The sequence below is a fragment of the Peromyscus eremicus genome, chromosome 6 (assembly GCF_949786415.1).
Source record: "Peromyscus eremicus chromosome 6, PerEre_H2_v1, whole genome shotgun sequence".
NCBI classification, from domain to species: domain Eukaryota; kingdom Metazoa; phylum Chordata; class Mammalia; order Rodentia; family Cricetidae; genus Peromyscus; species Peromyscus eremicus.
The window spans coordinates 15,870,479-16,158,836 of NC_081421.1; the positions used below are offsets into that span (position 1 = coordinate 15,870,479).

Sequence of the window (288,358 nt, forward strand, 5' to 3'; positions counted from 1 at the left end):
CAAACACGTGACTGCCTCGTCACTGCCTGTATGTACCGCCCTCCAGGTCCTTAAAGGCGTGTGCCCCCGCCGCCACGCACTTGCTATGGCTCTAATAGCTCTGACTCCCAGGCAACTTTATTTATTAACATACAATTAAAATCACATTTCAGTACAAGTAAAATACCACCACACCCTGCCTGATAGCTCTTGGAAATACTGCAATGTCTTTGATGCTGGAACAACTCCTGACCCACACCCACCCACCCCCGCCCCTGTGAAGTCTGATTGGCCTTCCACTGATCATGTAAAGAATGCTGTTTTCCTCTACTTAGTGTTTTGTGTTATTTGAGACAGAATCCCATCCAAAAGCAGCCCTCACATTAGTCATGTTCCCACATCTTTCTTCCACACAGAAGAGACTAGAGAATATTCAAGGTTTGTTCAGTGTGGATATTTCCTCCTAATCACAGAGCAGATTCCAGGGAGGGGAAGGGCTTTGGATGCATCCTCTGGCATGCTGTGACCTTTTAATCAATCCCTAGGTGTCTCACAAAGTCAAGTCCATATTGTTGAGTTTGTCTCTACCAGTGAAAAAGGATGGGCATGGGCTTCCCCCTTCACCACGTAATGGCAGTACAGGGTGCAAGCCTGAGCGTTTGCTCCTCAGCTTGTGTGGATTCCTTTCCTTCCTATTGAGTGTGTTGAGACTCTGCCATTCCTGCATGGAGACACTGCAGGTGCCCAGCAGCCTCCATGCTCACTGAATCCATGGTGTCTGTGAGAAACATGACCTCCTCCTGGGCACAGCTACTTTTCATTCTGCACAGGCTGTTCAATGGTGCTGACCACAGTCAAAGCAGACAAGTATAAGATATACTTCTTTTCCAACCTGTAAGACAGAAAACCAAATCTGAACTGAGGTGAATGGGCAGGAATTCCTTGACTTCTCATGCCAATGAGGGATTCCTCACTGTAGCACTGAGAGTCTGACTTGGGGCTGGAACCTACCTCACAGTCCATCTGAAAAAGAAAAGAATTAACCGGTTAAGTCCATAGTGCTGAAACTTTTGCCTATGAACGTAGATTCTCTTCTTTCTTTTAAAAATACATGGGCAGTTATGGCAGATGTGTTGCTACATGCCTTTAATTCCAACACCTGAGATGCACAGGCAGGCGGATCTCTGTGTCCTAAACCAGCCTAGTCTACATAGCAAGTTTCGAGACAGTCTGGGCTACCTAGTGAGATTCTGTTTCAAAAGACAAATGAAAACAAAAAAGTTACCCCCAAAGGTGGGGCATGGAGGTACCCTCTTTTACTGTAGATCCTAGAAGCAGAGTCAGTTGGATACCTGTGAGTTTGAGGACAGTAGGGTTTACAGACATAATGAGTTCCAGTACTGTCAGGAATACAGAGAGGGACCCAGTTTCAAAGAACAAGAAGAAGAAGAAGGAAGTTACCAGAAAAGATATAACACATGAACCCACACTTGAGAAGAGGTTATTTGTCAGTAAAAACATAATACTCAACACGTTTAAAACTTTCATTTTTGCAGAACACAAAAACATTTTTGCAGTACCCAAAAAAGCCAGAAGATGGCAGAATATTGCTAGAATTGGAGTTAGCGAGGGTTGGGCACTGCCTTGTAGAATGGAAGCTGGGTCCTCTGCAAGAGCAATCATACAATGAACATTTTACTAATGCATTCAGTAACGTGTCCAAAGTTGCATCCTTTGTACTTTGAATGAGAAGTGCCAGAATATTCCAAGTTCAGTATTCCTTGCACTGTACATTCAGCAGATGTTACATTTCTACTGGGAGCTGTGCATTCATTAACCACCTGAGGAATTAGTATGTATACATTGTGCACATGCACACTTTCAGATATTAATGGTTCCTATCTATGTGGAAACATGCTGATGTTCATGTAACTGTGTTGATACCAGGCTAACATTTTTATTTTAAGTATTGCGATAATCCAGTTTTATATGCATATTTTTATTTAAGGTGTTATCTGAGAAAATTTTGTTCCTGGAAAGATGTCCAAAGTTCAGCCAGAGGTGAGGGCTGCAAGCATCAAGCAGGAGGAATTTGCTCAGACTTAATGGTAAATGTTCACAGAACACATAGACTCCTCTTTTAAAGCCAGAGAAGGACCAAGCAGATAATTCTGTTGGGATGTTTATAACTGAAGTCAATGCAGATCTCTGAAAGTTCAGATCTGCTTTGTTTTGTATTTTATTTAGAAAATAAAAGTGCAGGTAACATAAATGGCTGTTGTTGCTAGGGCGCATCACTCAATAAAGTTAAACAAAGACGATGTCTGCATTAGCCCATTTTCCAATGGTTTAATAAAATCTCTGGAGATATGAACTATTGAAAGGAGACTTTAAGCAAATGGAAGGCACAAGTTGGTTTTTACTAAAGAGTAGGCACTTAGAAGAGGAATCTGTTCCAGTCAAAGAGATCAGATGTTATGTTGTGGGTATAGGATTTTTCTTTGCTAGGCAAATGTACAAGCAGAGATAACACATTTACTCAGGATCTTTTATTTCTCATCCTGTTGAGTATGGGTCTTAAGGAGTGAAAGTGTAAATCCTGGGCACTGTTTTGAAAGTGAACCGTTAACTCCCCACAGATAAAAAGTTTGTAATGGAGCAGAGACTTAGATCTCTGGCTTTGGGAGGAGGAGATACTCAAGGGCTTCCCTGTGACACTGGAGAGTCTCCTTGAAAGAGCACCTGTTGGGGTCCTGGAGACGTCCCACAAAGGACCACGATCCACATATGCAATTGGCAAGAGTATTTTTATTATTCCAGTATACTGAGGCCATCTGACCAGCCCAAAGTCAGAATGTCAGTGACCCTGGGGAAGGGGTGATGGGTTCTTTTAAGCCTAATTTTGGGGGAGTGTCTAGGGAAGTTAGCTCATTTTAGGTATAATGGGATTGTGCGAGTGACATTATTGTTATTAATGTCTATTGGCTAAAAGTTAGCTGGACGCTTGTCAGGGTTATAATCTTTTTTCTTTGGACAAGCCTGGATGTTTTTCAGGCTTTGTTCTTATTTGGTTATTTGTCTAAGCCTGTGTACTTGCTGTTCCCCTTATCCCTGTTATCTGGAGCTTTAGTGATTAATGATTTTTTGTTTTTGAGAAGCAGGATGTGGGGTCTAGTGAGGCCTAGATTTTAGACTTATGTGTCTAGATATTGTAGCTGGAGAGCTTTTTTCTCCGGTTCCCTCCAAGTCCCGCCAGTCCCAGAACCCACTTGTAAAATAAACACACAGACTCTTACATTATTTAAACTGCTTGGCCATTAGCTCAGGCCTATCATTGTCTAGCTCTTACTCTTATATTTAGCCCATTTCTATTAATTTTTACTTTGCCACGTGGCTCGTGGCTTACTGGTTCTTTACATCTTCCTTGTCCTGGTGGCGGCTCCAGGCGGTCTTTCCTTTCTTCCCTCCTTCCTCAATTCTCCCCTCTGTTAGTCCCACCTACACTTCCTGTCTGGCTATTGGCCAAACAGTGTTTATTTATATCGAGTGATATCCATAGCACTTCCCCTTTTCTTCTTTTTTTAAAAAGGAAGGTTTTAACTTTAACATAGTAAAATTATATATAACAAAACAATTATCAAGCAAGAATTACAGTTACAATATTAAAGAAGATATCTAGTTTATATTTGTGAGTTTAAGGTTTTATATCTAACTTATCTTTTATCATAACCAAGGAAGATTCTAAGTATCTAGTCTTCAACAACATCAAAGACCTCAGAAGGATATAGTACTACCTGAGAAATGGGAGAAGGATGCAAGCAACTTTCGGGAGACTTGTAGGGTAGACAGAGACAGCTGGCAGCCTGGACAGTCATCCAAAGTTTTCTTGTAAAGTTGGGGCATCTGTGTTCAGCCCACAGGCCTAGAGTCTCTCAGTCACTTTTTTTTTGTGTCCTGTAGAATGTCTGGCAGTTTCCTCCACAAAGCAGGAACCTGAAGGACCATTTTGTCAAGCAAAGTTCAGTGGTCACCTTCCTATGGGTCCTGCATGTCCAGTTGATCAAGCAGTCCAGGCAAGAACAGTTTCTTGCCCAAATGGCTATTTTTGCCAAGGTGAAGATAAACTCCATATGGAGTGTCTTCGATGCCCATCCTCCTCTGAAGTAAATCGGTGCTGCCAGGAGCAGACATGTTTCACTGTTCAGAGTCTAAATTTTTAAAACATTTTAAATGCCATATTCTGTAGGTCTTTGAAGTGTTTGAAGATTACCTATCTATCTGAAATATATCTATGTATACCTAGAAGACTTACCTAACATGATTATCAAAGATTACTAATTATTAATCTATTTCTTAATTATCCATTACAATTTTAAAAGAGTTACATAAACATAATACCTCAAACAAGAATAGAAATATATATACAGTATAACAAAATTAAGTTTAAACTTGTATCAATAAACTAAAATCTATAGCAATGTAAAACATTTTAAACAAGTTGTTACTCTTTAAAAGTAGGTTCATTAATCTACTCTTTCATCCTATCATATCTAAACTATCCCCCCCCTATTTTAGAAAGAGATTGTATTTATAATCAACCTGCTTTAAATAAAAATATTGGTTTTTCTCTGTCCCACACCAGAGGGCTTTTCTGATTTGGGACACAAGAATCTCTTAACCATTTTTTTTTTTTAAGCAATATGTCTGGGTTTAGAGGGGGAGTGAGCCAATTCCATCTCTAAAGCCAGCTTGCTGCATTTGGGAATCTGGGCGTAGCATCTCTTACTACTTCCTGCTCGAGGGGGGCTCTGTATCTTAAGGGGACACAAAGAAATTTTTAGGCTTATGGGGTAGTCCATGAGGCTGTATTGTGTGAGCCAGTTGCCTTGAAACCATTCTGGATGTTGGATCATTTGGGCCATGGTGTCATTGGAGACCTTTCAGGGGGTCTTGGCTAGTCAAACCTGATGTATCTTAATCTGGGACAAATCCATAGCCTCTGGCTTTCTGTGGAAACAAAAGCAGAACTTCTTTTCCAAAGCAACATATCCTTATATCCAAATTTTGAAATCAAGGTACCTTTAAAATATACATTTTGGCATAACTCAACAGCTTTTACAATCAAATGTTTTTCTTTAGTCACGAATATCAAAGACAACATAATCCAGATTCTCTGTGTGATAGTCATCTTTATGTGGCTTATTACCTTTACTGTTTGTTTAAAGACTTTATTTTTAAAAACTATTTGTTTATATAACTGTATATATTGCTTTTTTTCTCTTTTAAGCCTACGTACCTTTTTAAATACATCGTAAACTATTTCATTTGAATCAGTCTTATTGTGAAGCTATTGCTTTAAACTGCAGCCTTCTAAGCCTGAAACGATGCTGTGGCTGCTGGCTCCGCCCACTTCAGCTTCCCAACATGGCGGTGGTACATTTTCCACCAGCTCTGGGAGCTATCAACTCTCAGAAATAGTGGGTCTATGCTTCTATCAAAGAAGCATGTAGCCCAGAAACCTCTTTTTTTTTCTAGTAAAAAAAAAAGTAAAGTAAAGAATAAATCTACCACACAGCGTAATGTGCCACTGGCAGATGCCTCATTCCTGCCATACTGCAGGTCAAGGGCAAATGCCAGGAACCCACCAGTAGCACAAACCCGTGTTTTGCGGAGTCTAGCTGCCTGTATGAGACATAAAGGAGGAACCTGGTTTTGGCTCTGTTTAGAATTGGTTATTAAATATTATCAGGTTTAAGGTGGAAACTCGGGCCCCACGCTGGAGGTCATTTGTAGCCTGAGAGCTTTTTTTTCCAGGACCCTCCAAGTCCCACCAGTCCCGGAACCCACTTGTAAAATAAACACACAGACTCTTACATTATTTAAACTGCTTGGCCATTAGCTCAGGCCTATCATTGTCTAGCTCTTACTCTTATATTTAGCCCATTTCTATTAATTTTTACTTTGCCACGTGGCTCATGGCTTACTGGTACTTTACATCTTCCTTGTCCTGGTGGCAGCTCCAGGCGGTCTCTCCTTTCCTCCTTCCTTCCTCAATTCTCCCCTCTGTTAGTCTCACCTATATTCCTGTCTGGCTATTTGTCAATCAGTGTTAATTTATATAGAGTGATATCCACAGCAAGATATTTGTCTGGCCTTTTCATACCTTGTATTAAAGTCAGTTTGAGGTGAGCTAGTTAGCAGGAAGTCAAGGACTATACAATATGGCATCAGCAGTCTCTTTCTGAAACATTCTATTGTATCCTGGAGAGCCTTGGCATCTCCTGTGATGTCACCAATGTTGTGACAACACCAAATGCCAGTGGGGCATTTGTTCAGTGCCCTTATATTGATCCATACATGTTTGCAAGACTGTGCAGGATGCTTTGGAGAGAGAATGGAGAGCATAAAGAGACCAAAGAGAAGTAGAAGGAAGCTGGCCTTCAGCCTCAGTGTCAGACACTGGGAAATAAGTGGTCATGGGAAAGGCACAGTGAGTTCTGGGCAGGGGATGGGTGCTTTTTGGAGGATGTGGGGCTCAAGCTGGCTCTTCCAGGAGTGGGGCTCAGGAACTGGCAGCTTCTGGTCAGCAATGGGCCTATCCTGCTTCTCTAAGTTCCTAAAGAGCAGACTCAGAGTCAAGGATTTCTGATGGTTAGTTTGTTAATGTGTCAGGGATGGTCAAGGCTGAAGCTGCTGTTCTGGGGGCCCTCTGCTTTCACAGGGTGGGAAGGAAGTGCTAATGAGGTTTGAGTACCAGCACTGCACTTCACCTCCACTGGAATCATTTATATTGTGTGTCACTAATAACAGGGAGTTAAAAGATCCCTGGCCAAAGATGGAGATTCTCACACTTTACATTATAGCTATTAGCAGACTAGGAACTACCAAGTACCACTGCATGCCACTGACACCTAAGGCTTCTGAGTTCCTAGCTGTGGGTGGCACAAAGATTTCTAGTGAAGTCTGGGAGCTGTTAGAGGCAATGGACTATGACAGAGATTGTCCCCTTCCTGGCTCTGGATGTCCTGGGCTGTCAGTGAGGGTGGCTTTGTGAATCTGGTCCATCAACATGAAGGTCTGAAGCATCCATCAAGTGACTTGGGCCTCTGAACACTACCTGAGTGCTTGTGAACAATGCAAATTTTCTCCTGTCTTCTGAAACTACATGGCCGAGGACTTTGAAGCCAAGTTGCATCCTGTGCAGCTGTGAATAAGTCAGAAGAGGCTGTTTTAATCACTTATCCCAATGGCATAGTTTGGGGTGGGTGTGGATATTACAAGACAGGAGTTCTAGAACCTCCCAAGACCCTGAGGATATGCCGTCTTGATAGACCCAGTGCAAGCCACAGCCACCACCTCTGACCTCACCAACTCCTCAACTTGAAAGAGCTTCCTTAGCCAAAAAGCCTTCAGCTGAAAGGGCTGTCCTCATCCAAAAGCACCTCCAGCTGAAAAGCCTCTAGGAGCCTCTACTTCCTGTCTCCTCATACCTTATATACCTTTCTCCACCTAGCTATCACTTCCTGGAATTAAAGGCATGTGTGCTTCCCAGTACTGGGATTAAAGGTGTATCCAAATACTGCCTGGCTCTGTTTTCTCTTCTAAACTGAGTCAATCACATGTAGTCCAGGGAGACTTTGAACTCACAGAGATCTAGACAGATTTCTGCCTCCCAAGTGCTAGTATTAAAGGTGTATGCCACCACTGTTTGGCCTCTATGTTTAATCTGGTGGCTTGTTCTGTTCTCTGATCTTCAGGCAAATTTGTTAGGGTACACAATATATCACCACAAGGATCAGTGGCCAACTTCCTTCTGGACATCAGTGAGACTGACCTTAATACATGACAGTCAGTATCGAGCCCCATCTGGACATGACAAGCCCTGTCTGCTGAAGAAGCTGCCCCCAAACCACACTGGCATTTCTTTCATCCTCTGAGAGGTGGGAGAATATCTAGTCAGCATCAAGAAGAATGGCAACCACATTACTGGAATCCCATATCCATTATCATGATCCAGTCTGAAACTGACAATTTGTGCTGCACCCAAGTCTATGTGACCAAAACCTGTCAGAAGGCCAGACTTTAGAGATATCTGACTTTATTGTAGACTCAAGAGATGAAGGTTATGGTGGCATATTCTTGGTGGTAGAATGATCCAGCGATGTGGAAATCCAGATAGACTACCTGGAGGACATTGTCCACAAGGTATCCTACCTCCCCACTGAGCCTGGGGTCTGTATCATTTCCAACAAATTTGTGGATGAGAATGTGCCTAGAAGTCCATTCACTGTGAAGATCAGTGGTGAGGGAAGAGTCAAACAGAGCATCACTTGGACCAGCCAGGCTCTATCTATGGCCATAGTTGGCAGTATCTGTGATGCGAACTTGAAGATTCCAGAAAACAGCAGTGACATATCTGCCCAGGTCACCAGCCCCTCGGTCCATGTCACCCAAGGTGTCTGTGGGGAAGAACTCTCACTGTGTCCAATTTGTGTCCCAGGAAATGGGCATTCACACAATCAGTGTAAAATACCATAGCCAGAATGTAACATGAAACCCCTTCCAGTTCACACGGGCCCTTTGGTGAAGGAGGTGCTCACAAGATCCAGGCAGGGCCCTGGCCTAGAGAGGGGAGAAATTGGCATCCCAGCTGAGTTCAGCATCAGGACCTGAGAAGCAGATGCTAAAGTCCTCTCCATTGTTGTTGAAGGCCTAGAAAGGCAGAGATTACATTTGATGACCATAAAAATGGGTCATGTGGTATTTCTTATATTATCCAAGAGCCTGATAACCATGAGGTGTCTATAAAGTTTAACCATGAGGCCATCACCTGATGCTCATCATCATATCCAGATGACACTCAGTGCCTCACTGTTATGAACCATTGGAATGAGGATTAAAATTTAATCAGCTAGGCCTGAGCCCCAAGCCTCTTCCTGAGACTTAGAGGCCGGTCCCCAGCTCCCAGCTCCCATCTTGCCCTGGACTTCCCTTCTGAAGCACAGCTCCCATCTTGCCCCGGACTTCCCTTCTGAAGCACAGCACAGCACAGAGAGCTCCCATCTGGACAAGAGAGAGAGACTTCCTGAATCTGTCAGCTCTGTCTGAACCAAGTGTGTGGATAAGGCCAAGAACGAACCACAAGGAGATGGGCAGACGTCAAGGCAGAAACACATACAACAAAATGAATAGCAATACACCATCACCAGGCCCTAGCCCTCCTCCAACACCTAGACCTGAACATCAGAAATTGGAAGAAGCAGAAGAAAATAGCCTTATGAATGTCATCATGAAGAAGCTAGAGGCTCATGTAGAGGAAAAGACAAAAAAATGTGAAGAACGCTGTAAACAACTAGAGGAAAGGACAAACAAATTAGAAGAAATCAAAAAAGTCCTGGAAGAGAACAATAAAATACTGAAAGAAAATCAAGAAAAATCAATGAAACAAATGAAGGAAACAGTCCAAGACCTGAAAAGGGAAATATGAAAAAATGAAGAAGACACAAACAGAGGGAATGCTGGAAATAGAAAATCTGAGAAAACGATTGGGAACTTCAGATGCAAGTATAATCAACAGAATGCAAGAAATGGAAGAGAGAATCTCTAGCGTTGAAGATACAATAGAAGAAATAGATTCATCAGTCAAAGAAAACACTAAAGTCAACAAAGTCATGAACCAAAATGTCCAAGAAATTTGGGACACCATGAAAAGACCAAACCTACGAATAATAGGGGTAGAAGAAGGAGAAGAATACCAACTCAAGGGCACAGAAAATATATTCAACAAGATCATAGAAGAAAACTTTCCCAACTTAAAGAAGGAAATGCCTATGAAGATACAGGAAGCCTATAGAACACCAAACAGACTAGACCCCCAAAAAAAGTCCCCTCGCCACATAATAATTAAACAATTAAACGTACAGAATAAAGAAAGAATATTAAGAGCAGCAAAGGAAAAAGGCCAAGTGACATATAAAGGCAAACCTATCAGAATAACACCCCATTTCTCAATGGAGACTTTGAAAGCCAGAAGGTCCTGGACAGATGTAATGCAGACACTAAGAGACCATGGATGTCAGCCTAGACTAATATACCCAGCAAAACTTTCAATCATCATAGATGGAGTGAACAAGACATTCCATGACAAAGCCAGATTTAAACAATATTTATCCACAAACCCAGCCCTACAGAAAGCACTAGAAGGAAAATTCCAACCTAAGGAAGTCAGATACACCCTCGAAAACGCAGGCAATAGATAAAGCCACAGCAGTAAACCCCAACGAAGAAAAGTACACACACATCACCACCAAAAAATAACAGGAATGAACAATCACTGGACATTAATATCCCTCAATATCAATGGACTTAATTCACCTATAAAAAGACATAGGCTTACAGAATGGATACAAAAGCAGGACCCATCTTTCTGCTGCATACAAGAAACACATCTCAAATTCAAAGATAGACACTACCTAAAAATAAAAGGTTGGGAAAAGACTTTCCAATCAAACGGTCTTAAGAAACAAGCGGGTGTAGCCATCCTGATATCCAGCAAAATAGACTTCAAACTAAAATCAATCAAAAGAGATCAAGAAGGGCATTACATACTCATCACAGGAAAGATCCACCAAGATGAAGTCTCAATTCTGAACATTTATGCCCCAAACACAAGGGCACCCACATATGTAAAAGAAACATTATTAAAGCTTAAATCACATATAAAACCCCACACATTAATAGTGGGAGACCTCAACACCCCACTTTCACCACTGGACAGATCCCCCAAATCGAAACTTAACAGAGAAATAAAGGACTTAATTGATGTCATGACTCAAATGGACTTAATCGACATCTACAGAACATTCCATCCTAACAAAAAAGAATATACCTTCTTCTCAGCACCCCATGGAACCTTCTCTAAAATCGACCACATACTTGGTCACAAAACAAATCTAAACAGATACAAAACAATTGGAATAACCTCCTGTGTTCTATCAGACCACCATGGTCTAAAGTTGGATTTCAACAACAACAAAAATTACAGAAAACCTACAATCTCATGGAAACTGAACAATACCCACCTGAATCACCAATGGGTTAAGGAAGAAATAAAGAAAGAAATTAAAGACTTCCTAGAGATCAACGAAAATGAAGACACCACATATCCAAACCTATGGGACACTATGAAAGCAGTACTAAGAGGGAAATTCATAGCACTAAATGCCCACATAAATAAGCTGGAGAAATCTCACACTAGTGACTTAACAGCACACCTGAAAGTTCTAGAACAGGAAGAAGCAAAGTCTCCCAGGAAAAATAGATGCCAGGAAATTATCAAAGTGAGAGCTGAAATCAATAAAATAGAAACAAAGAGAACAATACAAAAAATTAATGAAACGAAGAGTTGGTTCTTTGAGAAAATCAACAAGATAGACAAGCCCTTATCCAAACTAACCAAAAGACAGAGAGAGAGCATCCAAATCAACAAAATCAGAAATGAAAAGGGGGACATAACAACAGACATTGAGGAAATCCAGAGAATCATCAGGTCATACTTCAAAAACCTCTATTCCACAAAACTGGAAAACCTAAAAGAAATGGATAATTTTCTGGATAGGTACCACATACCTAAATTAAATCAAGACCAGATAAACTATTTAAATAGTCCAATAACCCCTAACGAAATAGAAACAGTCATTAAAAGTCTCCCAACCAAAAAAAGCCCAGGACCAGATGGTTTCAGTGCAGAATTCTACCAGATCTTCAAAGAAGAGTTAATACCAATACTCTCTAAATTGTTCCATACAATAGAAACAGAAGGAACATTACCAAACTCCTTCTATGAGGCTACAATTACCCTGATTCCCAAACCAAAAAAGGATACAACAAAGAAAGAGAACTACAGACCGATCTCCCTCATGAACATTGATGCAAAAATACTCAATAAAATACTGGCAAACAGACTCCAAGAACACATCAAAACAATTATCCACCATGATCAAGTAGGATTCATTCCAGGGATGCAAGGATGGTTCAACATACGAAAGTCTGTCAATGTGATACACCATATAAACAAACTCAAAGAAAAAAAGCACATGATCATCTCACTAGATGCTGAAAAGGCATTTGACAAAATCCAACACCCCTTCATGATAAAGGTCTTGGAGCGATCAGGAATACAGGGAACATACCTAAACATAATAAAGGCAATTTACAGCAAGCCAACAGCCAACATCAAATTAAATGGAGAGAAACTCAAAGCAATTCCACTAAAATCAGGAACGAGGCAAGGCTGTCCGCTCTCCCCATACTTATTCAATATAGTACTTGAAGTTCTAGCCAGAGCAATAAGACAACATAAGGAGATTAAGGGGATACAAATTGGAAAGGAAGAAGTCAAGCTTTCCCTATTTGCAGATGACATGATAGTATACTTGAGCAACCCCAAAGATTCCACCAAGGAACTGATACAACTTATAAACACCTTCAGCAACATAGCAGGATACAAGATCAACTCAAAAAAATCAGTAGCCCTCCTATATACAATGGACAAAAAAGCGGAGAAGGAAATCAGAGATACATCATCCTTTACTATAGCCACAAATGACATAAAATACCTTGGGGTAACACTAACCAAGCAAGTGAAGGACCTATATGACAAGAACTTTAAGTCCCTGAAAAAAGAAATTGAAGAAGATGTCAGAAAATGGAAAGATCTCCCATGCTCATGGATAGGCAGAACTAACATAGTAAAAATGGCAATCTTACCAAAAGCAATCTACAGATTCAATGCAATCCCCATCAAAATACCAACACAATTCTTCACAGACCTGGAAAGAATAATACTCAACTTCATATGGAAAAACAAAAAACCCAGGATAGCCAAAAGAATCCTGTACAATAAAACAACCTCTGGAGGCATCACGATCCCTGACTTCAAGCTGTACTATAGAGCTACAGTAATAAAAACAGCTTGGTACTGGCATAAAAACCGACATGTGGACCAATGGAATCGAATTGAAGACCCTGACATTAATCCGCACACCTATGAACAAATAATTTTTGACAAAGAAGCCAAAAGTGCACAATGGAAAAAAGAAAGCATCTTCAACAAATGGTGCTGGCAAAACTGGATATCAACATGTAGAAGGCTACAAATAGATCCATATCTATCACCGTGCACAAAACTTAAGTCCAAGTGGATCAAGGACCTCAACATAAACCCAGCTACTCTGAACCTGCTAGAAGAGAAAGTAGGAAGTAGTCTTGAACACATTGGCATAGGAGACCACTTTCTAAATAGAACACCAGTAGCACAGACACTGAGAGAAACAATCAATCAATGGGACCTCTTGAAACTGAGAAGCTTTTGTAGGGCAAAGGATACGGTCAACAAAGCAAAGCGACAGCCTACAGAATGGGAAAAGATATTCACCAATCCCACATCTGACAGAGGACTGATATCCAGAATATATAAGGAACTCAAGAAATTAGATATCAAAATGCCCAACAGTCCAATTAAGAAATGGGCTATAGAACTAAACAGAGAATTCTCAACAGAGGAAACTCAAATGGCTGAAAGACATTTAAGGAATTGCTCAACATCCTTAATCATCAGGGAAATGCAAATCAAAACAACTCTGAGATACCACCTTACGCCTGTCAGAATGGCTAAGATCAAAAACACTGAAGACACCTTATGCTAGAGAGGATGTGGAGCTAGGGGATCTCTCCTCCACTGCTGGTGGGAATGCAAGCTTGTACAACCACTTTGGAAATCAATATGGCGCTTTCTTAGAAAATTGGGAATCCATCTCCCCCAAGATCCAGCTATACCACTCTTGGGCATATACCCAAGGAATGCTCAACCACACCACAAGAGCACTTGTTCAGCTATGTTCATATCAGCATTGTTTGTAATAGCCAGAACATGGAAACAACCTAGATGCCCTTCAACTGAAGAATGGATAAACAAAATGTGGTACATATACACAATGGAATACTACTCAGCAGAGAAAAACAATGACATCATGAGCTTTGCAGACAAATGGATGGATCTAGAAAAAATCATCCTGAGTGAGGTATCCCAGACTCAGAAAGACACACATGGTATGTACTCACTCATAACAGGATACTAGATGTGGAACAAGGATGACTGGACTGCTACTCACATCACCAGGTAGGCTACCTGGAAACCAGGACCCCAAGAAAGACACAGGGATCGCCCAATGACAGAGAAATGGAATGAGATCTACATGAACAGCCTGGACATGAGTGGGGGTAGTGAAGGGCGAGGGTGGAGGGAAAGAGACCTTGGGTGAGTGGGAGATCCCAGCTGGATCAACAACAGAGAGGGAGAACAAGGAATAGGAGACCATGGTAAATGAAGACCACATGAGAATAGGAAGAAACAAAGTGCTAGAGAGGCCCACAGAAATCCACAAAGATACCCCCACAACAGACTGCTGGCAATGGTCGAGAGACAGTCCGAATTGACCTACTCTGGTGATGGGATGGCCAAACACCCTGATTGTCGTGCTAGAAACCTCATCCCACTACTGAGGGATCTGGATGCAGAGATCCATGACTAAGCCCCAGGTGGATCTCTGGGAGTCCAATTAGCGAGAATGAGGAGGGTTTATATGAGAGAGAATTGTTGAGACCAAGGTCGGATAAAGCACAGAGACAAATAGCCAAACAAATGGAAACACATGAAATATGAACCAATGGCTGAGGGGTCACCAACTGGATCAGGCCCTCTGAGTGGGTGAGACAGTTGATTGGCCTGATCTGTTTGGGAGGCATCCAGGCAGTGGCACTGGGTCCTGTGCTCATTGCATGAGTCGGCTGTTTGAAACCTGGGGCCTATGCAGGGTCGCTTGGCTCGGCCTGGGAGGAGGGGACTGGACCTACCTGGACTGAGTCCACCAGGTTGATCTCAGTCTGTGGGGAAGGCTTTGCCCTGGAGGAGATTGGAATGGGGGGCGGGCTGGGGGAAAGGTGAGGGGGGCGGGAGGGGGGAGAACAAGGGAATCTTTGCCTGTATGTAGAACTTAATTGTATTGCAAAATAAAATTTTTTTTTTTTTTTTTTTTTTTTTTTTTTTTGGTTTTTCGAGACAGGGTTTCTCTGTGTAGCTTTGCGCCTTTCCTGGAACTCACTTGGTAGCCCAGGCTGGCCTCGAACTCACAGAGATCCGCCTGGCTCTGCCTCCCGAGTGCTGGGATTAAAGGCGTGCGCCACCACCGCCCGGCGCAAAATAAAAATTTAAAAAAAAAATTAAAAAAAAAAATTTAATCAGCTAGCATCCTTTGTTATAAGGCTGAATGGTGCAAAAAGAAAGCTTGATGCAAAGGTGCATAAACCCTCAGGAGCAGTGGAGGAATGTCATGTGTCTGAACTAGAGCCGGATAATCAATGTTGAGTTCAGTGGGAGCCATATGGTTGGTATCCCTTTCAAAGTGCATGTTGGGGGGCCTGGCCAAACAGGGAAGGAATCCTGCTCTAGTGTTGGCCTAAGGTGCTGGGCTTGAGTAGGGTACCACAGGTATCCAATCAGAATTCTTCATCAAAACCACTCAAGCAGGCCCAGGGGCATTATCTGTTGCCATTGAAGAACCACCAAGGTCAAAGTGGATTGCCAAGAAACCCCAGAAGAGTACAAAGTCATGTATAATCCAGTTTCCCCTGGAAACTACCTGACTGGTGTCAAATATGGTGGGCCCAACCACATCATGTGTAGTCCATTCAAGGCCAAGTTGACAGGCCAGTGTTTTGCCAGCCCAGGCTCAGTCAACAAGACCTCACCCATCTTGGTGGAGCCAGTGACCAGGTCCTCAACAGAAACTGGCTATAGCATCATGCCCAAGTCATTCTCAGATACTAGTAAGGTGACCTCCAAGAGTCAAGTAATGATCTAAGCCTTAGACAATCAGATTTAAGACTTATGGTGCAACATGGGAGGTAATATTTTAAGACAGATGTTCTGGAGTATGGTCCTCCAAACAAAACAGCTGCCATGATCAGATTAGCTGTGCCCATTTGCAAGAGACCAAGAGGAGACACCTGTGAACTTCTGACACTTCCTCAGAAGAGAGATTGATGGTCATTAGACTCTCACTTGAGATTCCAGCCGCTCTGTGAAGACATCTGTATGCAGTTCTGCCTTGATTACACTGGGTCTATCAAGCTGGCATATCCTCAGGGTCTTGGGAGGTTCTAGAACTCCTGTCTTGTAATATCCACACCCACCCCAACCTGTGCCATTGGGATGAGTGGTTACAACAGCCTCCTCTGGCTTATTTACAGCTGCACAGGATGCAACTTGGCTTCAAAGTACTTGGCCATGTAGTTTCAGAAGCCAGGAAAATATTTGTACTGTTCACAAGCATTCAGATGGTGTTCAGATGCCCAAGTCACTTGATGGGGGCTTCAGACCTTCATGTTGTGATAGAGAAGCCATGCAGAGGCACAATATGGTCACCAGATTCACAAGCCATCCTCACTGACAGCCCAGGACTACCAGAGCTGTAGTTGGAAGTTTTCATATGTCCCCCTTGGCCTGCGGTCAGGACAAATCTCTCACCCACAGTCCCACAGCCTTTTATAAAATAATCGCTGGAAGTTTATATTAATTATAACTGCTTGGCCATCAGCTCAGGCTTATTCTTGACTAGCTCCTACACTTAAATTAAGCCACAACTCTTAACTATATGCAGCCATGTGTCTTGGTACCTTTTCTCAGTTCTGGCTTGTCATCTTGCTTCCTCTGTGTCTGGCTGGAGACTCCTGACTCAACCGTTCCTCTTCCCAGAATTCTCCTCATCTGCTTGCCCCACCTATACTTCCTCTCTGGCTACTGGCCAATCAGCATTGTATTTATCAATCAATCAGCTACACACATTCACAGCATATAGAACGGCATTCCACAGCACAGAGCTTGTAGGAAGGGGACAGTCTCTGTCATAGTCCACTGCCTCTTACAGCTCTCAGGCCTCACTGGAGATCTTTGTGCCACCCACAGCTGAAAACTCAGGAGCCTTAGGGGTCACTGGCATGCAGCAGTACTTGGTGGTTCCTGGTCTGCTAATGGCAATAATGTAAAGTGTGAGAATCTCCAGCTTTGACCAGGGGACTTTTTTTTTTTTTTGGTTTTTCGAGACAGGGTTTCTCTGTGTAGCTTTGCGCCTTTCCTGGAACTCACTTGGTAGCCCAGGCTGGCCTCGAACTCACAGAGATCCGCCTGGCTCTGCCTCCCGAGTGCTGGGATTAAAGGCGTGCGCCACCACCTTTTAACTCCCTGTTATTAGTGACACACAATGTAAATGATTCCAGTGGAGGTTAAGTGAAGTGCTGATACTGAAACCTCATTAGTCCCTCGGCACTTCCTTCCCACTCAGTGTGAAAGCAGAGGGCCCCCAGAACAGCAGCTTCAGCCTTGACCATCCCTGACACATTAACAAACTAACCATCAGAAATCCTTGACTCTGAGTCTGCTCTTTAGGAACTTAGAGAAGCAGGATAGGCCCATTGCTGACCAGAAGCTGCCAGTTCCTGAGCCCCACTCCTGGAAGAGCCAGCTTGAGCCCCACATCCTCCAAAAAGCACCCATCCCCTGCCCAGAACTCACTGTGCCTTTCCCATGACCACTTATTTCCCAGTGTCTGACACTGAGGCTGAAGGCCAGCTTCCTTCTACTTCTCTTTGGTCTCTTTATGCTCTCCATTCTCTCTCCAAAGCATCCTGCACAGTCTTGCAAACATGTATGGATCAATATAAGGGCACTGAACAAATGCCCCACTGGCATTTGGTGTTGTCACAACATTGGTGACATCACAGGAGATGCCAAGGCTCTCCAGGATACAATAGAATGTTTCAGAAAGAGACTGCTGATGCCATATTGTATAGCCCCTGCTTCCTGGCTAAGTAGATCACCCTAAACTGACCTTAATACAAGGTATGAAAAGGCCAGACAAATATCTAGCCTAGATACATAAGTCAAAAACTAGGCCTCACTAGACCCCACTTCCTGCTTCTGAAAAACGAAAAGCCATTTATCACTAAAGCTCCAGATAACAGGGACAAGGGGAACAGCAAGTACACAGGCTTAGACAAATAACCAAATAAGGACAAAGCCTGAAAAGCATCCAGGCTTGTCCAAAGAAAGAGACTATAACCCTGACAGGCGTCCAGCTAACTTTTAGACAATAGACATTAATAACAATAATTGCCACCCACATAAACCAATTATACCTAAGACAAAGTAACATCCTTAGACACTCCCCAAAATTAGGCTTAAAAGGACTCATCACCCCTTCCCCAGGGTTGCCGCCATTCTGCCTTTTGACTGGTCGGATGGCCCCAATATACTAGAATAATAACGCTCTTGCCAATTGCATATGTGGATGGTGGTCCTTTGTGGGACGTCTCCAGGACACCAACAGGTGCCCTTTCAAGGAGACTCTCCGGGGTCACAGGGAAGCCCTTGAGTATCTCCTCCTCCCAAAGCCAGAGATCTAACTCTCTGCTCCATTACAAACTTTTTATCTGTGGGGAGTTGAAGGTTCACTTTCAAAACACTGCCCAGGATTTACCCTTTCTCTCCTTAAGACCCATACTCAATGGGATGAGAAATAAAAGAGCCTGAAAAAGTAGGTCAGGATGATGCAGTTGAGGAAAGATGCATCTCCTGAAGTGAACAAGCACCTGGGGAAGATCATTGAACTCTTACAGCTGGGGGCCGTCAAACCAAAGAGAAATCACATATGTACTGATAAAAATTTTCCTGTAGAGCTTCAACAGAGCTCATGTCAGCCATAAAGCTGTTAGTGACAATGTGAGGAGCTGTTGAAAGGTTTGCCTGGAGCCACCTGAGCCAAGGTGAGTCCTCCGATGTCAAAGCAAACACTCCCAGAAAGCTGATGAAGGCCCAAACCTAGAACCAGGAGGCTGAGGAAAAGAATAGTGGTAAGTAAGAGACCAACCTGGGCTCTGTAGAGGCATCAGGAGGAAAAGAACACACACACACACACACACACACACACACACACACACACACACACACCACGTTGTCAAGGGGGCAACATGATGTAGTTCTCTGCTGTGGTGTTTCAACCATCCAACAAAAGCCAAATTCCCTGGTCTGAACCACTGGTGACAATTTCCATGCTATTTTAAAGGGGGCCTTGGTATTTCTGGGTACAGTATCTATTAGAACATGAAAAGGACAGGCCAGGGGCAGGCAACAGGAGAGCCTCAGGGTTCATGCAACACAAAGCTTTATTTAAGCCACACCTCACCTTTTTACTTATCCTGAGAGGCCCTGTAAAGTGGAGCTGGCACATGATCAGACTGGAGTGCATGTTCTCCAGATCTGGATGTTTTTTTTCTCCAAAGTATTTTCCTTGGAACCTAGGCCGAGGAATGCTGCTTGGTGATCTGTATGTTTTCAGACATTGAAGCCCTAACCCAGTAAAGGGGGGTGACAACTTTATTTCTGAATATGGTCTCGTAGAGTCCAGCAAGTTGAGGCTACACTGGAATGGAGGCTACAATGAACTGTAAGAGTTCAATGATCTTCCCCAGGTGCTTGTTCACTTCAGGAGAATGCCTCAACTGGTATGAAAAGTGTCTTTATTGTGAGCATTACTGCTCTGGAGGAAATGGTGTCCTGACTTATAGGGAAGTCAGGCTGTACCTGGGGTACAGGGGGGATAGTCTCCCTGAAGTATGTATCAATCCTGGTCTTCTCCTAAGAGAGCTATTACAACTGAGCTCTGCTCAGTTCCATTATGGGAATATCCTAGCAGAGCTCTATGCTTCTCCTTCTGCTCCAGCCCCAGATGTTACTTCTGCTTCACTCTGCTAAAGGGAAAATCCCTGCAGAAATGTAGCAATCTCCTCTGGCTCCAGGGAAAAAATATTACTTTTTTTCTGCTCAGCCTCCCTAAGGGAACATCCACGGAAGAAGATCTTCACCCAAAACTCTTTTAAGAAAGAGATTTATTGGTGGCACATGCCTTTAATCCCAGCACTTGGGGGGCAGAGGCAGGTGGATCTTTGTGAGTTGGAGGCCAGCCTGGTCTACAGAGTGAGATCTAGGAAAGGCGCAAAGCTACACAGAGAAACCCTGGCTCGAAAAACCAAAAATGAAAGAAAGAAAGAAAGAAAGAAAGAAAGAAAGAAAGAAAGAAAGAAAGAAAGAAAGAAACAAAGGAAGGAAGAAAGGAAGAAAGAAAGAGAGAAAGAGAGACTTATTTGGGAAGGAGGTATCCAGGAGAGTGGCTGCCTCTGCCAGGGTGGGAAAGGTCAGCCCCAACTGAATGGCAGAGGGGCTTATATAGAGCTTCTTAGGGGCAGAGTTTCTCCAGGGAGAAGATTTTCTGCTCAAGCATTGGTTAGTTTTCCTGCCCAGGGATTGGTTGGTTTAATTGGTCAGGAGCAGAGTTGGCTATGATTTCAGGGCCATACTGTGTTTCTTTCACTAGGCATTTTTCACCTTGTGCCTCCAATTTTAGAGGCAGGGAGTATTTCTTTCACTGGTCTGGTTATAAGGCCAAATTGTGTTTCTTTTGCTCTGGTTTCAGGTTCAGGGTGTGTTTCTTGGGTTCTGGGTTCAGGGCTAAAGTATTTCGTGAGACATCACACTTTCATGAACCAAGCAAGTCCCAATCCCAGGAGATACAGTTATCCACCCCAGCCAAATACACACAGAAACCCTCTTGTATCTTCCTGTCACGTATCCCACCGATCCCCATACCTGAAGAATCTTAATGTTCTTCCAAACACCCTGAGGTCCAGCGACAAGGGACAGCACCTGCCCCTCACAACACTTCATCTCAGCCTACCCTTGGCACTTGGATTGTGTTTAGAAAGGGGACTGACAGATGAGACTCTGCTCACCTGGTCTCAAAGTTCAGAGTTGAGACTCACCCCTCTGTGGATGTCAACTTTCATCTCTCTACAGGGTGGGGAGTGTCTCCCTGGTCAGCTGGTTTCTTCTCCCTCCATCACAACCTTCAGGTGACCCAGGGGACAGCCTCCTCACCCTACAGGATACAGCTTCACCTCAGAGCCCTCAAGTCTGCCCTCAGAAGCCGGAGGATATTGGCAGAGTTCACACTCAGGTGATGTGAAGATTCCCAGGTTATCTGCCTGTCACTCCAGAGCCTTGCTGTTGCTGGAGATGACATGCAGGGCCAGAACATGGTCACCAGACTAAGCAAACCATCCTGCTTGATATCAGCCCTGGGCTGACAGGAAGGATCCATGCTCTTTCCCTGTCCACTGCCTCTTAAAGCCTTTCAGATTGTGAGCTGGGTAAATGTGTTATCTCTGCTTGTACATTTGCCTAGCAAAGAAAAATCCTGTACCTGCAACATAACTTCTCATCTCTTTGGCTGCAACAGATTCCTCTTCTAAGTGCCTACTCTTTAGTAAAAACCAACTTGTGCCTTCCATTTGCTTAAAGTCTCCTTTCAATAGTTCATATCTCCAGAGATTTTATTAAACTATTGGAAAATGGGCTAATGCAGACATCGTCTTTGTTTAACTTTATTGAGTGATGCGCCCTAGCAACAACAGCCATTTATGTTACCTGTACTATTATTTTCTAAATAAAATACAATACAAAGCAGATCTGAGCTTTCAGAGATCTGCATTGACATCCGTTATAAACATCCCAACAGAATTATCTGCTTGGTCCTTCTCTATATTTAAAAGAGGAGTCTATGTGTTCTGTGAACATTTATCATTAAGTCTGAGCAAATTCCTCCCCCTTGATGCTTGCCGCCCTCACCTCTGGCTGAATTTGCACATCTTTCCAGGAACAGAATTTTCTCAGATAACAACTGAAATAAAAATAAGCATATAAAACTGGATTATCACAATATTTAAAATAAAAATGTTAGCCTGGTATCAACACAGTTACATGAACATCAGGATGTTTCCACATAGATAGGAAGCACTAATATCTGAAAGTGTGCATGTGCACAATGTATACATACTAATTCCTCAGGTGTTTAATGAATGCACTGCTCCCAGTAGAAATATAACATCTGCTGAATGCACAATGCAAGGAACACTGAACTTGGAATATTCTGGCATTTCTCACTCAAAGTACAAAAGATGCAACTCTAGACACATTACTGGATACATTAGTAAAACGTTCACTGTATGATTGCTCTTGCAGAGGACCCAACTTCCATTCCACAAGGTAGCTCCCAACCCTCCCTAACTCCAATTCTAGTGATATTCTGCCATCTTCTGGCTTTTTTGGGTACTGCAAAAATGTTTTTGTGTTCTGCAAAAATGAAGGTTTTAAACGTGTTGAGTATTATGTTTTTACTGACAATCTCACAACCTATTCTCATGTGTGGGTTCATGTGTTATTTCTTTTCTGGTAACTTCCTTATTCTTCTTGTTGTTGTATTTTGAAACTGGGTCCCTCTCTGTATTCCTGACAGTACTGGAATTCATTATGTCTGTAAACTGTGCTGTCCTCAAACTCACAGGTATCCAACTGACTCTGCTTCTAGGAGCTACAGTAAAAGAGGGTACCTCCATGCCCAACCTTTGGGGGTAACTTTTTTGTTTTCTTGTTTTTTGAGACAGAATTTCACTAGGTAGCCCAGACTGTCTCGAAACTTGCTATGTAGACTAGACTGGCTTAGGACACAGAGATCCACCTGCCTGTGCATCTCAAGTGTTGGAATTAAAGGCATGTAGCAACACATCTACCATAACCGTCCATGTATTTTTAAAAGAAAGAAGAGAATCTACGTTCATAGGCAAAAGTGTCAGCACTATGGACTTAACCAGTTAATTCTTTTCTTTTTCAGATGAACTGTGAGGTAGGTTCCAGCCCCAAGTCAGACTCTCAGTGCTACAGTGAGGAATCCCTCATTGGCATGAGAAGTAAAGGAATTCCTGCTCATTCACCTCAGTTCAGATTTGGTTTTCTGTCTTACAGGTTGGAAAAGAAGTATATCTTATACTCGTCTGCTTTGACTGTGGTCAGCACCATTGAACAGCCTGTGCAGAATGAAAAGTAGCTGTGCCCAGGAGGAGGTCATGTTTCTCACAGACACCATGGATTCAGTGAGCATGGAGGCTGCTGGGCACCTGCAGTGTCTCCATGCAGGAATGGCAGAGTCTCAACACACTCAATAGGAAGGAAAGGAATCCACACAAGCTGAGGAGCAAACGCTCAGGCTTGCTCCCTGTACTGCCATTACGTGGTGAAGGGGGAAGCCCATGCCCATCTTTTTTCACTGGTAGAGACAAACTCAACAATATGCACTTGATTTTGTGAGACACCTAGGGATTGATTAAAAGGTCACAGCATGCCAGAGGATGCATCCAAAGCCCTTCCCCTCCCTGGCATCTGCTCTGTGATTAGGAGGAAATGTCCACACTGAACAAACCTTGAATATTCTCTAGTCTCTTCTGTGTGGGAGAAAGACGTGGGAACATGACTAATGTGAGGGCTGCTTTTGGATGGGATTCTGTCTCAAATAACACAAAACACTAAGTAGAGGAAAACAGCATTCTTTACATGATCAGTGGAAGGCCAATCAGACTTCACAAAGAGGGGGGGTCATGAGTTGTTCCAGCATCAAAGACATTGCAGTATTTCCAAGAGCTATCAGGCAGGGTGGGGTGACATAACAGGTTTTAGAGATTCACTCAAGTGAAAATTGCACACACAAGCCAGAGCAGGCATGAGGGGCACCTGCCCTACACACTACTTCATCACAGTCTAACCCTGGCTCACTGAAGGCTTACAGCTTGACAAAGTGGCTGGCGGTTGGTTGGGCTGCTTCTGAAATCCACACCCACTGGAAGCCTTGGAGTGTGAGGACAGAGTCAGGTCAAGGACAGCCCCTGCTGTACATGGGAGACATGCTTTCCACACTACCTGTCCACACTACCTAGGCCCTGGGCTTTGCTTGGTGACATGAGTGCCACTGAACCCCCATGTGGATAGGTTTCCTGTGGTTGGATGGTGACTGTCACCAAAATATTTTTGATGCGGACACAAGGGCAGGACATGTGGCACCTGGGTTCCCTGGTTTGATCCCTTCTCACAGGTCACAGAGGCCATGCTGGGTCCTGAAGGTGGAGCCAGGTCCCTGTGGACTTTGGAGGAAACTTGACAGGAGTTTGTTACTGTTAATGTTTGGGTTTTTGTTGTCAGTCTTGGGGCCAAACCTGTGACCTTCCCATGCTGGGCAAGGGTTCTGCCACAACAGTGGAGCATCTCCAAATCCAAACAAACTCCTGAATTTTCCCAAACATGATGCCACAGATGGAAGATTCCTCATGTGGCATCATGGAATGGATTGCCACCAACAGAGACACAGTGCAAATGTTGCAGGGGTCTTCCTTGGGCTCTGAGGGTAGGAGGGCTGACTGATGAACGGCAGGGCCAATGTGGGAGATTTTTGGATTATAGCTGTGTCTAATCTTCAACACAACTGGTTTTGTTTGTTTTTGTTTTGTTGTGTTTGGTTTTGTTTGGAAAGACAGGTTAGCCTGGAACTTGCAGTCTTCCATCCTCCTGCCTCAGTTTCCAAGTGCTGGTATCACAGGCATGCATTCCCATGCCCAGCTCTTCTGTATGTGTATTTGTAAATATTCAAAAATCCAGAAATAACCAAAATCTAAAATGCATGTGGTCCCAGGTGTTTCCCACAGAGAACTCTTGACCTTTGGAAATCTAGGAGGCCATGTTTTTTGAATGGCTACTTCATTGCCAGCCTGAGGCCCAGACCCACAGAGCAGCCTGTGTGAGATGGAGAGTCCCATGGTCTGATGTCCCTGGCGAGGGTTCCTATGCAGCAGAGCTGACTCAGGCTGTACTGTAAGGCCAGTGAAACTGACTCAGAGCCTGACACTAGATCCCTGATGATCTTACCACCCCTGGGGCCTTAGATGGCTCCACACACAGGGCCTTAAGGGATCATCAATCTTGGGTTGTAAGTGAACTGCCCTTCAAAGCAGATTGGGAGCCCCAGTCATTCTGAGTCAGGAGGGTTGGGAGCCTAAGGCCAGTCTGGGCTCCATACAGAGATCTTGTTTTTATCTATCTATCTATCTATCTATCTATCTATCTATCTATCTATCTATCTATTTATTTTGTTTTTCTTAATCATTAACTTGAGCTATAGCCTATGCAGCTCCATAGGTGAAACTCATAGGCCCTGGCTGCGGAGCATTTCCTGTATTTTATTCATTAAAACTCTGTATAAGCTAACATTATTATTATCAATTAGACAGTACAGCTTAGGGAGGGATCATCTTCATGACAGTTCACAGATAAAAATCCCCAATAGATCAGGATGTTTCCATGAGATAAACACACTACATTACAGGCAATGGGGGTCTCCCATATCCATTTACACATTGCAAAATACTAGAGAAAGATCATAGCAGCAAACCTGTAAAGGCACTGCAGGAGCAAAAGACATTCTGGGGTATGTGGTCTTAGGGCCTTGCCTAACCAAGACTGACCCGTCAGAGAGTTGGGCTGATACCTTCAACTTTAATTGGCACCTGCTGCTTGGGGATTAAAAACATAGAAAGATCATGTGTTCCAGACCAACCTGGGTTACAGAAACTCAGCCTCAAAGAAGACAGGCAGACCAGGGCAGAGGCTCAGTTAGTGGAGGGCTTTCCTAGGGCACACAAAGCCCTAACCTCCATACCAGCACCATATAAACATTATCTTGACATCCAGACAGGAAGGAAGATCAGGACTTGAAGGTTAGCCTTAGCTTCTTGGAGAGTGGGAGACCAGCCTGACCTACAGGAGACATTGTTAAGAGAGACTGAGACAGACAAAGATCCTGGCTTTGGGGACACAGGCAGGTTGACCCTGGCAGGAGAGCTGCCTTGAGAGATGGGCAGAGTGTAATTAAGGTGTCCTAGGTCATACTTGGAGGGGTGCTGTCTCCAGGGTACCTGATACCTAGGATGGCAAGAGTGGCCTCAGAAAGAAGAACGGCATGTTCTGAGTGCTGTAGAGTTAGGGGAGGCTCAGCAGGAGCCTTTAACCTTGTTCAAGCTGGGGAGACAGAAGGCCACAGCAGCCTCCAGGGTTTGCTGGCAGCATCCTATGTCCCATCTTGGGCACCTATATATGTGTTCTAGGTTGTCATAAGAGGTCAAAAGTCAGGTGGCTTAAGAGAGCAGGAATGGAATTTGCTGGATCTGGAGGCCTAAAGTCCCAAATCCTGTAGATTGCCTTCTTCAGAGGCTCTGGGGAAGGCTCCTTCCTGCCTCTTCCAGGATCTAAGACTTGGGTGGCCTGTGGCTCAGGTTACATCCCACCAGTCTCCATCTCTGTCTTCCTCTGAATTCCTGTGTTCTTTATTATGTCCTTATTGAGACACGGTGTTCCTGATTACTCCTCCTAGATTGAACTTCTAGACCCTCCTGCCTCGGCCTCTCCAGTGTGGGGTCAGGCTTGGGGTTGTAGCTCAGTGGTAGAGTATTTGCCCAGTTTGTACAAGGTCCTGGGTTCCATTCCCAGTGCTGAAAAAATCCCAGAAACGCACATGCCGTGAACACATGACTGTGCAACCATGCCAACCTTGTGTCTTCTAAGACGGGCAGACAGTATATTTAGAGCGTGTTCTAACTTTCTATGATATGTTCTTATTCCCTGGCTTCTGTTAAGACCCTATTCCAAAATAGCTTCATACTCCAAGGCTCCCAGCAGGTGTGGATCCCAGCAAGCAGCCCAACCAACTTCCACACTGGCCCATGGTGCCCTCCATGCTGGCTCACACTGAGAGCTCTGGCTGGATGTTACACTCCCATGCTTTGCCCACAGACTTGTGGCCCTTGGTCATCAAGGAATGAGGTCACTCAGCAGTGTCTGGGCCACTAGACACCCACAGTTCTCTTGGTATTCCATGCTAGACCTCGGCTGGGGTCCAGTCAGCCCATGGTGCATTCCTAGAGCCACCTACACTATTTATTTCCTTTTTACTTTGCAGTGTTGAGAATGGAAACCAGGACCTTCGGCATGGAAGGCAAGTGCTGTAGCACTAGGCCAAGCCTACAGCCCCACACTAGAAGATTCCAGGCAAGGGCTCCAACCCCTAGCACTTCCCAAGCCTACAGCCCCACACTGGAAGATTCTAGGCAGGGGCTCCAACCCCTAGCCACTCCCCAAGCCCCCACTGGGAGATTCTAGATGCTAGGCTCCACCCTTTAGACACTACCAAAGCCCCTCAGTGGGAGATTCTAGGTAGGAACTCTACCACTGGGCCATACCCCACACTTTTATACCCTGATGCTCTGCACTGTCCACCTTCTTGGCTCAAATCCAGTAAGTACTAAGGTGTACCTCCCAAGTGAGGACACCATGTGACTGCCTAGACTTACCTATGCAGGCATACCATGCTGGCCCCAGACCTAAGTATCATCAGGCTGTAGTGTCCTCTCACAGCAGAACCTTTGATGGAGGTGTCTGTCTGGGATTTTGTGTGCACTGCACATCAGCCCCTCAGTCATGGCTAGTTCTTTATGTTTTGGGGTTGGGGTACAATCTCTCAAACTCTCTGATTTGGGATCCAGGATAAGAGGTTGGCTACCTTATCCCAGACAGTCATAGGTTGTGTTTGTTCTGTGCCTAGAACTTGGCTCCTAATAAGTGGGGATTGAGGGTGCATTCAGCTCGCCCATTGATGGCTTCCTGCTGAAGCCCACGTTACTGCAGAAGTAATTACACCTGCCAGAGCCTGGTGTGCAGGGAGATACACCATGCGGAGGGGTGCAGTGCAGGTGGTAATCTCTGGACAGCAGGAAGCCATCCCTACACCTCTAGGGAGAAGGAACCACCAGCCCTGCTTGGAGAAGCTTCCAGTAAAGGGGGTTAGGAGGATGAGGTGTCATGCATGCTGGGCTGTGGGTGGCCTTCAGTCACCATAGCCCTGGCCTCCAGAGCCCACAAGTCCTTTCTCTGAGGCCCTGACCCTGCAGGAACCTGAAGAAACTCTGGAGCTGGCATTGTGAGCAGTGTGTGTCCTGCACGTGGAGGATGAGAGCTGGAAGGGGCTCAAGGGTTTGGAGATGGACTGGTGGCATGGACTGGCTTCTTTCAATGGGTGAGACTGCCCTGCGGGCTCACGACCAACCAATGGCCCCCTTAGCTGCCCTCTGCAGAGCCACATCGCTGTGCAAAACAATGCTCCAGAGAGCATTTTTCTCCATGTTTCCTGAGCCTTTTTTTGGTCCCAGGCCTGGGTACTGGGGAGCAGATGTGCCTGTCCAGGCTCTGCTGCATGTCTCTGAAGGGATCCCAGGCTCCTTGAGCACATCCTACTTTCCTGAGAAGGGCATTCATGCATGTGGAGACCCCAAGCTGCCCAGGACCTTCAAGGCCTCCCTTCCCTAGCAAGGAGCCCAGTGCCTTTGAATGCTTCTGGGGAGCTACTGCTTAACCTTCTCTGAGGAATTTCTGTTCCATCAATAACCTCCCTTTGAAGCTGTTTTAAAGGTAGTTTGGTTTTTTTTTTTTTTTCTATTTATATACATAGTTAAGTATTGACACCAGGCCTCAGGGTCCCTCTATCATTTCCTACCCACGTATTGCCAATGGCTGAGTCTCAAGTGGTGTCAGCAGCAGACTCAAGAGTCCTTCCCCAGAGGAGAGGACCTAGTCACATGCACTGTGGTTTATACACAAAGCTGCTTTAAATTGTGTAAATTAATTAATTGTGATTCTTAGCCAGGCAGTTGTGGCCCATGCCTTTAATTCAAGCATGTCCTCTAAAGACATGACTTACTCCCCTTTGTGGGTGACAGAGCAGAATTTACCTAGAAGTGTATCCCCCTCCACTAAGTTAAATCCAGCTGTCACAGAGAATTCGGGATTCCTACTCCCTTGGAGAATGATGGATGGCAAAATTTTACAGTTTCAGAGGAACAACCTTTAATAGTAACAGTGAATCCTACTGCAAAAGAGCATTTCAGGACACAGATTACTGTCGCAGCCGCTGCACTACAGACTGACCTTGACACCCTTCTTCGCCCAGGGTCTCCAGGGACCACAGCCCTGGCAGCCACCACCTCCCACGGCTTTCCGGCCTCCTCTTCCCCAGGGGCCGGCCCCTTTCCCGGGGACAACCGGCCCCTCCTCCAGCCTCTGCCTGCAGGGCAGCCCGGCGCCCAGGCCGAGGCCTCCCGCGACAGCGGCGGCAGTGGCGGCTTCTTCCAGGTGCCGCCCGACGCCGCCGCCGACTCCGCAGTCCCCGCCCTCCCCGGGCCGGATACCAGCGAGCATCCGCGGCCACCGCTCCCGGCCCTGGACCGCCACGCACGCCTCTGCTGCCCGACATGGCCAACAGCGCCTGCGCGCCCGGCGTCGGCTAGAGGCGGAGATCGTAACCCAGGCGGCCGGGCGACCCCACACCCCCACCTCCCCACAACCCCAACACACACATACACCCCATGCGGGACCAGCCACTTTGCGCCTGCGCAGTGCCTCCGCGAGGCCGACCGCCACAGAGCAGCCTGGGCCTCCCTACAGTGGAGCGAGCTGAGCGGATGCAGCCGCTGGTCCAGGCCGCCTACGAGGACGAGATGCAACGGAGGTGGAGAGGGCGGTACCCCGCCTGTTGTGACTCCGCGAGAGGGTTAGGGAAGGCGAGGCTGAGAGGGAGGCTGAGGCCGTGCAGGCCACAGAACCGGAGCAGGAGATTGACCCCTGGAGGGTGAAGTGCGTGCCGGAAGGGGAGGAAAAGAAGCCAGAACAGGGGCTCACAGTGGCTGCTGATGGGGTCTTATCTGAAGTAAGGAAAAAACAATTGGACACTGAAAGAATAGTGGACATTCTGCGAGCTTTGGAGAAACCGAGGAAACTGAGGGAAGAAGCTGCAGCAAGGAAAGCGGTCTCTCCCACCCCCCCACCCCCCCCACCCCCCCCACCCCCCCCCCACCCCCACCCCCGCCTCAGCAGGTGAAACTTTCGAGCACCATCTTCAGAGGCACTCGGGAGGCAGAGCCAGGCGGATCTCTGTGAATTCGAGGCCAGCCTGGGCTACCAAGTGAGATCCAGGAAAGGCGCAAAGCTACACAGAGAAACCCTGTCTCGAAAAACCAAAAAAAAAAAAAAAGAGGAAACTCATTTAAAAGCGCACTGAGGGAGATGCTATCTTCCAGAGGTCCTGAGTTCAATTCCCAGCAACCACGTGGTGTCTCACAACCATCTGTAATGAGATCTGGTGCCCTCTTCTGGCCTGCAGGCAGAACCCTGTATACATAATAAATCTTTTTTAAAAAGAGCTCTGAACTGTATGAGGCTGAGGAGAGAGCCTTCAGAGTTATGCTAGGAGAACAGGAGGAAGAGAGGACAAGAGAATTAGAAAAGAAACCGAGAAAAGAGAAAGAGAAACTTTTACTTCAGAAACGAGAAACTGAGTACAAGTTCTTTGGAGAGTCAGATGAGTTTCCACTTGCTCACCTCTTGCAGCTGTTCCGCAGGTGTTACCTCCAGGTTCAGCACTCCCTGCCTGCGCTCATTTGCGCTCATTCACATAAGGCATGATTGGGATCAGTACTTGGTCCGATCTGATCGATCATCCTAAAGGTAGCTCTGTTCCCCAGGGAGGAAGGGTCCTTCCCCCACGATGCCCAGGATCATCCTAAAGGCAGCTCTCTTCCCCAGGGAGGAAGGGTCCTTCCCCCACGATGCCCAGGATCATCCTAAAGGCAGCTCTGTTCCCCAGGGAGGAAGGGTCCTTCCCCCACGATGCCCAGGATCATCCTAAAGGCAGCTCTCTTCCCCAGGGAGGAAGGGTCCTTCCCCCACGATGCCCAGGATCATCCTAAAGGCAGCTCTCTTCCCCAGGGAGGAAGGGTCCTTCCCCCACGATGCCCAGCAACCGCCATTAAGCTGCACTAAGAGGCTCGAGGAGTGTGGTCCAGCAGGCGAGCACTGCAGCTCTAGATGTTCGGGATGCTCCATGTGGCACTGTCCTAGCTGGAAGTCCTGCTTCCTTCTGTTCTCTGCCCGGACCAGAGGTGCTTCTTGAAGCACGAGATAATAAGGTGTTTCCGGAAAGGGCCTAGATGAACTGGGGTTATTAGCACGGGCCGGGGCCTCGGCTCACTAAATCTGCCTGTGTTTTGAGGGGCTTGGTCTGGTGCGGCCTGCTCCTTTGCTCTAGGCTTGTTGTATATTGGTGGGTAAGTACGGTCAGCACTTGGTTACTCCTTGAAGGTGTTCACTGAGGAGAGGTAGCAGCCACTACTCCTGATCTTCCCATACCGACTGCCCTCCAGCTCCCAGGGGTGCAGGTCAAAGTTTGACCTCCAGTTCTGTTAACCCCAGTTTTGGTGCAATTGGGAGGCTGCTCCCGAGGACGATGGCAGTGGCTGTAGACTGGGCTGTCAGGAATGCTGACGGCTTAGAACTGTTGTCCTGTGGAGAGCGTGGAAAACCTGACAAGTGCCAGACCAGCAGTGCCTGTGTTCCGCATGAAAGCGCCAGTCTAGAGTTCCAGGGGATCGAGCTATGTGGGGTCTCCAGGAATAGAAAAGTGTTTTTCTATAGGATGCTAATCTCAGTCACATGGTAGGCGCTGGGGTAGCTCTAGGATTCTTTTTTTTTTCCCCCTTTAGCTCAAGCTTCTAGAAATATCCATGTAATAAACGTTTGGAAAAGAGCAAATACGAATGGTAAATTTTATTTTTTTATGTTCATTAACAAATGGTTCTGTGCTTGGACATGAGTCATACGACATTATGGATTTTGTTTTGCTTTATTCTGAGTTGTGTTATTTAATTTCCTAAAATCTAGATAAATACCATTTTCAGTGTTTCTTTTTTTAAAAAAGAGAGCATTTCAGAGATGTCTACTGGTTCAACATGGACCCTGTGTGTCTGCAGTTTTTCATATCTCAAAGTTGTAGACAGGGTGATTACTTGAAAAAGAGCTATGGGCTTCTTGGACAAAACATCAGGGGGACATGGGCTGCTAGAAATTGTACATTAAAAATTATTGGTGTACATCTCCTTAGGAGTAGAAAGATTTGAGCAGAGGAAAAGCCATAGCCCGGGTAGACATGGGAGGTGCATTTCCACACAGAGATTGGGAGTCCCTTTTCTGAGGTTGCACCCGGGGAGGGCTTCAGAGAAGGCTGAAGCACATCCAGAGCTGCTGGGCATACAGGGGAAGGGTTCTGAGAGTACACGTTAGCACTTGTCCTGATGGGCCTGGAAGGATGCTTTAGTGGGGATGCAACAAGGGAATGCAAAAGACTTTGAGCAAAAGCCTGTAACTGTCTCATCCTTAGCCTTGGGACGTTTGACCTACAGAGGCCCAAAGAAGCATGGCTACACTTGTTTTGAAAAGGCGATTACAATCTGACTTCCTACCATGTGTCTAAGGGCAGCCATGGCCTATGGGTCCTGCCTGAAAGATGTGCTGGGGTAAAGGTGGCACAGAACTTGTGGCAGTGGCCAACCAAGTGGTCAAACGTGAGACCCATGCCATGAGGGGAGCCTATGCTTGACACTTCCTGGAGGGCCAGTAAGCAGAGGCTGGACAGCCCAGAGACCTAGGAACAGAACATTCTTATTTCCTGAGAGGTATTAGGAAACATGGGGATGTTTCTCAATAAGTTGGGAAAACTATCCAATGTCCTGCTTGTGTTGAAGAATCCTGCTTGTGTTGTGAACGGCAGTCTCTCACTTCTCATAGCTAAAGGATGCAGAGAAAACCTGTGGAAGGGCATGGGAACCATATATTTAGGGCAGGAAAAGGGCCTTACTTTCAAAGATCAGGCAGGGTAATCAGAGTCAAAAGGGTCTGGGTATTAGGAATTAGCAAGGTGAGCTAAGACCCAACCTACATCGAAATCCAATATGATAGCTGTCCACAGATAGACATGAAGCCGCATGAAAACCATCGAGTCTGACATGTTTTGTTGGGGTAGAAGTGATTGATATCTAGGTGGAACTTGTGATTCCCTTTCTTCAACTGCAGCCTTTCCTAGCTATACTGCCCTGTGCCTGTTGGGATGCTGAGTACCCTGACACCCCAGTAAGCCAGATGTGCTGGCAATGGGGAACTACAGTGAGTCTTGTCACCAGCCACAGCAGTGAGGCTGCATGTCTGTCCCTTCAGCCTCCAGCAGTGTCCCGGAGTCCCCACCAGGTACCCTTGCTCATGCCCCATCAGGACCTCTTCTGCCTATTGACAACCATGAGGCTCTTGACTTCTCTGTAGCCAAGAGCTCTCACTTGCTCTGCTTTCTCTCTTAGCAGCGCTATTCCCTTTGAATGTATGAAATAACTTCTGGTCATGCCTAGTGTTTATTTTCTGTCTCCTGCTCCAAGCTAACTCCCACAAAGGTGTGGAGATGCTCAACTCGTTTGTTCATGCATGCTCCACAAGCCAGAGCCAAGTAGGTACTCAAAGCATTTGCTGAATAAGTTAAGAAATTTGACCATTAATTAGCAATTAACCAGCCACTAATTGGCTAGAGAGATGGCCTGGTTTCATATTTAACTATTAATAACACACATCTAGCTTTTTACATGGGTACTGGAGATCCAAATTTAGGTCTTCGAGCTTATACAGCGTGCATTTTATCTTCAACCATCTCTCCAGATCTCATATTTATCTGGACCTCAGCATGGAGAAAATACAGTAATCTGGGAAAGGATGTAAAATAATTGAATGTTTTTAATGGAGTTTTAGATTCAGAAAAAAGACATACGTATATATCTTAATACTTTTCAACAAAAAGAGTGAAAAGTCATACAGAAGGTCCTGTATCTCAAGAGTCCTGGAGACCCAGGTTTTCAAAGTAAAGGGGTCAGACAAGTTCTGCCCTGGGCACTCAAGCCAGGTCAGGTTGGCCTCATCCTCAGAGAGTGTGCCAAAGGTTAAGCTAGACACACATATACAGTTCCACGGTGTGTTTTTCCTAAATTGTAATGCATTCACTTTTCAATTAGAAGGTCAGTAAAACATTTTTAAAGATTATTTAAAAATAATCAGAGAATCCTGTAGTCCATGGTTATTCTTATTTGTTTATGGCCAATTTATACATGTATTTTATATAGTTACAGCCATGGTAAACAAACTTTTATTGCAGGACTTTTTAGCATAATATATTAGAATAATGTTTTGTTGCTACATATATTTTATATGTCCCATTTTTATTTTATTATCTTATTTTTTAATTCACAATTTTGAAGGCTTTCTCTTTTTAAAAAAATTAATTTGTGTGTACAGATGTTTTGCCTGCGTGTATTTCTGTGTACTGTGTGTGTGTCTGGTGGCCCAGGAGGCCAGAAGAGGGCATCAAATTCCTTGGAACTGGAGTTACAGATGGTTGTGAACCACCATGTGGGGTCTCTGGAGGAGCAGACCGTGTTCTTAACTGCTGAGCCTCTCATCAGCTGTTATATTCCATCTTAAAGTAACTACATGGTATCACATTGAGCAAATATTTTGTGTTTAATCATCCTTAAACCACCAGATTGAGTTTGTTGTCAAATATGTACTAAAAATTTCTGTGGTGACTTTGGTTTCCAGTAACCCAGATGTATAGAAAACAATTTTTAGCAATGGACTAAATATTTTCAGACATTTTAAAACTCTGGCCAGGCTAATAGTCTCATGTTTTTGTTTTTTTAAGCAGACAAACAAAGGATGCAATATAACACTGAAGTTTCAAAATCTCAGTCCAGATCTGACATTAAAACCTTAAAGCAAATGAACTCTTAAGGCACTTTTTAAGTCCCTATTATTAGCAACAAAGGACAACCTGAACAGCCTGTGCATACCAGACCATAGGATGTGAGCCCGCTGTGTCTGTTTGGACTGCATGATATTTACGATTTCTAAAGGACATTTGAAGGTAGAGAAGATGTCATCAAGCTAGTCAGAGCCCTCCTCTCACCCCATGTACATGCATGTGGACATATGTGCTCACATTCACCTGCATAATTCACAAACAGAAACACATGACACACAGCACAACCACATAAAATTATATACACTCAGCTACACACACATGCACACATAGACACACAACCATACAAACATGCAACATAAATGTATGATACACACAGGCAACCACATATACATTAACATGTAATACATATAAATGTGCATGCACACATGTGCACACACACACACATGCATACATACCCATACACCCTTTTGCCTTCCTACAAGCTCCTTGACCAGCAGAGGTGCCTGAGTTTATGTTGCCTCTGTTAATCAAGTATTAAGAAATGGAGAAACACTGAAGTGATTCTGTGTACATCATGCACGATGAGTACATTTAGGAGTTAATGCTGTCATAGTAATAGACAGTTGACTGTAAACAATGATCACGTAGACTCAGATATGTGCATACTTTGAATGTGTAAAAATCATATTTTTACTTGTTCTGTTTCAAAAATTATGCCCTTTTTTGAGATTGCCTAGGACCAGAAAAAAAAGGAAAAAAAGGAACCTGGCTGAATAATAATGACATTAGACTTACAAGGACAATTTCAACTTTTTAAGTACTTCACATCTGTGGCATATGACTCTAGAATAAAAATAAGAGCAATTCAAATAGTGTACAAAGACATCCAAAGCTGGGATGATATATGTAGCTCGAGTTTTCCTGCCTGGCCACAATCTGGACAAATCTCTCTCACCTGCCAGTCCCACAGCCACTCAGACCCGACCAAGTAAACACAGAGACTTGTTTCTATAACTCTATATATCACCTTTTTTGTCTCTTTCAAGCCTACGTATCTTTTACACACATTGTAAACTATTACATCTGAATCTATCTTATTGTGAATCTATTGCCTTAAACTGCAGCAGCTGTGGCTGCTGGCTCCACCCACCTCAGCTTCCCCACATGGCTGTGGTATTTTACCACCAGCTCTGGGAGCTATCGTGGGTCTATGCTTTTATCCAAGCAGCATGTAGCCCAGAAACCTCTTTTTTTGTTTTGTGCTGTGGGATGTATGGCAAATGTGTTGCTGATTAATCAATAAAAGACTGATTGGCCGTTGGCTAGGCAGGAAGTATAGGCGGGGCAAGGAGGAGAATAAAGCTGGGAAGTGGAAGGCTGAGTCAGAGAGACACTGCCAGCGGCCACGATGAGAAACAGCATGTGAAGATGCTGGTAAGCCACGAGCCATGTGGCAAGGTATAGATTTATAGAAATGGATTAATTTAAGATATAAACACAGTTAGCAAGAAGCCTGCCACGGCCATACAGTTTGTAACCAATATAAGTTTCTGTGTTTACTTGGTCGGGTCTGAGAGGCTGTGGAACTGGCAGGTGAGAGAGATTTGTCCTGTGGGCCAGGCAGGAAAATTTAAGCTACAGTTTTGTACTAGCAAAGTCTAAATCCACCATGCAACTTAATGTGCCACTTGCAGAGGCCTCATTCCCACCATACTGCAGGTTGAGCGCGTACACTAGGAACCCACAAGTAGCTCAAACCGGCAGCTGCTGCTCATTTGAGAGAGACAATTAGGAACTGTTTTTAGTTCTGTTTTAGAATCTTTTTTCTCAGTTTTTAGGTGGAAACTCTTGCCCCACGTTGGGCGCCATTTGTAGCTCGAGTTTTCCTGCCTGGCCCACAGTCAGGACAAATCTCTCTCACCTGCCAGTCCCACAGCCACTCAGACCCAACCAAGTAAACACAGAGACTTATATTGGTTACAAACTGTATGGCCGTGGCAGGCTTCTTGCTAACTGTTCTTACAGCTTAAATTAATCCATTTCCATTAATCTATACCTTGCCACATGGCTCGTGGCTTACCGGTATCTTCCCATGCTGTTTGTCATCATGGCGGCTGGCAGTGTCTCTCTGACTCAGCCTTCCACTTCCCAGCTTTATTCTCCTCCTTGTCCCGCCTATATTTCCTGCCTAGCCAATGGCCAATCAGTGTTTTATTTATTGACCAATGAGCAACACATTTGCCATACAGAACATCCCACAGCAGATATATTCAAAAGTTTGTATTGAAACATGAAAGAAAAAAACATTTTGAAAGGGAATCTCGTCACATTGCCTAGTCCGCTTTCTCAGAGGCCCCTCCCTGGGACTGTCTAGCCCTGTAGAATTCCACTTTTGTTTCCTGGGATGATGCCAAAGGAGTCTTTACCCTTGAATTAATGTGTCTTTCAGAGACTTAGGGCACTAAGCTACCATAATGGAACCCTGAACTCATTATGTTGCATGTAACATCTGGAACTCAGGAAATAATAGGGTTATGAAACGATTTTAGGACATTACAGTGTGAACCTGAACAACTCTTAGAAACTTGTTATAGTTTTATAGATAATTCTGTAGTGTCTGTTAAAAACACCTACATTTACTATATAAAAATTAGCACTGTGATAATCCAATATTTACATAAATTCATATCTAATTAGTTCCCATACTGATTATAGGTTCATCTGTTTCAAGTATTAAATTAGTAAGCATTCAGAAACTTCAATACATTGACTAATTCAAGCGTTTGTTACCCAATAAAAAAAGGTGAACAGGCTTTGTACATATTACTTTATTTTATGCTTGGCTTGCTCAGCACAAACTCCCATCTTCATGACAAATGTCCCAGAGGGAGTGCTGATACCAAGGCCACCACAGCTGAGGCGACACAACCATGCCACTCAGGCAGTGGAAAGGAAGAAATCAGAACGGACAATCAGGCATGTCCAGCTTGTTTCATTGTAAGGGAGGAGGCTCCTGGAAGTGCTTCTGAGTAATCCCAAATATATTAATGAAAGGGACCCTCTGTCTCCCAATGTCCAGTATGCCTTTTCTCAACAACATCCCATCTGTTCATTGGGTTTCAAGCCCTGCACATCCTCAGTCCAAGTGATCTAGATGCAGATCCATGTCCTCTTCCTCCTCCTCCTCCTCCTCCTCCTCCTCCTCCTCCTCCTCCTCCTTCTCCTCCTCCTCCTTCTCCTCCTTCTCCTCCCCCTCCCTTCCACCGCTTTCTTCTACCAGGAAATAAGTTTATCAAAAATAAAGACTTGGAGCTAGGGAGATAACTCTTAACGCCATGTAAGCATGAGGGCTCCCAAAAGCTCACATAAAAAGGCTAGGACAAGTGGTCTCAGTATTATCATAATCTCAGTGCTAGGAAGGTAGAAGCAGGTGAATCCTTGGGGCTCACTCATCAGCCAGTCTAGTCTAATTAGGAAGGTTCATGTCAGTGAGAGACCTGTCTCAAAAAACAAGTTGGACTGCAACTGAGGGACAGCATCCTACATCGAACTTCAACTTCCACATGCACATATATCCACACAAACATGTATGTATTTGAGCGAGTGAGGTCACACACACACACACACACACACACACACACACACATACACACACACACACACAATTTGCCTGTTTACACTGCCCGCCCCCTCAGCATTTTAAGCAGTGCCTGGAACAAAGCAGGTGCTGAATAAATATGATTGAGAGAGGGTCAAATACCTAAGGCAAAGCTGGGAAGTGATCTGAGAGAAAAACTGGATTTTGATGACATTTGAATCTGTGGTTTTGCTTTGAAGTCTGGAATCAAATAACATTCATTCTGTAAAACAGAATAGTGTTCCAATGAGATGAACAGACTGGTTCAATGAACAGAAAGAGCTGAAAGGAAGCAGAAACAAAAAAGACATTGGCTGTTTCAAAGTTACCCTGCTTGTAATGCAGAGCAGGGATGGGAGATGGGACAGGAAAAGAACTGATTAGCTAATATCCGGGTACTTCATGTTGTTTCTTTTGTGCAAGGAGTAGGACACCAAGAGCATCTTTATTGTTCTGCTTTAAACTGGCCTGTTAGGGAGGCACACTGCTGTCTGGCTCATTTCAGCCTGGTGGTGTGCAGCCGGAGCGAGTCTCCCCATTCTCTTCGACTAAGTCCCTGGAGCCTGTGCAGGGCTTTAAATGATGCCTGTCCTCTGCCTTACGCTCCTAGTTAGAGGGTGAGCTGCTTCTAGACCTTGACCTTGGGTAAAAGATGTCATCTTTGATGATCAGCCCTCATCAGGGAAACAGCAGCAGTAGTGATAGCATGGGTGGGCGCGAGGGTTTTTTTTTTGTTTTGTTTTGTTTTTTTTAATTCTCTTTTTCTTTTTGGTTTTTCAAGACAGGGCTTCTCTGTGTATCTTTGGAGCCTGTCCTAGAACTCACTCTGTAGACCAGGCTGGCTTCGAACTCACAGAAATCTGCCTGCCTCTGCCTTGGGAGTGCTGGGATTAAAGGCAGGCACCACCACCACCCAAAGGGTGTGAGTTTTAAGAAGTGTGGCTAACCTGGGATCAAGCACCACTAAGTCTGGCTCATGATTTTATTTAGAACTCTGTGACTTGACTAAATTTATTTCTGGGTCTTTCATCGTGCAGGTCAATACATATCCCTTTGTTTGCTGCACCATTTTGAGTTTGGATTTCTCATTGGCAACCCAGTAGTAACCAGGAAGCAGGTCTCAGCCTACAGTGGTTGGCAGAATCAAGAATCTAGCCAGAAAGGGCTTAAATATTTAATAGGTTCAAACAAGACCATCATTTAACAAGAGAACTGTAAACAAAGCTGAGCATGCAGGTGAATGCCTGAAATTCCAGCCCTGGGGCGAGGGGGTATGGAGGCAGGAGATCAGGATTTCAAGGTCATTCTTGACTGTATGGTAAGGTTGAGGTCAGCATGGACTACGTCAGATGAGAGAGACAGAGAGACAGAACAAATTAACAGATAGTAATTTGAAGTATGAAGATATACAAATTTACTTTTTGGTGACATTTTTAGTTTTGAAAATCCAATCAGTCTTTTCAACAAATGGCACTGGAATAAATGAACAGCCACATTCAAAACCAAAAAAAAAAGAAACATCTGGATTCATGCTTCATAATTTTCATAAAATTCCACTCAAGCCGGGCGGTGGTGGCGCACGCCTTTAATCCCAGCACTCGGGAGGCAGAGCCAGGCGGATCTCTGTGAGTTCGAGGCCAGCCTGGACTACCAAGTGAGTCCCAGGAAAAGCGCAAAGCTACACAGAGAAACCCTGTCTCGAAAAACCAAAAAAAAAAAAAAAAAAAAAAAAAAAAAATCCACTCAAAATGGATTACAGACCTAAACAAAAAAATACAAATAAAAACTCAGGCCGATGGGGGGCACTCACCAAGCTAAGACAGAGCGCCTGTGCGGTCTGGGCAGGCGTCTCCATGACAGGTAAGGTGACCTGCTGAAGTCCCATGCAACCTAAGTCAGAAGCTCATTTTTTTAGTAAAAGGGGGACCTGTAGGGTCCTGGCCCCCATTTTGAGTAACTGTGGCCTTGCTTGCTGACCTTGACCTTGATATCTTCCCTATGCTAATTCCCTGCCGGTTTCCACCCTCCTGAATGCTTAAGGGAAGTTCCTTGTCTGTGTATCCTGCATATTGTAAAACATCAGTAGCGAACTTCTGCCCCCTGGGGTTCTCCCACTGTGCTGTAAGCCTGTATTTAAGACCTCTTCCCTCCTTCAATAAACAGCATTCAGCATTAAATAAATAAATAAATAAATAAATAAATAAATAAATAAATAAAACTCAGGCTGAGTGGTGGAAGCACACACCTTTAATCCCAGCACTCCCAAGGCAGAGCTAGGCGGATCTCTGTGAGTTCAAGGCCAGCCTGGTCTACAGAGCAAGATCCAGAACAGGCACCAAAACTACACAGAGAAACCCCCTGTCTCGAAAAACAAAAACAAACAAACAAAAAAACCAAACCTCTAAGGTAGCTTGGGAGACAATAAGATAACCTAAAATTTGGCTGTGATTCCTGGATGCAACACCAAAGTCATGATCTACAAGAGGAAAAACCTGATAAACTGGATTCCATCAAAATGAAGAATTTCTTCAAAAGACACTGCAAAGAGAAAAAAAGACAAATGTGGGTGGTGAAATGCTCACAAATCAGTTCGAGGAAGAACTCTTAATTTTTTCATTAAAAAATTTCATTTATTTTACATACCAACCACATTTTCCCCTCCCTCCTCTCCTTCTGTTCCCTCCCCCCACCTCCGGTCTACACACACCCCGGCATTCCCCCCCACCCCCTACCCCTCACCCCCCCACCCCTGCCTTCAAGTCCCATCCACTCCTCCTCCATTCTGAAAGGGCAGGCCTCCCAGGGGAGTCAACAAAGCATTAAGTTGAGGCAGGACCAAGCTCCTCCTCCCACATCAAGGCTAGGTGAGGCATCCCGGCAAGAACTCTTAAATAGTAAGAAAACAAACAGTCACATTTAAAACAGGCAAGAGGTCTAAAGATACACCCGTGCAAGGAAGATAAACAGAAGTCAAGCGAGCATGTGGGATGATGTGCAGCATCATGTGTTGCCAGGGAACTGCAGATTAAAACAATGACACACTGCACACCTATCGAAAATAGAAAACACTGGGGGCTGGCGAGATGGCTCATCGGTTAAAGGCATGTGCCACCGCATCCGATGGCCCGAGACCCACATGGTGGAAGGAGAGAACTGACTTCCACACATGCACTTCGGCATGCACCCCTGCCCCTTCCCTACAAAATAAATCAATAAATAAATGTGAAAATATATACAGAAAACACCAGTGACAGTGGATGCTGGTGAAGATGTTCCCACCACACAGCAATTGGAACTCCTATTAGAAAGGTTAAACAGCCATTTTACAAAACTAAAGATAGTCTTACTGTTGTACCCAGAGTCCCCCAAAGACCACCAAGAGACGGAATCCAATGCAAAAGCAAAGAGTCTTTACTACAAGTTAACTGAGAACTTTCCCTCCGTCTGACACAGCAGCAGAGCAGGAGAGACCCCGAGTAGCAACGGGGCAGGCTTTTAAAGCAAGGGGGACTTGGGTCTACAGACTGCATAGGAACAGACTCAGGGTTGGTTTAGGTGAGTGGCAATCATGTTAGTAACTTTTAATTGGCTAGGGTTAGTTGGGGGTTACAGTTATGCATTTTGGGCAGGCCTGGACAAGTCCCAGGCTTTGTCCTTGAGCTGCCATGGGGGCTGGCTGGCCTAGCACATACTGACTGTGGGGGCTGACTCAGTGGCCCAGGCTCTGTCCTTGAGCTGCCATGGAGGCTGGCCTAGCACATACTGACTGTGGGGGCTGACTCAGTGGCCCAGGCTCTGTCCATGAGCTGCCATGGAGGCTGGCCTCCCACGTTCACATTGACCCATGCACGTAGCTCTAAGTTAGTGAGGGATTCCAGACAGTAAACAACTGGCTGAACCTTGAGCGGTCAGAGTACGTGCAGAAAGGGAGCTACTGCAAGGACTATGACTTTTGTTCATGATCCTCCCAGAAACTGCTTGCTCAAGTCTCAGGAAACTGAAATTGAGGCCTGACCTCTGAGAGAAGACTGACAGCCTGTTATGGAGTCAGCTTGGTCCTTTCACTTATCACACACTATTGAAGTCTTGCTCCATGGTATTTACCCAAATAAGCCTGAAAGTTTGTCCACACAGCAACTTCTACAAAAATTTTACAGAAGGTCTACCTATAATTGCAAAAACCTGAATTTACAATTTCATGAGTAAAATTTATTGTTTTAAAATAACTTGTCTCTCTCTGTGTTCAGTCTTTTAGAGCAACTACCCCAACAGAATGTCATTCTTTTGAAACTACTTTTCGGAATATTCTACAAAATTGAGAGAAACTCTGAAGTCAACCACATGACATCTTCTAATTTAGCCATTTGCATAGCCCTATGTATTCTGTGCCTGCCTAGTTCCTGCAACTCAAGATTGGCAGATATCACCAAAAAGGTAATGAGACATATATTTTATGCCTAGAGTAAACACGTCTTCACAATGAGACAGGAATACAGGATTATCCTGAGAGTCTGGGGTTTGTTTTTTTGTTTGTTTGTTTTTGTTTTTGTTTTTTAAATGAGTGCGCCCTTGATTTTCATTCATCTGGAGAGGAAGAATCATTTGTGCATTTTGAGTAAGTAGAATTTAAATAAGTATTTGAGCTCAATAACTCAGTCCTTTGTCGACTGTGATTTAGACTAATCCACTGAGAGCTAGTCTTGTAAAATGATAAGAAAACATGGGTGCTGGGTTAGAAAATCAAGACTGAACCCTTGATGTCCTCACTGAGGCATGTGTGAATTTCTAATTGTTTTCAAGGTGGTTTCCCAATGAAACAAAGGCAATATGGATTGTTTTATCAGATGTGTTGTTCTGAGATATGGTTAGTGTGATTAAATATATCCTTGGCCTCTTGTTGCTGATTATGATTGGATTAGAGACACTTTTCTATGGCAAACACATTTCAAATACTATAATAAAATACCACAATTTATGACTCTCAGTATTTGAGTTTCTGATTAACTATTGATTGCTCTTGGGCCTCTAAGAAGTACATCACAGGAAGGCATGACTCAAAACATCTTTTCCTCATATTGTGTAGAATTAATGAGTGGAAGAGAAAGCTAGGGTTCCAAACAACCTGTCATTGCAGATCCACAATTATCCACTTCACTCCAAATAGGCCTTACTTTAAATATTTCCCAATATAATTATAGGGAAAGGGGCTGGCTAAAGAAACCCACCCTGACCTTAGAGCCCAGAACTAGGGAAAGATGGCTAAGATCAGAGAAAGAAACACAGTTAGGCTCAGATCAGAGCCATCTCTGCCCCTGGCAAACTGACCTGTGAAACCAACCAATCACAGAGCAGGAAACTAGCATCCTGACCCTGGAGACCAGGACCAGAGAAAGAAACACAGCCTAGGTTTGGGACCTGAGCCAGAGAAATGAACACTTTATCCCCAAACCCAAAACTAAGGAAACATGCCCTGACTCTGAAACCAGTACCAAAGTAACATTCTTGGTCTCTAGAATCAGAGTCAGTGAAAGAAATATGCCCTGGCCTTAGAATTAGTGTCAAAAAGCAGAGAAAGGCCAGTGAAACAAACAGTTTGGCCGTCTTCAGGGCCGTCTCTGCCCCTTGCCCACAAAACTGATCAATCCCTGGGCAGAAGAAATCTAGCCAATCCCTGTCGACTCTGCCCCCAAGACCTCCTATATAAATTGCCCTGCCTGGTCATTTGGGGGCTGTTCTCTCCACTCTGGACGCCTCCTTCCCAAGTAAATCTCCTTCTCAAAAGTGTTTTGGGTGCAAAGATCTTCATTCCCTGGCACACTGACTTTTTCTCTGAATTTTGAACTACATACTTCTAGCCTCAAGGCTCATATATATGATTTACAACCATGTGAAATGACAGAGACCCTTAGTATTTGCCTTGCTTTGTCACAGATTTCTCTTGTCAAATTCCTTATTGAGAATTATCCAAAAATATTTGGAGAAGACATTTCATCTCATTATGAGAGCTCATTATGAGAACTCATTGCTTTGCTCTGATGGGAAGAAGGCTTACAATTCTCTGAACACTCCAACCAACAGTGTTGAGACAGAGGAGAAGGAACAAGAAGACAACCCCTGTCCCAGTGGGAGGACAAGCCCCACAGTTAATGATGCAGAGCCCAGAAGTCCAACTGCTCCTCTCTACAGTGAGGGAATTATAGGTAAGCATAGATGTTCTATTACCTTAACCTATGAGTTAGACACATTTAGCCCTGAAAACATCATTTACAACAAACAGCTGTGTAGCTGGAAGCTTCTCCGGTCCTGCCTGGCCCAACAGTCAGGATGAATCTCTCCCTCTTGTGTCCCACAGCCGCTTGGTTCCAAGTAAGCGCACAGAGACTTATATTATTTACAAACTACATGGCCTAATGGCTCAGGCTTCTCCCTAGCTAGCTCTTACAACTCAACTCAGCCCATTTCTAATGATCTATGCATTGGCGTGTGGCTTCATGGCTTACCGTCACTTTCACATCTTGCTTCTCCTGGTGGTGGCTCGCAGCGTCTGCCCCACTCTCCTTTTCTTCTCCTCTCTCTCCAGTTCAAATGTCCTGCCTAACCTTATTCTGCCTCACCATTGGCCAAACAGCTTTATTTATCAACCAATCAGAGCAACACATATTCACAGCATATAGAAAGACATCCCACAGCACAGTGATTGGGAGTCTATGAAAACCATTTGGAATTGAAACTTTACCTGTACATTATAGGTGCTTTCCTGTTGTCAGAAACTGCCTGTAAAATGTCATTCCTTCTTCACAGTGGTCCTGAATTTATGTAAGAAGAAATTCTAGAAGTGCCAAGTATATAATTAATTAAGAATATGTGGAGAAATGTTACTTACCTTGATATCTTGACTCCTGGGTGATTTTTATAATACTCAGAATAGCCACTCAATTTACCAGTCAGGGTTTCTCTCTTTAACAGCCATGACTGTCTTAGAACTAGCTTTGTACAGCAGGGTGGTCACAAACTCACAGAGATCCTCTTGGCTCTACCTCCTGAGAACTGGGATTAAAGGTGTACACCACCATGCATGTTCTTTTGGAAGTCTTCATATAGCATAATATACCCATAGGAATGCTATGACCTCAGATTTGATCTCATAGTTCAAGGGAGAAAAGTTAAAGACTGTCAGAGAAATTTAGTCAGGCAAGTTATGTGATGAAGTGCAGATACTGCTCTTAATTTATAGTTGCCCTGCTACAAGGCACAGGAATACAGTAGGAATTCAGCTGAATATGGAAAAGCTAATACCTGGAAGAAGCTAAGGGCCTTTGAGAGGATTAAGCCAAATATCAAGAAGTATTTGGTATTAATATATTTCTTTTAATGTATCAGCTGTCTTCTGCTATTAATTTCATATGCACTCATAACTTCCCAAGAACTTTCAACAGTGTATTTTTCCTAAAATTCTTCTCAAGCAGCCTAGGCTATAATGGCAAATGGTCTCCTGAATTAAGGTAAACACCCTTCCAGAGACACCACCTTGGAGACAGGCTAGGTGCATAGCCTTATTTCTTGTGCAAATGAAGCCCAGACCCCCTTCCTCTCTCAGGCCAAGTGGCATTCCAGAACAATTGACTCAGGACAAAGGGTTTTTTTGTTTTGGTTTTTTTGCATACCAGGTGGAGGCAAGCAATTGAGACAAGATTCCTAGCAGAGTGGCATGGCCCAAGGAGAAAGCAACAAGGCAGAGTTTTTGCAGATTGTAGGTGGATCAAGTCAGGTCTTGAGAGCAGGAGAGGAAGCGAGGAAGATGGACAGAGAAACGGACAGAGATGAAGATGAGGTTGAGATGGAAAGAGCTTAGCAGGAACTAGGACAATGACAGGACAAGAAGAGAAGGAACAGAGAGGAGCTAAGTATAAGAACAGAAAAGAAGCTATGTAGAAAACTGACTCAGAAAAATAAAACATATGAACTAGAGTTTCATGTGCATAGATTCATTTAATATTGTCAAAGATTAGATTATCAGCTGGTTGTAGATTCTTCCCAGACCCTGGGAGAGGGCTATCAATGGGCTGGACCCCCCCATAGTCCCAATTATTGCCCATGGCTATTCAGTCAAGAATTCACACAGGAGGACTCAGATTGTATACTACATCACTGCTTGATTCTAATACCTATATGCATAGCTTTCAAGACAAACACCAGAAATTACTGATTATTGTAAGTAAATTGGTTGCAACTCTTTGGGTTTTGTGTCTTGGGTTTCAGCACCAAAAGTGTAGGTAAACTGGTTGCAATAACTCTGGGGAAAGGTGTCCTGACTTCCTGGGGAGTCAGGCTACACCTTGAGTTGCTTAGGACAGCTCTGATGGCTGAACTGCAAGGAGACAGTTCAGCCCTGGAGGGCGAAGTATCTCAGACACCTTGAGCTGCTCAGAACAACATCTCTGCCCTGAAGGTATCCTGGACAACTAGAGCTATTTAGCTCTGACAGCTGGAGCTGCAAAGAAGCAGCCCAACCCTGGAAGGGAAATTTTTCTGACTTCTCGGGAGAGTCAGGCCTGGAACTGCTTCAGCAGGGAAGGGTATCCTGACTCTTTGAGAAAGTCAAGGTATGCCTGGTATAATGGGGGGATGGTCTCCCTGCAGGATATAGCAATCCTACTCTGCCCTGCCTGCAGGGCTTCAACGGGTTCTCGACCACCCTAAGGACAGAATGATAGGGACAGGAGATACAAAGGAAATACACCAAGTCTAGATTCTGATCAAGGTGCAACTTTATTTTTCTCCAAGAGGGTTTATATAGTTCCTGCAGGGTGGGGGGAGCAAGAAGCTGTCATCTGCATAAGGTGGGGCAAGCTAAGGATGTTTGCATAGGATGTTTACAGGGTGAAAGGGTCAAGGGCTCTGCCTCAATGTCCTGTTGCTAGGCAACCTAACTGTAAGATGATCTAGTTGCCTGTCCTTAGAGATTCTGTCCTTGTCCCTGACACTACTCCTCTCCTGGAGAGCCTCTACAACTGAGCTTTGCTCAGCCCCCACTTAAGGAAGCTTCGAAGCAGAGCTCTGCTTCTCCGTCCTAAGATGTTGCTTCTTTTGCTTCACTCTGTGAAAGGGGAAACCCCTGCAGAAATGTTGCAATCTCCTCCGGCTCCAGAGAAAAGTGTTACTTTTCAGCTTGCTGTGTCCACTGAGAAGATCTCGGCAAAGATCTTCTGTTCAGCTCCTCCTTTTCCTGCTCTTCAGCTCTCCCTTATTTTGTCCACTGAGGGAAGTCTCAGCAAGGATCTTCTCTACGCCAGTGAATGAAGATCTTCACACCCAAAAATCTCTTTTGAGAAAAAGATTTGTTTGGGAAAGAGTCCAGGAGAGTAGCTGCCTCTACTAGTGTAGAGAGAACAGCCTTTTTTTTTTGTAATTGACTAGGCAGGGCGGTTTACACAGGAAGTCTTGGGGGCGGAGTCAATCCCAGGCCCAGGGTTTCACTATCCTGCTCGTGTTTGGTTGGTTTCACAAGTCAGTTGGCCAGGGCAGAGAAGGCTCTGATCTTACTGAGCCATGCTATGTTTTTTTCTGCCCTGATCTGAGCCATCTTTCCCTAGTTCTGGGCTCCAGGGTCAAGGTAGGTTTCTTTAGCCAGCCCCTTTTCCCTACAATTATACCTAGGTATCGTGTCCCTCGGGATACAGTCTCATTATTATAAATGTTATATTATTAGTTCTTGTCTGTGTATTATGGTGATGCTGAAAGTATGTAAGCTATAAAATGAAAAGGCATAGAAGGGTTAAGTGAGTCCAATTATAACATACAGTGATTTCCCTTTTTTAGATTCTGAGGAACATGTCAAAACATCTTTAATAAATCCAATGATTACATGGGGCTCTGATATCAGGCAAGACAACGTGTGTTTAATTCCACCAGTGCCAAATGAGGAACACCCCACTGGAAATTCTGATAACCCACCAGCACCAAACAAGGAACTCCTTGTTGTAAATTCTGACACCCCATCACCACCAAATGAGGAACAACTCGTTGTAAATTCTGACACCCCATCATCACCCATCAAGAGACACCTCTTCGGGATGTCTCTCCTGAGTGTGTGTGAGGATGGCCATCTGCCTACTCCAGTACTGGTGAGTTTCACTCTGGTGTCTACAGCTCTCCTGTTCAACATAATTTCTGGGAACCTCTGTTTTCAATGAATTGTAAGACTAATGAATGTTTAGATAACCTGTCCATGAGAGTGAGATCCTTTTAAAATACTGCCTCAAAAAAATTAATTCTGCTGAAGTTAAAGCCATGTAATTCAAGAAAACCGAAGGAAAAAAAAAAGGTAACAAAAACCTACAGTGTTTCCACGTCTTCCACTATTTTCCACAAAGACCCAAACCCACCAGCTTATTGGAGGAAATAGGTCTATGGGTGAGACCCTCTGAGTCTCCAAACCTCAACTCTTCCAGCTTCTTTCATGACTCCATATTACTTTGGGGTCTTCCTTAGTATCATTGCCACTGAGATTATTCCACTTTATAATTCAAAATTTCTAGGGTGTTTTATTTTATATTGTAAAGGAAATGCTTTATATTGTATAAGCATTGTTCTGTGCTATGTATTAACCATTTCATCCTAGTAGGATGTATTTACAAGCCACCCAATATGACATGAACTATTTTAAATGTTACTAAATTGCCATTGAAAATACACTTTAAGTATGCGGCATCCATTTTAGCTCTATATTCAGTTTCAGGAATTTATGCTGCATATGAACAAGCTTGTCGTGTTAGAGACATGATAATTACTGTCTACACTTTATGTATGTTACAGAATTTTCTGGTAACCATGATTATGATCATCCCAAATTTGATAACAGAGAAAATATTCAATAAAGGTTATGTATGGTAGTCATTTTTATATACTGAAAACATGGAAGACGAATTGATATTTCCTTGGGTCCTTGACTGTGACAGCACCTTATGACATTGATAGTTGAAAAGAAAAGTCACAGACAAAGGAAATGAAAGTCTCTGTCAAAGGAAGTATAATGAGATAAAGCTTTCTTTCTTTTTTTTTTTTTTTAAAGATTTATTTATTTATTATGTATACAGTGTTCTGCTTGCATGTATGCCTGCAGGCCAGAAGAGGGCACCAGATCTCATTATGGATGGTTGTGAGCCACCATGTGGTTACTGGGAATTGAACTCAGGACCTCTGGAAGAACAGCCAGTGCTCTCAACCTCTGAGCCATCTCTCCAGCCTGAGATAAAGCTTTCTTAAAAACACAGATTTTAAGACTCATAACAGGGCCCAGGACAGACAGGAAGTAATAATAACAGCTGGGACACTGGAAGGGAAATATACCAATAGTAAGTGAGAATGGCAGGTGTGGGAAAGATGTTCATAGAAGAGAAGGCAAGAGCAAGAGGGGACCATTCACCAAAACACTTGGGGAACAGACGTGTGAGTCAATGCTGAGGAATAACTGATTCCAACAAAACCCCAGTGTTTCAAATTAGGAAAAAGTAATTAGGGGAGAAGATATATCTAGAAGCTATAAAAAGAAACAAAAACAAAAGAAAAAAATTCAAAATCTTCCTTCCTCCCAGGTGTAGCTCTGCATCCATGCCTGCCCTTGCTCTGGTTCTCAGTAAGAGACACACTGGTGCTTCAAAAGCGTGGATCTCTAATAACAGAAGCTTTTCTTTACCTCACACAGGACATGCTCTCTATTATTGAGGAAAAGGGACTACATACAGAGAAGATCTTCAGAACAATAGCCAACAAATCCTTCCGAACCCTTAAAGAAAAGCTTGATGATGGGGAGGAAGTCAGCTTGACTGAGGAATCTGTCCTGGTTGTTGCATCTGTCTTAAAGGTGAAGAAAGTTTAGCATCCTCCACACTCAGCATCCCTCTAGAGATGCATAAGTACTTTCCTTCCTTGAGATAAATTGATGATGATAGTTTCCTTCACACAATGACCTAAGGATAAGAGGCCTGGTAGATAAAAGTCTGACAAGCTAAAGGATTTATCACAAAGACACAGTTGAAGAGCCTTCTGTTAGAAGATGACTTCCCCATATGTTAGGTGTGCTTTGGTTTGCCATTGCAAAGGACTCCACTGATTTCACCTCTGACCACACCATGTGAGGAAATAACAAAACAAGTAGTAATAGTGGAAAAAGTGGTTTACAAATATATGTGTGTGTGTGTGTGTGTGTGTGTGTATATATATATATATATATATATATATATATATATATATATATATCCTTCAACTACAACACAATGGCTAGTCCACCAATGACCTGTAATAGGTTCACAGAGAGTTGGATGTTGCCAAGTACAGACATGAAATTGTTTCCATCGCTACCAAAAAATAAGTACTTTCACATTTACCAGACGTTGCCATCCTAATCCTGTGTCAGATAATCAAGAATTAGCCTAACCTACTCATGAAGACTCTACGACATTGAACTTGCCATGGAGCTGTCTATAAGCAGTGGCTCTAGGGCAAATACTATTGGTTTATTTTAACTGAGCCTTGTTCTGAGTTCACCACTCAGTAGACTCTGGAGCATTGGCCCCAAACATCAAGGGGAGAGATAATGCCCTGAGTGTAGGCAACATAGTAACATCATGTAAACGTACCACTTGATCCCTCCTTAACCCCAGAGATTGCCAAGTATGGCTTGCTCTCAATGCCAGAAAGTTAAGACAGCATAATGGGGAAGAAAGTGAAGATCAGTGACTACCAAGGCAGTCCTGTGCACTCATAGCCCATTAAAAGTACAAGAAGATGTGAGATTTGTCTATTTTTTTTTTTTCATTTTTCTATCCTTAGTGCTTCAACCCATACTTGACCCTTTACAGATCAGGAAACATTGAAATGAGTCAACCTTTTGTAGCTGGAAGATTTTCTGTGACCCGGCCAGCTGGCAGTCGAGACAAATTTCTCCTACTGGTCTTCCCCAAGTAAACACACAGAGGCTTATATTAATTAAAAGTGTTTGGCCATTAGCTCAGGCTTTCCACTAAATAGCTCTTATATTTAAACTCAGTCCATTTCTGTTCATCTATATGTTGCCACATGTTCCATGGCTTTACCTGTATGCCATTACATGTTGCTCCCTGGATGGTGGGCTGGCCTCTCCCCCCACCTTCTTCCTGTCTCTCCCTTTGAATTTCCCACCTGCCTCTAAGCTGCCTTGCCATAGGCCGAATGGCTTTATTTATCAACCAATCAGAGAAACACATATTCGCAGTGTACAGAGAGATATTCCCCCATCAACCTTTACTGAATCATGAACATGAAAGTTGATGGTGGTGTTTCCTGAACTAGTTAAACCTGAACTGTTCTTGGCTCTTTACTGAGAAAAGCATATATGTTCATGTTAAGCTATTTTAGGTAATTTCATATCTGGCACTTTTTCTTACCAAACATATTTAGAGATTCCTCCCATTTTATTTTAGTTTGGTCATTTATTTAGAGATTCACCTGTCTTTGAAACCCACTCTAACCTCTAACCTAAGGTCTCACTGCATCATTCTGAGTTCTGAGATTTTAAGTGTGTAATACCATGCCCACCTAAGCCTCACACATCAGTGTGCTAGCCTTTTGAAAGTACAGTATATACATGATCAAACCTTGGGTTTAGAAGGAATCAGATAAAGGGACTTTGCCGTCCATCATACAAGCTTCTGCTTACAATTTAAAGAGTTGAATTTTTGCACAGTTAAGGGAGTAAATGTGAAACAGAAATTCTCACATGGGACACAAGGAGGTCAGGTGAGAAAGTTCAGCCCTACTCCAAGTGTGCCTGTAAGCAGAGCTCTACATGCACATTAGAACTTTTCTTACCATGAATCTGAATTAAAAGTTCTGATTCATCAAATTGTAGAATCAGGATGAGGTGTTTACTGACCCTGCCCTTTTTTCTGGTTGCTTATATCCAGGAAGAACACTTTTAGCAGAGAGTAGGTTTATTTCATTGCCACCACATCCAAACTCTTAGGTGAGAAAACCCAAGCTCCTGCTTCTGGGTTCCACAGTTGAGCTGGGATTCTGGGTAGATGATATGTTGGGAATCCCTTAAGGAAGTGGGGTCTAATCCAGTGGTTCTCAACCTTCCTAATTCTCTGACCCTTTAATACAGTTCCTCATGTTGTGGTAACCCTTAACCATAAAATTATTTTGTTGCTTCTTCATATCTGTAATTTTATGAATTATAACTTAAAAGTCTGATATGCAAACTCAAAAGGGGTCAGGACCCACAGGCCATGAACCACTGTTCTAAACTGATACTTTTCAACAAAAATGTTTCTCAATAATTTCTCCAATGTATATTGACCATTACGATTCTTTTTTTTTTTTTTAATGTAAGGAATTTGTTCGATGTATACAAGGAAGCTTGCTTCGTTTGATGTATACGAAAAATGGCTTGAAGTCCCTGATAAAGGATTTCTGAATCAAAATATTGCTGCTATCCAAAGGTAATGATACATTAATCACTTGAGGAACAACACAAAAAAGAAGTGATATGTTCTTAGAGGTGTATTAGCTTGTATTTACACGATTATCCACTGAAAGGATGTCCCATGCCAAGAGGTTTCTTTTGCTCACACATGTAGAGTCACTTTATAAACAGATGTATTTCTCAGTCATGTGTGTTGCCTCATGCCTGTAATCTCACCATCTGGGAGGCTGCAACATTATAACTGTCATGGTTTGGCAGACAGCCTCGGCTAGATAGTTGGGTCTAGGCCAGTCTAGAATACAGTTTTGAGTTCCTGCATGAGACAAATTAAAAGGTGTGTATGTGAGTATGTGTGTCTGTGTGTGTCTGTGTGTCTGTGTGTGTTTGTGCACATGTGTGTGTGCGTGGACGCGCATGCCTATGTGTGTATGATGCCTGTGGGTTATTTCTGTCCTAATATTACCATGGAGTATTTAACGATATTTCACATGCTGAATATCTGACATTCATTGGTATATAGAGCTGTTACTGAATTCAACTTGCTCAACTATAGCAAGCTAAAGAAGTCTAGGTCAGGTTCAACTTCAACTTCTTTGAAACATTTTCCAGTACAATACTCCATAGAAAGATTTCTTAGGTAACAGAGGAGCTTTGAACTCCTATTACCAGCCAGGACTCCAGCATCTCAGCCTTCTCTATAGAAGCAGCTTTTATAAGTGCATGGCTTAGTTTCATCAGTCCTGTAAAGTCACCAATTCAATTGATTCCTAGTTCCTCTTGGCAGCATATCAGTTCTGAAATGTCTGTTTGCTTTCTAGTAGTTTCTTTTTCTTTGCAATATGTATAAAATTTTAACAAAATATTTTAATAAGATGCAAAGATCCTAGAATCTCCATTCCAGACAGAGACCAGCACTGTGTTTGCAAAAAGAAATGAAAGCTGGTGCTTAGGTGATTTCAGCATTATTTATTCTTTTTAACCAATCTGGGACATACATCAGTGGATTTGGGAAGACTTACCTCCTCATTTAAGGCTGTCTAGAAACATACACAGACATACCTGGAGGTTTGTTTTGTTTTGGTTTGGTTTGGTTTGTGTGTGTGTGTGTGTGTGTGTGTGTGTGTGCAAGGTAAATCACAATTTAGTCAGGTTAACAGTAAGACATTTCCGGGGGGAGAGATACATGTCTCAGGTGTTAATAGGACTCTTGCAGGGGACCTGAGTTGGGTCTCTATCACCCATGTCTGGTACTCTCAGCCTCAAGTATCTGACCACCTTTTCTAGTTTCCATGGCCATCAAGTACTCACAAGGGCATATAACTGCGCACGCACACACACGCACACACACACAGAGGCACACATGCATGCACCATTAAGAAGGAAACATAAAACATTAGTCATTGCAATGACATTGAAACTTTTGAAATATTGAATCTTTTTCTATTTATTATAATGTATTGTACTGATTGTATAATTACATACATGCCCATAATATTCTTAGTCATTTCATGGGTTCATATCTGTTTGGAGTAACTGCTATTCTCTTCATAATTCCGGATTTCAAGTTTTTCTCCCTTTCAAGACTCTGAATTTCATATTTGATTGTAAACTATGTGGAATGGCATGACTCAGTGATGGACTGGCCTACAGTTACACACTATAAATCCCTCCCCAGGTAATTCGGCCACACACTGACAATGGCTCATCTCTACTCTCGGTAAAGAACCACTGCGAACACAATGGCTACTGGACTTCACACTCAAGATTTCCATTTTAAAGAGAAAACCCGACTGCAACCTTTAACACACACACACACACACACACACACACACACACACACACACACACAGTTCCTCACTGAAATGTTTTGTCCTGTGAGTTGCTCTGGCTTTTTTAGTATGATCTATAAAAGAGCAGCCTCCACCTGCAGTCTTTGATGACATGCATCTTTCTGGAAGGAATTGTCATGAGCCTGACAATCTTCAGTTAAATGGTTTCTTTAGAAACATGAAACACGGTATTTAAACTCTGAACAAAACTCAAAATGGACTCTGAATAGAGTTTATCATAAACTCTTGGGACTAGGAATATTTCAGAGTTTGTACTTTTTTCATAATTTAGAATATTTTATACATGCACACACAAATACACACATACACACACACACACACATACACACACACGAGACAGGGGAAAGGGAAAGTCTAACTGTAAAATTCATGTTTCATTTATACCTTAGGTGGATATACGGAAGGTTATTTTAAGGTATTCTACATATGGAACACATTTCCTTTTATGGCATCATGTTGGCCTTCAAAATTTTGGATTTTGTATCAGGGGTGCACAACACAAGGGTCACTGATATGTACCAGTATGGGAAACACTGAGGGCAACAGGGCAGGTTAGAAACAGACACAGAGCTAGAGGGATGACTCAATGCCTAAGAGCATACATTGTTCTTCTGTAGGACCTGAGTTCAGATCCCAGCACCAACTTGGACAGCTCACAAGCTTCGGGGGATCTGACAGTCTCTTCTAGCCTTGTGGGTGCCTACACACACACACACACACACACACACACACACACAATGAGAGAGAGAGAGAAAGAGAGAGAGAGAGAGAGAATTTTTAAAATGAATTTTTCTTTAGAAACGTCTGTCTTGATCAAATGATCGTCTCTGTATCTTAGAAACAAATCTGAGAACACTTACATTGTAAGGTAAGGCCTCACTCATCCTTCCTGTGTACACTTATGCTAATCTTCCATAAATTCAATGAAGTTGAAGGGAAGCTCATTTTGAGAGAAAACACAGGAAGTCATTTCTTGTCAGATGTGCATGTGTTTGTAAAAGGGGGTTAAAGGTGAACAAGCTACTGTCCATGTCAGCTCAAAAAAGCCTCACCTGAGCAATCAATTCTTCCTCCAGATGAGCTTGAGACCCACAAGCGATGGCCTTTTGATCCTGAAGAAAAGGCAACACCATCATTCTTTTTAATATTTAAGTATCACACATCAATATATCCATTTTCAATGCAAATGTCTCACCTTTAGAAATACTTTGAAAAATAACACTATAATATTTATGAAGTCTATTGAGGGGTTCAGAATATGCATAGCTTGCAGACAGCTAGTCATGCTTATTAAAAGGACTCTGCTGTGTGTGGTGGCACACACCTTTAATCCCAGCACTTGGGAGGCAGAGGCAGATGGATCTCTGTGGGTTCAAGGCCAGCCTGCTCTACAGAACCTGTCTCTAAACAAAAAGAAAGTTCAACTTGAGGTAAATTCTGACTTCACTTTTGAACCCTGTGCTCCTGACTGTCCTGCGCAGTGAGTTCTTATACTCACAGGCCATAGCCGGAGATCACTCAGCCCCTTTTCTAGTTTCTCAACATCTGGAAACTTTGTGGCTCCATCAGCATCAGCCATGAGGATCTTCTCTCCTGGAGAACTGATTACACCCTGTATTCACAAATTCCAGGAGAAAGAGAGTTGCTTAGAACTAAGTTCAAACTCGATGGCATTTCAGTTCATTCTGTTTTAAGACACCCAAGAGTGAAGTATTAGGAATAATACGGCAGAGGAGGCCAAAGTTCACAGCTAAACAGATAGGAAGTCCCCACATGTATCTGCTGTTCATTTCATTGTTGCAAATGTTTCAGACTCCTCCTCCTAATACCCTGGAAAGCATCAAGTCTGAATACAGTCAACTTGGAGGAAGAAAGGAAGTCCTCAGCACTAACACAGAAAGCAGGACACACATCACACCATCTATGTGCCCCATTGTGGTAACATTTGTAATCTAAGAAATAAAACTTGCCTGAAGATCAAAGGACAGAGCCAGCCACAGAGTTAAACACAGAGGTCAGGCAGTGGTGGCACACACCTTTAATCCTAGCACTCGGGAGGCAGAGATCTGTCTAAATCTCTGTGAGTTCAAGGTCACACTGGGCTACATGAGATTGATCCAGTATAGGAGAGAAACAGAGCCAGGCAGTGGTGGCACACATCTTTAATCCTAGTGTTTGGGAAGCACACATGCCATTAATCCCAGCACTAGGAAGGATGAGATAGGAAGTGAAATGGCTGGGCAGAGAAAGGCATATCAGGCGTGAGGAGACAGGAACTAGAAGCCTTTCGGCTGAGGACTCAGGAGCATTCAGTCTGAGGACTCGTGGAGGCAGGATCGGTTGAGGAGTTGGTGAGGTGAGAAGTGGCTGTGGCTTGTCTCTCTTCAGCATTCATCCCAATATCTGGCTCCAGGTTTTTATTGTAAGATCATTTAGGATTCATGCAACACCCCAGGTTAGTGAGTCACAGTGTTCATGTAACTTGAGGCAACTTGAGCAACACAGGAAGGAACCTGTCCCCAAACCAAAATGACACATGTGCTCTGGGTGTGGTTCTGCATCTGTAATCCCCACTCGGGAGGTAGAAGCAGAGGATTTCCAGTTTGAGGCCTCATATTTTTTTTTAATGCCAAATGTCATTTATTGAAGGAGGGAGGAGGTCTTAAATACAGGCTTATAGCACAATGGGAGAACCCCAGAGGGCAGAAGCTCGCTACCGATGTTTTACAATCTTGCATCTAAGCTGTTAACACCCATTATGCAGGATACACAGACAAGGAACTTCCCTTAAGTATTCAGGAGGGTAGAAACTGGCAGGGAATTAGCATAGGGAGTATATCAAGGTCAAGGTCAGCAAGCAAGGCAACAGTTACCCAAAACGGGGTCAGGGCCCTGCAGGTCCCCCTTTTACTAAAAAATGAGCTTCTGATTTAGGTTGCATGGGACGTCAGCAGGTCACCTTACCCGTCATGGAGATGCCTGCCCAGGCCACACAGGCACTCTGTCTTAGGTTGGTGAGTGCCCCCCAGGCCTTACTTGTCTCTGAATACTCATTATCATACAGGCTCAATCGTGTGTGAGCTGCAGAGTTAACTGCTGCCAATGATCTCCAAGTGGTGCTTGAGATCATTGGCTACTTTATTTATCTAAGACAGAATTCTATCTACATAGCTTCAGTTCCATTCTGACACTCGGTTCCTCTCTGTCCCTTCTTTTTCTGTCCTCTCATAGCCCTAAGTAAGCTCTTCTGCTATCAATCTCATCTTTGTCCTCTTCCTTTGTCTTCCATCTTTCCTTCCTCTCCTCCTCTCCTGACCTGATGCAAATCCACCTACAGTCTGCAAAAACTTTTTCTTGCTCCTTACTCCTTGGCCCAAGCCACTCTCACCTTACCATCTATAGAAACTCTGCCTTGTTTTCTTCTTTCCGGCCAAGGGACTCTGCCCCGACCAGGAATTCTGCCCCAGCCTTCACTGCACCTGGTTACACAAAAGCCCTTTTGTCCTGAGTCAATAGCTCTGGAATATCACTAGGCCTGAGTGAAAGGGATGGTCTGAGCTTCATTTGCACAAGACACAAAGTTGTGCATCTACATACCTGCCTGTCTCCTAGGCTCTGTAGGAGTGTTACCTAGTTCAGATCAGTAGTAGGTCTGAGAAGCTTATACTGTTTGCCATTAAGGCCTAGTAGTATATGAGCGCACAAGAAATTCATAGCAGAAGACAGCTGATATATTAAAAGCTGAATATCATCAAATACTCTTTGATATTTGACTTTCCTCTAGAAGAATTCCTTGAACCTTCTAGGTATAGCTTTATTATATACAGTTGATTCTCTATTTCATGTATTTGCGACCCGCAGCACCCGACTGTGAATGTGATGTGACCATCTGACTCACACTCCTGCCTCTGTGACTTCCATCACTGAGCTCTGAGTTCAGGGCTTAGAAACTCCTTGCCCCCAACTGTACAGACAGCAAAGGGGGCACTTCTTGTTTGCCATGACCAACAGGACAGTGAGGCACCCTTCTTGCCCAAGAAACACCCCAGATCAGGACTCGGATTGAAATGAAGTCTAGTCTTCACTGCAGTTTTCTTTTTCTTTTTTTTTTCTTTTTTCTTTTTTCAAAACAGGGTTTTTTTTCATGTTGTTTTGGTGGCTGTCCTGAATCTCACAGAGATCTGCCTGGCTCTGCCTCCCCGGTGCTGGAATTAAAGGCCTGTGTCACCACCACCCGCTGGAGTTTTCTTACTGTGTCTATTTCAATTCAAAGTAGTCAAGCTTCCTAGTGTGTTCCTCAAGCCTGTGACTGGGAGCTTGTATAATAATTCCATTCATGGGGCTGGAGAGATGGCTCAGAGGTTAAGAGCACTGACTGCTCTTCCAGAGGTCCTGAGTTCAATTCCCAGCACCCACATGGTGGCTCACAACCATCTGTAATGAGATGTGGCTCCTTCTTCTGTGTACATAATAAATAAATAAATCTTTAAAAAAAATAATAATTCCATTCATGATATTTATAGTGGATGGTAAGACTTACTATGGGACTAAGACATTGGCATTTAGAGGGAGGGCCTCATGGAACAGAAAAGATCCAGTAAGATCTGGATCTTCTCTTATTCACTCATTGGATATTGATGAAGGCAACACAGTGATTCAGTGGGGAAAGTAAAGTTTGTTCAATAGAAGAAGAGAAAGAGGAAGGGAGGGAAGGAAAGAAGGAAGAGAAATGTAAAAGGGGGAAATTTTGAGGAAAGCTGGTTATTTATATGAAAAGGGAAAATCATACTTTACCACTTACCATAGACACAACTCAATTCAAGACGAATAATAGACTTAGTAAAAGTTAAAACTCTACTTTTAAGCCAGGTGTGGTGCTGTACACCTTTAACCCCAGCACTCTGAAGGCAGAGGCAAATGGATCTCTGTGAGTTCGAGGCCAGCCTGGTCTACAAAGCAAGTTCTAGAACAGCCAGTGCTACACAGAGAAACCCTGTCTCAAAAAAACCAAAAAACATAAACAAAGCAAACAGACAAAAAACACCTATATTTCTAGCATAGAAGAAAGTACAGCAGAATATTTTTGGTAACCTGGGAGAGGGTAGGGTAGGGAACTGTCTCCTAAAGAGGACACAGAAAGCAATGAACAAAAAGTGAATAAATGAAAAACTTCAAAATTAAAAATATGCCTTTAAAATATTTCCAACTAAAACGATATAACCACAGGTGGGAGAAAATATTTGTAAAGCATGTGTCTGCTAGAAGAATATGTCTGGTACATTCTAACAATTCCTACAATTCCACACAACAGCCCAAACAGGGAACTTGGAGACAACATATTTTACTCAAACTTCAAATGTAACAGAAGAATCATTTAATGATTTTGAAAGGTAACATTCATTGGCATATAAACTTGTGCATTAAAAGAGAAATCATATAAAAATCAACATCTCTTTCCTTTATTAACCATATCCTAATTAATACAACAGTTTGGATAATAATGAGTAACTAAAAATCACACAAAAAATAAATTACATGTAATTATTTTTTTATTTCACAACCTTAAAAAATATAATCCATTAGGTATTTTGAAAAACATACACAAAATAATCATTTGGCATTTACAATATTAAAAAGTGAACTAAAATGGGCCACACTGCACAAGACAAAATGACCTCTGTTGGGAACATGGACGGGGGTCAAGGGCACATGGTGGATCAGCACTGCCATTTTTTCCAGGGTCGCTTTTCACTAAAACCCATCCCATTTGGTCCAAGAAGACATGCAATAGGTAGAGGGTAACATTTTTAATTTAGTTACAACACACTAATTTTCCTTTTCCTCAAGGAGACAAACTCAATGCAAGACGAGCAGTGAAGCCCACGGATGTGGAGCACGTGGCTGGCTGCCACCTCCCCCTCTAACTCTAAAACACACCCAAGAGAGAGAATGGGATGAACAGTACATACAAAAGCCACCATCCCCATGTGGCTGTCTCAGGAGAAATTAAGTAAAATTTAAACCCCAATAGCCATATTTCAGTGTTTACTAGACACATGTGACTAGTAGTTGCCGTATTGGGCATCACAGATATAGAACAGCTCCATATCACAGAAAGTTCTTTTGCACAGCTCTGGGTGTGGGAAGTGTTTCTTCTCCCTCTGCTTGGCCAGTACGTAGGCTGTGAGTAGAAGCAGCTCAAGAGGCAATCTCCCAGGATATTCCTAGATTGAGAGTGGAGTCTCAGAAGGAAGAGAGGTAGCGTTTCTGAGCACAGAGTGCCTTTTCTTCTGTGTATGAAAGGGATGGCCTTTATGGGGATCAAATACACAAACTTGGTTACCACCAAAATTTAATGAACATAAAAATGATGGGGCAGACCAAAAAGGAGCAAAAGAAAGCAACTCATTTTGATCCCACACCAAAGCTCCACGAGGAGATCGTGAAGACCCCACTACACACACAAACACAAATGTGCAGGCTCCCAGGATACTTGATTAGAAACTCCTGGTGCAGGGGAAGTCAGCTGCCCAGAGAGAAGCCAGACCTGACAAACATTTCCTGAGAACTAAGGAGACATCTTCACTCTGCTCAGCCATATCACCTGGAGGTGTGTTCTCACACCACACAAGGTGGGAGGGAGGAAACCTTAAGTTTCACCTTTCTTGAACACTATGCTTCTGTACAACTGTACTTTGTAAACAGGGTATAGACTTCTGGTTGTCCACCCAAGATCCACACGCATTGTTCTTATCTAAAGAGTTCGGATTTTAGTTAAAGACAGCAACTATATCATTAAAGAACCCTACAGAGGACAGTGGCCATTGACATAGTTTTAGCCTGTGTTTCTGGCTGTGGAGAAGCTCTTTAGAAAGATGTGGATTCAGACTGGCACGTTCTGTTTTTCCTCCTGGCTTCCTTCTCCTTGTGGGGAGCCATGGAGACCATATCAGAACCTGGAAAAACCATCACTGCCTCATATTAAGTGTGACATGGAAAACCACAAGACCTCTAATTGGTTCAAATCCCTGCTTAGTAACTTCCTACTTCATTGAAATAACAATCCGTCCTGATTCTCAACTGAGAGTACGATTTCTTCCCACAGTAAAACAATTTTGTCTAAAGAGCCTGGACCTATGCTATAAATCCCAGTAACTTCAGAGCGTTAATGCCAGCAAAGCAAAGGTTGAGTGTTGAGTGTAGAGCTTATCCACTTGGACCCATCTGCTTATTCTGGATCTGTGAGACAGGCCGAGAGCAGCAGAAGTGAGCAGGGCCCTTAACCAAAGAATCTGCTGTTGCAAATCACAGGAGGGATTTTCAGCTTGATCCAGGAGGAGCTTTTTCCCTGATTGTCACATTAAAATTTCTTTCCAAACATAGGGTGCCTTTCTCATTTCCCAGCTTCCTATTTGGTAAAATGCTTACTACTCAGACAACTAGACTAGCTTTTAATCTGAGTCCTTATTTATTTATGTGAACAAAATAACAATTGGATATTTGAAGAATTTGTATAACTGATTCAAGCAAAAAACAAAACAAACAAAAACCCAGTAATACATCTACCACTTAACTTGCCCTTGTATGTAATACAGATACCTGACTAATTCTAAAGATCTTAGAGCTTTAATTGCAGACTCTGTTTTATAAGTACAAATACCACAGGCTAGCTGCAAGTTATTTTGAAAGTACAGAACTCTGCAGATACTTTCTACATTCTGCGTTAGTATAACTAGAATTCTAAAAGTCTCTAAATCATGACTTGCGGGGGCAGGGGGGAGGACATTTCCCACTATCCTTAAATGGCTTAACCATTCACAATGCTCAAAATTCTCATCATTTATAATTGAATTCTAGCGCACTTAGTCTGAAACTAGGCAGAATTGGGAACATAGAATGTCACATTAAAAATAGGGTGCTGCGTGTTTTTTGCATACCTTGTTCCAAGTTTCCACCTCTGCAATGAACCAAAAACAAATCCTTTCCTCCCCAGAAGCCCGTGCACAGGGAGAACTCTGGGCAAACCCCTCATGCTGGAGGACTGCACCAGATGGCATCAGGCCCACAGCCACGCCTGTGCCCTGCAATTGACATACAGGCATGGGGAACTACTTTATCAGACATTTTAAATTTTGCAAATGGGAATGTGACATCATTCTCATTCAACTTAAAATGATCTTCTCTAGTCAGAATTGTAAATTCATTGTGATTACGAGTTTGGAAATTAGCAAACAACCAAGATTGTCCTAATAAGATGTGAAGTCATAAATGACTTAGTGCAGTGGTAATAGGAAGAAGGCCACTCAGCTGGGCAGCAGTGGTGCACACCTTTAATCCCAGCACTTGGGAGGCAGAGGCAGGTGGATCTCTGTGAGTTCAAGGCTAGCCTGGTCTACAAAGTAAGTTCCAGGACAAGTTTTCTATTCTCTCCAGGCAATGAAAAGTTGCAGTGGATTACACTCCGGGACCCCAGGACCCCAGGACCCCAGGACTGTCAGCAGGGTGAAAAGATTACAAAATCAAGAAGCCAAACTGGTGGTTAAAATAATTTATATTCTGATTATTTACAAAGTATAAAATGATCATTTTTTGTCCTTATAAACAACCATAATTGCTCATTAGTCACTCCCACGTTCATTGTCCATATTCAGATTAACCATGCAGCCCTGTAACAAAACATCTCTGCATAGATGTCAGCTAATTAGAGGACTATTGTTCAAATCACAATGCAGATTCATGGCTGCTAAGTTTGGAATTCAGGCTGGAAATGGAAATCAAGCCTCACTATCCCTCTGATAAAGATGTGATAGGGAGACAAGAATTTACCCAAGAAATAATAGCTAAAATAAACCATTGTCTTCGTTTAAAACTAGCTTTATTGTGTCAGAATGACATAGAATATGTAGGAAATCAACTTATTGTCTCCAGCCAAAATCATTTCTGGTAGTTACCCACTTAGACGGGGCTGTTTTCACTTTCCTTTAAATTATCAACTGTTCTCTTCTGCGTAGCTTCTGTATTATCAGCCTAGGCAAAATTTGATGTTGTGGGTTTTAACTCTCCATAGACTGTGCGCTTGAAGTGAGTGTGTGTGTGTGTGTGTGTGTAAAATTAGTGTTTCCATGGCATAGTGTGTCCCATCCTGAGAAGATTAACCCCAAACCTTCCCGACTGAAGACAAATTATATTTGCACCTCTGTACTATTTTCAAAAAAGAGGGGAGTCGTTAGTAAATTTGCAAGTGGTCCTGGCTTCTTTTTCTAACTCGCACAAGCCCCAGTCTCCTCTTTGATTTTTGCAAAGGTTCAGACAAATCCTTCCTTGGCTTCTTGGTTCTGGAGGAAGCTCTCCAATTCAGAGCAGAAAACCCTCACCTTCCAGGCACCTGTTTCTTGCATCCTGATACTTCCCTTTGATAGGCCCTGGATCTTCAGACACAGCCAGAGTGAGAGGCCCCAACATACCTTATGCAAGAAGAAATCCGCCACCCACTGTCCAGCTTTGCGGGGGTTCCCAGGCTGTGATCGGAGTTTGGTCCTGGGTGCCACCAGTCAAAGGCGCCAGCCTGGGTCCCGATGACGTAGATCTAGGAAAAGCGATCAGATATGATGAATGAAATTATGTCTCGAACTAACATTGACCTTGTTTAGAGTGCACAGGTGGATTTTACTCTTGATGGTCAGCCTTTCCCAAGATGTCTGATATATTAACCACAAACAGGCCTCTCTCTCTTCCTTTCTGCTAGCCTGCCCTCCATCCAAAGGTGATTCCAGGGAATCATTCTCATAATCACCCTCTGCTGTCCCAGGATCTAAACCCACCTTTGACAAGCCCGAAGACTAGACTAGGAATAGCAATCAAAAGTAGGAGAAAATCCACCTCCCCGCCCCCAAACAGGTCACTGAATCATTTCTCCTGGGCACCACCATTGAAACTGCCCTCAAAGCAAAGCTCACACTCTTTAGTAATTTAGATAATTTTGTTGGAAGTGGCTGGACTGAGTTGACCGAATAATAGAATGCTCCACCCTTAGATACAAATGCAGTTGGTCTGTGAGGAAGAGTTCACAGGTGTGCATACCATTCTCGCCCCCAAACTGACCTCTGCCGGTCTCCCCTCCCAGGATCAGGCTTGCTCTAGAAGAACTTGGCTCCGGGGTCAGACTCCTGTTCCCGCGGTCCCCTATCCTGAGTGGGTCCGGAGACCGAGGAGGAGCAGAGAGTGTGTCCCCCTGCTGCCGCTCCCAAGGTGTGTACCTGGATCCCCGCGGAACTGAGACCAGCTCAGCGCTGGGTCACACCGCTTGCTCGTTATTGAAACCCCAGGGCTCCCGGTGCAGTGACAGGCGCCCGGGCTGCAGCGTCCCGGCCGTGTTGGCCACCGAGTTCTTCAGCTGCTTGATGACCACGAAGAGCAGGAGAAACAGGAGGAAAAGCAGGAAGAAGAAGAGCGCCAGGTAGAGCAGCAAATTCAGCTCCCACTCCATTCTGGGCGCTGCCCGGGAGGTGCGCGCTGCGTTTCGTCTGGAAAGGCTCCGAGAGCTCGCCCCCGGGTCCCCAGCTCCGCTACAGTCCGCCTGGCCTCCCGGCTCCCCAGCAGCGCAGGGACACTTGGAGCAGATCTGCGAGCGCCGCAGAGCTTCTTCTGCGTGGAGATACCAGCTAGCTTCCCCAGAGCGAACTTCAGCGGGTGGAGACACGAGAAACCGCCCAGTGTTCCCAGTGTTCCCGGGTGTCTGCGGCTGGCTCCCTGCAGGTGTTCTTAAGACTCCCATTGGAGACAGCCAGTGGAGCCCCTGTCCCCTCCCTTCATAATTAATGTTCTTCATAGTGTGTACCACTCGCGCCTTTCCAAAAGAGATACACAAAATTAAAGGTGGCTGAAAGTGCCATGGGAAGGTTGGGAGATACTCTTTGCTGTGAGGTGAACTATGGATGCACCCACAATTCGACTTCAAGCTGCCTCGCCCGTTAGAATTTCAGAGGCCATGCAAGACTGTATTTTTCTCCTCTGCGCTATAGGTCTTTACAGAAACACTAACAGTAAACTGCATTTCAAATATCGTATTTTACAAAAGCTTTCTGTTGTTGGCTTGAAATTCAGTTTCTTTCGGTGAAAAGAGAAACAAAAAGTCTTCTGTGAGACCCCACTCCAACATCAGACAGCCAAGGGAAAAGAAGAAGTGGCAGGGTCCAGGGACAACACACACTCTTCAAAGCCACGCCCCGTGGTTTAGTGTTTCTAACCAAATCCACTTCCTGAGAGCTCATTCTGGCCTGAATTTATCAATGGATTCATCCATCCATCCATCGATGAAGTTTGTGTCCTCATGATCCAGTCACCTCTCAATTGCCACTACCAGCTGAGGACCACTCCCTCAGCACAGGACACTTTTGAAGGACACTTTACACCCAAATCATAATATTGTGCAACTAAGTATCCCAAAACTCAGTGGCTGAAAACAGCAAGAATGTTGGTAATTCCAGTCATCTGTCGGTCAAGAATTTGAGAGTATTTTAGTCAGGTGTGGTGGCTGGCACACACCTATAATCCCAGCATTTGGGGGTCTGAGGCAGGAGGAGCATGGAACTACAAACTTGACCTATAGTGAAATCCCCCCTCCCCCGTGTGTGTGTGTGTGTGTGTGTGTGTGTGTGTGTGTGTGTGTTACTTAATCTGGGTGATTCTAGCTTGGAACTTCTCAAATGCTGTGTCATTTGAGGACTGGCCTGCAGCCCAGGTTCCCCTTATAGGACAGATAACTCACAGCTCCAGGGAGCAGTGCTGGTTGTTGGTGGGAAACCTCAGTCCCTTCAAATCGGACTTCTCCACAGGCCTCCGTAGCCACGTGTCTGGTACAACAGGTGAGGCAACAGAGCTGGGCAGAGGCTTCAGGGACACTGCATATTAGCTGCAGAAGTCACATGTCATCATGTCTGCGAAGTCCTAATGGTTAAACAGCTCAGTTCCCCGGGATTCAGGGACAGGAACATCAGAGCTTCCTGGAGGCCTTCAAGCCTGGCTGTCACCAAAGTTTGCCCAGGTCATCTCAGGCCTCCAGCTTTATTTCATTCTTTATTTGTAAAGATATGAGAGCTGCCAAGCTTGAGACTGAGGGATGAGGCCTGACAAACATATACCAAATTATGGGATGGGTTGAGCACAGTATGTGACTGTTCCAATGACATCAGAGGTCACACAGACAGGAGGGTAGGAGTAAACTGAAGGTCAGAGGACTCAGTTCTAGTCCTAGCTCTGCCTGGCAATGGTTAGTGCTTCCCTGGTCTCTCTGTTCCCTTTGCTTACCTTGCCCTTGGATATGCTATGAGGATCAAAATGATTAGGATGTTAACAATTTATTTTCTATATATAATATCAGGTACCAATACTCTGTTTTTTTTTAGGATCTCCAATATTACAGGCTACTGTTAAAATTTTTCAAGTCTTTGCTTTAAGCATCTTAGTGGGTACAGAGTCAATCAACAAATAGGTAGGTAGGTAGATCAATAGACAGATGACAGACAGACAGATGATACATAATTGTGATCGACCACTATCTCTGTCTCTTTGTCTCACTATCTGTCTCTCTTTCTCTTTGTGTATACATGTATATTTATATCGACCTACTTCATAACAGGGCTATGTTGGCACTGGCTCCTAGGAATTATTGTTAAATGTTTCAAGAAAATTACTAAAATACAACTATTATTAGAAATTACCTCATATAAATTAATAATGTTAACAACAAACGAATACTCAAGCCTCATCCTCCCATTGATTTTTCCATGTATCTCCATCATCAATGCATTTATGATGTGTCTGTTGCTGCTGTCAGATGGGCAAATACCTGCTCCTGCTTGTTTCTTCCTAACCATACTTGCTCAATGAAGGTATTGTCTTAGTTGGGGTTTCTATTGCTGTGATGAAACACCGTGACTGAAAGTAACTTGGGTAAGAAAGGGCTTATTTGGCTTATACTACCATATCACTGTTTATCATTGGAGGAAGTCAGGACAGGAATTCAAACAGGGCAGAAACAGAGTTCGCCCCCAGGAAATGGACCAATGCTACAAATCAGGACCAGGGCCAGTTGTTAGTGTTATCTAATCAACCACTGTCACACAGCTACTAAGGAGTCTGAATTCTTACCCACATTTAACCGAGTTCTGACTTCCCAGAATCCCAGCTGGGAAGCACCACATGTTCCTCTGGGTAGATTTCTCTGTTTTACCTAATCTTGGCAAGAGAACAGATCCCCAAACCATGCTTCCGTTGCTTCATCCTATTATGGAAACCTGGGTAGCAGATATAGTTTCTACCCGACTCTGAAACGGTGCAGAGAGAAGGGCATGAAGAGTCATGCTAGAAACACAACTAAATATCCTTCATGCCAGACTCAAACTTGGAAATGGACAGACTGGGGACAATGATTGGAGAGGTTCGCATGTCCACTCTGAGGTTCACTGAGAGTAAGAACAGTCCAGGGTCAGGGCTTGGTTCCTTCGGCCCGCTTCCACAGCAGCCTTGACTCCTGGCCCTTCCCAACTGGGCCCTCTGCCTTGTTTCCATTTTGTAAGCTGCCAGGTACTTCAGAGATTTCACTCTTGCAGTTAGTTGAGGTGGTTAAAGACAGCTTGCAGAGAAGCATGCTGACTGACATGAAACGCATTGCTTACACATTTCTCACAAGATAAGCACCATAATCAACAAGGTGTTTGATAGAAAAATCATACGCCAGCTAGGCTTCTGTCTTAGGGTTTTTATTGCTGTGAAGAGACACCATGACCACAGCAACACTTATAAAGAAAACATTTAATTGGGGTGGCTTGCTTACAGTTTCAGAGGTTCAGTCCATTATCATCATGACTGGGAAGATGTCAGTGTGCAGGCAGACAAGGCGCTGGAGCTGAGAGTGCTACATCTTACAGGCAGCAGGAAGTCAATTGAGACATGGTATCTTGAGCATAGGAAACCTCAGAGCCCACCCCTGCAGTGACACACTTCCTCCAACAAGGCCATACCACTCCAACAAAGCAACACCTCCTAATAGTGCAGATTATGGGTGCAATTACATTCAAACTACCACAACATCTAATGGCTTTAAAAATTGAAATTGAAGAATCGAAAGAGATTCCATGACCTGATTATTTCTTCCATGTTTCCTTGGATGTAGTTAACCTCTTTAGGTTGGAGTTGGTCTAGCACCTTCTGTTGGACTGTATTTGTAGGTATATAGATAGATATTGCTTAAATTAGTTTTATCATGGAATGTCTTATTTTCTCCATGTATAGTAATTGAAAGTTTTGCAGGGTATAGTAGTCTGCGTGGACATCTGTGTTCCCTTAGAGTCTGCAGCACATCTGTCCAGGCCCTTCTGGCTTTTAGAGTCTCCAATGAGGTTAGGCATTATTCTAATAGGTCTGCCTTTATATGTTACTGGTCCTTTTCCCTTGCAGCTTTCAGTATTCTTTCTTTGTTCTGAGCATTTAGTGTTTTGATTATTGTGTGTGGTTGATATATTGTGCACCCCAATAAATTTATCTGGGGGTCAGAGAACAGAACAGTCACTATATTAAACATAGGTTTAGGCAGTGGTAGCACGTGCCTTTAATCCTAGCATTCAGGAGGCAGAGATCCATCTGGATCTCTGTGAGCTCAAGGCCACACTGCAAACAGAGCCAGGTGTGGTGGCACACGCCTTTAATCCCAGCACTTGAGATCTCATGTCTTGCTTAGGAAAGACACACACCTTTAATCCCAGGAAGTGATGGTAGGAAGCAGGAAGGTATACAAGGCGAGAGGACCAGGAACTAGAGGCTTTTTAACCTTTTTAGGCTTTTGAGCAGCAGTTCAGCTGAGATCCATTCAGGTGAGGACTCATTAGTTTCCAGTTTGAGGGAACAAAATCAGCTGAGAAGTTGACAAGGTGAGGTTAGATGTGGCTTATTCTGCTTCTCTGATCCTCAGGGTGTGGAGGTAGGGTGGGAGGACCAAGAATAATTCTGGAGAGGCCAGAATGGAGAGCAGGAAGGATAGTGAAAACCACTTACCAGCATCCCAGCCCAATGTGGCCACTGGGGGTCCCTGGTAGAGAGTGTTTCTGGGATCAGCATTTGACCCAAAGGAATGCTGATGAGCTAGAAGGGAAGGCAAGGCGGAAAGAGCTAAGGGGACCCTAGGTCTGCTCCAAGAGCTGGAGTCCCCAGGACTGGAGGTAGAGGAGGATGGGATGCCGCAAGAGGCAGGTTGCAGTAGAACAAATAAGTCTGGCAAGACCAGGCTGAAAGTGCAGGGGACCCTTCCCTGGAGACCTTGAAGGCTGAGGTGGATGTGGTGATGCACACTTGTGATCCCAGAATTTGAGAGGGCAGGGCAGGAGGCTCAGAAATTCAAAGCCGCCTAGGTTGCATAAGACTCTGCCTCAGGAAAAAAAAATCTTGAAGGTCAAAACTTCAAGTGAGTAAGTATTCTCCTGAAGAATGTTCTGGAAAGAGGCTGAAGGATAAAGGTTTTATGCTGCCATGCTCAGATTCACTTCTACTTAGATTACCCATTATCTCAGCAGCTTAAATGAATTTATAAATATTAATAAATACTTTATCCACTCTCAACAGACTTTGCATTTAAACTAACTTTATTGCCGCAAGAATAGCATTACGTAGCCGGGCAGGGGTGGTGCATGCCTTTATTCCCAGCACTCGGGAAGCATAGGCAGGCGGATCTCTGTGAGTTCGAGACCAGCCTGGTCTACAAAGCGAGTTCCAGGAAAGGCGCAAAGCTACACAGAGAAACCCTGTCTCTGGCCCATGCTCCCAGCATGTTTAGCTGTCATAGTATTTTATACTCTTAAGTCTCAAACCCGGGGCCAAGTGGCTGAGATGCCCATTTAACCTAGCAAAGTGGACCTAGCTTCCAGGTTCTCCCAGCATCCCTCAGTCCTTCCTTGTTACTAGGTATGGCTGGCATACTCTGTCCTCCACCCTAAACTTCTCCAGCCCAGGGGCTGGGCTGCCCTTCCCCCAGAGGCTCTTCCCTATATAATCTAGCCATTTTGGTTACCCATGCTTTTGTTCTTTTGCCCTCCTGGCTGCTGCACCTCTTTCCCCTGTCTTCCCCTCCCCTCTTCCCACATGACCCACCTCAGTCTGGTCATGTCCACTCTGGACTCTCCCAGATGTTCCAGCCTCTGGCTATGCTCTCCCACGTATCTACAATAAACTTTTTCCTCCAGCACACCTAGGAGCACTCATGTCCTTCCTTCTTATTTCTTTTTTACATTCATATTTTGGGTTCCATGATATAAATGGCTCAGAGGAACAAATCTTTCTCCTCCTAGTATGCATATTAATGGAAATCCATGGAAAGAAACCTAAGTATTTTAAAGATTAAAGCTGTGCATGTTCCTTGGCTACAAAGAGCTCTTGCAATGCACAGGTGGGAATGCTGGAATCCATGCCACCACCCATAATGTGGACTATGCACACACACACACACACACACACACACACACACATACACACACACACACCACTAACACAGCCTGCCTTGTTCCCAACTCCATCAGGAATTGTGCATTTTCAAGCATTTTGTCTCCTCCCCACGGCTCTCAGAATAGCTGAATGCTGCTCCAGACCCCACAGTCTCAGCCTCTGACATCTGTGGTACATAGTCAAGAGCTATTTGACTGCCTGGTTCCTCCCCACCCTCACATGACATGGAGGGTATCCTTTGTCATAATAGGCACCACGGACATTTACCAAGAGCAGAGGCACAAAAGCATGTCTTGTAATTGTGCTGCAAAACTAAAGGGCACCTGGAATAGCATGTGGTCAGTTTTCAGTCTCTAAGTTTACCTGTTGGGGCTTCTATAGGATGGAGGCAGCTTTACAGAGGAAGTCTGGGGCGGCGGAGCACAAGGCTTCCAGAACCTTTATAAGACTGGCTCAGTTGGGTGTGAAAGTAACCCAAGAGAAACCAAATAAACAATTCTGCCCCGTGCTATGGTCTTGAGAAGTAGTTTGGCCATGATTGACAGGACTAGATTCTTCTGCAACTTTTCCCGGTGCTGTGGGCCATGAGAACTGAGTTAGTAGATGTAGGGAGCTCTGACTAGATAAGGCAGCTTTCAAAGCACTTCATTATGTTCTGGAGATAGGATCCATACTCTGCTTCATTCATTCCTAAATGGTACAAACTAGAGTCTCTTGAAACTGTCCTTATTTGCCGTTGTCATGTGCCAGATGAGGATTAGAAAGGCTACGAGACTATCACAGCTGTGAGAGGGTAGAAAGGTCAATCCTTCTGCTTGAAGATGTTGTGTGAAGTTAACTAACCAACAGCAGCGTCCATACCTTATGCCTTCTCCTCTTCCTCCACTCCATCCCGTGGGAATAGCCGAAGTGGTTATGCAATGCTTTTACAACGAGATTCTCTTCAGTAAATAAGACATCTGTGATGAGCTTCTGAAGTCTCATGGTGGGGGCGGCCCAAAACAGCTTGACCACACAGCTGCCATGACAGGCTTAGAGGCTCAGACACAGCTTCTGGCAGGTAACACCTGGACCCAGGAAAAGGAAATACCTGAGATCCCAAACATTCCCTATACCCTAGACAAATGTCCATCAGTCAGGGTCCTGAACCCTGGAAATCCCCTCACACCAACCTCTGCTATGATAAAAAACAAAACAAAACAAAAAACCCACCCCACCTGGGCTTGGGGCTCTCTTGCTCTCATGCTGCATCAGACAGAGTCCAAGCTCTGAGCTTGAAAATAAATTTGCTTTTACATACAGGATTCGGTCTCCGTGGGGGTCTTTTGGGGGTCCTTGTGATCTGGGCATAACAGTCACCGTCTAGGGATATCAATGAGGAGGGAGAGAAGGGAGGACAGGAAAGAAGCAAGGACAGGGTTATCACTGCTGTGATGAAACAACATGACCAAAATCAAGCTGGTGGGGGGGAGGGGAGGTGTTTATTGGGCTTATATTCCACATCACAGTCCTTTATTGAAGGAAGTCAGGACAGGAACTTACACAGGGCAGGAACCTGGAGGCAGGATCTGATGCAGAGGCCATGGAGGAGTGCTGCTTACTCACTTGTCCATAATGACTTACTCAGCTTGATTTTTTTATAGAACCCAGGACCACCAGCCCAGGGATGGCACCACCCACAATGGCCTGGGCCCTCCCCCATCAATCACTAATTAAGAAAATGCCCTACAGGGTTGCCTGCCTCCAGCTCTATCTTATGGAGGCATTTTCCCATCTGAGGCTCCCTCTTCTCAGATGACTCAGGCTGACATAAAACTAGCCAGCTCAGGGTCTGTAGGATGATCCCAAATTTACCACTTAGAATACTTCTGTAAAAACCATTTTAGATTCTCTTCTCGGCTTAGAATGTCTTAAACACAACAGATGATGTATCAAATCTATCCCATTCCTGAAGAAAAATATTGAGTGGCAGATTGTAGTCATGGCCAAGCAGTATTTCTTTAGAGTCTTTCCTGTAAGTTAGTCACGAACATTGGAGTCAGTCCGACTGTGGTTAACCTGAGACATGGATCAATACTGTCATGTAGCAAAAGAAAGTGGCTTAGCATTATTGAGAGACAGAGCTTTGTTCAACTCAGTTTTAAAAGCTGTGTTTGAGACTGCTGACACTAATAAGATCTACAAACTTTGTAGGAGCTGATAGCGTTGGGATCGGCGTACCCACGGGAGCAGGTGCAACAGCTAAAACAGGCTGCTCCAAGAGGAAAAGGAATGGAAAGGAAAGGACACTCTGTTGGTGAATCATCAGCTTGTCAGATCTGGCGACTCTGACAGCTACAGCCCGAGCTCTCACATCTGGTGCTCCAAGCTGTTGTTCACACATCCTCAGTGAACACGAAGACATCTAGACTTGGATCCCAGCCCTGGCCCCCAGCGGTCTCCTTTCCTATGGTACACAGTGCTGTGCTGGGTATTTTAAGTGCTGCTGTTACCTTGGGTGTCTATCCTGCCTGCTGGGTCTCCGGGACACTTTTGGTTACCCACCAAGTCCCAAAGCTTTCTTTCTTCCTTAGTCAGAATTCTGACTTTATTCAGGAATCTCCCTCTTCCCCTATGGCACGGATAAAACTGTTTCAGAGAAGTGGGTCCTGAATGGTCTAAAAATGCACACAGAGAATAGAATGGTTTCTTATTTTTGGTCTACAAGAGAGCCTGTGGCCTACATTGACTTAATATATGAGACAGCCTTCCCCCAAAACAGAATAAAGCTTCTGTAGCCATCAAATGGTTACAAGGCTGTTAAGTGGGAGAGATGTAACACAGTGAAGTCTAGATACACAAAATCACAGCCCAAGGCTGGAGGCACAAAGGACAGATCAGTACTACAGAGTCTGCTGTCACTGTATTGGGAAGACCACCAAAGCTGTGCCCTGGGCTGGAGGACTGACTAATCAGTCTCTCTGTAAGAGCCAAGGGCCACAGTTACCAGCCACTTCCCAAGACACAACCAGAAGCCAGGCAGCAGAGAGGTTTCCTCCCACCTTTGTGGGACAGGAAACTTCATGGGACGCTCCCCAGCAGGCGGTCTAGGTGTTCTCTACAGAAGGGAAAAGAGAATGGCCTTAGGTGGGGCAAGAGAGCGGCTGCCCAGAAAGTTGTTGTGATCCTGTAATTCACATGTTGAAGATTCTCTCTTCTCCTCCTCCTCCACTCTCCCAGCCTTTTCTCTTTCCTCCCTTTCTTTCTTTCTCCCTCCCTCCACCCCCACCCCCATATCCAAATTCCTGCTGGCAGCCAGCCTGCATCCTCCAGAACCAGCCACAGGATAAGTTCATTTGATAAACTCAAGGCAAAGCAAACAGAGCCTGCATCCCTGGTGGCATTGTTGGGCTAGCAATCCAACCTGTCCTGAAGGCTTGTTTCTGTCCTATTTTGGACAGAATTCCACTATTTTTAAATTTGGTATTTCTGAGAGTACTTTGCTGATATATTCAAAGCCCATCACTTTTCTTATCTGTCAAATGAGGCTAAAATATTTTAAAGACATCTAGTACTTGAATAAGAGAATTGTAACTAAACTAAGTGGGATCATGTGTGAAGTAAGCAACACACACACACACACACACACACACACACACAGCCCATTGACTCTTCCTCTGGAGTCTCAACAAGTTTGTATTTGATTGTCTGTATTTATGCACACTTCAGTCATATGTGCTGTCTTTAATTAACCTCAACACCTAAACAAGATGTCCAGCATTAGAGGTGTAGAGGACTTTAAACCTTTTCCCACTTTCCACAAGTTCAAAAGCCATGGGTTGTAAATTCAACAATGAAGAGACTGTCCTGTTGTTGTCTTTTGTTGTTTCCACAAAGCATGAAAAAAGAAAATGTTCAGGGTATTGATAAACTAATGGCGCTTGACTACCAACACTGTCTTGTGGGTTTCAGTCCATCTGAAATCTGTTGGTTGGACTACACATAACAGTTACTCAATAATGAACAGGAAGCTTTGCAATACCCAAAGGAAATTCATGATCCTTCTCCACTGGCACCCATCTGTGCTACTTATAGTCAGTCTCTCCATGGGTCATAGGGCTGAGCTGCTGAGCTCAGAACTTCACGATACATCAAGAATTACATTCCCCCATCCCTCCCAGCAGTACCACAACCATTCCTCACCTAGGAGGGAGCAGCTCACAATTTCCAGTTCTTTCTCTTTTCTCCTGTATTTGTCAGCTGAAAGGTTGTTTGAAGAGGAAACCAGCCAGACACCAGCTTTGCTGTTTTGCTGATGTCTTGATTCTTTACCAAGTTACTCTCCCTCTGCCAAATTCCCTCAGATTTTCAGGTGTTGGAGAAAAAGTGGATGAAAACTTAAGAAGCCAGGGTTCTGGGCAGTCCTTGCTGGCCCAGGCCTTGAACTCTGGGCATGGCGGTAACTTCTTTGTGTCTCTGTTCCCTAAATTAGGGCCATACACACAATTATCCCCACACCCTTCTGTTCTTTCTGCCAAAACCAGGGATGGTGGAAGGGGGAGATTCCCCGGGTGGATTGCTCCCCAGCTGCGGTGATGACAGGCAAGGCTTGGAACCCTTCTTTCTGGAGAGCACTTTGCTCTTGGAAGGCCCTGGACCCACAACAGAAGACGCCTACTGCCCTCCCCAGCCAGCACATTACTCCTTTCACTTTTCAGCAGTCATTCAGTGTAATGAGCAGGTTGGTTGTTTCTAAATAGCCACTGCAAACCATGAAGCAGGACTGAGCACAGCATGGCAGTTCCCCAGAGAAAATCGAGGCCACCTGGGCACATGCTCTTCTTTTAACTCTTTCTTCCCTGGTAAAATCATCACACCTTCCTCCTGTGTTATGTAGAAAACCTGGGGAGCAGCCTGAGCTAGCTGCTAGCTGGGGGTGTTTCAGATTCTCTTTGAAATCAAACGGACTCTGCCTACAGAAGTCTCCTACCAGCTGTTTACACTGACCTCTTCAAATTCCTTGCTCAAGCCCAAAGCACATCCTACTTGGAAAGGGTGTGAGAAAGATAGCCGTGTTAACGAGATACCCCAGCTGGCTGCTGTGAGCAGTGTCTCTTGCACGTGTTTCATTGTTGTTTGTTTGTTTGGGAGTGTATGCTGTCTTGTGTTCTATCTTTGATTTTTCTCCCTTTATTCTCTTTGTTTCATACATTTACATAACGAATCTTAGTCAGTTTCATGCCCATTCCCCTTTCCCAACCCCTCCCCCCATAAACCCTTCTTCCCCCTCTACCTTCGTGTCTTTTTGTTTGTTTTTTCCTGTGTGTGACCCACTGAGTGGCTTGTACCGTGTGGTTATGAGGTTATCTACTGAGCATGAGCATCTTATCAAGGGCTACTCTGAAGAATGGCCTTTCCTTTCCCAGGAACTATTAACTAATGGTCCCTGTGTGAGTCGTGGGGCCTCATGGGCCCCTCCTAGAAGTTGTAGATCTTGGACCTCCAAGCAATTCCTTTGGCTTTCTTCATCAGATCTGCTGTCCCTGCTCGCAAGGTGCCCATCACCATCAGGCTTGCTGACTGTTGACATTCCCTCATAGAAAGAGGGGGGTTAGCAAAGCCTGGTACATTCAGTTGAGGCAGGACCAAGCCCCTCCCCACTGCATCAAGGGTGAGCAAGGCGTCCCACCTAGGGAATGGGCTCCAAAAAGCCAGCGCATGCACCAGGGATAGATCCTGATCACACTTCCAGGGGTGCCTCAAACAGACCAAGCTACACAATGTATCAGGCTTTGCTGACTCTCCATGGGAGGCCTTACCCTTTTGGAGGAGAGGATGGTGGGGGGAGGGAGGAGAGGGGGATCTGTGGTTGGTATGTAAAACAAATAAAAAAATTTAAATTAAAAGAAGAAGAAGAAGAAGAGGAGGAGGAGGAGGAGGAGGAGGAGGAGGAGGAGGAGGAGGAGGAGAAGAAGAAGAAGAAGAAGAAGAAGAAGAAGAAGAAGAAGAAGAAGAAGAAGAAGAAGAAGAAGAAAGGGGGATTAGGAGAGTTATTGGACCCTTATCTAAGATTCCACGCCTCTTCCCAGGCATTTGTCTGCAATTCTTCCCTAATTGCATATGACCTCAGGGTCTTGGTAGGTACATACTTGAGTACATACTTGAGCGGAAGTTAATGGAAGGGGGCATCTGTGAGTCTGTGGGGAAATCATCATCCATACTGAGTAAAAACTTTCCAGTGCAGCTGCTTTGGGGGCCTATACTCTGGCAGACAACTCCTTACCCATGATCTGTAAACAGGCTCAATACAATATTTGGTTACTTGGGGTAAAGTTTGGTTTGTCCTTGGGAACTTATGAAGGAGGGGTAAATGTGGTTTAAATCTCCCTCGGGAAGGAATTCTTACCTCACTCATCCATGATGGGTATGTTGATGAACGTTGATGGGTGTGTTCTTGTCCAGACCGTGTGCAGATAAGCACAGCTGCAGTGAATTCATTGCCTGTGGATTTTGGGCCACATACAAATGTATTGTCTAGGCTTAAGATGGGAAAATCCTGCATTTTTTACCACCCCAAGGAAAAGACTTCTATTAGTCCTCAGCTAATTTGGAGCACAAATTCTTCTCATTTTATATATTTCTTTAGAAACTCTGAATAATACTAGAAGAATATTTTGTTACCAAGCAGTTGGCAACCTATGATTTGTGTCTTCTTTTATATCACAATAATCATTTCACAAAAGAGTTTGAAACTGGTGCACTTGATAGGTCATCCACAAACCTGCATTTCTAATGAAGTTCACAAATTCATGTTACCAAGGGAAAGTAATATCTGTTCTTAGCTTGAACACAAACAGAATGTTAATAAAAGAATGGTTACTTTTTCTGATGTTCTGTAACTATTGATAATGTTTGTAAAAATTACTCACTCACAATGGCAATATGCCTGAAACTATTCTTCACACTGTGATTTTTTTAATAATGTGAAATTAAGTTGTGAGATAAGTTTTCCAATAATGTTGCTTATACTCTCCAGTTATGAAATTTATATAAAAATAAAACAATTGTATGTTTTTAGTAAATTATTAGTACAGGTAATCTTTTTTCTAGAGGCTTTCTAATGGAAACATGAAATTTGTTTAAACTTATCACTGTAGATACAACTTTGTCAGAATGTAATATTTGTTACCCTAGAATATCAAGCATTTTCAAAAAGCATGTAACTTTAGACACTGCTCCCTATTACAATATGATGACTATGTGTCTGAGTTCTGGAAACTTTGGCTTCGTCCTAATAGGCAGGGGCCCTAACTCTATTGACTCAGTTGCCTTGTCTGCAAAACAGACAAGGCATAGATCAATCTTTGCTCCTTTTAAGTCTCAGGTATTTATCAGTGACAAAAAACTGAGATAGCAACTTACAAAGAAGGTTTTATTTTGGCTCGTGGCTTTGTTGTGGTCAGTCCGTGGTTTCTGGCCCCATTGCTTTGGGGCCTGTGGTGTGTCGGGGTGAGGCATTGACAGTGGAGCAAAGCTCTCACATCACAGATGGAGTGTAAAGACACAAGAAGGGACCAGGAGCCTCAGTCTGCTTCAAGAGCAGGTCCCCAAAGACAACCCTCCTCTGAGCCCTACCTTCCAACAGTGACAAGCTGGGGCCATGTAGCAAATGCATCTCCCCCTGAACATTAGTTACCTAACAATGTACCAGCCTCTAACACTGTAACGGTGTTTCTTGTCAATACCAGCCTCAGTAAGCCCCTTTCCAACAAAGTTACCCACCTCCAGGGACCCTGATTGTCACCTACTCAAATAAGAGTTCCTTCCTCTCTCAGATTTGCATACATAGGGTCATGAAGCTAAACACCCCTTCTGTGGGCTGAGCTTGAAAGAGTCCCAGTGCTTGGGATCCAGTGCCACCTCTTAGGTCCGAGACTTCCTGGAAGTCTTCTTAATGTTTCCTATTTGTGCCATTTGTGATTGTTCCTTAAGAGTATAGTTTGTGCTGTTTTAATCAAATGTAGGTTACCAGCATTTGTAGCAGTAAGTCAGTATAATAGAAATTGTTTTGCAGTTATCTTCACAGGATATGATCATAATGAGCTATGATAAAACTAGCTAGTAAGATATTTTCAACATAAGTATATATTAGGATAAAAAAAAGGGGAAATGGGGAGAGTAATGGTAGTTGGAATAGAAAAAGAAATAGAAATTTATTAAAGTTTTGAACAAATAATGGGCTTCAAACAGTGTGAGATGTTATTCACTGAGAAGGGATAAAATCACTTTTTAAAAACATACAACTGATTGTCATAGTATATACCCATAATATGAGGACTTGGGAGACTGAGACAGGAAGATTGCACATTTGAGGATATATGGGAGACTGTCTCCACAGCTCCACACTACTCATCACTCTCCCCATCTCTCAAATTAAGAGGCTGCTCAGCCAACATGGAGTCCTTGGTAGAATGAGCATGAATTTGTCAATCTAGTCTGGTTCAGTATGCTAGTACTTAGTGGGTTGTGGGGTGGGGCTCCCCTCTCTGTTCTAAACGTTTTCTGCTTCAGATCCTTGATGGCTACATCACTCCCACCTCCTCCAAGCAGTAGCCCAGGAGCCCAAGCCCAAGGCCCTTTTATGCCTGGTTGAGGAAGCCCTTCTGAGCTTCACAGTGTGTGTGTGTTACATCCGGGCATCTGCTGGTGGCTCTGTGTTCCAGCATCCTGTTTTAAAGTCACGGCTGCTCCTGATTTTGAGGACCTTGTTCCACTAGTGTTGGGAGCAGATCGCCCATGCAGTGGGCGTAGCCTGTGAGGCCCTAGGCAGCACTCAGACCTGCAGTTATGGAGCAACTGGAAGGGAACAGCTGTGTGGTAGAGCAGGAGACCTGCAAAGAGCTGAGGGCATCCCTCGTGCAGGACTGTTCAACTACATGGTCTTGGGAGCCTGTCCTGGGGGGAGGGGGTTCCTTGTCACTGGGCAGCAGCTCACAGGAGCTACTCATGTCCTTCTTGATGGACTCTTGAACAGTGCAGAGATGAGTGGATGTCACTCCTGTCTCCAAGGAGTTCCCTGCCACCGTTCAGAGCTGTGCCTTGGGAGTTCCAGCATGCTGGGGTCCTGCCGACCTGAGAAGCACAGGGTAGGAAAGGGAACCTTCTGGGCTGGTTTCCTCAGGAAAATGGGTGGTCTTTTCAGTTCGACACAGCTCTCAATTGTCCTTGAGAAGCTTTAAAATTTGGGGGGGGGGGCGGCTGGAGATTTTTCGGCTCAGCCATTAAAAGTACTTCCCACTCTTGCAGAGGCCAGTTGTTTATTAGACAGTACTGTGCTGTCACTGAGGCACTGGCAGCCCTGCCTCCCTCTCTCGACTGGCTTGGAGTCAGAGGAAATCCATCTGGGCTTCTTGTGGACTCTGTCACTGAGTGTCTGGATGGCCCTGGTCCTGAAGGCATTCTTCTGTGTTCCCTGTCTGCAGCTCACTCACTACAATACAGATTGTGTCCCACCTCTTTGCTTATTTCCCACTCGTGTTCAAAGATGGACTAGTGGTGTTCTCTTTGCCTCTGTTCTCCCATCCACCCACACTTGTTCTCAGCGGCCCAGACAATCTTGGCACTCCTCACACAGCTACCAACAGATGCTCCTTGCCCAAAGGGCTCTGACACCAGCTCTGCAGCCAATGGCCCCAACTCTCTGCAGCTGTCTCCTGTTTCTTTCTGAGTAATGTGACACCCACAGAGAGAGTGGGGTGAGCTTGGCCCCAGGAAGCATCCCTCTGTGTGCCTCTGAGCTCTCTGGCAGCTCTTTAATAGCCAGTGTGCATCACCAAGTGCGAGTAGATGACTGCGTGACTAAGTACAGTGTTTCACAGTGTAAGCTAACTAGCCATCACAGTTTGCTGGGTGCCTTGGGACAGAATCAAGTCTTCCTAACCAATGCTCTAAGTCTACAGTCAAAGCAGGCTTGTAGAGACTAGGGATCGCTCTCAGTAAAGTGCTCTCTTGTGAGCAAAAGGATTGAGCTCAATCTCCAACCCCTACTTAAAAAGTTAGATGTTGTGGTGTGTTTGTGATTCCAGTGCTGGGGCACTGAAGACAGGCAGATTCCTGGTGCTCACTAGTCACCTAGCCTAGCCTAGTCAGTGAATCCCAGGCCAGGAAGAGCCCCTGTCTCAAGGTGGACAACACATGAGGAACAGCACCTGAGGTTGCCTTTGGTCTCCGTACAAACATCCATGCATCCTATATACACAGACACACACATGTACCTTCCTTTCACACAAACGACATGTAAGCCCAAGAGAAGCAACCACAACATGAAGTGAAGCCACCCATCTAAAATTCCCAGGCTGTTGAGTCTATGTAGGTATGAGCCAAATGTTCTCTCCAAGGCCCAGTAGGAGCTGCTAAGCAGACCTTGTGTTTCTTCCTGATTTTGATCTACATTGCATACAATGAGGTATCAAATAAACACATCTCACCACTCTGGTGCATTCGCTAGTTTGAATTTTATATATAATTCTTCTCAGTGCTTACTGCTATGGAATTATTTAACGAAATGATAATGCACCAGCATGTATTTCTTTCAGTATAAAACCCAAGTGTTTCCATTTAAATAGTGTGTTGTACAGAGGAGCTTGTGAAACACATGTTCAATGGCTAGATGTCTTTGGAGGGTTTGGATTGTGTGAAATTTCTCAGTTCTGAACAATTTCTTCATTAGTCTTAAATCACCAGGGTGGTAATGAGGAGAGTGTGGTGAGGGGAACTAAGAATTAAACTGTAAAAACCGGTTTCTGGGGGTGTTGCCACTCACCAGAGAGAATAACAAGTTTGTGTGGATAGAGTGAATTAGAAATACCCCTGGGACATCTGGAAACATCCAGAGTTCAGTTAAGGGGTCAAGTGTATTGCATGGTGATCACTTTGTGGAAAAGAAAAATCCTCAAAAGAAGCAGAAAGGAATGGCCACAAAGGGAGGAAAAAAGTAAGAGAAACTACAGGTCCCTGAAATCAAGGACAGGAAGTATCTTCCAAGGCAAATGATACAGAAAAATCAAATAAGAGACTGGGTTCTCGTTAACGTGAGCACCATGGGAGAATCAGTGTTGCTTCAAGATTCCAGCTCTGTTCTTTGCTTTTCTCCCAGTGCCCCCACCGTTTGCAGCTGTTCTGTGACTCAGCTAAGACCTCTCCACACTCTGAAAGCAGAAAAGGAGAGAGAACAGGGTGTGGAGTGCAACTCACAGTTCTGTGACCAAAGTCACACCCTTCCCAGTGGCTCCCAATCCTGGCTGTTGACTGGAACTCTCCAGTAGAAGCATTTTAAGCTAGGACATCGTCATTTTAAAAATGTTGTTAGCTGGGCGGTGGTGGTGCACGCCTTTAATCCCAGCACTCGGGAGGCAGATGCAGGAGGATCTCTGTGAGTTCAAGGCCAGCCTGGACTACAGAGTGAGTTCCAGGAAAAAAAGTACAAAGCTACACAGAGAAACCCTGTCTCAAAAAACAAACAAAGAAAAACAAAACAAAACAAAAACAACAAAAATGTTGTTGCTGTGATCTTCTAACTTGACCAGCTGACACTGGAATTTAATTCTTACTCCTAACAACTGTAACGGCAGGAGGAAACGTTGAGAAGGGAGGGCTCCTCATTTTAATATTTTACAACTTTTAATACTAGCCTTCATGTCAGACCATACTACCTAAACACAAACTATAACAACAACACAAGAAAAGGAAAAACACTTGTGGTTTAATTCTTTGCTTTAAATGATCACAAATTATTTGCAAAGGAAACATGTGTAGTTGCAAAGGCTTCCACAGGATGATGGCTGACTTATTCCCAAAGTACAGTTCATCACCCTGAGATGGTCAAATGTGTAAGAGGTCTAGAAACCAATGGGTTAGATATGTAACATTTTTACATAAAAATCCTTCTAAACATGTGGTTTAATTAAATAGGATTTGCTAACAGGGCAGAAGAATGACACATTGTGACTCATGTCCTACCTACATTTTCCTGTTGGAACTTCTTTACTAACAGATGAGTGATCTAATTTTATGTTGGATCAACTCCACAGTTTGATGGAGTTATAGCTTCAAATGGGCATCAGTTGATTGTTGTATATTTAAATGTTTTTCAGGACTGTGCGATCACCTTGTTCCTTTCAGAGAAAGCTAAAGTTAGGAAGAAAATGTCCAGTGACCTCATTACTAATATGTATAAGCCATATTTTATCTGGAGGCAAACAGAAGTCCCCAAAGATCCAGAAGTGTCAAAACTGTAAGCTAAAGGGAAAAAGAACTTGCACTGTTTTCAGGCAATATCCTAAACCAGGTTCCCAAACACATAGTCTGCCTGCCCTTAGAACTAGATGAGGTGAACTTCAGAAGCCAGCCTGGGCTCAGTCCAAACAAAATTTGCCAGATAATCTAATGTCCAAATAACATCAGATTATTTTACAAAATGAATTTGCAAAGCTGATATACCACACACAGGGAACCCCAAACTGTAAATTAACTAGTTATTATAAACAATTATTTAATCATAACAAAACATGCAGGTGTTTTACTTCCTAACGATATAATTTTGCAAAGTCAAACATTCAACAAACAGCCGGGCGGTGGTGGCGCACGCCTTAATCCCAGCACTCAGGAGGCAGAGCCAGGCGGATCTCTGTGAGTTCGAGACCAGCTTGGTCTACAGAGTGAGATCCAGGAAAGGCTCCAAAACTACACAGAGAAACCCTGTCTTGAAAAACCCAAAAAACCCAAAAAACAAAAAACAAAAAACCCCACATTCAACGAATATTTATGAGGTCTCACTTTGTGTCTTGAGCTGTACTATGGCTCAGTACCCCCTTCTGTGACATATACTATCTGTGACGTAGAAACCCCTATTAGCAAGAGTCAGAAGACAGGGCTTCAGAAGACAGACAGCTTGCATCGAAATCCTGACTATTACTTAAATAGCTGTGTGACTTTGGAAGATCCATTTTGTTTCTGTTCATCTCTGCTCATCTGTAAAATGGAGGGACTCTGCTTAGCTAACAGCCCCTGAGAAGGGCAAAGAAAGTCATTCAAGAGAAAATAATAGTAGACCCTAAGAACTCAAAGGTAGGAATTTCAGGGACCCTTTTAGAGGCCACAAGCCACTGACATGCTATCTTAACATAATGCTGCTTTGCTTGAAGAATGGTGCTCACATGATCCCACATTATGACCTTGGCTACTCACTGACACATCACTAAAAGTCAACATCATCTGGTGGTCTCCCATTTCTGCTGAAGTTGCAGCTTCCAAACTCACATCAGCTTCTCTCTTGACAACTTTAGGAAGAGATGAAATAAAGTCAGTGTTACATCATTAATTTGTACAACCAGTTGATAGATGATTTGGTTCAGCACCCTTACAGGTTAGAAATAATGGAGTCACCAAGACTGTGTAACAACATCTTTTATAGGAGTCAATCAAGCTTTAAGACCTCTCTTCCTGTTCCCTATAATGGAGGTCAGTGCTAATCTTCCATGCCTAGGCACTGGGCTGACTTAAACCTTGACATGTTTCTGCATCACTGAGCCCTACTATATGAGTCACGTACTAAGTGAAAGCAGCAGAACTTGAGTTTGAATAACCTAATGACAGCAGCTGGTTCTCCTTCCAGCTGTGAGATGGCAAAGTAATCAGATGAAGGATGTTCAAATCTTCATAGTAAAAGATAGTGTTCTAGTTAGGGTTACTATTACTGTGATGACACACTATGACCAAAACAACTTGGGGAGGAAAGAGTTTATTGAGCTTATGTTTTCACATCATAGTTCATTATCAACAAAGTCAGGACAGGAACTCAAACAGGGCAGGGACCTGGAGACAGGAGCTGATGCAGACACCACAGAAGGGTGCTGCTTACTGGCTTGCTCCTCATGGCTTGCTCATTCTGCTTTCTTATAGAACCCAAGACCACCAGCCCAGGGATGGCACCACCCACAATGGGATGAACCCTCCCCCATTGATCAATAATTAAGAAAATGCCCTACAGGCTTGCCTACAGCTGGATCTTGTCTACGCATTTTCTCAATCGAGGCATCCTCCTCTCTGATGATTCTAGTTCGTGTCAAGTTGACACACATAATACTAGCCAGTACAGATGGGAAGTAACCTGGTTTGATAGTAAAGGCGTAGATAACACTCTTGGCAGAAAATAGATCCCTGTTTTTAAGATGGAGCATGAGGTATAGCTATGAATGGAGTCTCTAGTGACAAGCGGTATGGTTATAAATCATGGTTCTACAATTTACTAGCTTTTCAAATGGGAAAATTGTAAGTCCTCTATGTTTTGTAAAGCACACACTTGTAAGACAGGTAGCAAATGCTGGTTCGTGATAATCAATACAGCACTGGAGGAGATATTGACCATGAGGAAAGACCGTGGCAGAGAAGAAAGAGAATATACTTCCAGTCAAGACCTAAAATTGCTCTTAACATTAAGCATTTAAACATCATAATGTTAAATATGCTTTAAGATTAAGTTATGACTGAAGGTCACAAAATGTGAAGAATGATTTGGAAACACTTTAAGGAAAGCATTTCTTTTCTTACAATTACCCTGCCCACCACACAGTAGAAATTTCATCCTGCTTTTCTGATTCCACCCAATTCTGGGAATCTGCAGGCAGCTAACAGTGCCTACTAGGACAGGGAAGGGGTGCTGACGTCTGCCATCATTTTGTGCAAAGCAGACTGGGCACCTAGAGCTACATGAGACCAGCTGTGTCTTTCTCCAAGAAATTTAGAATAGAGGTTCTGACCTTTATACTATGTGAGGGAATTGATTGCAGGAGCTGTAACATTCAGACTGCTGAGTCCTGCTCTCAGAGTTTCTGATTCAGTTTTGTCTGGAATGGGATCTGGGGGTTGTGTCTTTGCCTAGATCACTGCCTATGCTGCCAAAGAGATGATCACAGCAGGAAGTGAGTGGCAGTAGTTTTTTTGTTTGTTTGTTGTTTTTTGTTGTTGTTGTTGTTTTTAGATGAATTCTGTTCAGTACAATTTCTGGAATTTCTAATTAAGATCTTGGGATCAGAAATTTAGTTAAAAGGAGCAAAAAACCTTTTTTAGCAGGTTGTGTATATTTGAATAGATTGAGGTGATGAGGATAATGTCTAGGAAGACAAATGAACTAGCAGCCTATATTTTGTATCTGACTCCTTTAGACCCATCATGCATTGTGTGGGCACCACAGTCCCCACACAGTCTTATTGTCCTATATATGACTAGCTTTACTTATTCATAATCTGCCTGGGCCCCAACGCCATTGGTTTTGCAAGCTCTATTCTAGGTCTTTCAAAACCCACAAGCTTTAACATTATTAGACAATAGGCATGGCTTCCCCTTTTGTGCCAAGGAATGAAGTGCTACTAACATAAAGATTTCTTCTCACTCAATACTTTTAGTTACATAATCTTCCATAGCAATAAAAAAAATCATCAAGTAAATGCTCTTCACAGATACCATATCTCCCACAAGAATGAAAAGTTATGATATAGATATACTCTAATAAGAAAATTAAAGAGATCAAAATTAATTCAGAAATTAATCCATAAGCATATTATACTAAATAGTTCAGGGTTTAAAGAGTTGGCAAAAAAATTACAGAATGTCCAGTTACATTTGAATTTGAGATAAAGTAAAGCATTTTAACCAAGTGAGGGGACCCTGCAGTGGGTCACAGTAGGCAGGGAAATGAACTTGGATGAGGTGAGAATGAAAATTCGGTTCAGATTGACTTGTCAACCTAGATCAGGACTTCGGGGAACTGACGATGCCAGGCAGTTTATTCCCAACAAATTTAAACACAGTATAGTATGGAAAAAAGTTTCCTGGTGTAATACAATCTCTGGTGAAAAAGGAAGTGTAATTATACTGAAACTCAACTCAGGGTACATGCCATTTCTTCTAAGAAGATGGGTTCTGGAGATAGGCTGCCTCCATTAGCTTAAGGGCCTAGGGAAGGCTCCGGCTTGATCTCAGTCATACAAACAGCATACATTTGGGCTATTAGCCACCTCTGGTCCTGGTTGTGGGAGCTTGTGGGAGCCTCTGGCTATAAAGGTCATTTAGATGACTAGCCGCCTCTGGTCATACTTGTAGGAGCTTGATATGGCCTGGTGCAACAGGTATCACAGAACAGCAGGCTATTAATCACCTCCAATTCTCAGCTTTCCAGATGGAAGAACAGGTTTTATGTGCATTCCTTTAAGAGGACAATCCTGCATGCTTAACACTCCTGGTTTTCCCTGGAGATCTGTGGACACAAGGACCTTCATGCTGTGCTCCCAACAACCAAGTATTGCTTGTATAATATTTGGGACAAATTGGACACATACTAACAAAATAATGTGATTATCTGAAATTCCATTTTAATTATACATCTTTTATACTATCTAACAATATAAGCTTTCTTCTCTTTGCTTGCCATAGATGAATCATTTGTATTAGTTGTCCCCTGCCTCTACTTGCCAAGTCTTGTGTATTGAAGTCCTAACCCGTCATGTGATGGTTTGGGAAGATGATTAGGACATGAGGGAAGAGGCTTCATGAATGGGATTAGCATGTAAGTGACCTGTGAGCTCCCCATACCTTGTTACGGTTTGAGAACACAGCATGAGCACTATCTGCAAGCCAAGAAACAAGTCCCTGATAGACACAAAGTTGGTTTTGCAATGATCTTGAACCTTCCAGCATTTGGAACTGTGAGGAATAAATTTCTATTGTTTATAAGTCACCTAGCCCATGGCATATTGTCATAGTCGTCTACCAGAAACCAAAGGGTTGACAGCAGCCTAACATTTTAGAGTTCTGGTGGTCATAAATCTAAAAGGTATCCATAAATGAACCTTCTGCTTGGAAATCATTTTCCTTTTCTTTTTTTTTTTTTTTTCTTTTTTTTCTTTCGAGACAGGGTTTCTCTGTGTAGCTTTGCGCCTTTCCTGGAACTCACTTGGTGGCCCAGGCTGGCCTCGAACTCACAGAGATCCACCTGGCTCTGCCTCCCGAGTGCTGGGATTAAAGGCGTGCGTGCGCCGCCGCCATTTTCCTTTTCTAAAGCTAGCTAGATGGTGCCTTCTTTCTTTTCTGATCTGTGTCTCTTGCCACCATGCCCTTCCCCTGGTCTCTCGTTCCTTCGTCTCCCTTCCTCTACTCTTAATAGACTTGCTCAGGTAGTACAGGATAATCCACTCATCTCGAAGTTCCAATTAATCACAGCTACAAAATGTAGTGGTAAGTTTCCATGGTCCTGCCTGACCTCACGGTCCTGCAGCCGCTTATAAAATAATCACTCAGAGACTTAATATTATTTACAAACTGTATGGCCTTATGGTAGGCTTCTTGCTAGCTAGCTCTTTCATCTTAAATTAACCCGTTTCTATTAATCTATGTTTTCCCACTTAGCTGTGGCATTACTGGTCTGCTGGTATTTTGCTACTTCTCAGGCGGTGGCTAGGCATCTCTCTCTACTCTCCTTTCTTCTCTCTGTAGCTCTGCTTGGATTCCTCACCTCCCTCTAAGCTGCCTTGCCATAGGCCAAAACAGCTTTATTTATTAGCCAATGTGAGCAACATATATTCACAGCATACAGAAAGACATCCCACCACAACAAAATATTTGCCACATTGAGTGACATATTCACCATTTTCAGAGATCAGAATATGATCTTTGAGAAAGGCCACTAAATTGCCTACCTTGCAACTCTCTTGACATTTATGTGCATTACAGTCAGCTAACCCCATTTCTTAGTCTCTGTTCTATTGCTGTGAAGAGACACCATAACCAAGGCAACTTTTTTTTTAAGGTTTATTTATTTATTATCTATACAGCATGTATAACTGTAGGCCAGAAGAGGGCACCAGATCTCATTACAGATGGTTGTGAGCACCCTGTGGTTGCTGGGAATTGAACTCAGGACCTCTGGAAGAGCAGTCAGTGCTCTTAACCTCTGAGCCATCTCTCCAGCCCCCCACCCAAGGCAACTCTTATAAAAGAATGCATTTAATTGGGGGCTTGCTTACAGTTTCAGAGGTTTAGTCCATTATCATCATGGTGGGGAGCATGGTGGCATGCAGACAGGCACTGAAGGAGTAGTTGAGAGCTTTACAGCTTGATCTACAAGCAGAGAGAGACACAGGGCATACAGTGAGCTTCTGAAACCTCAAAGTCCATTCCCAGTGACACACTTCCTCCAACAAGGCCACACCTCCTAATCCTTGTAATCCTTTCAAACAGTTCCACTCCCTGGTGACTAAGCATTAAAATACATGAGCCTATGGGGGCCATTCCTATTCAAACCACCACACCCCACAATAAAAATTTAAGGTACAACCACATTTGTAGAAATCTAATGATTGAAGACATTAAAGTTTAATAACAGCAACATTTATTAAAATTCTCTTATCTGGGTGTAGTGGCTCATGCCTATAATCCCAGTATATGGGAGACTGAGGCAGGAGGGTTATCATGAGTTTATAGCTATCTTGGACTACCCTGGATGACAGTGAACTTCAGACCAGCCTGAGCTATGACATGAAACTGTCTCAAACAAAACAGAAGTTTATTCTCTTCACACTAAATTGCCTTGCAGGGAAGAATAGATTATGTCTGTAAAAGCCTGTTTGTTTCAGAAAAGAAGGAGAAATCACATGGGCTGGAAAGAGGGCTCAACGGGAGGTAAAGTGATTGCTGCAGGAGTATGAGGATCCAAGTTCAGATCCCCAGAAGTCATGTAAAGCTGAACTGTATGTGTCTGTAATCCCAGCACTTATGGAGAGGTGGGAGGCAGAAATAAGAGCATGCCTGAAGCCGGGCGGCGGCTCATGCCTTTAGTCCCAGCACTCAGGAGGCAGAGGCAGGTGGATCTCTGTGAGTTTGAGGCCAGCCAGGGCTACAGAGTGAGTTCCAGGACAGGCTCCAAAACTACACAGAGAAACCCTGTCTCGAAAGACAAAAAACAAAGAGAGAGAGAGAGAGAGAGAGAGAGAGAGAGAGAGAGAGAGAGAGAGAAAGAGAGAGAGAGAGAAAGGGAAGCATGCCTGAAAGTTCTTGAGTCATCTAGCCTGGAACGCATAGGGGCAAACAACAACAGACTCCATTTCAAACAAGCTGGAAGGCAGGACTGACATGAGTGCTGTCCTCTGACTTCCACATGTGATGTGGTGTGCATACACTTTCCACACACATGCACATAGAGATTAAAAAGAGAAATTATGGAGTGCTTGCTGTGAGATGCTGAAGATTTAAAAGACTGGCTTACCGGGCTGGGGGGAAGGTGAGGGGGGGGGGGCGGGAGGGGGGAGAACAAGGGAATCTGTGCCTGTATGTAGAACTTAATTGTATTGCAAAATAAAAATTTAATAAATAAATAAATAAATAAATAAATAAATGACACACACACACACACACACACACACACACACACAAAAAAAAAAAAGACTGGCTTACCCAAGTGGTGGTTTGGAAGAAAATGGCCCCCAAAGGTAGTGGCACTATTAGGAGGGATGGCCTTGTTCAAGTATGTGTGGCCTTATTGGAGGAAAGTGTCACTGCAGGGGTGGACTTTGAGATCTCCTAGGCTCAAGTTACACCCTGTGAGACAGATCACTTTCTGTTGCTTTCAGGATCAAGTTGTAGCTCCTTCTCCACTCTCAGCTCCTTCTCCAGCACCATGTCTGCCTGCCTGCCGCCATGTCTTGCCATGATAATAATGAACTGAACCTCTGAAACTGTAAGCCACCCAATGAAATGTTTTCATTTATAAGAGTTGCTGTGGTCATGGTCTCTCTTCACAGCAATAGAAACTCTAAGACATCAAAAATGTATGAAACTTTTCTACAAACATGAATAAGAGCTCGCTTGAGTGTCCTGTGTCCTGCAGTCTGCTGGCTATCTTGAAAGCTAATGAACTAAGTGTGTGAACACAATTCCTGTCTGCTGGCCATATAAGCCCACTTTACCATGGTCTTTGCATATTATTCTTTCTGTTTGAAACACCTTTAACATCACCATTTTCTAGAATTCTACTAAACAGTCCTGTGCTCAGATAGCACTGAGCAGTAGACAAAATGATTCATTTGCTTTGGGTTTTATTGCTGATTGCAGAGACTCCAAATTCTCTGAACTGAGAGATTTTTTCCACTCCCTATTCTAGAACAGTTTTTTTTCCTTCTCCTCCTTCTTCTTTTTAGGACAGGGTCTCCCTGTGTTCACTGGCCTGGAGTACATAGACTAGGCTGGTCTTGAACTCATGAAGATCCACTAGTCTCTGCTTTCCCAGTCCTGGGAGTAAAGCCTTGTGCCACCAAATCCTGTTGTGATCATTCTTAAGACACAATAAAAACTCAAATATTTAGTAAGCACATACATTCCAGAAGTTTTGCAAATGGAGACAAAAATGTATCACTGACAGAAAAAAAAGGTGGGAAAAGAAACCTACGGGGATCAATGTAGTCACAGCTTACAACTTTCTCTCTCTCTCTCCACCTCCGTTTTTCAAGACAGGGTTTCTCTGTGTAGCCCTGGCTGTCATTCTATAGACCAGGCCTCAAACTCACAGAGATCTGCCTGCCTCTGCTTCCGCTTCCCGAGTGCTGGGATTAAAGGCATGCACCAGCTGCAACTTCTAAAGGAAAAGGAAACAGTAACATGCAAGCTTTTCTTTGGTGTTTCCTCTATACATACTGACTCATCTTTATTTCTCATAGGTTGCAGCCTACTACAAAGCATATATTCTAAGTAACTTGCCCAGAATCACAGAAACAGTCAAGGGCAGTGGCTGATTTGAGCCCAGACAATTCAGAGTTCCTGTGTTTAAGTATTTCATATTTCAACTCCCCAAAAGCCGAGCATTAAGCCTTCCACCATTACTAAAGTTTCCATGAGATAGATAAGGTGTCCTGCTTCTCCCTAGGTCACAGTCAGGTGTCGAATGCTCTTAAGCATTTCAGAGCTCTGAAAATCACTATTAGTGTTATTAGTGTTCTCATAGTAAGTGTTCCTTCTGATGTTAATTCATTAGTAAATAAACAAAGACAGAGAGTCTGGGCAATATGACTCCCTATTCAGCAGCTGTTGGACTCTCTCTGCTGTCCCAACAAAAGAACTGTCAGTCAGTCAGCTGTATCTCTACAAACAGTACCAGCCTTCTTGACTATTCCACTGACACTCTGAGGACATTACACACTGACTGCAGCTGGTTGCCAGTCTCCTGGACTCAGCCATGGTGGTTAGGAACAGTTTGGACCAGATTTTCTGGGTTAGGGCATCTTTTTCCATTCTTACGTCCTTTTCACCTGAGAAAGTTTTACATAACCCCAAGTATGTAAACTACGCATACAAGTAAAATATACAACAAATTATAAGGAAACTTATTTAAATAAAAAGGATAAAAGGAATTTTGCATACTAATAAAATGGAGGTACTTGGGTATATGTGCATTTATCTGTGTGTTGATGCATGTGTGCTGTGCACAGACAGTATCCTTGGAGACCAGAAGAGTGTTTGGATCTCCAGGTGCTGAAGTTATAGATGACTGTACAGTGCCCCATGTGGATGCTGGATTTGATAACTCAGATCCTGTGAAAGACCAAGTACTTTTAACTCTAAGCCATTTTTCCAGTCCCTACACCAAAAATTTTAACACAATATTATCCAAAGATATATCAATCCAGTATATGTTGCTGGATGGTGATAAAAAAAAAACATTAAATTCTTTGTTTTCCACAGTTAAACCATTATGTTTCTGAGGAAACAAAAGTCCAGATACAGTAAAAGATGCAGGCTCAGGATCACTTAGTGAGTTGCCTGAAAGACACTAACCTGTGCTGTCTCCTCTGGTTTTGAAGCATCTGACCCAATAAGAGTTTTCTTTCAAGTGATCTTTTCCTGTCTTTCTGTTCTGTGACCTGAGGGGCAACATGAAAAGCAGCTAGGACAGCAGAGTGGTGGTGATAGCAGACGCAGCTGAGCAATCTGGCAGCCAAGCTGAGACAGTGGCAAGGCAGCCGGCAGCCCAACCCCTGACAAAGCAGCAGCTAGGCAGTTCAAAAGCAGCCTGGACTGGAAGAAAGGCTGCACTGGACAAGGACGGCCAGAGGGAACAGAGAGCAAGACCAGCAACTGCAGTCCTGACAGCTGGAAAGCATCAGAGCTGTCAAGTCTTTGGGGCCAAGGTCTCCGTGAGCCAAGAACTGTAGCACTGAATCCCAGGAACAAGATCAGCCAGGAAACTGCTGGCCAGCCAAGAGCTGGGGAAATCCCTGCTTCCCAGGCCCATGCAAGAGTTGTTACGACTTGTAGGGATAGGTGGATTCTGTTAGTTCCAGACCAACCAGTGATATATAGTGAGACTGTCACTTGAAAAAAAAAAAAAAAAAAGGTAGGAACAGGGGACATGGGCACTAGAAGGCCACCTACTGCCGCCTCACTTTTGCCAGCTGCCAAATACCATCTCTCTCTCTCTCTTTTTTAATTAAAAAAAAAAATCTTGTATGCATTGGTGTTTGACTTGCATGTCTTTGTGAGGGATTCAGATCCACTGGACTTGGAATTACAGACAGTTGTGAACTGCCATGTGAATGCTGGGGATTGAACCGGGGCCCCCTGGAAGAGCAGCCAGTACTCTTAACCGCTGAACCATCTCTCCAGCCAAATACCATCTCTTGATGTGGGTAGACCAGGACACTGGCTAGAAGATGGGGAACACGTTTGCGTCTGTAAAAAAAATAAACCTTGACGACTTAAAACGACAAACGAGGTTTCAGTGCACCGGGACTGAAAGCGTCGCTTCATTTCTTTTCCTGTCCCCTGGTCTCAAGTGAACTATCTTCATCCTGCTACATCCTCCCCAAAACCATAGCTTGGTTGGTCCTCACCATCACCAAGCGCTTACCAGGATTCTCCACCGCCCGCCCGCATCACCCTTCCTTCCGGCTTTCTCTGACAGAAGTTAGCATCCTCTGGAGATTGCCTCTACTGTGAAGTGCCGAGAAATCCCACAACCTAAGTCAGTCTGGAAGCTGGTAGAAGGCCAGAGTCAAGAGCTAGAAAAATCCCTGCTTCTTACCCCCAACCCCAACCGCGCAAGCAAGAGTTGTAGGGATAGGTGGATCGCTGTTGAGTTCCAGGACAGCCAGAGACACGCAATGACATTCTGTCTTTAAAAAACAAAACAAAACAAAACAAAAACAAAACAAAACAAAACCACAAAAAAACAGGGCTGTGCTGCAGACGCTCATCTCCTCTGCAAAGCCCCTCGGGTCCAGCCACGAACTTCTGGAAGATAAACTGCACAGCCCCTCCCAGCAGCAGCCGTCCCAGATCTCTAGCCCCGCCCACACCGCGCTCCGAAGCCGCGCGCCTGGATGACGTCAATTTTCCACGCCGGGAAGAAGCTAGCGTGCGGAGTTTTCTCGGTGCGACTTTTCTTCTGTGTGTCCCGACACTATGAAGGAAACGCCGCTCTCCAACTGCGAGCGCCGCTTCCTTCTCCGGGCCATCGAGGAGAAGAAGGTGCGAGGCCTCGGTGGCTTTGGGCGTAGACTCGGGTTGCCCGCGGGGTGGACTCCGGTGGCCCGTGGATTCATTGTCAATTTGGTCTGTGGTGTGGTGGTGGTGTGGACTGGTTCCCAGTGTGAACTCTGCCCATTTCCCCAGCCCCAGGCCAATGTTTTATCCTGGCCAATTCCTTTGAGCCGCAAGCCACCAGCATTTGTCAGTGCCAGGTGTGTTGGGGACCAGGACCAGACAAAGTTGCTACTCATAAATATGTTAAAGGAATAAATGTTTGCTTACAGCGGCTGGATGGCAGACAAACCTATGATTACAGGAACATCAGGATCTCATTCGGAACAGATTATGGATGCTGTATTGTAGAACTTGGGAAAACAAGGTAACAGGATTCAATTAGATAAAGCCACAGGAGGTATGAAAATTACTGACTCAGTTGTTCACCGAGCAGCTCAAAAATCCAATCAGTGCTTTTTTTTTTAATTTTATTTTTATTTTGCAATACAATTCAGTTCTACATATCAGCCACGGATTCCCTTGTTCTCCCCCCTCCCGCCCAGTGCTTTCTTTTATCTGATGAGAAATATCTTTCTTTAATGCAAGCCTTTTTCGTTTTCTGGTCACACTTTAACTTTTAACCACGAGTGCTTTCTGCTATAAAACATAGTGCCTTGTGATCTTTACAAATCATGTAGGCAGCTGACACTGATCACACAGAATTTGTTACCTGTATGTCTCTCATATTCTAATGTGAGGAGTGTAGATCTTGTCATCAATAAGTCTCAGTTTCCCTTTTATTCTTGAGTGATGTAAGAAGTAAGAGATTTCCTTTATACCATCCTTTTTAGGTATACATACGTGTGTGTGTGTGTGTGTGTGTGTGTGTGTGTGTGTGTGTGTGTGTGTTTCTGCACGGCATCTTACATTTAAACATTATTATTCTGTATATGCACGATTGTGTGTGGAGGCAGCTACTACATTCTATATGTAATTTCTGCTTCTTAAGTCACATTGTGTTGTTATTTAGAATTGATTGTTTTATGTTTTTCATTTCATTTTTTTAATGGAAAGGGAAGTATGTTTAGTTGACTGCTTTGTACCTTTATTTTTGCAGAGTTCTTGGGCAGGTTTCCTGTGAACTTGTTTCTCCAAAACTCAATAGGGCAACAGAAGGTATTCTGTTTTTTAACCTTGAACTTTCTCAGATGGCTGCTCCAGCTTTTGAACCTGGCAGGTATTTTGCTCTTTCTTAAGCTCCTTTAGCCATAGAAGAATTTAACAATAGTAAACTGTGGTTTTAATGCTCAGAGTTGGAGTTCATGACATTAGTTCATTCTTGTTTCCATAGGCAGTCAGATCTCTTGGTGAAGCTAAATCGACTCTTGGAAAGGTGTCTAAGAAATTCAAAGTGTATAGACACTGAATCTCTCTGTGTTGTTGCTGGTGAAAAGGTGGGAATTATGCTCCAGATTCATAACAATGGATACTGTTGTTCAGACACAAAACATTAGGGAGACTGAAAAGATGGTTCAGTGGTTAAGAGCACTGGTTGCTCTTTCAGGATCTGGCTTCAGTTCCCAGCACTTACATGTCAGTTCACAACTACCTGCAACTCTAGTTCCAGAGGATCTAACACTTAGGGTCTTTGGGGACACCAGGCATGAGTGTGGCACATACATACATGCAAGCAAATTTGCACACATGTAAAATAAAAATGAACATTAAAAAAAGCATAATTAGGTTTTAAATGTTGGAATGGTTCCATTTATTTACATATTGTCATGTTCTCAAATGACTCACATAGAAAAGTTTACTATTAGTATTTCAAGTGTTTTTCTTAAAATTAACTGCATTTCTACTGGAAAAACTGGAAGGATTAACTGCATGCTTTAATTTAAAAAAAAATGTGTGCAGTGTTACTTTTCCAGTGGCCACTGGTCGTGATCAGTTAGGATTTATTTTTATCTTAAATTCACTTTCAGGTTTGGCAGATACGTGTAGACCTCCACTTATTAAATCATGATGGAAATATTATTGATGCTGCCAGCATAGCTGCAATCGTAGCCTTGTGTCACTTCCGAAGACCCGATGTCTCTGTCCAAGGAGAGGAAGTAACGCTGGTAAGCTTCCAGGGTTCGGACTGGAACTGGTCCTATGAACGATTGGGTGCCCTAGATGTGCAGACAGGTAGTTATTAGTGGAGGCATGTGGTAGATGGTATTCAGATTTATTCTAGTATTTGTTCATGAGACAAAAACTGCAGGTGTTCAAAATTGCCCTAGAAATTTCCAGTTCCCTTACAGAAGTGTCTGTCAGTAATACCATAACCCAGCTTGGTTTTCTGAAATAGAACTCTGTGACCCTTTCTTTGGATTGACTATTAGAGGAAATGGGTTGGTTTCTGTGTAGGGTCAGCATGAGATGCTTACTCTTGAGAGGCCGGCAGTACCTGAAAAGAACTGAGATCATCAGATTTATATGTTTTCTTCAGGCCTTTTGTTCCCTAAGCCAAGTAGATGATACAAGTTCATCGAAAATGCCTGGAGCGCTTGTTAACAATGTACTGCTAGGCCCTGCTTATACAGGAGGGTAGAGTAGGACCTAAGAACTTAGACCTCTAACTCAGTGCTCAGACAATCCCAGTGCTGGTCCAGGGATCATTGTGAGAACCAGTGGTCTGTGCTGTCCTCCTCTTTTTGCCAGGTAGGTCAATTTTGATTCATATATATCACATGCTAGAATAATGGCAGTGTACTGTTTGAGCCCTGATTTGCAAAGGGAACCATCCAGTGCCCAAGTTTTCATAATGCTGTTTTGAGGCACTTTGCCAGAGCAGAATCTGAAAACTTGGAGGCCAGAACAGTGCTCCTACAGAGGAAGGAGTGTATAAGGAAATTTAAAAAAAGAGAGTGTGATTAGTTTTGCATGGAGGTAAAGCCCTTATTCTGAGAAGTGCCAGGACTCCTGTTAGCGGAGGACATACACTTTACTAAAAAGGCATCTGGGATAGAAGATTAGACATAGAGGGATGTTTTATCATCATAAAATAGGAACATAGTTGTCAAAGACATTACTTAGCTACTCACAATGAACAACTTCTTAGTGCTTGATTGCAAAGTGATTTTTGTATTTCTCATTTGCTGACTGTAAGAATTTGGCCTTGTCTTCTGACAGTATACCCCCGAAGAGCGCGACCCTGTGCCGTTGAGCATCCACCACATGCCCATCTGTGTCAGTTTTGCTTTCTTCCAGCAAGGGTAAGTGTCGCCTTGTCATGGGCTGAAGATGTAAGTATACCTAGGAATTGGATCCTGTTTATCGAAACAGGGTCTCATATCTCACGCTGGTTTTGAGCTCTCTGTACAGCTGAGTTGACGTTGAACTTCTGATCCTCCAGCCTCCACTTCCCATGTGCTGGGATTCCAGGCATCTACTGCCGTGCCTGGCCTATGTGGTGCTGGGGACTGAACTCCAGGCGTTGTGCATGCTGTGTAGCACTACCAGCTGAGCTGCCAAACTGCGGCCCCAAGCTAGGACCTCTGTTGCTCTGTTCTGATACAACCACAGACACGCTAGCCTTAATAGTAGAGCATCTAGGGCTGGAGAAATGGCTCAGAGGTTAAGAGCACTGGCTATTCTTCCAGAGGTCCTGAGTTCAATTCCCAGCAACCACATGGTGGCTCACAGCCATCTGTAATGAGATCTGGTGCCCTCTTCTGGCCTGCAGGCATACGTGCAGACAGAACACTGTATTATGATAAATAAATAAATATTTAAAAAAATACACTTCCCATCACTTTTCTGCTCATAGCATACTTACAGAATAAGAATTCAATGCGATCCTTACTTGGGCTAGACAAATGCCTTGGGAATGACATGTGAGATGTGAGCTCTCATTTGAGAAAGGGGAAGAGTTCCTCTGGACCAATGAAACGCAGGTACTGTGAAGCAGAGTAGAGGGGGTAGTTCTAGAAGCACATTGTGAGGGAAAGTGATTTGCAAACTAGAAAATTTGTTTCCTTCAGCTGTCTGGCCTTTTCTTCACAACTCCTTGTTAATCTTAGTATAAAATGGGGAGTCATATATCCACATAATGTGCTTCTAAGTAAAGCCTGAGTCCTAGATTTTCAGGAAAGTTCTTTCGTGCATAATAACTAGAAAAAGATTTCAACTTTTAGTCATTGTAGCTAATTCTATATTAGGAAAGTGGACCAGCATTATCTAGTAAAATAAAAGGTATATGCCATAAAAGTAACTTAAAATTTTCCAATAGTCACATTGAAAGGTGAGAGAAACATATCAAGTATGGAAACCAGAAATTGGGGAAGACCTCAGTGGCTTTCAGGCCAGTCTGGGCTCCATAGCAAACTCTAGGCAAAACTCAGAAACATAATGGGGTCCTTTCTGAAAACAAAATAAAAACAAGTTAAAGATTTTTTTATATTTCATCCAGGTGGTAGTGGCGCACACCCCAGTACTGGGGAGGCAGAGGCAGGCAGATTTCTGAATTCAAGGCCAGCCTGGGCTACAGAGTGAGTTCCAGGAAAGGCACAGAACTTCGGAGAAACCCTGTCTTGAAAAACCAAAAAAATTTTTTTACATTTCTTTTAACCTTATAGATGTAATTTTTTTTTTTTTTTTTTTTTTCTAAGACAGGGTTTCTCTGTGTAGTTTTGGTGCCTGTCCTGGAGCTTGCTCTGTAGACCAGGCTGGCCTGGAACTCACAGAGATCTGCCTGGCTCTGCCTCCTGAGTGCTGGGGTTAAAGGCGTGTGCCACCACCGCCCGGCATAAAATATTTTCATTCTACTATATACCAGTATTTTAAAAATTATTCAAGATTTTGCATTCATCTATTTGCACTGAGTATTTTTTGTTTTGTTTTGTTTTGTTTTTCAAGACAGGGTTTCTCTGTGTAGCTTTGGCGCCTTTCCTGGAACTCACTTTGGAGACCAGGCTGGCCTCGAACTCACAGAGATCCTCCTGCCTCTGCCTCCCGAGTGCTGGGATTAAAGGCGTTGCACTGAGTATTTTATATCCGCAGTTGGAGTAGCCCAGTGCCCGTGTGTCTGCCAGCACTGCAGAAACAGGCAGCCTCAGTGCCACTTGAAAATGAACCAAATTAATGTTATCTAAGTCTTTATTAATGAGCCAGAAGTCATTTTATCAAAGAGATGGTATAAGTATTGGGTTATATGTTATTTAAATTTCAGTCTGACTTAGTGTGGTTTCATTGTAATGGCCAGAGAAATATACATTCCATGTAACTGAAATTGCTGAGTTAAAGTGACTCAGCTCCTTCAGAGTTGATTTTGGACGCTAACTTTAAAAAACCCATTCTAGAAACAGCACTCAGCTTCAGATATGTTTCAGGACCATTTAACATTTGTTTCAGAACATATTTATTGGTGGACCCCAATGAGCGAGAAGAACGAGTAATGGATGGCTTGCTGGTGATCGCCATGAATAAGCATCGAGAAATTTGTACTATTCAGTCTAGTGGTGGGATAATGCTGCTCAAAGACCAGGTTGGTGCCTTGACTAGTTTCCTGTAAGAGGTCTCTTTTCAGAAGTTTTATTGTTACTTCATTTATCTTAAAATTATCTTTTTTTTTTTTTTTTTTTTTTCTGTTTTTCGAGACAGGGTTTCTCTGTGTAATATCTCTGACTGTCCTGGATAATTACTCTATAGACCAGGCTGGCCTCAAACTCAAAGAAATCTGCCTGCCTCTGCCTCCTGAGTGCTGTGATTAAAGGCATGCATCCTTAATTGAACCTCATAGCTTAGTTATCTTTTAACCAAAAGCTGCAGGGTACTTTTGATAAGTAAGTCTAATTATGTTAGAATCTGGTTTTAGTACAGACATTACATTCTAACAGGTGGCCGTGAGTTATCCTTCCTATCCTTGTCCTCCCTAGATTTGTCCTTCCTTCTAGGATCTGACTGGAGGAACACCTTAGTTCCTTCAGTGAAGAAAGACTCATATTACTGCTTTGTAAAGTATTACATGCAGACATTAAGAGAAAACTAAGTTTTGGAATTTGGACACAACCAGCAGTGATACTCAAACCCAGCCATCTATCAGATTCACGAGGTTGTTAGAAAACAGGGTGCCATGTAGCATTATAAGCATTATGTCCAAGGGAGCTGTTTCAGTTCAGATTTTAGCTGATCTTTATAGCCTTTGGGAGACTCATCTCTGGGTCTCTGTACATTAGGGGATGATTCTATTGCTGGTGCTGTAGAAAGGATGGAAGGATAAATGTATAGGCAGATTATAGGTGTCTGGGATACAGAGTGCTCAGTGAATGTTATGTTCCATTATTGTCATCAGCACCACTGTTGATTCTGTTTCTGTGGATTGCTGACACAGAAAAGAAGTCTGTATTCCTGAGCATTTTATCTGTGGTCTCTGTGGTGTCTTAACTGTTGCCTAAGAAGGTGCTCAATGCCGGGGCGGTGGTGGCACACGCCTTTAATCCCAGCACTCGGGAGGCAGAGCCAGGTGGATCTCTGTGAGTTCGAGGCCAGCCTGGGCTACAAAGCAGATCCAGGAAGGCACCAAAACTACACAGAGAAACCCTGTCTCGAAAAAAACAAAAACAAAAAAAAGTGCTCAAGTCTGTTCCCTTAATGTGCTAGACCTTCAAAATTTAACTGATTTTCAGATTTTTTTTTTTTTTTGTGGAGTTGAGGATCGAACACAGGGCCTCGCGCATGCTAGGCAACCACTGTATTTACTGTGCCTTAACCTCATATTTGGAAAAGAAATGCTTAAAGTGTAAAGGTAGAAAATTCGTGTCATGGTTTTGGTTTCATTAGAAAAAGCCATTTAATTCGTTGTCTTTAACTAACAGCTCAAATTTACAAACAGGTTTTGAGATGCAGTAAAATAGCTGGTGTGAAAGTAGCAGAAATTACAGAGCTAATACAGAAAGCTTTGGACAATGACCAGAGAGTTAGGTAAGTGTAACTTCTCAGAACTGTGTATGCTCTTTAAATGCATGTTTCCTAAGGGCTTTTATCACACAAGGGCAGCCGTATAATTTCATAGTTGGTCTTTACTTTAATCTCAGTTGTATATACTAGTATTTAGTTGAGATTTTATTCTAAAAAGTCACAGAAGTGTTTTCTTAGAAGTGAACATGTTCTTATGAAAAAAGAATCTAATAACTCAAATTAATAGAACAGGCTGGTTCATAGCTCTACTTCCTGTTACCTTAAGCAACAAATAGCCAGCACTTCAGTGTACTTTCTTGTTCTGTGGAGGTTTAGAGACTATACTTCAAGTACCTAGTACATATGCAGCAGAGCTTCAGTAATTATGGTGACATCTGTCTTGATAACTATGGTAGTATTCAAGTTTGATTCCCATTGCTGTGATAAAACACTGACCAAAAGCAACTTAGGGGAGGAAAGGATTTATTTGCTTACAGTTCCAGATCACAGTTGCCAATGAGGAACCTGGAGGCAGGCCTCCTTGCTAGTTCCTGTAGCTCATCTCTACTGGGGAACTCGCTCAAAGCTGATCAAGTACAGCTGAGACCAGAATGCTAATTGCTGGCTCACAGGCTCAGGCTCAGCTACCTTTCTTATACAGCACAGGACTAGCTGCCCAGGGAATGGTACCCCTCAGAGAGAGCTGAGCCCTCTTTCATCAATTTGTGGTCTGATTAGGGCCTCCCTTCTCTTGACTCTAGGCTGTGTCAAGTTTACAGTTAAAGCTAACAAGGACAAGTGGTGAAGTTAAGAAAGTTTATTTCTTATCTACCAAAGCCAAAATAGTAATCTTTTTCTCTTTTCCTACTGTCATCTCCAAAAACCCAAACCCAAACCCACATACAGGAAAGAAGGTGGAAAGTTTGGCTTTGCAGAGTCGATAGCAAACCAGAGGATCACAGCATTTAAAATGGAGAAGGCCTCTGTTGATACCTCCAACATAGAGGAGAAAGCAGAAGAAATTATTGCTGAAGCTGAACCTCCTCCAGAAGTGTATCTAATATTGGGGTGGTTTTTACAGTAACAAGATGCATATAATTTTTTTTTGTTTGTTGTATTAAGGCTATAATGTGCATATTGAAATTTGCTTTGGGGGAATTCAAACTGTAAGAGAAAAATATGCCATATTAAGTGACATCTAGCTTCTCTCAGCTATCTCTAAAAAACACATTTTTCTATTTTAAGAACCACCTTAGAGCTGGGGGATGTAGCTCATTGGTACTGCACTTTTCTAGCTATGAATAAGGCTCTGGGTTCCATTCCAGTACTGTAGGAAAATACAAACAAAATTCCAGCATTCATTTCCCTTTGAGAAACTACTTCAATACTGATAACATGGCCAAATTCTTTATATGGTATTACATAATCTTGAAGTCATTCATTACCAAATTACTATCAGGTTGATTATTGGTGATGTCCAATTATAATGTTATTCAGCCATCTGTACTATAGTTTTATTTTTATTCCTAAGAATTTGTGGGACACATGCAGCCATCTTGTAAGAAAATAGCTCATTAGATAGCAATTTGGTTTTTTGAGACAGGGTTTCTCTGTGTAGCTTTGCACCTTTTCCTGGATCTCACTCTGTAGACCAGGCTGGCGTCGAACTCACAAAGATCCACCTGCCTCTGCCTCCCGAGTACTGGGATTAAAGGAGTGCACCACCACCGCCCGGCTAGATAGCAATTTGGGATATTCAGTTTTCTTAACTTGTTCAGTGTTTCTGAACCTGTGCTGTGGACTCCTGGAACTGCCCAGATTGGAGATGGAATAGGAAACTCCTGGGGTGACCTAGAAGACTCTGAGAAGGAAGAGGAGGAAGGGGGCATTGATGAATCGGTCATTCTTGATGATACAAAGATGGACACTGGAGGAGTTCCTGATACTGGAAGCCAAGGTAGGTGATGCTTTTGGCTTTTAATGTATATTATAGAGACAGCTATAGATATAAACTATATAAACTGTACATAAGCTAGTACATATGTAAAGAGGTATCTTTATGGAGATTGTAGATCATACATAGGGATATTTCCTGTTTTGGAAGGCTAAATATTTTGAGATTTAGTGGTATGTGTTGGCATGTACATGATAGCAATACTTTTTTTTTTCTGGAGCTGAGGACCAAACCCAGGGCCTTGCGCTTGCTAGGCAAGCACTCTACCACTGAGCTAAATCCCCAACCCCTCGATAGCGATACTTTTAAACAATTAAAAAAAATTACATCTGGTCAGGTGTGGTGGCATACACCTTTAATCTTAGCACTGGGGAGACACAAGCAGGAAGATCTCTTTCTACATAGGGAGTTTGAGGACAGCAAGAACTAAATAGAGATCCTGTCTCAAACAAACAAAAAACTATTCATGGACATTTGAAGGTTTTTCCTAAAGGTTTCATCTCTGTAAGTGGCATTGTTTGACTCAAACAAAAAAAAGCTCATTATGTGGGTCAGAGAGGTAGGTGGCTCAGCTATGAAGATACTTAATGCTCAATAAGACTGACAAGAGTTTGGATCCTAGTGTCCACATCTCTGTATTCCAGCTCCAAGGGAACCAACACTGTCTTCTGGTCTGTGTAGACCAGCACACATGTGTACTTACACTATGACACAGTAGAATTTTCAGTAGAAATTTTCTACTGAATTTTCTATGGTAAGAAATGTTCTTGGGGTTGGGGATTTAGCTCAGTGGTAGAGCACTTACTTGCCTAGCAAGCGCAAGGCCCTGGGTTCAGTCCTCAGCTCCAGAAAAAAAAAAAAAAAAAAAAAAAAAGGGACAAAATAAGAAATGTTCTTTATGTGCATTGTCCAGGATAGCAGCCACTGTTGTTTACCTATTGAACATTTGAAATGTGGCTTGTCTGAGAAACTGAATTTTAAATGTGAGTTAATGTAATTGGCCACATTAGCAGCAGTGACTGTCATTAGAATAGAAGCCCCTAGAAAGGTTTTACTGTGTTATCATTCTTCCATTTAGTGTATGAATGCATATATGTGCCTAGGTATGCATATGCTGGAGTTCCAGGAGGTATGTGGGTGCTGGGAACTGAACTCAGACAATTTACTAGAGCAGATGAACTCTGTGGTAGACAGCAAGGAGAACTGAACTCCGATAGTTTACCAGAGCAGTGTGCACACTGTGGTAGACAGCAAGGGGCTGGCTGGTGATTCTGCTGATGCACATTCTTCCTATCTTCATAGAAGAGAATTGTTGGTTTAATTCGGTAAATGGGAGAGTTTTAAAATAATTTGGTCTATTAAATGCTGCATAGAATCCCTTATCCAGTTGGTTTAACCACCTCACTGTTACATATGTATATCTGTCTAAGGTTTAGTATGGTTTACAGATAGCTAAGATAACTAGGATGATGGAGAAGGTAGAGCTTTCCTAAAGCATGTGAACAAAGAATGCTGAGACAAGAATACACAGCCAGCCAAATGGGCAAGGGATTGATTTGCATGCTTTATTTACATATATATATAATTAATATTAAAGAGAAAAACGGGCAAACAAAACAGTTTTCTACATTTTTCATGGTCAGCCCTGGTAGTAATAAACCAGACCATCTTGGCCTACATAAGTCCTCTTTAAAAAAAAAAAAAAAAAAAAAAAAAGCCTACAGAAAATAGGATTTTTACAATTTTTTTTTTTTTTTTTGAGAACTGCAAGGAGCTACTTGAAATAGGGTAAGATTTGAAAAGAGCATGTATATATGCCTCCAGCCAGCAGAGCTTGAGCTGTCTGTGTGTGGAAATGGGAGCGAGCATTAGGACCTACGTCTGATGTGGATAAGTAGTTACTTCTACTTTTTTGGTGTTTTCTTAAAGGTGCCCCTATAGTGCTGTCAGATAGTGAAGAAGAAGAAATGATCATTTTGGAACCAGATAAGAATCCAAAGAAAATCAGGTAACAGATTTCTGTTTCTTTCAAATATACATAAAAAACAGAACCTAGTTCTGTAAAACAAGATGCCTTTAGAGTTCCAGTGATCCGGTCGGTCCAGGATTCAGCGGGCATACAGTGAGCTGTCATTACTTTATTCACAGAGCTCAGACCACCAGTGCAAGAGAAAAGGCACCAAGTAAAAGTCAAGGGAAAAGGAGGAGGAAGAAGAGAACTGCTAATTAAGGCTAAAATGGTATTTTTATATGTATATACTACTAAAAGGATATTTATTCAGTGCTGTAACAGCCCTGGGTATTTTTTTATTTGAAAATCCATTATAAGAACTGAACTTTGATAAATTGTTTTGTCTTTAACATTATGCTTTGAATAAACTTTCTGTACAACTTTTCTGTTGCACAAAAATCTTCTAACCCATGTTATTTGTTAAATAAAGTATTTTAGTAAACTACTGTAACTTATGCAGAGCTGAATGAGTCTGGGGATCTCTACTATACAGAAGAGTCTAGTTTTCCTATTTTATGACCAAGGCAGCAAATGTCAGAATTGGAAGGTCCGTTTCCCTGAAATGTTTCAGTTTTAGAAAGTTTTTCCACCCTCACTAAATAATAACAAACCAAGTTAGCTTTTCCAAGAGACATTATGAGTCTTTTTTTTTCTTTTCTTTATCTCAAATTAACTTTGACTTGCAAAGATTTCCAAATCAATTTATTCTTATCCTGACAGTTGGCAGCACCAATGTTAACAAAACCAATTAAAATTAGCCAAGTATCTAAGATAGACAATGTACAAAAGATATACAAATTAAAACCATTTAAAAAGCAATGGATACCATAATTTGTCTGTGGCTATACCATCTACATTCTCAAATGATTGTAAAATTAAAACTCAAGATAAAAACTGTACAGTGTGAACTCCGAGTGACTCCCATTTTAAACAAAGGTAGTCTTTCATTCTTACACATTTAGTGTCTCTGGTGGGTTGAGAAGAGAAACACCATGATATCTGTTGAGTAGAAGGAGAAAAAAAACCTTTAGTAAACATTCATTGGGGAGATCACAGAACAATTTATGTACTCCCAGACTGGAGAAATGCTATTTCTATTTGATTAGACTGATGAGTTGAGAATCATTTGATACTCAGAACATGTGCACCCATCCCCTACCAGATGCAAGGGGGAAAATACCATGTACAGCATCTTCCTAACACACGAATAACTATCTTACTGAGGCAGCTGTGGCAGACTACTGTACCCTTCCTTCAGGGAATAAAGAATCTGATTCTTACTTTGAATGTTTGTACTTTTCCCTTATTGACTGTTGGGCATGCTGTGGTGCTCTGAGGTAGGTCTGGTGAAGGTCCATGAGACAAGGCTTAAGACTTTCCAGGGTATATCCAGTCTTTTGTACCAATGACTCAGGCTATAGAAAAAAAGACAACCATTGAGTTTTTAGTAACAGCACAGGGCACTGACCAATGCACTCATAGTTGATCGTAATGTTGGCACTAATCTTTTAATATGTTTCAGCTCACTCCATCTTTTAATTTTGACTGTAGGACTACTACCACTGCTAGCAGCAGGCAATTATCCAAGATTCTTGAAGCAGAGCTTTCTGCCCAACCCAAAGCAGCATTAGTATGTGGTGGTATTGTGTTCCCCAAAATATTGTGCACACTAATAAACTAATCTGGGGTCAGAGACAGAACAGCCACTAGATACAAAGGCAGGAAAATAGTGGCACTCACACCTTTAATCCTAGCATTCCAGAGGTAGAAATCCCTCTGGATCTCTGTGAGTTCAAGGCCACATTGGAAACAGCCAGGCATGGTGACATACGCCTTTAATCCCAAGAAGTGAACCTTTAATCCCAGAGGCAAAAACAAAAAGATATATAAGGCGTGAAGACCAGAAACTAGAAGCATTTGGCTGGTTAAGCTTTCTGGCTTTCAAGCAGCAGTTCAGCTGAGATTCATTCTGGATGAGGACTCAGAGGCTTCCAGTCTGAGGAAACAGGATCAGCTGAGGAACTGGCGAGGTGAGGTGGCTGTGGCCTGTTCTGTCTCTCTGATCTTCCAGCGTTCACCCCAATACCTGGCTCAGGTTTGATTTTATTAATAAGAACTTTCGCAGGGGGTTGGGGGTGGGGTGCACGCCTTTAATCCCAGCACTCGGGAGGCAGAGCCAGGCGGATCTCTGTGAGTTCAAGGCCGACCTGGGCTACAGAGTGAGTTCCAGGAAAGTGCAAAGCTACACAGAAAAACCCTGTCTCGAAAAACCAAAAAAACAAAACAAAACAAAAAAAACAAAAAACCTTTTAAGATTCATGCTACATTAATACTTGTGAAGGCAACTGTTATACGTACCCAGCTTTGTCCTGTGACTGTATAGAGTGCTAAGTGAAAGGCAGCTCCAGCAATAAGTGATGGCAAATACTTTAGGTATGGGTCAGCATCTATCAAACTTAATTCTCCCAAAAACTGGAATAAAAAACAAAAAGAATTAACTATAATCACTATAGCTGTTAAGACTTAAATTTGAATCCTTGCATCCTGACCATTTTTCCTGTCTTTGATGCTCACTAGTCCTGTGTCTGTCCTGGTAAAATTATTCCAATGTTTTGCTCCATCCTCAGCTTACATTTCTGCCCCTTAACTTAAAACATCTACCAGGATGTTCTCTTTAAACCACCGGTGTTTTTCTGACAAGGTCACTTCTGGGTATCCATTGGGAAATTCTCTCCTGGACCTCTCCTGGTGTTATATACCCAGAATATCGCTAAATTACTTATAATACCTAATAAATAATCAGTACATACATAGGTACACTGTGTTTAGAGCTATACTTATCCAGTACATAGGCAGTTACCTTTAATGCCCGTTGGCTGACTTCATAAGCACCGAATCCACAGATAGAGGACAACTGTGTATTATTTATCTTTTGCTAGCTATAGGTTTTTCTGTGTACTGGAATAGTAACTGTCTGAAAACAATCTCTTAAGCAATGCTATACAATAATACCAGGGCTAATTACAACCTAAAAAAAAAAAAAAAAAGCCCATAAAATGAACTCACCATTGCTAAGCTTCAATGAACTCACCATTGCTAAGCTTTCAACTTTGCAGTTTGCAGGCTGCTGGTGCAGGAAGTATTGGGTAAGAAACTGATTTATTGTTGGTGCAGCTAAGTCAAAAGCAAGGACTTTCAATACTAGGTGCTCCATTCTCAGAACCTGCTTCTTGGAATAGGTATCATCTGTTATATACACAAACTCTGCTACTTCTGGGGGGTATATTTCTTCAAACTTTCTACAACAAAAGAAATTTTTAAGTTGAGTTTTCTCAAAAGCAGGCTTTGTCTTAATCTAAATGTTTGGGCTGTATAGACTCAAGACTCACTTCCATCAACCACATCCCCACTAACAGTCGACCACCATCTCTAGTTGCGATGATCAACAGCCAATCAGTGAGGGGCTTCTGGTATACCTCCTATGTAGTCAGAGGAAATGATGATTTGTAAGCTTTCCAAGACGGGGAACAAGGACAGAGTAGCTAAAAACTTAGATAATCTAAAGTTTCGGGAAAATAATGTTTTACTTTACTTTTTTTTTTCCCGCCAACAAGACAGGGTTTCTCTGTAGTTTTGGTGCCTGTCCTGGATCTTGCTCTGTAGACCAGGCTGGCCTCGAACTCAGAGATCTGCCTGACTCTGCCTCCCAAGTGCTAGGATTAAAGGTGTGTGCCACCACCACCTGGCAATGTTTTACTTTTAAATGTCATTTCTATATCCTGATGGAGGGAAGATATACTTATACTCCAGTAACTACTTTATTGTGGAACAGTTTTTTTTTTCCTTTTAAACTTTAAACTGTGATCTAGTCTAAAATGTGGATGGTCTATGCCCATTCAAGGCACATGAAATCCAAATCTAGAAAGTTTTATGTTCTAGACTAGGAAAATAGTTTTATCCTCTACTCCCAGAGGTGCTCCCTACCCCAGTTGTCCCTAAAACTGCCAGTGTTAAGATGTTAAGAGTTAGAAATCTTAACTTATTCCCTTCATTATAAAATAGTAAGTGGGGGTTGGAGAGATGCCTCAATGGTTAGAGCACTGGCTGAGACCCAGGTTCAATTTCCAGCACCAGCATGATGACTCATAAAAATGTCTATAGCACCAGTCTTGAGATCCAGTGCCCTCTTCTGGCCTCAGCAGGCATTACACATATTTGCTACAGATACACGCAGGCAAAACACCCAAAAAGTATAAACGGGGGTGGTGGTATTGGAGGATGACTTTGAATTAAACTAGCTGTACTTACGAAGCTAGCAGCATAGCAGCAGTGCCCACAAGCTGAAGCTTCCCTCTTAGCACAGACATGGAAGAGAGGAACCGATCAATGTAGTTCACAGCCAAATGCAAGGTCTCATTCTGTAATTTATATTCTTCTCCCACTTCAACCAGCCAGTCCACAAGGATGGCCCGCATACTGTTGGTGATGTCTGGCTGCTTCTTCATATAACCCACTTTAGGTTTACACTTAACCTGAAGAAAAACTCAGTATTGTTAAAACTCTAATTAGGTTACTTTACCATTCACAAAGATGCTATTAATATACACTGTAAACATAAGTTTAGCATTAGAGTAACTCACTAGTAATTAGATGTCAACATTATCCTTTCAATTTTATTTAGTCATTTTTAATGAAGAGCCTTACCTCCATTTCCCTAAGGTATTTGTGAATATCTTCATGATAGTCGGGTACTTCATTAACACTCACCGGCTTTTCGTCTTCTAAGACAATAGACATATCCATAGCATGTGGTGATTCTGTGTATGATATTAAAACCAAAGTATTTATCTCTCCCAACTGAACAGACCCTCTGGCAAAGCAACAGAGTCCTATTCTGGTCTTAGTATTTCTGTCTACATAGATTTAGGATGAACTTAATTCCGAAAAAAGAAACACAGTACAACAATGGGCTACTAAGAGGACTGAGAATTACCTTAAAGTGTCATCTTCCACAAGAGAAGAATAGATGGTACAGTGCTTCTGTTACGACAGAATGCTTAACAAAGTTTTGAAATAAGGATTTTTTTGTCTTAAGGGACTTAGTGTTTGTGAAAACAGGGTCTCATTTCTGTAGCTCAGGCTAGCAATCCTGCCTCAGTGTCCTGAGTGCTAGTTACAGGCATGAACACACTCAGTTCTAGTTTTTACCATTTAAATTACCTTTTGGGAGCCGGGCAGTGGTGGCACACGCCTCTCTGAGTTCGAGGCCAGCCTGGGCTACCAAGTGAGTTCCAGGAAAAACGCGCAAAGCTACACAGAGAAACCCTGTCTCGAAAAACCAAAAAGCCGGGTGGTGGTGGTTCACGCCTTTAATCCCAGCACTTGGGAGGTAGACAGGTGATCTCTGTGAGTTCGAGGCCAGCCTGGTCTACAAAGTGAGATCCAGGACAGGCTCCAAAGCTACACAGAGAAACCCTGTCTCGAAAAAAAAAAACAAAAAAAACCAAAATTACCGTTTGGGGTAAAAGAAATTTCCATTTTTTCTTGCCAGAGCACCTTGAATTAAGAAAAAGCTACAAAATTTCTAGATGTGCACATCTGTAACCCTAAGATGGGGGCGGGGTGGGGGTGGTGGAGAATAGTCAGATCCCTGGAGCTTGATGGCCAACCAGTCTAGCCAAATCAGTGCCTTCCAATGAGACTTTCTAATAAAAAAATGAGATGGAAATGTAGTTAAAGATATCCCAAAGTCAGGTACACCTTTGGTCTTCACATGTACCAGCATGGGCAGGCATACCCCATCCCCTGACACACACATAGCATAAGGCAGAGAGTGATAGAAACCAACATCCTGATAGATACACCTCTGGTCTCCACACAGTGAGATCACAGCAACAGTAGAACTGTCTGCAGCAGCTACTCTGCCTTCCTTGTGCATTAGTGTCTGACCTGCATCAGATGAGCATTCAAATTGATTTTAAAGGCATGGCAGATACCACAATGCTTGAAACTGTAGCTTCAAGTAGCACTGTCAGGAGAGGCATGTTAAGAAGTGAGTCATAAATACAACTGAAATCTATTCTCCCAGCCAAACATGTATTAAGTCAGATTAAAATAAGCATTTAAAATCTAATTAAAATTGATAGTTTGCAGGGCCGCCTGCCTGTTAAGGATGAGTCCTTTTGTAGGTCACTAGGTCTAAGTACTAGCCATGCGATCTGAGATACTCTTTTAAGCCCACTGCAGTAATCCTAACCTACTGTTATGATCAGGTAAGACAGTCGTAGCTGGGCATGGTGGCACACATCTTTAATCCTGGCACTTGGGATCTCCGAGTTTGAGACTAGCCTGGTCTACAAAGCGAGTTCCAGGACAGCTCTGGCTACACAGAGAAACCCTGTCTAGAAAAAACAAAACAAAATGACATAGTCTTAAAGCTGAAAGTAACTAACCCAATCAACTAATTTGTTAGTTTGATAAAGATCTTTTTAAAAGTACCAAGCAGGGCCTGTAATCTAGAATTTGGGAGGCTGAGGCAGGTTGGTTTGAGTTCAAGACTAGCCAGAGCTACAGATTGAGATCCTGTCTCAAAAATAAAAAGCAAAAACCTTACCAAAACTGCCATCCATTGGATAATCAAGAGGTACCAGTGGTTTTCTTGCTCCGGGTAAAGAGACCGCTGCATTGAAAGCCAGGACATCTTCACACTGTGTTTCTTTATGCTCAGCTGGCCTCTTCTGGGTCTCTTCTGGTTCATCCACATGAATAGTAAAGGCAGGCTGTTTACTGTTTGCTTTCCAAGAAGGACCAACAGCAACATGTTCATCGTTTATAGGAAGGTCCTTAAGAGGCGCGACCTAAAAAGGAATTTAATAGAATTTTGCTTTCTTGCCCCGTGGGTCTCAGCTTTTATTCCCAAAACCTCTATTAGGAAAAATAAACTTCTTGAGGCAAAGCTCAGATAAATAATAGTTTGAGTAATCCAAGATAAAGGGTGGACCGATTTGTCACAGCCATTCCTACAAAGGCTATAAATAGAACTGATTGGAATTACAAACTAACCAAGGCTATAAGTTTAGGGGAAAGTACTGATTCACAACTTTAGCCCCAGGGTGGAGCAAAAATGCAGGTCTGGCTAAAATGGCGGAATTTACCAAGCAAAATATTGCTTTATATTCTTCCTTGAAATAGAGGTAATCTGTGAAGCAGATGGTGAGGGGGAAGGGATCTGGATCTGGATCCTAAGGCAATGTCTGTCTTTAAAAGTGGAGGGAAAGGCACACAGCTGAGCGAAGTCGACACGCGCGGGGGCGGGGGGTTGGGGGAAATCGCTCGGTATGACCCCGGGCATTTTTGGAAAGAAGCCGCCACTACTGCTGAAGGGCGGCATACAAGGGTCGGCAGGGCTTGTGGGGCTATTTGGTAGAAACCCCGGGACCACGCAGACTGCAGGCCGATTGCCCCTAGTAAGCGCAGCGTGCTTTCTGGCCCTCTCTGCTAAACCCAGGCCCTCTCTCGCCCGGCCCTCCCACCGACCCTCGCGCCCTTTTACCCGCCGAGTCTTGAGTCTCTGCTGCGGCGCGTTTCCCCGCGCGTTCCCGGCCTTCAGCGCCGCCTGCGCCCGCGGCTGCTGGGCTGGCGCCCCCTTCTCGGGGTTGACATTCTCCTGGTCTTCCTGATGGAGCGAGAGCAGGGCCGAGCCCGCCTCGCGACCCGACTGTCTCGAGCTGCCCGGCATCGCGGCTCCGGTCGGGATCCGTCGGCGGCAGAGCGTGCACTGCGCCCGCAGCTCCCAGGCTGCGCGGGACCCTGGCGGCCGACGCGCGGAGCTGGCGCTGCGGGCGGGCGGGCGGGCGGGCGGAGCTAGAGCCCAGGTGCCGCGAGCAGCGCGCTGGCCGCCGGCTGTTCGAGCAGTTCAAGTAGCCCGCGACTATTGAAATGGACCAATCAGGGCGCCCGGGGCTCGTGACGTCACCAGCAGCGCCGCGTCGCCGCGAGCGAAGGCCCGACGGGAACCAAGCGGGGCGGGCGCCCGAGGACGCGCCTGCGCGAGGAAGGGCGGGGTGGGCGCCAGCCTCCGGCGACTTCCCGCAGCGCGGGGTATCTGTAAGCCTGCGCTTCGCAGGATCCCGCCGGAGCAGCAGGGCGGAGCAGACAAGCCCTCCGGGCCTCGAAGTGACAGCGTTCTAGTCGGCTAACCCGAGTAACTACTTCCCTGGCCGCTGGGTGGTGCTTAGGAAGAGCGCACGGAACTCGGCTGAGCTGCTGCTCACTTAAGAGACACCCTACTAAAATACTTTTTCTTTTTCTCTCTAGGTGGTGCTGCCCATAGAACTCAAGGAACCTCTAATGCTTTTACTGTTTATTGTTGCATCACATCTCCACTATATATTTTTTGTTTGTTGTTTGTTTTTGAGACAGGGTTTAATAATGCAGTCTGGATTGTCCTGCAATTCAGACAGCCTGGGCGTGTGACACTATGCCCAGCATTCCAGTAAGCTTTTTTCTCCTCTGTAATAAAGATGTGATCAATTTAAAATGCCAACTTTGAGCTACTGTGGATAACCATTTAACGAAATGGTGTAGTACAAGAAAATCAAACGTTCGTTAATTTTGCTTTTCCTTGGTTGTGACATCCAACAAATAGCACACCATGAAGTCCCACGAATCCAAATAAATACTACATTTAGAAATGAAGTGCATGGTGATGCATACGTTTAATCCCAGAGCTTCGGATCTCTTGAGTTCAAGGCCAGCTAGGCCTACATAGCTAGTTTCAAACCAGATACATAGTAAGACACTGTCTCAAAAAAAAGTGTTCATATGAAAATTTCACAGGGGCCTGGGTGTCCCAAGAAAGCCTCCAGAAAATATAAGAAAAAAATAATATGGCTGGACAGTGGTGGCACACGCCTTTAATCCCAGCACTGGTGAGGCAGAGCCAGGCGGATCTCTGTGAGTTCAAGGCCAGCCTGGTCTACAGAGCGAGATCTAGGACAGGCACCAAAACTACACTGAGGAACCCTGTCTCGAAAAAACAACAACAACAAAAAAAATAAAAAAATAATAATATGACTTTATTAAAGACCCAACATATGTGCCTTATATGTTTGCATTTAATGTTTAAGAATTGTACATAAAATATAACAAAATGTAATTATCGTTCTGAAAAATTCATAACTCTATCCTTTGAAAATAAAAGACAGCTATTTCCCATTATAATATTTTTTCCTGTGAATGAATAAAACTTCTGTTGCTTGAAAGTCTTCTTCCCCCCAACACCCACCCCCCAGAACATATAATAAAAAGGAGTTTGGTGGATACTAGCATAGGAAAATCTTAGATGCCATCACTCTTCCCTGAACACTTTAAAGCTCCACTGGTTACATCTGGACATCCAGAGAGCCCTCCAGTCTGAGCAAGTCCTGCTTACTTCTCTGGCCACAGTCTACAGCACTAAGCTAAGTATTTCACAGCCTGCAGGAGGATGACGTCACCAAGTAAGAGAGAAATGGGGTGTGAATCCATTCCAAATCCTAGGAAACAAACAAACAAACAAACATGTTATTTCCACCTCATAATAACACAGAGGAATGGGGTACACATATAAGCTTGCCCCAGCCTTCTAAGATACTAGCATGGCCTCTTCCTCTCTTCAGCTTCACTTACATGGTTGATGAGTTTACACAACAGCCAGGAACATCAAGGAATGTGATACATAATGGGAAAATACATTATGAAACATGAAGTCTGTACACTTTAAGTGTATTTTATAAAAATTATATATTTTATTTTCCAATTCTCAATTTAGAAATTAAAATACCACTTGGAAAAAAGTCATTAATAGCTCTTAAAATCATTCTACTTATGTTTGTTTCTCTTGATTTTTTTTTTTTCTGAGACAGGGTTTTTCTTCATAGCCCTGGCTGTCCTGGAACTCACTTTGTAGACCAGGCTGGCCCCGAACTCACAGAGATACCCCTGTGTCTGCCTCCCGACCCTACCCACCCCCACCTCGCTTGTTTAGATTTTTGAGACAGGGTCTTCTGCTATAGCCCAGGCTGGCTTGGACCTTCCTATGTTACATAGCCTGTCCTTGATCTCACAGTAATCCTCTCTCCTCAGTCTTCTGAGTGCCAAGAATCCAGGCATTAGCCATCACACCCAGTTCCATTTGTGCTTTAGAAATAAAATTCTCCTCATTAAACAATTTTGATAAATAGTAGCGTCACTTAGTTATCACATCACAGATGTTCTATGTGTTGAGAGTGGTTCTTAGTTATCACATCACAGATGTTCTATGTGTTGAGAGTGGCTCTTAGTTATCACATCATAGATGTTCTATGTGTTGAGAGTGGTTCTTAGTTATCACATCACAGATGTTCTATGTGTTGAGAGTGGTTCTTAGTTATCACATCACAGATGTTCTATGTGTTGAGAGTGGTTCTTAGTTATCACATCACAGATGTTCTATGTGTTGAGAGTGGTTCTTAGTTATCACATCACAGATGTTCTATGTGTTGAGAGTGGTTCTTAGTTATCACATCACAGATGTTCTATGTGTTGAGAGTGGTTCTTAGTTATTACATCACAGATGTTCTATGTGTTGAGAGTGGTTCTTAGTTATTACATCACAGATGTTCTATGTGTTGAGAGTGGTTCTTCCTCACCACTTTTTGTCGAGCAGGATGCACTGCAGGCCCTACCTTGTTTATCTTTCATGCTGCATCAAAGAAAGAAATCAATGCGTTCTGGTCATAGCTGTCAAGAATCTCCAGTAGAACAGGTACTTTGGTTTTTACATTAGTGCCTTTGAACTTAAATTTATCTATGAAAAGATCAGTAATCATACCTATAAAGAAAAATGTTATTTCCTGTCATTGATTAGTTCTTTAACATTGCAGTTAATACTCTATAATCACTGGAAATTCCATTATTCAACATATACAAGCCTTGAAAATGTTGTCCTTTAAAAAAATAAATGTGTATGTAGGGAGGGTTTTAAGCAACTTTCAAGACATAAATATTTAATAACCTTCCTAACAACTGGTAAAAACTGCTGATTCGGACAATCTACGGCTGGCCTTTTTTTTTTTTCATGCAATAGTCAACTTTACTCAGAGCATCGGACAATTTATCCTCTGAGGATTAAGAGGAGTCACATGAGTAAACTGTACAATCACAAAGACAAGCTGCATGTGGCAAAAACATTTTTCCATAGAGGCATATAAACAAATAACAACAGCCAGTTGTAATAAATAATCTAAAGTGAACTCTCTTATCTGCTACACCTGGGAGGGGCATGAAAACACATTCCAAGAATATTTCTGTGTTTTTGAAGAAACTGAGGTGCTGGCCATTTTGAATCCCAAGCCTCAACTGACCTACAATAGTCCACCTATGGGTTTACTGGGTTCATAGGTCAGGGGCAAATTATTTCACCTCTATGAGTTTTCCAGATATTAAACATGGATAGTTCAAGTTGTCAATCATTTATACAAGACCCCTGAGACAAGTATATTTTAGGAATAGAAAAAAGAGAAAAAGAATATACCATGAGTAGTACTGATTAAATGGGACTGAGTAACAACATCTGATATCAAAATGGCAATACTTTTGCAATAAAATATATAGGTGAATATATTTTTTGCACTAAGTGGAATAAAAAAAGATTAGAAATAACTTCATGTCAGTTTAAATCAGATTTTATCATGAAATCAATCAGAGTAAGGCACATTTTGCTGGCAAATGATTTACAAAAGTAAAGCTTTTGTTTTCAAAGCTGCTTTCTGGATTTTGGAATCACAGATAAAAGATGACAGATCTGCAACACCACCACTTAAGGATATTGTAAAAGAGAACCTGTGCTTGCCATACAGTGAACATTAAAACAGTATTATTGTTCATTGGGAGAAAGTCTGCAGGCCAGTGGACCAGTGTGGACTGCTGATAACACAGGACAGTAGCACAGAGCAGAAGGTACACGTTTCAGAGAGAAGGGCCTAATGCAGGCTTCGCCACCAGCTAGGTATGTGATGGCAAACTTCACTCTCATGTTTCAGCTAAAGAATAGTGAAAATGAAGATAAAAATCATCTACCTTGTAGAGCTGTTGCAACCATTAAAAATATTATGGGAGACAGTGTAGTGTCTACATACAGTGGGTATAACAGAAGGACTGCTCATAAACCTTTTTCTCGGTCTGATCCTTCCTTCTTCCCTCCCTCCATCTCTGCCATCCCTTCCCTTCATCTTTTCTCTTTCTTTCAATATAATCTGTAACATACCCAATTCCTCAGCACTAAAGCAAAACAAGTTTTAAATTGTAAATGTAAACATCACATAAATATCCCTATTAAGTCTTGCTTGAATAGATTAAATGGCTGCATTTTTACAACAGAACCGGAAAATCGTCTGTGTGAAACAGTGTGGATGTCTAGGCTTTGTGAATTGAAACACTTCTTCACTGTACACATATATGTTCACAGTATAATTCCACTTTCATATTTACTTGCATTTTTAAAGTAAAGAAGGTTAAGATGTAAGGCTACCTTGGCCAAATACAGAAATACTTTGTACAATAAACTGGCTGACACAGGCTCATAACTGCTACAATCTCTGCCCAGCTCCTTTTAGAACTCTGGCAAACAAACTGCCGCAAAGAAGTACAATAAGTTACACTAGAAAGGTCCGCTCACCATAGAGTCTTTCAAGATGTGCAGGCTGCTTTTTGTATTCTTCTTGTAGGTGATCTGCCTCTTCTAGAATACATCGATATTCTGGAATCAGAAAGTTCGTATTTCCCTCATGAACCTGCAATTCCTTATTTAAAAAAAAAAAAATAGAAGCACCTTAATGATCAAATTTTAATCTAGTATAACATTAAAGTATTTTAAACTAGAAAACCCAGTGCTAATAACCATGCTCATAATTGATGTACATCCTTACCTTTAAGGCATCAATTAACTGCACTTTCTTAGCCAGAAGCAACTGATACTCCAGCTTTGGGTGGATTAGCTTTAAGGTATGCTTGACTGAGACTTCATTAATCTCTAGAAGAAGTTGGTCAAGCACAGTTAGTTAAGTCACTTTTGTGAGAAACATTGCTATTATAACAACTGTAAAAAATTGGGATAAATGAATGATTTTCCTTTTTTACCGTATGATATGTTGAGGTTAATTTTCCTTTTTGTAGCTTCCTTAGAAAGTACATCTTTTAGGATGGATATTGTAGAAATGTTGTCAGATTTAAAAACTCCTTCTCCTTTTCTACAAAATCAATATATTTTTAAAAGAAAAGCTGTAGGAGCAAGTGGTCCTATAAATACATATTTAGTTTAGTTTAGTGTTTAGTTTAAATTTCATTTGACTTTACATGATCTGTGTATATCATTAACATAAAGCATACTTAAACATGTACTCTGTCCTTTTTCATACCAATGCAGCTTCTGAATTCAAAACTAAATATCCTATTACACACGATCCTCTTAAGATGAGAATGTTTAAGTACTTCATTTAAAACTGTTTTCTTTGTGGACATTAATATTGACAATAGCTAACCTCATATATAAAATGTATTTAGAATTGCTTATTTATACACACACACACGTAAGTACATTTTTCTTTAATGTAATCACACAAATAAATTATAGTATTACTGTATGCTTTATCCTTAAATAAATCTGGTATCCAACCTGAAAGAGAGACACCTGTTGTTTTTTAAGGATTACCGTCACTACTTACGACCCCAGGGCCCTTAGTTCTCTTTAGGAAACCCGACTTCCCATGCCAGGAAAAATGGAGTACACTTGTAACCCCAGGAATTAGAACATCCCACCAAGGACAAGGAAAATGAATATGGTTCTAAATATTCAGAACCAAGAAAATGCATTGCAAACAGCAAGGGAGGATCTTCAAGTCACATAGAAAGTCCACACTGCACTTTCAGAAATTTGGGACACAATGAAAATCTCAAATCTAAAAATCATAGAAATTAAGAAATTCTTTTTTAAAGACATAGAAAACAGTCTCAACAACTTCACAGCAGAAAATTTCCCTAAGTTAGACAAGAAATGGCTATGCAGATATGGAGGCAGTTAGGACGCCAGACAGACAGGGCCAGAAATGAACTGCCCCTTGTCATTATAGCCAAACCACTAAATATTCAGAACCAAGAAAATGCATTGCAAACAGCAAGGGAGGATCTTCAAGTCACATAGAAAGGCAGGCTGGTCAACAACAGCAGGATTTTCAAGAGATGCTTTAAAAAGCTAGAAAACTTTTTCGAGTTTTAAGAGAATAACTGTTAACCCAGACTACTACTCCCAACAAAGCTATCATTTTTCCATTATAAAAATAACTCACGACCAGGAAGCCAACTCACAGGAGACACTTGAAGGAACTCTCTGACTGAAGAAAAAGACAAAGGCATCCAGGGGGCCACAAGGAAAGAATAAACCACTCGAGTAATAATAGTTAAGCAGGAGAGAACAGGAAAACACCAGAATACTGCAAAATCAGCAAAGAAACCAGAATACTGCAAAATCAACAAAGAACAGGCAATAATACAGAATTTTCAGCTATAAACCAAAATACTAATGCTCTCAATTTTCCATTCAGCAGTCACAGACTAGCAGGAGGGACCTAAGGGTAGGACCTATCTACCTGTTGTCTCTAAAGCCCACACCTTGCCATCAAAGACAGAGGCTACTGTACGGTGAGATGAAGGAAAAACTTATCCCAAGCAAATGAGGTAACAAAGAAGCAGGTGTCACTATTCTGAAATCTGACAAAATAGACTTTAAACCAAACTAGTCAGAAAAGATTTAAAAAAATTAACTTCATTTTGATTAAAGGAACAATCTGTCAAGAGGACATTACAATTCTAAACATACGTGAACTGAACATGGGTCCATTCTGTCTCGCCAAACAAATACTAATAGAGGTAAAGTCACAGGTTAGTCCAACACAATAATCACAGGAGACTTCAATGCCCCATTCTCATTGATTGGTAGATCATCAGGGCAAAAAAAATAGAGACATCTTAAATGACATCATAGATTTAATGGGTTTAACAGATATCTAAAAACTGTAGGAAATTATATTTATAATTCAAATATTACTATAGATTTTATAGACATATTATTACTGAAAAATATTAATCTTTGCATATTCATTTTTACTAATAAAATTACACTCAATTCTATTTAATAGCTTCTGTTGAACATTACAGATTTTTAATTACATTATTTTGAAATTATTCCTGTTTTAAAACAAATTAAAACTTTGCTGTTTTATATTACCATTTGATAGTAGGTAATAAATTTGATTTACCTGTATATGCACTCAAGTTGTGTATCCAGAAAGGTATTCTGAAAGTAAAATGTTGCACATTCTCCTGCTGGAGGCTTTTCAGGAACTTCAGGCAAGCAGAACACTACCCAGGAGTGAACTTCAGCGAAGCTGAACTGGCCTATTAGAGTTAATGTATTCATGGGTCTGCAATTTAGCAGTAGAGACATGCATTTGTGTGGGGATCCATGAAAAGACTATACACATACATTTATAAGCAGAATTTCAAATACAGCTAAACACTTTATTTTATTAACTTTAAAATTTTTATACAGGGGCTATGTAGCCCAGAAACTCACCACATACACCAGGCTAACCTCAAATGCTGTCAATCTTGCCTGAGTCTCCCAAGTGCTAGAATTACAGGTGTGTGCTACCACTCTCAGCTTTATATAAATACTTCTAAAAAGAAGTGTTATGAAATTAATCTTACACATCAATCAAATGAACATTTTAATTTTACAGATAAAAATCTGAATGCTTGTCTATACCTATAATTGTTTTTGCTAAGTGCCTTATAGTTAGGCGATATGAAAAACTGTTTTGTTCATCACAACATGCTTTATAAACTAAATTGAGGTTATTCAGGTAGATTTGCTTGTTTGAAAATTCATGCATTATTTGTATGACATAGACTACAAAATATACATGAATCACCTCAGGGAAATAATCAACATATTGTAAACCTTAACAGCTGGGCTTGAGGTGGGGTAGGCACGGATCTGAATCCTTACTCTCGACCAGCTGTGTCCCAGAGACAAGTTAGAAAACAGTACCTTCTATCTCGCATGGATTTAGTTAAACAGCTTTATAAATTATTATAATAAAGTAAGGGAGAGATTCTAAAATAAATCAGTCTGGAGTGGTGGCTCACATATGTAATCTCAGCACTCAGGAGGCTGAGGCAGGAGGATTTGAACTCAAAGCCAGCCTGGACTACAAAGTATGAACCTGTCTTAACATAATTATCAATCACTCAACCAAAAAGTTTAAGACACAAATGGGTGTTTATAAAAAGCTGAGGAAGCGCACAGAAGGGAGTGTTCACAAGGAATTTCAGTGGGATCAGAATCAAGTTAGGAATCAAAAGCTAGACGGGACTTGTGAGGTCTGCTCGAGCAAGCCTCTCATATGCAGATTAAAAACCTACAACCCAGAGAAATAACCAATCACTTAGGAACATAATACAACCCAAGCCTCTGCCAATGTTGCTGTTCCTTCCCTGTTAGTGCTGAGCCCACTAACCTTAACCTTGACTTGTAAGCAAAAAATGCAACCAAAAGGAATATTTCTCAGCCATACATCTTTAATTCTAGCTATTTGGAAGGCTACTACAGGAGGATTGCAAGTTTAAGACTAGCGTGGGCTACTTAGTAAGATCCTGCCTCAAAATAAAAGATACAAAAATGTCTTGCGATACAGCTCTACAATAGATTGTCTGCCATACAGGAGGCCCTAGGTTTAATATAAAACAGAAAAAATGGACAAAAATGAATTCTTTTTAATGTTTCCCAGAAAATTTCCTAAGAAAACTTCCCCCTTGTATCTTATTCTAATTATACAACCTTTGATGTGCAAGCTGCATTACAAAGAACATGGGCCTTGGCTTCTAACCACAGCTCTGGTACTTGTATCAAAAAGTGGGCTACTTTTCCAAGCCTCTACTTCCCATTTACAAAACAGAGATCTACCTGTCTTGCTTTAAGAATCAAGAGTACTTGTGGGCATGACATGGCTGTTGTTTGCTCGAACTGACAGTAGTCACGGTAACCTACACAAGACTGGGCCATCTATATCATGTCACAGAACAAGGAGGTGCTCAGGGGCCCCAACTCTCCCTAAGGATACACAAAAAGTTAAAGCTTCATGAGGAAGGTGCCCATGTTCTGTGAACAACTCTAGAGAACTTAGCTGGCTCCCACACAAAGACATTGAAGGAGATGGGGACAGGAGGTGGGCAACTGGGGAGGGCAGGAGAGAATATAATTAAAATACATTAGGATCATGTAAAAAATTTCATAATAAACCAATTATTATGTAAAAGTAATATCTGCTAATAAAACATTTTAAAATATATAAGCACCTGGCAAAATACACGTCACAAAATATTACATTGCTGTTTATCTCTTTCCTTTCCATTTTTCTTTTTTTGTTTTTTGTTTTTGGTTTTTTTCTAGAGAGGGTTTCTCTGTGTAGTTTTGGTACCTGTCCTGGATCTCGCTCTGTAGACCAGGCTGTCCTCGAACTCACAGAGATCCACCTGGCTCTGCCTCCCGAGTGCTGGGATTAAAGGCATGCACCAGAGCCCGGCCCTTTCCATTTTCTTTTGCTTAATCCTGGGGTGATATTCTATTTGTGCTCTAACAAAACTTATCTGGGGATCAGAGGACAAAGCCAGCTACTAGAGTAGACAGAGGCCAGGCAGTGGTGGCATACACACACACACACACACACACACACACACACACACACGCCTTTTATTTATTTATTTATTTATTTATTTATTTATTTATTTATTTATTTATTTAATGCCGAATACTGTTTATTGAAGGAGGGAAGAGGTCTTAAATACAGGTTTACAGCACAATGGGAGAACCCCGGAGGGCAGATGTTCGCTACAGATGTTTTACAATCTTGCATCTAAGCTGTTAACGGCCATTATGCAGGATACACAGACAAGGAACTCCCCTTAAGCGCGCACACACACACACACACACACACACACACACACACACACACACATACACAAACACACACACACACACACACACACACACACACACACACACACACACACACCTTTAATCCTATCACTTGGAGGCAGAGATCTGTCTAGATCTCTGTGAGTTCAAGGCCACACTGGGAACAGAGCCAGGCGTGGAGGCACACACCCTTAATCCCAGGACTTGAGATCTCATGATTTGCTTGGGAAGGACACACGTCTTTAATCCCAGGAAGTGATGGCAGGAAGCAGAAAAGTGTATAAGACATGAGGACCAGGAATTAGAGGCTTTTAAGCAGTTCAGCTGAGATCCCTTCTGCGAGAGGACTCAGAAGTTTTCAGTCTGAGGAAACGGGATCAGCTGAGGAGTTGGAGAGGTGAGGTTGGCTGTGGCTTGTTCTATCCCTCTGATCTTTCAGCTTTCACCCCAATATCTGGCTCCAGGTTTTTGTTTTTATTAATAAGACCTTTAGCAATTTGTGTTACATAATCCCACGTTATCTCGTCCCCCTCCCCCCCCCAAAAAAAAACTATCAGCATTAAGATGCTTACATTAGAAATATCAGGAACTATCACAGTTGACTACTCTACATCTACTACTTGAGGTGCAAGAGAAGGGAATATGATGCTGAGCTTAACACAATGCAGGCTGTTCATAGGGAACCACTGTGCTGTCTAAATGCTAAACACTATCTGCTCATGACAGGTGCTTAAGAAAACTGCTACTTCAGTGATCTCAGAATGGCAACAGATGACAGGGCAGTCAAACTCAACACAGCTTCTAAAATAAGGCAAAGTGTCTTGTGTTTATTAGAAATATTAAAGCCAATTATTAAATTAAAGCTAATTATTAAACATTTAAGTTAAAATAACTTTTAATTTTTAAATGTTGACACAACTACCAGACACAATGTAATATTATTTAGCTGTTAAGAAAAATGGAATTGTGAAATTTGCAGGTAAATGGATGGAGCCAGAAACAATCATCCTGAGTGAGGTACCCACCCAAAAAGACAATCATTACATGTTTTCTCTCATATGTGTGTGTTCACTTTTATGCTTTAGATACGTGTGTTTCCTTTAGAATACCCACAGAGGTTAGGTGGCTAGTAAGGGACCAGGGAGGAGGAGGGGATCTTCAAAGGAAGGTTGAAATAAAATACAGTGTTATATAGGAAAAAAGGGGATTAGAACAGGAGGACTAAGTGGGGTGGGGGAGGATGGGAGGATAGAGTACAAGAGGGAATATGGAGAATATGGATAACTAACACTAAAGGCCTTTTGAAAAAGCCATATGGGACTTACTACTGTAGACACTTCCTAACACACACACACACACACACACACACACACACACACACAAAAGCTTAAATGGGCGATGCAATACCCCAATTAGACATAATATGCTACCAAATAAAATCCCCAGTACCAGGAATGGATTTCATCTTTTTGAGTTGTTGGCTTAGTGGGATCCCATACATTGCACTCCCACCCCAAGCATAACAGAGTATTACCAATGCTATTGATTATCTTTCACAACTTGATAGACCCTATTACTGAAGATGCCATCTATTTATGTTATAAAACAAGCAGAAATCTAGCTGGCATTCAACTAGTAGCTTGGTCCCTACTGGTTTGTGTTTATAGTGCTGGAAGGTGTTATACATGCTCCTGGGAGAGAGAAGAAATCATCAGTCTCAGCAGCCCCAAACGCGTGCGCTACAATAATGAACTGCCTGCGGGTACAATAATGAACTGCCTGCGGGACATGCCCACTGCTGCAATGGCGGCACACACGTTATGGGGGTAGCCAACCTTTTTAAAAACCGGCTTTGCTGGGCGGTGGTGGCGCACGCCTTTAATCCCAGCACTCAGGAGGCAGAGCCAGGTGGATCTCTGTGAGTTCGAGGCCAGCCTGGGCTACCAAGTGTGTTCCAGGAGAGGTGCAAAGCTACACAGAGAAACCCTGTCTCAAAAAATAAAATAAAATAAAATAAAATAAAATAAAATAAAATAAAATAAAATAAAAATAAAAACCGGCTTTATGGCCCACTCCATGAGACGGAACCCATACCTGACACTGTCAATGAGGCTAAGAACCTGGGTTAGAAAGGCTAATGGGTCCTAGAGGAACCAATGATTATTATTCTGCTAAAGAAACATAGCAATAAAACAACTCCTAACGGCCTATTTATTCCCATACATCAGTGCATTGCTCAATCCTCATCAGAAAAGCTTTTTTTTTTTTTTTTTTTTTTTTTTCAGTGGATGTTAATTAATGGGAGTGATGACCTCAGGGCAAGATCTCACCCAGCTAAATTTTTAATTAAAAGTAACTAAAGAGAATGGGAATTTAAGAAAAGCTTAAAGCTGGATGTGGTGGTGCACACCTTCCTTTAATCTCAGCGCTGGGAGGCAGAGGCTGGCAGATCTCTGAGTCTGAGGCCAGCCTGGGCTACAGAGCAAGTTCAAGGATAGCCAAACTTAACCACCAAGGTAACCTTGGAAAACAGAAAGCTGGTGAAGATGTAATTGAACAAGGAGGCCATGTTCCAGCACCAGCAAACAGCAGAACTTGGCCACATGGTTCTGACTTTAGAGTCAAGGATACAGAAAGGCATTGTGGAACCTGCCTCTGTGACTAAGAAAAGCCACTGAGGCCAGGCATGTGTCAGGGGTGTCCCTGAACGAAGCCCAGAGAAGCCACTGTGTGAAGCTGGGAAGGAGAAGCCAGGATTGCTTTGGAGACCTCAAGACATTAGAGATGCCAGAGTTGTGTAATATCTGCCATGACTGCTAACAGGGAGTGGAATCAGTCCAAGAGAGAGAAGCGTGTTGCAGTCAACAAAGCTGAAAGGAGTTGGAGATCTGAAGAGTGTTTTGATATCAGACATGGAGATGCAGAGTTTGGAGTTTTGGAACGGTAATGCATATCCTGGGCCATTATACGTTGAAAGTATGTGATGTTTTTTTATTTTGATTTTTATAGGGGATTACAATTAGGAGATTGCATGAATTTCAGAAGAGGCTTTGGACTTTTGAACTGTTGAGACTGTTATAGACTATAGGGACTTTTGAAGTTGGACTGGAAGCATTTTTACATTATCATATGGCTACAAGCTTTTGGGGACCAGGGAGTAGAATGTGACGGTCTGAAAAAAAATGGCTCCCAAAATGAGTGGCACTATTAGGAGGTGTGGCTTTATTGGAGTAGGTGTGGTCTTATTGGAGGAAATGTGTCACTGTGGAAGCAGGCTTTGAGTTTCCTTTGGTTCAAGATTTAGAATTCTCCAGAACCATGTCTGCCTGCATGCCGCCATATTCCCAGGTGCCATGCTCCCTGCCATGATGATAACGGACTGAATCACTGAAACTGTAAGCTACCACCACAATTAAATGTTTTTCCTTTATAAGAGATGCTGTGGTCATTGTGTCTCTTCACAGCAATAGAAACCCTGACTATCAACCAAACACCAGGTGGCCCCATGCTCTGGAGTAGTCTGTCAAGACAAACTAGACTCTACGTTCACTTGCTTTTTGTTGTTTTAAGAGAGAGAAAGTACATGAAGTTTGGTGGATAGGGAGTTGGAGGAAGATTTGAGAGGAAGTTAGGAGAAAGGAAAATATGACCAAAATATATTGTATGAAATCCTCAAAGAATAAATAAAACATCTAAATAGGAAAAATGAAAATATTAAATTTTGTAAAAAGTCTTTTTTGTTGTTATTGTTTTGTTTTCCAGACAGGGTTTCTCTGTGTAGCCCTGGCTGGCCTTGAACTCACAGAGATCCACCTCTCTCTGCCTCCAGTCCTGGGATTAAAGGTGTGTGCCACTACTACCCAGCTGTGAAAAGTCTTAAAAATAAAAATAAGTAAATAAATAAATAAATAAAAGTAGCCATGAGTTGGTGAGGTGGTTCAGCAGGTAAAAACACTTCCTGTTAAACCTGACAACCTGAATTCAATCCCTAAGACTCACGAAGTGAAGAGAGGGTGCCAACTCCCACCATGGCACCCGTGCACCCACATACAATACATGCAAACACATACAGACATAGAGTAAATGAGATGTAACAAAAAAAATAAAAGCAGGCTTGTCTGAATAACGTAATAATTTAAAAACACAGCACTCTCCCCCACGCCCTACCTGTCGTGGTCAATAAAGTGAGTTCTCTGATGGAGTGAGAGCGGTTTGATGTGGTACTGGCGAACCTGACAGGTTTTTGGTTGAATTCTCGGAGTCACATATGCCTGAAGTGTGCCATACTGGCCTTCAATTGAGCGAATCTGATAGCATAAAAAAGTAGAAGTCACCAGCATAAATATATTTTCAGATGTTCACTTAGGTATCAAATACTTAAGTCCAATCTTTCCTGGACTATTCGGAGGGATACAAAACATCTAACAAACACTTCTGTTACACGAGTGTAGGAAAACTTTAAACGATCCTGACAGCCTTTAAATGACCACCCTCTAAGTGATCACCATCATGTATGTTCAGTTGATCTGTCCCAGCTCATTGCTCCTATGCCATTTCAAGATAAGGCATCATTCTCAAACAAACCCTGCATAACTAAAAGATGAGTACATAATATACTAAAAGAATCACAGGAAAAATGGTTAAAAACTCGGCACTTTTGCCAAATAGAAAAATAAATTTTTGAAATAATTAAAACTAAATTAGAATACTTTACTTTCTCAGACTTGGGGATTACACAGAGGTATTGTTACAAATCTGTTCATAGAAATAGATGTTTCCAGGAAGTAAGTAGAGAAGCATATTATAAACCAATCACACCCAGACTGGGAAATCCTTCATTTCAGATGTCTGGAACACAGCTGGTTGGAGCTGGTGAGAGGTCAGACACCAGGAATGATGTACTAAACTGCAGAGATTTCACTCAGAGCAGTGCTGGAGGTGTGCAGCCTCTTCTGCCTGCCCTGCCACAACTCCAATAACTCTGCTATATGGAGACTATAAATGGATAAATATGCAAAAATGAATCTGCAGAATTTACACATTATATTTCATAATAATAATTATTGTCAAATTTTGTTTGAAAATAGTATTATAGTTACATCTTTTTTTAAAAAAGAGCACTCATCTTTTTGTTTGTTTGTTTGTTTGTTTGTTTGTTTTTTCAAGACAGGGTTTCTCTGTGTAGCCCTGGCTGTCCTGGAACTTGTTCTGTCAACCAGGCTGGCCTCGAACTCAGAGATCTTCCTGCCTCTGCCTCCCAAGTGCTGGGATTAAAGGCATGAGCCACCATGTCCTGGTTTAGCACTCATCTCTTAAATATGATGAAATACTTACAAATGAAATATAAATACATTGTATTTGCTTCAAAGTGATTTTAGGTGGCAAGATTGCCATGGTTGATCAGCATACTTAGAATTTCCATAACAGAACCAGCAAAGCTGGGCATGGTGGCACACATTTGTAATCCCAGCACTTGGGAGGCTAACCGCCAAAGTTCAGGTTCAGCCTGATAAGACTGATAAGTAAGACCAGATCTCATCCCCACCACCCTTCTCCCTGACAAAATGAAAGAAAACTAGGGAAAAAAATTGTAGTTGGAAGAAGAGCAATATTTTTAGAGACGGTTACTGACTACAATTTTAGAGATGATTGAATACTAACAACAGATACAGAGGCCAGGATGAACTAAAACCCAACTGGTCATTTTGAAGGTGTTACTTCAAAATGATTCATTTCGCAGAGAATTTATATGCAGGGAAATGACATCACCTATAAGATACACCAAAGAAAAAGAAAGTTCAAACATTCAGAAATAAAGGTAATAAGGCAATAAGGCTGGAGAGATGGCTGAGTGGTTAAGAGCATGTATTGCTCTTCTAAAGGTCCTGAGTTCAGTTCCCAGCCACCCACATGTGAGGTGGCTCACAACTGCCCCAACTCTGCTCCAGGGCATCTAATGTCCTCTTCTGTTGTTTGAATTTTAGATGGTCTTTTAATAAAAAACTCAGAGCCAGATATCAGGGTGAAAGCTGAAAGATCAGAGAAGCGGAACAGCCAGCCACTAGTTCTTACCTCTATGAAATCCTTAGTCTAAAGGTGTGTGCCACCACTGCCTGACCTCTATGTCTAATCTAGTGGCTAGCTCTGTCCTCTGATCCTCAGGCAAGTTTATTAGGGTACACAATGTATCACCACACTCTTCTGGCCTTAGTGAGCACACACACACACACACACACACACACACACACACACACACACACAGTTAAAACCCAAAACTTATAAAAATTGTTCTTGAGCATCAAAAAATAAAAATATGATGGAAATAAAGGCAATTCCAACAGTTTTTTTTACCTTGAGCTCCAGCCTGGTGGTATTTGCCTGGCACCGGTAAGTGGCAAGAAGAAAGTTGTCGTTTGACTGGAAGAATTTAAAGTGTAGAAACAACAAACACCATCAATCATACTGTTTGCTATTTACTTGAACAACTATCACTAAAAAAATAAGGGCTTAGGAGGAGCAAAAGAGACAGTGAGAAGGGGCCATATGCTGAAAGTGATGTGTGGAGAGGATTATATTTGTCTTCCTACTTTTTAAAATATTTCAAATCTCCACAATAAGCATTCTTTCTTTCTTGAGAAGCCAGAGTCCTACAAACAATTTCTTTTCTTTTCTTTCTTTCTTTCTTTTTATTTATTTATTTATTTAGGTTTTTTGAGACAGGGTTTCCTTGGCTGATCTGGAACTCACTCTATAGATCAGGTTGGCTTTGAACTCACAGAGATCTGCCTGCCTCTGCCTCTGAGTGCTGAGATTAAAGGCGTTCGCCACTCCCCCTCCACCTCTCCCCACCCCCTTCCCCCGGCTAGAAACAAGTTTTAAATTAGCATAAAATAATCTTTTCAAATAATGCTACAGTGATGTAAATAAAGCAGGTTAGTTGCTTTTTGTTTAGGACAGGGCACCTTGTATCCCAGTGGCACAGCTACGTAACCAAGCCTACCCTAGAACTCCTGACCCTCCTGTTTGCTCCAGAGTGTTGAGGTCACAGGTATAAACCACCATGCCAGGTTAAGGGAGTGCCGGGCATGAGCCCCGGGCTTTGTTCATGCTAAGCAAGTGCTCTACCATCTGAGCTACATCCCTGGGCCCCACATGGGTTACTTTATCAGAGCAAATTCAGAATAAAAGTATTTAAATTTATACCTCTTGTTTCATTGGGGAGGTGTGAGACAAGGTAACCACTACATCCAAGGATAACCTTGAATTCCTACCACCTCCAAGTGCTGGGATTACAGGTGTGAGTCACAATGACCAGTAATTGGATTTGTTTTCATATAAGCAGGCTCTTTGTGTTTACTCACAAACAACGTATGACAAATCACGTATCAGTGACATGAATGATTTAATTTTTTTTCTCTTAACCAGAAGAAAATGCTTAGTATGAGATTATATTTAAAATAAGATCATCTGCTGGGTGTGGTAGTGCACAGCTCTAATCCCAGCACTCGGGAGGCAGAAGCAGACAGACCTGAACTATATAGAGGGTTTCAGCCAGCCCAGCCAGGTATTCAGTGAGATTCTGCCCCAAGCGGTAAAGAAATAAACAAAATTAGCCCATCATAACTTATATAACTATCTACTTTTTCTTAACCTGTTTTCAATTTTTTTTCTTGTTTTCCTTTGGTGGTTCTGGAGATCATATCCAGGACCTTACACATGCATTCTACCACTGAGTTACATCCCCATCCCTATTACTCCCTTTAAAAATAAGCACGTAACTACCTAATCTCTCCTATGGTCTGCCTTCTCTAGTACCTCTAATCTGGGCTTTACCTTGTCCCTAAATTCTCTTCAGGGGTCATACCTTGTTCTGAAACTGCCGTCTGCCAGTACTAAACAGAAGGAAGTGGTAGGGCAGGCATGTCCCCCAATCCTAGCACGATCTAATCACAGGTACTTCATAGAGAGTGAGGGCGCAACAAAAGGCCACCCAAGGATGGCTTTCTGTAAGCATCTAAGAAACCCAGAGTGTACCAGAAAGAACAGGAAGGAACAGATATGTACTAATAATGTAGGGAAGTGCAAAACTATAGCGTTTTCAAGAAAAACATTGAAGAACATTTTTGCCACAATAACTGTTTGTGAAAGGAGAGGTAGCACCATGTAGGGGTAAAACTGGGGATACAATTAAGAGCTGAAACACAGGAAGACTTCTATGCACAATGAAGATCTAGACCTCAGCCAGCAGGAAACAGGAATCTTTTTTTTTTTTTTTTTTTGGTTTTTCGAGACAGGGTTTCTCTGTAGTTTTGCGCCTTTCCTGGAACTCACTTTGTAGACCAGGCTGGCCTCAAACTCACAGAGATCCACCCGGCTCTGCCTCCCTAGTGCTGGGATTAAAGGCGTGCGCCACCACCGCCCGGTGGAAACAGGAATCTTTAATAGGATGTGAGAAACGATGTAGTGACATTTGTACTTTTCGAAGACCTCTCTAGTGGCATCGGCCAAGTCCTGCGGTGAGTGGCAAGACTTCAGGCAGAGAAGCTAAAGGGATAAGTTGTGTAGCAGGACACGAGAGGGCCAATGGTGAGTTAGCAGACAGGAAGCAGGATGAGTGCAGGGATGAGGGCTCAGGGCAGTCTAGGACAGGACCTAGGAGCATAGGGCAGGGCCTCAGGGTCAGGACATCTGAGGAGAGGGAAAGGACATAAGCAGACTGTACAAGAAAAGCCAGTAAGGGGATGGTGGAGACACCAATTTCAAACCCTGGCAGCACTTACAGACTTTACTCTAAACAGTGCAACAAAACCAAGACGTGAAGGGTTTTTTGTTTGTTTTTAACTTACCTCTGTGTCACAGCTGCTAAAGCTCACAACAGCAGAATTCTTATCCACATCAAGTAGATCTATTGGGACATCACTCTACCACAAATATTTAAAAACAAAAAAGGTTCAGAAGAAAACCTAAAGGTATACACAAAATGTGTACTCTGTCTGATTCTCCTTAGTTCTGGTTCATATCTTCAAATTTGAGAGTGTGAATGCTTTTAGTTTACACTTCTCCTTCCCGGGTGCCGTCTGAGACAAGCTCTCACCATGTACCCTCCACATGTAGACCAGGCTGGCCTTGAACTCACACAGATATGCCCACCTCTGCCTCTCCACTGCTTGGATTAAAGGAGCGCTTCACTCCTGGCTTCTCCATTTGTAAAAAGGGTCTCACCAGGAGTCTGGCCTTAAAACCTGGGTCCTCCTTAGGCTTTTGAGTGTGGGGTTATGGGTGTGCAACACCATGCTCAGCCAATGGTTTATATTTCTAGAAAGTAAGTTCAATAAAGAAAAATTTTTTTATGATCATCTATTCTTTAATATTTGGCTTATCAGAAATCAGAGAACAATCTCTCTTATCTCCTTAAAGAATAATCTTCCTGTTTTTGCTTTTATTAGTGAAAAGATGTTATCATGGGCTTTAATCATGAAGCTATTCTGATTATATCAATTATATGTGTGTAGTGTATGGGTATCTTCCTTGTCATTTCCCACCTTAGTTTTTGAGACAGAGTCTCCACTAATCCACTCAGCTAGACCAGACCAGCTAACCAGAAAGCTCCAGGGATTTACCTGTCTCTGCCTAGTGCTGGGACTACAGAGCCAGAGCCACCTGTGGACCAAACCCGAGTCCTAACGCTTGCGCGGCAAGCGCTTTGGCAACCGAATCGTCTCCCTAGCTGACAGCTTGCTTTTATCCAGCGGAATTTCATGTTACACAATCACATGGTCGCCTCAGGAGAGACGTTTCTAAGAGAAAAGTGCTGCTGCCCTGGGGTGCATGAGACTGGAGCTCCTAGTGTGGTTCAGTGTGGCAGCCTGTGAGCTAACACGATGAAAGAAGGCTTCCTCTATTTAATTAATAATCTGATTTCTTTATTGTATCTTTTGGGCAGATAAATTGTGTTCTTCCAACTTAATACCCTCCAATTTTTATGAGTTTTTCATCTAATAATTTTCCATCTATCCTTTTCTATTTCATGTCTATATTCCAATTTTAATAAATAAACCAAAAACAGTTGTGAGTTACCTATTAATACCCCTAAAATCACCCCTTGAGATTAGCTACTTTGCCTCTGGTCTACCTGGAATCTGCTGGGTTAATAAGTAAGATATCATCTTAGTATCTGGAGATTCAGAAAATGCTTTTACAAAGGACTAAATATAGACTCTTCCCAGCTTTTTTTTTTTTTTTTTTGAGGCAAGGTCTCAAACTTGTGGCAGTCCTCCTGTCTCAGCCTTGTGAGTGCTGCAATTACAGGCCAAGCCCTGGCACCTAGCATATACTGGAGTTTTCTAAGCCACATTAGGTTAAGATTCTCCCAGGAGGAGGCCAAAGAAGGAAATCTGTTGTCCTTTCTATTTCTCCTGGACACTGAAATTCACACATCTTTGGGTTATTGAGTATACAACAAATACAAGGTAAAGATATAACTCAAATAACCTATCAGTAAATTGACTACCTAACAGAAGATGAAGAATCTGTAAACATTTAAAATTACTGTCTAGAATTAAAAATGTTTGTTAATAATAAGGGCACATGACTGGTTTGCAAAAAACAAAAATAAAAACAAAACAAAGCCCCCCAACCCCCCCCAAAAAAACCCACAAAAAACTCAGATCTAGCTTAAAACGAAGAAGCTAGGCATTCTGCTTACCTGTATTAAGACATTATCTATTGCAGTCTGCACCTCTAAGACAAGGCTGTAGCTGGCATCATCTTTATTCAATGTGAACTTGTCATTTATACTAAATGAAGGAACTGTTGACTTCGCTTTGCTTGACTGTGAAGACTGTTGGTAGTTTTCTCTTTCCTGCAGTACCTTAAACTGCAGATGTTCTAACTCACTCCTGCAGGAAAATACACACAATCTTATCACCCACAGACACTCGAGACCCCCACAGTGTGCACAAACATGTGAGGTGTTTCCTTTTGAGAAGCCAGGCTTAGAGGCTGAGCTAGAACTGTTTCATATCAATAGGAACATGTTTGCGTCTATGACCACCAAATCATTCCACACCATTTATCAGTGATCCAAAAACCGAAACATCCACTCAGCCCAATTGCAATATTACTAATAGAGCTGTATCAAGACTGCGAATTACCAGCTCCACCCATGATCATGGCGACAGTTGTAGACGGCACTGATCACAAGAGAAGCTGACACAGTCGACCACACAGGAGACCTAACGAAAAAGACTAAAGCGTGCATCCAGTCACCATAAACTTCTCTATAAGTCAGCAGGGCAGACACACAAAATAGGGAGGAGGCTGCAGAATGTTCACGTTTGGAAGAGACAGGATGGTTAGGAACCAGTGGCACCACTGGAGTTCCATCAAACGTTGGAGCAGATTCTCTATGAGTGTTGTCAAGGGGTGTTTTGGTTAAGGGGAAAGGCTACATGCAAATGAAGTAACAGTACTGGGCAACATGAAAGTTAGCCCAAATTTAGGGGAAAGGTCTGAGAAGATTTAATGGGATGCATGCAATAAATCAAGGAAAATATTAATTTATCCAAGAAATATTTACTCATCAATATTATATATTTACCCCTGTGTTCTATGTGCTGAATGAACAAAAGAATATGTTTGTAACACAGCTTATATTCTATTGTGATAGAGAAGGGGAAGATTTGGTTATAAAAAAGGTATTTGGGGCTGGAGAGATGGCTCAGCTGTTAAGATCACTGGCTGCTCTTTCAGAGGACTTGAATTCAATTCCTAGCAACTACATGGCAGCTCACAACCCTAACTCCAGTTCCACGGGATCTGATACTCTCTTCTAGGTATACTGAGTTTCTAACATAGCAGTCAGTCACTAACTCTAGTTGGTATTTTTTTAAGAAGTATGTGTGTGGTATACATGTGTGTATACATGTCCACAGGCATGTGGATGCACTGTGTATGGGTGCATCTATGTGTGTGTGCATATGTGTGTGGAGGCCAGACGTTGGTGTAGGGCCTTCCTTGGTCACTCTCTACTTTACTTATTAAGGCAGGGTTTCTCATTGAACCTAGATTTGTAAATTGCTGTTAGTCTAGCTAGCTAGCTAGTAAATTCCAAGGGTCCCTCATCTGTCTCCTGAGTGTTGGGATTCTAGGCAGGCCACACCTGCCCAGCTCTTCATATGGGCACTGGGGATCTGAACTCTGGTCTTCATGGTTTCCTAGCAAATGAGTCATCTCACTATTTCCTTATTGCAGGAACTAGGATACCCTGAATAAATCTGGCATAATTAGCTTGTGTAATGCTTTCCTAATGCTCTTTATAAATAAGATCATTGAACTAGTACTTGTGGCATCTGTTGCCTTAAAAGTTCCTGTAGCCTTCAACTACCACCAAAACAGGTGAGTTCCCACTTCCCTAAGAAGTTAGCAAGGGGTGCCCAGTCAATACAAGGTTTATCAACTTCCATTTCCTTATTGTATGTGAGCATGAGGTCAACTTTTCACAGGGCATATCAAATTGAACGGGCCATGAAAGCAATGTCAGCATTGAAGTGAGTCAGCATTATTCAGGTCTAGCAAGAGAATTTGACAGATCAGAAGGATTCACAGGAACAGTCAACATCAGAGTGAATGAAAAAAAAAAATCTAGTAACTTCTGTTCATTTATTTGTAATGCACTGAAAAACAGAAGCAGACATTTTAACTACCTATAACTAAGTTAAAAAAAATGCAATTCTGGATCAGTAAATCAAGAGAGACCAATGCACCAAATGGGTGTGGTACAGCACACCTGGACCCAGCACCATGGAGGCAGAAACAAGAAAATCAGAAATTCAAGGTCATCTTCAGCTATAGAATGAGTTGGAGAGTAGCCTGGGCTATGAGAGACCTTGTTCCACAAAACAAAAACAAAAAGAATATCTGGGCTGTGGTGGCGTACATCTTTAATCCCAGTACTCGGGAAGCAGAGGCAGGCAGATCTCTGTGAGTTCAAGGCCAGCCTGGTCTACAGAACGAGATTCAGGACAAAACTACACAGAGAAACCCTGTCTCGAAAAACCAACCACCCAACCAAACAAACAAACCAAAACCCAAACAAACACAAAAAAAGAATAATGCATAGGGAAGGTATTTTTCAAACTCAAAAGATTAATCAACACTTACTGCTAATTTTCTTAAGTCTATAAACTTTCATGAGATGTACCATTCCGACCAATAAAATTAGCAAGTGAGCCTATGGGTAATATGAAGGGACAAGTGCAAACTTTGATGAGATGGAAACAGCAAAAATGTTACCGTAAAGAAGAAATTTTATTCTGCATTTCCTGGTTAAGTTTCAGCTCTTCTCCTGGTCCACTTTCCTTATGAGTGGGCTCTGTTGTCAACCCTGTAATCCAGCCTGTAAAGATGAGTTACAATCACACTTAGTACTGTGTGTAAAAGCTGGTAACAGAACCCCCAATTACACTCCCCTCTGTCCACCATCATCAACCTAACTTAGCCCTACAGTTTCTTAGAAAATGGAACAAAGAATTCAAACTAAATAATATTCACATCATAAAGGAAGTACTTAAGCATTTCATGACACTACTTTTTCCTTGAAGTGCTACAATCTTTCTATTCTTAAAAACCTCAGTTTTCAAGTATGGTATAAGTATGGTATTCAAGTATGGTATTAAGTTGCTATCATATTACAGCAAATTCAAAAGTAGCTGAAAAATCAGAATTGGCTGTTACTAATTATTGTCATTGAAATTCTGCACTCAAAAGACTACTATGAAAATACAAAAACTAGCTCTTTAAAATTATATTTTATAAGAAATGCATTAGGCCAAAATGTAGTCTCAATTTTAGCAAATACTTCTCTTTAAATTGAAGAATATAATTTAATTTACTAGAGACAGGCAAAGCACTCTTCAAAATATCTAATGTTAGATCCAACACAGGGGCCCTACACATTTGAGGTAATAAAACCACTGAGCTATGTCCCCAGCCATTTTCCTTATTTTTTAAAATATTACATTTATTTAGACAGGTGGCAGGGGGCGAGGGTAAATATGCCAGGGCACATGAGTGAAAGAAGTCATACAATTTTGCAGAAATTGGTTCTTTCCCTCTCCCACATGGAATCTGGATATGGAACTCAGTTGTCAGGCTTGGCAAGCACATACATCATATAATACATGTCACACACACACATACAGATACACACACACACACACACACACACACACACACACACACGTAAAATAAATAAAATTAGTCAAAAAATAACTTTATTAAATCTAGTTTTTTTTTTCATTATTCTTCAACTGCCCATCATTATTACCTTACCTGAATACGTGGCCAGCACAATTTCATCATAACCATCTTTTCCTACACAGCCACCCTGGATCGATGTAATGCTTTCAGACAACATCTAAAATAAATGTAAGACCATCCACTTCATTAATATTTCAACATTTCAAAGACATGTTAAAATAAGCTGTAAAACCTCTCTTCCTGTCTCCAGATATTCAACACATATTAAGTGTATATTCATCATGTGCAGGCACTGAGATAAGGAAAGATCTGAACAAATGCTAGAAAATTCCAGCACTTTTAAATATAGGAAAGAAGATTCAAAATAACTAGCATGTTTGTGTATACCACCCAGTATCACCATCTAGAAAACAAAGCTTTTTCTATAAAGAAGGAAGGTTTGGTTAATTATATGAACAAAACAGCTAGTAAATTTAGTCTAGTCTATGAATTTCTTCAGAGGGTTTTTTCTTTAATGAAAAAAAACTATGCTTTGTTGTATGTTTGTAACTTAACTTCTAGAATTTTTATTATAACCTCATGGAAGTTATAATATTTTAAAATAAAACCATGACATTTAAAAATCATACCCAGTCAATCTAAATATCAGGGAAAATTTATATATACAATCACTGACATTGAAAGTAAGAAATATCAGTTAGAATAACTGAATGTAACAGAAATGTCACATTGTTCCTTTTTTTCTTTAACTTTTATTTTACCATTTATTATAATTGTAAATATATACGTATGTAGATGTATGTCTAAGTGTGTGAGCATGCATGCTACAGTGTGAATGTGGAGGTCAGAAGACAACCCCAAGGAGTCATTTCTCCCCTTCTTCCCTTTCCACCTTACAGGACTGGGGATTGAAATCTGTTTGTCAGGCTGTGTGGCGAGCACCTTTACCCACTAAACTATCTTGCTGGCTCCTCTTCTTTTAAAAATAAAAAATTTCGTGTGTGTGTGTGTGTGTGTGTGTGTGTGTGTGTGTGTGTGTGTGTGTGTATGATGTGTGTCAACTTTTATTTTCACTCCACTTTCCCTACATACTTTCATTTAATGTAATATACTCTTATGTACTTATATAATTAGATGGAATCCTTTAACATATATTTATTTATTTGTATGGGGAGGGGAGAGTATGTGCATGTGAGTACAAGTACCCAAGAAAGCCTGAAGCCTCAGACCATCTTGGAGCCAGAGTTACAGCATCAACATGCATGGTGGGAATAAAACTCAGGTCCTCTTCAAAAGCTCTTAACAATTTAGCAATCTCTCAGTCCAGTATGGGATTATTTTACATTTATCTATAACCAAAAGCTTACATGGAAATTACTTTCTCTAAAACCCATATCTGGCACCATTACTGGGCCAAGAATCTATGGATAGACAGGTCCTGGCCCTAGGGACCACTTGCTGCTAAATGGGACACAGCATGAAACTGACTCCTACTGACTTATCAATGCATCTCTCAATCTCATCTGAGCAGCTTCGATTTGTGGCAGATGGTGATTAACACAGAGACCCACAACCAACCAAGGTGCAGAGGACAAGAGACTGGAGTGCTCAGGCACAAACACACCACCAAGGCTCAGAGGACATTTCAGAACAGGCCAAGAGTGTAAGAGCCAGAAGCAGTGGGTGATTAAAAGAAAACATCTACTGGACACAGCAGCTGCATATAAGAATTCATAGTGGTTGTGTTTTGTGCGAGACCAAGCCAGTCCAAATCTCAGCATGGAGAGAGGAACTGGGCACACAATCCCAGCCAGACATGGAGCCATTGGCAGAAAAAGCACATCATGAACCAATACTGTCATATACTTTGAAGCCTGAACTATTTCTTTGGCTTTCGTTTGTTTTGTTTTGTTTTGTTTTGTTTTGGAGACAGGGTTTCTCTGTGTAGCCACGGCTCTCCTGGAACTCACTCTGTAGCCCGGGGAACTCAGAGATCCACCTGCTGGGATTTAAAGGTGTGTATGCCACCAGCACCCGGCTGGCTCTGAACTATTTCTTGAATCTTACATAGCAAGATGATTTTTACAGTAAGATGAACAAGTTTGAACCACATCTGTAAAATAGTCAATTGTGTAATGTTTTAATTTCCACACAGCCTCCTCTGCAACACACTTTGTGGACACTATTATCTGAAGCAGCCTCAGGGAACATGTAGATACCCACAGGAGCTTCTGAGGTAAGAGGTGACTGTGGCTAGCTCCTCTGCTTCTCTATCTTTCAGCTTTCACCCTTGATATCTGATTCCAGGTTTTTATTATTAAACCAATCAGAATTTGCACTACAGTTTTTATATACCAGAAAAATAAATTAATAAATAATAAATTGAAAAAAGTAGGAGAAAAAGATTGTATGTATGCCCGAATGCTTGTCTATGTTGGCTCCATATGTTTTAATTACATTAAACATTTCTGAACTAAAATACCTTTACCTGGCATTTATTCTTTTCTAAGAAAGCTGGTCCTAAGGTGTCCAGAAGCCAGACTATCTTTACTCCTCTGCTTCAAGGTGGTTCCTATGGAATCCTAATTGTATGATGTTCATGTCTATGCTCTTACTACCTTAAAACAATCTCATCAATGAAAACCAAACCTTTAAGTGTTCCCCTCTACTGTGTTATTATGAGTCATAGAAAGTAGAATAAAATATTTAATACCTAAAAAATTCAAAATTATATTCAAAAGTGATACTGAAAAGGAATTTATTATTCAGCTTAAAGGCAGCACTCTGCCACTAAAACACAAAAATAGACTAGAGATTTTGATAATGGCAATATGTTTACAAGTATTTATTTATCTATTTGCCCCATGGGTTGAACCTAGGGCCTGGCGCACACTAGGAAAGTGTTGACCACTGTGCAATATCCTGGTCCTTCTTTAGTTTCACTAAAGCTGCTTCCTCTTCAAGGCAGGCCTTGAATTTGTGATCCTCCTGCCTCAGCCAGAGTTGCTGGGATTTAGAGGTCTCACCACCAGGTCAGGATAGAGCAACAACATTTTGTTTTAAAAAGCAATATTTTGCTATGTTTCGATTTACTAAAATTCAAACTCTCAATAATCTCTACAACAATGGACATATAGTAAGTATACAGTCTTTTGTCTTCCTTCTAGTTTACAGTATTAGGGATAGAACCAGGACTTTATACACAATTGGCAAGGCCTCCACCACTAAACTACAGCCCCAGTCCCCACATAAATCTTTCTAAATGAATTTACCTGATCATATCGCAGCACGGGCTCATTTGCATTCTCAAAACTATACACTTCCACCACTCCATCATCTCTCCCAACAAGTAAATCTTTAACCCCATCACCCATGATATCAAAGCTGTCAATACACAAGATACCTATGAAAAAGGGGGAGGTGTAAGCAAGGAGAGTGATGAGTTAGAAAACCAATAGATATGCAAGAGAATATACACATGTATTCATATATTTTCATACCACATAGTTGTGAGAATTTTATATAGTAATGAAAAACAACAACTTTGCACATAATTGGGTGTTTTGTTTTGTTTCTCTTTTCCACCTACATTCATTGATTTCCAAAGCTTTCAATACAATTTATACAGCAATGGACCTACATTTACATCTCCCTTTAGCTCGGCTTCTCAGTAAGCCCCAGGCTCTTATGTCCGACTTGGCACCTTCCTGTACACATGGGCATCTCAAACAGCTCAGGCCCCGAGCCCAATTCTTTAATGTCTTCACTGCACTGCATCAGTACCGCTCTCACTCTCCAGGCTTCCTCAGTTTTCAGTAAATTATGCCTCTGATGCATAGGCTAAAGAATGTAGCTGGAGTTTTTCTGGTCCTTCCTGGCCCATGGTCAGGACAAATCTCTCTCACCCGCCAGTCCAGCAGCAGCTCAGACCCAACCAAGTAAACTCACAGAGACTTATATTGCTTACAAACTGTATGGCCATGGCAGGCTTCTCGCTAACTGTTCTTATATCTTAAATCAACCCATTTCTATTAATCTATAAGTTGCCACGTGGCTTGTGGCTTACCAGTATCTTAACATCTTCTCATGGCTGCGGCTGGCAGCGTCTCTGCCTCAGCCTTCCACTTCCCAGAATTCTCCTCTCTGCTTGATATTGTAACTGTAATTTTTGCTTGATAATTGTTCTGTTATCTGTAATTTTACTATGTGAAAGTTAAAACCTTCCTTTTTGAAAAAAAAAGAAAAGGGGAAGTGCTGTGGGATGTTCTGTATGTTAAATGTGTTGCTCTGATTGGTTAATAAATAAAACACTGATTGACCAGTAGCCAGGCAGAAAGTATAGGCGGGACAAGGGGAGAGGAGAATGCTGGGAAGTGGAAGGCTGAGTCAGAGAGACGCTGCCAGCCGCCCGGATGGAAAGCGAGATGTAAGGTACTGGTAAGCTACAAGCCAAGTGGCAACTTATAGACTAATAGATATGGGTTAATTTAAGAACTAGATAACTAGAAGCCTGCCTCAGCCATACAGTTTGTAAGCAATGTAAGTCTCTGTGTGTTTACTCGGTTGGGTCTAAGCGGCTGTGGGACTGGCAGGTGAGAGAGATTTGTCCTGACTGTGGGCCAGGCTGGACTGGAGAAAACTCCAGCTACAAAAGAATTCTAGGCTATATCTCTGATATCATTCTTCTCACTCTTTGCATTAAATTCTCTACTTCTACATACATACTTCCATTATAGTAAGGATGAACCAGGATGCTCTGGACTGTGATAAATCATGGTGACTACAACACCTTCAAAGTGGTTTCTATGTTTCCAATGTGGACGTTTCTTCCCAAATCCATTCTCTATGCAAATCTACTTTGCTTCTTTTTAGTGAATTTGATCATGTCATATCTTCCACATACAATTCTCCTAGGACTTCCCACTGCACTCTAATTAAAATTCCCTCTTTCCAGGCTTCAGGCCTGCAGTTTGGTCCTTCCCCTCTAACGTCTCCTCAGGCCACATTCCTGTGTTCAGCCACACTGGTCCTTCGGTGGTACCCCAATGAATCAATCTCACCTCTGTCTCAAGGGCTTTGCAATTCTTTTTCCTCCTCTTATTTCCCCCAAATCTTCTTAACTCAGTTTTACCTTTTCTAGAGCACTTTCTCTGATCACTGAGTCTAGAAGGAGCTGCTTCCATCATCACGCTACCATACACTAACTCACTGCATTCTCTTCAGATGGCTGTGTGAGTGATCACACACATCATTCATTGGCTCTTTGTTTCCCCAGCAAGTACTTGCTAAGGAATAAATGAACAGATGAACAAATATCCTGTACATATTAACAGCCATCTCACTACCTACCAAGTTAGGTATAAATTCTTGGAAATTTATAAACTCTTTAGAAAATAGGAAGAGTTTCTGACCCACTACTACATTCTTTACATCCCACCAAATGTCTCAGATTCCAATTAAGTCTCTATTCCAGTGGGGTTTAACATGGAATAATGGAGATTAACCTATATGTCTATCCCAAACTACAAGTAGCATTTCTAATTTTAAAAATTATATCTATAATATAATAGATGCCATAAACAAATAGTAGATAAGTCAGAGGTGTCTCTGTGAATCACAAAGCCTACTATATAATATAACCAAATAAAATGGAATAAATTGCATACTCTATTTTATTAAATAATTGTTGAAATTTCATAATCTGAACTAGACTGAAAAACGTACCTCCCCACTTTTTGTCATTTCGAATTTCCCATTTGTGTATGGGCTTGGATGTGGTGATCTGAATAAGCCCAAGCTTTCCATCTGATGTACCAAACAGAAGGCCTTCTCCAGAGTCACCTAACAAAAATTAAAGGGAACATATGATCACTAGATCTTAAAAAAAAAATTAACATAAAAATCTCACTTTTCAAATATTACATAAAGCCAAGAAATTGATGTATATATATAAAGACATCATATGATACTACCATTCATATGTAGTTTTTTTATATGTCAGAAAAATAAATTAATAAAAATAAATAAATTTCATGTATGTCAGAATGCTTGTCCATGTTGGCTTTATACCTTTTAACCACATTTAAAATTTCTGACCAAGATTCCTTTCCCTGGCATTTCTTTTCTAAGAAAGCTGGTCCTGAGGTGTCCAGAAGCTAGACTATCATTACTCTTCCGTTTCCAGGTAGTTCCTATGGAATCCTAACTATATGATGTTCATATCTACGCTCTTATTACCTCAAAGCAACAATCTCATCAATGAAAAGCAAACATATAAATGTTCCCCTCTACTATGCTGTTATGATTCATAGAATTAAAATAAGATCACCACCATGTGGTCACAAGGTGAAGCGTATTACCTATATCTAATTTCAAGATGAGGAAGTTCAATAATACATTACTGAGCAGGCAAGTGAGCAGAGGTGAACACACTTAATTCTGCTACATTCTGTACACATCTTTCTGTTTTTACTTAATAATCTTCACACTCATAACTGCCAGTGATACTGAAATCTGATTACCGCCATCTCCATTATGTAGAGCTAAGACAGTCGGTGGACCAGGAACTTCAATTTCATATATCACATCAGATCCCTGAAAGAAAACAAGAATTATAAAAGCTGAAACTAAAAAAAAAAACTTAAAAAAAAAGGAAATCATGGAAAACATCAATATCTAAGTCTATCAACTCATAAAACATTTAAAAGTACTTTAAGAAAGTAGGTCATAAATATAAATATATTTGTCAATAATTTTACATATACTAACACATTGAAAATGAAATGTATATATACACACCAAGGAGAAAAAATACATAATATATTCTCTACTTTCAATAGTTTATATTTTTTAATTTTGAACTTTATTATGAAAAAAACCATAATTAACCAGATCCAAAAACTGAACAACTCAATGAACTTCTAGACAGAGGAGCCAACAGTTTTTATCTTTAATGTGCTGTCTATCTGAAAACCATATACTGGTAAACCTCTTTCAAAGCTCTCCAGGAACAACTGTTATTTCTTCTGTCTTCTCTAGTGTTAACTGGTGTTTAAGACAGAATAATTTCAAAACCTTGAGCATACCCAAAGTCACTTCCTAAGGAAATCCTGGCCTTGCCTTTTGGTAAACCTCAAACTCACTCCAGCTAAAAGGCAGAATCAGCTACTACTTAGATACAAAAGCAAGCTGTTGTCTTTTTTTTTTTCTTTCAGTTTTGCTACTTACATAATTCAATGACTAAAACCACTTAAAGACTTTAATGTAGATTTACAATATGGAAAAGAGCCATATGCTTGTCCTTTATTTATCATTTTAAAGTTTATAGGCATCTACAAGAAAAAAAAGAACATCTACAAGTTGTATAAGAAGCGAGTTCAGGGGATGGAGTATTCTCAAAGGCAGGAAAGGAGAGATGAGCAAGGCACAAGGAAAATGTTCAGTTTTCTCCTTTCACAGATCCTTGCTGATTTATTTTTAACAATAAGAATATAGGCAGGCATGGTAGCACCTTTGATCCCAGCACTTGGGAAGCAGAGTCATGTGGATCTCTGTGAGTTTGAGGGTATCCTGGTCTACATAGCAAGTTCTGGTCCATACAGGGACTATATGGTAATACCATGTCATGAAAAAATAAAGGCTTTGCCCTGGAAGAGGTGGGAATGGGGGGTGGGCTAGGGGGAAGGTGAGGGGGGCGGGAGGGGGGAGAACAAGGGAATCCGTGGCTGATATGTAGAACTGAATTGTATTGCTAAATAAAATAAATAAATAAAAATAAAATAAATGATAATATAGATGGCCTCGTGTGAAACAAAGCAGCACCCTAGAAACCAGCTAGGCAATCTCTAGCTGAATGCTAGCCCATTCCTGCTTCGTCTTTTTTGAAACAGGATCTCATCTATCCTGGGCTGGTCTCAAATTCCTTACAAAGCTAAGGATGATCTTGGGTTTCTGATTCTCCTGCCTCCACCTCCTGAGTGCTGCGATTTGGGGCTTGTACCACAACATAAGGTTTATGTAGCACTGGGTTTCAAACCCAAGGGTTCATACGTTAGGCAAACACGCTACCATTTATTTATGCAATGAATTATTTACTGAGTACTTTATTCTACATACTGTGATAAGGTGACAGATAAATTCAAATCATCTGTTGCCTTCTCTTTTACCCAATTTCTCCCTTTAATTTTGAGGACTAGAAAAGTCGTGAAGGAGCGAAGTGGGAAAGTGTTGACAATAGTTCTCTGTATCGAAGTGCTCCATTCTGATGGTCTGCATTCAGGACTGGGGACAGGGAAGCAGAAACGAGCCTTTTCCCTCCCTATATATTTTCTAAAAACTTTCAAAAGATCCCAATAATTTGCCTGAAGTAAGAAAGAACTATCAAATGTAAAAATATTTTCTCACATTCAACTTCACATAGGATACTTAAAGAAGGAATCATTAAAGAAACTTTAAGCATGAGGAATTCATAATGAGTTCCTGAATAATGAAAAGATTGAAAAATGCAAAGGACATCACCTGTAAAACTCGGAGCACCCTGTCCTGGCAGGCCAACACTGGTGTCATGCGAGATAACCTTTCCACGGGAAGGCAGATGACATCATTGATTTTGTCCCCAGAAAGGTAATAATGTTGGTCTTTGCAATCACAGTAATGACTATAGATGTAGCTCGCACTGAGAAAGAGGTCAGAGCCGGAGATGTACCTGAGGACATTCAAACAGGAATTTAGGATGTTTTTATTTTAAAGCATGGGGAACTGATTTTCTTTTAGAGGTGAAAAGAGTTTATTACATTTGATATAGATGAGGTTTTTTTTCATTTCCCCCAATTAATTTCTGTCCCTCCTCTTTAGAGACAGGCTCTTCTAGGCTGTTCTGACCTCACTCTAATAGCTGAGATGGCCGTGGATCATGCCACCCTGCCTCTACCTCCTAAGTGTGGGAGTCTAGGTACAAACTATGCAGCTTTTGCTTCTAGTCATTTGATGTAACACTTCTGATTCTGAAAGCAGCAAATGAAGATTATAAGTTAGGCTTCTCTCTAAAAAGCCCAGAAGAATGAAGAACAGGTATGTTAATTTGTCTGTTTTTCAAAACACTATCAAAAGAGAAACTTTTTAAATGTGTACCATGTGCCAAGCGCTGTCCTAACTGATATACCCAAATTAGCGCATTAGCACTCATGCTCCGACATGGAATATTATTATCCCTTTTATAAGTGAATAGCAAAATGTTGACAGGACTAATGGCTCATACTGTAAATGACAGACTAGAACTTGGTTAATGTCATCTCCGGAGTTAGCTTCACACTAACGTGCCTGGAAAAGTACACCTCACATGAATTGACTTTAAAGTTAACGGTGAACAATGATTAGAACGTTATCTTGAAAATAAGCTCATTTACAATTGTTTTAACAAAGTTCAGTTAATAATCATAGCAAGTTTCAAATTCTTCATCTACAAGGGCATTTCAAACAAATTATATTTTTGTTAAACCACTTGAAATTATTTTCACTTATTGATGTTGAATTCTTCTTTCATTTCACCAGAGTTTTAAATGTCCTTACAATCAAGAGAAATGTTATGCACTGCATAGAATGATGCATAATATCTGTCTACTATAGAGAAATGCTGTGCACTGCATGTAATGACACATACATCTATTGTAGAGAAATGCTATGCACTGCACAGAATGACACACACATCTGTCTTATAGAGAAGTGCTATGCACTGCACAGAATGACACACACATCTGTCTACTATAGAGAAATGCTGTGCACTGCATAGAATGACACACATCTGTCTTATAGAGAAATGCTATGCACTGCATAGAATGATACATAATATCTGTCTACTATAGAGAAATGCTGTGCACTGCATATAATGACACATAACATCTATCTATTGTAGAGAAATGCTATGCACTGCACAGAATGACACACACATCTGTCTTATAGAGAAATGCTGTGCACTGCATAGAGTGACACACAACATCTGTCTACTATAGAGAAATGCTATGCACTGCATAGAATGGCATATAACATCTGTCTACTATAGAGAAATGCTATGCACTGCACAGAATGATACACAATATCTGCCTACTATATAGAGAGATGGCATGAACTAGTTTCCAAACCAGGCCTCTGGCTATGTATCCAACTTGGCTACATCACATCAAAGGAAGAAATGTAAAAGCCACCCCTAGTTACTCTGATTACCAAATGTGAGGCATCTACCATTAGGCTTCCCAAGAGGTCTTGGGTTAGCAGAGTTAAGAGATTGGATTAGAAGTCAGGTGGTGGTGGTGCACACCTTTAATCCCAGTACTTGGGAGGGCAGAGACAGGTGGATCTCTGAGTTTGAGGTCAGCCTGGTCTACAGACTATGTTCCAGGACAGCCAGGGCTACACAGAGAAACCCTATCTCAAAAAATCAAGAGAGAGAGAGAGAGAGAGAGAGAGAGAGAGAGAGAGAGAGTCTGGATTAAATGACTTTTAAGGCCTCTCTAGCCCCCATGGCTCAAAAACTAAAATTTCAAGGCTGACAATAGCTCAGAGGGTAAAAAGCTTGCCATGCAACCCTGATGATCTGAATTCTCTCCCCAGAACTCTCCTCAGTCTCACATAGGAGACTGACTCTACAAAGTTGACCTCTGACCTCCACACATAGACCATAGCACATGCATGCCCACACATACATCTCTGCTGTGGGATGTTCTGTATGGCAAATGTGTTGCTGATTAGTCAATAAATAAAACACTGATTGGTCATTGGCTAGGCAGGAAGTATAGGCGGGACAAGGAGGAGAATAAAGCTGGGAAGTGAAAGGCTGAGTCAGAGAGACACTGCCAGCCGCCATGATGAGAAACAGCATGTGAAGATGCCGGTAAGACACGAGCCACGTGGCAAGATATAGATTTATAGAAATGGATTAATTTAAGCTATAAGAACAGTTAGCAAGAAGCCTGCCACGGCCATACAGTTTGTCTCTGTGTTTCCTTGGTCGGGTCTGAGCGGCTGTGGGACTGGCAGGTGAGAGAGATTTGTCCTGACTGTGGGACAGGCAGGAAAACTTGAGCTACACATCTCTTTCGCTCCCCCTCTTCCCCTATCTCTCAATAGAAAAAAAAAATCTAAATTTTTATTTGTGAAATTTCTTACACCAGAAAGTCACTTATTTTTCACTTAGTTTTACCCAGTTCACCAGAAATTCCAACCATTAGTGGCCATCAACTTTAATGGCCAGGCCTTTGTTTTGTCTTTTAGTTTTTAAGACCAGGTCTCACTCTATAGCCCACATTGATCTTGAACTCATTATGCAGTCCAGATTGGCCTCCAATTCACAACCTTCTGCCTGAGTCTCTCAAGTGTGGGGATTACAGACAGGAGGCATCACATTCAAGTATTGGTCAGCCTTTTAACATAATATTGCTACCTCAAAATGAGAGCTACCAAATACACTTGAGGAATAGGAATCTGTATATCTAGAGAGGTTTTTTGTTTTAACTTTTTACATATACCTTGATCATGATCATAATCAGAAATGAACCAACCAGGCAGTGAAAACTGAATGTGTTCAACAAGTTATGCTTCAAAATAATTAGTAGAGAGGATTTAGAATGTTCCCAACAATAAATTCTGTCAGAGGTGACAAATATGCTAATTACCCTGATCTGATACCACACACCATGTACAGGTATTGAATATCACTATGACCTATAAATGCACACAATTACTATGTATCCATTAAAAACACAAAATATACTTTTAGAAATGCCCCTCAAGCAAAAAGTCAACGTGAGTGTCTACACACACACATGCATACTGTGAAGTTAAAACCATTGAAAACATTACAATAGCCCATCAACCCTCATTGATTCCAGGTTCTGACTAATGAAATATCTGCAGCCAGTTTTATTTTCCAGGAAACCTACTAGTGTACACTGATTTAATCAGACATTTTACACCAACCCAATGTGTTATAGATACATACATAAACTCGACAGAGAATAAAACATACATAGCTTTAATGCTTTCCGTGAGGTTTGTTTCAAAGGAGAGAAACTGTTTTCCTCTCTTTGTGAAGCCTCTAATCTCAGACCCTGCAGCAAGGAAGATTTTCTCCTGGGGCGTGTTGAGAACCCCTCCTAGCTCCAGCCTTGAGATCTTCTGCCCTGGCAAAGTCTTGAATACTGGCTGCAAAAACCAATGGAGGAAAAAGTTGTTTACAAATTATCTTATTGTCAACATTTTCCTTAACAATAAAAGCTATGATTTTTAAACTTTTGTTACAATTTATTTTCCATTTCTATATTTTAGGATTATTTTCAGCAAGTAGTGCATCTGTCTTTTGAAAAAAGCACAGCCTTAAGACGGGGCCACTCACCACCACCTCTCCTTTCTTCATGCCGAAGCACATCACTACCCCATCTTGATCTCCAACAACCGCCTGTAACAGAGGGAGTCAGAGTGTACATTTATGTACATTTATGGTAAAAAGTTCACCAGTGCCTCAGATTACCCACTGCAGGAATAGCCAAAAAACCTCATCAATTTTAAAGACAGCGTCAAAACTTATAGTTATCTGAAAAAGCTACTTAATCATCTTTATTTATTTTCAACAACATATCCATGCAAGCTGATTTAATGAGGCTTTTTTTCTAGGTATTGCAACCAAAACAAAACATCACAACAGACCGCAGAAAAGACAAGAGAAACCATCTACCTTTGCTTTTGACACACATTTAAGAATTTGCAAAAAAAAAAACCTAATATCACTATTATTTCTAAATTCTTCTATTTTGACAATACATACACTTTTAATAAAAATATGATTTTCATGTAAAACATGATGAGTTTGATTTTTTAATATTTTAAATATTTCTTAGATTTAAATTTAATATTAAGTACCAGTATCACATAAATAAGTTCTTTCAGATTCTCAACAATTTAAATGAGTAAAATTTTTGAGCTGTGCTGTCATATCTTGAATATAATAAACAGTAATCAGAAATCAGTTGATTCTCCTGATGTTCTGTTTAAAATGTCAGATTTCTCTCACATATATAAATGTCTTATTTAGAGGAACTGCCTTTATTCAAATCACTTCAAAAATGTAGCCAAAGGTCACATAATGCATTTAAGTAGGTTTATCAAGAAAAAAAAAAAAACCTCTAAATTCATCTTGATGTTGATACATCAAGATAATACATTTACTTTGCAACTATTAAGATATCCTACTATCCTACAAAAATAATTGGTTCATGTCTATAAGAAGCCAAGTTAATACATAGCTCAACATTAAAAATAATAACTCAAACAACAAGAGACAATTTAAGCCAGGCATGTTTGCACATACCTACAATCCCTGAACTTTTGATGATGAGGCAGGAAGATCAAGAGTTCAAGGCCAGCCTTAGCTATATGAAAACCTGTCTCAAAAACAAAATAGATAAAAATAAAACAACAATAAAATGGAAGATTTAAAGAAAGTACTTTACCAATATTCTGTTGTATTTTGTACTTTTTTTCCCATATATATACACAATCTGGTACACAGAGTGAATTATTCCCCCCTACCCACCCAAAAGAATGGAGTGTTTTGTTTTGCTTTTGCAGAGCTAGAAACTGATGTCAGGGTCTGACACAGGCTAAACAACTCTCGCCCCAGAACTACAACTGAAGCTTAAGGTGTGTGGGCTTTATCAAGATGTATGGTCTTTACACAACTCACTAATGGTCTGCAATACATCAGTGTCCAAGAACATGGCTATCTGCAAATGTTTGTTCATATCCCAACTTTGATTCAAATTAAAGATGCTCATTTCCATGTTAAGATTAGCACTTTTTACACACGAGGTTACCAATAAGGAAGGCAGAATGAGCCTCCCTGTCAGAGCCCAGAGAAGGTGAAGTCAGTGTCCACAGACCGCACCTTTTGTATAGTTCTTTGTCTTGAGGCAGGAAGCAACTTCATCGTCTTCTGAGAGGTCACTCCCACCTAAGGAAACAGACCAGGCAACTAGTGAATGTTTTCTGACGCGCTGTAATTTGAAGTTACTACATCAGAAATTTAAAAAGAACAAAAGACAAGATCATGGTAAGTTTTAATTTTTTCACTGAAATGTATATTCTTATCAGTTAACAATTACTAATGAAATACGTCAGAGAAAGTCAGAATACAGGAAACAACCCAAAACGTATCATAATAAGTAAAAAATAATTACATAACATTACTGGTAAAGAGTTTCAGAAAATATTTTCAGAAGCCCTTCCCAATTATTAGTGACTGAAAACAGGGGGCTTTTGCTGAAATGACATTCATGCTAATGTTAAAAACATCCAGTGTAACTGACAATGACTATTTTATAAAAGGTACCGTGTGTGTGTGTGTGTGTGTGTGTGTGTGTGTGTGTGTGTGTGAAAGCAGCATGCATGACTTGTTCAGCAGAGGTAGCTGTCACCAGAAGTGGGACAGAACTTAAAAACAACCAGTCACGGAAGAACTGAATATAGTACAGATATGACTTTATTCTGAATTTTTAAGCATAGTGTTTTTAAACAATCTGTTTAGCTTGACATTGTCAAGTGCTTTGAACCATGGCTTGGGGGAAGTTGAATATGGAGGTTGTAGGCCCCATCAACCCAAGCTAAAGGTATCATGGAGATGGTGACTAATTGGACAGATCTAAGAGATATTAACAGCATCCATGAGACATTAAAGTGAAGTACCTAGCCCAGCCCCCGGGGAAACTATGCCAATGTTTGTATCACTTAAGAGATGGTTCTAGGGATGGAAGTAGTCATGCACCGCGGGGATACCCGCTCTAGAGTCCCACACTTTGATTCAAATAGCAACTACATAATGTTTGACTATGGGGGTAAAGTTCTTACCTTCTCTGGGTCCCTGACTCTTCATTTGTACTACCTAGTGGTAAACTTTTATGAAGATCTAGTAAGCTCAATAGGGTTGTGATGGTTTCCTGGAATATGGCTGGTGTGGTCAGCCCCTGGCGGAGTGACAGGACAATGGAGGCCACTGGGAGCAGCTAGAACACCCCTAGGACCAGGGCCTGGAGGGACCGCTGCTTCCCCAGGCCTGCGGACAGCAGCCACAAGTCCACCCAGGAGGGCCCCCGCAGACCGGTTTACCTGGAGATAATCAGTCCGACTTAACGTCAGGTCCATGGCGGCCTCACAGAGGGGCCGGGACTGCACGCCAGCCTGGAGGCCTTCCGAAGAGAGCCCGCCACTCAGCAGACCCAGGAGCCTGCGTCGGCAGCAGCGCCCAGCAACGCCAGCTCACGCCAGACACGTGACCAGTCTGCGCTCACTGTCAAGCCCCGCCCTCTCCCTGAGAGCAGCCCCTGGACTGCCAGCTACAGAGCAGGCGGGGCGGAGGGGGCGGTCCTTAGGCCAAAGCCGGTTTCCAGGGCAACCAGGGTGCGTTCTCCGCCTCCCAGCTCTGCGCTGCGGGGCGAGCCACCTAAGTTCTTCAGCTCTGCTGGAGCTCCTTATAGGCGCAGATTTTTGTGCCTTGTTCCACTTCTGGTTCTTTATTTTAGGCGTTGGCATACAAACTTTATTCCCAAAGATTTGTTTTTATTTTGTGTGCATATGAGTATTGCATGCGTGTATTTATGTGCGTCACAGGCTTCTTGCCTTCTGAGGAGCCAGGGCCTGTAATGTGCTTGTTGAGAACCAAACCTGGGGTCCTTTGCAAGAGCAACAAAACAAAACTGTGTTTATGTATTTGTTTAATGTGTATGTGTAGGGGATGCATGTCGAAAGTGTCAGTTCTTTCCTACTACCCTGCGTGTCTGGGAATAGAACTCACTCAGTGGCAAGTGCTTTTAACTGCTGGGCCATGTTGCCAGTTCCCTTTCTCCCATCCCCCACCCACCCTTCTACCCACAGGGGCCACAGTGCAAGACCCTGGGTCAAACAAATCAAATCGAAACATAACATTAATGCTAAAGAAATGAGTTTGAAACAATAGAATAAATGGAGAAACTGAATAGTAACGACACGAAAAATCTGAATAAACCAATAATAACTAAAGAGAGAAGCAACTTCTAACAAAAACACCAGTTCTCCCCAAACTATTTCCTAAAATTAAAAAGGATGGGACTTTTCCAAACTCTTGTAGGCCAGCATTTCTTTACAACAAAATCAGACAAGGACACAAGAGAAACATACACACGCACAGCCTCTTGCCATGTGATGCCTTGTGTTACCTTGAGACTGCTAATAAAAAGACGTTCACCAGATGCAATCCTTCCAACTAGCATGTACCAGAATTGTGAGCAAAAATAAACTTATTTTCTCTAAAACTTAAAAATAGAAACCAAAAGAAGAAGAAGAAGAAGAAGAAGAAGAAGGAGGAGGAGGAGGAGGAGGAGGAGGAGGAAAGAAAAGGAAAACTCTAAACAGAGATCACTGATGAAACAAAAATGTAAAACTTTCAAAATGACCCTTCCCCCAAAACTAGCAACGATTCCAACAGCACATCAAAGACATCATTCCAGCCACACGTTATTCCATGTGGTAATACACACCTGTCATTTTAGCTACTCAAAGGTCTGGGTAAGGGGATCACAAGTTAAAAGCCCTGGGCAACATGGTAAAAACCTGTCTTAAAAAACAAAAAATAAAATTTCAGCATCCTTTTGTGACAAAGGCTATAAACAAATCTGATTATATAAACAGCATGTGTCATCATAAAGGCTATATGACTCACAACCAATGTCAAAATGAAGGGGAATCTGGAAGTATCTCCTCTAAGATCTGGATGAACATTTCCTTCTGCCACTCTTGTGCTGCACTGTAGGCAGTCAGGAAGAGAAAGGAATAAAAGTATATGAATAGGAAAAGAAGTTAAATTGTCTCTCTTTGCGGATAATATGATCTACACATAAAAAGCCCTAAAGACTTCACTAAGAGTGCTAGAACTAATACATTTAGTCAGCAAAATTGAGATATTCAAAATTAACACAAAAACCATCATTTTTGTGCACCAATAACAAACTTTCTGAGAAATATTGAAAGCAATCCCATCACTATTGTTACAAAATAAGTAAATAAATTGCCAAGGGGGTCTGAGGCTCAGTTGGTAGAATGCTTACCTAGTATTCAGAAAGCCCTAGCTAGGTTTGATTGCCAACACTGTATAAATTGGGTGTGATGGTACATGACTATAAATTGCTTAGGGAAAAATTTATTAAGGATGTGAATATGCAGGTGTAGTGGCACACACCTTTAATCCCATCTCTAAGGAGGCAGAGGCAGGTGGGATCTCTGTGAGTTCCAGGACAGCCTGGTCTACATAATAAGTTCCAGAACAGTCAGGGCTCTCTAGTAAGACACTGTCTCAAAAAACAAACAAACAAAAAGGATGTGAATAACACTAATGAAAGAATTGAAACACACACACACACACACACACACACACACACACACACACACACACAGAAACCTCACCCCATATTTTTGAATTGGAAGAATTAATACTGTTAAGACATCCATGCTACTCATAGTGATACATAGATTACATACAATCTCATCAAAATATCAAAGAACTAGAAAAAAATTCTAAAATGTATATGGAAATACAAAAGACCACAAATACCAAAAAGAATAGGGCCAGAGGCATTACAACACCAGGTCTCAAGATACACATAGTGCTATTGCATGGTACTGTCCTGAATCCTACAAACAGACAAAAGGAACAGAATAAAAAGCTTAGAAATAATCCAAAGCATCTACAGCCAATTCATCAACACAAAAGTGCCCAAAACAGCACTAGAGAAAATAGAAACTCTTTAATAAATGATGCCGGGAAAACTGGATACCCACACACAAGAATGAAACCTGATTCTTATCTCCAACACTACACAAAAACCAACTGAAAACAGAGATATGACTATCATACTTGAAACTATAAAACTACAGGGCGAGGCAGGGCATGGTGGCCCCCACCTCTAATCCCAGCACTCAGAGGCAGAAGCAGGCAAACCTGTGAATTCAAGGCCAGCCTGCTCTACACAGTGAATTCCAGGACAGTCAAGTATACACAGAGATCTCATCTCAAAACAAACAAGCAAAAATCTACAGGGGGAAAAGACAAGGGAAATACATCAAGACTTTTGATATAGGCGATGATTTTTAGGACAAAATCCAAAAAGCACAGGAAACAAATGCAAAATACACAAATGGGATTGTGTGGACCGAGACGCTTTGGGCAGAAAGGAAGCAAAGAAAAGAGTAAAGAGATAATTTAGAGAACAGCAGGGGATGCTTGTAAATGATTAATCTGATAACGGTTAATATCCAGAGTATATTGTGAACTGAATTCCTTAGAGAGAGAAAAAGAAAGCCACACCTATGTTTCTACAAGGACAACTGATTAGAACTTCGTGATTGTGGAGAATTACAGGTCCACAGCCAAAATTACTTGGTGTCATTTTTAGTCCTTTTAGTAGCTATTTCTTCTCACACCTGTATCTGACCTAATTTCCTGTCAACTATCAGCTCAAATACTTTTAAATGTATGACATAACAGCATTATCTCCCACCACCCCACACTTAAGGATGTCATCAGATAATATCTAGAAACTGCATACCTGATTCCCCACCGTGCATTTGGCAAATGCCTTGATTTATGATTTTGTTTAGTTCTGGACCCATAAAAGTTCATGTAACCCTTTCCATGTCAGAATGCTTCAGACAGGGCAACATGAATCCATGTTCCTGGGCCATGTTTTCTGTGAGTTGATGGCATCAACAATATAATGAAGTATACACACACACACACACACACACACACACACACACACACACACACGGCAACAACAAAAAACTCTTAACAAAATCCCCCTAATAATCTATTTTAAAACAGGCAAACAAGGTCGGGCAGTGGTCTTTAATTCCAGCACTCGGGAGGCAGAGGCAGGCTGATCTTTGTGAGTTCGAGGCCAGCCTGGTCTACAGAGTCAGTTCAGGACAGGCTCCAAAGCTACACAGAGAAACCCTGTCTCAAAAAACAAAACAAAACAAAACAAAAAAACAAAGAAGAAGAAGAAGAAGAAGAAGAAGAAGAAGAAGAAGAAGAAGAAGAAGAAGAAGGAAAATGAAAGAAAAAAAGAAAAAAGGGGGGAACAATCTGAATAGACATTTCCTTACAAATTATTGAATTTGTTAAATATACTATTTAAAACATGATCTGAGTGTTGTTTTTGACTGAGAAAGGAACAAGGAACAGAATATAAGTAAAACAAAACAAAACAAAACAAAACAAAAAATGTCAGAAGTCCTGAGTCCGTGACAATCTAACTGAAAGATCTAAATGCCATTTTCTGGACAGGGTGATTTTGGTCTTGTTAACGTGTTCCCTCTCTGAACTGTGCCACCACATTGTTGAACGCTCCTTTCTAGAGTTTTCTGCCTGTACAACAGATGTCAGGGTAAAGGCTTGCTGACTCACAGCCCTCTTTAAGCTCCGAAGAAATATTAATTCTGACAGTAATCCTTAACTAACCCTCGCAGTGACCTATGCCTTGGGGTCTATTTCCAGAAGCAAAAAGACTTGGGGGCGGTGACTCCTTGTAGGAATCTCCCAAGCAAAATGGAGTAAGAAAAGGTAGGGTGAAAAGTTAAACACTTCTATTAGTTTTGTTAGTCAACTAAGAACCACCCATATTCTGGAGCCAGATTCCTCCCCGCCTTCAATGACTCAGCGGCCGCCATCATCACTAACGCGACATGTTTCCGTTTCCACATGCATACATTTTTCCTTTGCGCATGCTCCATACCCCTTTTGAAGCCCGCCATCCTGACCTGGTCTGCCTGTTTTCTTCTATCCCTGCTCAGAGGCCACCTTTTGCATCCCGCACCCCTCCCCAATAAATCTCTTGCGTGAGGTCTGTTGCGTGGTGTGATTTTTGTGACATTCCTTGGCCCGATTGCCAAGATACTCTTCTGCCACAAAACCCTTTCAAGTTTGAGTCTGGCTTCTCTTTATCCCTTTGGGAGTCTCCTAGGTCAAGGATTGTGCCAAAAGGTTAGCCTTTCCTCGACATGGGGGCACCTTTTGTGCCCACATCCAGGCAGTCATTAACCACAGGGGAAGCTACTTGCTTTTGGCAGAGGGCAGATCTCTAAGAATGACTAGCTGGAAACTGCTCAGGAGTATCAGGGAGTCGGGGTGTGCCACCCGACACACGGGATGGGGCAGGGCAGAAACAGTGCGCACCAAATCTGTCATTACCTCCGTTCTCTACCAATAACTCAAAACCACGAAGAAGGGAAAGATGAAATACTAAGACAGCTGGGAGAAGAAAAGAAGCTATCCAGGGAGCAGGGGTGTGGAGTGCACTGAGCAGGCGGACAAATGAGAACCGAGTATAAAGACACGAACAGAAATGCCACAATTAAATCGATTGCTAACCTAAGCAATAACAGTAAGGGAGGGAAACAGAAAACAGCAGTATGCCAGTCTTACACAAGTGAGGAAAGCGAAGAGAAATTTTATCTCAAGAGATCTTCAGCTGCATGGGGAGGCATGGACAAAAAGAAAGGAAAACAATTCATGTACATAAATGGTATGGAAGTCACAGGCTTTATCTTCGTACCTCTGCAATTTCTGGATTCTGAGACTCTTATGCTGTTTTCAGCTTTCTTTCTAATCTTGATTAGGAAAATTATTAACTATGTTTTCTGTTCCCTAGTTACAAGCAAAAACTTCGACATTTGGAACTTTAGACAATGACATGAAAAAGAGCATCATCCACTGTAGAAAGTCTTTTTCGTCTGTTTCAGTACACCAGAGCGTTGCAAAGGGCCAGCTGACTGCATTTCTCTTCATTTTCCTAGTTAAACATAATGTTAGAATTTGATTTATATCTATACTGTTCCCTGTGGTGTTTTCCTCTAATCATGCCCAAAGCTAAAGGTCAACTTGGTTTTTTTTTTTTTTATTTGTTCTTCCTCTTTAATCTTGTGATTTGCACATTGTAAATTGTTTTCATTGTTTCATGGTATGTTCTGAGAACTGGCTGATCAGAAAACTACAACATATACTTTTCCCGTAATCATAAAAATAGCTAACTAAATTACTAACTGCAAAAATTATGCGTTTGTATTCAAAGGTCAGACGCTGACTACATAAAGGCACCCCTGCTTTTGGTCAGGGCCACTTCTCTCTCCTACTTCAAGGAGACTGCAAGTTTGGCCGGGCCATAAAATAAAAATTTACCTTGCAACATTTCAGCGTTTGATCCTGGTTTAGACACCATAACAATATATCACAATGGGGGAAAAATCATGGTTTTATTCTGTTCAGAGGCACTGCATCATAAATTGCATAAAATTTGGAAAGTTTTTAAGACATGTACCATTAGATTAGAACAGAAACTGATGAGATAATTCTGCAGTTGTAGCAAAATATGTATACACTCCCCCAAGGTAGGAATTAATTAATCTATAAGCGCTTTAGGAAGCTGAATTTGGTGTTTCTTCTTTGTCTTCTGTCTAGTAAGTCTTTCTGTGCAATTGCAATGGTATCATTATTTGTTTAGTTGGTTTTTAAGACTAGAAAGTCATGTGATCACAATTTATGTCCCAGTGAGATATGACAGAAATGCTCTGAAGATATACAAGATGCTAAACCTAACTGCATGGGAGATTCAAACATGGAGGATACAAAGGTTTAATAGTCTATCCTGGCTCTTATCCCTTTATGGAAATCACAGACATTGTGCATATGATCAGTTCAGCTTTGGTATGTAATGAAGACCCAGGAAGATACCTCACCGGCTAGTTTGCAGAAAAGATTACAATTCTTTACTAAGGAAAGGAATGGAAGGCATGGATGGCCCTGCCTTCATAGACAGCATCATTCTTTTCATTCCTGTGGTAGCTTGAATAGGAATGGCCCCCGCAGGCTCATATATTTGAATATGTAGTCACCAGGGAGTGATACTGTTTGAAAGGATTAGGAGGTGTGGCCTTATTGGAGGAAGTGTGCAACTGGGTGCAGGCTTTGGGGTTTCAAAAGGTCCTTCCCTGCTGCCTGTGGATCAGGAGTATTGAACTCTCAGCTACTTCTCCAGCACCACGTCTGCCTGTATAGTGCCAGGCTCCCCACTATGATGATAGTGGACTAAGCCTCTGAAACTGTAAGCAAGCCCCCAATTAAATGGTTTCTTTTATAAGGGCTGCCTTGGTCATGTTGTCTGTTCACAGCAATAGAGCAGTGACTAAGATACTTCTCATGGATCCAAAACCCAGAAAGGAGCAAATGACAAGACTAGGAGTCAGTTGACCTTATTTAGCATTAAAATATCAGAGGTATATATTAGAAGATTACAACAAAATAAAGCTACAATAACCCCCAACTTAAAAAAATTCTTTATTAAGTTCACATCATCAAATCACAAATACAAAGAGAAAGGACACGAGCATATATTTTAGAAAAATCTTTAATGATTGTTTTTTAACAATCCTATGAAACTTAAATATGTAGTGTAACTGTATTTTCAATTAGCTCCATTTCACTGTCAAATTCTTCACTTGAGTTTCAAAGGTCTTAGGATTGTCAGTGATGCCTAAAAGTCTAAGAAAAAATCTCAACAAGTCATAGCTGGTTGTAAAACTCTATTTTTAAAAAATCACTTCAGCATTTGGATGAGAGGGTATGCTACATAGCAATGGTCTTTTGTCTGTTCTTGGATGCTATTGACTGTCAGGTCAGTTGGTTTCAACATTTACCAAGCACCTACTATGTCCCAGGCACTGCACTAGATGTTGGAAACATAAAGATGAGATTGATGTGGTCCCTGTCCCTCAAGGAGCTTACAGTCTCTTAGAGGCCACCAGATAATATAAAGACAACAATGACAAAAATGTCAGTGACCTAAATACTGGGCTTCTAAATACAATAGCATGACACTGCTTGTAATGTTGAGGTCAATTGCTGAAATCATTTTCATGTAATGGAAATCATTACCACCTAGCTTAATTTTAAGGTTTTGCATGATAAACATAGTTAACACTAGAGCTTTACACCATAGTTTTTCAAGTATTTCATACTTAGGAATATTATTGCCCACATTTGTGCTATAGTCAAAGCTTGACTGTAGGTTGCTGCCTCATTCACATCTCAGCACACTGGGATTCAGTTTCTCACTGAGTTTATGAATCAAGATGGCTAATTCTTCTGTTGCTTGGCTCTTGTCTTCCAAAAGTTCATAACGAAGGCTGGAAATATCCTGCTTGATTTCTTTCAATTCACCTAGAGTATTTGTATTAAAAAAATATGTGTAAATGGTGACTTGCTCTTCATATTTAGACAAAAAAGACAAAGTGAAATTCACTCAGTCTGAATACATTTGCTTCACACAGTCTCCAAGGTAGATATTTCTAATTCTCCTTTAAGGTATTTAAGAAAAGCCAGCCTTAGCTGGGTGGTGGTGGTGCACACCTTTAATCCCAGCACTCAGGCCTGCCTCTGCCTCCAGAGTGCTGGGAGTTTGAGGCCAGCCTGGTCTACACAGCAAGTTCCAGGACAGCCAGGGCTAAACAGAGAAACCCTGTCTTGAAAAAACAAAACAAAACAAAAACCCCAAAACCCAAAGAAAGGAAGGAAGGAAGAAAGGAAGGAAGGAAGGAAGGGAGAAAGAAAGAAAGAGAGAAAGAAAGAGAAAAGCCAGCCTTTAAAGGCATACCGACCTTTGAAAAAGCTCTAAAGATATTCTGTGTCTGTAATAGTAAAATTCAGCTTCAAGCAATGCCTTTTGTTGTGTAAGCTCAAACCCACACCCCTGTGTAGGCCAGCCAAGTACCCTGCCACTGGGTTATAGCCCAGCCTTTCTTAGCACAGAGTTAGCCAACTACAACATTGCTAATAATATTAAAGCAAACAATTAAGATGCATTCTCATAGGATGAAACCGTAAAATCACACTTTTGAAGTGCATGATGGTACATGCCTTTAATCCCAACATTTGGGAGGCAAAGGCAGGTGAATGTCTGTGAGTTTGAGACCAGCCTGATCTACACATCAAGTTCTACTCAGAGAGACCTTATCTCCAAAAACAAACAAACAAACAAACAAACAAACAAACAAACCCTCCCCAAAACAATCACACTGTCCCCTTGCTAGACACAAGGAGTCTTTTTGTTCCATTCTGGGGGAGGGTTGACACACCTACATCTGTTATCGTCCATTGAAATAAAATGAATTGAATTAATGTGTAAATACCTAGAAGTAAAATTAGGTCCAATTTGATGAAGGGAAAGGAAGGCTACAAAGGGAGCTGCTCATGAGGTAGTGCTATGACCACGCGGTTGGGCTTGTCTGGTACAGAGGCCGGTGTGTCAGGAGCACAGGAAGCCCGTGGAGATGCACCGTGGCAGCACGCAGACTCCCCTCTCTCCAGGAGAGACAGCACTTAGAGGTTAAAACCCAGCTGCTCCCAGAATTCAGCACGGCAGCACTCTGAGCATACACGGATGGTGATGGAAAACAGGACCGTTCTGGGAGTTGTTTAACTGTGATGTGGGAAGCCCTTGACACTAGGAGTAATTTAGAGCCAGAACATTACCTAGATTCTAAGAATCCATTCTGAAAATCAGTGGAACTCAGACTTCACCTTTTTTAAAATAATATAATAGCATGAAAATATATCTTTGAGGATATTTCCTTTTATGAATAATCTTTATTTTTAACTGACAAATAGTGATTATATATACTTATCAGGTACACTGTAGGGTAGCATCTTATCAGGATAGTTTTATGATGCTTTTAAAGTATAATTTGTATGATTCATAATTATAGTCACGGAGACAAAGTCTCATGTAACCCAAGCCTCAACCTCACTGTGTAGCTAGGCTGGCCTTGAACTCCTGATACTCTTGCTTCCACCACCTGAGTGCTGGGATGACAGGCATGTATTACCATGCTCCAGCATGTATGTTCTTTTATTATATAAAAAAATCAAATGGACTGTAACTTAGCAGTAGAACATGTCCTTGGCATGTATGGAGCCCTGGATTCAATCCTTAGCATCACAAAAAACACTAAAGACATCATGAAAATCTTTTCATTTTAAGGAAGTCTTAACTCTTTTTTTTTCTTTTTTGAGACAGGGTTTCTCTGTGTAGTTTTGGAGCCTGTCCTGGATCTTGCTCTGTAGACAAGGCTGGCCTCGAACTCACAGAGATCTGCCTGGTTCTGCCTCCCAAGTGCTGGATTAAAGGCATATGCCACCACTGCCCAGCGGAACTCTTATTCAAGAGTATACACCAGCCATTTGTGGATTCATTTTGTGTCAAAAAAAAAAAAATCAAAAGATGCTTCCTGTGGCATATGAGAAAATAGAGGAAGAATGTGGTCTGGTTTGAAACAAGTCTAGTGGCCTGAGTGAAGGTTCTCCCACAGTGAGCCCCTTCATCCCTAGTTCCTCGTCCTTTGATTGTGAATCCACTGAATACAGGATTCAGCCTTAGGCTTTGGCCTCCTAGATGAAAAAAGAATTACCTCATCTAATAATATGCTTACATGCTATATAGTCAACTTTCTTACTAGAACTTTCTTCAAGGGGCTGGAGAGATGGCTCAGCAGTGAAGAGCACTGGCTGCTCTTCCAGAGGACGGAAGTTCAATTCCCAGCACCCACATGGCAGCCCACAACAGTCTGTAACTCCAGTTCCAGGGAACCTGACACCCTCACACCAATGCACATAAAGTTAAAAAATTCTTCAAACTTGATTCTCACTAACTTCTCTCTTTGGGGCAAGGATTCAAATGCTGATCATTTTTGGCACTATTGAAGTCACATGATTCCTCCTATGCACAGTAGCTAGCTCTGTATTCCCAAGGAGGTTGTGGGACAACTGTTAAGATTTCTGTTTCTACATTGTAACTCCACTCTAATACTACCTTCTTGAGCCAGCATAATAGAATTTTTTGCCTAGTCCTTCATTATATATTAATAGATTTTTTTCTATGAACATATTTCACTGGTTTGACTGAGATTTGAAAGGAACTCATTTTGTTCATCAGGAAATGGCTTCAAAGCCCATTCATCAACAGCGTTTGCTAAGTTAGTCTTTCTCTTACCAGGACAGACAGATCTAGTGGCAATTTATCTTGGTTGAAAAGGAGCTTCCCGAGGCCAGCCTGGTCTACAGAGCAAGATCCAAGAAAGCCACAAAGCTACACAGAGAAACCCTGTCTCAAAAAACAAAAAACAAAACAAAAAACAAACAAACAAACAAACAAACAAACAAACAAACAAAAACACCGAAAAGGAGCTTCCATTTATTTTTAATTATATCTTCGTGTGTGTATGTGTGTGTGTGTGTGTGTGTGTGTGTGTGTGTGTGTGTGTGTGTGTCTGCAAATGAGTACAGGTACCTGTAGAGGTCAGAGGCATTGGAGTCCCTGGAGCTGGAGTTACAGGCAGTTGTGAGCTGCCCAACATGAATCAAACTCAAGTCCTCTGTGAGAGTAGCAACTTTCTCTTAACTACTGAGCTACCTCTCCAGCCCCAGGTTTATTTCTTTCTGACTCTAGATCTGTGCTGTGGTGCTACCCTCCAATCTTTACTTATTTATAGTTTGGGGCTTAAAAGTCTTTTCTTGAGACAGTGTTTTTTTTTTTTAATTTTTTTTATTATTATTTTATTGATGTTTTGCCTGTATGTATCTCTGTGTGAAGGTGTTGGATCCTCTGGAACTGGAGTTACAGACAGTTGTGGGCTGCCATGTGGGTGCTGGGAATTGAACCCTGGAAGAACAGCCAGCGCTCTTAAATGCTGAGCCATCTCTCCAGCCCCCTAGAGACAGGGTTTTGCTATGCAGTTCTGGTTGGCCTAGCACTCACTATGTAGCCCAAGGCAGCCTTGAACTTGCATTGACAGTCCTGCCTCAGCTCCCCATGTTCCTTAAGTTAGCTAGGAAGAAAGGTGGTCCTCAACTAGAGATGCTTACCTTCGTTCACTTCATCGTTTTCTTTGTCTACTTGTGCTTTCAAAACATACCGTTTTATGAGTCTTTTCATGATCTGCTGTTAGGCAAAAAGAAATAATTAAGTCAGCAACGACACACACGGGAACGTTCAGTCTACTCTGCAGAGAGCCTTACATGTGGAACAAATGCACAGCAGGCAGGGCTTTATATGACTATCCACAAAGAATCACCCAAGGTGCAGAATCCAGTTCTCTCTTGCTTTCTGCTGGAACTCACTACATAGCCTGCATACATGCTCTTTTCTTTTTTAATCTCAGGAAGGAAAAAGCTTTTTTGAAAAGTTGGATTGGAAGATATCAATGGTTATCTTTCAACGGATGGTTTCTCTTTAAGGTGCTTTTCTATCACCATAAACACAACATTATTTCTCTCTATTTGACAAAAAAAAAAAAGAAGTGAATATAGGGTCAAGGCAGAGCATCTGGAAAATAGAGAGAACAACAAAAGGAATGAACAAAATCACTGATAACCCCATCATCCAAAGATGATAGTTACTGTTGTTATTTGGGGGCAGGTCATTCTAGTATCTTTCCTTTAAATTTTATGTGTGTGTGTGAATGTGTGTGTGTGAATGTGTGTGTGTGTATATATATATATATATATATGTATATATGTATATATATATATGTATAATTATTGTTATATTTAGTGTTTTCTGGATTTCATATATTTTGTTGCATTACATGTTTGTCCTCATAGCAACACATATTGTGACTATTTTTCCAAGCCAAAATAAATTTTCTTACAGAATCATTGTTTATTCATAAGAAAAAACTTAATTTGGATGCCAATCTCATATCATGTATAAAAAATTAATTCCAGTTGACTTTACATGTGAAAGATGAAGCTTTTTAATCCTTTAGGAAAAATATCATTATTTCAGATTATAATTTTTTGGTTTTGGTTTTACTTTTTTGAGACAGCGTTTCTCTGTGTAACCCTGGATGTCCTGGAATTGACTCTGTAGACCAGGCTGGCTTCGAACTCACAAAGATCTACCTGCCTCTGCCTCCCGAGTACTGGGACTAAAGGCATGTGCCACCACTGCCAGGCTCAGATTATATCTTTTCAAAAACAAGGTAAAATTCTAATTAAAATATAGAAAAATGATAAGCTGAACTTCATTATGATTTAGGAACTTATACAGATACTATTCTTAAAAAATAGAAAAGGAGGCCACACATTGGTAGAAAATATTAGTAACTGCTATAATTGAGAAGATATTTAGAATCAAATAAATAACTTTAACAAACAAAAATTCAAATAATTAGCATTTTTAAACAGGAAAAAGACACCTAAGTATTTCACAGAAATGGAATCATAAATGGTGACAAACTTATAGAACACATTTATAGTCTATTCCTGAGGACGTACATATTATAACAAAGGGGAAATGCAGGTTGACATTTAATAAAGAAAATGAACAAGACACACATTTGATAATAACAACTTCTGGAGAAGCCATGGGGACTGTTTTGCTTTTCTGGCTTGAGAGCAAATGGACAAGACACTTTGGAAACAATTTGGTGTTGTCTTTTAAAGTCCAACACTGACAGAGAGTTCACTGCACATGTGGCCGAGAGACATGCCAACAGAGTTAGAAGCAATGCTGTCCTAAACAGCAAGACCAAACATCACATCAAGCATCAGGAAGCAAGAAGAGAGTCTCATCCAGCGTGGTCTCCGTGTTCCTTCATCTTATTCATGAACCACAGCCACACAAGCGGGGTGAATTTCAGAAGCATGATGCTGAAGCCGGGCGTAATGGCACCTGCCTTTAATTCCAGCATCTGGATGCATTTGTGAGTTTGGGGACAGCTTGGTCTACATAGTGAGTTCTAGTACAGCCAGGGCTGCAAAGTGAGACCATGTCTCAAAACAAAACAAAACAAAACAAAAACCAAACAAACAGAAAAAGAAGCATGATGATGAATGAAAATGTCCAGTTGCAAAGGACATAACAAGGTAAAAAGCTATCTTATAGAGCTCAGAACCCAATAAATCTAGGTTATATGTATTCCTGGAATATTCCTACATGTGATAAACCTACATCTGAAAAGAAAAGCAAGAGGATTAGGAACCCAAACTTGAGGAATGAACTGCCTCTTAGATGCTGGCAGAGATGTACGATGAGGGGAAGTGCCGACTACAGGCAACAACTAATACTGCTGTCACTCCGGTGGGCGTGGCTTCGTACATTCATGATTTGCTTCGTAATTCAGTATGTTCTGTACATATTCTTGTGTACATGTATAAATACCACATTTAAAAGAGAATTTAGGAAAGAGGTGGGGAGAGTCTGAGCTAAAAGGTAATCATAGCAAGAATGGAAAAAACACGCAAGTTTTAAGGCAGTAAAACATTTGAAGCGAAGTAATCTGTGAGATATTAAGGTGCGTAAAAGGGGGTGTTTAGGGCAATCTGAAATGCCAGTGTCAGAGAAAAAACACAGCTCTGTGACAGCAGAGATCCCATGCTATTAAAAAGCCTGTGCCCCCAATCATACTCCAACCCAGACCTGCAGGAATCAGCATCCCAAACTACAAAGCAGGAGGACTGGGGATGAGAAAACACAGAAGACAGACAGCTGGGACCAGGAGGTCTTGCATATTCTAAGCGTTTATGTCAAGTAAGTCTATTAAGAAGTATATCATCTTATATACTATTTACAAGAAGAGAATGGGCCAAGGTCAGCAGAACACTAAATCAAATAATGTTGGCAAAGAGAACACAGGATACCTCAGACACTGTGCCTTATGACCACAGGCCTTCGGAGAGAAAAGCTGCATTCCCAGTAGCTGAGACCTTAACTCCTTCGAGATCCTGACCCTAGCCCCAGCCCCAACCTTGCCAACTGTGCCCCCTGGCAAGGACATAGAACTAGTGTTCCCTTTGTCCTTTCATCGGAGCCTTTGAGAAAGTCTGGTCTCCACTCAAAGGAAACCAGACCAGGAAAGACAGATGTTAAGCTCAATGATTCATTCACCAACTATTTACTGAGAGCCAATTTTGTACTGTAGAACACACACACACACACACACAAATAAATAAATACATAAATAAATAATGGTGCGGAGAGATGGCTCACCAATCAAGAGCACTAGCTGCTCTCGCAGAGGACCCAAGTTCAATTCCCAGGACCCACACGGTGGCTCAACTGTCTGTAATACCAATTCCAGGGCACTTGGTGCCTTTTCTGAACTCTATAGGCACCAGGCATGCATATAATGCACAGATATAAATGCAGGCAAAACACTCATACACATAAAATAAGATGATGATTAATAATAATACTAATAAATTAAACAATAAATATTTTTTAAAGAGATGGGAGAAAGATCTTTAACAAGCTGTGCTGAGTCATGGACTATCCTATAGGAAAGCCAAGAAGCTGATCCTTGCCTCACACAGGATTTACAAATGGGGCAAGTGGATTGAAGCCATAAATGTATGAATTAAAACTTTTAGGGAAACATTCTTGATACTCTAAAACGGCAGTTCTCAACCTGTAGGTTGCATTTCAGATACTTACATTACGATTCATAACAGTAGCAAAATTATAGTTATGAAGTAGCAACAAAATAATTTTATGGTTGGGGTCACCACAACATGAGGAACTGTATTAAAGGGTCGCAGCATTAGGAAGGTTGAGAACCACTGCTCTAAAAGATATTTGTGAGATGTAATCTTAAATGAATGAGATTTTTTTCCCCCTATTGTTCCTGGATTGATGATAAATTCCAAACTGGTTACAGAGCACACCAGTCACCTTACAGTGACTTGTCTAGGGACAAGTTTTCACCAACATCTGGGTCCACACCACTCCCACGGGGCTGCCTGAGCTTCAGATCAGTACTGAATTTACCTCCCACCCTTTACAGACCCACAAGGAAAAGGCCTGAGAAACAAGAACTCTTGGGTCCTATAACTCCTTCATTCTCTAATTGTTCCATGTGAAAGGGAGGGAATGCTTCCTGGAAAGCTTATTAAAACTATGCTTGTCTCTGAGAGAAGGAGCCGAATGACCTACTCTCTACTAAATGTGCAGTCTTATGGACTTGTAGGCTTGTTCCAGGTGGTTAAGTCAGAGAAAAAAAAGACCTAAGACATAGGCAGGAACAAGTATGAACTAACCTGTGCTCTTATTGTCTGACAAACATCTAATCTCACTATGGAAATCAGGGTGGAAGGTCGTCGAGAATCTAAAAGAGAACTACCATAAAATTCATTTCTACCATTCTTGGGTATGTATGTAAGGGCCCCAAGTCAACACAGCAGAGAGATTCCCACACATTCTAGTTTATGGTGGCACTCTTCACTATCGACAGGGAACAAAACCAGCCTAAATGTCCACCAACAGATGGATGGATAAAGAAATTTATATATACAGATGGAATTCTGTTCTGTTCTAAAGAAGAACGAAATCATAACTTTTGCAGGAAAAAGAACAGAACTGGAGATTATTATGGTAAGTGAAATATTTCTCTCATACGAAGAACCTAGATTTAAATTTGTACAGACCCAATGTTCTTTTTGGACACCATGCATCATTTATTTGTTTATGAATTAATGAACCAATTCGTGTGTGTGTGTGTGTGTGTGTGTGTGTGTGTGTGTGTGTGTGTGTGTGTGTGTACATGTTTGTAGGAAGGCAGCTGCATGCCCCAGCATGTGTGTGGAAGCCAGAGGCACGGCCCTTGTCTTCTGCCTTGTGTGAGGGGTTTTGTTTGCCACGGTACACGCCAGGACAGCCGGCCTGGACTTCCGGGGGCTCTCCTCACTGGGGACTACTGGGGTTTCAGACATGTAAGCACGGCTGGGTTCAGTTTTACCAGCGCTCTGGGATCCAAACTCAAGTTTCCATGACTGTGTGGCAAGTGCTTTACCCAAAGAGCCATTCCCCCAACCCAGGGCTGACCCCTAACACAGTGTCACTCTGTCGCCCAGGTTGTTCTCACGTTCATGGGTTCTTCTCAAGGGAAAAAAATTTATTTTTAACTATGTGTATCTGTGTGCTCCTGCATGGGGGTATGTGCGTGCGAGTAGCCAGAAGAGGGACTCAGACTCCCTGGATCTGGAACTATAGGTGACTATGAGCCACCTTCCATGTACTAATGAGTCGTCTCTCTAGCCCCTCACGGCAATCTTCTTGCCTTAGCCTCCTGGGTATAAAGGTTACAGCCTGGCTTTCCTTGGTCTTTCATTTTGGAGTATATAGGCCAGTTGTTTTGTAGCTGATATTCTTTTTCTTTTCTTTTTTTAAATTCTGAGTTCAAGTGTTTGTGGGGAAGCTAAGAAATCCTTATGTGTATCTACTGCTGAAAATAGAAATACAATCACTCTTAAGAACATAATTAGGAAAAAAAACTTTTAATGCGAAAAAAGACATATCCTAAGGTAGTCATTATAGCACTATTTATAACAGTCAAAAATAGAAAATGAACTAAATATTCTTTGAAAAAAGTGAACAAGATGTTTGTTGTCACAGTGGAATATTACACAACAATTAAAAATGAGATATCCATGTAGCAATAAGGAAAAACTCTTGGCAGCAAAATGAAGTATCTGTAACAATTTTTATTATATTATTTACATACTCAGGGAATGCACAAGCAAGGGGCTGGAGAGACAGCTGAACAGTCCAAGAGTGTGAACTGCTCTTCCAGGGGACCCAAGTTCTATTCCCCAGACCCATGCTGGGCAATTCACAACCACCTGTAACTCTAGCTCCAGGGGATCTGATGTCTTTTTTCTAGTCTCCATGGGCACTGTACTCATTGTACACATACCATCCCCTACATAATTAAAAATAATAACACATATTTACAAACCAATCCAAGCAAACACTTATGTAAGTGGTAAATATACAGAAGTAGGTATGAGAAAAGCACACATGAGACCTAAGAAGAAGTGGAAGCTTTCCGCATAGGGAAGGAGACAAATTAGCAGAGCAGGAGTGCTGGAATTTCATCAGTGACTGAAGGAAGCCAGAAGAATATGCCAAAACACTAACATTTATTAAAGCAAGGCGTAGTGGCATAGATGTGGTCACGATAAGTAAATAAGCATCTTCCATGGTGCTGTGGGCACTTTGCTTGTCAAAGAAAGTGAGAATAACTCTGGATTTAAAATGGTCTTCTGTGAAATGATTTTCCTTAGAAACATCTTGCCAAGAAAATGAAGTAAAACTTTTGTTTTGTTGCTTTTTTTTTTTTTAAGATAAGGTCTTGGTTATGTAACCCAGGCTGGCCTCAAATCCATTATACTCCTTCCTTAGCCTCATAAATACTAAAATTACAGATGTGCACTTCAATGCCTGGCCTAAAACTTCTTAAAAATTAAGGTGGGGAGATTACTCAGTTGGTAAAGTGCTTGCTGTGTTAAGAATGACACCCTGGGCTGGGTGTGGTGGCACACTTCTTTAATCCCAGCACTCAAGAGCCAGCTTGGTCTACAGAGTGAGTTCCAGGATGGCCAGGGATACATAGGGAGTCCTTGTCTTTAAAAAAAAGAAAAAGAAAAAAAAAAAAAAGATGAGGACCTGAGTTCAGGTTTCGAGCACCATCATAAAACCATTGATAGGGAGGGAGAGACTGGTAGGTCCCTGGATCTCACTGGCCAGTCATCTAGCCAAATCCTCAAGTTTTGGCTTCATTGAGAGATAAGGTGGAAAGTGACCGAGGGAAACACCTGGCACCGACCTCTCCACATTCACAAGCATATACACCTACACACACGCATACCTTCAAGAACATACAACACACATACATGAATAAGAATTAAGGTGAGGCAGATGTGTTGGGAGTAAAAAAAAAATCTCTGAATTTTGAATAGAAGTCTTTATTTACTAGATGAGTGATCCTAGAGTACTTATGAGCTTCTGTTTTTCCAGCTCCATGACGGGTCACAAAACTCAGCCCATAAACCATTGTTCAGATTAGATAACCACATGTAGACTCATAGTTACTGCTTAGATGTGGTTAGACACTATTGGTATTATTTAATAATGCTTGATAATTAAACTTTCACACTCTCTAATGTAATATGCTTCAAGATAGTTACATGTCTCCTGAAAATATGCTTAGAATTTTGCTCTTACTGCCCAAAGGGGAAATGATGAAAAATGGATTGTTTTAAAAATTCATTTGGAGTTCAAGTGTCTCTAGAAGCAGCCTAAACAAAGTCTCTTATTAACAAAGCCTCACCAAAGAGAAAGTAAACAGGCATATCTCAGGGAAAAGTATGTATGGCGGCATAAAACTTTCCCCTTCAAAATTCGCTGTGTTCAAAGCCAGGCTCAGTGGTACATGTCCTTTGTCACAGCAAGAACAATAGATAGAGAAGGGTCTCAGACATCTTCAGTCACATTCCAGAAGGGCTGCATGATCTGGACTTTTGAACATGAGAAAGAAATACAATTCTATCTTCTTTTAGCCCTCAGTAGTTGCTATTTGGCAGTTCTGGAATTTTTTTCACAGACTGAATATAATAAATATAATGACACGAGACACAAGGACCTGTATAAATCTGGGCATGATGGCACACACCTGTAAATCCCAGCATTTGGTGGGTAGAGGAAGTAGGATCAGGAGTTCAAGGCCAACTTCTACTTATTGAGTTTGAAGACAATCTGGGCTACAGGAGACCCTATCTCAGATAAACCAAACTAATTAACATCAGAAAAATCCATCTATCCAACCAACCATTCAACGCCCCCCCCCCCAAAAAAATACAAAAAGGAAAAAAGGGACATCAGAAAGAATCAAATCTTGAAACATTAACTCAATCTTCATAAAAACACCAGCCAGAGACTTTGTGAACTAGACAGGGTAACTAAAACTCCAAACTTCAAAGAAAAAAAAATGAATAGCCAGGTAATTTTGCAAAATGGAAGCCCCAAAGTAAGGAAGGATATGAATTTGTATATGTTTTTGTTTGACTTTGTTTTAAACTATGTATGGCCATATAGCATTCATAGAGAGAACAATGGGACATAATAAAAAACACATAGGAATAAGTCAATTTGCTACAGAAATTTAGTAAATGAAAAGCCAATAGGAAACAAAACAATATTCAACATAATGAACATAGATGGACATTATCATCTGGAAAAAATCAGTGTAGACCTTTATGTATCATTACATTCAAGTATATTCTACATGGATTGACTACTTCATATTAAAAGAGAAAGAGCGGAATGCATGTGAGTCTAAAGGTCATCACATAATAGGTCTTTAAATCCCAAAGCCATAAAAACCTTGTAAAATTGACTGCAAAAATTAAAACGTCCAGGATGGGAACATAACAGCTAAAACAATTCAAGGCATTCACACACTGGTAAAAACATATCACAGGTAAAGGTGGGTAGTTTAACTATTAAAAATTCCTCTTAATTGGTAGCAGAAAGTCATCAAGAAGGGCACATAGATCATCAAACATAACATGGCCAAGTTCATTCATGATAAACGCACAGTAAAAGCACTTGATTATTTCTGTTAGGCTGATATAAAAATCCTGGCTTCATTTCTATCAGTAGAAGATGGGGAAATGAAATAAACTAAGTACCACATTCTAACAGACTGTAAAGTTGTCAAACAAAGAAAGGCTTCCACAATCAAGTTTGTCAAGTTTTCCTCTTCTAAGGAAACTGTATGCAGAGGTGGGTTGTACCCATCAATTAACACCACAGACACTATAAATGCCTTAATCCTCTCTCCACCTTAGACATATTGGAATCTAAAGACGTGAGGATCAAAATGACTAGCCAGATGAAACAAAGAACTATAACTTCTTCTATGCTAGACAACAGTGTCCAAATCTGCAAATAACATCAACATTCAAAAGGTATTTTAAAGTTGTACTGACAAAACAATTGAGCCTCGTGACCATTTGCAAAATACCAGACCTCATACTGACAACATCACTTATTCTCATATTCTGCATCTTCCACTCCTTTCTCTAGGGCAGGGTTTATGCAAATATTCATTCTTTGGAAATTATAGCAACGGCTGAGTGGTTAAGAGCACTTGTTGCTCTTGCAGAGAGAGGATCAAGGTTCGGTTCCCAGTACCCACATGGTGGTTTACAACCATCTGTAACTCCAATTCCAGGGGATCCAATGCCCTCTTCTGACTTCCATGGGCATCAAGCATTCACGTGGTATACAGACATATACATAGGCAAAACACTCTCACATAAAATATATAAATCTAACTTTAAAAAACTATTGAAACACTTTGTTGTCAACATTGCAAAAGCAATCCTTCTTGCTGAGCCTGGTGGTATAGGCCTGTGCTCCCAGCTCCTGGAGACGCTGAGGTAGGAGGACTGAAAATTCATGTCCTGCCTGGGTAACTGAGTTGGAAGTCAAGCCAGGAACCTTAGTGAGACTCTATCTCAAAATAAAATAAAATAAAATAATAAAAAAGACCAGGACTGTAGCTTGGGCAAGGCTCTGGGTTCAAACTTCAGTCTTAAGAAAATAAGAAATAAAGAATTTCAATCTTAAGAAAATAAAAACTATAGAAACAACAAAAAGTCTCTTATTTAGCAAAAAAAAAAAAAAAAAAAAAAAAAGCAAAATAACAAAGAGGTTGAACTCTAATTTTTGAAGTCCCTAACGTCTGACGCTTTGTGTTCTGAAAGGCTTTACAGTATAGATGAAGAATGCACTACTCCATACATACAGAGACATGCAAGGAATCACACACAATAGAGAATGGCTAAGGAGTTCTTACCTGATAGCGTGTTGGCTGATTGAGAATGCTGTTAAAACTGTGTGATTCAAAAACTCTCGAGTTAGACTGAGTGAAGAGGTTTAACTAGGAAAAAAATACAATTAACCTAGTAAATTAGAATACAATCATTTGGAATAAGAAATTTAGTCTATTTGATTCTCTTGGATGGCATTTCTGGAGTCAGCACTTTTGAGGAACATTTTTTTTCGAGTTGGCTTTTATGAGGGAAATAAATATTTCCAAAGGCAAACATCCATGTGAGAGACATGTCCACCTTCATCAAAACACTGTCAAGACACAGTGTAACAGAGCTGTTTATTAAGAACGCATGTTAGAAGTTGGCCCCTACCTAGCATAAGTTTTCCTAGGGACATACAACATTTACCATCCAGAACCCCAATACCTCTGAAGGAGCTGACTGGCTGCTGAACCCAAGTTCCTCTCCTAAGTTGAACAGAAGCGTACCACAGGCATGGGTAGCCTTACAATATCACCTAAATAACACCTCTTCCCAAGCATCTTGCCTTACTCTGAGCAAGGATCAGACCTTTAGAGAGAATTGGGTTCAAGAATGGAGCTTTATTCTCTGTCTCGTCTGTCTGTCTGTCTGTCTGTCTGTCTGTCTATCATATACCCCTGCTCTTGTCTCAAGTTTTGAGTAGGTAGGAGCAGAAAGCAGCAGAGAGCCTAAGGCTGTCCATGCGTCACACAGGCATGAGCAGGGACTTACCATTATTCAAGGGCAAGCTGCCATGGATAAGACATGATTCAAAAGTGCCCCCCACCCAATTATATTTTCTCTACCTCCTTAGCCTCACTGCGACAATTCAGGAAGGTGTGGCAGTCCAGGGCAGATGTGACTGGACTGACTGGACAGGCCTCTTGTTCACCCTTTTGCTAGGACATGCCCTTGGTGATGTTACTTTTCCCTCTGCCACTGGGGGTCAGTATCTGCCTGCTGACTGAGCGAGCTTAGCTGATGCAGCAGGGAAATGTTTCTTAAAGTTCTTCTGGAACAGAACAACAAAAAAGTTGGCATTTCTTCAACTTTTTATTTAATTCATTTAATGAAGGAAGTCTATGCCCATGAGTAATTGAAAAGCTTTAGCTGGGTGTAGTGAGTGGCATATGCCTAGAACCCCAGATGCTGGGGAGAGTGAGGCAGGAGGATCACAAGGCCAGCTTTGGCAATTTAGGAGGCTGTGAAGACAGAGAGAAGCCAAGGCAGGCTGTCCTAGCTGAGAAAAAAAAGTTCCTTCCTCCTGTCAATGGGGCAACATGGTAGGAGTGAGCACCCTGTGGCCAGCTCCCCTGTGGGCCTTCAGAGAGGTCTAAGTGCTCTCTGCTCACCTGGATTTGGGTAGCCACCTTCTACACTATGACCATTTCAGATCCAAAGTCCACAAATTCTGCTGCCTACAGAAAGAAAACTTCAAAATATGTTCTCTGAAACACAAAATGTTGTAAACCCCACCTTGAGAGGCTTTTTTTTTTTAAATAATAAAGACTTAAGTAGCTGAACTTCCCTAAAGCGACAAAACATTTATCAAAATACTGTCACCCAGGACACCAGGAGCCAGCTACTCCTCAGTGACTGAAAAAGGCTAAGAAAGGGCTAAGAATGGACTGCAGAAAGCCTCCACTCCACATATGCCCTGCACTGGCTGCTGGCCGGGTGACCTGGCCCGGGGGAGCTACTTGAATGGCTGTCTCAGCTATAAAATCGGGATAATGAAATCCACTTCACACCGCTGCACAAGGTCTACACACAGCAGAGCACTGTGGAATCGGACAAGGGTGGGCACTGATGGCTGACGAGCGGGGGCGGAGCACATCCCATTTAATCCTCACAGAAGCCCCGCTGCTTTCCTCTTTTAGGTGAGGCGATTTATCTGCGTGACTTGCTGATGAGTCTCAAGAGCCAGAGCTCAGACCCAGGTCTAACCCAGAGGCTTCCCCTTCCTTACACACCATGGCTTCTCACTGTATTTGTGAGATGTTTTTGAACAAGGCATGGACAGCCGGTCACTGCCGCAGGGTCTAATAGCCGTGAGTGATCACATCCATGTCACACAAAAAGCCTTAAATAGCTGCTTCCTTTTAAACTTATTTTTTGATGCTGGGGTCCCACTCCGAGCACAAGGTCACTTTCTGTAGGAGTAAGATTCTAGGGTTATTACAAATCTTGGAAACACAGGTCTACTTTAAAAAAAAAATAAGGAATTAAATCGTATCAACCTTGTCTTTCCCCCAGCTTCAAAGAGAGAAAAGCCTCTACCATTCTCAAGAAGGCCCGTGTTTTATTGTTTCCCTGGGATTCTATACTCTGACAGAGGGAGACCATTTTCATACAAAGTCGCAATGTAGCCCAACTTAGCTTCAAACTTGGTATCCTCCTGCCTCACTCTACCAAGTGCTGAGATTACAGGCATGCACCACCACGCCAGGCTCCATTTTCATAATTTTAGACAGAAACAGTGTTGGAATCTCACACATTTGTTCCCGTCTGCTTCCTTCCCTGTTATTTTAAATCCACCGTAATGTTGTGTCTCCTACCCCAACTCTATATATGGAAACTAAGTTCATAGTGACGAAGTGCCACCTTGAAACTTACCTTCCTGGTTACCAAGTGACTCCAGTGAGTCAACCCAAAAAGCTTTTATTCTTCTTTATAAAGGGCATTCATTGCTATTTGGGACTATGCTCAGGCTCCTATCTATGGCATTTCACTACAGGAAAGATGATTTTGCTCAGTCTCTCTAAATAGAGAGCTAGCGAACGATGCATATGCCAAGGCGAAGACCCGAAGTTAAAGTTACTTAACTTCAGAGTAACTGGTCGGAAGCATGGGGCACACAGATTCAAAGCATTTTTCGACAATAACTTTCTTCTTTGTGTTTAACAAGCTTTTCATTTGCTTGTTTATATTATGGTATTTACATGAGCAGCTGACCCCAAATAGGGCATAGACTAAGTGACTATTTGAAACACTCTGCAGATAGTATTAGTCTATGAGAGACCATGGAATAGACGGCTACCTTCAATATCTTCTAAGTTTACACACGGAAATTAATGAACAAGCATTAAAAGACAAGGAAAAAGACTCAAAACATTTGTTTTGGAGTTCTTAATACCTACCCTGGACTTTGAGTTACCCATTCCCAACTCCAGATCCTTCTGAAGTCTTCTCCTCCTGCATTTGGAAAAGTTAGCGATTCTCATGATGAAATAAACAAACGATTTTGGACTGGGGACCAGACTGAAGGGTGGAGGTAATGTTTTTCCATCATCAAAGTAGGATAACCAAAGTTTTGAACGAGCAAACTTCCATTCCACATCACTGTCATCCTGGTACAAAACAAAACTCATTGTTAGAGCAGTTATGAAATTGTAAAGATTTTATTTTTTACTTTGTGTGTGTGCGTGTGTGCGTGTGTGTGTGTGTGTGTGTGTGTGTGTGTGTGTGTGTGTGTGTGTGCTTGTGTGTGCATATACCTGTAGTGGCCAGAAGAAGCGGACTGTAGTTACAGCTGCATAGTTGTAAGCCACCTGATGTGGGTTCTGGCAACTAAACTCTGGTCCTCTTCAAGAACAGTGTTTGCTCTTAACTTCTAAGACATCTCTCCAGTCACACGGTCACTAAATTTTAAACTAGACATTCTAGACTCGATGTATATTCTTACAGTAACCACATTATGTTTTGAACAGTTAAGTAATTACATTTACCTGCATGAAATTCCTACACGTCTACACAATGTAGACTCACATGTATGCTACTCAAATGCTTTCTCTTCCACACGCCTCTGTCTGTACCTACTGAGATATAACCAGCACTTCCTGCTCCTCACTCCAAGGGAAAGCAAAAAGGCAAGAAAAATTCAGGGTCAAAGAAGGATAAAACTATTAATCACTGTCTCCCTCTGTCACCCCAACCATTTCTTCACATTCATCATTGTTTGTCACTCTCTGCCACCCTCCCTGCTCTCCAGGCCCATCTATACCAGGTTGGTATGGATGTCATGCATCTTACTGTAAAGGCAAAGGGGAAATGGCATTTTTGCTTCATTTATCTTTATTTGTTTTGTTTTGAGGATTTCACACTAGCACAGCCTGGCCTGAAACTCACACTGTAGCTTAGGCTACCCTTCTGTCGCTTCCTCTGAAGTGCTGGCTAACAGGTGTATGCCAACACACTTCACTGGATCACTTACATTTTGAAGTTTGTGTTTGTACTACATGTCCTCTTATGTCACATAAATCCTACAGAGGCCAGGATTCGTCTCCATCTTTTTCTGTTCCCAGTGGTTCCCATGGTGACTGGCACAAACATCTTCACTGACAACGGACATGAAGCAGGGCCACAGGTATAGGAAGTGGGCTCCTTTAGTGCTCAGAGCCCACACTGATGTTACCACACACACAGACATTCACAGTACTGCACCTTTGCCTTCTGCAGGATCTACTGTACTGGTTAATACTGATTGGCACTGTGACAGAATCTAGGATCATCTAAGAGATAAACCCCGGGGCATTCTTGTGAGAAAGTTAATTAAGGTGGCATGACCTACCGCAAATATGGGTAATTGTGGCTCAGGACTGCATAAAATGGAGAAAATGAGCTAAGGACCAATGCTCATCTTTCTCTGTGTCGTGACTGAGAATACAGCGTGACTGGCTGTCTGAAGCTCTTGCTCTTCCCCACCATGATGAACTGTACCCTTGAATTGTCAGCCCCAAACAAGCTCTGCTTTTCTTAATTCGCTTTTGTCACAGCAACAAGAAAAATAACCAATACACCTACCTTCTGTGTCGAGGACACTACAAAAGGGACATCCGTTATAAAATGCACTTAGAAGCCAGGTGTGGTACTGCACATCTGTAATCTCAGCACCCGGGAACATGAAGCAGACGGAGTACCCTGAGTTTGAGGTCTTGGGTGACACAGTTAGGGCCTGGAAGCCTGGCTATAGAGTGAGACACTGTCTTCCAAAACCCAGACAAGCATAGCTGCTTGGTGGAGGTAACACATGGCTAAGAAAGATACTGAATCCAAAAGAGGAAGACATTTAAAAAGTATGAAACAGGCTGGGCAGTGGTGGCGCACACCTTTAATCCCAGCACTGAGGATGCAGAGTCAGGCGGATCTCTGTGAGTTCGAGGCCAGCCTGGTCTACAGAGTGAGATCCAGGACAGGCACCAAAGCTACACAGAGAAGCCCTGTCTCGAAAAACCAAAAAAAAAAAAAAAAAAAAAAAAAAAGTATGAAACAATAAAGAAGGCTACAGAATCAACAAATCCAGAATCCAAAGCAGAGTGGCTTCCAGGGACTGAACATTTTGCCTAAAGAACATAGTCAACTCGACTGTCATATCCTCCACCAGGAGCAGTGCTGGGTGGCCTAGGAATCATAATCCCCCTACAGCCAATATTTCTAGCCAATAGTCTTAAAGCTTTTGATACACAGGGCAGGAAACACTTACCTCAATTTCTTGGTATGAGCTGTTAATCATAGCAATTAGCATGTTGAGTAGAACAACCACCATAGTTACATTGTATATTCCATAAAGAACATATCCAATATTCTCTATAAATTTGTGATCATACTTGAGGACAACAGAAGTCACTTCAGACAGTCCAAATATGGACCAAAACAAAGTCTTGAAACTTTCTTCGACCCTGTTGAAAAATTAAACACAGTAATGAAGAGTTTCCAGCATTAAAAAATAAAAACAAGTCAGTATCTGATGTTACACAGATGTAAACCATTATTATAAAATACTATCATCATAAACTTCTAACAATTGCTTTTTAGAAAATATTACTATTTACTTCATGTGTACTGGTGTTTTGTCTACATGTTTGTCTATGCACCACATGCAGCCAGTGCCTGTGGAGGTCAGAAGAGGGTGTCAGATACCCCGGAACTGGAGTCACTAAGCATGTGGATGCTGGGAATTGAACCCAGGTCCTCTGCAGCTAGAGCTCTTAACTGCTGAGCCATTTCCCTAGCTCCCTAATAATTACTTCTAATAAAAATCTTAAAAGTAGAATTATTGTTATGATATATTATTTTTCACTTTCTTTTGAGGCAGTATTTCACTATGTGGCCCAGGGTGGCCTTGAGTGGATCCTCCTGTGTCCAGCTTCTAAGTGGTAGGATTCCAGGCACATGCCACCATGTCCCCATTGCTCCAGTGCTTAGTAGCAAGTATACCCTGAGGTTCTCAGGAACTGGTGTCAACGCTCAGCTTCACTCATCAGGAGAAAGCTGAAGTGACGTCACAATACCCATGCTTTCCTTCTGGAAGGATGGAAGTTTGGAAGTGGTTTGGAAATTTCAATCAAACTTCCTGGGTTAGGTTTAAAACTAAACATCCACTTCAAAAAAGGGATGTACAATTAATTCATCACGACTTGCAATGAAGTAATTTGCACCAGCAAACAAACAAACTCAATACCCAGGGAACAGGCTAAAGAATTTTGGTGCATCCAGATGGAGGAATGCTGTGCAGCCACTGGGAATAACAAGGCAGATTTATCTTCATACCTTTATAATATAAACCTTTATAATATAATATAAAGGTACATTAAGTGAAAAAAATGTAGCAAGTGTGAACTACTTAGTCATGCGAATACAAAAGAAAGGGCTATATGAATACTTACACTCTTTTTGGGAAAAAAGAAATCTCTGAAAATGTTCAAAAGAAACCATGGATTCCAAGAATGAAAGACAATGAATAGACTGAGGGCTGGTGTGAAGGAGGGGCTTTTCATTGCATTGTAAACACTCCCGTTAGAATTTTTGGCACAAGAACCCACAGTCCCCCCATGTCATCTGTGGGGAATTGGTTCCCAAGGTCCCCATGGGTATCAGTATCTGAGGACGTTCAAGGGACTCCCAAATAAGTGATATTGTATTTTCGCATTACCAGTGTCTCATTTCCGGTATTATGTAAGCCATCTCTTTGGCTACTTACAATAACAAATATAATGCAAAGCTCTGCAAATAATTGTTGTACTACGGTGTTTGGGGAATAATGGTAAGAAAAGAATGTGCATGTTCAAACACAGACACAATTTTTAAAAGAATAATTGGATCCACAGTTGGTTGCATGAGGGATACAGGTTCTGGAAGCCAGCTTCACCTCCTCCATGAGGGTAATGCTCAGTTGGAAGAGGGAGACAAGAGAACTAGAACATCCTAGTCCTTCTAGCACAAGCAGTGTGCAGGCCCTGCCCAGCCTAAGCGCCAGGGTTCACCCCTCACATGACTTTTGTCCACTGGCATTTAGCTCATTTTGTCATATGATCTTCAGATCTGTGGAACAAATACAGAATCCTTAAACCATCACACAGGCCAAAGTCATTGTGAAGTACAGGTGGAAAATTGTCTTTTCCCCCCAGAAAGTTATTTATGAAAACAGTACTTTAAAATATCGCTAACAAACTCTAAATAATAATGAAGCCTATAGACTTGCAGTTTTAAATACTAGTTTACTTATGTATTCCTCTAACCACTCAACCAGTATCACTGGAACATCTAGTATGCTCTTGAAATGTTGTTAGTCCCCGGGACAGAGGCTGGAGAGTGAAGAATCCTGTTCCAATAGAGAGAAAGTTGCCTGTCACAAGACATGGTGAGGTTACGGCGTGTGGAGTCAGGAGGCTGCGGCACACTTTGGCCTCCGTTTCTGCACTTATTACACCCATCACGGCACCACCCTGCCCCTTCCTCTTGTTCCTTTGCAAACTTCCCTGCCTCAACTCCCCGCAGCATCCGTGGGCTGGGTATGTGTGGGAAAAGAGGGCCGTTAGAACGGAAAGGGCACTGTGGTTCTGAGCTCCTACTGTGGGCAAGAGGCTTTACATAACCAGCCTTATGTAATCCTCACGACAACCTTATTTAAAATCTATCATGCTTATTTTAAAAATGAGGAAAATGACACTGAGAAATGTTCAGTAATTTAACCAAAGGGCACAGTTAGAAAATAGCAGAACTGTGTTAAAATCCTGGCCTGCCAGACTTCCCAGACGATATTCTTTCCACTATATTAAGTCGCCAGGCCTTCCTTCAAAAGAGAAAAGAAAAATGTAATCTATCATATGAACTATTGTGAGGCAGAGAGCACAGGGAATTGTGCAGGGTCCTGTCTATTGACCAATGGAGTCACAGGATTTGTTTTGTTTTGTTTTGTCATTTATTATAATAAAGTGAGCTGCTGGTCTCTTTTATCTTTAAGGAAGGCCGGCTCTACAATAACTATTTAAAAAAACAATTCAGATGTCTCCAAGGATGTGCTGCTGTACATTATCTACAGGGAATTTACTGTGTAGCTGGCTCGCAGCTGTGCCATTATGGGGAACAAAGGGGAGCTGGGGAGAGTTTGTGATATTCTTGCCTGCAAGGGTTGAAACACAGGGAGGGCCCCATCCCCATGACAACCAAAGGCCTATGGTGAAAAAGAGACTCTCACAGCCCGGGTAGCTCCATGGTGGGGACCTTGAGGTGACAGTGACTATAGAGGTTAATCAAGAAAGGCTTCGGGAGGAGGTGAATCTTCAGGGCAGGAGCTGGGGCTCTCCTCCTAGGAGCTGCCCTTTCTGCCTACTGTATTCCCTGTACTCACTAGTGACGAACACATTAACAGAGGAGCTGAAAGAGTAACACGGATCTCAAAATGATGATGCTAAATTTAATGTCTACATAATACAAGAGATAGCCACTATTAGACATTTGCCATCCAGTTTTCTTAAAATAGCCCTTTTGGTCTGGTGTTTTTCCAGATCCCGATCAATGTTTGTGGTGGAATCTCACTAAACTCTGAGAGTGGACCAGTGGCCTGTATGACCAGCTGCAGATGCTGATTTTATGGATTGTTTTTCTGCTCTTGAGAATGGCTTTATTATGACAGCTGACAGCCTTCATCTGCTGGACCTGTTAGAATTTCTTTTTATACCTTTTTAGTATGATGTCTTACTTACGTGGTAAAAGCAGGATTGACTTTGGCCCCAAGGTAGTAAGAATAAAGAATGAACATGCCAATCATGAAAGCCAGAAACACCATAATGAACAGAACCATGAACTTAAATATGTCCTTCACGGTCCTTCCAAGGGAGATCTGCAAGGGCCCAAAACTCTCATTTGCAGGGAGGATGTAAGCGATCCGGGAGAAGCTCAGTACCACAGCTATGGCATAGAGGCCTTCAGATATGATCTGAGGGTCAGAAGGGAGCCATTTATCTCTAGCTAGAAAAGGGGAGAGAGAGAGATTGATTAAAACTGGAGTTTTTAATTTATTCCTAACTATGCAAAGCAAATACTGCAAACAGATCCATTATAAAGACAAGTGGTTCCTGCTTCAGATGAAACAATGGCAATTTAATTAACTGTCCAGATACTATTATTATGTTAAACTAGAAACAACATCTTTACTTCAATGGATGAAACCCTATTATGAAGACACCAAGATGGCCTCACATAGCACAGAAACAGAATAAAATACAAAAGGGAGAGATTCAATGTGTCATGGACACAAACTATGTCCTGCACAAGTGACCACTGATATTCACTTTCCCCTTAGTTATCCGCTTTACATACTGGTTGTTTTGCCATGCCATAGGCCAAACCTCAGTGAAACTTATTTTGAAAATCAATTCATCTACCAATTAACACAAGTAAAATGTCCAACAGCCCAACATGACAGAGACCTAATGGGTCTTCATGAAAAAATCTACCCTTCGGATGCCAATGGAGATTGAGAGCCCAATATCACCAGCTTTGGCAAGCATTAATGTAAGCCTAGGAACTGTAGCCATGAGATTGGATTCTCCAGAAGAGCTGCCAGCTAAAGTCGTGCTGGGATCAAGAAAAATGGGCCTTGGCAGTTCGTGTTACTGGAGTTGTATCCATGCCAGTGGATGTCCACACACTCCAGAAGAGAATTTGACATTGCTGCTGCCACTGTTGCTGTTATAGCAATGGCGGCCACCGCTGCTACTGTTTCTGGGATTACCATTTCATAATTGCTTACTACAGCTATCACAGTGGAGACCCTAGCAACAAAAGTAGCTACCACAGTTAGTTAATCTTCCATTCTATTGGGCATGATAAATTTAATTCAGTAGTTATATACATCTCGATTGGCTTTGAAAATTATAAATTTATAAACTCAAGTTCCAGTTGCTTTTGGGATACTATCTTACAAGAACTCCAATGTACAGGAAGGGAATGGCTCAGTTGCCTTTAGCCTACTGGCTATGGGTGAGATAGGACCTCTGTTGGTCTTTTCTGTGTTGAACACACAGATTGCAAGCCCAGTGCCACTTTGAGATCTTTGGCAGCAGTTAACTCTGCAGCTCACACACGATTGAGCCTGTATGATAATGAGTATTCAGAGACGAGTAAGGCCTGGGGGGCACTCACCAACCTAAGACAGAGCACCTGTGTGGCCTGGGCAGGCGTCTCCATGATGGGTAAGGTGACCTGCTAATGTCCACGCAACCCAAGTCAGAAGCTCATTTTTTAATAAAAGGGGGACCTGTAGGTCCCTGGCCCCGTTTTGGGTAACTGTTGCCTTGCTTGCTGACCTTGACCTTGATATCCTCCCTATGCTAATTCCCTGCCAGGTTCTACCCTCCTGAATGCTTAAGGGAAGTTCCTTGTCTGTGTATCCAGAATAATGGGCGTTAACAGCTTAGATGCAAGATTGTAAAACATCACTATCGAACTTCTGCCCTCCGGGGTTCTCCCATTGTGCTGTAAGCCTGTATTTAAGACCTCCTCCCTCCTTCAATAAATGACATTCGGCACTTAAAATTAAATATATATATATATATATATATATATATATATATATATATATATATATATAATTGAATGAATACTGCTAATGTAATCTATGAATACCACAAATGTGATTAATATCATGAGTGTAATTAATGAATATCATGAGTGTAATTTAAAAAATAAAAATTAAAAAAAATACTCCAACAGCACGGAGGGAGAGTATTACCAAATCACAGTGGTGCTGACCCTGTGAGAGCCGAGCCATGTGGCAGGCTCCCAGGAAGTGTAAATGTGTTAGAGGCAGACCCCGAGTGAGGACCCCAATACTATACAGCAGATCTGGTTCCCTGGCAGGCCAATGAAATACTACACGGTTAATTCTGTGCAAACTGAGTCATCTCCAAAAGGATGGCTGCACTGTAGACATTTGCAACAGCGAACTGAACATCTGTCAAATGATTGCTGTGCGTTGGACACTGCCTCCAGTGACCCAGTGTTACTTCTCTTTTTATAAAGACAAGACTTAAAAATATACATAAAGGAAGTCAGGAAGTCTGGTTTAATAAATTCCCTCCAGCCAACGGTTACTAAAAACATATGAATAAATTTGAATACACAGCTTATAGAAACAATCAAAATAACATGTCACATAAAACAAGATTTCAATCCTTTAATTATAAATGGTGTCCATTTGCTCCTTTGAGCCAATGTCCTTAGTACATTGTTGTAGAATATTATTTTAAGGTGTGTTACTTTTGTTTATGCTGTGGAACATTTGTTTAATGATGCAAGGACGTGTTGCATTCTTTTATGTTGCATTTGTTTAACTCTGTGAAGCTGTGTTACTGTGCCTGTCTAAAACACCTGATGGTCAAATAAAGAGCTGAATGACCAATAGCGAGGCAGGAGAAAGGACAGGCGGGGCTGGCAGGCAGAGAGAATAAATGGGAGGAGAGATCTGGGAGGAAGACATCAGGGGCCAGCCACTCAGCTACACTGCCAGCTACAGAGCCAGTCACGGAGTAAGAGTGAAAGTAAAATTACAGAAGTAAGAAAAGGAAAAAGCCCAGAGGCAAAAGGTAGACAGGTTAAGTTAAGAAAAGCTGGCTAGAAATAAGCCGAGCTAAGGCTGGGTGTTTATAGTTAAGAATAAGCCTTCATGTGTGATTTATTTGGGAGGTGGGTGACACCCCCCCCCCAAAAAGAGCAAGAACAACCAGCAACAGTACATTAAAATCTTGCTTGTTTTTTAAAAATAATTTAATTATTTTTATTATTTTATGTGCACTGGTGTTTTGCCTGCATGCATGTCTGTGTGAGGGTCAGATCTTGGAGTTACAGATAGCTCTAAGCTGTGTGGGCGCTGGGATTTGAACCCAGGTGAGAGTCAGTGCTCCTAACTGCTAGCCATCTCTCCACCCCCTAAAAGTCTTGCTTGTTGATGATGACTGATAATGTGTTTAAATTGCATGCACTGCAATATTGTATATTTTGGAGACTTCCTAAAAATGTCAAAGTATCTATTCCCTTCACAACACTGAGTCCTAGTCACACTTACAGACTCTTCCTTCCGACCAACCACAACACTTGTAAATTCTAAATTTTAGGCTTTCTTATCTGTAAAATGAGTGCCAGACAATAATTTCTATAAATAAATAAAATTCTATTTTAATTAATTTATTGTGGTATTTGGGCTAGGCAAGTACTCTAGGACTATGCAATATCCCTATGACTTTATTTAATTAATTTTTTTATTATTTTTCATTTATTCACATGCAGGATCTCACTAAGTTGCCCTGGCTGACCTAATCTATGTAGCCTGGCAGGTTTTGAGCCTGTGGTTCTTCTGTCTTAGCCTCCTGTACAGCTGGGATTGTAGGCCCCACTAACATACAACTATAATAAAAATTTGCAGGCTGGAGAGATGGCTCAGAGGTTAAGAGCACTGACTGCTCTTCCAGAGGTTCTGAGTTCAATTCCCAGCAACCACATGGTAGCTCACAACCATCTGCAATGAGATCTGGTGCCCTCTTCTGGCCCGCAGTCATACATGCTGTATACATAATAAATAAACAAACAAACAAATAAATAAATCTTTTAAAAAAATTTGCCTGCTACAGCTCCATAATACTGGTTTGTAAATAAATAAATAAATCTTTAAAAAAAAATTTGCCTGCTACAGCTCCGTAATACTGGTTTGTGCTGACAAAGAAGCCCTCAGTGCCCTTCCACCTGGACATCCTTGCCACGAGAAAGATACAATACCCTCTCCAGTGTCTACTGCTTCCACAGCCTCCTTCTCATAGGTACGAACTTTAGGTCCTACATCCTGCCTCTGCTGAATTTTCCTTTATTTTATTCCAGGCCCCTGAGCACCTAGTTTTTCAGATTCTGAAGCTCATGCTCTCCCTACTGCCCACAAACACTCTACACATTTCTCATGATAAGCATACGGTGGTTGTCTATTAATCTGAGGTTTGGCATTCCATAATTTCAGTGATTGATGATCAGCTGTAGTCCGGAAATATCAAACAGCAAATTCCAGAAGCAAACAATGTACGTGTTTTAAGCTGCCCTGCCTTCTAAGCATCCTAACAGTACAGTCTCCACTGGCTCCATCCTTCACCCTGTCCAGTGTCTCCACGGTGGATAGGCTGTGTGCCCCTTAGTGCCTGAGTACCAGTGGAGCTTACCAGCCTGACAGTCTCCACACAGTAGGCGCTGTGGTGAAGAAACTTCTATCTTCCTCAATAATAACCCTAGATAGAACTCAAAACTGCTGATTCTGGCAATTTTATTACCGTAGACTATTATAATTTTTGTTTTATTAGTTATTAATCAATCATGGTCTCTAATATATAAATCAAGCTTTATCACAAGCACATATTTACATGTGAGAAAGGACCCAGTATATGTAGGGTTTGATTCTACCTGTGGTTTCTGGACTCTTAGAACATCCCCAGTTCTGATAGGAGAGCTACCATGTCTTATATTTTGGGTTGTGAGCCTAGCCTTTAACAGCTGAGGCATCTCTCCAGCCATTTCTTCCCGAAATGTCCTTCCTGAAAGGGACCCCGCAGCTGACAACTCACCGTAGGTGAAATACTGAACCTCAGGTGGGAGTGTGACTTCGCTAAGATCACTCTCTTGCACGTGGTTGTCCACGTACTGCTGAGCTTTTGTTGCCTGCAGGAAAGCTAGGAACCTGGCTGTGAAGGCAGCAATGAAGATGGAGAGCATGCCAAAATCAAGCACATTCCACAGCTGCACGATGTACTCCCGGGGTCCTTCCAGCCAGAGTTCCTTACACTCCGACCACATCATCCCTGCACAAGAAACCAGAGGCGTGCATTAGATCATACAGCTCAGGCTGAGCTGATACTATGTCCACACCCAGGAAAGGTCCTGGTGGAGCTGAGTGGAAAGGAAGTTTCCGTTTGGGGACTGATGGACATCACGTCGGATTTGAAAGAACTGGCCTACTCAGTCAGAACAGCAAGGACACAGGTTGGGGCAGAGCACAGAGCACTCTGGGATACAAAGCAGTGCACAGGGTGCTTCCATTCCTGAGATGGAGCAGAACTTTTTCCCCTCATATTACCTCAAATTTTTCCTTTAACACAGCCACTCAAAATGAGTTATCTGAAGTCAAGTAACAAACAGCCTGAAAATGAGAACACTCCTAAAATCCCTGAAACTAAAGCAATATATAACAGTCTCTTTAGCCCCAATATTTCAATTAAATAATTAGACCCATGCTAATAATTTAGTGTCAACATACACCTTTCAGCATTATCTAGTATTGAATCATTCAGTTACTTTCTTATTTAGCTTACGTTTAATGGTTATATGTGATGTTCTCATCATACATAGTATAATGGTTTTAGTAGAAAATGGCAATCACTTCAGTAACTACTGTTTTGGATAGAAATTAGGGAACTTAAAAGGCTTACCAAGAACCCAGACCATAATTAGCATTTCTGTCCATGTGAACTGGGTGGTCTTCACCCTGAAGATCTGCTTGGGATAGTCAATAACAGTGATGTTTGGCAGTGTGGTGATACCTTCAAACCTGTCTGAGGCGTTGAACACAAGCAGACCCAGAAAGATGATGAAGGAGGCAGCGTGTGCCACGAACTTCATGAAAGGGCTTCGGAGAATCTTCCCCAGCTGTAATGACAGAGAGAGGGAGAGGGAGAGGTGACAGAGAAGGAGATGGGAGAGGGAGGGGGAGATGGGGAGGGGAAGAGAAAGGGAGGGAGAGATGGGGGAGAAGGGAGGGAGAGATGGGGGAGAAGGGAGGGAGGGAGAGATGGGGGAGGGGAGAAGGAAGGGAGGGGAGATGGGAAGGAGAGGGAATTGTGGGTAGGGAGAGATGGGAGGAAGGGGGGAGATAGGAGGAAAGGGGAGAGGGCAATGCTCTAGAAAATTTGGCTTCTATTCATAACAATCACTATACAGGATAAAAGTGAATAAGTGAAGGAAGTTGGAACACTTTCTGTTTGCTTCAGAAGAGCTATTCAGGCTTGTCCAACCTTTGGATAGTTATGAATGTTGCCCAACACATTTGTAGACATCAAGTCACAATGTCAAAAGGCTGGACTCCCCTGACAGTTATGCATTGTGAAAATTACTCCTTTTTAGGGAGATTTTCCCTCTAAAATTAATTTCTAAATGCCTACTATGCTGTACACTATGCTGCCCTGACTGACGCCCTTCTGGAAACTCCAGTATAAGGGATGGCTCTTACTCTTATTTCTGCATGAAAAACTATTGCAAAGTCAAAGTTCTTAGGCCTGGAAAGGAAACCTGAGTTTATAGACTCACATAGGGCATTAAACGCTTTCTGAAGAGTAAAATAATTACTACACTGTAAACAAGTTTTAGTTTTCACTTTCAAATAATCCAGAATCATCATACCATACATCATATTTTAAAAGGAAGAAAATATTAGAATCAGGATAAATATCTTATCAATTACCACTTACATAATAGGAAGAAATAAAATAACTAGAATGTCCAAGTAAGGTAGCTTGATCGAAAATAATCTCTGAGTTTTGAAAATGATGCATATAAGAAAGACATTTTCAATGATCAGCTTATAATTGTTTGAAGGTGATTCCTTAAAAATATCCTGTGATACACTGTCCTTAAAAGTCTCATGTTCTGCTGGGTGGTGGTGGCACACGCCTTTAATCCCAGCACTCGGGAGGCAGAGCCAGGAGGATCTCTGTGAGGCCACCCTGGTCTACAGAGTGAGATACAGGACAGGCACCAAAACTACACAGAGAAACCCTGTCTCAAAAAAAACCTAAAAAAAAAAAAAAAAAAAAAAAAAAAGTCTCACATTCTAACAGGAAATGAGAAGCAGTTCCTCTTGTTCCCAGGGGCATCCACAGTCCAAGGATTAGGTACATTACACTGGATATATTTGTTCAGTATGTCCTCTATTCTGCATACTCAGAGCCTGGTTTTTAACTCAGTCTGTGACCTTCAAAACAGATTTGGTTCACATTTGGAAGACTAACTTCAAACAAATGTCCAGAACCTTAATCTGCTATCAACAAATGACCAAAGAATGTCCAGTACTTCTGAATTTGAACACTCGTGCACACAGACAGTTGTTACATTTCCATACCGGACACAGAAAATTGAGCAACAATACGATTATGCATCGCTGCTTAGACAGCTGCAGAGGGTGTGCTTCGCATCACTGCCAAGGCACCTGCAATTCTTGGGAATTGCCAAGTCTGTTTTCCTTAAAGGTTGATCTTTAAAACTTTAAATGAGGGGCTGGAGCAATGGCTCAGTGGTTAAGAGCACTGGCTGCTCTTCCAGAGGACCCGGGTTCTATCCTAGACCCACATTGGGGTTCAGAACCATCTGTAACTCCAGTTCCAGGGGATCTGACTCCCTCTTCTGGCCTCCACTGGCACCAGGCACATAAATGGTGCACAGACATACAAGCAGGCAAAATGTGCACATAAAATACAATAATAACAAAACTTTAAATGAGATGAAAATAAAACAGTATACTCATCTTTAAAATGGGTTATATGTGGAGTTTTTTTCTTTTTCTTTTACAGTATTGGAGCCAAGGCTCACGCACACTAGGCAAATGCTCTAATGCTGAGCCCTGTCCCCAGCCTAAGAACGCCTCACCCAGGTCTGTGTGCAGAGGCTGGAGGTCACCATCAAGTGTCATTCTTCTGGGACTCTCACCTTGGTTTTTGAACCTAGAGTTTACTAGTTAGTTAGACTGGCTGGCTAGCTAGTCCAGGAATCTTCCACGTCAGCTCTCCAGCAGAGACTATAGACACATGCCATCATCCCTAGATTTGCATATGGCTACGAGGGATGGAACTTGGGTACTCATGCTTGCAAGACAAGCACTTCATCCACTAAGGCACCTCCAGCCTGAGAATTCTCCAGTTATCTCTTTACTCTGTGCAATAAGCACAGCCATGCACAGGCTCCAGGAACGGCTAAGTTCCTACACTACACAGGGAGCTGTTATTTTAATAAGAGGTAAAAATGTACACCCCAAGATGCCTACTGCAACCTTAACCTGCTCTAATTGACTGAGATACCTGAAGACAGACTCTTGGGTACCAGAACTTTGTGATGCATTTCCTCCAGAAAGGGAAATTGTTCAGGTTATAAGTTTCTGTTCACTGCAGGCTCTTATGTGATTTATGTTCTAGTCTTTAGTGTTTATGTATTTCAAGAATTGTAGAGTAGCTTCTCCATGATACATAACAAAGAATCCAGCAGTCATCAAACTTGGTCAAAATGACAAACTTTCTACCTTTTATTGTGTGGGGCAGCTCAACAAGGAAATGAATGGATTAACATCCTCACACATGTATACACCGGGAGGAGACTGCTGAGCCACGGGGCAATGTTAGACTTACAGGGTCATTTGTAAGTGACCTTGACTCATTTTGCCTGAAATAGATTCTGATTTAAATAAAACCAGACTTGTGAATATAAACACGAGATTAAAGGACCTGAGGGCAGCTCCTTCTCCAGGGAAGTGCCCCTTATTATCAGAATACAGATTCTGTTAGCATGATTCCTGTTCTCTTCCACATCTTGGGTAGGGGATTCCATAACCACAACCAAACTAGCTCTCCTTGGGCAGGTCGAGAGGAGAAAGGCACCAGAGTGATCAAAGCAAAGTCAAACAGTTTAAAAAAACTGAAAGCCCCCAAGTGCAGTTCTACTCACTTTGGAACTTTCTGGAAGAACAAAGAACTTGAGGACCCACTGTGGGCATTATTGAAAGTTAAATAATACCACTGATATCCATGTGCTTAACACTCAGCCCAGGTGTTTCTAATGGATTCAGATGAGTGCCCTGAAAATAGTTAGCAATTTTGTGGTCCCACTGAGTGCAGCCGTCTACTTCCCTTCCCTTCTTCCGGCCAGCCTCGGCCACACTCTTCTTATTACGCTCTCAGGAGTAACTGCACAAATGCTACTTCACTCTGGCCACTTATTCCTCCCTGTCTGCCATGGGCATTTTACCCTAAAAGCATTAATATGTCATGCCTGCAAATGTGATCCGTTTTGCTAGTACCAACTCCTTTCCAGGTCTATCCTCAAGTTGATCCTCCCACTAAAAAGTAGAATATGTGTTCCACAGTCACTTAAAACGCAGAGCCAACGAGGTGGGAACCTGACCTTTAGCTTTTGCATTTCCCCAACAGAGATACCCATGACACCAGGTGCAGAGGGAAGGCGGAGAGGCTAGTACCCTGCTACAAGGTGCAATCCAATAGCCGATAGCCAGGAATGGAAGGCCCAAGGCCACGACCAACACCACCAGGCACTTGATAGCGATCGTCTGCTCCCGAAGGCCAGAGAGATTCTCATACCAGATCGTCAAAAGCTGTTGCTGGCAGTTGGGGTGAGCCACAAACTGTTGGGAGGAGAGGGAGAGAGAGACAGGTTAGCATTCCCCTGTCCACAGCAGAGCATCCCAATACATCCCTTTCCAGAGCACAGCCTGTAAAACCGCCTTTGTCTTCTCTCCGCTATTCAAACTTGCTTCCTCTTAGTACTAAGGCGGAAACCGAGGGAGAAAGTTGATGCTGCCTTTTCTCACAGTCCTGTCTGGTCACTGACTCCTCTCTGGCAATGCGTGACACTGGCTCTCTTGTGACAGTACGCCCCCACCACGCCCCTTGTCAGCTTTCTTGCATTCATTTCAAAATGGAAAAGGAAAACGGTTATTTGGCTTACTGTTGACTGGAAGTAAGAGAAATGTTACTAAACTTCTGGGTTACTCCCCAAATACTACACATATGAAAAATGCATAAATGACGCCTACTTGAGCCTCTGTGCTGTGGCTGAATACGAAAGGATCTGCAGAGCTGTTACTGAGCCAGCAGATATCATGCAGGCCACACGAGCACCGCTCCTAACTGCCAAGCCATCTCCCCAGCCGGTTTCGTTTTTGTTTTTTTTTTTATAATGGTTTTTCAAGACAGTGTTTCTCTGTGTAGCTTTGTGCCTTTCCTGGAACTCGCTCTGTAAACCAGGCTGGCCTGAAACTCACAGAGATCTGCCTGGCTCTGCCTCCCGAGTGCTGGGACTAAAGGCATGCGCCACCAACGCCCGGCTCGTTTTTTTTTTTTTTTTTTTTTTTTTTTTTTTTTTTTTAAGCTTGTGCATTTAATTTCTATACACTTGTATCTTGCCTCTAAAACATTTTTAATTTTCTGACACAGGGTCTCATACTGTAGCCCAGGCTGACCTAGCAACTGCTTTCTTTGTTGGGTGACTTATTGTGAAATCAGCATTGCTGTGGGGCAAAGGCTGTATCTTCAAATTCACATTTTGAACTCCAACCTCCCAATGTGCTGGCCTTAGGAGGCCGGGCTTCAGGGCATGCTTGGGGCCTGGGGACAGAGTACATGAGATGGTTGGTGACTTTGGTGCCTCTCTGTAATACACACACACACACACACACACACACACACACACACACACACACAAACACTGGAGACCCCAGCCAGCGGCCAGGCTGAGAGCAAGAAGCTGGGTATACCAGGAAAGCCACAGGGTGAGCATAGAGTACCATCAGATCAGATCACTGTTTGGGGAGACAAGCATGTACTTTTCTGGGCAACCCAGATGTTTCTATAAGGTACAGAGTATCCACATGGCTAAGAGACAAATGTTCTGTGTCCATTTGGGTGGATGAACTCACTTCCCTCTAGGGAGTATCTGCTTGCTATGGCTTGAAAGCATCTCCTTTAAAATTCTGGTGTTGTCATGTGACATTCTGAAGAGGGGAGAAAGGTAAGGGCTAGAGGAGGTGGTGAGACCCCCCCCTCCCCATATTGTTAGTCTGTAGTTTCAGCTAGTTAGGAGGCTGGAGGCAGAAGGATCACTTGAGTCTAGGAGTTCAAGGCTGGTCTGGGTAACTCAGCAAGATCCTGCGCTTACAAAGAACAACCCAACTAAGAGATGGCACAGCCCTTGCTGAAGGATGAAGACCATCATAGAAGAGCCATCTGGAGTTTGTCAGATTGCTCTTCCATTCTTCCACCACACGGGGGCACTGTTAGTGCTTCTGGAGGACACAGCCCTGGGCCAGTACCTTCATCTTGGACTTTCCACCCCAGAACAGTGAGAAAACACATCCTGTTCTGTAATTCACCCAGCCTCAGTAACTGTCACAGTAGCACAAATGAACCAAGACCCTGCCTTTCTTAGGGCCTAAACTGTACAAAAATTGTATTATTGCTATTGTGTGTGCATGTGTGTGTGAGCCTGAGGGTGCCATGGAGCTAATGCAAGGGTCAGAAGACAACCTGTGGATTCTCTTCCACCTCTATGCACGATCTGCAGTGTCTTAGGGTTTCTATTGCTCTGAGAAACTCCATAACCGAAAGCAACTTACAACCCTCAGGTCACCCTCCAGCACCAAGGGAAGTCAGGGCAGGAACCTGGAGGCAGGAGCTGAAGCAGAAGCCATGGAGGAGTGCTCTTTACTAGCTTGCTGCTCCCTGACTTGCTTAGTTCATTTATTTTATGATTATTATTTTTTAAATATAACCTAGGATCATCCTCCTAGGGGTGCCATTGCCCATAATGGGCTGGGCCCTCCCACATCCCCACAGACTTGCCTGGAAGCAACCTGATGGTGACATTTTCTCAACTGAGGTTCTTCTTCCTAGATAACCCTAGCACAGGGGGTTGACCTCAGGTTGCCACGCTTTCCTGGCAAGCACCTTTCCTCACTAAGCCATCCCACCAGCCTGCTTTTGTTTGTTCTGATTTTGAGCCAGGTTCTTACTCTGTAGCCCAAGCTGGCCTAGAGCAGAAAGCAATCCTCCTGCCTCAGTCTCCCTCTCATGCCGGGATTATAGGTCTGAGCCACTCCCAACACTTGAGGACAGAAATAATGTTTTGGTCTTGGACTTTTCCCTCCCACTCCTCCCAACAGGGCAATCTTTAAATCTGAGGATGTGCATTAGCGCACTGATTACCCTTTCTACATAGTGTATGTGAGATGATCCACGTAGACCCTCGTGGCTTGCACCACATGCTACCACCACTTACTATATGTTAAACCCTAGCATTTTACCTGTTATAAAATTCAGCCTAACTGGCCTGTTTCCTGCAAATAGGAACACAGCCTGTGCTCTTCTTGAGATATATAATATCATATCTATTGAATTAGTTTAAAATCCATACAAATAGATTTTCCTCAACAATTTAAAACTCCTAATACATAAAGCACATGTTAAAAAAAATACAACCAATACAACATTAGCAAGTGAGAGCAAAGCCCCCTAATCTATCAGGAGATGTTTTTTTTTTTTCTTCTTTTCAACAACTTCAAAATAGGGCAGTGACTTTTATCTCTTAAACCACTCTATTTATTTCCTGGAAAAATACCATTATGATAGCACACTGTCATAGCTGGCTGCATCAGATTTGTATGTTGTTTTCCAACTTCAGTGGACCAGCAAATTGAAGTCATTACAAAAATAATACCCTGATTTGAGGTTTTCTGATTCGAAGAGAAAGTGCTGGACACATAAGAACATTTCAATCTTTCAATATAGCAAAACTATCACAGCATTACAGAACACATACGAACACACACACACACACACACACACACACACACACACACACACAGAGACAGAGAGAGACAGAGAGAGAGAGAGAGAGAGAGAGAGAGAGAGAGAGAGAGAGAGAGAGAGAGAGAGAAGGGAGAGAAATGACTAATAGGATGTAAGCTGAACCACCAACCAGGGCAGGAGATGGAAAACAACAGACTAAGCTTATACTTAAAATGATTGTGTTATGCTATCTTTTTGAACTGTCCTCAAGCGGGTACTGCTGAACAAAACCCTTGGGGAGTTTGCTCTTGTTTTAAGGACATTGTTATGTTAGTCACATGCACACCCCCCATTCTCCCTCTGCACCACTCGGGGCTGAGGCCTCTCACTCCTTCTGCAGAGAAACACACCCGTGGATAACTGAATGTGCCCATATTGCTGCAGGTCTAATTTTTAGATTACTCTTCTGTTAAGGATGAAATTGGAGCACTGGGGGAGAACTCCGGAAATTATTTTTCTCTAGAGCCTCGTTTTACGGACTAAATAGCCTACCAATCCTCTCAACAAATTTCCTATAATAAACATTGCTCACCGCGACGTAGGTATAGATGGAGGTGTGTGTGGGTGGGGAAGCCCTGATTTCATAGCTCAGAACAGTGGAGAGGTATGACCAGAATTAGAACTCAAAGAAGCATCCTCTCCAAGGCAGAGGAGACACAATTGAACCCTGATTTAATCAACACCACCAAGTACTGGAACTATTCTTTGAGAGCAGGAAAATAGGTTTCTATGTTAGCATTTATTTATTTTGAGAGAAGGTTGAAACAGGTTTCAATAGGGACCCCAGGCTAGCCTGGGGCTAGTGGTCCTCCCACCTTAGCCTCATGAATATTAGGATTACAGGCATGTGCCACCACACCTAGCTGATATGTTTATTATCACAGGGTTTGAAATTTTAATTTATTTTTTGTTAAAAACACTTTAGATTTATGAATTTTATGTGTTATGAGTGTTTTGCCTGCATGTATTGTATGTATGTGCACCATGTACATGCCAACGAATGGTTGTGAACCATCATGTAGGTGCTGAGAACTGAACCCAAGTCCTCTGCAAGCACAACAAATTCCCTTAACCACTGAGGAATCTCTCCAGTCCCCTTTCTTTCAGATTTTGTTTGTGATCTTTCTAGTGTACAGAAGTTCCAAACTATATATGTTGTCAAGTTATCTGTAATTTTGTTAAGATTTATTTTAAAATAATTTTTAAAAATTGTATGTGTAGCCAGGCAGCAATGGCGCACACCTTTAATCCCAGCACTCAGGAGGCAGAGCCAGGTAGTTTGAGTTTGAGGCCAGCCTGGTCTACAGAGCGTGAGATCCAGGACAGGCACCAAAACTACATGAGAAACCCTGTCTTGAAAAACAGACAACAACAACAAAAATGTATGTGTGTAGGTGTTTTACTTGCATGTATATATGTCACACGTGTGCCTAGTGTCCACAGTGGCCAGAGGAGGGTGTTGGATTCCCTGGAACTGGAGTTACGAATGGTTGTGAGCCACCATGTCAACAATGGGAACCAAACCTGGGTCCTCTGCAAGAGCAGCAAGGGCCTTTAACCTCTGAGTCATCTCTCCAGGCCCTCAAGATTTCTAATATTATTATATCAAAAAGGTCCTTCCTAACAAACACTAAATTCATAGTCATATATGTTGATTGGTAATAAATTTATTGCTGACGATACCACATACATTGTAACCTATACATCAACTTGTTTAAAATGAAGGCATTCACTCTTCAAGGTGGGTTGGCTAACAGATGCACCTTTGTAGATGAGCTGTTTCTGCTAATATGACACTTTCCATGGAATGATAAAAAGCCTGTGACAACTGAAATCAATTCTCTCCTCTCAGGTGCCAAACAGAAGAGATTCATATTGCAAGACCCGTGACTTTGTCTGGACACTTTTCTAAAAATGGCTTGCCATCAATCTTGTTCAAAATCATCTTCCCCCCAACATAAGCAAAACCTCCCAGGAAGAACACTCTGAGGAGGCATTTAATTATCTTAGAACTGATCTGTTCCCTAAAAGTTGTTTTCTTTCAATTTGTAGTGAAAATAAATTTTCACATCATTAGTGACTGACCCAAATCCCATGGATATGACACATAAAAGTTCTCTGTGTTATGGTGGAGGTGTGTGTACATATGTGAGTGAACGTGTGTGTGTGTGTGTGTGTGTGTGTGTGTGTGTGTGTGTGTGTACAAGTGTGTCTGGGCACACATTCTCACACCTAGAAGGTGTGGGAGAGAAAGGTTTCTCCACCCTTGCTTTGTGTTATAATATAAATAAATGCTGGCCTAGGTTCCATTGGCCTGAGATGCATGGCAGGCTTGAGTTGCAAGAGGCCTTCGGACAACCAGAGTCCCCCTCCTGATAGTGCCAGCACTGGCCACTCACGGCAGATGAGCCCCATCCAAGTCCTGGGCTTGGATCTGGGAGAAGTTTCTGGATGTTTGGGTTATATAAGCATGTCCCTTTGCCTTTCCTAGTGAGTCTGAGGAATCTTTGTTAACCTCTTTCCTGATAAATCAGTTCAATACCAAGGACTGGACTTAGAACAAGGAACATGAAATTGTCTTTGATACTTCAACTTGCATAAGAGCTGTCCTTCTGACATGAAATTTTGTAACAGAAATGCTGTAAGCTAATATTTAGGGAGCCGTCATAAAATAGTCTTTGTGATAGTTATATGCATTATCTCACATAATCTTCAAACAACTGTTATTTTCCCACTCTACCCAAGAGTAGACCATAAGAGATGTCCGTGGCCAGTCAAGAGCCCACAGTGATATCCGGACATGACTCTGGCAGCTTGGATCTACTGTCTGTCCTTGTAAGCACGAGAACACCAAAGGAAGAAGAGAAGACAGAGCTGTTCACTGATGACCAGATGGTACTCTAGATACTCTAGATCCACCCCTCACATAGCTGCTGCCTAGTCAGCATCTATCTTTTATTATAAAAGGTTTATTTTATTTTAAATTTGAGTGTGTGTGTGTGTGTGTGTGTGTGTGTGTGTGTGTGTGTGTGTGTGTGTAGGGAGGAGGTTGTTGTCCAGCATTGAATCCCCTGGGGCTGGAGTTACAAGTAGTTGTGAGGCACTCGACATGGGTCCTCTGGAAGAGCAGGACATGTTTCTGACCACTAAGCTCTCTCTCCAGCCCCTGTCAACTTCTCTTAAGTACAAAAACCCTTCTCTATTACATAACATACTTAAATTATCCAATTCCAGAAACTGAGATTTTCACCATATGAGATATTTTAACTACAGTTTTCATAAATTATTTAATAGCCCAATGCAAATTATAAAATGAAAATACAAAATAGTATTTTTGTAGTAAATATAATAAAAGTAATTGTAGTCTTTATTTATGGTCCTGGCATGACAACCTCCATATCCATGTTACATCAGACACATCATTTAAGCTTGGCAACCCTCAGTTTCCTTCAATAGTACTCTTATTATCTACCTTACCTGGTTTATAGGGAAATAAATAACAGGCTTATAGTGAGGATCAACATGCAAATGTATGTTATGGTATCTTACAAAGGCATACAAGCCGCAGAATTAACATTATTTTATTATTTTTTGTTTTGTTATGTTTCTAAGACTGTGTCTCATGTAGCCCAGGGTGGACCCAGACTTGCTAGGTAGCTGAGGCTAACTCTGACCTTCTTATTCTCCTGCCTCTACTTTCTAAGTGCTGAGATTAGAGATGTGTGCCACCATGCTGTTATTATGAATGGCATTGAAATTGGCAGTTTGCAGAAAGCTTGGTTTATCCTAATCCATTTAAATGACACTAAACCTCTGAGAACATAAAAGACAGAATCCTCTTATATGAGGAAACTGAAATGTAGAGAAGGCTTATCCTTGCTATCAAGAAGTCCTGGATCCTATAATGGGTAACAGTTGAGAAGGGTCGGAGTCTGATGATAGCTAACTTTACCTGACACTTCCTCAGCCCCTCCATCTATCGCTCTCCAAGTGTTCCTTAGGATGCGGTACCGGCTCATGTCTAAGGATGACCGGTTCACTCACCTTTTTTACTTCATACTTGATGGCAAGTTTTACTCGACTCAGCGAAGCCTTGTGCCTGTGTGTCTCCAGAGGCTCTGCTGATTCCAGATCTCCATTCAGAATGGCTTCCACCTCTTCCGAGTCTCGACACAGGTCCAGCACGCCCACTACAAAGTCTTTGCATTGCATGGAGAGCTTCCTGTAGTCATTCTAAAATAAGAGGTTTGGTGTTTAATGTCAAGAATTTCTCTAATTCATCAGCAAGTGCTTGGGGATGAGGGAAGGGTAGTAAATAAAGGTCTCCCTGCCTGGGTAGGGTAGGCAGCCCCTACCTGGATACAAGGCTGCTTAAGGCAGGTACCATTGGATTCTCCTGTCTCCACTAAGTTTCCTTCTGCCCAGCTGAAGAGAGCTCTGAAAATTATATGGACATGATCTTACTTAGATGTGGAATCTTAAAAAGAACAGAATGGTGCTTAACAAGAGGCCAGGAGGTAGAACTGGTCAAAGGCACAGTATGCTAATTTGCTTAATTTAGCCATTCAGCATCGTATATTTGTATCAGCATGCTATATGGCATACCATAATATGTTCAATTATTATTTATCAATCTCAAGTTTTAGCTGGGCTGTAGCTCAGTAGTAGAGCTTGCCTAATATGCATTTGGCTCTGAGATTTTGTAGGGTATTTGCTTTTGAGATAGGGTCTCACTATGTAGTTCAGACTGGCCTTAAATTAGGAATTTTCCTGGATCTGCCTACCCAGTATGTGATATCGGTTCTGTACCATCACACCAGTTTATAAAACTAAAACTTCTCAAAAAAGCCAGGCATGAGAGCTCACAGGAGGAGAATTACCATGAATTCGAGACAAGCTTGGGCTATGTAGTGAATTTGAGACCCTGTCTCAAAAAAAAAAAAACAACAAAAAAACCAAAACAAAAAAACAAACAAACAAACAAAACAACTCCCTGCCCCTGTTTAAAAAAAATTAGCTCCAACAAAAATGTGGTGTACACACAAGTGACTGGTTTGTCTTAAATAAACAACAGAAGTATGATTGCACATCTTAACACCACAAACACTCCTGTTGCCTGCAGGTGTCTGCAGAGAAACCAGGATCCCAGCTCTAGAGAGCAGGGAATGCACTGCTCACAGGACACCAGGGGTTTCTGTCAACGTGTGACAAGTTTGTAAGCTGATTTGGGACACTGGAATTTTATCCTGCTCTTTCTTCCTTCCTTCCTTCCTTCCTTCCTTCCTTCCTTCCTTCCTTTCTTTCTTTCTCTTCCTATTTTCTTCCTCTTTTATAAAGGCAATTAACTAGATCCGGGAGGGACCCTTCTGTTACATAAAAGTTTGTTTTATGAAGGAAAAGGAGACAATGGCTAAGCGCCAATGCTGAATACCAAGAGTCAAAACAAGTTTTATCTTGTTGTATAAGCAATAGCTATTTTGAAGCTAAAGCAGGGCCACTTCCATACTGGAAACTTTCTAACATGGCCGACTGATGAAAAAAAGGATCATATATGAAAACTTGCCCAGTTTCTTATCCATGGCTTTGCGGGGAAACGTTGCTTCTCAAACACAGATCTAATACCAATAGTATCAGTGGCACCAAGAACCTGTCAGAAATGCAATTCTTAGGCACTGCCCCGAAGTAAAAACTAAGGAAGGACCCAGCAATCCCATACAAGTCAGAGTTTGCGGATGACCGATAATAATTGAAGAAGGGCCGGGGCCGTCCCTATAGAGAGCCATCTTTCTGGTTTGGCTGAAGGGCATGTTATCTTCCCTTGCAGAAACGGAAGGGGAGAAATGGCTGATTATGTGGAATTGGATTCTCCAGGGTTACAGAATATCAATACCTGAGAGAAAAGTTTCCAGGCCACTGGAACTAACACTTTGCTAAAAATAATCTGTGAATCTTTAATTCATTTGCATATTTATTTCATGTGATGGATGGTTGGCAGCCTCCCCGTTACCTTCTGAATGGAGCTCTATTTTCAGCCCGTTGGATCCAGTTAAGGCACCACTGGCTGTCTCTTAGGGAAGTGCCTCACTTTTGGAAACCCCATTTCTACCTTGGTGACTTTGACTAAAATTTTAGCCTATAGAGAAAGTTAAACCAGACACTCTATAATCCCAGCATTTAAGAAGCTGAGGCAGGAGAGTGGCAAGTTGGAGGCTAGTCTGGGTTATATAGTGAGACCCTATCTGAAAAAATTTAAAAATTAGCCACATAATAATTTAATTGATGCATTTGAAGAAATAGAATTCTTCATTTTAATGTGTTCTGAGACACTGTGTCTTGATAACCAAGTAATACTTCACACAGCAAAATTTCTAGGCCTCAAAACCATCATATTTCAGGAAGACATGAGGAATTCTAATTTTCTTCCCTTAAATAATTTGATTTGGTAGGCAAAGACCACACCACCAACTAAAATAAACAAGAAGAGAGAGGCCATTTAAAGGATACACAGATTGGAATAGTTTCCACTTCAATTATCAGTAAATTCAAACAAAGAACGTAACAGTTAATCCTTAATCCCTCATAAGGGAACAGACAAAATGAATAAAACCCCAGTCTCCATTCAAGCTGGTACCATTAACATGATAATATTAATAAAAGAGGCAGTCTCTGATTCCTATGCAGAGTGGGTGCCTCCCATTCCTGAAAGCTAATGCAGTATTTTATTATAGCTTACAGGAGGATTACATCCATGATGTTTCCATATTCAACTCCTTTTTTTCTTTCTTTTTTTTTTTTTTCGGTTTTTCGAGACAGGGTTTCTCTGTGTAGCTTTGCACCTTTCCTGGAACTCACTCTGTAGCCCAGGCTGGCCTCGAAATCACAGAGATCCGCTTGCCTCTGCCTCCTTAAAGGCATGCACCACCACCGCCTGGCTCAACTCCTTTCTTAATACAGTGCTGTAGATGCAGTTCCCTCATGTCATTCCTTGGTTCAGGGTGTTCTGTAAGATTCGGTGTGACAGAGGTGGGCCATCTCTCTATCCACCGGAAGTCAAAGAGACTTTCTGTGCTTTGAAGCAAGCTTCTGCAGTAATAACTCTTAAAATTATAATCTGGAAGTTGTTCAGTTGAAAGGAATGAGTGACTTTTCACACAGCCTGACAGATCAGTCAAGAAAAGAAACAAACAAACAAACAAACAAACAAACAAACAAAACGCTTCAGTGATAATACAGGTTGTGTACTGTAATAAGGATAATGGCTTGTTTGTACAGATTAAACAGTTACTACTGGAAGATGTCTATTGCCCAAGTACAGAAAACACTCAGAAGAACAGATAATGACAATTTTATTTTTAAACACAGGGTCTAACTCTGTCGCCCAAGATGGCTTCCAACTCTAGGCTCAAGGGATCCTCTTGTCTCAGTCTCCTTAGCCGCTTAGACTACAGGCATGTACCACTTCACCTGGCTACTGGTAATTTCCTTACTTCAGTCATGGCCTTTAGGTCTATCCAGAGTGCTCAGGGAAAGATGGAGAACTCTGGGCAAAGACAGCACCCTTCCCTCCACTGCTAAAGAGTGCACTGTCTGCCGGTCCAGCCTCAGCTCCTCCCTGCCTCGAACCGCTTCACAACTCAGATCAGATCAACAGAGACACCAAACTGCTCTCAACTTAGTTTTGTTGGGACATCTTCCTCAGCATCATGATCCTCTTTACAAAGTCAGGTGACCAGAGCAGAAACGGAAAACTCCAAAGACCTGTTACCCCTGAGGCAGAGTAATGACGTCCAATTTCGTCACAGCCTCTCCACATTCCTTATAATGTATATGGTTTAATATCCATTCTGATCATGTACCAGCTGTGGCAGAATCCTACCTTCTGCTTGTCCTGTGAGGACTAAATGCCGAGAGCATGCTTAGCATGCATCAGGAAGCTTAGACGTGCTTCCGGGTCAGAAGGAATGCTATTTTGGACATAAAACCCAAGATTGGGGGTGGAGAGATGGCTCAGTGGTTAGAGCACTGGCTGCTCTTCCAGGGCGCCTGAGCTCGGTTTCCAACACTTACATGGCAATCTATAACTGTATGTAACTCCAGTTCCGGGGACCCCACAACCTCCTCTGACCTCCAAGGGCACCAGGCACACATGTGGTTGCACATACATGCAGCACAGGCAAAACACTCATACATATAAAATAAAAATAAATAAATCTTAAATAAATAAGACCTGGGTCAGGGATCCAAGATGCCCAGATGGAGTGTAGTCAGTATGACCTTGGCCTCTGTTTTCCCACACCGAGAGGTCTGTGTGACTAGATGGTTCCCAGAATCTCTTCCCGCTGTAAGCTGCTTTCTTACTTTGTTCATTTTCCATTTTCCTTCTAGCTCTGCTACAGTGGTAAATGAAACTGTTTTCTACTTTGAAAGAAAAGTGGAGGCACAGGGAGGGCAGATAGCCTTTCTTTCTTTCTTTCTTTCTTTCTTTCTTTCTTTCTTTCTACCATAAAAGTGCATCACCAGCTCAATTAGAATCTGGGAATGTCCATTTGTGTTCTTGTATCTTAGTAAACGATAGGTGGATGATTAGACCCAAGTCTCCATTTCTCAGAACAGAAGTAGACATCATATGCACATCCACACTGTTCCTTTAATAACATGTCGCTGGCTGTCCTCCATCCAGTCCTCTAAATCTATGACCTGGAGTGCTCAGGCTCCTGAGACAATGACCTTCACACGTTCTCCGTATCCCCAAGGGACTGTGGGGAGTATGCAGAGGGTGAGAAAGTATGCATTCCAGGTCATCACTAAGATGTTAGAACAGGTGTCTGAAAGGGGAAAACATCCCCTCTACTTCACCAGGGAGCAGCACATTGTCTGTCCCTTCATTTTCAGGCCAGGACTCTGAGCTGAAAATCCCTCTGGGAAGGAATATAGTGAGCGGCACAGAACAGGGCAAATTAGGTTACCTGCTTCCCTCGGGAATGAGCTTTGCTTGCCCTGTCCTGTCAGCACAGTGAGGCTGGGTTAGGGCTTTGACTGTCTAAAGCCCTGACAGGTGGACAGGAGTGGGGGGTGAGAGGGCAAAGGGGAGATGGGATAAGAAAGAACCAAAAAAGATAGCCAAGGATGGGGGAGGAAAGGCATGTGGTGAGGCAGAGTGACTCTCAGTCTGCAGAGACTGACTCCTGAGGAGCTGCCCTGTTCTGGCTCACAGAGGGTTCTGTGACTCTCAAGCTCGCTGTGTAAGCTGGACCGGGGAATGCCTGAGGTACAGATGGTTTTGCATATCCTCGGCCATGGTATCGAACCTTGACAACTCAGGTGTGTTGTCTTCTCTTCTGCTTTTTTACTAATATTTTCCCACCTCTGGAACGTTCTCAGAGGTGACTCTTCAAGTCAGAGAAAAGGAGATTCTAATCTAAGCATTACTAATATGGATTTAGCTGGCTTCAGGGGGAAACTATGAATAACAAATTCTCTTCCATTGCTCTACCAAGGCAACTTGTCTGTGTGGAACTGCAAACATCACCATCTTTAGTAAATTATTAAAACATAATCCTAGAAAATATTCCCTTTTATGGAATTTCCCTTGCAGAGTTTCAACATATATCAAATAAGTACATAAAACAGGTTTCTGTGACATTTGAAGAGTCAAATAAACAAATTTAGAATTATGCTTTTATGACTCTCTCACAAATAAAGAAATGATGTTTAAAAGTATCTTTCCCGGATCCTTTTCTACTCTCTCTGATAAGTTTGAAGCTTTCAGTTTGCTTTACCTATGGTCTGTCTAAAAGGTTTTCAGGCCTGATGTGGTGGTGCACGTCTGTAATCCACGCCCTTGAGAAGTGGAAGCAGGAGGAGCAGAAGCTCAAGGTTATCCTCAGCTACATAGCAAGTTCAAGGCTAGCCTGGGCTACATGAGACCCTGTCTTAAAAACTCAAATATGAAACAAAAACAAATTTCATCGTGAGTTCAAGGAAACAACTCTTTTCAAGTAGTACATAATAGATGTCCCTACAGGGAATAGATATCAACCAAGACCTATTTTATTCTTCAATTTTCCCACATTTCCCCAATTTTTTTTAAACAAAATGTGCAGATTTGTATCAGAAAAAAGGCATGAATAGATTAACAAGATTATTACACTGAGGCCAGAATTCCTCCAAGACACAGTGAGGATTGACAAACACCGAGGGAATTGGTTGTAGATGGAGAGTGGGCAAACTAATCTGTGCCATATTCTTGAAACCCTAGAGAAAGCAGATTTTCTTAGCTTGAATTATATTGCCAACTGCGCTTGAAAAAAAATAATCCACTTAACTATGAAAAACTATATTAAGATGTGAAAGACAGAATAAACACTCACTCTGATACTACTATTCTATGCTAAAAAGATTGGATGCTGAGGAACTAGTGTTTGCAACCACTTCCTTACCTAGAAGACAGGAGAGTGGAAATCTGCCGAAGAGAGCTGATGGGGGGTCACCTTTGTAATTAAATACCCACTTTACCCTAGTTTTAAGGACTAAGAGCATTTAAAATCCATAGGAGGGGGTGGCAATGGAATAAAAGTTTAAAATAGTCTACCACTAATATAGGATTTTCATAAAATGATACTGATTGACAGAAAAACATAACTCATTAAGAAAGGCAGTAAAGCAGAGAAAGCCGTGTGATGAAGCAAGCCATTTTTCTGTCCTTTGTGTTTCTGGGTGGACCCAACAGTCACAGCTCACCACGCTAAACAGATGTTCAAAGAGTTCAGGGTGAGACATTTGTGCCATTAATGAAGCGACTTTAATATTAACAATAGCCTAGCTTCAGTAGTATTCTATATATGCATTTTGAATGTTGGCTCTGGGAGGGGTGCCCAGCCTTGATTTTGTCTACCAATGTGCTGAGTAGAAATCATCACTATCCTGGGATGCACACAGTCTGTGAAGCACATGTTGGACACGGCTACATCTAAAAATATGTAAAGCCTTGGGGTCATGAACAGAACTTCAGAGGAACTGACACTCCATCCGAGAAAAGAAAGAGGAGCCCCGCATCCCAGTGATGGGGTGCAGACTTCTGACACGGCGACACCATGCAGCAGAACAGAGAGAATCTAGAAAGGAGACAGACTTGTCACATCTCCCTTTAAAAAAAGGGGACACAGAATCTCAGGGTTTTCATACTTATCCAGGACACAGAGCGGCCACCACCACAACCTCTCTCTAAGGCAGTGTGTTATGTGACGTCTCCAGTGTGAGTCTGCAGCAGCATGTCAACCGAGAGGAGAAAAACCACCAGAGCAGCACCTTGTAGTTTAAAATCCACTGCAAGACATGCTGTACTCTCAGCATTTGGGAGGCTGAAGCAGAGGGACTGCTGTGAGTTCCTGGCCATCAAGGGCTATGAAGTATGAAGACAGCCTGGGCCGTGTCGAAACCAGAAACTGGACACGGTAGCCCATTCTTGTAAACCCAACATACGGGAGGTTGAGACAGGAGGACTGCTGTGAAGTTGAGGCCAGCCTGAGCTACGAAAGTGAGGCTCTATCTTAGAACAGACAAACAAACAAAATCCCAACAGACCCACCAGGCACTGGGCAGAGCTGACTCTGGCTTCCACTGGCCTACCTTGAACTCCTTCTCTATGTTGGCTAGCTTGGCCAGCTCATTGCTGAGTTCCAGGGCTGTGAGCACCGGGTCCTCGCTGGAGAGTGACAAGTATGCAGGGCTGGCCAGCCCCTTGTACGCGTTGATCCTAGACCTCGAGTGGCTGAAGGCATCAAGCCGCTGCTTCTCGGCACAGTCCGCGCAACGACAGAAGTAGTCATGAGGCCGCTCGATGCGCGCGCCCTTGAGAAGCAGCAGGTGCACCACCTCGTACTTATGGCAGTGTGCAGCCAGGATGATGGGCGTGATGTCAGGCGAGAAGCGTGTACCATCCTCATCATAAGCATAGAAGTCGTCATCCCGCAGTTCCTGCTCGCAAGGGCTAAGTGTCAGGCGCCGGCTGGCCGCAAAGCCTGGGTGGCCGAGGATGGCCTCCACGATGCGCACATAGCCCTTGCTGATGGCCAGCAGCAGCGCATCACCGATCCGTGCCAGGTTCTCCTTCTTCAGCAGCAGCTCGGTCACCTCCAGATGCTCATTGCCTACAGCCAACTGCAGTGCGTTCTGACCCATGTAGTCCACACAGTTGACATTGAGCGTCTGTGACTCCTCCAGCATCTTGCGCACCACGGGGATGTTGCCGTACTCCGCGGCGTCCAGGAAGCGCTCCTCCTCAGCTGTGAGGCTGGGCCCACGAGCACCAAACATGAAGGCCGGGCCACGCACTGCCTGGCGCCGGCCCTTGTCACGCATCCCTGCCGTGCGCCACCTCGATGGGCTGCCCTCCGAGGACCTGATCAGTGGGGTGACAAAACAATGTGGGACGTTGAGGCCTGTAGCTTTCGCCCCCAGCAGACCCGGCTGCAGACCCGAAGCCAGGGAATGGCCGAGGGAATTGCTAAGATCGACCACCCCAAACTACCTCTCACCTAACACAGGCTGCCTGAACTCCAGGGAGGAGCCCACAGCCCTTCCCAGTTGCACATCCAGTTCATTCTGCCTTTGGATAGAAAAATAAGGAAGTAATTTTCATGCACCTACCCAGTAAAAAGCACAGTCGGTGCCCTGCGGCTTCAGCCCGGTTCCTGCTGTTAAATAGCTTAGCCACAAAGCACTTGACCTAGCACGTGTGAGGACCTGGATTCAATCTCTACTACCACAAAAAGAAAAACAATCCTGGAAATAGTGTCTAGTGGACACTCAATATCCATGCTCCAGGCTAGAGTACTCAACGGAGGTTAATTTTTGTCAAGAATCAGGACAGAATAGCTTTCTCTAGTTATCGTACATTCTAAAGCAAAATTATCCGCGCAGCCCGGTATTAGGCTGAGTACCATCTTACAAGGTCTTAGCTTTAACTTTTTCTCTTAAGGGAAAGCCTTGCCCCACCAAAGGTTTGTTTGTTTGTTTATTTATTTGTTTGTTTTACAGGATTCATCTTTGCAGCGACCTAGACAAGATATACCAAACATAAAACCCAAGCATCAATCTAGATTTACTTAATTGAAAATAACTCTCATTATAAGGGTTGTTTAATTACTAAAATCATACATTTGCCGTTTGAACTAGAAGGAATTACTTGACTGGTGGATTAAAAATCACTAGCGTTACTTTGTGAACATAGCTCCAGGTACGGCTCCTCTAGCTAGAACGATGTGCCCTGAAATCCTGCCACCAGCCACACCAGCTGAGATGTAACTGCATCACAGTCATGCCATAACCGATGTGTGCAGCAACTTCAGTTAACATCTTAATTTTTATGAGTCTGGGTAAAGAATTTTATTTCCTTGACCTTCTTAACCTACATGTAATATGAGAAGTTAAAACCAGAGGGTGGTTCCTCCTGCTAATCCCAGAACTCAGAAGGCCAAGACCTTGTCTCCTCAAAAAGAAAAAAAAAAAAGAGAGACAGAAAGAAAAAAAAGAAAAAAAGATACACTTTAAAAATAATAAATAATGCCAGGCCCATGGCACAGACCTACAGTTTCAGCTACTGGGGAATGGTAAAGAGAGAGGCCAAGTTCAAGTTCAAGGCCAGTCAGGGCACCTTAGAAAACTCTGCCTCAAGATAAAAGCTAAAACAAGGTCTGGGGAAGTGGATGAGCTACTGTAGGGCGCTTGTCTAGCATTCGAGAGACCCTGGTTCTAACACCCGGTACCGCAAAAAGGTGAATAAAATGAAAAGTCCCAGACTTTATGTGAGTTTATAAGTAAAAGCTTTTGTAAATGTTCTGAGTCTCTGAAAAACATTGCAAAATAAACTATATAATTTTAACATTGTGGTTATCTGTAACAGTTCAATGATTTATACACTTTACTGGCCAAATATTGTACAAAATATACAAATCTGTATCTTTGCCTTTATCTATTTGTGTGAATTTTTTTCTGATTCGAATGCTCAAAATAACTTTCTTTTAAAAAAAATCTGCGAATTTTTTTTGGGTTTGAGCTCTATCAAAAGGTATCAGTTAAGCTTTTTTCCACATTACTGACTTTTGAAGCAAATAAACCCAACTTAAAAGTGAATGGCTGGGAAAGCAGTCATTTTATTTCTATCATATGTGTTTCAGAAATATCTCTTACCACTGAAAAAAATGTATTCACAGAGTCAGGGTTTGAAAATTCATGAGAAAGGACACCAGCCTCCCTGGGGGCCTGGCTAAATTAGGGAGCTTCCCCAGCACAGGAAGTGGGGTACCGGCATCCAGCTCATCTCAGCTCTTTAGGCTCCAGATCTGGGACACAGCAGCCCCGGCTCTCCAGTGCTTCGAACAGGGGTGCCTAGTGAAGGTGTCCACGCCCTGGCTCTCCAGTGCTGAGAACAGGGGTGCCTAGTGAAGGTGTCCATGTCCTGGCCCTCCAGTGCTCCGAACAGGGGTGCCTAGTGAAGGTGTCCATGCCCTGGCCCTCCAGTGCTGAGAACAGGGTGCCTAGTGAAGGTGTCCATGTGCCCCAGGGCATATTATACTTCTGGGACACCCCATTTCCACTGCCTGCCTGGCGTGGAAGGTCAACAATCCATACTTGAGAAAACAAGGCACAGCACTCTCAGCTGCAGTTTCCCTGGAACACTGGGGCATGGGACTGAAGGACAGGGAAGGGACTTCCACCTTGCTCTTGTACCCTCACACACAGTTTGAACAGTTAGTTATGAGCATAGTTTACAGTTTATAAATGTTTGTGTCTTTTAACCCTGTCATTGACAATTACTTAAAAATATAGGTACCTTTGGTAACCATTACATTGTAATCTTTCTGCAGTTAAAAAAGTGGAGTATAGGTAGATGGTATGTTGGGTGGTGGGGAAACTCGGGAGGGGCTCAAGGCTGGTAGGTGACTTTTAGATAGACACAAAGCAGAAAGTAGCATTCATTCACTGAAAGTGCAGAAGAGTTCCAAACTCTATCATGAGGACTTTAGGAAAATCTTGTATTATTGAGGATGATTTATTGGTATTAATGGTACTCATTTCATTGGGTCAATATTCTTACTGTTAAATTGTAAGCTGGGTTTTGAATGGCTAGAATTTCCATGTCATATAAAAGGTCTTGTTTCTGACATTGATAATATGCTGATATTACCTAGGGCTAATATAACGGGAATATGTCTATGGAACTCCAACTTACACTCAAATGGATTATCTTTCGAAAACGAATTCTTATTGAAGTACATCTTAATGAACAAAAATTTTAATTTAATGACTTGTTTACAAAAAAAAACTAGCTGTAAAGAACCTTACTTTTTTTGCAAAAGAGCCTGAGTTGAGAATACTAGAAAATGACTATTTCATGAATTTTTCTCTTGGTATCTCTTAGTATTTTTAGTCTGCCTTTTAAAAACAGCGTCTCTTTCAATCACTCTATAGCCAAGGCTGTCCTAGAACTCACTATACAGTCCAGGTTTACCCTGAACCCATGGTGACCTTCCTGCCTTAGTCTCCCAAGTACTGGAATTCTAGCTACGAGCCTCCATGACTAGCATTTTAAATTTTTTAAAATGCAAGTTATAGAATATGTTATTAAAGAATACACACATCAACACACAGTTGCTTACTATTTTTGTTGTTCTGTTATTTGATAAGAGCAGCTAAAATCTACTCATCTGTCACGAATTTCATTTACTGTACAATTTTATTACTTAGAATCCTCCTGTTATAAATCAAATATCTTACTTAGCATGTCAAAGTTTTCCTTAATATTTATTTTTCCAGAACCTTTGTCTCCACAATATATATTGGAATTAAAATGTTTGATCTTAATACTGTGGTGGTTTGAATGAGAATGGCCCCCATAGGTTCAAATGTTTGAATGTTTGGTTAATGGAACTGTTTGGGAAGGATTAGGAGGTGTGGCCGTGCTAGAGGAGGTGTGTCACTGAGGTTAGCCTTTGAGGTTTCAAAAGCCCATTTCTCTCCCCCCCCTCTCTGTCTCTCTCTCTCTCTGTCTCTCTGTCTCTCTCTGTCTTTCTCTCTCTCTCTGTCTCTCTGTCTCTGTCTCTCTGTCTCTCTGTCTTTCTCTCTCTCTCTCTCTCTCTCTCTCTCTCTCTCTCTCTCTCTCTCTCTCTCTCTCCCCTCTCTGACTGCTGCCTGTGGATCAAGACGTAAAGTTCTGAGCTACTGCTCCAGATATGCCCGCCTCTAAGCTGCCATGCTGCCCACCATGATGGACATGGACTAACCATCTGAAACTGTAAGCTAGCCCCCAGTTAAACACTTTTAAAAGAGTTGCCTTGGTCATGGTGTCTCTCCACAGCAATAGAACAGTGACTAAGACAAGTTCTACACAGCATAAGTCAAATGAGCCAGTCTCACGCCATCTTTAAAAGATCCTAAGAGTAGCCGGGCAGTGGTAGCACACACCTTTAATCCCAGCACTCCTCAGAAGGCAGAGGCAGGTGAATCTCTGTGAGTTCAAGGCTAGGTTGGTTTACAGAGCAAGTTCCAGGACAGGCTCCAAAGCTACACAGAGAAACCCTGTATGGGGGAGAAAAAAAAAGAGCCCAAGAGTGACTTAGGCGTGAGGCCTGATCTCTCAATCAAAACAAACCATTCTTTACACTGTCACTTGAAAGTAAAAGAACTGAATGAGAGCTACTTATTTCATGGGAGTCACGGTAAGTGAATCCTTTAATTTTCCTTCCAGAGCTGAAATAGACTTCCTTCATCTGCACTGATGCAGTGAAGTCAGCCTCCGTGGGTAAACAGGTCTCCAAAGTCAGATGTGCTTGGCATGTCTCTTCCAGCTTTTGAAAGGAGCAAGGGAGATGCCAAACTCCGACAATGGTAACAGAACATTTTCCAGTAGTTTTCCTCTCTTCAGACCCTCACCCAATGGGTCTACCCAGTCAGCACTCTGAGGGCGCTCTGAGGAGACTTCGCTCCCACAAAGCACTGGAACAGTACTGACTGAAAGCACAAATCCTGCAAGGCTGTGTTTAGGCTCCTTCACTAGTGCTCATGTGGACAGCCTGAGCATTTAGCTGCTACAGTCTGAACTCTCTTCCTCTCGGTTCTGCCCCTGGGACCATATGAGGACATAACATAAGCAGTTATCTATCTACAAGCCAAGAAGAGTCCTCACCAGGACCTGACCATGTCAGCACCCTGATCTCAGAATTCCAGGCTTCAAAATGGACAGAAAACAGATCTCTGCTGAAAATACTATCTATAGGGTCTTATTGGCAAGCCAGAATTGAATAAGACCCTTTGCATTTGTTTAAATAATATTTAATACTTTTTGAGATCTTTGTATTTGTACAAACATTTAATCAGATGAAAAGTTCTTCTGGGAACTATCTTTGTACAGCCATTGGGAACCTTCTGTTCCACTCCACTCAGAGGTAAAAATACAAGCGACACTCCCCAGTTGTCATAACTTTCCATAGAGTCATCTGACCTCCCTAATAATGTTCCTTACAACAGTGACCTGAGTTCTACCTGAAGTGTGCTAAAATGCAGACTCCCAGTCTTAGCCCAGAGGGACTGATTCTGCATCTCCCAGGGGTGGGACCCTGGGATATATATTTTAAATGAATAGCCTTAGCAATTCCTATATGCTAAAATATATGGGGCCTTGCACCGTAAGCCAACAGAATTATTCTGTATCAAAGACCCTGGATTATCAGGCTTTTCAGCACTTTTCACTCTGGCCCTGCCAAAATTAAAATTAAAATGCTGTGTTTGAGTAGCAAAGGCTAACGGACATATATCTCTACATTCATTTAGGTTTTGGTGGTTTTTTTGTTGTTGTTTATTTTTTGTTATTATTTAAAATTTGATCTCCATAAGGTGACTGCCAGAGCAGCCTACAAGGTGTCTTTATCTGTGACCATTTAATGACATGTTCTTGCTTTATCAATAAGTAAAGCTTTTAAAACGGTTACTGAATGAAGGAGTTGGAGATACTGAGCAGATTCAGCCAAGGACACCTATTCATTATGCCTTCTATAAGGATTCAACTCCTAAAGTCAAATCACTCCTGTGCATCAAGAAGCCGCTTTCGAGATGAATTTTCATACTCCATGTGTTTTAAAGATTATTCAAGTTATTTAAATTTTAAAGCAGCATGATAACAAACATCCCTTTAGTGACACTACTGCACACGATCCTGAACAGCAAGGTCATTTCTTACTTATCATCATCCATGGAGCACATCCCAGCGCCTGAGTAGAGGTGCTCATAAAGTGTCTGTGCAACTAAGCTACCTGTCTTCCCATGTGACCCAAGGTTCCCCAGTACAACTGTCCATCCTGTAACTCAGAGATACCCAAATCAAACCAGCATTCCTAACATGTGCATCTCAAAGTCCTAGTCAGGCTTGGGAAACATCAAGGTCATCTGTGGCCCAGGATTTGATCCTGCCAGTCACAAGGTCCTGAAGTTTTCCTTCGGGCGGTTCTCATGCTGGATCTGTCTTTGCATCCTTGCCTGCGCCACCCTGCAGGGCTTTATCACATCCCCACTGGGTTATCACAGCAGCTCTGCAGCACAGACAGGAGGAAAAGCAGGCCAGCCTCGCTGAACACCTGACATGGAGGCTGTGTTTTCAAGGCACTATCAGATTTAATTCTCCCAACAACGTTATGAAGCAAACTTTTTTCTCTACCTCATAAATATAAAAATTGGCCAAAACCCCCACAAACAAACAAACAAAAAAACCAAGGTCACACATCCAGTAAAGTGCAGGTCTGGGAGACAGCGGCATCTAGTCCCTTTGGTGTTTCCTGGGACTCCCCCAGTCACTCCCAGCATGGTGTCTTTCTCAGACACTGGTCTCCCATGCCACACCTCACAGTCCCTTATTACATATTTCAGAGTCAACACTCTTCTAATTAGCATTCAGGAATGTCCACAGCTCCTTCTGCCTGGCCTAGTCAAACTTGTTCTCAAATTCATCCCTATCCATCCTGTAAACACAAAATCCCTCTTCCTCCTCTACTATCAAGGGTATTTTCTAAAAATGTGTTAAGATACTTTTTTTTTATTTTGTGTTTCCAAGAACACGGTCTTTGTTCTTGTTGAGTGAGTAACTTTCTTGACTACTAGAGAGTGAGCATGCAACACAGAAAAAGATCCAGTGAATATTCTGGGTGTTACAAGAAAAAGTAGGGCTTTATGAGAAGACCCCCACCACAGCATGATCTCACCATGTGGACAAAACAGTTCTCCTATTTTCCACAGCAGAGCAGGATGCTCACTGTCCCAGAAAACCAAAGAACCAAAAGAACAACAGGACAGGTTACATGTCACATGTGGATTCAGGAAGGTCAGGATGAGTGGGTGTTTCCCAGATTCAGCAGAGAGGTTGGTGCACAGTGCTTTCTCCTGCCACTCCTGACTCCCATGTAAGATGAGGGCCAGGGAGCCTGCATCAAAGCCAGGGTAATGTACCAAGGGTGGGTGGACCACTGGTGCCAAGAGGGAAATGGAGGATGCCATGGACACCAGGGATGCCAGCTATAATCCAACAGAGAGGGAGCATGTTTTCTTACAAAGCAAATCAGCCGAGAGTGGGTGCCCAAGTGGGTATCAAACATGGCTCCAAGACCAGAAAGAGTCAAAGAACATCAACACTCAAACCAGCTTCTCAACATCTGACATCACAGCCTATCGTCACCATAACAACCAAACCAGCAAAAGAAGACAGTTCTTTTAACAAAGTTGGGTGGGGGGTTGCTTTCATCTATCTAAGGATATGTGGTGGGGACCCCAGAGACACATACCCACCCCTCCATGGTGTCCACAAAAGAGCAAGGGAAAGGATGGCTTCCTGGGAGTATTGAAAATCACCCAAAGAACACTTTCACTATAACATCAAACAGCTAAATGAGGCCAGCCTTCCAGCATCTCTCCAAGCATGCTCAATGGCAGGCATGGCCGGGCCATACAGGGTTGAACCTCTTTGGAGACTGGACAGAGACTCAGGAAGTAAAAGCCTTTATCCACTGGCTCTGGGTACAGAAAGACACTGCCCTTGTTGGCCACATTCCTGGGTAATACAGAGCAGATCTCTCCCTGACAGCTCATGTAACTGCTTAATTGCTTAATTAACTTAATTGCTTAATTTATTGATTGCTTAATTCACTCGCTGAATAAGTATCTGTTTAGTAAGCAAAGAAAACAAACAAAAAACTTAAAACTAATTTACACCACCTTCTGGATATTGGGTTATTTCGTCTCTTGTGTTTAGCCCACTGAAGACTCAAGGGAAAGGTCTGCTCATCTAAGCTATTGTGAGGGATTTCTTGTCTCTACTATACCTGCTTCTGGAATGTTCCTCCTGTTGAAGTTTCCATCCCTGAACATCTGAATTCTACCATTCATCAGTTTTTCTTGCCACGGTCCAGCTCACATTGTACCTTAACACAGAAGACTAAGTTCCACAGGGCGAAAGACTAAGTTCCACAGGGCGAAAGACTAAGTTCCACAGGGCGAAGCCTAGGTGACCAGCAAATTCTGTTCATTCTGAAATGGAAGGTCTTCTAACCATTTCTGCAATGACTCTTGACCGCTGAACTCTATAGTACGGATAACTTTATAAACTGAGACGATTATTCCTCTCGAATTCTGTCTCCTGGATTATTCTCTTGGGTGACACAAGTGTGATAGAGAATAAATGCTCAATGCTTATTTTAAATTTCTCATGGCTTCTCTACAAGGCCTAGAATAGTCCAGTCAATATTCAAAATACTTGCTAGTTGATACTACTGCTGCTGATGAAAAGGCCATCTGAATGCTAAGTAAGGTCCTAGAGGTCACAGAGAGGTAGGGAGTTAGATCAGAGCTCAGAAGACTTCTCTCAGACACTCTGAGAGATGTATGTATGTATGTATGTATGTATGTATGTATGTATGTATGTATATTACATGCTAACAAGAGAAAAACATCAAACAGAAAACCAAAATAGTTTTGTGAAATTATATACTAACCTTGCATGTTGGAAAGTTTTGATTCTACAGTGAACAGTGTCTAAAATGGCTCTCTGGATTGGATCCTAAACGCCGTGAGACTATCACTCAGTGGCAAAAGACCATTATTAGTCACCTTGGATTCTTTATTAAAATGAGGTCAAGAATTAACCACATACTCAGTTCATGTAGCAAACAAGGTGATGTCATCGGCAATAGCCATGCACCATGCAATGAGAATAAAACGAAATGCTTTGATGGGTTAGTCTGCCACACTGAAGAAAGAGGCTGAGCCAGCTGACCAGAACTCCACCACTCATGTCGTGAGCGGCAGGAAGACCAGAAGTGAGACAGGTGAGAAATGAAAATGCGTCACGGAGCAGCCACTGTGCTACTCGTGGTGCTGGAGACAACGGCGTGGGAAGAAGCTGCAGACTCTGACAAGGGACCTGAAAATCAGCAGTGACATGTCAAGACACAGACCACCTGTAGTCCCCTAGCCAGCAGCGCCTGCCAACCATCGTAGTCACTGCCAGAAACATCTGATATCATTCAGCATGCCTACACACATGTGACGGTAAGAGAAGAAATCCCAGAAACAGCTCAGCAGTGCTATCCCAAACTTGTATCTTAATACGTGATCATGAAGGGGAAGAAGTGGCATGGGGACCACTCTGAATTTCTGCAGCCCCTAAGTATGTCAGCACCACCACCACTGAGTCTGCAAGTACCTGCACATGTTGGACATCACAGCCCATCATCATCACCATAACAACCAAACCAGCAGCAGAAGATACTCCATGTAACAAAGAGAGCATAGCTTCCTGCTACAAAGACTAGTGTAGTGCGGGAGAGACGGCTTAGCAGACAAACATGCTTGCTGACAAGTGGACAAGTCTGATTCTCTGGACCCGGGTAGTGAAAGAAGAGAACTGACTATAGCAAGTTGTTTCCTGACCTCCACAGGCCCCCCACACCAACAAATAGATAAATGTTACCAAAAAAGATGTCCATGCCACGAAAATAAAATGTAGAGATTTCCACACTTATCAAACCTGAAAAATAGTTGGGTCTCTATAGTGAAGGGTCTCTAAGTTACTGCTGGTCAGAATTCCATCAGAATTATTTTTTAAAGACAGGGTCTCACTGTGTAACCTTGGCTGACCTAGAACTCACTCTATATCCTGGCTGGCCTTGAACTTACAGAGATCCACCTGCCTCTAACTCCCAAGTGCTGGAATTAAAGGTATATACCACCGTACCGGTCCACATTCAGAATTAATACTATAGTAAGCCTGTTAGGTGTATGTTAATGCTGTGGGATGGTCTGTATGTCAAGTGTGTTGCTGATTGGTCAGTAAATAAATCACTGATTGGCCATTGGCTAGGCAGGAAGTATAGGCGGGACAAAGAGAAGAATTCTGGGAAGTGGATGGCTGAGTGAGAGAGACACTGCCAGCCGCCATCAGGACAAGGAAGATGTAAAGTACCGGTAAGCCACAAGCCATGTGGCAAGGTGTAGATTAATGGAAATGGATTAATTTAAGATATAAGAACAGTTAGCAAGAAGCCTGCCACGGCCATACAGTTTGTAACCAATATAAGTCTCTGTGTTTACTTGGTCGGGTCTGAGAAGCTGTGGGACTGGCGGGTGAGAGAGATTTGCCCTGACTGTGGGCCAGGCAGGAAAACTCTAGCTACATGTTAACTGTAAGGGACAGGAAGCTGTTGGATATTGGAGGAAGGAAGCTCGGGTCTCCTATCTTCATCTTCAATGCATGAATGGCATTTTTCCAGATTGTTAGCAGCTAAAACCAGACAGAGCAAAAAATTGAGCAGTCTGTTGCCTCCAAAGCCCCCTAGGAACAGAAATGGGTGCGCCAGCATTTCCTGCGTGACTCTTGAGGAAACTTCTTAAATGTGTATGTATACTCAAGAAAGCACCAGGCAAACACCTTCTAGAATGTACATATTTATGCTTCCTGGAATACATTTGTGCCTAATGTCAACTTTTGTAATACTGTGTTTGTCCATTTTCATGCCTGTCTCCTCAAGGATTCAGTAACTTCCCACAGAGCACAGGCTGCCCTTTTGCCCATATCCCTGGCTCTCACACATGATGGAGAGTACCTGCTGAAAAATGGGTGGGCATATGGTATCAATACTAATTGCTACATCTGAAGACTCAAGGAACAGACCATCTCCCTCAGACCAAAGAATACCATTAGTCACATATGACACTATGTACAAGTAATGGTAACTCTTCAATAAAAAGAATATAATGAATGCATTAATGAAAATTAATAATTAGTTATTAAAGTATTATAGTACAACCACTCTTTCAATCAACTTTTCAATTATAGATTTCTATTGAATACATTTGCTCCTTAGTACACCCCGGCCCAGAAGTATTCAGTAAGTTAGATGCCTTTTGATTTTGATCTTACATAAAGTTATGTCTTACCAGGGAAATCTGAGGGCAAATAGGGGATACATCAATAAGATTAATAATCTCTAATGATTAACTAATAATATGGCCTTCCTTATAAAATAAATTCATTTTCATGATACCATTTAAAAATGGTTTTTACCATTCAGAAGACTAGAGATAATAAAACAAAATCCTATGAATTCACTATATAATGGAATAGGAATAAAGACAAAGTGAATTCAAATGACAAAAATGGACTGGCTCAAGAGACTCTTATTTGGCTACTTAAATATTAATCACTGTTAATTAATTCTGCATGCTTTGCCTCTTATTTTATTAGAAGCAGATAGACCTGGCTTTCTTTCATGAACATCCATGTCCAAAGCCCAAAGCCTGAGGTTTTCAGATGTCGGTTCCATTCTACCTCATCACCCTGCAACCTGTGTTTCATTAGAGAATTCAAATCACCAACTGTATTTGACAAACTACATCTAGAAATATAAAACTGGAGTAAAAAAAATCATTGAGGTCAAGGACAGGTTGGACATCTGTGGGCATTTCAATATCACTAAAAGCTCCAGTATCAAATATATCTTACCACTTAATTTTTGAATACTGAAGAGAGGAGAGGATTCTTTCTATATCTTTTGTTTGTTTGTTTTGGAGACACTGTCTTTCCTATGTAGCCCAGCTTCAAGCTCATAGTGATTCTCCTGCCTCAGCCTCCTGAATGCTGGAATTATAGATACATATCACTATGCTAAGCTTAGTTTTCTCTTAATAGGATCGTTCCTAAACTAGACAACAGTAGTTAAATATCCCCAACCTAACTGCTAAAGCAAAGACAGAGGGCTGCAGCAGGCCTAACTATTCTCCTAATGTCAGTGCTATTTCCCTTCTGTACAAGTGTGAAGTTGGCCACCTCCGGTCCACACCTCAGCCCCTCGGGGAAGGCCCGACTCCCCATGGTCTCCCTGCACAGGCGCTAGCTAGACTCCCCACTTAGAGCAATACTGTTACATGTTAAGGGCATTGTGAGGTAGGCTGAGAGCCCGAGCCCTCTCCTCAGATGCCTGTGCCCATGCAAGGTGATCATGCTCCCTGAGGAGTGAGGTGATCAGGGCTTCTCCCTACCAAGCGTACAGGAGTTCTGCCAACAGTTTTCTTCCTCCAACTCGTTTCCCGTGGTGTTTTATTGCCTAATTGTAAACTGGGGTTATGGTTTATGGGATACTGTAGACAGGAAAAGCTTAACGGTTAAAGATAATTTTAATGAAGAGAGAGAGAGAATGAAACACTTGCTATCCCATCAGAGGAATGAAAATCTCTAACATCCTACTCCTCAGAGGATGGGCAGTGCAGGACAGGGACCCGCCACCTCTTCAGTACTGAGGCAAGCCATGGCAGTAACACTTGGTAGGGTCACTTTCGTGTGGAGAGGTCCTCTTCTCTCCTTTGCCCCGGCTTGGACCTCCTACTTACCTCCCACGCGTTCTCAAGTTGATCTGCCACCAGCAGCTGCCTTGCAACAATGACTTAATTGGATCTCACAAATGAGTTAATGCTAATTAATAGTTCCCTATATTGTTCTTCCCTGGAGTAAATTTATTTTAAAATGTCTTTGAGGAAGAGATAAATGTGTTCACTAAAGGAGGCCACCGCACAAACGGCACAGCCCTGGGAACCTGGATATTTCGGATGACCTGGGACCGCTGGGACTTAGAGATCCAGTTGTAGCTTTGGCTTCTTAATTTGTAAAAGAAAGCAAGGGACATGGCTTCAAACTCAAACATGAGACTTCAGAATGCTGTGTCTGTTAAATGTGGAGGAGGAGTTCTAAGACGGGTTAGGATGGAGACATGGGGGTCCGTATACCACTGCAGAAGCGATTATCTACCCATTTGCTTAAAACCATGGCATGACTGCAAACCTAATTCCTTCTGCAGTCTCAGTTCTGTTATAAAAAATACTGTCAGCATGTAAATAAACAAAACACAGACATAGGGATGTTTGCTTTCAAGCAAGGAAAAAAGGACTTTCTTATCCCCCTTCTCTCCAAAATTCCTCCACAGACAAGAGAACAGATAGTAATGCAAAACCCACAAAATCAGAAGACATCTCTAACTTCAAGCCATGATATATGAAGAGAGTAACGAGAGAGGCCAAATAACAGTTCGTTACTTAGAAGAAAAGCATGTGTTCCCGGCAGAGCGGCAGGCAGCAGGTCAGCACTGGCAGAGAAGGTCCAGAGGTTCAGGAGGTTCTCGAGAGGAAGGATCAGGCTGCATCCTGAAATGAGTGACTTGCTGACGTCTAGACAAGGAATAGGTAGGCATGCTCCCCTAGGTCCTGACCCCAGCTGACACAATCAAATGACAATTCTTACCCTCTTCTATAAAAGAGAGAATATGGACTCTCTGGAGACACAGACAAGACACGCTAGATGTGAGCACTCCGGAGCGGCATCAACCAACAAGAAGTTCTGCCCACTTCCACAACACTAACTATAGTTGTGTAATTTCCCAGTCCCCCTACCTCAAAAAATATAATTTTTAAAAACACATCCCTGAAATAACATGCTTAAGAAAAGAAAAGAGGTCTTAGAAATAAACACTGTAATGGCTAGCTAGGCCTTGGGGGTGGAGCTTAGAGCAAATGCATATCCTTAGCATACCTGGAGCCCTCGGTTTAATCCCCACATCATTTCTCAGGAAGAATAATTTAAAAGATAAATACTGAAAAATAGCAGGGAAGAGATAGACAAACTAGGCCAGTCTAGGAAATCTAATAACAGGAATTTGGAAAGAAACAGAGAAGGGAAACTGAAAATAGTGATTAAGAAACACTGCAAAACAAAATAAACAGTTCAGGAAGTAATACGAGGAAATTTCCCAGAACAAAGGGGCAGGAACTCCAGGTCAAAGGGTTCACCAAGTATTCATTTTCGGCAGTGAAAAGACACCCCCGTTGTCCCCCCCCCAATGAACAGCCTCAAAAGAGCATGGAGAGAGAGACCATTCTAAAAGGCCGCATGCAAAGCAAGCCAGAGAAATCTTGAAGGAATATTTTCAGGAAAACATTCTCAGTTGGAGACTGCAGAAAACTTAGCTAAAGAGCCAAAACCTAAATGTGACAAATAGGTATTTCAAGAAAAATATGTAACTATAAAAGAAATGTAGCCATATTATACTCTTTGTTAGCTAAAAGTAATATGGTCCCGCGACTAAATAATGAAGACTTTAAGATGTTGGCCAGAAATTGTAACAAATCATGTTGTGGAAGATGAGGGGAGAATAAGAGGTACATGTTAGCAAAAGTTCTCAAGGTTTCTGATGGTGTCTCAATGCTATGTGTAACGAAATGTCAGCACAAGATGGAGTTGAAGGTGAGATAGAGTGGACGGAAGTGGAGCGGATAGAAGGATGGATGAAGGATGAAGGGAATGGCTGGGGCTTGCCATTCATAAAAGCTTTTTTTTTTTCCTGTCTAACATGCAGAGCTATATTTGTGTATTACTTTGACACTGTATAAAAATAATTTAAAACAAACTAACAAAATGACAACTGTCTCTTACACATATTGAAGTTGTGCCTCTAGGGCATGAAACTGATAGTATAATGAAAAGTGTCAAATTACTAAAGGTCTTAGGTTTAGTGCCACCCTGTGCTCTACTTGAAAATTAATTACTGTAAGGAAACCTGCTTTTTCCTTTATAACACCCGTCAGAATTTCCCCACAGTCTAGAGACTCAACAGTCACTTGAGAACCTTGAGTTCTCCTCCAGGAGTGGGAAGGAGGTGTTCCTTACAATCTGATAGCTAAACCAATCCGTATGGCAGGTCGTTATCCCACAGCCAAACCAACCCACAGAAACTAACATCCAACTAGATAGCTTGGGACATGAAGCCCTGTGTCCTCAGCCCGCCCTTTCGAACAGACGGGCATCAACAGCGGTCAATGACTCGCGTAGTAACTTTTAGAAATTAAGTGGCTGTGGGTACTGACTTCCTCATTTGTCAATGACAGTGACAAAACCTGCTCTAAGGAGCTGGGATTCAAGCCAGAGTACACATAAACATAAACTGCTGTTTCCATTATAACTAACTTTTGGCACAGAGCTCTCTTTCCTAGAAGTCGGCCCCGTTAATGAACACATTAGCTATAGCAATGCTGGTATTCTCTCACACACACTAGGACTGACTTGTGTTTACAGTACACTCATAAATATCTGTGGTCTGAGTTTTTGCCACCAATCTGCCAATGTTTCCATTTTCCCAAAGTTTTCTAGGCAGCCCAGAGTTAACCCCACACTGCCCTTGACCCTCTTCCTCCTACTTTCCATGAAAACAGTTTTCCCTCAAGGCACTAGTTTAGCCTCTCTCTGTTTCTCTCTTCATGGTCCTTTGGATAGTCTCATGTGAGCATACAACTCCTGATCAACTCCCCCGACAGCCAGCTCTCACCTTCTCCCGAGTCCCAGCCCAGAATTTCCATCTCTTGCTGGACACCATGATGAGAATCATCTGAAAAGTCAGAATCTTCTCAGGGCTCCTTTCTTTTCCACAGTGGCATCAATGGTTCCGGTTATCCGGGTCAGGGTACCCAAACTATCCCTAACCAAGCTTCCTTTAAAAACTCTTCAAACAGAGTACACTGGAAAAACATCCCATAGATTTCATTTGCATGTTCTCTCCCAGTCCATCTGTCACACTGACACTACCCTGTACCAGATCCCAAGCTCAGCCCTGACAGCGACAGCAGCCTCCTAATCTGTTCCTTCACATCTGTCAACTGCCACTTCAGTGCATGCTGCGCAGAGAGACTTTGGTCACACTGCTTCTCCTTTCAAACAACCAAAGGCTCCCTCCTGCCATGTCTTGACACATAAGGCCTTTTGCATTAATGCCCAGAATCAAAATGGCTCCAAATCGCATGCGAGTCTCCTTCGCACACTCCATGCTCCAACCAGACTCAACTAACATGTTCCTGAAACGCGCCTGGCATTCTTAGGGGTGGGGCTTGAATTAACGGCCCAGCTTGTCTCATCCTATGAATTCTTCAGGCCCATACTGGTTTCTTTAATATATCCACAAATAACCTTCTCGCCTTCCTTTGTACTTGGTGTTCCATGGCTCTATTTTCATATGGTTTTGAGTAACACTCATTTTCTTCAGGCTTATGGCATCATTGTCCATGCCCAGCCTCTTTCTCACTCTGCCTCACAAATGGAGGAAAGCTCTGTTCCTCATCGTTGTGGGTTATTGTACATGCCTGCACTTTGTCCATGGGTCCCCTTGAGAACATCTTCAAGCAGAAACTCATGAGAACACACTTCCAACCCTTTCCATGTGTATCAGATATATTAAATAATGGAAAACTTCATGAGTGAGGTACTCTCTGCTGCTGCTATTTGGTCCTAGTTGGCAAACAAACAAGATAGAACAGCTCTGTTTGACTCAACGGTTGAATCAAGAGTCCCATCAAAGGATGAAGATGTCTCACTTGTGATACAACAGATGGCATTCTTCCCCATTCAGCCCTACTAAAATTCCCAAGTGGAAATCTGGAATGTGGACCAAACAAATAAGCAACAGTGTGTGTGCGTGCGTGTGTGTGTGTGTGTGTGTGTGTGTGTGTGTGTGTGTGTGTGTGTGATGATCTGTCACCACACAATTAGGAGGGCTATGAGTGGAGAAGAAGAAATCTTCAGGGAAGAGGAAATATAGTGATGGGATACATTCAGTAAGTAGAGGGGGAAACTGCAGGGAAGGAAGAGAACCAGAGCAGGGGGAACCACGGCACAGGAGAGCGTGGTGGAGGAGGACAGGAATGACAAGGTAAGAAGACGCTGAGGAAACCACTACTTGTATGCGAAACTAAAAAAAATGAATGAAAACATAAGGCCTTGCAAAGACAGTGGGATCTTATTCTTAGGATTCCGATGAGTAGTAAGCTCAGCTGTGCCACCAGGTTCCTGAACGGGACCCGGGGGTTGGCTCCTCTAGGTTGTCGTCTATGCTACTCTGAGTCCAAGGCTGAACCGCTCACCTTTAAACAGAGACATTGTGGCTTTACTCTACACAAAAGGGGGAACAGAACTACTCTCTGAAGAGGGTATCCAGCCTGTCTCTGATGTCACCAAGTGTCAAGTAAACGCTAAGAGATCGCTCTTTAAAGTGACCAGTCCTTTTCACCTTAAAAGATAAGGAACGACACACTTGTTGCATTGTGTGAAGTCGGTAGATGTGGGAAAGGAGCGGTGACAGCAGTCAGGTAGTGAGCCTCCATTAGAACCCACTGCCGCGCTATGCGTAGCTGACCTCAAACTTCAGAAAGGAGAACCATAATTTCTAATCTGCCCCACTTTCGCGGATAAGAGTGTTAAGTGCCCTATTTACTTGTTATTTAAGGTAATAGAAGAATTTCGTAAAAATCAAGAGACTATACTAGTTCATAAAACCCAGTTTGGCACAAAGAAAAAGCGGACGATGTTCTGAAACTTTAGAGGGTGGAAGCGAGCCAACAGGGATGTACTCCCAAAGGATGCGCCTTCTCTCCACTTCCTGAGCCATTTCCACTGCGCTCTCTCTCTCACCACTCACTGAATTCCGCCAGGATGCGTAGCTGATTTTAAATCGGGGCCTTTCCTGAAAGATCTGCTCCTAGCTACTGACTTCTGTTTATGTTCCCTACCAGCCTGTTAAATCCCGCGGGGCCTGAGTTCTCTGCGGGTCGGGCGCCCCAAGCCATGGACCCGGCAGCGGACAGCCTTCGGGCAGTAGGCGGCGCTGCAGAGCCCGTGCCCGGACGGAGAGCCACCTGCCCGCTCTCCGGCAGAGCCCCGACCGACGTGGGTCCCCAGGCCCGAGACCCTTCCTCCTAGGATACGCTCTTCGGGCACGCGCAGCGCACCGCCAGGGAAAGTAGAGCAGCGCCCTCTGCATCTTTGCCTCTGGAAGCTGGCTGGATGCTGTCAATGTAGGAAACCAACCGGTTCTTTCTCACTCACTTGCTTGTCAACTGCTACTTTGCCCAGAGGAAGGGAGAAGAAAGCAGAAACGTGGAGAAGGAAGAAGTCGGGACTGGAGGGAAGGGCAAGAGTCATCGGCCCTGTGCCTACTGGGAACCACCGCCCAAGCTGGTCCTAAGCGACCCTCACAGCCGCTGCCCTCGGGGTTTGGGTGTGAGTAGCACCATCGGGGAAGCCTTCCACCCACTCTGTGCACTCCGCACCGCACTAGTGCCCCGCTGAGCCCCGCTCCCTGCCCTCCACCCTAGCTGGCTGGAGAGGCGTAGGGGACCCACCACCCGCCGCGGGGCAGCTGCGGGTCGTGCGCACACAGTAGAGTCCAGGACCTCCTGGCAGCTGGGGGTTCGAGTCCCCGAGGTCTTAGTCGGGGTAGCCGCTCTTTTTCTCTCCAAGCCCCGCCGTCGGTGACCGTCTGCGGACAGTGCGTGCACGTGAGCCCGGCTGGGCCCGGCTCAGCAGGACCGGGGCGCGGAGCCCGAATCCGCCCGGGTCCCGATCCGGGTCCCGCCCGCCCCGCTCGGCCATGCTCGGGTACTCACGCGTCGGGCCCCGGGGACGGCGGCGCGCGCTGGCAGGGCGGCTCCAGCCCGCCGTTGACGCCCCTCCAGCCCCGGCGGCGGCGCTGCGGCTCCGCTCCCTCGGCCTCGCCATCCTCCTCCTCCGGCGCAGGCAAGGTCACCCTCGCGGGCTCCCGGCACTTCCTGACCTTGGTGGACATAGCGGCCGAGCGCGGCGCCGCCCGCAGTCAACAGCCTAGCCGCCCGGAGACAAGCCCCGGGGGCCGCGGCGCGGGGGACGCCCTGGCCCAGCGCGCGACCTGCAGCGGAGCTCGGGGCCCGCGGCTGCGATGCCGGCTGCGCGCGGTCTGCCGGCCCGACAGCATCGCGGCGAGACGGCGTGGTTTCCCTGCGAGGAGAGGGAGGAGGGGGAGGGAGGGAGGGAGGGAGGGGAGGGAGAACCAGTCCCTCCGCAGACTGCGCTGCACAGGAATCAGACAGACCAGCAGGTGGGGAGCTGAGAAACAGCGGAAACTTCCCTCCACTCTCCTTTCTGCAGAAGACCCAGAGCCCCCTTGCCTCTGCAGACGCAAGAGTCCTGGGGAAGGAAAAGGAGTCTTCCAATTGTTAGTTTTCCGGCAATCGGTTTTTACGCACGCTCAGCTCTCCGGATTTCCAAAGCATTGCTAGTTCCCTGTTGTCAGGCTTATCCGAATCCACAGGGGTTTAAGTGTGGCTCCTGAGTCCCCCCAGTTCCTCACAGCGGGTCAGTTTCTAAATGTGCGGGATGCTTTAGTTCTCACAGTCGTCAAGCGTCTAACAAACGTTTTTGTGCTTTTCAAGAAGTATTTTTCAGAAAAAAAGGAAGTTTGTTTTGTTTTGTTTTTCTTTCTTTCTTTTTGAGACAAGATCTCACCCTGTGGCCCAGGATGGCCTGGAACTCAGTATCTGGCACAGGCTGGCCTAGACCTGGACCGCAGTCCTTCGGCTTCAGCCTCTCTAAATTATAGCGCCTGGTGCACTGTATGTTGGTGTGTGTGTGGAGGCCAGAGGCCAAACTCTGGTATCCTTCCTTAGAGCCATCCACCCTGGTTTTTGAGGGTCCCAGGACTTCTGAGTTCGGCTAGGCTTGCTGGCCTGCCAGGAAGCAAGGATCCACCTACACGCCCTCCACCCCCACCCCTCAGCTTGTCTTACCAGTCTATAAAGAGTGGACTGGGGATGGATAGAACTCAGGTCCCTACTAAATTATTTTGAAAATGCAAAGGAATTCACTTTAAATTTCAAGGTCACTCAGTTTTCTGGGAGGAAGAGTTAGATTTTTGATCACTGAGCATTTAAGGGATCAGGGAACCTAGGTGTCTTGTTATTTTAGTTCTATTTGTTTGTAGTGTAGCTGGGAGTGGAACCCAGTACCCAGGGCAAGATGCTTGTGTCTCTGAGCTATTCATCAGCCTGTATGCCTCTTACAGATGAGGACATCATAGGCTCCAGAGAATGAGCGAATCACCCCAGGTAAGCAGGTACTGGGAAAGCTCCCATCAGACCAAGGGATTGAATATTCAAGACTCTCTGTTACCTCAGACAGGCAGGTGCCTTCTGCAATGCATCTCGGAAGAGTCACAGAAATACAGCTGTGCTTCAATGAGAAGTGAGATTTGTTCACTTCTACCTTTATCCAGTACTGTGCTTCATGGAGAAACAGTTCTTTCCAAACTCGAAGCAAACACAAGGACAGAACTGTGGCTCCTTTAAGTTAGTTCTTAAGAAGTCCACTAAGTGCCCTGTATTCCATGCAGTGGCAGTGAGCAAGTGTATGTAAGGAAGCAATGGTGTTTATTGTGACTTCTGCTTCAGGAAAGGTGGGAACATTTGGAAATCCCTTTCACCTGCTACTTCATAGGAAAGTGCTAATTTCCAAAGGTGAGTTACCAGACCCCTTTGATTCCATCTTTGAAGACTTGTAAAGGAGATTGCCTTGTGTACTTCAGTAGCCCTGCCTCTGGCAGGCCAGGCTCCCAAGGTCCTCCCTGCTTTTTGTAGCACACCTCTCCCCTAAGATGGAGATCATGTTCAAAGCAAGTCTGATCAAAACTTTTCTCCATTAAAAAAAAAAAAAAAAACCCTCTGGTGACTCCCCACGCTTTCATTTTCGAAATCCACATTTGGCATGCCAGCCTTCTGTGATCTGACCCTGATTCTCCAGTCTCTCCTCTTGCTCTGCATCATGGACATTCTAACTCTGTAACTCCTGTCCATCACCCGGCATTGAGGTCCCTTTCCCATTCCCCGTCTGTGTCATTTACCAACACTGAACTGTCTTTTCATCTACTTTCCCCTAAAGAGCTAGGGAGAGGCGACCTTTAGTCTGACAGTCTCTGATGGCCATCCTCAGGTCCCTAGAGACCTGGAGGTTGCCTTATAGTGTGCTTGTGCATGTCCCACAGTCTCCTCACTCGAAGTTAACTCCTTGTGTGCTGGTCTCCTGTTTGAACTGTGAATTCCTTCTTACTTTGAGCTATTTGAGAACTCATCCTCTGTCTTTGCCATTTAACTGAGTCCAGCATGCCCAGGACAAAGACAGACATGTTGAATGAATTAACAAGTCCATGGGTTCCTTACAACTACACAAAGAATTGAGTTCACGATTTGGCTTTTAAGGATCTTGGGGTGCAGGAGTCCCCAGCATTTGTTTCCAAGGCCTACCATAGCAACGTTTCAAAGATGGAGTGGCTTAAAAAACCCAACTTTTATTGTCTCATAATTGCAGGGGCTAGAAGTCTGAGTTATAAGTGTGAGCAGAGTTATCAGCTTCTCCCTCTGAACCTGTCTACCCTCCTCCTCTTCTTATGGGGACTCTGTTCATATTAGATTAAGGATCAACTAATCAGTCACCCCATTTTAGCTTCATTTTGTCTTTGGAAAACCATCTCTAACTGCTGTCACATTCTGACCCTGGGGTTTAGGACTTCAGCCTGTGAGTGTGGGGCACAGACGCAGTTCAGCCCATAATACATGCTGACCTGGTCTGAGGAACCTATTCCATCAGAGGTAACAATCTTGTTTGGGCTCAGGGTTTCATGTAGCCCAGCCTGGCCTCGAACTTGATATTGAATTTTTTTCTGATCCTCCTCCTTCAAGCTCCCGAGTGCTGTGGTTATAAGTGTGTGCTACCACACCCAGATTAGGAGGTAACTGGAACCAAACCCATGTTTTGCTGCATGTTAAGCACACACACTACCGACTGAACTACATCCTCAGCCAGAGTCTAATGTTTTTTATTCTTAAGAACTGTGACCTTGGGCTTAACGAAAACCCAGAGGAAAGGAGAACTCGAAGAAAATGATTCCTAGAAAAGAGGAGATGTGGTCCCTTCTTGGCATAAGTCAGCTTTGTCCTACGTTGTCTGTAGAAGAGGGTCTTCCCACTGCATATGTGTGCTGTCAGCTGTCTACGTCTTCTGTTACGTACGTATTTGCCAGAGGTACATTCAAAACCTGTTACTTCTTTGGGGAACCAAAAATCAGTATTCAAAACCCTAACTATTTGCAAGTAGACTTAACCACTGAGGAATAAGTGAAACATAACTTGTTAATCACAAATAAAATAGTGCTTTAAAAAAACCAATAGCAGATGATGGTTCCCAAATTTGCTCCTTGATTTCTAAGAACATTTGTACCTTTCTTCTCTTGTATGAGGAGAGCAAACGGACTTATCAAGGAAAAGTGAGAAGGCATTGCTGAGAGCAGGAAGGACTCCAACGGCGGACCCTTTACACTGTCTTCAAGATCTCGGCTACGTCACGGGAGTGGAGAAGTTTCACAGGGTCCCGCCCCTCGGCAAAGAATTACTACAGGCAACTCATGACAGCCGGGAGAGAGAGAATTAGCCTCTCCCAAGGACGAACCCTCTTACTGGTTGTTTAATACAATATGGCCCTGAAGCCATAGACACACAAACCACAAAAACGGATTCAGGAAATAGTATTTATGTATTCATGCATATATGTCTACATATATATTATAAGTAATAAAGAAAAAGAGTCTGTCAGTTTCAGAGTGGGGTGCAGATGAGGGGTTGGAGGAAAGAAAAGGAGGGGGAAAATGATGTGATTCTATCTTAATTAAAATGTATTTTTAGAAAAATATCCATGGGAGTCTTCCATTCCTTCTCCCCAACCCTACTCTTTTCGTTGTATGGTTGTGTATAACACATCTGTTAGCTTCCCCAAGAAGCAGGGATTGCAGTCAGGAATAATAGTTTTTGTTTTTGTTTTTGTTTGGTTTTTGGAGACAAGGTTTCTCTGTGTAGCTTTGCACCTTTCCTGGAACTCACTTGGTAGCCCAGGCTGGCCTCGAACTCACAGAGATCTGCCTGGCTCTGCCTCCCGAGTGCTGGGATTAAAGGCATCCGCCTGGCTGGAATAATGTTTTAAACACACATGTCTTTCAACATTCGGAAGAAGTCTCTCATAAATTGACCTTGCTTTTTTTAAAAAAAAGTAACTTTACATCACCAATTTTTAAAGCAGGATAAACTAACTATTAAACTAGGAAATGCTATGTGTTAGAACAATTGGTCCCCAACACAGAATTTCTGAACATACTATATACTAATTGTGCTGCATAGTTTTATGTCAATTTGACACAAGCTAAAGTCATCTGAGAGGAGGGACCCTCAATTGAGAAAGTGCCTCCATAAGATCAGGCTGTAGACAAGCCTGTAGGGCATGTTCTTAATCAGTGATTTGATGAGGGAGGGGCCCGCACATTGTGGGTAGTGCCATCCCTGGGGTGATGGTCCTGGGTTCTATAAGAAAGCAGGCTGAGCAAGCTAGAGAGAGAAAGCCAGTAAGCAGCACCCCTCCATGGTGACTGCATCAGCTCCTGCCTTCAGGTTCCTGCCCTGCTTGAGTTTCTGTGCTGACTTCCTTTCATGAAGAACAGTGATATGGAAGTGTAAGCCAAATTAACCCTTTCCTTCCCAACTTACTTTTGGTCATGGTGTCTCATTGCAGCAATAGAAACTCTAAGACACTAATTAATTTACACAGAATTGACAGTGTCTTGTAAATTGTATGTCACTAATGCTTATGGTTCTTATAGACCTAAGCAGTTTTCAAACCTAAAATGTGCTTAATTTTTTTTTTTTTTGTGAGTCAGAAGTCTGGAACTTAAAATTTACTCTATTACAGAAGTAAGTTATGAATGATTGTTGTACTTCCAGGACAGTTAGCTTAAACTTCTTGTAGTAACCATATGAAGAAACTACCTAAGAGCATATAAAATAGGCCAGAGGTTTGGAACCAAATTCCACCTCCACCATTCCAAGGCTCAGTGGCCTTGGAAAAGACTACTCAACCTCCAGGAGCCTCTGTCACAGGAGTGGTTCTCATAGTATGTACAGTGAGAATATTATGTTGACTGTGTCACCAACTCTGCCTGGCACACACTATGTAAACTTTATCTACTATCCATCCACCATTGTGACCTTGTTGCAGAATATTATTTTAAGGTGTGTTACTTTTGTTTACATTGCATTTGTTTAACTCTGTGAAGCTGTGTTACTGTGCCTGTCTAAAACACCTGATGGTCTAATAAAGCACTGAATGGCTAACAGCAAGGCAGGAGAAAGGATAGGCGGGGCTGGCAGGCAGAGAGCATAAATAGAAGGAGAAATCTGGGAGGAGGAGGAGAAGAAGCAAGAGAACAAGGAGAGGAGGATACTAGGGGCCAATCACCCAGCCACACAGCCAGTCACAGACTAAGAGTGAAAGTAAGATTTACAGAAGCAAGAGAAAGGTAAAAGCCCAGAAGCAAAAGGTAGACAGGATAACTTAGAGTTTAAAAAAAAGCTGGCTAACAACAAGCCAAACTAAGGCCAGACATTTATAATTGAGAATAAGCCTCTGTGTGTGATTTATTTGAGAGCTGGGTGGCAGGTCCCCCAAAAGAGCAAAGAGTAAAAAGAGCAAAAACAACCAACAACATGACCTTCAGGACAACACAATTGAAAAGTCTGGGTACTCAAGCCAGGACCCACCCTGTCAAGTTTAAATTCTACCCTTGGTTTGTTTTGGAATTTATGTTTATAAACAGTATCTCATGTAGCTCAGGTTGGCTTCACACTCATGTAATTTAGGACAGCCTTGAACACCTGACTCTTCTGCCTTTGCTCCCTAAGCACTGGGATTATTTGTACATGCTACCATGCATGGCTTCAAAACAACAACAACCAGGCTGAGTACGGTGGCATATGCCTTTTCTCCCTGAATCTGGGAGGCAGAGGCAGGTGGATGGATCTCTGTGAGTTTGAGGCCAGCATGGTTTATGCAGCAAGTTCCAGGCCAGCTAGGGTTGAAGCGAGATGTTATCTTAAAAATACACACACACACACACACACACACACAAAAAAAAAAAAAAAAAAAAAAAAAAAAAACCAAATACAAAACAAATGACAAACCCCCAAACATTTATTTTTGTTGTGCTGGGAATTAAACTGAGGCCATTGTGCATGGTGGCCAGTGCTTTTTCCCTAAGTTCCAGCCACAGCTTGGTGCATTTCTATGTCGTCCTCTTGTCTGTTGTCCATACTGGGCTCTACGTCCTGACAGGCCAAGGAGACCCAAGGAGTCAGTCCATGTCTTGTGTGGCCTTACCACACTGGTGTAATCATAAAGCTGCAGCTGGTGAGTGTTCAAAAAATGGTGACAAATAGCCACAACGAGAGCAGATGGAACAGCAGATATTGGACAAATGTGCGAGGCAAAGAGATTTAGAAGTGAGGAGTGGAGAGACACTGTTCTTCCCTCAATGGGGAAGGCAACCGAAAAGGTGCAGAATCTCCTCCTGGGTGTGTCTCCTACGCTTCCTCTCCATCTTTCGCTACTTTTTTGGTACCCACTTTCCCTGATATCATATTCAGTCCTCCCACAGAGCTGCCTCTCAGGTCATCTCTGTTTTAGAGTGCTTCATGCTTCACAGTGGTCTCTACATCCCCATTGGTCTGAATTGCTCCTCCTTCAGGCTGGCCATTCTTAGCTGCTAAAGCGGAACTGTCTTACACAGATGTACACTCACATGTATAAATACCTAAAGGGTTTATATTTTTCAAAAGTTGTAGTAAACCATCCATAGAGTAGAAATACTAGCTGTGTGTTAAAATGAAGTCAAGTGCCATCTGCTCCATGTGCAGAGCTCCTCTGGGCCCAGTTGCTGATGCTGTTGCTACGATAATTGTCCTTCATCTCTGGCCTGGGAGCTTTAATCTTTGTGCCACTATCTGAGAAGGTGTAAGTGACCCCTCATTAGCTTACAAGCAAGGGGGAATCTAGACTCTTTATAGCACGGGAGGATTATTAAATTTTACAAATGAAAAACCCACTACCCTCCACAGAGCACAACTCCACAAGAATAAATGAGGTTCATAGAGGGCTTGTCATAACTTTCCCACATGGCTGGGCCCATTATTAATCCATTTCGCTGTACCCAAGGACTCTTCTGCATACTTAGTAATACATTCTTTAAAATGTGAAATCAGTGCTCAAAGGAATCAGTGCTCTCTACCCCGTAAGATACACTTGATGAGTATCACAGCGCTTTACTGATGATCTGAAGGATGCCGACTCAAAAGCCACTCACTAAGACAGGCTTTCTAAAGCTATTGTGTTTGGAGAAAAAGTGGGTAAAACCTTAGCATTCATTTTTTGACCCCACTCAGTGTGAACATTCAGAAAGCAAGTCCTGCCAGCCTTTATTTTTGGAAAGGTTAAAAACAACTCTACTTCATCCTAAGCCCTGCGATCCCTGCCGACCTTCTCCCAAAAGCTATTTAAAGATATGTTCCTCAAAGTTATATTTGTCCTTCCTTGAGGGCGAGTGAACGTTCCAATCATTTACACACAGGCAGAGGCAGATCCTGTAAGTCACCAAGTCACCTGTTGGGAGGAGAGGCTATGGGGACAGAGGGGCTCAGTCTTTTCAGCCCTATGAAATAGTCATTTGGCTGATTCATCCTACCCAAGCTCCATTTTGTGGTGATATATTGTGTACCCTAATAAAATTTGCCTAAAGAACAGAACAAGCCACTAGATTAAACATAGAGGCCAGGCAGTGGTGGCACACACCTTTAATCCCTTGGGAAGCACACATGCCTTTAATGGCTGAGTGGAGAAAGGTAGATAAGGCATGAGGAGACAGGAACTAAAGGCTTTTCAGGCTGAGGAGTCCTAGAGATGAGACGTGGCAGTGGCTTGTTCCTTTGTCTGTCTGATCTTTCAGCATTTACCCCAATATCTGGCTCTGGGTTTTTTTTTTTTTTATTATAAGATCATTTTAGGAATTCCAACAACACCATTCTCCTAATAATAGACATTTCACTTAAAAAACCCAAGTGTAATCTGTTTTTATGATCTATGCAGACCTTTTGTGTCACATTCATTCTAAACTTCACAAAGGTCTTTTACAACCCCCAAACAACACAGTCTCCATCTCAGCCCTGACTTGCTCTGTGATAGGATCAGGGTGACCTTCTTGTCTCCAAATGTTAAGCAGGTTGCCTACCTGTGCTTAAAAGTATGAGTAGCTGTTCACTTCGGCAGGTGCAAACACAATTTCAAGACTCTGCCAGTCTGAGCAGCACAGCTTTAGGGAAGGGAAAGTGGAGCCTGCCTCACTTAGGGTAATCAAAGGACAGCATTTCCTTGCTACTATTTTTGGTCTTCCTATGTTATGCCTTTATCCTGTAACTCTTAACTTGAGGCCAAAGTAGAAGGAAAATGACAGGCAGGAGAGAAAAGGGAAAATGTGCTCTACTTCTCCCTGTGTTTACATGGAATAAATTACCTTAAAGATGGATGAGACACCTCCACAGGATCTCAGTGCTCCCTTTAATGCCAATTTTGCTTAAAAATTAAAATCACAAGGGCTAGAGAGATGGCTGAGTGGTTAAGAGGACATACTGCTCTTGAGAAAGACCTGAGTTCAGTTTCCAGTACCTTTGTTGGACAGCTCACAACCACCTGAAACTCCATGTCCAGGAGATCTGATGTTCTCTTCTGTCAGCCAAGGGCACCTGCACACATGTGCACATACTACCCCGAGACACATAAATACATATACACATAATTAAAAGTAAAATAAAGCTTAAAGATTAAAGTCACACATTCATACAACATACAAAGATATAACGCAACTGTGAACACTTCTATTGTGAAATTACAAGCCTTTAAAGGTTTTAAGGAAAAAAGAATGAGAGAAGAAGACTATAGGATGCAGACAATTATGAACTGTGTGGGGCTGAAATATTTTCAAGGACGTTCAGTCTCATCACCTGACAATGTTAGAATCTCTGATCCAGTTTAATTTCCATGATATACATCTTCATTATGTATTATTTTTAAATGTGTCTTTGTTTGCCTCTATGTATCTTTTAAAATGCATTGAGTCCTAGAGGTCTCAGCAGGTAAAAAAAGCACTTGCCACCAAGCTTGACTTGAATTTAATCCCTGGAATCCACATGTGGAAGGAGAGAGCTGAGATAGTCCCCTGACCTCTGCCTGTATGCCACCGTGTATGCACACAGTGAATGAATGAATAAATGAATGAAATATACTTTTTAAAGCTATAAAATGCATCAAATACTTTCTTAGAAGAGGTTTAGATGTCAGGACAAAATATGTCAGAGTGGTTTCCATGGTAATTTATGGGTAGCCTGTAACTGTCTTTTAAAGAAGTTGTGGTGTCTGTCCTTGATGGAACTTTAAATGACATCTATGCAGGCTCCTAGAAAGCTTGGCCCTGCAGTACCACCTGTATGTGTGAGGACTGGGGACATCTAATTGAACACACAAATAGCCAGTTTAGTGAACATTCCAATCCTCACTGAAACTTGCGTTCCTTCAATTCAAGCTTTGGCTACAACTCCATCAGAGAGTTCATTGTACTTAGGAGTGCAGAGGGCGATGGGTTCTTTTACAGTAAACCAGAGAGGAGCAGGCTATATATTTTGGCATGCAATAGATTTAGCTTTGACTACAACACAGGAGAATAGTCTGAATTATAATTGGAAAGTAGAAGTTTTGAATCTTAGCCCAGTGATTTACTCAGGAGAAGGAGTTGTGTCTGGTGGATTCTGTTGACACCTAGGGAAGGCAGCACTTGTGAGAGCCTAGGAACAATAAAAGACTCAGAATCCAAGTCGAACAAGCAATTCTTATGCACCAAAGCATTTCTTATAAAAGTTATTATCAGCCTTGGCTCGAACAACAACAACAAAACCCATTCATTTCAGTAGGGTGTTTTGTTTGTTGAGGACACCCCCCAGCCCCCACCCCACCCCCACCCACCCCCGTTTAGCCAGCAGCTTTCAGCTCCAACATCCCAAGGGGGAGAGAAGCTTCACACACAACTGCAAGAAGGTGGCAGGCTCCCAACCATAAATGACTCCAATTTTCATGCAAAGTCAGATTAGTGACTCACAGGTGGATTTTAACCAAAAACGCATTGAAGAGTCTCTGCCATCAATAATACCTCATCAAAAATAATCAGCTCATCCTTGGCTAGAAACATGATGCATACTGTGGCCAAATGCATTAAAACCCAGACAGCTCTGAAGATAACTCAGCAACAAGCCAATATCTAGAAGTGAATTGACTCAGGAGAAATAATAAAAGTGGGCCATGAATAGCAACAGTGTGCTGAGGATTTATGGACTGGGACAGTTGTGGTGGAGGGGATGTGGAAGTTTAGCTGGATTAATTTCTTAGGAAATTTATAAGAAGATTTGATTCATGGATTTAGATCTGCATTCAGAACCCATTTTCTATAAGTGCAGATTACAAAACTGACTTAGACACAGGGAGAAAAACATTACCAGTACCTATTGGAATTAAAAATCCCCAAATAGGCCGGGTGGTGGCGCATGCCTTTAATCCCAGCACTCGGGAGGCAGAGCTAGGTGGATCTCTGTGAGTTCAAGGCCAGCCTGGGCTACAGAGCGAGTCCAGAACAGGCACCAAAACTACACAGAGAAACCCTGTCTCAAAAAACAAAACAAACAAAACAAAAAAATCCCGAGATAGAGCCAGACGCGGTGGTACATATCTTTAGTCCAAGCACTCAGGAGGCAGAGGCAGGCAGATCTCTGAGTTTGAGCCTGGTCTACAGAGCGAGTTCCAGTACAGCCTGGGCTATACAGAGAAACCCTGTTTCAGGAAGAAAAAAACAAAACAAAACAAAACAAGATAGTAATGTGGTAAAGAATTAAAGGACCTGACTACAGGAAATCTGTAGTGTATCATTCTAGGAAGATCTGATAAGAGTATGTGTTCTATGTCCCATAGCCTCAAATCACCACTATCATCATCTATCAGCATCAGAAACAGTAGTAGCAGAAGCAACACCACCATCACCATCATCATTTTTATCATCACTACTGTTGTCTTCATCATCTCCATCACCACCACCACCATGTACATCATCACCATCGTTGGTAGCACCAGACACTCTTCTACCATTGCTTATTATTAATACACAAAACAGTGTGATCGCTTCTACCTTCTTACCTCTCTCACTGCTCTTAACAATACCATATTGTGAATCCATCAAAAGATTAATTACCCATTCCACCAGTACCCTCATGGCTGAGTCATCTCTGGAAATAAAATACCATCATAAACACGTCCAAGGGTGTGTGTTATTAATCTCCTAGGCATCTCTCAATCCAATTAAATTGGCAGTGAGGATTGACTGTCACACCCTTCACCTCCCACATGTTCTTTACAGAACTTCAGGATCTCTGCAGTTGTTTTATCTGGAGCTCAGCATCCATCATCAGCACAACCTGCCTCATCTTCAGCTTCTTTGGAAAGTTCCCTATCCTTCTGGGTCCTCTTGCTTCAGGCTCCTCCTCTTCCCTTGTCACCAGCTTTGACATCGACGCCCACTGGCCTAACAAACTCATCCTTGTTGCCGTTATCTGTCCATCTCCAAGATATTCCTAATTGCTCTCTGATGGTGGTCCCCAGTTCTGTTACTCTCTTTAGCAATTTTGCTTCATTGATCCTCAAGGATTTGGTCTCTGCGCAGGTTATCCCTGATGTACACAAATGCAGGAAATGCAGATGATCTTTCCATTCTCTCAGCCTCTGTTTCCTGAATCCTTTCCATCCATCCCATTCTACACTGTACCTCAGCCATTGCTGTTTGATCATATCCTGGAATTTGACTCCTTTATGATCTCGATTTCCTGCACTTCACCCTGACCTTACCACCCAACACTGCTGCAGTCACTCCCTCTAGTAGCATAATTCTAGCAATGCTCCATCTTCCCAGAACCTCTAACCTGTCACTTTGCCCATCTGTTCCATATGCCTCTTACCCAGCTCAAATTCCAAATCATCATAACTGTTCTCCAAATAATGCAGGTCCTCTTGTGTCCCACTTCTCCGCCATATATTCACTTGACAAAACTAATGTCACCATACTATGCTCTCTGTGCACAGCTGGGCCAACAGGAAAACCCAGCATGACATTGCCCGGTGTAGTAGTAAAGAAGGGCCAAGAATAGCAAGTGGCTTTCTATGCTTCCTGACCCGTGTCACATAAACAATGGAGTGGAGGGTGATGGGGGAATAAGCAGGTCAGCTCTATGTGGGCACAGATGAACACGCACAAACATGTGTGTTCTTTCTAGGCAACCACTATTGTTTTCATATATTAGTTTTCCTTTTAGGTGTCTTTTTTTTTTAGGATAAAGATGAGCATTCAATAAGTCATTTGAGAATTTAGTCAAAAATACTGCTTTATCATAGGTAATGGGATAAAGTGGTGAGCATTGTAGTGTAGTGGAGTTGGTGTTGATGGCATGGACCATGGTGTTTCTTAAATATCTTGTTTAAGCATCATCCTTTGGATAGATAGTCTTCAGGGCCTTGTTAAGCAATAATTGGATGATTAATAGGCAGGCTGAATTAGAATTATTATTATTATTATTTTTTGCTTCTTTTTGAGACAGGGTCTGACTATGAAACCCTGGGTGGCCTGGAACTTCCTCTGTAGGTCAGGCTGGTTTTGAACTCACAGAGCTCCACCTCAGGGTGTTCACCACAGGTCTGGTCTGGATTATAGTTTTAATATCTGAGAACACTTCTTTAGAGCAGAAGTCTTAGATTCCTTGTCAATCTTTCCACCCCATGGCCTATATCCATTTTATTTCTTTTACTACTTTCTTTATTATTCATATTTTGTGGTCCAAATGCCCATGAGAAGCTATTCTGGGAGCTAGGGATCAGATTTGGTACAGATAGACAATGCTATTAGTGGTCCTCCCAGCCTTTACTTATTGATCATGTGATGCATTATCACCTATAAAACATTTGGTGTTCAAAAATATATTACTAGCTACCAAAACACCTCACCAATGAAAAGGAGTAGAAACACTTAGCCTGTGACCCGATTCATTTAATGGCAGGTTCTGAGCTAGTTTTGAGGATTTCCATCATTTGTTTAGATGATGGAATTATTGGAAAGCTGATGCTGGCCCGTAACAGATGGCCGCAGCCTCGCACCTCATGATTGAGTATATAATCATCATCTGTGATGCTTGAGTTGGAAAAGCCACCTAGACTTCTGCATGTGGCAGAGCTGAGACTAAAGCTCATCAGTGATGATGTAGCTGAGGAATGAGTATTTATAGGATTTGTCCAGAATGCTCTTGCCTGCAGACTTTTGTGGGTCACCAAATATTCTTCCCATATTTATTCCTAGTAACTCAGTGAGATATGGTAAATTATGTAGATAATAAATGCTAAGCTTTTTGTTTACTCCATTGTGAAATGATTTAAGACTGTGATTTTCTATAACCATGTTATATGCTTAGAAAACAAATCAGTCAGTTGACTAATGCATATATTTATTCCCATAAAATCTCAGTATCTTATTTCTCAGTCATACTTCAGAACTCAGGGGACTAGTAATTTTTCCCACAAGGAAATGTAACATATCCAATACATGATTGTAAAAAATATTAGTTCTAATTTTTGCTTCCTGTTAATCAAATATCTTCCTTCTATTAGAGAAAACACTTGATTAATTATTAATTATGATGTGTACTGGATATGATACAGACATGAATATTCACAGAAGAATAATTTATAATAGATACAAGAAGCAATATAATGGTGTTTAGTGGGATTCATGGTATTCCCATGCAACAGAATGCTACACTGACGGAGGAGACACTTTACAGAAGAATAGGTCTAGATGTGGTGAGGTCAAGATGCCATTAAGCACAACAGTGTGGGCTTCATGAACACCTTGTCATTTTCCCTGTAGACCAGTGGTTCCCAACCTTCCTAACGCTGCGACCCTATAATATGGTTGCTCATGCTGTGGTGACCCCAACTATAAAATTATTTCGTTGCTACTTCATAACTGTAATTTTGCTACTGTTATGAATTGTAATGTAAATATCTGATATGTGACCCCTGTGGGGGCCACAACCCACAGATTGAGAACTGTTGCTGTAAACAAATAACAAACGGAGAGTAAGGTCATGTATACTCTTCTGGGACCAGGAAAGAGGAGGGATGTCAGGGTTTTTGAAGACTTGAAAAGCTTTCCTATAGTTTTTCTGTGATTTTCAAATTTTTTACAGTAGTTATCTTTTGTTTCTGTAAATAGAATACTTTTTGAAGTTCAATTTCTCAAATTACAATTAGCTTTTGTTTCATTTCATTACCCAAATGACCAATATTTAATATCAACCTAGTGAGAGATATACAGAGAAATACTTTATTTTTCAGGTGTGTGTGTGTGTGTGTGTGTGTGTGTGTGTATGTGTGTGTGTGTGTGTGTGTGTGTGTGCGTGCTCCCATGTTCTGGGGTGTGCCTGTGCACATGGGTGTCTGTGAACATGAGAGGATAGCCTCAACTGTCTTTACTCAGGATGCTGTCTGGCTAGTTTTTGGAGACAGAATCTTTCACTGGCCTGAAGCTCTCCAGCAGGCTCCAGGATCCACCTGGGTCCAGCTCCTCTGCATGTGTATTGCAAGAGCATACTTCCATGCCTGGCTATTTTCCATGGATCTCGGGGACTGAACTCAGGTCCTCATTGGTGTCAGTCAAGCACTGTATTGACTGAGCTTTCTCCCCAGGCCCAGGAAGATATTTTAAAAGAACAATTTTTCCTCCCAAGGAACTTCCAGGTACATGTTGGAAAATCTGTGTGTAAAATACAACTATAAAATATTAATAACTAGAGAGGTTGCTCAGCAGTTGAGAGCATGCACTGCTCTTTGCCGAACACTGGTTTGGTTCCTAGCACTCATATCTGGAGGCTCATGGTTGCTTGTAGGTTTAGTTCTACAGGATCTGGTGCGCTCTTCTGGCATCCACAGGTACATGCCACCACCGCCACCACTGCCACCACCATTACCACTGCCACCACCTCCACCACCACCACTACCGCCACCACCACCACCACCACTGCCACCACCACCACCACCACCACCACCACCACCACCACCACACAACTGAAAAACAAACATAAAATCATAAAACAAGTCTAGGGATGTATGTCTCTCAGTTGGCAGAGTGCTTACCTGCCCTCCATGAATCCCTGGGTTTGCTCTCCAGCATTCCATAAAACTAGGCATACTGCTGTGGGGCTATAATCCCAAAACTCGGGAAATGGAGGCAGGAGGATCAGCGTTTAAGGTCATCTGGATCTATATATTGATTTAGAGGTCTGGGCTATGTGAGAGGAGAGGGAGCGGGGAGGGAGGGAAAGAGAGAAAGGAGGAGGGAAGGAGGGAGGGAAGGAGAGAGAGAGGAGGAGGATGACTAGGAAGATAGCGAGGAGGAGGAGGAGGAGGAGGAGGAGGAGGAGGAGGAGGAGGAGGAAAGAAAGAAAGTTAAAACATCAAAAAAGTGGCAACACAATGAGGCAGAAGGAGAAGCTGCAGTGAGCAGTGAGCAGTTAATTAAATGGACAGTTATCCTGGGGATCATTTTGAATCTTATCCAGAAGGAACCTAACAGGCCTATGCTTTTCCTTTCCCGTTTGTACTAAACCTCATGTTTCTCCAGTGACCTCATCATTTCTGAATAACTCCATTCTTGGGCTCAGTGTCAGTATCTTAGTGAAGCACCATTTTTGGAGTCCCCTGGCTTTGATGACAAGCCACTCCACTAACCTGTAAGTGATTGTTATTGTGCCTCCGCTGTTTAAGCCCCGAGACTTTAATATAGACCTAGGCTGTAAAACTCTCCTTTACCTAACTCCTGCTGGGGGAGGGAAAATGACATCTTTTTACTCTGGTGCTCAGCTATAGAAGAGAGTAGAGTAAACTGATTCAGCCAGTGGGTGTTTCTCAAGGGCTACATAGATGTGCGTGCATATCAGGGCACGATGCTGCACGCCAGCCTGTGAAGTGGCAAAACACAGAGGATTGCACAAAGGGGTCTCCCCTAAATTTAAATAAGGACAGTCATTGACTGAGCTCCCTCTCATTTTAACAATGTCTGTCAACAACAATGGAAAAGCAGTGTTTCTTACATTTAATATCAGAAAATGATGGTTTAATTTTTCCTGAGAATCGTCTGTGGGTAGGTAAGAGAATAACTGTTGAATCATATTATCCCATTATGCTATATAAATTTTCACACATTTCCTTCAAAATGATTTTCAAAACCACATGTGAAAATGTGCATTTTCCCCCCCAGAGGTGACTTAAGCACAGGATAAATTTAAAAAGTGGTTCAATAAAAGTGATAACAGGGTCTTTATGATATTTCCTCAGGCCGGGTAAGTGAGAATGAGGTAGGGTAAATATTTCCTTGCATACTTATCTAATTCACAAGGGTTGTGGAGAAATGTGAATTTTTGATGAAAATTCTAGTTTTCCTCCTTTCTGTTGAATCACTCCTTCTGTTGTTTCTTCCAGTAAATTAATATCCATATTAGAAACTAGATTCCTACAAAGACTGTTGAAGTGTGTTTTTTCTCATTGATTTAACCAAAAAGTTCCAAATAATTCTTCATGGAGACAAAACAAATAAGGTTGCTCAAAGAAAAACAATAACAGCTGCACACTGAAACAAAAAGAAATCTATTAAAAATAACTATTTTTAAAAATACTTTAAAAATCTATTAATAATCTAATAAAAAATAAAAATGGGGCTGGAGAAATAATTTAGCATAGGTCTTAGTTAGGGTCTCTGCTAGTGGAATGTAACATCATGACCAAAAAACAAGGTGGGGAGGAAGGATTTATTTGGCTTACGCTTCTACATTGTAGCTCATCATTGAAGGAAGTCAGGACAGGAACTCATACAGGGCAGGAATTTGGAGGCAGAAGCTGATGCAGAGGCCATGGAGGGTGCTGCTTACTGGCTTGTTCCTAGGGCTTGCTCAGCCTGCTTTCTTATAGAACCCAGGACCACTAGCCCAGGGATACAACCTGCAATGGTCTGGGATCTCCCACATCAGTCACTAATTAAGAAAATGCCTTACAGCTGGATCTTACAGTAAAATTTTTCTCAATGAGGTCTCCTTTCAGATAACTCCAGCTTGTGTCAAGTTGAAGCCAGGGCAGTGGGTAAAAGCCCTTACTGCACTAGTATGATCATAGGTCCCAGTATCCATAGGGCCTGAAATGAAGGGGTTATGGGGGTGAGGTTGGGCACAGGAGAACCACCGGGGCTTGCTGGCCGCCAGCCTGCCTCCAGGTTCAGTGAGGCAGATAGTGACAGAGTAGGACATCTGCTGTTCTCCTCTGCCTCTATGTGCATGCAGGCAAGCCCGCCCATAAACATCCAAGAGCATACAGCACATAAGCACCACACTCACCATCAGCCCCCTCACAAAGCCTAAAAATAATTTATATGAAAGCCAAGCACAGTGTTGCACACCTGCAATCCTGGCACTCCAGAGTTTGAAGATTATGAGTTCAAAGCCAGTCTGTGCAGTGCAATAGATCCATTACAGGATAAGGTCTCATGTAGCCCAGGCTAGCATCACACTCTCTATGTAGCTGAGGATGACCTGAACTTGTGATTCTCCTAGCTGCATCTACTGAGTGCTGGGATCCACCACACTGTTTTTTTTTTTTTGTGTGTGTGTGCACCACCACATCTGGTTTTATACAGTGCTGGGGATCAAACTCAAGACTTCGTACATATAAAGCAAGCACTCTACCTACGACTGAGTCCTAGTCCATCACCTAATTTTTCTATTAAAATAAAAATACATATGTTATAACCAATGGATGATTTTGTCAGACAATATTTTTGTGAAAAATAACTCAGATCATGTTTGTTCTCACAATATTGCACAATACATTGAAATAAAATCTAAAAGGATAACTTTTTACCATCATACTCACTCTTAAATAATTACAAATCTGTTAGATTTAAATGACTTTACTGCCATTCATTTAAAGTAAGTAGCCAATGGTATATGTGTAAACAAATGTACATGTGGGTATCGTATAACATGAAGAGAAAGGAAGAAGAAAGGCTAAATATGAGGGGATGAAGGACGGTGTAGGGAATGGACATGAGTCATGAAAGAGGATGTCGGAAAGCTAATTAGTTTTCTAGTTCTAATTCTGTCATAGGTTTGGTTTTTTTTTTTTGGTGGATAAGTGCATAAAATATATTCAACAATGAAAGTGTAAAACTTAATGGGAGATGCCGCAGCTTCCATTCCAAATGCCTGTTCTAACTGTTCATTGGGTTGTGCAGACGTTGGGTCTAGCTAATTTTGGTGTGTTGATATTTCACTTACTGGCAGGTATAAGAGTAATAAAGTTTATAAAATTAAAATAAAAATGTACTCAAAGCTAGAAATTCTGCTCCTCCATTTACTGACAGAATGAAGATAAACATCCCGCGAAACACTTCCCTCCCCCAGGCGTTCCCGTACACTGTGTCAGGACTTACACTTACAGTCAGGACTCTGAGGTGACTTGAAGGTTTTTACTAGGTGGAATGGCAGCTGTGTGTTCGCTGCTATTGGTGACCAATTGAATATTCTTGATGTTTTCATTTTTTAATTATAAAAATATTCTTAAAGTTTTTTTTTTTTTAATCTGAAAACAACAGCAACAAAAACCCAAAACATGAAGAACCATGAATAATTTCGTGAGAAGGAAAAGGAAGTTCTCCAACCTGAACAAGGGTCTTTGCCTCTCACACAGGTGCCATGCTGAGGGCTTGGAGGACCACCTCTGAGTGTGGAGTCACGGAGAGGCTGGTTTGTTAGGGAGCTCCTCACACAGCACCAATTCCAGAGGAGAGGAAGGAGACACATAAGAAGAGCGGAGGGGAGGGACCTCTCAAAGCCAACCCTGCTGAACTCCCTCCCCGACCTGCTCCCTTCCTGTCCTTCACTCTTGGTCCTTCCACTTGCCTGAGCTGGGGTCACCCTGACCCAGTCCCTCCTCTTCAGTCACTCTCTGGCTCCTGTGGCCTGTGGCTCTGAACTGCCTCCAGGCCCCTCCTGCTTCCTACTCCCCCAGCTCCTTCCACCCAGCCATGAGCTGCTGTGCTTCCTGAATTGTTTTGACGCCCAGGCTTCCGGTCTCTTTTTCCAACTGCTATTTCATGGCATTTTCTGCAGCCGCTATCACCTTTGCCACCCAGATTACATCCATCACTCTCAGGGGACCCCTCTGCATGCCTGGTATCCCTCGGTAAAGTCCAAGGTACTTTTCTTTCATTTTAAGTATTTCAATTCCAATAAGAACATGCTTCAATATAGATCATGTGCAGATACAGAGCAATGTGGAAGTTTATTTTGTCAAGGTTTTTTATGTCAAAGGGCTTACAGCTTTATTAAGAAAAATGTGCATATATGGAAAAATGACAATGATCTTTATGTCATTTGTAATGATTTTGGATTGATCATGTTATTTGAGTTTGTATGTTCTTCTGTATACTCCATACTTGCAAAACTTAAGGCCCTGGATTTTTTTCCTTTTGTATTATATTTTAGAGATAGGTTCTCATGTAGCCCAGGGTGGCTTGTTTCCAAAGATGACCTTGAACTTCTGATCTTCCTGCTGGAATGACAGGCCTGTGTGCCACTATCCTGGATTAAGAGGTGCTGGCAATCAAACCCTGGGCTTTTGAGTATGCTGAGCTGGCACACTACCCACCGAGCTACATCCAAGTACCTGTGTTATATTTTATATAAAAACTGGATATGAGCCTGAGTATGTGGCAAATAGCTATAACAAGGAGGCAGTAATTTTGAGTTTCAGGCCAGTTGAGTATATATAACTGAACCTTGTGTTTAAAAAAAAACCAAATAGATAAATATAAATATAAAATAAATAAAAGTGGATATATAATGAATGGAAGTTAGGAACATTATAAAAATGAACCTTCATGTTCTCCTTTGTATTGGGATTCTCCAGAGAAACAGAACAAGTAGGAAGTATTTGTGTGTGCATGCATATATGTGTGTTTATGTATCTAGAGAAATATATTTTCATATTTATTTTAAGAGATTGCCTCAGTCTACTTATGAAGGCTGAGAATCAAGCTGAAGACAGGAAATCTTATGGAATAATTCAGTCCAGGTTCAAAGCCTGAGAGTCAAGGGAGCTGCTGATGCAAGCTCTGGTCTGAGAGAAGGAGAGGAAGGGCTGGGGAGTCCTACCTCAAGGGGACAAGCAGGAAGCAGGAGGGTGAACATGCTTCCCTGCTTTTGTTCTCCCCAGACCTTCAGTGGGTTGGGTGACTCTCAACCACAATGGGAGGAGGGGGACTTTAAGGAATCACCAAGTCAGCCCCTCATTTCATCCAGAAACACTCTCATCAACACACTGGAAAGTACGTTTGATCTGGGCACTCCTATGGTCAGCCAAGTTGACCCATAAAGACAGATAACACAGCACTCAAGTGTTTCCCACCATTGAATCCGCGCAGGGGTCTTCTTCCTGAGCTCCCACCTCAAAGACCCCACAGCACATTTGCCACATTCTTGCTGCTTTGTAAAGGGCCAGCACACACGTTTCCTCCCATTCTATAGTCAGTTTTATTTACTTTTCACCTTTATAAATTGGTATCAAATCTTCTGTAACTTGCCCCCACCCCTTATATTATTCAGTACTGCATTGCTAAGATCCATCCACATGAAAGACTTTCCATGCTCATGGGTAGGTAAAATTAATATTGTGGAAATGGCTGTATTATCAAACTCAGTCTACAGATTCAATGCAATTTCCATAAAAATTCCAATGACATTCTTCGTAGATCTAGAGAAAACAATCCTAAAGTTCCCATGGAAACACAAAAGGCTTGGGATAGCTAGAGTAATCCTTAGTAGAAAGAACAATGGCAGAGATACCACAAGCCCCAATCTAAAATTATATTACAGAATTACACTGCCTTGAACAGCATGGCATGTTCATGTACATGAACAGACATGTAGACCATTGGATTGGAAGAAAAGAGCACTCAGAAATAAACCCACAGAGTTAGAGCCACCTCCTTGATGACAAAGCTGTCAAATACACATCCTGGAGTAAAGATGGTCTTTTTTAACAAATGATGCTCGGTAACTGGACTTCTACATTCAGAAGAATGAACTTCATCCCCATCTCTCACCTTGCACAAAAATTGGTTCAAAGGGGACCAAAGACTTTGATGTAAGACTTGATGAAAACCACTAGCCAGGCTGACATAAAAACACCCTCTCGTTTCTTTCTGGATTTCAAATGACATGCTCACTAAGGCTCATTCTGCCCTCAATGTTTTAAAAGTATTTCATGTTTCATGTCTTTATGTCTGTGTGTTACATTTTTACAGATTTATTCATTTACTCAATACATTATTCAGGATCCCATTGGGTGGCCAGTGTTGTTTCAGGTTCTTGGGTATTCTGAATAAAACTAGTATACCCTCTTGAGGAGGCACTTCCCTTTAAAGAGACAAAATAGGGAAACAGACAATAAATCCACACACACACACACACACACACACACACACACACACACACACACACATAATAAGTGAGAAAAGTGTAGAGTGTAGAAGGTAAAAATAAAAAAGCAATTAAAATGTTAAAAAAGTGTAATGTAATCTCTTTTCTAAATGTCCTACTTGATTATTTTTAAACCTTTCTGCTTACTTAAAAAATGTGTTTCTTAGGTCCACAAGATGGTTTGTCAAAGAGGTGCATTCTGTGAAGACTGGCAACCTGAGCTTGGTCCCTGGAAGCCACACAGTAGAAGGAGAGAACCAACTCCCACACATGACATGACATATGTGTGCACACCTGCTTACATAAGCAGTAAACACATAAGTTAAAAATAGAGTAAATCGCCGGGCGGTGGTGGCGCACGCCTTTAATCCCAGCACTCGGGAGGCAGAGCCAGGCGGATCTCTGTGAGTTCGAGGCCAGCCTGGACTACCAAGTGAGTCCCAGGAAAGGCGCAAAGCTACACAGAGAAACCCTGTCTCGAAAAACCAAAAAAAAAAAAAAAAAAAAAAAAAGTAGAGTAAATCTACGATTCTTTTAAAAATATGTCTCTTTTGCTAAGCATGGTGACTCGTGGCTCATATTGTAATCCCAGCACCCCTGAGGCTGAGGCAGGAGAATTGCAAGTTTGAGTCTAGCTTGGGCATCATACCAAGATCTATAAATAAATAAATAGATAAATAAATAAAGTATCCTTTTTACTACTAAATATATCATTCATAGTCACATTCTATTCTGCAGGTAGCAGTCACAATATTGAGGGTTTAAGGGATTTCTGTATCTGCTGCAGCTCTCCAGTATAGCATCCTTCTCCCACTGCACTCCAACCTCTGAGACTGCTCATCTTGTCATCTTGATGCCCATGTGGTCTTCATCATGAGTCCTGGGAAACCTGGTTGGCCATGGTTCCAGTACCAGGGCATGGTTTCCCTCTTGTTGAATAAGCCTTAAGTCCAATTAGAAAGCTACCAGTAATGTATGAGTGCCACTACTACATCCTTAGGATTATTGTGCCATGCTGGTGGTTGCTGTAGTTCATTGACATCATCACTTGGTATAACTGTTGGTTGCTTCCCTAATTTGGAAGCCTGCCTGGCACCTTCTGATACCATGAAAACTAATCCTTAGGGAGAAGGCTTTCAGGTCAGTTTCCAGATTAGGTGCCTCTGCATCCTGTGTCTGAGGTTCACAGTGTTATTAGCAATAGAAGCTGCACTCATAAAGTCTCACCAACATGACTCTCTAAATATGAGTTGAACAAGGACAACAATAGATATGCTAAAGTGGACAGAGGAAAGGCCATGATGCCTTAACTCTATACAAAAAAACTATAGGCAACTAAGGAATTCAGAGAGCAAGAGAAATAGTCTTCTTTCCATGGAAGAGCACAGCAATTGGTTATCCAATACCCAATGCTCTGACCTGAAAACATACATACAAATAATATTATACTGACTGAGCAGGGCATATTTATATATTTAGAATGTGTGTGTGTGTGTGTGTGTGTGTGTGTGTGTGTGTGTGTGTGTAAAACAACAATTAATGAAAAAGAAGGACATGAATTTGCAAGAGAGCTTGAAGGGGTATATTGGAGGGCTTGAAGGGAAAAAAGGGAGGAAATAGTATAATTACATTATAGTCTCAAAAAATAAAAGAAATATTTTTAATAATTGCGTTACTTTTTTCTGATAATATATTTGTTTTTAATTTTTTTAACTTTTAAAAATGTGTACAGGTATTTTTCCTGCATGTATGTATGCCAACTTGCACAGTTTCTATGGAGTCTAGAAGAGGGCACTAGATTTCCTGGGATTGGAGTTACAGATGGTTGTAAGTTACCTTGTGGGTGCTGGAAATTAAACCCAGGTCCTTTGGAAGAGTAGCAAGTGTTCTTAACCTCTGAGTCAACTTTCCAGCCCTATAAAACATTTTCTAACAGTACCAAGGTATCTCAAGAAGGTTCCTTTCTCATTCCTTTCCCCACACATCCCCTTCCTCCTCATAGACACCATGCCTAAGATTTAGTGTATACCATTCAAACACTGAGGAGATTGACATAGAGGGAGCCATTAAATCACAAGACCTCTTCCTTTACCAGGCCGAAGAAAGTCAGGTCACAGGAACCTCTTCTGCTTCCTGTAATTGAGTATTCATTCGATGTCACCAATAGCAAAACAACAAAGCACAACCCAGCCCAACCTGATGTACCCAGATGCTCACAGGCCATCTGGGTGGTTTCACTCTTCACTGGACTAGAACATGATGGGATGCGTTTGTGAGGATCATAAGAATTAGGAAAGAATGAGAAACTAATGGTTATTTTAATGACCCAAACCACAGTAATACATCATACTTAAGTGTTTATAGAAGTTATTCTGTCAAGTTGCAATGATTTTTACTGATATTTTATGGAAATTAATAATATTAGTGCTTAAAAAAACATACAAAGGTTTGGCTTTAGAAAAACCTCTGTCTCCCTAATTACTACTTAAGTAATATTTAGTTTCCTGTAAAATTTAGAAACAAAACTCAGAAAGGCTGTCCTTTGACTTATAAAAGTCAGTGAAGGCAGCATATAACTTATGATTCCATTTTCCCCATTTTTTCCATTTAATCTCTACATGAAGAATTTGTACCCTAATTATAGCAAAGGCTCTTGGAAGGAGCTAGACAGGACCTTGGCAGACCAAGGCAGACATTTCACAACCTAAGTGAGGAAAGTCAGGCCCCAGAGAGGCGGGACTTCTGTTCTTCCCCAGTGAAGCAGAGAAGGAGCTAGATGTCCACCTTGGGTGATGGTAAGTTCCTCTCTGGTTTCTCTCAACCAGGCCTTGCTGCCTGTCAATCTCTTCAAGTACGCTATTTCCAGTGTCTTGACACAGAGAAGTGCCTTGGCTATGGGACAGTCTGTGACTGTTCTTTGCCTTAGGATAAAATCCACCTCCTTAGTATAATCTAAATAAGAAACAACATGGAAGGGCTTAGAGAGAGATTCAGGAATTCCTTCAACACTCTGTCATAGGGAACTCCTCTTAAGTCTGTGTGGAGGTTTGGAAAGAAAACATCCCTCTTGGGAATGGCGCTATTAGGAGGTGTGGCTTTGTTGGAGTAGGTGTGGTCTTGTTGGAGGAAGTGTGTCACTGTGGGGGCAGGCTTTGAGGTCTCATAAACGCTGAAGCTACACTTAGTACAGTCTCTCTGCTGCCTGTGGATCAAGATGTAGAACACTCAGCACCATGTCTGCCTACATGCCACCATGATGGTAATGGACTAGACCTCTGAAACTGTAAGCTAGCCCCAATTAAATGTTTTCCTTTATAAGAGTTGCTGTGGTCATGGTGTCTCTTCACAGCAACAGAAACCATAACTAAAGACAGTCAGCTGTGCAGCTGCTTCATGGGATGTCCTTCCCCAACCAAAGCCAGACGCTCCACCTTCCGTTTTGCTGCTTGTTTGGTTTGGAGACGGGGTCTCACTATGTAACCCAGACTTATCTCAAAACCACAGTCCTCCTGTTCCAGTCACCTGAGTGCTGGACTCTGGGAATGTGTCACCACTCCCAGCCCCACCTTTGGTTTGATGCCCCACCTAGTGTCCTGGTGCACCCCGGATTTTAGGCACTGCACGGTAGTGGGTAGTTAACTCAGCTGATAATGACTAAACTCTACTCAAGCTAAAGGTCCTTGAATCTAAAAAGAACTGTGTCATTTATATTAGTAACTGGGCAGCCATTACAGTACCTCATACCAATGTTTCTTATTCTCAGCTTTTCAGTCAAAGTAGGACATACATCCTAAACAGTGCTTGGATCATATATGTATGATTCTGTAAGCTCTCTTAAGAAAAGCTTATGCAGTGAGTAGCATGGATCAAGGAACAGAATATTACCCCAGAATCCCCATCTATGCCTTTCCAGTCCTACTCCTCTTATTTTTAATACAATAGAGTGTGTTTGGATTTTATATAAATGGAATCATGTAATACATGTCCTCTTTTGTGTCGGCTGCTTTTGCTGGGCATTGTGTTTGTGAGCTTTGAAAGCTTTTCACAAAATGAGCAATACTGCAGTACTAGCTGAGATTGTAATCAATGTATACGAGATGCCTCCATGTCATCAGCTCAGAGAGGCAGCAGCTAGTGTAAGGCATGAGTGAAATTCTTCTCCGGTGGATATGATGACTGCCTCTCACTCCTGGAAGGATTGTTTTGTTTAGGTGGTCTCCCTCCCCCATAGCCTGTGACAGTTACCTTAGAGCAGGAGGAGGATATGAAGTTTGGATCTTGAATGAGATTTGGGCTGGGCAGCAAAGGAAGGAGTGTCTGAAATGGAGAGCTTCCTGCCCCACTGGGCTCACAGCAACCTAAGAGCAGGTTACAAGGAAGTGGGGTTTGTGGTGAAGACTTTGGATGGACCAGTAAGCAAGAGGCTTGCCTCTTCTTCTCCTGGGAAGAGAGGATCCAGCAACCAGGAAGCCCTGGACACTTCCTCAGAGGATTGGGATGGCACGGGACAGCAGGTGACAGACGTTCTCAAGTAATGGACAGGAAGTACTATACAGGGATAGCCAGTGCAGAAACAGTTGTTCAGAATTACTGTAGAGCAAGAATGAGAATTAGGAGATAAGGGGAGGAAGGTGTCATGAGGTAGACCGGGTCTGCTGGGCATGCTCACTTTCATCATTGCTCCTTCCCTTCCTCCGTGCACCCCCACCCCCTTACCCCCCCTTACCCCCACCTGGAGATGAGTAATTGCATTGCCCACTGGGATTGAGGAAGCGTGCTCAGAGCATCCCGAGTTGCCTCCATGAGAACTCTCCTGGTGGAAAAGCCATTCTGCCTCATGTGAGTCAGAACTGAAAGTATCTCAGGTAGGTTTGGAAGGGAAATATCTCCCTGGGCTGCATAGGCGGGAAGTGGAACAGAGCAGTTCCCTTTGTAGAGACTCCAGATGGTGGCATCTGATTTGACCTGTGAGGGGAGATAGGACTTAGCAGATGCGAAGGGGAGAGGAGTGTGTGCTGACGTTGAGTAGCTGAAAGACAGAGGCCGAAGGACTGAGAAGGACAGAGGGCTCAGGGAGAGGTGAGACCAGAGAGAAGAGTGAAGTTGTTGGACTAGGTTGTGTCTAGACAGATGGGGGCTGCAGATGTCTGCTGTCCCGTAGGACACAGAGAAAGGAAAGGATCTGAAGCACGTCAGCGAGATGACTGAGGCTAGCCTCAAGATGGTTAAAATTAGGACTGCCTAGAACTGGGGGGAGTGAGCCAGAGGCCAAGGCAGAACAGGGGAAAACAATGAGGGTGGAGTCAGGGTTGTACACAGCCTGGAGAGAGAATTCCTGAAGCTGAGCCTGATGCAGACTTGATACCAGGCTGAATGCCAGTCTGATGTGATTAAAATCAATGTCACAAAATCCAGTCCCAGAGAGCCATAATTTTCACATCATGTTACATTTTCTACACAATCATATTGGTACTGAAGTGATTTCCAATTTTCAGGCTATTTTGAGGCTATAAATGTAGCAAAATGAAGCAAACAACAAAAAAGTTATATATTTATATATGGGAGTATATATATTATATATATGGGAATATATATGTATTATATATGAGAGTACACACACACACACACACACACACACACACACACACACACACACACACACAGGAGTAGGTGGGATTACCTGAAACAGAGTCCTTTCTGTTGGGGTTAACAGCTGTATATCTTGGGCAAGAGGCAAGTTGTGCATCCTAGAGATTGTGATGCAAAGCAAGCCATGCTTGGACCTTGTCTTCCTCACCATCCTCCAGCTCATTGTCAGAGCTTCCATGACTGGGTCAGAGCCAAGCAGCTGGGCACAGTTTCCAGAATCCGGCTTATCAATCAGAGGGCATTCATTTTCCAATCTAAGCAACAAAAGTGAGCTTGGAGCTTCTCTCTGCCACTTAATTGTCTTTATTGTTCAAGAAAGCGTGTTGTGAATGCCTCCCTTATTCCAGATACCCAAAATCTTCTTGATAATATAGGGAATTATACCTTTAAAAGTAGTTTTGTTGTTATTTTTGAGACAGGGCCTCACTAGGTAGCCCTGGCTGGCTTGTAACTCATTATGTAGACCAGGCTGTCCTTGAACTCAGAGTCCACTTGCCTCTGCTTCCTAGATAAGTGCTGGGATTGAAGACAGTATTTCAGTATCTTCTCTTCCTATATACTCTTCCTCATGGATCTACTGTCCTGATCATATTAAGTTCCATCTAGGCCTCTAGGAGATAAATATCTTTAAAAAAATTCTAATGAAAATGCCCAAGATGCAAGAACTCTTCATTGACATAATTCTAAGGTTGGTATGCCAAGAAAACTCACTTAATTCTCTATAAATTGAAAAATCAATGGATTTTTCAGGGGAAAAAGAAAAAGAAAGATTTTCTACTCTGTATAACTAGTTCATTCATTATAAGATGTGGGGGTAAAGTTGGAGGTAAATCTAAGCACCAGAGAGTGTAAGTAGGTTTGGAATTCATCTGCTTCAGTGATATTGTGCACTGGGTGTTCCCAGGAGCCTAAATTCACCCTGGAGAGCATCTAGGATCATCCCGACTTCTTATTGTGACTTTAGCTATTCCACAGACCATGTATTTACTCAGATCTGTCTTGTTTTGTGTGAATTAACCCAGGGATCTGTTTTTTAGGGAAGAGAATAACTAGAATAATTATTAATGCTCAAAACACAATCATGAATGTTTGAGCTGTAATTTTCCTTACAGAAAATTCCATATAGAACCAGAAAAGGACCAGGGGTAGCAGGTGAAAAGTCTCAGGCAGTGATGAGCTGGTGTGATCCTGCTCATCTGGGTGAAGAGTGTCAGGTAGCTGGTGTGATCCACCTCATCTGGGTGGAAAGTGTCAGATAGTTGGTGTGATCCACTGCATCTGGGTGAAGAGTGTCACGTAGCTGGTGTGATCCACCTGTAGAAATGCAGTGTCTCTGCTGTAATCCAAAAGTGTAACATATAATGAAGATGTTGGCAAAACACATAAAAATGAATACAAAGCCTAAGTAATTATTATCACAAATCTATGTTTCAAGGTATAAGGGGAAAAGACAAACTAGCTAAAATTCTTAATCAGAAAAATTGTCTTTTACAAAATTAATTAATTGATTAATTAACCTATTTTTAAGACAGGGTATCATTATGTTATCCAGGCCAGCCTGGACTACTGGGCTGAAGCACTCTTCCTGCCTGAGCCTTCCGAGTGATGATACTGCAGGTGCACACCAATGTACCTGGCTAATGATACTGCAGGTGCACACCAATGTACCTGGCTAATGATACTGCAGGTGCACACCAATGTACCTGGCTGATGATACTGCAGGTGCACACCAATGTACCTGGCTGATGATACTGCAGGTGCACACCAATGTACCTGGCTGATGATACTGAAGGTGCACACCAATGTACCTGGCTGATGATACTGCAGGTGCACACCAATGTACCTGGCTGATGATTGTCTTTTAAGTCTATCAAAGCATTCTTAGGACTAACTTTATTATGAGAAGAATAGCAACTTATCACTTACATAAAACAACAACAAACTCTCTAATGTGAAGTGATCATTATTTGTCTTTTAGCTATCAATTTAATAGCAGTAACACATAATACTTCTACTTAACAGAAACTCAGAAGTATTCCAAATCAGAAATGACCATTTATAGAAACTGATTGAGGAGGCTCGTGGATTTGCTAGCTGTCTCGTTTGTTATTGCTGCATAACAAACAACCCCAAAGCTTAATGGTTTAAAACAACCATTTATTTAGCTGCTGGCACAAGCAAATGAGTTGGCAGTTGAGGCTAGCCTGACCTGGACTCGGGGATCTGCACACAGCTCTGTAATTTCCGGGTATCTTTGCTCCCAGGGCCTGGCTGGCTGTCAGTCTGGATTACTTGGCTCTTCTCCATGAGCCTCATCTCTCATCCGCAAGCTTGCAAGAGCTTGCTTATGGTGGAGGCAGGAGTCCAAGGCAGAAAAGGAAGCTTATAGGGTGCTTGAGGGCTACATTTAAAATTGGCATGAAGTTCGCACACGTTGCCTGCTATTAGCCAAAGCAATCAATCAAGCCAGCTCAGATTCAGGACCTTGAGAAATGGACCATCCCTCTTGATTGGAGGGTATTTTACATCCTAAATATAAGGAGGTTGTTAACTGGAGCCTGAACTGGCCAGACTAGCACATCCCAGACTCTTTGCACACTTGAAAACAGTTCCTGAAAATACTTTCCCATGTTTAATTAAGACTTCTTATTCACGGATGGAATAGCATTGAATTTATTGTCTTTTTTGGCTTGTGTGGCAACAAGTGGCATTTTCTTCCGACATGTTTTCTGATGACAGACTTCTATAGGTGGCTGTAGAGCGCCTCACCTCAGTGACTGTTCTGCCTTGACTAATTCCTCTACTAGTGTTAAGATTTCTTTAAATCACTTACATTTGGTAGTTCTTTTTGTGCTACGTAAGTAGGATTTTGTTATTAGAGTTGTAACTCTCCATTGGAGTGAAGTTTTTGATTTAAAAAAAGATGTTTTCTCAAGGAACATTATACTTCAGTTCCCTAGTACCAGACTGGGTTTAAAACAATCCCACTCCTATTTACTAGACCCAGTCTGATTCCTCTAATTTTTTCAACTTCCTTAGGATTCTAAGCACATCTTTTTAAACACCTATAGAGTGTCAAGAAGCTTTTGACAAGAACCTACTCACATCTTTCTTCTTATGACTTGGGCAATCCCCTTACCTTGAATGTGACTCTTACTTGGTGGAGATACCTCATCTATGCTGTGGTAGTTGTTTTCATGATGTCATGGCAGGCCATGGTGACGCGTGTCTTTAATCTTTGCACTAGGGATGTAGAGGCAGGTAGATCTCTGTGAGTTCAAGGCCAGACAGAGTTACATGGTAAGACCCTGTCTCAAAAATGAAAGAGAGATAGGAAGGAAGGCAGAAAGAAAAAAAAAGAGAGGGGGGAGGGAGGGAAGGAGGATGGGAGGAAGAACTGATAGGACCCACTTCTAACTTGTTTCTAATAATAGAGTATGGGAAAATGAAAGGACATCATTTTTGTAATTTAGGACTCATGTGTGAGTGACGTCTGTGTTATCAGCAGATTCCTTTTCTTACCACTGTAGATGAACACAGTTACCACATTGGAGCGACGGACATGGCTCAGGAGCCAGAGTTGCTAAAGGCCAGGAGCCAGCCTCCACAAACTGAGGCCTACAAATAATTGGAGTTCAACTAGTAAATATCTTCCTGTCCAGCTTTTAGATGACACCTCTGCCCTGATTAAACTCTAACTACAGGAAGCAGAGGAACCAGATAAGCCGTACTTGGATTACTACCCCACACATAGATGTGTGTCGGTTCAAGCCACTGGTCTACAGGTCATTTCTTACTTGGCAATAGATAGCTAATACACTTCAAAGCAAAGAATATCAGGATGAGAAAATCCACATAGTTTAACCTCGTGTTCTAATGTGACTTGTCTAGCTTATGCTTCAGAGTCTTAAACTATGGAAAAATTCACTAATACAAAAAGTAGCCTGTGTCAGGTAAGTTATAATTCTTAGACAGTGGTTCACTTAAATAAGTTAAATATTTAATAATATTATACTATATATTATAACATTTTATAGTTTTCACAAGTCATTATTTTTAATTATTTGAAGACAGTTAAATTTACCATGAATGAGAATGGAAACCATATATATGTGTGTATATACATACACGTAAACATATATGTATAATTTTCCATACTATGCCTATCACTATGATGCCCTCTGATATAAAAGAAATGCTTAACAAATGTTGGTGAAATAAAACTGAGATACCATTATTAAACCTTCTCAGTCCTCCCCAAATCCCTTTCATCACAGGATTTTATGCACTCCTCGTCACCCTTGTCCTTATTTTCTTGTCAAGGCACCTAGACATGGGGTTAACAAGGTTTGGTTTAAGTGGCACAAATAAATACTGTTAGAGTACCTAGTGAGCACAAAACTGAAATCACTGTTTACTCATCTTGGCTCATTGTCAGAAAGCCTTCCTTGTTTTTCATACATACTATACGAAGTCCTGCGCTTCCCATGTTACGTTTATCCTGCAATTTGTCCTACGTTTCAAACTATTCCATGTTTCCTATACCAAACAGCTGAAGTCTTTTGGGGTCCTAATTTTAATCACCTAAAGCCATGTCTCTTGTTTCTAATTGCACATTATCTATAGATTTGATGAGATTTAAAAATTATTTTTGTTTTATTAGTTTGTGTGTATGGGTGTTTTGCCTGCCTGTATATCTATGCATTACGTGCATGCCTGGTGCCTGTGGAGGCCAGAAGAAGGCATTGGATTCCCTGGAACTAAAATTACAGAAGGTTGTTAGCAGCCATGTGGGTGCTGGGAATCGAACCTGAGTCCTCTGGAAGAGCAGCCAGTACTCTTAATGGCTGAGCCATCTCTCTGGGCAAAGGTTGTTTTTATGATGCATCTAGACTACTTGTATTTGTTACTTTTATTGCTGTGACCAGCTACCTGATGGGAACAAATTAAAGGAGGAAGTTTTCCTTTGGTTCATGGTTTCCATCCGTGTTGGGGGAGAGCATGACAGACATTGCAGTTTCCACTGTGGCAGCCAGGAAGGAGAGAATGAGACAGGAAGGAACCCAAGACGAGATGGATATAATGGATTGCTCCCAGTGGTCCAGCTCCTCCCACTGAGTCCCCTCCTCACATCTTCACAACCTTCCAAAATTGTGCCATCACCAGGAGATTAAGCATTCATACTATGAGCTGATCAGGACATTTCATGGTTAAACCATAAGAAGAATATTAATATCTAAGAATTTTATACAATGTATTACTCAGCTAAATGAGCACAGTAATAAACTGTACCCTAAATACAAGAAGTTTCTTCTTGCAGTAGTTGGCAATGAATTCAGAGACTTAGAACTGAGGAAAGCGCAGAGGGTGTGTGGGTGGTCGAGTCCACAAATTCTCACCCCTAGCCAAGGAGCCATTGACATTTGATGGACGCTGTAGGAGGGAGAGTCAGCAGTCTTCTGATGAGGACCCCCAGGAGCTGCCCATATTCTAGCAGATGCCCACACTCATGCACACACAATAGCATTAAGTAGACTCAATTTGTTTTTTTTTTTTTTTAAGTATGTAAAGCTGAAAGCAGTCAGGGGATAGGGGAGTTGGAGAGGAGAGAATAGGAGTGGATTTGATCAAAACACATTATATTGATGTATACAAATTTCAATAAAAATTTTCTATAAAACTAAAAACAGGCTGACTGAGACAAATTCTTTGGGTTGCTATTCATTCATATACTAAGATGCTTTAAGTATCGTCCTTTGTGTAGACTACAGAAATGGCCTTTTAATCACTGTCTCTTGTTTTCCTTTTGAATTCCCCCTTCACAAAGCAGCCAGAGTTATTTAAGTTTGTAAAACTTATATCAGATTCTGTCATCCTTCGGCTCATAATTTTTTAATGGTTTTGGACTCATTAGAATGAAAATTTCTTATCGTGGTTTACAGGCGGGTGCACATCTCTCCACACCCAGAGAACCAGCCACTAACTACTATGAGGTCGAGTGAAGGGTGTTATTTTTTTTTTAAAGATGATTTGGCTTTTTCTCCTGGATGGGCTTTTAAGCATTTCTCTTCTTTCTTGCCCTGCTTTAAGAAAGATTGTTACTATGTAGATGAGGCTGGCCTTGAACTCATAATCCTGCTGCCTCAGCTTCCCAAGTGATGGAATTATAAGTGTGGGCCACGGGCCTGCCCCTGAAGTTTGTTTTATTCTGATGCTTTGTTCTGATTGGTCTAGAAGCAGATTCTTGGTATTCATGTAGTTTGTGATTGCTTTCTAACCCATTTTTTACAAATGTTAACAAGTTTCCTTTGTGTTTTCCTGACCAGTGTGTTCCCATATAAAACTCTAGTTTCTCCCAGCCCATATTCTATATCATTAATTCACCTTTTAGCTTAATCTGGTATCACTTTCATGCATTGGTTCAATTTTAGTTACCTTTGTTTTCAGTTTTAGAAGTTGTATTTTTAAATCAGCTTTGTCAGGCTTCATTGGTGCTTCCTCCAGATGTCTCCAAGTTTATCTTTTACTAACAGCAACAAGTCAGCACAGCCTTCTGTTAGTTTGTTTGCTTGTTGTTCAAGAACAAATCTTCCCATTTTGCCCTGGCTGGCCTTGTTCCAGGGTCAAGAGCCACTCCTGCCTCTGCCTCCCTGATACTTAGTACTAGGAGCATCAGGTACTGTGTCTGGCTCAACACAGTCCTCTCCTTGCTTGCTTTGATCTTTTGGGGTCTGATTGTCTATTGTTTCTGCAGGAGTGGGGCTTATTTAAGTCTGCTTTTCTTCTATTTCTGGTTCTCTTTGTGTCTAGGATGTGTATTTGAGAATTTGTTTGGGGAAACCATTTGAGACATGCTGGTGAAAGCCCACCAAGTTTCGTTTGCTTCTTCTGGGTTTCCACCTTACACTGAGCCTGCGTCCTCAGCTAGCAATGAAATCCAGGCGTTAATGTTCTTGGGTATTGTTTCACTTCAGTCATTCTGTCCTGAGCATGCTTCTCATTCATGGAGGGGATGTCTTCACAGGACTCTTCATGTGGTGCCATGTCCCTTGTGCTGCAAGAGCCACCAAAGCCAGGCACTGAATTTACTCAGGCTGGCGAATGCCTTCAAGACAAAGACAGTGTCCTTGCACACCTCCCTCTGGCACCCATTCACCTTCCAGTGTGCTCATCTTCCCTTCACCTTTGCCCTTTAAGAAACTGTTATCTCCTTGATGATTTGAAGAGATGCCTCATTTATATATTTTTAATATTTTCAGCAAAGACATTGATTCAAACACAGAGGACACAGCTTCACTTCAAATCCACATTTGACTGATGTGGTGTGGCTGTGTGGCTTTGGACAAGTCCTCAGTGTCCCCTCCATAAAATGAAGGTAATGATAGGACCTTGCCTTGTGAGTGTGAGTTTGGATTCCCAGAACTTCTGTGACAAGCCAGGCATGGTAGCGGGAGACCGGCATTCCAGTGGTGGGTGTGGAGACAAGGGAAGTCAGTGGAAGCTCAATGGTCTTGTAGCCCAGGCTCCTTGGTGAAGCTCCAAGCCAATGAGAGACCCTGTCTCAAAGAGAACGTAGAAGGAACTAGAGGACCCACACCTGAAGTTGTACTGTGACCTCTGCACATGAGCATCTGCACACTTGACCTTCCAGTGCCCCCCCACATGATAGTGCCTAACTTATAGGATTACATGTAAAAGGTAGTGCTGACTTGTGGTATGATCATTAATCATCAGTTATATATTGTTAGCATTGTCACAGTGCCACAATTATTTCCTGCATATCATCAACTTCAAAAGTCATCGTTTTGTTTTTTGTTGTCTTAGTTTTCTCATAGAATGTAAGCTCAACATTTTTTCCATTGTAAAATAACTACCATTTTAATTGAGTCAATTAATATATTCAAATTTGTATTATAAAAACATCAATCCCAGTAATTCATGAATTGAGTACAGACAAGCTTATGTGGAGAAATAAGCAATCTAAATTCCATTCTATAGCACTTTGTCATTTAAAAGAGTGATTTTAAAAAAATCATCTTGATCTGGGAAGAGTGAAGGAACAATCACCAAAATAGTTTGGATATACAGCATAGGGTTTCTGTGTTTTAACCAGGACCTTTAATTCTTAAAAGAACAAGATGTGTTAGTTCACGCCCCTGCTTTTAACATTCAATACATACTCAGCTTCAAAGCATCTTGATCCTTTATCATTTACCATGACCACAGACTCTTGAGTGGAGATGTTATTTCATCTCCAGGGCTTGGGGGTGTTTAGCATATGACTCCTTACATGACAGCCCTTTGATGGAACTGTTGCATTAAGCACCCTACTCAGCAACAGTGAAAGGACTGAAGTGCACACATGGCTGGCTGTGAAAGCCTCCTGGTAGGGGCCGATTGCCCAGGTTTGTCATTTGGAATCTGAAAGCCCATCTGCCACCTGTCTTCTCTGGGTTCAGAATCTCAGAGGAATGTGGCTTGTGTTCCATGTGACACTGAGCTTGTCCTCCGAAAGGCTCTGAGATCTGATGCTGACAGGCATCCCTGCTCTGTTCCCAGAACAAATTCCCTTGCAGTCAGGGAAGGACACCACAAGCTCTCTTTGGCTGTTTTCTAATAGACAAGCACTTCTCACCTTCAGTAAAGGTTTTAGTGACTATAGTTGGTTCGTAGCAACATAAACTTTTATATTTTTTTTCTGCTCATAAAACGTACAGACCTTTGCAAAAAGAAATCTTGGATTCTGTGGTGTGGACATGATGACGTCATTTATTAGTGAAATCTCTCTTCCATTCATTGTGAGAACACACTTTGGCCTCATTGGTGAATAATATGACAGTTTTTTGTGTCTGTCCTAATGTTACTTATTCTTAGGGGGAGAGGCCAGGCTAAGTGGAAGCTCGCACAAGTCCAAGTTAGAAGTTCAAGTCTTCTAATTTGTTTCTTTATTGAGATTTTGTTTTGGTGACCTGATTAAAATTCTCTATGCCTTTTTGTCTTCTCCACTGCTTGAAGAAATGTCTTCCATGTCTGTAGCTAATGCTTTTGAGTGTAGCCATCTTTCAAATGGATCAATATTTATATTAATAGTTAAATATGTTTATAAATTGTATCTACTATATTAGTGTTAACTAATCCCCAGATCCCAGCACTTCAAATGTCCAATTCCTAAATTTAGGAAACAAATCTTTCTTACGCATGCTCTGTCTTAGGAAAATGGGTTGTCATATTATTTTCACTACACTGTCTCCATAAGTTCTGCTACCTTGTAAAGGTAAATGACTCCCCCTCTTGCCATCTGATGACCAGGATCCACTCAGTTCTTATGGGTTGAATCCTCTGGGTGTGGTTAATCCTGGTCAGTCAGAGGGTACCCAAGGGTAGGTTGTATTTGTTATTCCCTATTTTCCTAACTACGAAACAAAAATAGCTGTAAACAAATGAAAGGTGTAGTAGTTTGAATAGGAATGGCCTCCATGGACTCCTGTGTTTGAGTGCTTGGCCACAGGGAGTGGCACTATTAGTAGGTGTGGCCTGGTTGGAGGAAGTGTATCACTGTGGGCTTCAAGGAGGTGGACTTCAAGGTCTTATATATGTTCAAGCCATGCCTAATGACAGTTGCTTCTGCTGCCTTTGAATCAAGATGTAGAACTCTTAGCTCCTTCTCTAGCACCATGTCTGCCTACATGCTGCCATGTCCTGCCATGATGATAACGGACTAAAGCTCTGAAACTGTAAGCCATCTCCAATTCAATGCTTTTCTTTATAAGAGTTGCTGTGGTTGTGGTGTCTCTTCATAGCAATATAAACCCTGACTAAGACAAAAGTCTTGTTCAGTAGTTGTGAGGTCAACTGCCTTTGGGGAGCCAGTTCTTATAGAGGGCAGTCTCCCTTGGTGCTAAGACTGCTAAAGACAAATGTCGGCTTGTTTCATCTCCTCCCACCAGACACCTCCTTCTTGCTTTCCTCTTCCCATTCCTGCTTTCTGTTCTCCATCTCCTGCTCTCTTCCACTGCTCACACCTGCGTGGACAGCTTCTGTCCCACTTTCTCTTGGTTTCTTTTGCTTCAGGTCCACAAAGCCAAATCTAATCTCACATTTCCCCAAAGACAGACAGAAAGGGGAAGATTAAGATGACATGCCCCCAATGCTCTGGTGGTGTTGATTGACCTGCTAGTTATGTAGTGTTCACAATCAATGATTTTCATGACAGCAGAGCAAGGGGCTGGGCTCTGTGCAGTTTCACAAGACAACGATGAACCTAATTCTAGTCGAGATTCTTGCCCACCTTCCTCATTGGCCTCCTCGACATTCCTTCCTTATGCCATCCTTTTAGGAGAGGCTGGCTGCTTTACAAATCAGTGAGGACAGCTGAAGTCAGTAGAGTACCACATTCTAGTTTCCTTTTAAACACATGACTAGCAGGACTAGATTTCATCATTGATGAAAAGAGACACAAAGAGAAACACTTCTGTATCCCTGGACACTATTATCTGTGAGATGATGCCTGGACTTGCCCCAGCCACATGAATCAAAGATGTTTTCTTAAAAGATAGTACAGAAAAAGAAAATCCATCAATTAGTTCTTGGATTAATTATCTGTGAAGTCCTCCTACTTAGGATTTTTGAAATATTTTTTTCTTATTGTTTAGATTAGTTTAGTTTTTTTTTTTCACTTACAGCTCAAAGCAGGCCAATTAATATCTTTTAGTAGTCAAAGAAATTCTTATGTAGGAGTATTTTTTCACAAAAAAAACAAAAAAAAAAGCATGAAAAAAGGAAAGTGGTACAGTATGCAGAGCCACAGGAGATGGGGACTCTTCCTGAACCTGTCTTTTCCACTAAGGAAGCCTGACCCCTGCAGTTCACTTTCTCTTCCGTCTTATGAGATGGTAAAACAGATACGCGGAATTGTATGTGTGGGAAGCCAAGGAACAGGCATAGTAAGTAAAATGAAACCATGATTCTTCAAAAATAGTTCTCAGTAGCAGAAATGTTGGCTTAAAAGGAAGGGCCCTGCTGGTAATGTATAAGATCTACCTCTCAGCCCAGAAAGCCGGAGACCCTGAATGCGCTTTAGGGTGCCACCTTTGAAATGACACTCTAAGTGACTTACATCCAGTTTCAAGAATTTAGTAGCAAAATAGAAATGAGGTAAAGGGAAATAACTAAACAAATATACCTTGAAACTATTTGTTATGGTCAGGACTTGTGTATTATAAACAACTCATTCTGGATAAAGCTTAATTATCAAAAACTCCAAGGTGAACTGGGTTCTGGGCCAGCTAAATATAGGCTCCAAATAATAAGCCTTTTTTCTCTTCCCTCCATTCCTAAGAAGTATAGATCTTTGATTCTGGGGCTGGTCTCCTCCGATGTCCAGTCTAGCATCAGGATGTGTTCACCAGCCCCAGACCCCTGGGCAGAGACTAAGGAAGGGGCAGTTTCTTAAGGAGAATGTGGGTTTTGTCTCAGGAAGAACAAAACTCTTCTGAGCAGATGCAAATAAGAAATGACAACATCATCACAATCGTTGCATGAATTAGAGCTGACGTTTTATCTTATTCCAGCTGTTATGGAAAAAGGCAAATGCTATTTAGGAGGCAGAGAATTTTGAATCCAATGTGAATTTATTTTGATATTTTCAAATAATGTAACAATTGAGTTTTGAGAATTGTGTTAAGATTTTAGTCTTTTATCTAACCATTTCCAAAAACGAATTCTACTTCTAAATAGAAGGGGATTTGTGAAGTCACACATGTCTAAACCTCAAATTTAAATTGAAAAGGGGATGAAATTGAAACTAGAGACACTGTGCATATTTCCCAATCAAAAATATGACAGATGTGTGAAAAGAAAGCAAGACTTCTGAGTGAAAGCATCTATTACACTCCATCAAAGCAGCAATTAAGGAGCCTGGTAGCCTCAGCCATGTGACTGGGTTCACAGCAGCCTTTGGTTGTCTTTGAAAGGCAATTTAGTTAGCGAGTTGACATCACACGTTAGAAAACAGTGTGGGTCCCATCCTTTCTTACTTAAACAGTGTGTATTCAAACCTTCCAGTCTCAAACACTGAACTTGCTGAGTTATGGGCAAAATTCCCAAAGGGACTTCCCGTAAAGTGGAAGGCCAACTTCAAATGTCCACAGAGCTTTCATGTAATGTGTATTTAGGGGTTTGCCTTTTAAAGAGCCAGCCTTCTGCGTGAATTAGAGAGTGTCTCATCTCCACTGGCACAAAGACAAAGACATTAGTTTCTTGTCCCAAAATAACAAGACATTCTTTCTTTCAAATAGCGGTACCTTGAAAACATCGAGGTAATTTATAGATACCCTGTAATTGTGAGACACCATGTTATTTCAAAGGCTGAAGAAAAATTAGCTATTTAAGAGGCGGTTTATCTGAGTCAAAACTATGGCATGGCTTTGCAAGAAGTTTTCTTGTATTTCATGCAAACCAAATTCCTTTTTAAGTCATCACCTGATGAGCCATGCAATGTTACAGGCAGTTCATGAAGCTAACTGGAGATGGGATTGAAGGTCTTGACCAAATGAAGATACATCAAAAAAACAAGCAAACAAAAAAACCCTCTCTTCTAAGTCATTCAATGTCACCTTTTTACATCTTATTAATGAGCCAATATCCATCATCACAAATGTACAATAATATATTACTCAGAGGGAAAAAACCAAGTATATATGAAACTAAAATTGACCACAGATATTTTTCCCTTGTAAGGAAGAAGTGTTATAATTTCATTTCAGCAGAGAAGTAAATCTCCACACTGCTTCTTTGTGGAAAGGATAGAGTGAGACCTGGAGGAGAAGCCTTAGTCTTTGAGGAGCTGTGCATGGTGGCATACACTTAGAACAACACTCAGGAGGCTGAAGAGGGAAGATCTCAAGCTCCATAGCAAGTTCAAGGCTAGCCCAGGTGCACAGTAAAACATTGCCTCAATTGTTTTAAAAGAGGGCCTTGACACTGCATTGAGAGATAATGATTGGGCAGAGGGATTGTGTTCTGTACTGTCAACAGTAGGAAGGACTGCTGTCACTGTTAGGTTTTGGGGCAGAGTAAGAGCTGAGCACCAGCCAGAAGCTAGAACTGATGAAGTAGCCAAGGATCTTCAGGAGCAGCTCAGCAAATATAGTAGTCTTCTATCATCTAAGATGGACAGGTTCCAAGACCCCAGAAGATGTATGGAATCACAGAAAGGACCAAAGCCTGAATTAAAGCACTGAGCTACCATGGCTGTGAGGACAATGAGCTAAATGATCACCTGACGACTGCTGGGAGGCAATGTATTAAGTGTAGATCTGTTGAGCAATGAGCTGACTCAGTCTCAGGTGGAGAGAGCAGGATGACATAAACTCTGGGCACACAGAGTGTGCCATTTAACACTTACACATTATTTATTTGTGGAACTTTCCACTTACTATTTTTGAAGCATGATTAACCACGGATAACTGAAACCATAGAAAGTAAAACTACAGATAAGGAGGGGCTGATGTATTTAAATTTTCTGCCCCAGAAATATGGGGTGTTACCTTCTTGCCATTCATTGGAATTTTAATAACAATTTTGCTACACATAGAAATGCAGTTGCATAATTCTTTGTGGAAATTTGAGAAAGCAGCTTGAGTTCCACATTCAAGGACTGTGAATAAGAGCTATGGAGATAAGACATCACGAGACAAAAATTCTGTAAACTAAGAACTTGATTCAGGTATGTAGCCCAAGATTGGCTCTGAAATTTTGGCATGAGACTTGACTCAGTAACTGTTGGTTTTGTTTGTTTGTTTGGTTCTATGTTTGAGACAGGACCCCAGATAGCCCAGACTGTTCTCAAATTGCTGTGTATCCAAGGATGGACTAGAACTTCTGATCCTCCTGCCTCCATTTTATCAGCGCTGATATTATAGGCATGGCCACCACATCTAGTTTATGCAATACTGGGGATGGAGTCCAGATCTTCAGGCATGCCAGGTCAGTGCTCAACCAATTGAGATACATCCCCAGACAAGATGCCTGTATTATTAACAGCAATAGTTACTGGCACATATTAAAAGATTTTCTGCTGCATATCATGCCCTGGACCCAGGGTATGTGTACTCTCTTACGATCTCTCAAGGTAATTCCATTGGTTCACCACACTCCCTGTTGAGATGGAAAGAGTGATATGGTGATATTTTATTTGTACTGAAATGTGATTTTAATTGTATGTTAATAAATAAAGTTGCCCAGGGGTCAGAGCTATTAAAGCCATAGCAAGAGCATGGTGGTGGTGGCGCACGCCTTTAATCCCAGCACTTGGTAGACAGAGCTAGGTAGATCTCTGTGTGTAAAAGGATACAGCCAGCATTGGAGACACACGCCTTTAATCTCAATCCCAACCATAGAAGACCTGGAAGTCTTTACAGACAGGCAGTGACGAGGCATGGGTTTACAACCAATGAGAAGACAGAACCGAAAGTCTTTATAAAGACAAACACACAGGAAGTAGCTCCCTTTCGGAGAGCTCTCTTGGCTGAAGCAGGAAGGGTAAGGCTCTTAGTTCTGACCTCTTGGCTTTCTTCTCTGAATCGGCTCTGTGTTTCTTATTTAATAAGATGGTTGGTTACATCTACAGAGTGACATACAGAGACATCAAATAAATTATCAAAACTGAAGTTAACTGGTGAACAGGGATCCATATTTACTAACCATTAGTTTGTAGAGCTACCCTTTAGTACCTGTGGGAGATTGGCACCAATATCTTCACAGATGCCCAAAGCCCATGGGTGCTTGAGTCTCCGAGTTCGTATCTACCAGTGTATTCAACTCATCTATTGATATCCACTTCACTCATAACACTTACTGCCATGTAAAAATTTTAAATACAGAGTTTTACTCTATAACTCAGGTTGGCCTTGACCTCATGATCTTCCTGTCTCGGCCTCCTGAGTGGGTGAGACAACAGGTGTGTAGCACTATGTCTGAGGCTGATGCTATGTAGATCATTGTTATACTGTGTAATTATGGAATATTTACAAAAAGTGTGCACATATTTAGTTCAGATGAAATATTAAATAGCATGCTTGATCCCTGATTGACAGATGGGGAAGGCCTCCCATCCTACCTTTTAGTCCCATCAACGTCCATCATTTCAGCTGACACGTTGTACATGACCCTTCCCTTTAGTATAAATAAGGGCTGATTCTAAATAATATCCCAAATGCTTACGCCTTTCTTCAGCTTTGAAAGAAATCATTACTAGATAGATGAACAGCTGCTGGTTTCCAGGTTGGTGTGTGTAGAAGGTAAAGAAGGCGCTGATATCCACTTCCTAGTTTCATGAGAACTATCACCAAACTGAGCAAATATAGGAAACTTTAGAACAGAACTAACTGAAATGCTTGAAATTCTGAGCTGAAGCTCAAGGCTCAGCCAGTGTGCTGTGAAGCTATGGAGTAAGAAAGAGAGGAGATTCTTGGTTCCTGGGACATCGAGTGACTGATTTGAGCTCTCTGTCACACTGTCTCACTGTGTTTTACTTGGTGTAGCCTTGCTATGAACCTAAGCAAGTTGATAAAAGGTTTGTAAACCTCTGAGAGTTATATAAACCCTGGTTATTTGTTCTGGAATTCTACTGCAAACATCAGTGCCTTCCTGATATTTAAAATGGTCCACATCTAAGATTAATAAGGTAAGGCTATGATGAGCATGTTCAAGCAAAGAATCTATGTTTAGGGAGACCACTTTAAAAAAAAAAAAAAAGAGGGTCTCATGTAGCCCAGGCTAGTTTCCAACTCACTATAGCCAGGAAGACCTTGACCTTCTGATCCTTCTGCCTCCAGTTCCCGAGTTCTAAGATTACAGGTTTGTGCCACCATACCCAGATTTACACAGTCAAACTCAGGGTTCTGTGCAAGCTGGGGCAAGCACTCTACTAATAAGCCGAATCTCCAGCCCCGGGAGTACCACTTTGTAAATCCTCTTACCTTTTCATGTTGGGAGAATCGCTGGCAGGAGTGGGCAGCAAGCGTGACAAGAAGAATGGGTGTCACTGAGGAAAAACAAAGGGCAAAACATGGTCAGGTCAGATTCTGCCCTCTGCCTCACACCCTGACCCTGCGGGACAGAGCCAGACCCCTTCAGGCCCCGGTGCACTGAAGCATGCTTCATCCTCGCTACCTACTCCAGGCCCTTGTTACCTCTTGCCTGGGCATTTCATCAGCCTTCATAAACACATTTTCCACATCCCAGTAAGGTTTACTTTCTAAAATGCAAATGTGATGGTTACTTGTCTGTTTCAAATCTTAGACCATTTCCCACTCTACAAGGTCCATCGTTTAAGCTCACCAGAACCCTTCACAACTAGCTTTTCTTCTTTGCCAGTACCTACTTATACCTTAAAGTCCAATTTGACTTTCATGCAACTCTTCAAATAAGCCACTGTGATGGCTGTTCTTGGTTGTCAACTTGACTATATCTGGAATGAACTATAATCCAGAAGTGAAGGGCACACTTGTGATCCGGATCTTGAGGCAAGAAGACAACACACCTTTGATCTGGACCTTGATGACACACACATTTAATCCAGACCTTGAGGCTGGAAGGCACACATTTAATCTGAGCCACGCCTTCTGCTGGAAGCCTATATAAGGACAACGGAAGAAGGAAGGGTTCGTTTTTCGACTGCTGGCCCTCAGCTTGTGAGTACATCCATTCCTTCACTGGCATTGGAGCCTACTTCTTTGGGATTCCAGCATATACAGAAGTTGGTACCAGGGACTGAGGTATTGCTGTAATAGGCCTGACCATGTGTTTGTTTGGAGAAATTTGGACTTTGGTACTTTGGTTTAGGAAGGCAGTGGAATGCTTTAAGCACTGCTTAATGGGGCATACTAGTAGGAGCATGGAAGAGAGAGGTGCTAACAGTTATTTGAAATGCCACTCAAGGGGCTCACTCAAGAGGTTTCAGAGGAGAAGAATTTTAGTATGCTGCCTAGATATCTTTGTTGTGATATTCTGAGGAAGAAAGTGGCTGCCATTTGTACTTGTCCAAAGAGTCTGCCTAAGGCTAACGTGAAGAATTTTGCATTAATTCCATTGACAGTGGAAATCTCAAAACAGCCTAGTATAGACTCTGTCATGGGGTTTTTAGTGGTAATTCTAATGAAGATTTATAATGAAAAGTAGCAAGCTGAGCATGATGAATTACAAAAAGTATACCTTGAGGAGAAAAAGAGCACCAGAAAGTGGAATGGAGCTAAATCCTGTGTTCAAAGAGATAAACAGATTAAGAAATGGAATAAAGGGAGTGGTGACCTCAGAGCAAGATCCCACCCAGGTAAGTTTCCAATTTGTAGAAAGAAACTAAAGAAAAATTTAGAGCTGAGTGTAGTGGTGCACCTTTAATCCCAACACTGGGAAGGCAGAGGCTGGCAGGTCTCTGAGTCTGAGGCCAGCCTGGTGTACGGATCAAGCTTCAGGACAGCCAAGCTTAGGCAGTGAAAGAGAGAAAGCTGGTGAGGATGTAACTGAACAACAGGGGCATGTTCTAGCCCCAAGTTGCAGAACTTGGCAGCTTTGGCCACGTGGTTCTGGCTTTAGAGTTAAAGATAGAAGAAAGTTATGGAATAAAGCTGCTGAGGTCAGGCATGCATCAGGGATGTCCTTGAATGGAGGCCTAGTAGAAACGCCATTGTGTGAAGCTGTGAAGTTGAAGCCTGGATTGCCTTGGAGACCCCAAGACCTTAGACATGCTGGAGTTGTGGAATACCTGCTGAGGAGAGCTGCTGATAGGGAGTGGAACCAGTCCAGGAGAGAAAAGTGTGTTGCAGTCAACAAAGCTGGAAGGCGCTGGGGAACTGAAGAATGTTTCAACATCAGACATGAAGATGCAGAGTTTGGAGTTTGCCTAGCCGACTTTAGATCTTGCTTTGGTCTAGTATTTCCTCATTATGTTCCCTTCCCCGCATTTTGGAATGATAATATATATCCTGTGACATTATATGTTGGAAGTATGTGATCTGTTTTTTTTATTTTGATTTTATAGGGGATTATAGTTAAGAGATTGTCATGTGTCTCAGAAGAGACTTTGGACTTTGAAAAAAAAATTGAGGCTGTTATAGACTGTGGGGACTTCTGAAGTTGGACTGAATGAATTTTTGCATTATGATATAGCTATAAGCCTTTGGGGGCCAGGGTGCAGAATGTGGTGGTTTGAAAGAAAATGCCTCCCAAAGGCAGTGACACTATTAGGAGGTGTGGCTTTGTTGGAGGAAGTGTGTCATGTGGGGAGCAGGCTTTGAGGTCTCTTTTGCTCAAGCTTCCCTCAGTCAACAGTCAGTCCACTTCCTGTTGCCTGCAAGATGTATCACTCTCAGCTCCAGCACCACATCTGCCTTCATGCTGCCATGCTCCCTGTCATGATGATAATGGACTGAACCTCTGAAACTGTAAGCAAGACACCCCAATTAAATGCTTTCCTCGTAAGTGTTGTTTTGGTCACGGTGTTGCTTCACAGCAATAAAACCCAGACTAAGACAGCCACTGTCATACCAGGGCACCTGAGTTTTCACCTGTCCCTTAAGACTCACCCCTATAAAAACCTCTTTCCCATCTGCTGCTATACAACACTCAGAGTTAAATTAGAGGCTCCCCTCCAACCACATTGTCCAAGTTCCTCTTAGAACATTTCCCACAGACAGTATAATTATTTATTTTTCAATCATTTCCACTAGACTGTAAACTTCTGAGGGTGGGGACTTCCTCAAATCTGCATCCTTAGCATCCAGTACGTATGTCTTCTTAATAAACACTGGAAGACTAGCTGTATCTATACCAACTTCAAAGTTCCCCATACTCCTATAGCTTTGAAAAGAACTGCATTAGCAATACATCATAGAAAAACAGCCTGATGCAATTTTCTGTTCTATGTACTCTGCATGGAAATTCTTTCAATCAGGATAACTGAAGTTGTAATCATTTAAAAGAGGTGTCACCAACTAAATGAACGCTTATGCTTTGAAAAATGGGGAGAGTGCAGTGATTTACAGAAAATCCCACCCAGACATTTCTCTCCATGTCAGGCTCCTCTCTCTTGGAACCTGCAGTAAAGCCGTGACTCTATCAGCCACAGGCATTATTGACTACCATCGTTTACAGCAGAACAACAAAAACATGGAAAAGTCAAATCACAAGAAAAAGAGGGAAAGGAAAATGAAGTGTTTCTGTCTGAGAAAGTTTCTAAAGGAAGCAATCCAGCACCCGGGGCCCAATATCTGGGAAAAACATTTGCCTGCTTGTGGGCTCAAGCCAAAGCACTGTATTTATAGTGGGTGGTGTGGAAGAGGTCAGTGAGGGATGTAACTATTTAAACCGATTTTTTTTTCCTCTGTAGAGGCAAATAATATCATAGGGTTGCTCAGAAAGATTGAATGAAATATACTAGCCAAGACTCACCCCTGGGAAAACACAATGTATACCAGACTCAGTAAGGAAGCTGGGATCCTCAGACACAAATTGAGTTGGTTGGCTTTCATTATCAGTGAGATTTATTTTTTGAATAAAGGAATTGGTAGCTTTTCCCCCTTTTTCCTCTTTTGCTTTTCTCTTTAGAGGTACATATTACTAAAATCTATGAGAAAACTGCCTCCTCTCCTTAACCCCCGAAGACTGGGTAAGTGCTCCATTGAAAAGGACCTGCAAATAAAAGGTCAATAGTGTGGCATCTTTCTCTTTGTCCAACTCTCATTATTTTCCTTCTTTTATTTTTGAAACAGGGTCTCACATTGCTCAGGTTGGCCTTGAACTCAGTATGTAGCTGAAGATGAATTTGGATTCCTGATTCTCCATGTTCCACCTTCCAGGTGCTGGGATTACAGGAGTGTACCACCACATTCCGTCTATGGAGTACTGAGGGTTGAACCCAGGGCCTTGCGTATACTAGGCGAGCACTCTACCCAGTGAGCCATACCCTCAGCCCCAGCTTCAACTCTTGTAGTGCCTAAGCCTGTCTGCTCAGCATTCTGTGACTGGGTCATGCCATGTGCCCCTGAATTCCCAACATCTCTCACACCATTACCTCCAGTCTTAGCTGGGTCACTCAGTTCTTCACAGGGTCACCTTGTAGCACATGGTACACTAAGCATCTCTTAATGTTTTGGGGCTTCCTAGTTACCAGTGTTTCCATGTGGGACCCAGAAGGACCTGCTGGGCCCTTGGTTGGCAGCCTGTATATATTCATAGGAGTAGAGAGCCAAAATATACCTCTCTTCAATCCTACCTTACGCTCAATCCACATGGCCTGCAGACAGTGCCTCTGGAGCGACTCTAGCTACCCACAATGGAGACCAACTGATAACATACCATGGTGTTGGCTTCTTTCCACTGTGTGTTTCACTTACTGGGTTCTCCACTGCTATATCGTTGCCACTGATGCTCAGAATTAAGGACCTCAATGTAAACTCTGTCTCAGTTCTCTTTTTTGGGGGGGACATTGGGTCAAGCCAGTCTCCTACGTTTCCACAATAGATATACTTTTTCATAACTAAATGCAGTGGTTGGGAATGTAGTTTTTTTAAAAGCATTCTAGCTATAATGTTTATATTATTAAAGTTCAACTCCCTGCTTCTACTTTGCAATGAATAGTTCCTTTTGAGAAGTGATCTCAACCAATGAATACCCTGGTGTGAGACCCAGTTGGACACCATTGTGGGTTGAGGCCAGTGGCACCATCCAAAGACCATGTGCACCTCCATGGGCCACCTCAGATCCATGCATCCAAGACACATAAGAAAGAACTGTCCTAATGCCCTGCATTGACTCAGTCCTTTCAAGGTCACACAACTTTGTTGTTGCTGTCAAGAAGAGTCTCAAATTCTCTACCACTTAAACGTGCTCTTAGGAATGTTCCCTTCCTACTTTTATGCACTTTTCCCTGGAAGTCATTCAAATTCTCAGACGATACTATGATAGCATATTTTTCCCTAGGCAGTACTTGCCTCTCTCCTCTCTAAGACAATAATCAAGAATTTCATGGTCTAGTAATAGTGATTAGTCATGGGGGTATACTTAAAATATCATAAAAGTATTCCTTTCCAGGTCTCTCCTCTCTTTCTAAGCTTTGTCTTATCGACTGATCCCATTTTAGCATGTCAGTCATCTACAAAAAACCAACGATGCCTTCCAATTCAATGCCTCTGAAAGCTAGTGGATCCAGCTGTACTTAAATGTAGAATCAATATTGCTTCCAGTAAAAGGAGTACACAGGGTAAAAGTTAAGGCAATGTTAGGGGAGTTTGAATTGAAGTGACCAGCAATTGCCATGAGTGCTATGGTGATACCCTTTCATAATGCCCCTCATATGATTGCATCAGCAAAAACAATGCTGAGTCCAACTCTGTACATTTGCTCTCAGATAAACGTCATTCCCCAGTTTCCCTGCAGTTAACCTGGGGCTGCCAGACTGTGCTGGACAGTGAACAGAAATGATTCATAGCACTATGAGGCTGGACTGCTGGGAAATTCCCATGTCCAGTCCACTCACTCCCTTCTTGGGTAACTGGGAACCCACTTGCAGATAATGACCACATTAGCAAAGGGCGTGAGTGGGCCCTGAACAACCAAAAGAGATGAATTTCTCGTCATCCCATCACTGGCACAGCTACCATGTCACACTGGGACCTGAGGGAATGATAAAGCCTTCTCATTTTAATCCCCTGAGACTTGGAGGTTGTTATGGCAACTCCCAATTCACTCTTCATGCTGTGTCTGGAACTATTCTTCCCCCAAATGGATTCTCTCTTTCCCATATTATTGGTCATCAAAATCTTACCAGTGTTTAAAGATCCAGCTGAAATCTTTGATGCACAGGCTTTTCAATGACCATTGTGTCTGATAATGGCCTTTCTCTCCTCACATTCTGAAGGTGCTTGCTCCATACCCTATTTATACTTTAAATGTGCACGGCACTGCTTTGCCATTTGATTTTTGATGTGTATGTATTTACTTGCCTAACTAGATTATAAATCCCCCACAGGAAAAGATTATTATTATTAAGTCCCCAAAGCAATTATCGCCAACCTGTGTAGGTGTTACACCAGGAATGGAAAGTCAGAAGTCAAGCTTCTAAATGTCCTAAAAATATCCTAGTATGACTTTAGTGTGGACTAAATATAAGAAGTTGGCCCCCATAGTTCTGCCTCAAAGGTACATCAAGAAATTCTCTGAGGATAAAGTTAATTCCTGTATATAAATGAGTTGCTCAGAAACACATTCAATTTGCTTTATTTCCTTAAGAGCTAATTAGTGTTATCATTTCTTCCACATCTCTCAGAAATACATGATGAACAAAATCCCAAATTTGAAAGGAAGAATTAGAGTGTGAGATCTTTTTGAAAATTCTCAATACTACAGATTGTCTCCCACCAACATTTAGTTTCCTGTGGAGCCGGAAAGTTCAGTGCAATTCTTCCTGCATCTACTTTTTTAGATAACAATAATGCTATATACATCATTATAACCTGAATCTGTTCTTTTTGACCCGTTATGTTAGTCAGTGACATCCATCTTCCTTTTCCCTCCTCTTGTGATGGAAGATCTCCCTGCCAAGGTTTCTCTTTCAGAGTCTCTAGATAACTGTTACTTGATTCGTAATTAAACAAATGTGTTGAATGAACTGCTTTAATGTGAAGATGAAGAACCATCAGATCTCAAAATAAGCACAGAATCTGACGTTCTTCTACAGTACTCTTCAAAGATGCTAGAAATCATGTGAAGCTGGAAAAACGTTCACTGTAAATTTTGCTGCTGCCTCAGTGAGCCAACTTCAACAGTGCCAGCATCGATGAACGCCCCAGTTCACTTAGAAGACCTCTGTGCAGACGGTTTGCTTTTCTGCCCAGTCAGTGCGCTTTCGTTTTGAGCTGGAAAAAAATACTTCTGTAATCGTCGTAGAGTTCATGCCCTCCAATCTGCAGTTTCTTCTCCATTGAAGCCGTTTGTATAGGGGATCAGTCCCTGCTGGTTCTAACTGTGGCTTTAACAATCACAGGGTATTCAGTCTTGTCCCTTTCAAGTCCCTGGTACAACGTATTAATGATGAAGAGTGAAATTTCCAGCCTTTCAAGAACAACTTGAAATGATAGCACAACACAGGATGAGTCTCTGAGAAGCAAGGAAACATTTCCGGGACTGCCTGTCTTTCTTGTATTTTGGGCAGTAGGCCATATTTTAACTTTAACATGATAGGAATAGAGGCCAGAAAAGGACACAAATATTCTACTTCACATATTTCCACTCCTGAAAGTTCTATTGTGAGAAGTACCTTTTGATATGTGGTTAGAGTTGATTAAAAATAGCCACCCCTAAGGGGTTTCAGCAAAAGTTTTCACACTATATTTCTCAAAGTCATGCATATTGTGTGGTTTAGGTATGTCATAGCTGCTAAATGCGTACCAGAAAGTGGTACCTAACCCCTACCCCTTCCAACACAGTAGTTGTTATTTTTTCATCTTTTAAAAATGTCTGCAGAAATTTGTTTTTATATGTAAAAAACAAATGGATTCTGCTAAGGGAGAAAGGGAGGGAAGAAAGAAAAAAAAAGAAAAGAAAGGAAGGGGAGAGAAGAGGAGGAAATGAAAGAGGAGGAAGGAAGGGAGAGGCCGGAGAGAACAGCTGGGAACGAGATCTCCAAATGATAGAACCAGTGAGCAGAGGCTTTATTTCACTCCATCAATACAATCAACACAACTCAGTTTTTCCACATCAAAACAACCAAATCACCAGGGGAAGCTTGTTCTGTGTCTGCCTATAGTCATCCTTTGTCTAGCAGTGCTGATTTCTTTTGGGAGAATTGTCCTACACCAAGTGTAATGCCAGCAGTAGCAGGGACCTCCCCTCATGATGGAAATGACAGCCTGGTCCTCTTCAAGCCCCAAAAGAGGATGATCAGCTGTGCTCCATCTTCCCAGGGCCCACTGCTCTTTCCTAGGTCTTTAACAAACAGAACCCAGAGCTTTATACGTTCTACCTATGGTCCCACAGTCTATCAGGGGACTTGCTTGATTTTCCTGAACTGCCATCTGCTTGCCCATTACCAAGTCTGGTTCTCAAGCCTCCTTTCAGTCCAGTGAGCCCTAGCAGCCATCTCCCTGCACGTGCTTTCTGGCCCTGTGTATTTTCACTTTTCTTGCCTTGCTCTCTTTTCTGGACCAAACACTAGACTGCCTTGTGGCAGCTGTGTACTATCCATTGAGATATACATGTCTCTTTTTCTGAGGGCTTTCTGTGGCTCACCCCTTTTTCCTTTCCTAGTTTCAGATTTGCTCTTTTATATGGCTGCTGGTCTCCAAAGTGGGTCACTTCAGTAATGGTGTGAAAGCAAGGAGAGCCTAGAACACCTGTCAGAAGAGTGAATGCACAGAGAGTTAGCGACAGAGGGACAGCAGGGAGAGGCACAGAAGCCAGAAACAGAAATTTGGGTCAAGGTGACAGCAAGCTGAGAAAATCATCCTGAGACAATGTGCTTGGTAGAACAGGGACAACTGTTATGAGTATACCCACAGCACCCCTAACTAAAACATTAAGGATTTGTGTTCAGATTGACTAGGCCTTTACCAAAACATTTAGTCATTTTATGAACCCAATAAGGACAATTCGAACTTCTCAGTGAGTTATTGTTAATAGTAACACCTCTTTGCTTATCCAGTGCTCACTATGTACCAGGCTCTCTGGTAAAGTGCTTTAAATATAAGGACAACTGAGACTAAGCAAGGTTAAATAACTACCCAAGATTACTTAGCAAGTAAATGGTAAAGCTGAGATTTGAAGTCATGTTTGTCAACTTAGAGCCCAAGTTTTCCCCAACTTGGCATTTTAACCAAATGCCATTATATTAGATGTGCTCAGGGGCACACAGACCACTGTATTTCCATCCCAACTGTCTTAATTTTCTCTTGCTGTGATGAAACACCATGATCAACACCAACTTGAGGAGGAAAGGGTTTATTTCGGCTTACAACTCTCAGATCACACTCCATTGCTGAAGGAAGTCAGGGCAGGAATTCAAGGCAGAAACCTGGAAGCAGAAACTAAAGCAAAGGCCATGGAGGAGTGCTGCTCACTGGCTTGCCCCTCATGTCTTGCTTTGCCTGCTTTTTATACAATTCCATACCACCTGCCCAAGTTTGGCACCACGTGCAGTGGGCTGTGCCCTCTCACATCAACCATTAATGAAAGAAAGAAAGAAAGAAAGAGAGAAAGAAAGAAAGAAAGAAAGAAAGAAAGAAAGAAAGAAAGAAAGGAAGGAAGGAAATGTCCAGTAGACTTGTCTGTAGGCCAATCTCATAGAGGCATTTTCTCAGTTGAGAGTCTCCTTTCCCAAATGACTCTAGTTTGTGTCAATTTGACAAAAACACTAACCAGGATAATTGATTTCTTTTCAGCTTGGCACACAAACACATTACTATTAAACCATAATCTTTCCTTTCTTGTTTATCCCCAAGATTTTGCATTAGTACCAATATATCTCAATCTAAAACCCATTCCAACTTTTAGAAGTTTCGTAGTCTTTAAAACTCAAACCCTTTAAAGCATTCAGTCTCTTTAAAACACCCAATGTCTCCTCTAAAGTTCAAATCCTCTCTAAAATATCTAGTCTCACCAAAATACCCAAGTCTCATGAATTCCTTTTATTCTTGCAGAATAATAAAAAAAAAGAGTTATATGCTTTCTCACTCCAGGATGGAAGAATCAGGCCATAGTCACAATAATATCAAACATAACCAATAGTCAACAGTGTAAAAAATTCAGTGCTTTGTGTCTAGGACCCATTCATAATCCTCAAGGCTCCAAAGAGCTGGCAGCTCCATTTCTCCAGCTCTGCCACCTGAAGAACACACAGCTTGTCTCCTAGACTCAGGCTTGTTCCCTTCTGCAGCTGTTGCTGTCCTTGGTGGTCATCACAAGGAACTGGCATCTCTAAAATGCTGGGGTCTCCACTGCAACTGAGCTCTAATTAGGGATTCTAACCCTGACACATGGTGCCAAGCTTAAACTTCTCTCCATGACCCCTTCAATCCTGGGGCTTCTCTTGTAACTGAAGCTGCACCTTCACCAATGGCCTCTCACACTGCAAAATCTCAGCTATTTTCTATGACCCCTTCATGCTTTCAAAACCAGCACTGGGAACCAATTAAATGTTTCTAAATTTGGCTGCTAGTGCAAGGTAGAACCTTGGCCCTCTCTGGACCACAGCTTCTGTGTCAAGGCAGGAACTCAAGCAGATAGTCACATAACATCCAGTCAGGGGAAAGAGAGAATAAACGCATCCTTGCTTACTTGCTTATGCTAATTTTCTTCATTCTTATACTCGTCAGGACCCACTTGCCTAGGGAATGGTGTTACCCACATGGGCTGGGTCTTCCTACATCAGGACAATCTCCTATGAACATGCCTACAGGCCAACCTGATCTATATTACTCTACATTAAGACTTTCTTCCAGGTTACTCTAGGTCTCATAAAGTTAATAGTTAAAATTGACCTGCACACCCTGTTGAGAGCTGATTGGAAGAGGTTTGGGCCTAGTTAGGGAAAGAAAAGCAAGATCTGGCAGAGAAAATCTTCCCTTTGATGACTGAGGGTAGGAGTCTAGATTGGCTCCCTCTGCTGGGGAGGTGACAGATGTGTTTCATAATAGGGTGGTCCTGCATTCCTGAGCAGATGGGCTGAGCTGCATATAGATACCAAGACCTGGAGAGGCCGATTCAGAGCAGAGACTGAGAGAAAGTGAGAGTGGCGGGTGCAGAACTGGGAGTCAGTGTGTTCTCAAGGTTCTGCTCTGTTCTTGGTCTTGATTCACCTAACCAGTTGCAGCCAGCCTGATCATTTCAGATTTGAATAGTGCTAACCAGGTCTGTGGGTTTATAAATATTCTAGCACGTGAGTCTTTATTTCTCCTGAGATATTGGTTTAGGAGACAGTGTCTTATGTAACTCAGGCTAGCCTTGGACTCACTATACATTAGAAGGTGACCTTGAACTCCTGATTCTCATCCCTCCACCTACAAAGTTTTAGGATAAGAGGTAGGCAGCAACATGTTCATGACACCACTGCATAGCCTCATACCCATGACCTTCCTGCCTCAACCTCCTCAGGGTTGGGATTACAAGAATGACGGGTGTGTGCCACAAGCCCAGCCTATTCTTCTCTACCTGCCATTACAGACTTAGTAGTCCTGAAAGGGAAAGTGGTGCTGAGGAGTGATGCAGCAGAGAAAAACATTTACCCCCTCCCTTAGTCTCATTTATCAGCTGTACAAACCTCTATATTGCAAGTAGCCTTCCCTAACCATTAGCTAGGACTAAGGAAGTTTTCTATGGTACCACATACTTCGAAGGAACAGACAATCATAAAGCTTTTGTTCTGAAGAACTCTGGGGGTATAGATAAAGGTTCTTTGTCATCATGGTTGGAAGAAGCAACTGAACTTAATTTGATTCATTATAAATTATCCTATAATAATTACTATAATATCATTTTTAATGACTGACTTGTAGGACAAGTCAGGAAATATTTCTGTACCTTACAAAACTATATCATGGGACTACTGCAACTATTTGATGTCAGGTGTAAAATACTGTTTTTACCACTTACAAAACCTGTCTCACTGGGAACCACAAGATACCGTGAGTCCACACACACCTAATTTGCACAGAGTGGAAGCATGTTTATTACATGAAGCAAGATTACTAAGCACAGGTTTAGAGTGTACACACTACCCGATGACATCTGGGATGGGGCACAAGTAGAAACACTAATCCAACCTAGGCCACATGGCCTCCAAAGTACCATGCAGGTCAGGTGGCTATATTACAAGCTAAGCAAATTTGTCAGAGACTCAGTACTCATGGAAGAAGCTTCTCTTTTGAATTATAAAATAGAAGAATAACAGAAGTAACATTTCCCTAAAATTAAACATTTCTTTCCAGTTCTTCCTTCCTCTATCTCTATCTTGCAACTTCCTTGAACTACTTCACTGCACATATGGTGGAGGAATGCCGTGACTCTGGTTACAGAGCTACTTCTGCAGCATTGGGGCTTTTGCTTTATCTATACTGGCAATAAATCCCTCCTCAGTCTTCACCATGATTTGCTTTATTATGCCACAGAAAGCTCATGGACGTGCATACCATGCTTTCTATAAATAGCATCCACACATTCCAGGTTCAGAATGAACGCATTCTCCTAAGCATGGACTGTGGGCAAGTGACCCTGTTTTCATTGCTGTATGTCATGGGTGCTAATCCAAGCAGAGTAGTTCTTATGTCATTACAGTTTGACCTTGGTTATTTTGGGTCTTGCTACAAAGGTCTCCATAAAGTGCATCACGGCTGATGCTCAGGCCAGTGTGGTCTTCAGTATGGACTGTGCAGCCAACGTGAAATCCTGCTAGTCAGAAGGACCAAGATATGGCCAAATGGTCTACCAACCAAAAGCCACAAGCATTTGAGAGCTGAGGTCTGGATATCAGTGATCTAGAAATTCCCCATGCTCAGGACACAGTCAGCTAAGCCCAAGAACTTATGAAATAGTGACCAATTCAAAGGCTTAGAGTGTGACTGTTCCACCTGCAGCCATTCCAGCCCACCTACCAATGACCCTAGTACTGTAAGACTTGACATGTCCACCCTTCTCTTGCTTTTTGATTGTTCATTTTTGTTTTTATATTATTTTTCCAATTCCAACACAAATTTGGTCTTTTAGGCAACACGAATATCAGCGTTGTCCATTTAGCACTAGAAATATGGAATGTAAATCTTTTGAAGAATGCTCTTGGTGGTTCTATTTCTTTAAGACATCTGTCCTTTCCTATAAACTCCCACTTAGCTCTGAAATGCCAACAAGCCCCATGGTCACATCAGATCTACCACTGTAGTGTAGCTATGACCTCTCAGTGTTGTTCAGTTTATAAGATGTGACATTACATCCTCTTTGCCATGGATCCCTGGGGCAACCCTGTGGGGAAGAATTGTTCTCCCATCACACTGACTGTGTGACAAGCCCAAAGAGGAGCTGCATAGCCCAGACCCCAGCTTCATGATCTTTCCTTTTTAATTAGAAGATCTTTTATCTTTAGAACTGTCCTGAAGGATGCTGGGTGGAAAGAAACACCTGGACATTTACTAAGTTGTTCACTGCAGCAGAGGAGTAGAGAGTTTGCTTAAATCTCCAAGCCTCATTTCCTTTTCTGTAAAAGAGTACCCTCTGAGTGCTCACACACTGTCTTACTCAGGGTTTCCATTGCTGTGATACAGCACCATGACCAAAAGCTACCCAGGGAGGAAAGGGTTTATTTCATTCTACACTTCAGGACAGGAATTCAATCAGGGCAGGAACCTGGAGGCAGGAACTGAAGCAGAAGCCATGGTGTGTGTGTGTGTGGGTGCTACTTACTGTCTTGTTCTTTGTGGCTTGCTCAGCCTGCCTTCTTATAAGACCTAGGACCACCATCTCAGGGATAGTACTATACACAGGGACCTGGGCCCTCCTACATCAATTACCAACCAAGAAAATACACCACAAACTTACCTACAGGCTAATCTGGTGGGGCCATTTTCTTGTTGAGGTTCCCTCTTTCAAAATGACTCTAGCTTGTATCAGGTTGACATAAAACTAGCCAGCACGTGCACTATGAACGGTCAGGAGTCTTTCTTTGTCCCAACTGCATTTTTCGTGCAGAGGGAAAAGAGAAAATCTGGATTAAGGTGGAAGTTTCTCCCACTCTCTTTTCCTTTCTTATTTCTCTCACCATTCCTTTAATCCAATGCCCTTGGTGAATTATTTACTGCGGTTCACATCTGCACTTTCATCAGGAGCTAAGTGAGGAAAACAGTGCTGTTCTTTTAAGACAATCTGTATCTGCAGGTCTTAGGACAGCATGGCCAGGGAGCACACTGGTCTTGTGACAAGATGATTGGCATTTCTTTGCTTTAATTTTACATCCTTTTGTTTTCTGTTTGTGGTAAGAATAGAGGTGCTAATATTTTTTTCAATTTTGAGTTCCAACTCTATCCTCATGTGTATGAACCTGCTACCAGCTGAAAGCTCAGTTGTCACGACAGAGGGCTTTCTTGGAGACCCGAGGTTCTCAAAGTGGCATCACTGTGCCGGCAGCCTGGTTATTGGCTGGACATATGTCAAAGACACCAGTTCTCAGACTTCCCCCAAGACCTGACCATTCAGAAGCTCTAGGGTGGGCCAGAAATTGTGTATTAACAGGTGTTCCCAGGTATCTCTGAATCACATTAGAGTTTCAGAACCACCAACTTCAATTGTGCCTTGTTAGGACCCCCTCCACCCCCCCCTCCACCTCCCACCCCCCCACTCCCCCCACCCCCGCCAGACACACACACTCTTGAGCTTCTTGAAATGGCTCTGTGGGAGGTGGACCATTGAAACTGCCTGGTACTGGAGAGGAAGACACTTTATGTGGGGACAGAAAGGGACTACTGTAAGTAGAGAATACTGATTACTTACACTCCATTGCCTTTCCAATGCCTATATTGCTACCTTGGACAGCTACTGTAAATCCTTGTTTTGTTTTAAAGATTTAACTAAGCTGTATCTACCAATTTGCAATGTCTACATAATAACGAACTTAACGAACATCCATCTGAAAATGCTTGTGGCCATCAAATAAGATTCACGTTTAGCTCAGCTCCATCAAGGCTGTGTCTGTAATTGCCCTATCAGTCTACTTATTTCTCAGAACATCCATCTTAGTCTTGGATCTTAACTGATTTAGGCCTGTGGGTTCATCTTGCTTAATATTTCTTCACACAGCCAACTCCTCTTACATGTAGTTTGTAAGAAGTTAAGTTTGATTACTCTGAGAAAGAGGTACCCCTACCCAACCCCAGGAGCTAGGTCTGGGCCCATTCTATTCTGATAAAAATGTGGATTTACAGGCTTCTCAAATGCAGATGGCTAGACTCAACTCATTGTAACATTCTATATATAGAGAGTGGGATGGCAAGAATTTGGCTTGGGCTACTGAATGCTGCATGACTTTAAGGAAACTACTTATCGCACAAAAACCTTGATGTCTTCATCTCCGGAACAGCAGTATTATTTCTGTAATTGAACTCTGCCAGAATTAAGAACCTGGAAGGGAACCCTATTTATTTTTCAGGCAGATTAGTTCTTCCCCTCTCCCAAATTGTTGGCCTTTGAGGGGAGAATTTTCCCTCCTCATTTGACATGGGGGAAAATGCCACTTTATATGTGACAGATTTGGGGGTGAGTCCTAATTTTTTTTTTGAGACAGGGCTTCTCTGTGTAGCTTTGTGCCTTTCCTGGAACTCACTCTGTAGCCCAGGCTGGCCTCGAACTCCCAGAGATCCACCTGGCTCTGCCTCCCGAGTGCTAGGATTAAAGGCGTGCGCTACCACTGCCCGGCTTGAGTCCTAAATGTTAACAATTATTATATGGGTCACTTTGGATAATTTAGGCTCTTGAAGACTTAGATCCCTTGTCTAGAAAATGGGGGTGATCATAGTACTTATGTTGAAGAGCTGACGATATAAACATGAAATGCTCCCTGGCTTCACAATATTGTTGTTAAAATTATAGTAGCCTATCTCAAACTTGGCTGTCCCACTTCTGGGTCAGAATAGTTTTGACTTTTGAAATACAGTCAATGATATAATAATAATAATAATAATAATAATAATAATAATAATAATAATAATAAAATAATTTTACCACTGAAAGGAAAAATCTACATGTTGCAACCAGAAGATATTATTTCTTTTGTTGGAATTTTTTCACTGACAGCAATTCCCACAAAGTTGTTCTGAGAACAGTAATGTGTGAATGAATGTAATTAAGAAAACCCAGTTTTATTCTTCATAGCTGAAGTTTCAGGGATGGTATAGTTGAGGAGAGTTTAATGGAAGAACTAGCTATCAAAGCACAATCTGAGGAAAGAGCCTATGGGAGCCTACCCTCCAGAGGCAGGAAGAGGCTGTTCAAGGACCTGGAGAGGGTTTGCGGCAGGCATCCATGTATCCGTTACTCCCCGTGCTGTGTGGTTGTGATGCCTCCTGCTGCCATCCACTGACACTGAGACATCTAGAGTGGCTGGCTGCCCCCACAAACTACCACAGACTTAACGGTTTAAAACAACAGAAGCTTATTCTTCCATAATTCTAGAGATGAGACATACAAATTGAAGTTGTCTGTTGGGCCATGTTCCCCTTTAAAATGGTAAGAAAGGTCTGGTTGCTTGTCCTATATTCTAGTTGTTTGCCAAAAATCTCTGTCATTCCCTGGGGAGTTGACGAGTCACTCTTGTCCTTCATCCTCACATAGATTCCTAGTGCCTATGTCTTCACAAGGGTGTCTTCTCAAGACACCAGCCAGATAGGATTGGGGTTACCCAGAACCTTATCTGCAACAATCCTACTTCCAAATAATCTTCCATTCTGATGTCCTAGATATTAGAACACTGACATTTATTTTTTGAAGGGACAGAGTGGACCCTCTAGCAGCCAACTTCCAGCACACGTATAGGAGAGGAACAAGCAGAGGATCACCTTTATCCTGTCCTCTTGGCTCTCACTCTGCAGCAACTAACCTGTGACCATTGTCTGAAGCTTTATTTCACTTTGTATCAAAGTATAAGATACACATAGAGACATCCATGGACAGTAAGTTCATTGTTGAGGCGGCTCCATAAGCTTGGCATGCCTTGTTACAGCCTCTGTATCTAGACACAACATAAGCAATGCCTCCAAAGCCTCCATAGACTCCTCCCCACTGTCATCTCCACACCCAGCCCAGGAGAACCTCTCTCTGCCATCATGGGTTCACATTACCAATTTGTCAACTTAGTTCACATATGAAGTCATACAGTGTATTCTTTGGGTGTTTCTAAGAATAATCTGTGTTGTGTGTGTTTGTAGTCTGTTTGATCAAGTTCTATCATTTCTGTGGGACTCTAGGATCCCGTTCCTGACTTCATCTTAGTTCTGTGTCCTGTTCTCAACCTTCCCCCTTAGTCAGCTGTTTCAACTCCTTCAATATTTCCCATTTGTCTTTCTTGCTTCTTCTACAGTTACCACAGTAACAATGTCCTGCTATTCAAAGAGTGTCTGAACTGGCC

The 288,358-nt window shown here is 42.4% G+C and overlaps 5 protein-coding genes, 3 long non-coding RNA genes and 2 pseudogenes across 10 annotated transcripts; 4 read left to right on the forward strand and 6 right to left on the reverse strand.

Annotated features, from left to right (window-relative positions):
• Nucleotides 1-474: 474 nt before the first annotated feature.
• LOC131912942 (uncharacterized) lies at nucleotides 475-6,743 on the reverse strand. Its single transcript, XR_009379758.1, has 2 exons — nucleotides 6,143-6,743; nucleotides 475-871 (listed from the first exon to the last, which is right to left on the reverse strand). It is a non-coding gene; the product is annotated as an uncharacterized LOC131912942 (long non-coding RNA).
• Nucleotides 6,744-6,815: 72 nt separating this feature from the next.
• LOC131912943 (uncharacterized) lies at nucleotides 6,816-17,789 on the reverse strand. The gene is made up of 2 exons (XR_009379759.1): nucleotides 17,609-17,789; nucleotides 6,816-8,691 (listed from the first exon to the last, which is right to left on the reverse strand). It is a non-coding gene; the product is annotated as an uncharacterized LOC131912943 (long non-coding RNA).
• On the forward strand, nucleotides 17,455-23,408 carry LOC131912941 (uncharacterized). Its single transcript, XR_009379757.1, has 2 exons — nucleotides 17,455-17,935; nucleotides 22,949-23,408. It is a non-coding gene; the product is annotated as an uncharacterized LOC131912941 (long non-coding RNA).
• A 6,031-nt stretch (nucleotides 23,409-29,439) lies between these two features.
• Nucleotides 29,440-31,542, forward strand: LOC131912825 (programmed cell death protein 7-like; annotated as a pseudogene).
• An 11,046-nt stretch (nucleotides 31,543-42,588) lies between these two features.
• On the forward strand, nucleotides 42,589-53,700 carry LOC131912364 (uncharacterized; annotated as a pseudogene).
• Nucleotides 53,701-64,945: 11,245 nt separating this feature from the next.
• Smim43 (small integral membrane protein 43) lies at nucleotides 64,946-65,137 on the reverse strand. Its single transcript, XM_059265098.1, has one exon. It carries the CDS (start codon nucleotides 65,135-65,137, stop codon nucleotides 64,946-64,948), a length of 192 nt encoding a protein of 63 aa, XP_059121081.1.
• Nucleotides 65,138-94,566: 29,429 nt separating this feature from the next.
• Exosc9 (exosome component 9) lies at nucleotides 94,567-105,973 on the forward strand. Its single transcript, XM_059265237.1, has 12 exons — nucleotides 94,567-94,689; nucleotides 94,974-95,068; nucleotides 95,801-95,920; nucleotides 96,035-96,137; nucleotides 96,669-96,806; nucleotides 97,861-97,943; nucleotides 100,081-100,213; nucleotides 101,561-101,649; nucleotides 102,532-102,678; nucleotides 103,404-103,582; nucleotides 105,509-105,587; nucleotides 105,728-105,973. The coding sequence occupies exons 1-12, from the start codon at nucleotides 94,624-94,626 to the stop codon at nucleotides 105,807-105,809; spliced, it is 1,314 nt and encodes a 437-aa protein (XP_059121220.1). The 5' UTR covers nucleotides 94,567-94,623; the 3' UTR covers nucleotides 105,810-105,973.
• Nucleotides 105,974-106,275: 302 nt separating this feature from the next.
• Nucleotides 106,276-113,417, reverse strand: Ccna2 (cyclin A2). The gene is made up of 8 exons (XM_059265238.1): nucleotides 113,143-113,417; nucleotides 112,204-112,447; nucleotides 110,295-110,407; nucleotides 109,899-110,122; nucleotides 108,682-108,889; nucleotides 107,949-108,062; nucleotides 106,872-107,005; nucleotides 106,276-106,589 (listed from the first exon to the last, which is right to left on the reverse strand). Exons 1-8 carry the CDS (start codon nucleotides 113,326-113,328, stop codon nucleotides 106,541-106,543), a joined length of 1,272 nt encoding a protein of 423 aa, XP_059121221.1. The 5' UTR covers nucleotides 113,329-113,417; the 3' UTR covers nucleotides 106,276-106,540.
• Nucleotides 113,418-114,812: 1,395 nt separating this feature from the next.
• Nucleotides 114,813-153,197, reverse strand: Bbs7 (Bardet-Biedl syndrome 7). 3 transcript variants are annotated; one of them, XM_059265239.1, is made up of 20 exons: nucleotides 153,052-153,197; nucleotides 151,835-151,900; nucleotides 150,287-150,349; nucleotides 149,921-150,096; nucleotides 146,419-146,605; nucleotides 144,423-144,495; nucleotides 143,626-143,742; nucleotides 141,174-141,304; nucleotides 137,974-138,058; nucleotides 136,936-137,038; nucleotides 134,348-134,540; nucleotides 132,489-132,563; nucleotides 129,994-130,059; nucleotides 127,810-127,949; nucleotides 120,923-121,087; nucleotides 118,749-118,858; nucleotides 118,538-118,641; nucleotides 118,288-118,411; nucleotides 116,297-116,442; nucleotides 114,813-115,126 (listed from the first exon to the last, which is right to left on the reverse strand). In XM_059265239.1, the coding sequence occupies exons 1-19, from the start codon at nucleotides 153,085-153,087 to the stop codon at nucleotides 116,309-116,311; spliced, it is 2,148 nt and encodes a 715-aa protein (XP_059121222.1). In that variant the 5' UTR covers nucleotides 153,088-153,197; the 3' UTR covers nucleotides 114,813-115,126; nucleotides 116,297-116,308. The 3 variants fall into 3 exon arrangements, with proteins under 3 accessions (XP_059121222.1, XP_059121224.1, XP_059121223.1); XM_059265241.1 differs by lacking the exon at nucleotides 132,489-132,563; XM_059265240.1 differs by lacking the exon at nucleotides 116,297-116,442.
• A 7,098-nt stretch (nucleotides 153,198-160,295) lies between these two features.
• Trpc3 (transient receptor potential cation channel subfamily C member 3) lies at nucleotides 160,296-227,828 on the reverse strand. Its single transcript, XM_059265242.1, has 12 exons — nucleotides 227,605-227,828; nucleotides 208,222-208,993; nucleotides 200,638-200,826; nucleotides 193,209-193,373; nucleotides 189,403-189,619; nucleotides 188,542-188,775; nucleotides 183,646-183,910; nucleotides 180,144-180,339; nucleotides 177,802-178,011; nucleotides 174,664-174,747; nucleotides 164,888-164,963; nucleotides 160,296-161,188 (listed from the first exon to the last, which is right to left on the reverse strand). Exons 1-12 carry the CDS (start codon nucleotides 227,781-227,783, stop codon nucleotides 161,046-161,048), a joined length of 2,730 nt encoding a protein of 909 aa, XP_059121225.1. The 5' UTR covers nucleotides 227,784-227,828; the 3' UTR covers nucleotides 160,296-161,045.
• Between the last annotated feature and the right edge of the window lie 60,530 nt (nucleotides 227,829-288,358).

Coding starts and splice junctions, on each gene's coding strand:
- Exosc9 (XM_059265237.1), top strand. CDS start 94,624: ATGAAGGAAACGCCGCTCTCCAACTGCGAGCGCCGCTTCCTTCTCCGG. Junction 97,944..100,080: donor TTTGCTTTCTTCCAGCAAGG/GTAAGTGTCGCC, acceptor CATTTGTTTCAG/AACATATTTATTGGTGGACC. Junction 100,214..101,560: donor TAATGCTGCTCAAAGACCAG/GTTGGTGCCTTG, acceptor ATTTACAAACAG/GTTTTGAGATGCAGTAAAAT.
- Ccna2 (XM_059265238.1), bottom strand. CDS start 113,328: ATGCCGGGCAGCTCGAGACAGTCGGGTCGCGAGGCGGGCTCGGCCCTG. Junction 110,123..110,294: donor AATACCTTAGGGAAATGGAG/GTAAGGCTCTTC, acceptor GTTTTTCTTCAG/GTTAAGTGTAAACCTAAAGT. Junction 107,006..107,948: donor CAGTCACAGGACAAAGCTGG/GTACGTATAACA, acceptor TTTTTTCTATAG/CCTGAGTCATTGGTACAAAA.
- Smim43 (XM_059265098.1), bottom strand. CDS start 65,137: ATGGAGTGGGAGCTGAATTTGCTGCTCTACCTGGCGCTCTTCTTCTTC.
- Bbs7 (XM_059265239.1), bottom strand. CDS start 153,087: ATGGACCTGACGTTAAGTCGGACTGATTATCTCCAG. Junction 146,606..149,920: donor ACGGAAAGCATTAAAGCTAT/GTATGTTTTATT, acceptor GAATGTCCTCAG/GTACATCTCCGGCTCTGACC. Junction 138,059..141,173: donor CCGTGCTGCGATATGATCAG/GTAAATTCATTT, acceptor CATTTATTTTAG/ATGTTGTCTGAAAGCATTAC.
- Trpc3 (XM_059265242.1), bottom strand. CDS start 227,783: ATGTCCACCAAGGTCAGGAAGTGCCGGGAGCCCGCGAGGGTGACCTTG. Junction 180,340..183,645: donor GTCAATCCTGCTTTTACCAC/GTAAGTAAGACA, acceptor ATTTTTCAACAG/GGTCGAAGAAAGTTTCAAGA. Junction 174,748..177,801: donor TGGGTAACTCAAAGTCCAGG/GTAGGTATTAAG, acceptor TTTTTTTCCTAG/TTAAACCTCTTCACTCAGTC.